Genomic DNA, 288,358 nt, shown 5'->3' on the forward strand with positions numbered 1-288,358 from the left:
CCTCAAAATACCGGGTGAAGCGTTGACTTCAGAAGTATAGAAGGCGTGAGTTCTTCAGGGTTGGTGTAGGGTGGTGCGGTGTGCATATAGTGCGGATCATAGTGCGACTGCAAGGGAGCAGGACGTTGTGGCCAGGTCGAGGTGGAAAGGACGTGCGATTGTGATTTAGACGGTGACCAGTTTGGAGAGGATTTGGTGGAAACGCATAAGTGCCTCTCCAAAACACTTGAATTGGGTGACGGCAGCGAAAGAGGTGGTCTCTGGAGCCAGTAGCATCTGCTCTGACGTCGTTTCCAAGTTCTTTCGCTGGAGGTGCGGCTGCCGCGCCAGAGATCGTACACAATGGGATGAAGCTAGTAGCAGGAGATGACGCCATTAGGGCGGAGGGTACAATGTGCGGTGGCAGAACATAGGCACGCCTTGCTAGTACCTCTTTTGCGGCAGGCGCAACCAATCACCTCTTAAGCCATGGGGCGTGAATTCGGCACGTCGAACGTCATCGTATGGGTTCAGCTGAGAAGTGTTGAGGTGCTGGCACAGCCGTGGTCCACTGGAAGTTCGTCATGAAAAATGAAGTGCTGAGGGCCTGTATCCTGAAGTGGTTGGGTCGGAACTTGCCCTTGAGCTTACAAAAGTATCCGGTGAGAGAGAGAGAGAGAGAACAAGACTTTATTATCAATATCCGGCGTGTGAGGGAGTCGGTCATGCCGCGCAGGGCTTCGCCACCCCTCTGTCTCGCTAGACCTCTATGTTGCCTGACTCATCATTGGCTACTAGGAGGAGTCTCCGTTCGCCTCTGTCGGGCCAGCGCAGCATCGAGCCGCTGGATAGCTTGGAGTTGCATCGCCTGATGGGGCGACGTGACCCACTGTTCAATGTCCGGTGGAAACAAGTCCCAGGTATTCCCTTGCACGGGAACACCACACCTCCACATCAAGTGGGCTAAGGTAGCCGGTCCGTCCCCGCACGCACTGCACATTACACTCGCAAACAATCCGGGGTTCACATGTCGAGCGAGTGCCGGTGTGAGGACAGTCCTGGTTTGTAGTTGTCGTAGAAGGACACCTTCTCTTCTGCTTAAACCTGGATGAGGCGCGGGTAGTTGTCGGCGGGTCCCCGGTACCAGCCGAGTATCTCTCCGAATTCCATGAGTGGTTCGAAGTTAGCTGTGGTCGTTTCTTCCGCTTCCGAGGGGCGGCGGGGCGTCGTGCGGCACGCGAGCTCACGCGCGACGGCATCCGCTTCCTCGTTACTGTTGGCGAAGCGTCCAGAGACGGTCCCCGTGTGGGCTGGAAACCATCTTAGGTGTGTGGTGGTGGTTTTGACATTGGGTAGTATCTTGGGAACCGGGGCTCCAGTGTACCCTCTGCTGTAGTGGGTGATGGCTGAGCGAGAATCGCTGAGTATCGTGGTTACTTCCCGTCGGCATCTGAGAGCCAAGGCGATGGCGGCTTCCTCCGCCTGCTCCGCCGACGTGGCACGTATGCTGCACGCGTTGATCGTCTGGCCGTCCGTTGCCCGGATAATTGCCAGTACAAATATACCCGGTTCGCAGTGGTGTTTGGCTGCGTCGACATAGACTGCTTGCGAGTCGTCTGCGTGAGTTTTTATCAGGACCTTGGCTTTATAAGTCGGCACGATAAGAGTTGAGCAATTGGGTGAAAACAATTATTCATTTCTCTTGAAGCGCTGGTACCTCCTTTGTCCTGTCTGGAAGTTATAATTGGATGCAAGAATAAAGGATATTGCGTATGCGGCCAGGTTGCTTTTGGCTTGAAGGCACGCACCGCAACGGAGATTGTGGAATTAATGAAAGTAAAAAGTTAACCTGGAAATGAGGCTCTCATTATGATTATGTAAAATAGTCTTTTAAAAGCCACCCCGCAAAAGCGAGTTTCCCAATTTTATTTTATTTTTACGTCTATGCGACGCCAGAAAATACTAGACGGGACGCCTCTTTCTGGGCGCTAGAGAAACATCCGTCTGTGGGGACAGAACTCCACTAATGATTGTTACCTGCCACGTTCTTGCATGTTTCTCGTTCGTTTTGTATATTTTTAAGCATTTAGGGTACCCATTTTAGTAGTTACGTGCCATAAATTGCGATGTAGTTTACGTGTGCATTTTTTCACGGGATCAACATTCATTGATAGATAAAAACAGCTTGTGAAACAGAAGCAAGAAAAAGACACAAACTAAGTGATCAATTCAACGTAAGCCAATCAAATGGTAATCAGTGATCTCGGTACAGGAGGCTTTCTTATCCCTTCGGTCCCTCCTGCGCCAGCATTGTCCCTGTCAGTTTTTGTTATTATTTAGTCCTTTGTTTTCATGCTAAGCTGGTTTCTTCTAAACTTGATCTCGGTACTTTTTTGGTACATCCATACGAGCAAAAACACAGAAAAGAACATGTGAAAATGCTAGGTATGTCGTCATGTAAAACATGCAAAATGTCGAAAGTTCATCCGTAGCAATATTTTAGCTTTCGAAGTGAAGTATAGCTAATACTCGAGGCCAGTTAATCTAAATAAATGGCAAAGATTTAAGCATTGTTAAATACAAAAGGAACAAAGCTCGCGAATAAACAGCTGTAGATTATCTCAAATTAATTACTAACAAGCGGCTACGAAGGGACAAGTTTCCTTTGTTGCGCAGGGCTATCTTCTCGCACAATACATGCGGGTATAAAAAATATTGCAAAGTGCGCCACTTTGAATTGGCTTTGAAAAATCGGTATTTCGACGTCCTAATAGTTTAAAATATAGAACACTCCCCCTGTTACAGCAAACGAAACACACATTATTTGCTAACCTGGTATGAGAAAGGTACAACTTCATATCAATAATTCATGATTGACAATCCAGCGCGCAAAAACACGGCACAAAAAAGAACGAGAGTTAGACAGGACAGCGCTGCGAGACAGGACAACGAGAGTCTAACTCTCGTTCTTTTTTGTGCCGTGTTTTAGCGCGCTGGATTGTCAATCATAAACATTCACCAACTCGCCCAAATCACAGTCCTCTTCATATCAATAGGCTTTTATACCTTAGAACAATTTTGTAGAAGATTTATGTTTCCGTGCACCTATAAGGTTGCATCAAAGCCTGAGAAAGCTGGCTATATATTTCATGCTACTGCTCTATGTTGTTTTTATGTACAGGATAATATTCAGTCCCACATTACCATATTGAAGAATTTTCTGCAACCACCTAAGGCATACAAAAAGCCAAAACATAAAATAGCAGTTACACCGCACAGGTTGAATGAAGGGCCGGAAATTCAATAGCATAAAAATGCATTGCACATTTGCAAATGTTCCGCTTGGAAAGGCGGTTGCAGCGCATGGTGAAAATATCCCGGATTGAGCTTCGCAGCTGTGTGTTAGGCGCACACTGTCCGGCTGCGATCTGCTTGGGTTGTTGGCGTATACCGGCTAGGCAGAGGCTGCAGAAAGCACGTAGAGGCACCGTCAGGTCTTACAGCGCTCGGCAGCGTCAGTAAAATGGACATGCCTTCCATGGCGACGATTTTGATAAGAACCTCTCTGCCCCTAATCAAAATTTTTGCCCTTAATTTATTCTACTGATGACCACAGGAATATATACTTTAAAGCAAATGAAGAAACGCCATAAAGGTGTGTGGGCAAGCGAAGAAGTAGGAGAGAATGTCGCGGAGCCGAACCCGAAGGGGTCCAACTAAAACCGGTCAAGTTGGCGGATTTTAATTACCATCCTTACCAAAACCTTTATACTCCTCGTCATCATCATTCGCATCGTAGCTGTCACCGTGGTTACGCCGTGGTTTGGATGAAAGCCTGCCCCATTGCCTATTAATTTCCCTTAACTTGCGCTCTCCAATAAATTTCTTTAAGAAAGATTTTTTATGCAATCCTTTGTATGGAGGCTTCTGCCTGCCGTTGTCATGATCTTGCATATTGTTCATACTCTATAATGAGTACGTTTCCCACTTTGCCAGTACGCTAACTTAGAAGCCCCGGAGAATTCAACCTGTCCTAAATCAACCTAAACTGGCGTCAACCCTGTGGCTTCCTTATTAAATGGCTTCTTTCTGTGTGTAAGAGTTAATTAAATCCTGCATCTCTCCATGGTCTCTTTGCACTTCTTAAGCTTCTCATCACTGAGAAATTACCGTGCGCCGTACGTACCGGTCTTATGCCGCTCACTCATAGGCTATTAGTAGCTCACTACACATCTATCCAGAGTGCTTTCAGAACGATCCACTTACCACATAGGTATAAGCCTGAACGTTTTATCCTAGAAATAGTTCTTAAGGCATTTGCAATGATCGACATTGTTTTTCTCAGAGTTTGTATCTAAATACCAGTGTGTCGAACCGAAAAAAATACCAGTTCAGTTAGTGTTCTGGTTCAGGCAAATTTATTTCTTTCCGGTTCAGTTCCGGTTCGACGAAATCACGTACCTAACCGGTTCTCGACTTCTTTTTATTAAATTTTACGAACAATCTTGCTTTTTGGTGAACTCAACTTCGCGTATCCTCCCAGGGCTCATTTCTGGGTAACCACATCCTGGTAAACATCTGTCGAAAGAATAGGACAATTTCATTTGCAGCCACAAGTAGGTCTTCGTGTTCACAAGTCAGCGGAGGCCTTATTCAGTTTCCCAGCAGCTTTGGCAGTCTTCAACCTGCTCACAGCCACTGCAGGCTGATTTTCCGGGACACCCTTTTACCACATTTCGGGTCCTTTTATTGGTCTTCGATGGAACATCCCAGAGTCTCATCTAAGCACTAGTTTCCAACCGACTTTTCGCCATTTACGTGTGCGCCTACACACAGGTTGGTTCAGCGACCCGGTCAAAAATTCCTAAAGGTAGGTTTTTCGTGGAAATTATAAATTCTCTTAAACAGCAAGCTATAAGGTTCAGCGTACGTAAGAAATTATGAGAAAGATGCGAATTACATATGTGATTAACTCACACGGTCTAATGAACTTTTCAATTAGCGAAGTTTGGCGAGTATTGCCACTGGCGAGATTTGGCCACGGAGATAATGGGGCGGTATAAGTTTTCAAAACCAAGAAAAAGGCACACTGTGAAGTCCTGCGGCCCGCCAAAATCAAGTAATTTTTTCCGCATGAAACCGAAACGCTCCGCACATGGTGCGCCAGAATCTAGTGCAAACCCAACCTCCGCTGATTGCGTTATGCAGTGCGTTTGGTGCCCAATTCGGAATGTCTCTGGTTATTTCCCAGGCTCGAGAGTTTCACCAAACACCTTAGATAACTGCTCGTGGTACCTATTCTTGGTAGGCGCAAGAAAGAGGCGAACCATCGTCCAATGCGCAGTCGTAAGTTTTGGGAGCCCTATCGAGAATTGCCGGAAGTTTCAAAGACGATAGTCTTTCTTGGGCAACTTAAACCCAGAAATTTTGGTCTGTCTGTATGTCTGTCTGTCCGTCTGTCTGTGACTTGATTAAGCCACCTGGCAAAAGTAAAACAATGCCTGCGCAATATTCTTATATAGTCACAGCCAAATCTACCCGTCCAAGTCCGGTGTAATGTTCATACTTGTCAACATTGTTGAAGAAGAACAAGACATCACGCAAATATAAGACAACAAATTAATACAGAAGTGATATTTGCAGTGTTCTTTTATAAAAAATCGTACATGCTTGACTTTTCCGAAATTAAAAATTTTATCAACTGCAGAAAAAACATTCACTCCGCCGTCGCCTGCTGTCACCCGCGCCTCTACCGGGTTCTGGCGCCATTTTAAGAAATCAACCGGCAACAGTTACGAAGGGGTCCACTGATAGGTTCCACGTTCTGCATGCAACGCACGCGGAGTAGGGAAACGCGGTTCTATAAGCGTTGAAGAAGGGCGCCTCAATTCACGCGCGTCTTCGCCGTACGGCAGCGTTGGCATCGAGACACCCGGTCTGGATCAGTGGAACGCGGGAAATTTAAAACGATTTAAGCAAACCTTTGGTGTTTTTACCTTGGGAGGTGCGCGACGCAAGATGAACAACATGAGAGGGGAGAGGGAAAGCGAAGGGAGGCATCTACTTGGTAAAAGTCCATAAGACTCGTCTTTTGACGACATTTGCAACGAAAGTAGAAGATACGCGGCCAATTTTTCTTTTCTATCGACCACTTGTGGCACGGTTGCCAGGCGATCTAGATTTGAGGTGTCAACTTTTCTTCATTTATTTGCTAGGTTCATGCGATGTGTGTTTATAATCGCGGCCTTTTAGAAAGCACATCAGACAAAGGAAATATTCGTTTGGGGTGTGAGGAGGGCTTTCGTGGCAGTGGTTACATGTCGTTACAGTTTTGTCGCTTTTAGCACCAGATTTACTAACGCGTGTACGTTTCTTTTAAGGAGTTTGTTTTCGGGGTATGCGTGAGATATGGCTATATCGACCATGTCTTTTACCTCGTTTATTTGAGGATCCAGATTAGCGACGCCGAAGCGCTAATATTGTGAAAATGGCCCCGCCAGCTCAACTCCAGTACTCCTTTGCCTGGAAAGTAGACATTGAGCTGGCCTATGTGAGCGCGCAAAGTTACGCGCAGCTTCATCGATGCTGTATGCTGCCAAACATCCTGACAGTCTTGTGCCAGCTCGGCTGATGTACGTATCGATATTTATTAGGTTTATAACCACTGGATCAGTCCGTGCACAGAAAAGAATGCGGCCAAATGGTAGAACCCATGATTTCATCATCGATGTGCTGGCATACGCTGCTGTTAGTTCGGAAGCAAACGTCAGGAAAATTGCCAGCGCCATGGAGCCGGCTAAGCTTCAGCTTGGAGGTCCCTTTCAAGCCCCATATCACGTGTGCCGTCGCACAAAGGTGCGACCAAGCACAGTTCCAAAATGGCTTAATTTTGGCGACTTACGCCTTTTGCAATGAAGATCCGGAATGTCTCAACAGACTGCCTTGGACTGACGAGGCCCAATTTAGCAGGGATGGAATATCACTTTGCACAACGCCCGTGATTGGTGCAATCAATCCTTGCTTCGAGAGCATGAGCAGCAGGTAAGGTGGTCAGCAAACGTATAGAGTCTGGAATTATAACGGCTGAATTTAGGTGCTTACTTCATCAACGGAAATCTTACAGAAGAGAAGCGCACAGAGTGCATCTTAAAAGGAACAAAAGGAAGGACAAAACGTCCTTTCTGTGTTTGCCTCAAGGTGACCGCTGGTCGCGCTATAGAAAGTGTGTTTTCAGTAAAACAAAGCCCCTGTACATTTTTCTTCACTGCCTTCTAAATTCATCGACGAGCCTTTTCCCAACAAGAAAACTGGGTGTTGTGGAACCACGTCATGGCCGTCTAGGTCAACCGATTTTTCCCTTGAACTTCTTTGCCTGACGAAATGTTAAAAATGAGGTTTCCCACACGGAACCAGCCAACCTCGAGATATGACACAACGTCGGAGAAGCTCCCTCGACAACATTCTCGGACAGATCCTGTTATCTGGTATCCATGACACAGAGCCTCCGCCCATGCGTCGCAGTGAACAGAAAGCAATTTGAGCACATCGTGTAAATATTCTCTGCTGTCGTCCAAAATGACCTTACTATGATGGTGGGCCCCAATACGTCTACAACCAAATGAAGCATTCAAATAAACCAGTTTTGTTCATTGCCGTTTCTTCTATGACTCAAAAGAGACAAACATAGTATGAAGTCGAGATTTCCTATTCCTACCGGAGAACTTCTTACGTAAGGTCGGACGGTAGATCGTACGAAACAACGACGCGCTACAATGACAAAAAGCTGTAAGCTAGGATACCTTTTTTATTTTTATTTTAGTTGTCAAGCCGATACCACGTAACAATAACTCCTGAGAGTTGCATGTAACAATCCCGGCGCCGGAATACAAAACTCTGCCCTGTCCCAAAAGCACGCCTTTATTCTTTTACCGAAGCAAGCTTATTTGAAATGCAAAATAAAGAAGTGTTTGCGACGGTACGTGCACTAACAGAGCGCCAGGCCAGTGCCTAACAGCAGTTTAAAATGAGCAGCTGCGTAGTTTGCAATGACTAGCCTCTGCCTCCCGCCCCGTGCGTAAGCAAAAGATAACACCAGCTGCTTCCTACGCTGAACGTTGAGGATTTCTAGCTAGTGGTAATAACACGTGCATCTCATATTGGCCGCCGCAGTCATTTCATTACGTCCCCAATAGGTTTCTCAAGACTTCTCCCGCTCTTCCATCTCAGAATTTCGTTCTTGAGCGGAAAAAATGAAGGTTTGCTGGCACTGCACGGATTTAAACAACGACTTCTTTTTGTCTTGGAATTTGATATTAAATTGTTTTCTCAGGGGCTACAAAATCACCATTGACAAGACAATACCACCAAACTTCGATGCTTAAGAAGTTTATTGGTTGAGTTTCATTTTCCAGATTACCAATTTGCATGCCATATGTACGTTTTTGCTTCGGCTGCAGCTAGCAGATTTTCTTTTTTCTCGAAGACCCTTTGTTACGAATTTTCGAAAGTTTTCGCTGAAACACCCTTTGCACCATACCCAACTCGATATGCTAATGAGTTCCGAGGCCTTCACAGTGCCTCCAAGTCCAGCACGTCTTTTTTGGGACAACCACATCTGACGTGGCACCAACTAGAGTCAATTGAGAGCAGTCATCGGTTATTTGAAGCACGTGTTGCAAGGTTCGTAGGATTGCCTAACTGCAGATGTTTTTTTGCAGTAGGCGCCAATTCACTGCCTCCTTTTTTGTGAAATGTTTGCGGCAGTGGGAAAGAGATGCGACGAAACACTTTAGTTGTAGTAGGTCGTGATAAGTGAGCGGCACTCAAACTTCGATGTGGCCCCCTAGTAATGGCAGATCTAGGAGAGTCGTACCTCAGGAAGACGCACGCGGGCGTTTGTTCCTGTCCAGAGAGCTGTTTCTTATTGTCACTATAACTGATATCGAACGGAACTAACGCACGCGGTCGTTCGTTCCTGTCCAGAGAGCTGTTTCTTATTGTCACTATAACTGATATCGAACGGAACTAACGCACGCGGTCGTTCGTTCCTGCCCAGAAAGCTTTTTCCCGTTGTCAATATAACTGAGATCGGACGGAATTACCGGAATAGTCATTTTCGTAATCGTCATCAGGGTATCGTCATTTTTTGTGCATTAGTTTGTATGAGTCGCCATTGAGGGAACTGTGAAAAGCTATTTGTCTGCCTAATACCCTGGTTAATTTTTCGGCTTTCGCTGTGGATGTGACCTTTAGCGCCACGCGTGTTTTCCTTGCTTACAGCAATCTTGCAGATTCCAGGTCACTGGTACTTTGTTGTCGCGTACTTTTGTGAATAACTCTGAATACTATGGCTTGACTCCTAGACTAGCTGGTTGGATCAGTGTACCGGTCGTTAATAAGGGAAGTGTCAGTGTCCTCACTGATGTAGGAAAGGAACTTTCTTTGATGATGATGATGAATGATTGTGCATGAAGTGAAATAAAAAACGCTTCCCGCAGACGGAAAGCAATTTGGGTCCCTCGCGCTATGAAGCCGGCGTCTGTCCGATAGCGCCATTTTCACATGATTGGAGCGGTTTGGAAAACTCACACGACAACCAAATAACCTGTCGCGAGCAGAATGGCGTTGCATTGAGTGCCTCCAGAGTAGCACATACACGCACTGTGTTATTGGCCAACTAAACAGTTCATCACGGGAATGCTTCGCATTCAACCATCGTCATCGCTAGAGGGAGACGTGATTGATTTTTGGTATTTACACCCATTGAGTGTGAGAGAAGGTGTACGAATTTGCCGTTCCCTCTAGATCTATTTGGAGCGCGTATTTCGAGGTACATTTGATCCGTCCATTTTGCTTCGCTACACGTTTGGGAGCGTGTCACTTTTTTGTGACCGGTTATTTTATTTTGGCAGAATGTGCGCTCAAATACCTGCCTCCTATTCATGGTCAGCCTGAGTACGCCTGTCGTGGTTCACTGCCGGCGTATCTTGCCTGGTGCGCTGAACGGTTTTTGTTATTTCGCGAGCAAGCAACTTTCTCAAAAAGCTGCTCCCATTTTCGACTTCACCAAGGCCGGGACACCCATCGTGGGTTGATTAGCAGGGTCTGTGCGTTTGGTCATTAGGATAGGGTCACAACGACCTCAAGAAACATGCTGAATGTAGGCACGTCTAGGTTCTACCGCGGTCCGGGAACTGGTGCTGTATTTCGGGGGAAAAGCATCGAATATTATTATTTTGAGACCAACCAATGGTACACGGGGGAGAGAGTTTGCGCCATCCTCCGTGCACACAAATCGACAACCATACAGACAATTTCCAAGTGTGATTGCCAAGACAATTGCCAAGTGCCAAATCTTACCCCCATGCCTCGAAAAAATGAAACGTTCTTCTCCCGTGGCCATACTCTTGGACAAGGCTTGGTTGTGCGCCGGAGGGTCGAAGCTTTACCTATTTTCGCAGAGTTCTAACTTAATGTCTGATGTTCCCAGCGAATATTGTAACGTACGTGGATGTTCAGGCAACTGCGTTGGTTTTTTGTCAACAGAGTTTGTGATTCTTCGGCAGTGACAGCACGCTGTAGAAACGGGAAAAATTGTGTTTTTAGGCATAAGATAAGAATTCATTAACTTTTTTTGAAGAGAGTAGTGCGGTAGTCGTGGTCACAAGGAGCACGGTAAGTGAGTTCGTGTGCCTCTTTCGTGGTGCGTAGTTGATCCGGCTGTCCTTGTGATGTTGTTAGCGTCGTGCATTATGGATGTGGAATTGCTCACCGAAGCGCTTCGTATTCAGCCTCCTAAAACTGTATAGTGTCCTCTATGAGTCTCTAATGATTTATGCTTTTTTTAGTACTTCCGCTATTCGGATCACCACGAGGATAGCTGGAACCTCCAGTTATTTTGTCATGTATGTTGGAGGGTCATGCAATCACAGAGATTGCCAGAGTAGTAAACTGCGACAATTGCGGCCTGCTGCGTTCTCATAGTATCAAAAACAGTCGTATCCTGCAAACATCATGCAAACAGTGCAGTTAACTCATTGTGCTCTTGTGGGGGCGCCGAATGAGGCATGTCTGGCCGAAGGGGGATTGCGGTAAGAAGTTCACTTTCTTGTCTTCTTGTCTGAATGTTTCGGTGTGTTCGACGAAGACTATAGCCAAGCAAGTTGTGTTCCCACATTCGATCAAGTAAGCAACACATAAGAAGCTATGTAGACAGCGACATCAGTGGTGCAAAAATTAAAACAGATGGCTTCGCTGAGAAGAACCACGCTGTATCGTGCAGGGTGTTGAACCGGAACCGGAACCGAACCGAAAACCGGAACCGAACCCGAATTTTTGCCCGGAACCGGAACTGAACCAGAACAGTAAACTTTCCGCCATTTTGGAACTGAACCCAAACCGGAACGAATCAAAGGAACCGTTCCGAACCAGTTCCGGGGCCTCAAAAATATGATTCCTAGTTTTCCATTTCAGTGCCCTAGCTTTGCCACTCGCCAGACGGAACCATGAAATATTTTTCATAGTCTGCAGTTCCCAAGGCCCATCATGTTCTCTTCTTACTATTGAATGTAATTTAATTTAATGTAAATTTGTCCTAATTTAATGTAAAGTTGTCCTAATTTAATGTTGTTTAAAGTTGTCCTAATTTAATGTGAAGTTGTCCGTATATACTATCAGTTTGCGTTACGTACTGGCCATCTCTACCAATTGTCTTTTGCATTTAGCATAACCTAAGTTAGAACGCATATTCCGAGGCAACATATCATGGAATATTCTTCATGGTTTCTATCTGCATGGTATTTAAAATCGTCTAAAGTTTTTAATGTGTTGTTAATTCACATGCATCCATGTCCGCTTGTGAAGGCCTTCGGGGACACCATCAACAATAAATTCATATATTCCACTTATTTTAGTTTGAATGGGCAGTTATATACAAACAGCACTGAGACACAAACACTCGTAGTTCTCTAAATTAACGTCACTTCTTTTTGTATACAGTGCCGTTGTGTCGTTTGGTTACTGCTCTAAGAGAACATGAGATATAAAAAATGGGGATCCTAATTTCCCCTTTTAAAGTATATTTGATAGCATTTTCATGTTATCTTGAATCTGCTCAACCTTAAACTTTAAAGGCGGATGAATTAAAGTCGATTAATGCGGGTTAGCGGGTAGACTGGGGTGGATTAGTTAGGTGAGTGAATGAGCTAATGTGAATTAGTTGGACTGGTGGGATGAATAGTTTGTATTACAGGAATTAGAGAGCCAGTTCAGGCAGATAACACGGTGGACCACACATGATATCTTTGGGGTCCCTGGCATTTGGAAATTTCGCAGCATTCTTCTTCTCGACCAATCCCGAAATTTTGTCAAGCAACAGTAGCCGCAAAGTTATGTGACGACCACCTGAACGCTAAAAAGTTCATTCTTTATGCCCGTATTGCGCTGTTCTGTTGTTTCTATATTAAAATTAACATCTCGCAATAAAGTTAATAACTAATTGCCTAATGCATATTTTATATTCATCAAAGGGTTATCAAAACTTGTATTTATATGAGGTGAGACAGTTGGAAAGAAACTGAACTGAGAGAAAAAAAGGGAGGAACGATCAACTGGTTTGATGCAAGAGACACCCGATAGCATTCTTCAATACCTTCTCTTTCTTTGTGCTACCGTTCTGCAGCCTCCCACAGGTGTAGCATCTCAACCCCCGAACACAGCGCCCTTTAAGCTGACAAAGCGGCGCCAAAACTCTCATAATAGACTCTTAGCGGGCGTGGCCCAACTTTGCCAACAATCGATTGCATGTTACAATACTTCCAATGAGCAATCAGAAACCACCAATGTGACAGCCACGATTGTATGGGCACCAGCTCGTACTGGCATCCCCGGCAAACAAGATCACCAACCTCGTGGCTCGAGATTTGACCCGCTTAGCCAGCGGTGATGAAGCCATGCCCGAGTGCATGCATCCTGCAGTCACTGACCAGGAAGTTACTCAGCACTATAGCCTCTTCCGTAGAACGTATTCCTCCCCGCACAAATCGCTACCGATTAACCAGGAAAGATTACTCCGCGCCCTGCGGGCATACACCTTCCCACGCACCACCAGACTCCACCTCTTTGACGGGACACAACTCTCCATTTCGTCGCTTCTGTGGAGAGCCTGGGAACCTCATACACATAGTAGGCGGCTGCGACAAGTGTACCGTAGATCCACCCAACCTCCACGTTTCCACAGAGATTTGGGAGACAGCCATGGCCAGCTCCGGCCTTCAAGATCAGTTGCTCTTGATGGAAACGGCTGTCGATTCGGTTCCCTCGAATGAGGACGCCTCTCTGAACCTTTGCCTCGATTTAATTAAACGTCATTTTCTCTTTGTCTCTACAAGTGATCATTACTGCTGCTTGTGACTTCACTTGGCTATCATCTTTCCTAGAGCCCAATCGCTGTCACCGGTCGCTGAAGGGCCATAGAAAGTTCCTATCTCCGGGTGTTCCCTATCCAATGCCATCCTATACACGCCGTCCAATGAGCCTTTATAGCCGTTCTTTCTTTCCAACAGCTCTTTTAGCAGATAAAAGATGAGCAGAAAGAAATTGCTCTAAATGCCACCTGCCACGCTTGGCAGTCGGAAATTAATGCCGACGCCGGACTGTTTTCTACTTCTAGCACTGCAAATCATTTCGTGTTAAAGCCAAAGCTCCGTTGAAACTTGGGGTAGATGAAAAGCGTAGCAGACCAACCGATTTATTTACAATGTATATTTGTTGCCTCAGTATGCGAAAATAGGGGTGCGCGTGTGCGTGCGTGCGTAACATATGATCGATCAAAAAAAGATGGCGGGTGCGTACGTTCTCCTGCCCGCCAAAGAGACCGCCCGTTTGCCAGTAAACTACCTGCCCGCCTGCCCGCCTGCCTGCCTGCCTGCCAGGCAGAACATTCCGGTAACGATGCATGATTTGGGGACGTGGGGCGGCCCGTCACGAGCTGCCGGGGGGGGGGGGGGTAGGAGAGACGCAAAATGCCCCACCACGGCGACACTCAAGGGTACCAAAAACGGTTGTGGACGGACGGGTCGTCTGCTTAGTAGGTCGAGGCAAAAGGCTGCCTGCACGGAGGCTGCCCATTACCATAAGATACTGGTTAGGATGCACCGATGGGGGAGGCGCTGGAGGCACCGGGGCGCTGCCCGCTGGCCAGGAGGGTACATGTTCGCCTTCGAGAAGACTGTGGCGAAGACGCATTATTTGGAGACGATGTGCGGCCAGTCACCTGTCGGCGAAGGGAGTGGATCACAGGGCGGCACAGAGGTGGCTATAAAGTGCAATGCGTTAGAGTGCAACCCTTAATCGCCCGATCCTGTGGTTTCGCGTTGCTTCTCAGCGTCGGCCTTGTTGTAACCGAGAGAACGAAGACGCCACCGAAGATAGAGCGAGCAGGAAAGCGGAGGGCGAAAGTATGGCGAAAGTGGGAAGGGAGGGCGAAATTTCCAGACCGCGCGAGACATGCTCCATGGCAGCAGCCCCATACGAGATAAAACAGAGTATACCGCATGCCGTCGTTCATTTGTTGCGGACGCGATCACTCAGCAGCTATGCGCCGTCGCCGAGAAGACTACAGTTCCGCTGCGCTCATTAGCGACTACCGTAATCGTCTGCCATATTTTTTTGTTTCCTCAGGAAAACTACTGTGGTGTATAAAATCGCAGTGGTATAAGCCAAGTATAAAATAAAATTAAATCATGAAAATGAACCAACTTAATTTAATAAAGGTAAACTTGCGGCCATAAAGAGTAATGCTTTCACATTCATACAAATAGGCAGCATTAAGTGTCCCAACGAACCTTTCGTTTAGCTTCAGGTATTGTTGTAATCGTTGACCTATCTGTCACGATTTGGCCCGCATTCGTGAACGTGGGAGGGTCGTAGTACCCTCCACCCGAGTGACGACCCGCAGCTTGCTGGTGGTGACGGTGACTGACCGCGAGCAGCTGTGCTCGTCGGTGTTTATTCGCCAGCCGTGCACAATTAATGTTTCACACCGAGCCTCGCAGGGCCACCGAACTTAGCGGCCAACGAAAATTGAGGAGGTGGCGGGGGCGCCACAAACTCGTTACACTACCATAGAAAACGTTTTGCAGTAGCTTGTACAGTTAAAGGAGCTATTGAAGACTTTAGATAAACTCGCCGCGGTGGCTCAGTGGCTAAGGCGTTGCGCTGCTGAGCACACAGACGCGGGTTAGATTCCCGGCCGCGGCGGCCGCTTTTCTGATGGACGCAAAAAGCGAAAACGTCCGTGTGTGGGAGATTTCGGCGGACGTTAAAGATCCCCAGGTGGTAAATTAATCCGGAGCCCTCCACTACGGCGCGCCTCATCGTCTGCGTTGGTCGGCGCGTTAAACCCAACAAGAAATAAATAAATAAATAAATAAATAAATAAATAAATATACAAACAAACAAACAAACACTTTCGATAAACGCTTTCACTCATCTGCGCATCTGGAAGCACTGCGACAACTATAGCAATTGCCAGCAAAGAGCAACAGTGCGTGACTTGCTCGTCGCGGCGGATGCAGCTTTCGTTTCTGCTTCGCTTTTGTGGCTTTATTTTTAAAGTGGCTATGAAATGTGTTCTATTCTGCAACTTAAGCAAAGCTAGTAAATTGCCGCTACACCGCTGTAATGATGTCATTCAGCGGTCGAAGAACGCCAAGACCGGGAAGGAGAGAAAAATATTTTATCCATATTTCTAAGTTATCTGATGAGGAGAGAGCAGTAATTTTTGGCTGAGGCACTTTGCGACCCCCCTAATCTAAGTACAGGATGTGTTGGTTGACTACTTTCTGCAAGCATTTAGAAAAAAGTTGAAAGAAGTGTTGCAGGGTCGCTTCAGTTTGGCCAAGGCAAAATATTTGCACAAAGAAACATTCATTATGACTGTTTTCATGCCGCCTTGATAAGGAAACGAAAACGAATACAAAAAAAAAATAACAGAAAAAAAAACACGCCTGCTTTTTTTCTTCGAACCCGTTTGAACCCGTTTGAACCGGTTCGAACCGGTTCGAACCGGAACGGAAAGGTGCTCTAGAACCGAACCCGAACCGAACCCAAAAGGCTGGAACCCGAACCCGAACCGAACCCGAAAAAAGTCCGGTTCGACACCCTGGTGTCGTGCGAATGCGGTGTACCTACATTGCTGCCTACAAGGCGTTTTCTAATGCAACATTGCACGTGTGGTTTAATCGCGGGGTTGTAACACATGGATTGCCTTCAGATTACGCACATAGCATTCATAGCCCAGACACTAATTTTATTGATCGACCCTCTAACAGCTTGCGCTCAAAGTGATTTTATCATTCATTGGTTGTTTCACTCATGCTGAATTAGGCATCACGTTTTTAAAGCATTTGAGATACACCTTTTCCGAACAAAATACCCGTGAATATGTCTCTCTGTAATACAATACTAGCAGGTACCGTGGGGTATGTGTCACCATTTCATATGGAGGCGTTACGAGGTCAACCAATGATGGTGGCGGCTAGCTTTTATGAGTAATGCCAGTAGGCCGCGAGGGTAAGGCACTAAGGTAGCGAAGGTTCAGCTCGTATGATTCCATTCCTTATACGAGTCATCTTGAGCACCGGAAAAGTTGATGACTCATCCGAGGAAACAAGAAATAAATGCGCAATTTGTTGCATCGACCACTCATAAATTGATCCTACGAAACAGCCTTTTGTGGCATGATTATTTTCATGACGGCGTCAGGTAATAGTTTAATTAGAACAATTGCCTCCAGCTCAACTTAACTTGAGTACAATTAGAAAGTTTTTAAATGCTGTGGTTGGCGATGTAAAGCCTCAAACCATAACGCAGGCCTAGAAGCGTATGTAAGGACTAACGTCATGTAGCCTTTCCGTTGGGCCTGAAAACATCCTACACCGATTGTTTAGTGAGAGCTGCAGGATTACATTAAAACTGAACAATTGATTTTAGGCCAAATTTTGGGACGTTTAATTCCCGCACCGCCTGCTTGCTTTGCTAGTCATCCGTTTTAGCGCAAGTCAATAGTAAACTACGATATACGGGAGGCTAACAGAAGAAGCTTTAAAAACAGGGCTCATGAATCTGGCTTCAATAAACACGGCACAGTTAATTTTCGGCAACCCTGGCAGCACTCGGCCAATAGTTTTCTCGCACTAAACCTCTGAGGACTCCAAAACCGCTGAGCTAAAACACACCTACGTTGCCAAGCTGGTACAGATGGAATACAAGGAAGAAAATGTACGTGTGCTCGCCATAACATTGTAACAGCGTTTAGCAATAAGCAGTGTAAACACGCCGGAAGACTCGCAGGGAGTACACTTTGTCGCCAACCAAATTACCATTTTCCCCGAGGATGTTCCTTTCGATTACATGAACGGACCTGCAAAGCAGAGATGTGACATCGCGTAGGAACAACGACAATCCTAAAAAAAGCGCGCGCGGAGAAATTGTTCCATTCAACGTCCGTATAATACCTGTTGCTGCCGCAAACCTTAAGACCAGCCATTCCCTACCCCCCGATATCCTGGCCTTCTCACAATGGCGAGACGTCGTGTTCGGATTCACATTGTGTCTGGGTATCTTCAGTGGAGGTTGCGGGCAATAAAGCGTGGTCAAGTTGAAGCTTCAGATGAAATCACTCGCAGTAAAAGCAATAGCGATATCACATGGCACAATGCATTTACTGTGCACCACATAACCTAGTGCCTGCAGTAACGCGATAATTGCGGAACGGGTAAACCCGACCTTTTTTTGGAAACGTAATTGCCAATTGCTTACCGCGTCAAGATACCAGCAAGCGACGTCGGTAATGCTTCTGGATAAAAATGTAGGGTAATTTTACTCCTCGTCAGTCGGTCCCTCGGAACGTTTGTTTTTTCTTCTGACTCTCTGTTTGTCGCTGGGGCGAATCAGCCAGAAAGGCTATTAGGGTATCTGCTCCTTAGTGTGTCATTGAATCAGAGTCACTGTTAACTGACCATTTCTGATTTTCGACCAGTGCCCCAATCTTGCTTCACCATGGGGTCACAGAAGGTCACGTGGTTTATAGGCGACACATCAACCACTCGACCTATCACGCACAAATTGCGAATAGCCCACCGGTAATCAAGTGAGGACCGAAAAGGGGGAATATTTGGTACCGTTTCCGCGGGGTTAATAACGCGACAGGGGAAAAAAGGGAGCTACAAAGGCATAGGAAATAAGTGAATTGAGGAGAGGCATGAGGAAAGTACGCGCAAAATATTCGTATGTTTCGTGTGTCTGGGGAAAGGATAGAAACAATCGGGCACATCGTGTGAGAATTCAACTGTATTCGTCCAATGTTACATTGGGAAATATTTGCCTTCGCGAAGCCCTACGGTTTAGACGCAGCGCATATCTGAACTTCAAGGCTGAAGAGTTGACTAACAGGAGATCTGAGTTGACCACAAGAAGAACTAAGGGTAATTGCAAAGCGGCGAAAACAGCATAGGACAGCTACGACCTGAACCGACACACAATGCTTATTTTGAACCTGTCAATATTACCAGCGCTACAAGTAGGCCAAGCGTACAACATCGACTTTTTTTTGGGATGGCACTCGTTGCGAGTAATGAATCAATCATTTATACAGGGAGTGGAGCGGCAACAGAAGGAAGAAGATAAAAAAACTTTATTTTGCACAAGAATCCCTTAGTCCGGAGCTCCCGGGATAGCCGACAGGGCCTTCTCTTCGCGTTCGACGAGTCTCCTTTGTACTTACTCGCTAGAGTCGGCCAGACTCCTTTCCCACGAAGCAGGGGTGGATTGGGTATGGGGCAAGGTTAGGCGTCCGTGTGCATCCCCAGTCAGTATGATAGATGCTAGGGTAGTTCTAGTCAGAAATTTAGTATAATAGTTTACCGTTAGTGGGATGCACAAAGAAAGGAGTAGAGTGGCACGTGAGGGATAAGGTGAGGGGAGAGTGGATGGAAGGAAAAATAAGGGGCCGGCGAAAGAGGCAGAATTGAAGATCGAAAGGAGGAAGGCTGAGGATCCGGAAGGGCGTGTAGGCGAGGAGGCGTTACGTGACACAGAGGTAAAAACGCTATTGGTCGCCGCCTTTAGTTGCTGCGAAGCAGGAACATTTACGCCAAATACTCGTTTTTGAAAAAATGGTGAAGAATCAGTGTTTGAATGATGTATACTAGGCCCTTTACGCACCCCTCATGACTAAAGTACACATTTAGGCATTATTTCTTTTATAAACCCCCTGAAACTGCCGTAGCCTCCACGGTGTCTAGTGTTGCAGCACGTGGGTGGTTGATTTTATTATATCTAAGGTGGATGGTTTATGCTGCTTAATGGTTCTGCAACCTCCACCACGTTATTTGTTATGCCTCTTCAAGTTCTGTCTGAATATTCTGTTGACGCCATTTCAGAAGATGTCGCTCAGAAAAATGGCAGCCTTCCTACTTTTGTTCGGGGTAACAATGGCAACTTCCATTCGACATAACACCAGGCCACCCCATATTGTGTTTATCCTTGCCGATGATCTCGTAAGTAACGCTGTGTCATTAGTTATTTTGTTGCTACAAATGCTATTATTGGCCGCTGCCAGACTCATTGTGAGCGTTTGCTGGAGATTTGCTTCTCTGAATAACTAGTGGTCTTTTGTCCGCAACAGTTACTCCGTTGCGCTGATTAAAACCTGCTCGATTGGTGAATGCAGCGCGTGAAGCAGATAACATTAATCGCTAAACATACCAGATGCCAAAAAGAGGCTGTGCGGCAGTGCTCTTTGGACTCAGTGATGCTGGCTCTAAATCAAACTTTGTTTTAAAAGTAGCCCTTTCCCAGTTCGTTTTTGGGGCATGGTTTGTACACTGGATGAAAGAAATTCCCAGGTGCGGATTTTCCTAGCTTAAAGTACAAATACCCGTACGAGTCTTTTGAAACACTTTGTACTGCCATTATTGGCCGCCCAATACGCCAAGTGCTCTGAAGGTATTTTCCTCGTTAACGGCGTCTGCTCAAAGTAAATTTCGTAACAGCCCTCGAATGTCGCGTGTTTGCCGTGGCCACCACCCCAACTGAGCCCCACCTCCAGAGCCCCGACCAGCATCCTCTTTCTGCTAGTCCAGAGAAAGAGCTCTCTTTTTGCAATTAATTTTACACTCCGACTTCTTCTCTACCTCCAACTCCGGCCACTCAGTAGACAATCACTAAGGCTACTCAGGATACAGTCATGGTAAGCGCCTTTAACAAGATGAGGCTACTCAGGTTTTATCGCCAACTTCGTCATCGTTGCAGGTAGTCACCACAATCAATTACCCATTCCATGCCAGCCATATAACCATCCTAGCGCAGTCACTGATCAGGTTCACCGATCCAACTCCACTACGTTTCTTCCTGCCACGGCCATCAAAATAATAACCACCAAGACAATACCAGACTGTCAAACTTTTATGAACTTTATTCGAAACCTTACGTGCTTTTAAACGGTAGTGAAAAAGAGCATCCAGTACGCAGAATGGAGGCCCCGAGGTACCTACACCAAGATATACTGCTCTCCGCGTAATTGAAAACAAAGAAACTTACTTTAAATATGTTTCCACCTTTTCTTGGCCGCCGGGATGCTTCAGCACTTGAATAACGTTGTTCAAGTAATGCCGCCATTATCGGCTGGCTCCCCTTCAGTTGCCGCAATAAATGCATTTGATCGGGAGTTTGAACAAACGCACCGCAGAAGCACAGCATAAATTTGAAGGTATGCCTTGCGCGATGAGCAAATTACGCAGAGCGGTTATATGCTGGTTATAATTACAGCTTTCACAATACATACAGGCATAAAGAAATGATCTAAAGCATTTATCTGTCGTGTTACAGGTTCCTTTATAGTCTGGGTTTGGCACGCCAGAGGCGCCAAACGCGGAACGCATGTTCCAGAAGCAGACGCTCCAAATGCACTGCGGTACCACTGGTTCATAATTTCCAAATTTTCAAACTTTTATTGCTCAAACTTTTCAAACTTTTATTGTGCAATGTATAGTGTAAACAAATTCGACGAAAGCCGAGTCGGAACAGCAAATATTCTTGTGCACAATTCATGATTTATGTACGAAAGCCAACATTTATCCTCAATAATAACCCTGACTGATCTGTGCTCAACTCAACAGTTCGAATAGCCAGCCCGGCGTGCAAAGGTGGATGACCAGCTCGCCCGACTGCGTATAACCAAACTGCCCAACAGTTCATACCACGGGTCCATACTTGCCAACCAGAATGTAGCGCCGTCGCCAAGCACTGCGATGTATCCCACCACAGAGTTCATTCTGGCGGAACGGCCGTCCCCGGGGACTGAATGTAAACGAGGGAGAGGCTTCAATTTGAATCGTGGCACATTCACCAAACTCTACGAAACCTTAATTGCTATATTGCGAGAATGCCGTCCATATACACGCACGGGCTATGCTCCTCAGCGAATATCTTTGTGACAGCCCGACCTCGCTGAAAAAGTAATGGACGCCGCTTCAGCGTGGCCCAAGTCACCCGTAAGGAAGGAATCGCGCTGGTTTCAAAACGTCAGCTTCTGAATTTATTGTGCCCTCGGTTGCAGCCTGTAGTCATATTTCTTAGCTGTATATTTCCCACTACAGATAAATCTGTCAAATGTTCACGTTCACACACACTGTACTCTACGTGGCTGTGTTTAATGTGTGCTTATCCGAACCGTTCCTCGTAACAAGCATAAGTGCAATCCTACGGCGCGATTCGCTCCCTATATATCGAGGATAATCCGCGCTATTTACTTAGATGCTTCTCTGCATTTCTTATTTCTAATCACTGATAAAAAAGATGATACTTTACTTATCGCGGAGTGAGAGAGCATATCTTTTATGTGGGACTTGCATCGTTACGTCACCAGAACAATCCTTTGCTTGTAGTTAAGCATAGATCCAAATATAGTAGAACAGTGTACTTTTTGTTTGAAGGAACTCGTGATTTGGTTGGTAATGGTCGTTGGTGTTACGTAGGGCATTGCCGACATCAGCCTGTACGGCTCCTCTCAAATCCCCACGCCCAACCTGGACGCCATAGCCAGCGAAGGGGTGATACTGAACAACTACTACGTGCAGCCACTCTGTTCTCCATCCAGGGGGAGCCTTATGTCTGGACTCTACCCCATCCACACAGGTTGGTGAGGTGTCGCTTCTTCTTATAACCGGCGCATGAAAGCCCTTCATGCAAAGTTGGGAAGCTGATTTATAATTGAAAGCACCCCATATAAGTGCTCTAATTGTGTCACGATCTTCTACAGCGAACTACGATACGATAAAGTAAGGTGTACGATAAAGTAAGGTCTACGATAAAGTACAATAAAGTAAGGTCTACGATAAAGTAAGGTGTATACCAAAAGAAATTAAGAGACCTGCTGAGATTCTGCATTTCCGCAAAATGTGGCCTATGCAACTAGCACTGGCACGTAGAAAACTCATACGGAGCGGCCGTTCTTCCAAAGCACGCAGTTCTCAGTTATTTTAGGGGGAACACGTACTGATTGCTAAAACAGCAAACGTGTGTTGTGTTAACAATGCGCTATCAAGCTCCCAGAAAATGGGTGCGGGAAAAAATAAGCTGTCAAGATGCCAGAAGATTCAAGAACGATAATATTTCCTTACACTTCAGTGCATTAATCTTCACGCTCAATGTGAGAAACGTTTTTCAAGTTTACTACTCACAGCCAGCATTCCTTGTCGACCATGTCGTTGAACAAGGATGGCTTAGCACGCCAGTTATGGTGTGAACTTTACAATGTCCTTTTCAGCAGAATATATTGTTACCCGTCATCTTCTGCCAACCGCCACTCAACAATCTGCATGTCGTTGCTCATCAGAAATTAAAATAACTTGCTTGTCCTCTTTCTTTTTTTCCGTTCCCCTTTATTATGTACCGTGTAGAATATAGAGGAAAGAACCTTTTTCTGCAACTTCGATAGCCTTATTCAGTAATAGAATAACCGTGACTACCTCGTATGACTCTCCCAATGAGTGAAATGCAGGTCCAGTCACGTAGCTAGCCGCTGGCTAATACATCCCTATTATAAATTCGAAGGAGCTAAACGCAATTCACCCGAAGCAACCCTTCATTGGCAGCAATTGCTGAAGACAATGGCGTCGTGGCAGCCGGGGCGGATCTGTTATGTGCGCTTAGGCAAGATAAGCCCCCACAACGTCCTCGAGCATCGCTGCATGGGTTACGGTGTCGAAAGCTTTCTGAAAGTCAATAGCAACCGGAATGTGTGGGCATTGATACCGGCTCGCTCGATGTAACTTTCGTGGGATGTAAAGGCTGCTTTGGGTGTCCAACCATATTTGAGCCAGGTGGAAGTACTTGCTTGACTTTTCAAAGTTATGGCCATCAGCTAAATCAATTTAGAGAAGGATGGCGTGAGAGACAATGGGCATAAATTTGCCATGAACGCGCGGTCACTCCTTGGTTTCGGAATGGGCACCACGACAGCCTCTTGATGGTTCTAAGGGAACTGCCACAGATCCATACGCCGTAATTTCATGTACTACAGTATGCTGATAATGCAGTGCAGGTATTCGAGTTATAATTTGACCACAATTTTAACATATTTTTCAGCATCAACATAAAAAAGTAATTTCACGTGAAAAGCAAAACAGAGGTTCTAACGCTGCAAAAACCGAAAAAGGGTACACATTTCAAGAGTGGTCTTGTTCCGGCATAAACCGACTACAGTTTTCGGAAATCACCGAAATGCACTGTCAACAGCTTCTCCTTGTCGTTGCTTCTATAAAACGGGCAACGCGTAACGTAATGCCTAGGTATGACGGTATATTCGCCAAGTGCGAACATAAGTTTCTTCGGTCGCCCGAATTCTGGGTCTCGCTTTTTTCCCCAGGGATTCCAGCACAACAGCTTTAATTCCACCACAACAGCTTCAAACAATATATAAAAGGCGAAAACTATTTTATTAATGAGACCATGATTTGCTGGAGCAGAGCGTGGATGATGCAGAGCAGATGATTGACCATAGCAAGAAAAATGCACGTCGCTCTTGCAATGATGCCAAATCCAGAGCACATTTCAGAAACAATATAATCGATGTGCGTATTTGGCGTAAAGTGTTTGCAAAACATATCATGAAGCATTTTTATATCATATCCCTTTGCACCGGCGCCGAGACATATGTTCGCTTTCTTCAATTTCTTACCCTTGGGGATCGCAGAAGATCCTTTGCCTGATCAGAACTTACTTTTAAGCACTTCATGTCGGCGGGAGCCTCTGTATCCAGAAGTGTTTTTTTGCCTTCATCTCGTTCTCGTCCTCTGTTTTCCCAGAAGAAAAACTAAAGGGTGTTCAGTTAAACCATCATTTAGGTTCAGCCATGCCACATATACAGTACTCCCTCGTTATAACGTAGTCAGCGGGACGGCTAAAATTCGGTTATAAGCAGTGTTTCTATATTTGCGACAACTCCGAATAAGCTAGAGGATGTGAGCTTTAATTGCGCCACAGCTGCGCGGAATCAAAGCACAATGTCTTCAGTGAAGAAAAACTTTATAAAGGGGCTAAAAATGCCGTGAGCTTTTCCTGTTTCAAGTTCTCGCCGGGAGCGAGCATCTTCTGCTCCAATTTGGCCAAGCAATACATGACGCTAAGGTCGCCGTACAAAAACGTGACAGTGGCTGTGGCCACTTTTATAGGTGGCGTGCGGACTTCATGGAATGCTACGAGAGTTTCGCGCTGGAAAGTGCCACAAACTTATAGCTCGAGTTTGAGGTTGTCTTTGTTGAGCTAAAAACGATTCACCGCTCATATAGGTAAAAATGATTCACCGGTTTTCACGGTTGCGCTGAGTGACCGCAACCGTGAAAACCGACCGGCTTTGCACTAGGGGCTTTGCATGATCACTGGGCAATTTTCGCTGAGCTGTTGAGCCGTTAAGTTTGCAACACAAGAGTTTTTTGTGCGCTGTTGTCGACGACACTGCTGATTTCATGGAACGAGTGCCGGTGTTCGCACACCATCTCGTCCACGCCATTGCCCAATGTCTAGAAACCAAATTCAATGGCTGTATCCTGCATTTGGACCGTTTGTGTCTAAAGTAGGATGGGGCGATTTCATCATGACCGGCTCGAGAAAATCGCGGGCGAAACACTAGCTTGCGTTGACCCGCCATCATTGACAGTCTGAATAACCGCTGAGTCGCCGCCGCTCGGCGACGCCCCCACTCGCCACTTCACTCTAAGCGGGTGAAGCTCCTCGTGGGGTTCGAGGGATGCGGCCTAAAATGCATGTTCTTGGGTTTGGACCAGAAGAAATTTCCAATTAACCGATATTTCGAATAAATCGATTTCGTTATAACAAGAGATTATTATATAATTATTGAAATAAACAAGGAACAGAGAGAGACATGGAATAGTGCCTTCATTGACAAGGTAGGCACGCGCATGCAAAGCACTGGCAAGCCAAGGACTGGGGACGTCTATAGTCCACCCGAAACGAACTGCCAAGTTTTCTTGGCGATGATGGTGACCATGGGTGAAGTGAAGAAAAATAAAACGCTTCCCACCATGGTCGCGAAGTTTGGATTTCGAGAGGGTAGCATGGACGTAAAGCATTAGAAAGAAAATACTCCAATCCGTCTAAGACAGTGATTAAAATCATTAGAAAGCCATGGAATGTCCGTACCAGTAAAGCACTAACGAGCCAAATGAAAGCCCTGTCAATCCTGCCGATAAGAAACAGGTGTTTGCTTCCTGGTTGGATCATTTGGTGTTGGATTTGATTTTTCCAAGCTTCGTGCTCCTCATTTGTTGTGGTTTCGATACAGGAGTAGTACATTTTTATATCTACGCACAGTGCCCTTTGTTCAAGTTATGGAGAAACTCCTTGCGTCATGAGAATAGCCAGCAAAATGTGATAGTTATCAAGATAAAAAGCTTCCCAAATCAAGTTGAAAATCCTCCAAGAATCAGTGAATATTGGTAGGACTACTGGTTTTTTCATGCTGGGGTATAATTTCTATAATGACGAAGTTGCCTGCTAAAAAATTCCCCGCATTTCCCCGAGGGGAAGAATGTGAAAGTGCGAATGCACGAGTTGAATTTGCGCGGTTCGGTAATGTTCGCGAAAGAGAGATCACACACACACACACACACAACTACAAAGAAAGAAAGATGCATTTATTCACAGACACCTATTTGTGTTGTCGTTGTACTTGATTGCTAGAGCGGATCTCAGCTTTGAAATTTCGTGTCAGTACTCTTTTAAGCGGGTGCATTAGCCCTTCTCACGCCCGATTCCTGGCCAATCCCCCACGTGGGTATGTGCCATGTCAGCGGTCAGGCAGCGCGCGCCCATCTCCCCCCGTTGCCAAGGAAGACGAGGAGATTCCTGGCCAATCCCCCACGTGGCCATGCTATGTGGACATCGCCGGTGGACGCAGGTTCAGGGTCGCTTAAGAAGTGCATTCGCACTTAAAAGATATTTTTAAATGGTGTCACGTGATTTCTACGTGTGTTTTCGACTGCTTTTATTTTCAGGCGTGACATAACAGCAGCGCGGCTACAGTGACTAGATAATTAAGGTGGTAAGAATTCGTATGATTTAGAAACTCACTCAAATGTTTTAAAGCATGAACTACTCACAGCATTTCTGTTGTTTCTGTAATAAAGGGACATATGAAACTCCATGATACCGTGAAGACAAAGTGCAACGGTGTTTATGTCATAAAAGTGGCGTTTGTTAACTATTTAATTACTGCCTCGAGTACTTTTACAGCAAAGCTGTAAATGGCTAGGATCCAGCAGATCGTCTCCGGTCCCATAGCGATGTAGACAGGAATCGCTAGCGAGCGTAGTGCCACGTTGTGGAGCCCACTTAAATCCCCGGAATCGTAAAATTGCGCGCCACACCCCCGGGGCACGGAAAAAATCATACAAAATTACAAAGTACCTACGGCCTTCATAGAGCATGCGCCATGATTACCATACCCGCGCTATAATAAATTTCTACCCATGATTCCTGTGTGTTTTGTAGCGTAAGCTACCCTGGCCGAGGTTGAGCAGTTTCGCGCGGGGGGTGGGAGGGGTTGGGGGAGGGGGGGTAAATGGTGGGCGCTGACATTAGAGTGAACTAGAAAACCAAGTATTCTAGTTCACTCTACTGACATGATACAATTCCCATGGTTACCAGATCAATAAATTTCAGCCCTCTAAAAAGCTGTTTTGTAATGCTTTAACTAAAACAATGAACTAAAGCAAAATATTTACAAATAATTGCCTCAGTAATTAAAACTAGCTCTATAACAACCTTTTAATGTAATTAAGCTATAGTTAGCGAACAAAGAATAAGACCGTAGTTCAGTTTTGGTTTCGGTTTTCTCTAAGTGTGCTAGGCAGTGGCGAGGCCTTTGCGCCTCACTTGCGCAGTGTGTGTGCAGTCTCCAGCTCAGATTTGCGTGCGTGCAAAACGTGTACAACTGGTAGAACTCCGATGTACGCGCTGAGCAAGTGCCTCCCCGGGCACATGCGAAGCTGTCATTTTCTTCACGTTAGGCACCCTATCTATTGCCCCTGAACTGACGCCGGAACAGCGATTCCTATCTGACCTTGACTACCGCAACTTCACTGCAGGCTGCGGAGTTGCAGCCAGCGATCATTCCGCTTGGAAGAGAAATAAAAGGAGGTTTTATAATCTTTCGGTTCCTATTGTTTTATGCATGGAACTTCATACAGCTCTCCGTGCTCCGAACTTTCGCGCAAACGTTCGTGAAGGCGGAACGAAAAAATAGGTAACGAAATGCGGTTTCTTTTTTAATCAGTCACAATAAGTCAAAGTTCTCTCCTCGCGCGCTCTGTGCAGAAAATTACCGCCCATTCGATACTGCCCATTCAGTCCCGCAAGCTTCCCCTTTAAAGTGGTGGAAAGCAGCTAGAACCTGACGAATGTAGACATAAAGGAAAACAAACAGGACACGCCGCTGACTATTTCGCATACTCCCTTGGCATGCATTCTGCCACTCCGTTGGCCTGCGATCGACCGCGCTCTTTTGTTCCTGTGCTTCAAAGGGCCGCGACTCACCGGCAATATCAGCGTTGACCCATGCGATAACGTCATCCCCCCCCCCATCACCTTTTTTTTGTGTCAATAAAGGTTTTACATTCAGCCACAGGTACAGTTCACTTCACTTCGTTTGAAAAGCATTGAGCGACTCGCAAAATGTCACAGAATGGCAAATATAGGGACACAGCGCCAAAATGCACGCAGATCATGACGGAGATTCATTTCTCTGTGCGCCCCAATACGGATCACCTGATTCCTTGGCGTCCTTGCGCCATGCGATCAGTCGCATTCGAGCTTGCGCACAAGTGTTGTGTGAGCGTTGCCACGTCTTGCTCAAATAGCCTCAGTACATATAAGTCACACGCTAAACCAAAAGCACGTCGGTTACATGCCCACAGGAGATAAACTACGCAATGCTGTCGACGCCGCTACACAAAATCCGCCTGGCCAGCGGTCCGCCATGTTACAATTAATCCCGGCATGCTTCGCTAGCCGAACGCGGAAACGCCACAGTAGCACGTTGCCAGATTACAACCCATCGCTTTCGCCGTTTTTAGTAAGCAAATGCTCAGCTGGCAACCTTCAAATCGTTGTATCATGTCTGCCACTCTGTGTCGTACGGTTCCAAAGCATTGGCTGAGCGGCGCGCTTTCCTCCTAGAGTCAGTAAATTATCTCTATGGTTTCGCGCGTGCCGTGAAGGGCCGTTCTGCGCAAGCGCGAGGGGCATTGGATTCGATTCGATTAGATTGCATTGGCTTGGCTTGGCTTGGATCGGACTTAGATTGAATTAAAGTGGATTTTGTTGGATTGCGTTGCGTCATAGCCGTGGCAGACGTACTGGCGCCAGCGCGTGCCCAGGTGTGCGCCTCAATTGCGCAGTAGCCAAGTCTGACGATGCGTCGGAGCCGCTTGATAGCCGTTTCACGTGGCTCGTGAAGAGGCGTGCTGAGCATGCGCGAGGAGCAGAGACTGGACAGGACTGGACTTTCAGTTAATAACCAGGAACGATGCTCAATCGCAAATTACAAGCAAACGTGTTTTGCTTCGTACACCCCTTGGACTACGACCCAGTCAAACCTCACGTGGAGGCTCGGCACCGCAGCTTTGCTGGCCATCCCTCTTCACGGGGTGGAAGGGCTCTGAATTTTTTCCGACCTACTGAAGGTACCAAATGTGAGATTGGCTGATTTGCCGAGATTTAATGTCAGAAGTGATTTCGTAGAATAAACAAGGAAAAGAGATATTCGCGGGAAACTCCACATTGCAGTTACCATGGTTTAATCAAACAAAACCGGAGGAGCCACTACAACTCGAGTCACCCTTCTTGCCGGTTTTTTTGATTGGCGAATGAAGGATGGATTGAAAGGCTGGTTTAAAAGGTGGTCGTTGAATGGCTACACCTGAAATATTTTTCTTAACTGGATGATTTTGTGGGTGGAAATCAGCACCCTGGTCCAGAGGAAACAGTTCATTCGAACTACGGACCATGAACGTTTTCTCCGGAGTTCCATTCGCACATAATTTTATCACTCCCGATTATAAAAAAAACATATCCCGCATTCCAAGCAAGTTAAAAATACGCGTTCCCCACACAACGATGCGACCACTAAAGGTTGTACGGCGAAGCGTGACAGTGCGTGGCAGCAATTTGAAGAAGTTATAACAAGAACCCCGGCATTAGGAGCCAAACCTGCGGTCTATTCAAACATGCCTTCGCGAAATAATTGATTGGGTACAACGTGCTCTTTATGGTGTGGCACATGGTTGGCCATTGTCCTTAAACTGTTCTTAACAGAACGACTACCAGTTCTCACGGACATGTTTAAAAGGGTAGGTTGTTCCTTCCACGTGCTCTTGTTTATTGATTAAGGTTAAGTGTGTGGTTTACGAAGAAACCGCTTCTCGTAACAGCGACTGTTCGAATACCACCCAACCTGCAAGATGGTAAATCAGGCGACGGTTATCGTAGAAGTTACCCTTCTGTAATTCCCATGGCTGCTGTAAAGAAAGCTGCATATATTGGCGGACATCATCACAGCTAATCTGAAGCTTTTAGCAACAATGCGACGAGCGTTAACATGAATCCTGCATTCGGGCACTTGTCTAAAGCTGACTAAAAAAGTTTACTACGTGACAGCATGAAGGCGTATAAATTCCTCATGCATTCACACTGTTCACGGAGATAAGATAACCACTCTTTTCAAAAATGGAAGTTCTTGAAGCAAGAAAGAGTAAGGCCGCCACGTGTGAGTGACATTTGAACCCAATAGCAACGAGAAGAACTGAACCATCATTTGGGCCTTTGTGGGCTATATTTTCTAACTACACTACACTTCTGTGAGAAGAGCTTTCACTCTTGCTCCTTCTTAATTTTGCGCTCACCCCTGTACCAAGCTCACTAACAATTTCAGCTTGAAGCGTAAGAACGAACTTTGAGACAACACTAAAGAGTTTATCAGAGGAACGTCTTATAGTCGAACGTGTAGAACTATGCAACGCCTTATACCAATTATCGAACGTCAAAAATGACCGTCGTTGGTATCGGTGTCACCACTAATCGTACGGAAAGTTGCATGATCTGAGCAATGGCTGCTACACAGTATAGGTGTGCCGGGGTGCCCTGGTGCCCTTGCTCGGCTGCCGAATACGCTGACTGCTTTTCCGTGGCGGATGTTAAGGATAGCTCAGCGAAGGCGCGCGCAGTTTTGGGTGTTTCCGCCGAATGGTTTTCAAAACTGATGCCAACGATGTAAGCCATTAGAACCGTTGTTGCTTGGGGACTGACAATGCGAAGGGGTTTACGGTAATACAAAATATTTGAAACTGTCTCAAGCTTCACACTACCCTAAGAAGTCGGCCCGTAGAACCAACGACGGGAAGCGAGCTGGTCTTGAATTATGTCGAACTGCAAGAGGAAACGACCCAAAACTCTGGAAACACAAAATTCCCGGCCGGGGGGGGGCCGCTTTTCTGCTGGAGGCGAAAAGAAAAACACCCTTCTGTACGATATTTCGGAGCACGAAAATATCCCCAGTTGGTCAAAATTAATGCGGAGCCCTCCACTACGGCGCGTTAAACTCCACAATCAATCAATGCAAACACAAAGAGGAGAAGAAGGGCAATGTGTGCCTCGCAGGAGAGTGCTGCTATTAACTAGCTATGCCCATAAAACTATGATGGAGCCATTACTCTGTGTGTAATAAATGTTTGCACGACGCCGATAAAACTGCACACTCTAATGGGAAAGATAAACCGGCTACGGAAAAAGAACAACGCCAACTGTATCGTGTTTTTTAGCAGGCCCAGTGCAAAGCTGTTTCCTCAAGTTGTAGCGCGAGAGCACTGCGCCGCACCATAATGACGCCAGCTGGCTGCTCTTGCTTGTGGGTGGAAAATATCGACAGGGTATCTATTTCAACGCTAACGAGTATAGAATATCCCGAACAAGTTTTACGTCTTGTTTTTAATGAGAGCCTTTGGCTTTAAGCTGCATGAACCGTATTGCACCTGCGCACGTGGCATGCGAGCGGAGAGAGGAAACAGAGTGAGTTTGGAAAAAGAGAAAAAATGACGAGTGGGACGGGCACCCACCACTTGCCACCAAAGTTCATATTGGCCGTACCTGAACCTGATGGTACACGGTGACAGCCAATACAACGTATTTGCCCATTTATCAATACTTTCAATCATATGGGAACCATCAAGTACCCTTAAATAGTAAAACATCTGCGACGAAATCCATCACTATAAATACTTTTACTAAAGAGGTTCGAATTGAACAAATTGCTTAACAGAATGGCAAGTTGGGCGAGTTGGTGTTTATTCATCGTGAAAACAGGCGCGGAAATACGTTGACTAAGAGGAGATGGGTCGTCCTGTGTATTTGTCTTATCAGTCAACGTATTTCCGCACCTCTTTTTAAGGTGAACTAATTTCTGGAGCAAAATATAACGCCGCCTTTTTCGCAACCTGTATTTCGGCTTGCTAAAGCGTTATGAATCAAGGAATAAATAAATTAATGCATAAAATTCGGATGACGTAAGCCTCCACTACGGAGAGACACAGGTACCACATTGTTTAGTGGAACAGAAATTGTGCAGTGGGGCTATAGTGCAGATTGACGATGTGTTCATTTCCAAACACACACAGAAAACATCAAGTTTTTTAGGAAGGGTTACTGTTTTGCGATATACTGCAGGGTCTCAAATTTTCCATCTCGTTTTCATTAGGCTTCAGCTAATCTTGGTAAATGTAGGCATAGCGTGGTTTTCCTCTTTTTTCATAGAAAAGCAACACCGCCACTTGGGGTATTTGGTACATGGTAGTTTGAAAACGTGGGGCAGATTGCAAGGTGTCGAAAGGTTCGTTTGAGAGAACATGTATATTCGATAGCAAATTCCACCAGTTCCAGCCTTCTTGTGCATTGAAAAAAGCGTGGCTTTCAGCTTTTTTCGTCGGTGTATTGGCCAAACTGTTAGGGAGCTAATAGAGGCCTTTTATATCAGCGTACATTATACCAAACGTGTTAGCAAAACAAAGTCACTCTACTTGAGAAAGGGCGCGCCGTAGTCGGCTATATGTTTCTGTAATCTTTGGTTTCTCTTGATATTTATGTTTCTGTATGTGTAAATAAATCTTTACTTGCGTGTTAAAGCGTGTTTATACACCTCCTTTCGGTCCCTGTTTGTTTGTGCGCTTTTAAACTTTCTTCGCAGAGATGGTTGCTGTTCATTATGTGGCTGTAGGCTCTCGCGGCTTATGTTGGTGTACTCGAATAACACATGGCAAGCGGGGAGTAAGGCCGTCCAGTCATCATTAGCGCAGTAGCTCTTAGTGCCCTACCTCTTGAAATTCTTTTTGCCATATGTGATGAGAGTCAGTCAGTCATACCAAATGTTTTTACTTCTACACTGTGCTATCAATGGTGAGCCCCTTAATCAATTTACCCTCGCAAATGATCACTGTGAAGCGTAATCCCTTCTTAGTAGCAACACTGCATATTCGGTACTGCATTACCCTTCAATCGATTAACAAAGAGCCTTTCTTTCCTGATTGCACAGTTTTCTTCCCTACATCAACAACAAACACACACGTATCTATGGCGATCACATCAATATTGACATGTTGTTGGCCACCCGTTAAAGCTTAGTTTTGAGGTCCTAATTCTGGATAAGACTCGCTTTAATGCGAGCACAGCGCTGTGTTGAATTACTTCACATTCTGGTACACTGCCTAACCTTTTCAGTGGTAATTTTGAACTATCCCTGATAACGTTTCCTGTTTTTGCTGCGACCTGAGTGATTACTTAGCGATTTTTAAAAGTGCGGTGAAGAACAGTGTGAAACGATATGTAGATTATGATTACTACTACCAATTTATAACACAAGACGATCTGGATGGTTTTTGGAATGAAGTGCAAAATGCTATCTGAAGTGAAGCATGCTCTCCTAATGAGGCCAAAATTAGACAGTGTTTTATTGATAAATGTTTCACTCTGTACAAGAAATCTGTTCCCGAAAAGATCAAATTGCTTTCATTGAAATCGTTATTTATGTCACAACTGAATTATTCATACTCTGGTCTAGGAGACAACTAAAGACACGACTCTCAAGAAAGTGCACATTTTTTTCAAAAGAAGACTCTAACAATAATTTATGCTATACCGGGCCATCACTCGACAGCATGCTTTTTCAACCTGCCAATGTACCGCAATATTTTGTGCGTACCAACTGCGGTTATCCTCGGTTCATGAGCACCAACCTAAACGACATCTGATTATGATGATTGTTGTTTTATGGCGCAAGGCCATAAAAGGCAGCCTATCAAATTATGGGAGCAAGTGGAGTTGACAAGACGTGTGCCAAGGATCACTAATAAATCCCGGGCCATCTCCACTAACGTGAAACCTAGGGAGGGGGAAGAAAGGAGTGTATAAGTGTAATCTTCGCACCTTGGCGTTTTCAGCCACAGAGATAAAACTGTAACTTCAAACCGGGGGACTGGCGAAGGATGCAGTGTATGAGTGTGTTCTTAGCTTATTCCTTCAACACTTGAGCCTACGGAGATGAAACCATTGGGGGTAGGGGTATACAGCTTTGCTGCAAGTTTCGTGTCTTTGAAACCCGAAGCGTTCTCGCGCGAGCCGTTAGAAAACGCGTGTCCCTGTGTGTTCTTTTACTGAGCGCCTTTCGAACGGCGCTGAAACGTTCAAGCGCGAGGAGTTACAAAACGAGTGTTCCGGTGTATCATTTTAGTACGCGTTACGTTCTAGCGCGAGTCCTTCGAAAACGAGTGTCCCGTTGTTTTAGTACCGTGACTACATAAACTACGACGACATGAGACCACGGCGGCATGAGACGTTGAGAGCCCTAGCTTGTAATTAGCTTGTCTTCTAAACCCTAACCGTAGTGACGCCTCGGACAATGTAGGGCATACAAATGCTGCCTTATAATTTTCCTTCTCTTTAGAGCAGCTTAGAGAGATATGGCTTAGATATTTATTCATGCTCCTTATCAGACCTGCGCATTTATTCCCATAACTTCCACCTGTAAGAGGTGTTTTCGCTATATATTTGAAATTTTGCGCTTCCCAAAACGTTGATCATTGAATATTGTGGTGCTGGTGCACTTTCCCTTGTGTGTTTCTTTCTGTGTTTTCTTTATTGCCAGAGTGTACGTTTTTTTATATAATCCATGCATAGTCACCCGAACTTCATTTCCTTCGCCATTGGGTTAACGGTGTAGTATATTTGATTTTCTGTATGCAATAGCACTGTCATTTTCCCTTTTCGTAAGTCACACAATTTTGGGCTTGCATCGTTGTAAATGCACGCTCCTGTACTCTGTAGCGTACCAAAATATTGTAAATCCCATGAAGCTTGTATTTTTAATACTCACTGCTATTCGGAGCGGGAATAAACAATTCAAATTGAAAATGACTTGAAACTAAATACACGAATAAACTGCGATGCTACCAAAGAAGTGTCTGGGTTCATAATGAAGAAGGGAAGGTTTTATAGCAACGAAACGCGTTGCTAGGACACACCCACGAGCATCGGTGTGTGCCGATGCACGTTATTTTTTACAGTGTAAACCTTCGTAAGGGGGCCTCTTCATAAGGTAGGCATCAGCATGGAGCTGGCCGGCGATATGCTGATAGTGGTGGGGATATTAGTTAAAATATTCTAAGAAACAGTAGCGCTCCAGAAGCAAAGACGCTCGATTTTCTGCGCTTACAGTGCTACCATGCGCTGTGTTTTTTACGCTGCACCTCCGTCGGCAATCGTCAAGGTTGCCTTCCACCGGCACAGTGTCGAACAGCATTAGATTTCCTCTTTTTTGGAATTTCTCGTTGCAAAAACGTAGTGCTGAGGTTGGTGTTTTACCTTTAACTAGCTCTCCCTTCACCTGAAAGCCCACAGCAAGAATTTCCAAATGTATGCCATTCTATCCTTAGCAGCAGCAAAAAAATTCCTTTACGAATTTGTGCGTCTGCTGATGCTCTTTGAATGCGAAAACGTTATACAACCGTAATCCGCGAACCGGCTAAGAGCCCGTAGCAGCGTTGTTATCGTGACCTAATCCCGGTGATTGATGATTTGGGTAGTTACAGTATGAGCGTTGTCGTCGCCTCAAACAGTGAATATGTGAACTGATGGCGGGTTTTGAAGCGCAGTTGCCGTCTAAATGGACTGCCATCTTCATCTTGAGTGGTTATTTTGGACTTTTGGTACGTACACAATCAGAATCTCCGTTAGGTAACGTTAGCGTTTGGTTTTCTGTGCATCGAGCAACGTCGAAATCAATTTACAGCAGGCCACGCACTCTTGTTGATGACCCTAGTACTGTAGTCACAAGCTTAGAACCCGCGTCGGCGATGCTAAACCCAATGATGACGTCAGACGTCAAGACGCTTATTCCTTCAACAAGCGTGCGTTTGTTCGCTTCTTTTTTATGCCTTTATGGTTTGTGTTTACCGTTTCTCTTATGCCTTTAAGGTTACCAGACAAAATGCCTTCCGGAACTTTCTTATTGAGGAGGAAATAAATTCAAGGTAGAAGGTTCACTCATTTAAAGACTGTAGTCGCGATAAGAAAGATGCCAATTTTATCGCGATGTTCCAAAAAATCAGCGATTCATTAAAGAAACCAGATAAAGCAGTGGCTACTCCCCTGCTTTATGACGTCACAGAATCATGTTTGTCTGATTAGCGGCCACCCGCCTAAGCCACCACTAAGAAACAAAGCTAGAGGTAGCGAGGCTAGTGCCAGTTAGTTGGCTCATGGTCGTAAAAATTTGTAAGGGGGCCAATAAAGTGCGATGGAGAATTTGAAAACATGTATGACCCAGGTGGGCTCTATATACAAACTGTTGATCTTTGGAGAGTTCAAGGAACCCTATGTAAAAAACATCACGCAAACATATTTCATACCTAGAGGAACCCGTCAAAGAATGTGATGCCTTTACCAACCAGTGACAAGGATGGTGCGCTTATGCATTTGTCATTCGCTCTTTTTATGTAAATCGCTTCACTATTGTTTTGTCAGTTAATTGCCGGGTCACTTCAGTAACATTGTTTTTTTGCGGTAGTGGCTGATACCCGCATCTTTAACACTGGTAACTCGTGTGACCGCCTAAACATGTGTGTACTCCGGTGAGACTGCGGGCCGCTCATTGAAGCATCGGAAAGGCTGTCCGATAAATAAATGGCCACAATTCAGTGGGATATCGTAAACCACGTCGCGTATGCAATCGATGAAACGGCTTGCATTGCATGTATCTTTGGACACAGCGCTCTTCTGTGACCCACCTGTTTTCTAATCCTCCATTAGATTCTATTCGCGCTGTTAACATTCTTCATGAGTTCACGATTGGAGTGAAGCCTCTGGTTTCCTTTACTTGCATCACTTCAACGTTGAAGTTTTAAATGCCGCTCTTTACTACTTGTTCCCTTGTTATGTTGCAGCCCTTCAGCATGATGTTAGGGATTTTGGCAATATTTCTCGCCTTTTTGATTAAACCGTCTTTTGTGGCCAGAATGAAGCTGAGTGAGCTACCAAGAGCCACCTGGTTGAAATAAAGTTCAATGTTATCCTCATAGCCTCTTTAGCAGATAGGAATTTATTTTGTAGCTTCCTTACACAAGCACGACACCCTGGTGAAATATAACTCCAGGAAAATTTACGATGCCTTCGCATTTAAACACGCAAGCACACCTAAGTCATCCTTCTGTGCCAATTTCTATGTGGTGTAGCCGCATAGTAGTGGTAAATCATCTTGCGTGTCACTTCGCGTCTCCAGGCTTTCAATTCTGTTCCTTTAACCAATATAATAAATTTAGGGTGAGTGGAGTTTTGGGTCAACAGCAGCTTACAACGCCGGGTTTTTCTCCTCGTGAGGACATAACGCTTTCCCAAAAATTAAAGAGGCGATTTTGGGTGCAGGATCAACCATGTCGGCGCTCTATTTTTCATCCTTCTGAAACCCCTGAAGCTTCTGCTCACCTCGAAGGTTTTCTAGACAGACTGGCAACACCCATATATCATAGTGATGGCATTAATTCTCACCATTTTATACTTTGCTTCCTCTAGTACCACGTGGCCATTGCCAACTGTGCCATTCGTGTATTTTTTTGGTAATCATTTTAAACGTCGTCCGTTGCCTCAGGCTTTAGACAATTAAATTGTGATTTGCCTTCAGCGTAGCTTTATTTTGAAGGTGTCTTAACAATTCCTGATTTGCCAGTAATTACGGCGAGGTGTTCAAGCACCCCAAGTTTACGTACGAAGCGGCGGATAGACGTGTTGGGTCGTCGGTGGTGTCTATACAGAGAGACTGCTCTTCATAAAAGTCAGCACTTTTATAGCAAACTTGAGATAAACCATGGGATTTTTATGGTACAGATTGTAGCTTGCCAGCGGCGTTACAAAGATTACAACACGTCGATTGCAAGTGCGCGGCCTAACGTGCCGCCAAGGGGAAACGTTTCTTCATTGTTGCGGTTGTGGAAGCAACTGTAATAAAGAAACTATACTTTGAATTCTGTCGTCGATATGGCCGTGGAGGGGTTAGAGTACAATATGTGGGATATGATGCTGGCCGTGACCAGTGCGAGCGCGCTCTCCTTCTGGTGCCTCACATAGTGGCGTAGCTGCGCCTCATCAGGGGTTTACTTTTGCTGTGGTGTGATTCAGCCAGTTGGATAGTACGGATGATTTGCGGTGTCATTTGAATGTCGTGCCAAGGATCTTGATGTTTTAGGAAGTAGTACACATCATTTATGCCTTTGACATTTTTCATTTATTTGCACAACGTATGAGCAGTATTCTTTCTTTTGGGCGCTGTCACTTAACATTGGAATATGTGAACAGAACGTTTGCCAATTTTTTAATTTTGTTGGATAGTTATTTCTCTTCAAATACCCCGAAGCGGTTCGTAAATTTTGTTTCTCGCGCCAAGAAGTTCGAGGGAAGACTTCCTGTCTGCTTACTACATATTGTGCTAGCAGAAAAGCTGTCCCTGTTCTCTTCATACTAACACTTGTATCAAAATTTATATTTTAAAAAAGGTATGCAACACCGCACGTTATTTCCCATGGAACCAGCTGCCTTACCGCTTCACCTGAAGATTCTTCCCGAACATCTGAAACACCTGGGATACGAAACTCACTGCGTGGGAAAGGTAAGCACCAAGTAAGAGTAAAAGTAAAGGGCCTATCGACTATAAAAATTAGCCAACGTCAACATCAACGGATAGATAACCATTGATGCTTTGTGTCATTACAGATAAATTCACAAACTCATAACTGCCTCTGCGACTGCTTTTTGAATCTTACCCAGCAGCTCTTTGATTCACCACATTATAACAAACCATCTCCAAGCATGTTTACCGACAAAATAAGAAGTTTACTGCAGTACACTGTTGTTATATGGTGCTTTCAGGGGAAACGAAATATCGAGGTGTTTGTTTTTTCGCTGTAATGGAAAAGAAAAGAAGTGCATGAGACATCGCGTATTCAGCAAATATTATAATCAAAATGATGCTTGGAATCTGCATACGGGCAAGTTCCAGAGTAGAATAAAAATAAATTGTATTGAATATTTTGTAAGCAATAGCTTTACCGCCATACTGTTTAAAGAAGGTGTTTTAGCTTCTATTGCAGCATAGCAATGTTAATCAGTTTTCCGCAATTAAATTGAAGTATGCCAAAAGAGTCCTTTATGATGTAAATATCTTGGCTGTATTGGGTTTTCGGTGCCGTGGTCTTTGAATCTGTAAGTACAAAGATGCCATTGCTCGTAGGTACAGATGATCCCTTTATTTAAGCAGAAACCTTTCTTGGACCTCCCCAGCCTGAATGTCGGATGCCTTTAAATGACTTTTTTTTCAGGCTTGTTTTGTTCAATAAAGATTGCTTGGGGCAGTTGGGATAGTATTTCTCTTTGAGTCGACTCGATGTCTTGAAGCACTATCGTTTGGAGAATTGTGTGATTTTGCTATTCCGTCTAAATGTTTGACTCCCGACTACCGTAAACCCAGTCTCCTGTACAAAATCAGGGGTGCTCAGGCAAAGTACTAGCAACTTGGGGTTGAACGGTATCTGTGGGAGTGTGAAGAAATATCACCACGAGAGAAGGTTTCCGCTGTTAAGAATGATGAACCTCCAAACGGGTTTTCATTACTGAAAATAAAAAATGGCACTTTTTTATCCGGCATGATTGCAGTGATGATATAAATAAGAGGGAACACACGAAAGAGCCGGCAAAAAGTAAATGTCTGAGCTCTACTTTCATTCTTGTTCTCGTTTAAAAAACAACTACAATGCCAAGCACTCCCAGCTTTCCATCACATATTCGCCCCGTTAGTTCATTAAGTAAAGCGTTGCCGGGCCCAACGCAACAACTCGGCTCCGGTGCCCCTCGCGGATTCGGTTGGTATAGGCCCAGTACTACAAATCCTCCTGCGTACACATTTCGGTGCACGCCACCAATTCTCTTCTGGCTTTAGTTATAGGGTAGCCATGGGATGCGATGCAGTGCTCCTCATTGCCCATGTGTAGGTTCGGGTCTAGAGGGCACTAATGTTTAAAAGCGATACTCTTTTTTCGGTTTGCTAAAGGCAAACATTTCGCTCTGTTTATCTTAATGTCTATCCATCCGTCCGTCCATCTGTCTGTCTGTCCACAAAACCATCTGTACACCCAACCATCTGTCTGTCTGTCTGCCCGTCTGATTCTGTGTCTCTCTGTCTGTCTGCTGTCGTTCTGTCTGTCTGACTGTCTGTCTGTCTTTCCGGCTGGCTGGCTGGCTGGCTGGCTGGCTGGCTGGCTGGCTGGCTAGCTGGCTGCGCGTCTAAGTGTCGGTATGTATGTAACTGCATCCATTATTTTGCCCGTCTGGCTTTCGGTCTTTCGGACATCGAACCGAAACCAATAAAAGCTGAAGGGTGCAGTATATACAGGGTGTCCCCGCTATCATGCACCAAGGTTTAAAAAAAGATTAATGGTGTAACTCGAAGAAAACCTAGTGCATAATGTTTGCAGTACTGTGGAGAAGCGGGTAGCATTCTTTTCGTTAATGAGACTTAACTAATTAATTCTAATGAATTATCTAACTCGAGAAATACTGTCCTAATCACTAAAGTGTCAATGAGGCACTTGTAGGTACCCACGAGGGGCATCTAACTGCGGTATTTTCAGCGACGAACTAATTGCGTACTCATTTATTCTGACTGGTAAAGAAAACCCGCGAAATATGAAAAATACCACGTGACGGCGCCTCCGCGCGCACTAGCGCGCACCGTAAAGCAATGCCCTCAAACAGGCTGCCTCTGAGTTAGCCGGAATGAAATAAACAAAAGAAAGAAAGAATAAATCGCGACCGAGTTTGTGCCTTATCTGCACACGCACCCCACGAATCTTGCTGCGGTTGCCTTGCTGTCGCTCTTTCCATGCATGCCATTATCATGGTGATGTGCTGTCTCTTCAGGGTGACAGGCGAAGCAGTTGCTTTCAATCAGCTTATTTGGGGACGCTACTTTACAATGCGCGCGGAAGCGCCGTCACGTGGTATTTTTCATATTTCGCCGATTTTCTTTATCAGTCAAAATAAATGAGTACGCAATTAGTTCGTCGCTGAAAATACCGCAGTTAGATGCCCCTCGTGGCTACCTACAAGTGCCTCATTGACACTTTTGTGAATAGAACAGTACTTCTCGAGTTAGATAATTAATTACAATTAATTAGTTAAGTATCATTAACGAAAAAATTACTATCCGCTTCTCCACAGTACTGCAAACATTACGCAGTAGGTTTTCTTCGCGTAACGCCATTGCTCTTTTTTTATATGTTGGTGCATGATAGCTGGGACACCCTGTATAGTGAGGAAGTCCCAAACAAATCAGGCTGCTCTTATGAGGTACAAAATGTTACATTATCCAACGGAAAGGAAACCGTGGGTGTAAGAGGCAAAATACGAGTACAAAACCAATAGTACCAGGCCTCTTAAAATAAAATTGTAATAGGTTTCAGAATAGGCAAAAGTCCTGGGCTATCTCCATTACTGTGAAATCTGGAGGGGGGCGAAGCATGCAGTGTGTAAGTGTATTCTTAGCACCTCGGCGTTATCGCCAACGGAGAATAAATTGTTCGGGGGTGGAGGTATACAGCTTTGCTGTAAAACTCTCGTGTCTTTCAAGCCTTAAGCTCTCTAACGCGAGGCGTAAACGAGTGTCCCAGTGTTTTTGTCACGTGATACGAAGTGCTTCAGCACGAGGCGTAAACAAGTGTCCTGGTGCTTTTTTTCAGTACCCGTTACGAATCGTTCTAGCACGAGGCGTAAACGAGGGCCTGGTGTTTTAGCCCCGTGACTACATGACACGAAGATTACAATGACGAGAGGAGACGCCAACATCCGCAGCCCCTAAAAACTACGCATTAACAACGCAAATGGGAGCGAGATAAACTCAAACAAATATAAAGATTCGGCACGTGCAGTTCCAATGTAAGCAAAAAGAAAAGAAGAAATAGAAGCAGCACCTTCCAACTAACGTCGCCTTATATTATTCGCAATCGCGGCAGCAGAAAACGGTGTAACAGCCATTTCTCCGTTACTCGCCCTTTCCTTCACCGCTCGCTATCCTTCGGACGTGGTGCCGGCCTGAGTACCGTCTGCTGGGCAGTGCCACTTCACGAAAACTGTACGAACCAATTTACATTGTTTGTCCGGGCTTCGAAAGGTGGTGGTCCGACGCCTGAATGCTTAGGGACCCTAGGGCACGTAGTTTCTCCGCTGATCTTGTGATGCGGCGCGCTGCGGCGGTTACGACTCAGGTGTCTCAACTGCTCTCATTAGAAGGCGACTGACGTGACAGGCAAAGTTATGCACGCGTCGCTCTGCCAAGAGACGGCCGTCCCCATCTAGAAAGCGGAAAATTGCAATTATCTTAGCATAGCCTGAAAAGCATTCATTAGGTGCGGGACAAATGGGAGAGGAAAAGAAGCATTGTTCGGACGGGGAGAAAGGAAAGGCAGTTACTAGTCATTTACGCAGGCAACTATGATTTTTTTTGAGAACGTTGAAAGCAAACCAGCCGGATTTCCGGCCAATTTTTTCCCATCCCACAAACATACTTACCGAAAAGCGATGAAAGACTCGGGCAATCATATAAGAATTCTGCCGCGCGTAATACACGGGTCCTGAGAGGTTCGCGTGGGTATTGCAACAGAAGATAAATATTACGTTTCTCCCCCTTTCATGTGTTTCCAGACTTTATTCTGACCGTATATAAAGCGTTGCTCTCTCTCTCCTGCGTACGTGAGCCCCGTACTAATGCGTGCAATACAGTGTTCCCATTCTGCTTCTGCTACTCGTTTGTAATAACAGCGCCAGTAACAGCAATCATATTCCTTGTCTGATGAGGTGCTTTCATGTACGTGGATATATCTACGACGGGTACTGCGTTAACTGCTTATGCGGTAAGAATATCTGTTTTAAGGCTTCGCTTGAGTGCTTTGTTTTACGTGAGACGCGTGCTTTTTCCCAGTGAAATAAAAAACGCTGCTAACAGGCTTTTCCCTCTTTTCAGTGGGGCATAGGACATTACACTGTCAACCACACCCCTACCCAACGGGGCTTCGATACATTCTATGGAACCTACATTGGACCTGTTGATTACTATACACACGAAATGGAATTGGTAAGTACACGTGAATCGCATTTGGGGTATCACCAAATGAGGCGTTTCGGAAAAAAACATTTCACCTGAACGGAGCTTTAGTAATGTTGTGTCAGAAGTATTCCCACCTTTTAAAGGGACACTAAAGATTGGAAACAAGTTGGCCTATATCGGTGGCTACGATGCCGAGAATGCAAATACTCCACTCTCGCAACCGGCAGTTTTTAACGCGGGAGAAAGTGCCAGAAACGTGGAAACAGGTGTCCACGCCCCGTAAGCATTTGGGTACTACGGTTTGTGACGTCACAAAGGGTAAGAACGGCGAGAGCACCTTGGATAAGCTTCTATAAGTGTTTTCTTGAAATACACAGTTACGAAGTGGTTGAGCGAATGAAAAATTCCAAGACATGAAGGTAGCGAGGCTGAACGCAACCTTCACAACCATCACGCAAGTTTAGAATCCACGATTGCAGCCAATTTGTTTCTTCTTTGCTGCCGCAACGGCCGTTACTCCGTCGTTGTTGGCGTTATTGTGAGCTCCGTTCATTTTATTCGAAGTGATTAGCCTTGGACATTACCTTTGGGTGTGGGGGTGGGGGTGTACGCTATGACGTGTCGTTCTCGTTCCGAGCAAGTGTTGCGATGATTCCGGCGGACGCTGGAGTTTGTTTCCTGCATACCCTGGCCAATTCTTTTAAGTGGGTATGCTTGGGCTAACAAACGCACGCCGGCCACACAGGGCCGTCGCCGCGAGTCTAGCACACACGAGCGCTAGCAATTCACCTGCCGAGAGACAGCTGCGCGGCCCGCGCGCTCACTTCCGCGCGCTCCGAGATTTCTCGGTATTTTTAACTGCCGGCTGAGAAAAGTACGATTTGGTGAACAGCTTTCCTGTTAATATATGTAAATAAATGCTTTCCTTGAGCAAATGTAATAGAAAAAACAGGCTAAAGCTTTGATAATTTGCGAGACAGGCTGCTTTCCTCACGCTTCACTAGACCATCATGGTTTCACTTTCGTTTTGGAACAAGCATTGGTTCGCAATTAGCGACGTCATTAACCTACTACGGCTACTCCCAAGCTTTTGCAAGCAATACCCTCGGTAGGAAGCTGCAGAAACTACATGTGGTTAAGCAATCCGCCGGTCGGTCTGCGTGCGCGGATATCGCTATCGGTAAAGAGTGCCTGCAGCCGGTTGGAAACTTATCGCTCGTAAACGGTACAGGGTACTTACTGCAAGTGTTTATCTGACCGATCCGACCTAGTTATCTTCTGTTCGGCGTGACCCGCTGAAGATAAACATCACATAAATGCGTGTGCTGCTTGGCTCTACATTTCGTTTTATGTTTAGGCCCGGGAGACGACGGCCCCAGAGGACTACTCGACACGGCTGCCGTGAAGAGAGTGCTTATTTTGAGCTACGTTCGAGAGACAGAAGCAATATGAGATTGCCACGATAGCGACGAGGGGAATTGAAGGCGGCCTCCTGAACAGTGCGGCGGGCAGTCGCGCTTGCAAGACATTTAAAACGGTTGTTGTCGCTACAAAAAAACTCCCACCTCCCCTCGCGGGAACTCCTGTGTATATGCGACGCATAGCCGGAGCGGCGAAGGGACCGCGCTTTATAGCGCGCATAACGTTGAGGGGACTGCGTAAGCCGGTCCCAGTCGATGACGACGTGGCCGTACTTGTAAAGCGGCGTGGACTCTAGGTGTTTGAGCCAATCGTGGATGTTGCTTCGCCGGAGAACGGCACACCGGTTATATGCGCAGCGCCACCGAAGAGAGGAAACCGCAGAAGAGAGAGTACTGCACATGCGCCGGCCCCAGCGCGTCTGCCGCGGCTATGACGCAACGTGCCGCGGCTATGACGCAACACAATCCAACACAATCCAACACAATCCAATCCAATCCAAATCGAATCCAAGCCAAGCCAAGCCAAGCCAATCAAATCCAATCCAATCGAATCCAATCCAATGCCCCTCGCGAGAGAGTGTTCGCTATCGGAGAGGAGAGGGGGTGAGCGGCGGAGAGCGCAGCTGGCGCTGTGAGGAGAATGGGGGAGGGGTGGACAACTCCGACGACGACGACGACGACGACGACGACAACGACGACGACGCCGGAAGGACAAGGCGAGTGAATCAGATGCTCTGCATCTAAAAGGCTTCGCTCATGGCCATGCTCGACGGGGTCGAATTGGCCGGTGTAGGCGGGGACACCGGCCGCTCCAGCATTTAAAAGCATTTCTCTTTCCATCAGTGACAAATCCTAAAAACCCAAGCCAGCGTCTTCTACCCGCCAAACGTTGTCATAGTCGGTCATGGCTTAGAAAATTGTTACCGTTGCCATCTAGAGAGCGCGAAGCACCCACCGTTCAGGCTCTAGACCACACCGGTGCCCCGCTCCGAGTTTATGGCGCAATGGGTACGTGATGGAAGAACGAAAAGGAACTGGGATGCAGAAATTCAAGTTATATTTTTTTTATTTCTGAGCAAATTACGCATCTTCGTTCGTCGAACAAAAGGCAAGAGAGCTACGAAACGTATGATGTTTCAGTTAAAGTAAAAGTTTGTTCAGCCTTTAGAGTCCCTGTAAAGAGGGTCCAGCACTTGTGCTACGTTGTAGTGGACCTAAGCAAGGGTGGCTGATGTCTTTACTCATCCGTTTTGTTATGAATATGCAAGAACGTTAAAAGGGCAGCAGCTATTTTTCTATATGCTTGGCCTAAACTTCTGTTTTTTGCGTTGTTGGCTTGTCCTAGCACGTCATTATACTCACATGTAGGTTATGCGTTATATACAGCAACTTATCGGCCACTATTTGTCACTACTCTCTGCACCGTATGAAGAAATTTCAAACACTTTTATTTGAAAATTGTCGCTTCACCTCTACAATAAAAACTGTGGACGTAAACTTTGGAGAACCTCACTGAATTACTAGCACACAGTCGTGTGACTACACGAATGCCTTCAAAAATTCTGCACATTACTAAACATTCACACAATGGTGTTGCAATACGAACACGGTCAGCATCACCGGCTGGTACCTGATTAACCTGGCTTGTTCAGCGCTATATCATATTTTCACGCCCATTAAAATGCTCTTATGGGTGTGCAGGGGGGCCACCGTGGACTCGACTTCTGGGAAAATGATCAACCATTGGCATCTGTACGTGGCCGCTACCTGACAACGCTTTTCGAAGAGCGAGCCGAACACATCATAGCGAACAGAAACACTTCAAAGGTGAGAAAGTTGCGCTATTACGAGTACTTCTAATCGGCCGGTTACGTTTCACTGCATGCGGTGTCAATACACACAATGTCGTCACAGGGGTTATTTGTAGAAACAAACGGAATTAGCAGAACAACAGACTCTACACAATAAAAAACGGGTTCTACATGCAGAATTTACTGTCATAAATGCTAAACGTATGTGCGTTAGTGAGTGACACACCCTAAAGGACATGGTTTTCCCGACGGGCCCCAACTCCATTCTGGCTTCCCGCCTTCCTATTTGTCCTGGCCTTCCTCGAAAAGGTGAACCTTATACAACGGCTGTATCCCAATGCCATCCGGTCAGCCGTACGAGCTCATTATCTCTTTCTTTCTCTCCCTCTTTTTTTGTGCCCATTTGTTCTCACCTATCGCCTTTCACTCCCCCTCTCCCTTCCCCCATGCTGGTTTTATACTGGTGAACTCCCAAATGAGCTTAAAATATCCCCAGTCCACTTATTTTCCACTTTATATATAAATAAATAACTTGCACTTACAAGCATACGAGGGCGCGTCCGAGCATTGAGTTCTAGAAAGGCAGTTAAACGTATTAACCATGAGGCCCACGGCTATTGCCATTAGCTGCGGAAGACACACGAAGAGATATACGACAGCTACAGCGTATATCAGGCGTTTTTTTTTTTCAGAAGATCACGACGCACGAAAATCACGACTCAAAAGGTCTTATCTTTTGAGCTTTGTAAGAAACCGAAGATAATCTATCACTTCAGGACGTGGAGCTGCACTGCCAATGTGATTTTTTGATGGTGGACGGTTGCGCCGTGGAGCTAAATAACATTGGCTTATGTCTCCGGATCTCCGATAGCTTAGACGCAGAACACAAGGATAATTCCCAAAACCCAGCAGAATGACCACTTTAAACAGTGGAGCTCTCCTAGGGTTGGCCCTCACGGCGTCGTTGCTTGTATCGCACTTTCCGGGACAGGTTTCTCCGCATCGCAAAAAGCAGTTTATTTATTCGGGCTTTGATGTCAAAAAACAAAATGTGATCATTGGGATTTTGGGACTGAGATTTTTTTCTGCACTAAACATTGTTTTCCACAGTTTGAAGTACCAATGAGTTTGCGCCGTTCTTTCAAGCAAAAAACCTTGCTCCTCCACGCAGCCACTGTTTCTGCTGTTAGCCCACCAAGCGACGCACGGGGTCCCGGGTAAGACACCCGCTGCTCCACGGAATAACATCGACAAGTTTTTCTACATTAGAGATGAAAAGAGGAGGGCTTACGCCGGTGAGTGGGCTTCGTTCCTTTCTTGTTGGTGTAACAATTTCTCTCAATATTTCAAAGTGTTAAAAGATTGGATTTTATAAAAACAGGATGAAATAGTGGGTGGTTTGAACTGCTTCGTCACTAAACACACGTGTTCCACCCATGTCATAAAACCGTATTTTTTTCAGTTACACAACTTATCCGGCCCCCGAGTTGTCCCCGTTGCATTGACATTTGCATTTCCACTGATAATGTCACTTTACTATGCCAGCGGCAGTGATTACAACAGAAGTAAACAATATTTCTTCAGAAAAAAATGTCACAAAGTAACACTGTGGAAATTGCTGCGCACATTTATGCAATTTCCAAGTACTGATCAACATTTCACTTTATTTTTGGGTTTTTAAGAATGATGTCTTTTCCTGTGACGCTATGAAACGCTTCAGTTGTAGGTCTTGTATTCTTTGACCGAAATTATTATTGGTGTTAATGCTCCCACGAAAGAATTGCGATGCGCTGCTTGTTATGAGTTTTGTTACAGTTGCGTTACAGTCACGCGCCCCATCTGGATAATCCTTTAAGTGGTCGAATACCTTTTTTAAAAAGCTGACATTCCTTTACCCTTTCCAATGACTCATCTAAAAGAAACTTACCTTTCCATGTCTGTAGCGAATGACGGTTTTTGCAGTGGCAATTGCTTCATACCCTCTTGTTATTTATATAGCCGAATTTGCTGCTTTGTGACTGAAATGTAAATGTATATTTGTACATTGTAGAATTATATTTTCTATCTTGTGTTTTAAAGCAAAGCTTTCTGCGTCTTACTGATGGCGCACGTACTCGAAAATGAACTGCAGGAAGTCGAGCTTTCCCTGACATTGATGATGATCGCGGGTGAAGTGTAGCGAAATTATTACGCTTCGTTGCGAAGCTTCGCAACAGCTCCGCTAGGTGATGTTCTGAACGTTGATGAGCAGCAGAGGGACGCCGTGACGGAAGAGCGCGACGGCCAACGCATATAGGCCTAGAGTCACAGTCTGAGGTGAATATCGACCGCTGTTACTCACAGCTCGTCGTGTGATGAAAATAACGTTGCTACACATGCGGCAAGGCTTAGCCGAAGGAGGATGGGTATAACTTCGCATTTCCAGGTTCGGGACGTTAACCAGTCATAAAATGTTCTTTTTTAACACCTTGAACTAGCACCTACTCAAAAAAGTACTTAGCCTACACCAAGCAGCCGGTAGCGATTCATGCCGTAGACCCTTAACCCAAACGTCAGGCCTACAAAGGCGATACTGAAGAGTTGTCGCGGTTATTATAAAAAAGTGCTCTACACTAGAAAACAGGTGGATAGCTTGAGAGCAGCACATACTCGCAGTGTAGGATTGCCCGACCAAGAAAACCATCAAAATAAAGCTTCGCTTTCAACAACCGTCGTCGTTTGACTGAGGGGTGCGATATTTTTTTTTCTTTCTCCAGTGTTCAACAAGACGAGCTTTACGGTCTAGTCGGCCCATCGGTTGTTTACTGGAACCAAATAAAATCCTGTCTATCTATCCATTACTTGTATTGTGGGCAATGAAGGCGGAGATGCGATACACAAATATCTGACGTCATGAATTTAGCAGCTTAAGCCACAATTGGTGCAACTAGGCAACTTTTGAATAAACCGGTAAATCACAATCCGTTTCTAAAGTCACATTCAATTCCACGCCTGCTGGTGATTCAATATGCACGTTTATTTAAACTGCACTGTACAAAAGTTGGCACAGCTGGCTTTAGTGCTGCAACGACAGAGAAACAGCGGAACTGGCGGCCCCTCTTCCTTCGTCGGAGACCTGGCTGTCGCACCTCGGGTGGATTTACCAACTTGCGCCGGAAAGTTCTCCATTACTGTCGGGCCCGGATCTTTCTGGCCGCAGCCTTTCACATATCTCCCAAAGTGGACTACATCAACACGTTAGCTAAAACCCACGGCAAGCGGGTTTGCAAACTTGGAGTCTGTAGCGCGAACTCTCCACATTTCCCGCATGAAGCACGTGAACTCGCGAGTAGAAGAGCACGCGACACGTTCCGCCACGTACGCTGGGAAGAGTGTTCTCGGAGGTGTAGCTTGCCGACGCCGGCTGCTCCTCACGAGGCGCACGGTCAATTGCGGTTGATCTTTTTTCTTTGTAATTTTTATGGCACGCTTTATGGCGGGACCAAATGCCTAAACAGCTGTCCTGGAAAACGCCTGATGGCAAAAAAAAGGCTTTGGATTTCCACTGACGTTTGGATAATACCATTGATGTCGAGCGCACAAATCAGTTCACTAGAATTTACAATAAATTTTTTCTCCAAATCGCACATTCTCCATTTTTCTAAGTTTCTATGGACATTATAGTTGCAAAGCTTTGGATTTGCAGTGACGGTTGGAACCACTATAAAACTAATGCTGTCCACAGAAAAAAGCAGTTCACCCTAGTTTACAATAAATTGTTGCTGCTGCTGCGACATGCACATTCCCACTTTTCCCCAAGTTTCTTGTAGAAATTATAGTTTTATTCACATGCTGTCGTTATTGCAAGACAAAAAGATACGGTCTTGTTATTAGTACCTGTCACCTTTCTTGAACAGCAATAATTACCAGTATGATCATTGGAAACTTCTTCACGTATCAATACAGACCTAAACGTTTCTGGAGCAGTCTCACCCAGAGCTCTAGTCCTATAACGAATAAGCATCCGTTTGCACAAAAGCCATGTTAAGGAGATTAAGGAAGCCAGTTAATGTCTGTGCAAAGGAAGTTGAAAAAATTTTTCATGCTATAAATTGTAACAATGCAATTGCCTGTCTTCAATTCGGTCGCATAAATATACCAAAACCAAAGAAAAAACTTGTATACGTCGATGGCGCCCTTCTTCAAATATGCAAACGTTGTTTCTAATACTCACACCACAATCGAAAAGAAACAGCCTTGAGCAAAGCCAACAGAATTTATTTTGGTTTATTTACCCGCATACGGAAGACACGCTTCAGAAACAAAACTCTGCGTCACGCCTATCCTTCCTGCATTAGAGTCCCATAGAACGTTACACAGCTTACAGTTGCAGTACATTGTAGTAAATGAAGCCTTTCATTTCAACAATTCAATTCAATTTGTATTAAACTTCAATGCAGGAGATTATTAAATCGCAATAAACAAGGAATACGCAAACCAAAACTATTTGATAGCCCCATACGCAAACAAATTCCCTTCGATATTCTTTTCTTCCGCAAGCGATTGTCTGGTTTGAATACACTTCCGCATGATGCAGCAAAAAATGCATGGACAGACACACCCAGTTCAGACGTCGCTGCCTACATTTACTAAACACTGCCGGGGCGAGTGTACGGGATTCCAATTAATATATTTATTGTGCTGTACGGGTTAGGGATGTGTCATGGCGCTCAATTGTATGTTGAATTCACATCGGTTGCAGTCTGGTGGCCCAAGTATAGTACATGTTTCGCGCAGTCCTGTTATTATGACCGGTTTTGTCGATATTAAAAACACAATAGTATTCCTTCGGATATTTACACGCAAATATTTTCGCCTGTATGTCAGCTGTAAGCCTGTTGGTCTGTTCTGTCATTCTGTCTGTCAGTGCCTCGTTTCAGTTGCCCGTTAAAAAGTTTGAAGAACACCTGAGGCAAACATTCCGAAACTACTAAATCTGCTTGTATGCTTGATACTAGTCTACATTGTAATGCAAAAGAAAAGAAAGAAGGCTTATTTAAAGCAAAAAGCAAAACACAAAAACATAGCTTATGCATGTACCGATCTCCTAAGTAAAAATAGTCCAGGACGTAATTTTTGAGAGAGAGAGAGAGAGAGAGAGAGAGAGAGAGAGAGAGAGAGAGAGAGAGAGAGAGAGAGAGAACTTTATTACGCAATAATGCGAGAGTGGTTCCTCAGTCCAGGAGCCCATGTGCTGTCCAGGCTGCCGTAGCCCTGACCACAAGCAAAAGCAGGTCCTCAGGTCGACAGCTGGACAGCAGTACGTACCACTGCTCAGGGGAAGGGGACGGGTTCAGGGACGCAAGGTCCGACTTTTTTGTGCAGTCGAATAATATGTGTGTCAGAGTTCCTGGTTCGTGGCAGAATTTACACTTATCAGAGTACTGTGTGGGAAAGAGTAAATGCATACGGATGGGGTGGGGAAAAGTACCTCCTTGAATTTGTCTGGGTGTGGTTTCTTGACTTTTGTTCAAAGATGTGTGAGGACTGGGGAACGTCGGCCTCGTGGTTCTGTAGTATTGCGTGATTTCTTGGTAGGTGAGGAGAGGTGCGGAAACAGCCCCGGTCTCAGCGGCTCGGTGAGTGACGTCTCGAGCCTGTTGATGAGCAAAATTTTCGCCCGTCAGTGCAGAGTGGGCGGGAGTCCACACAATGTCCACCCGACGGGTAGGCGGAAGTCGGCATGTGGCGGGGGCCACCCGTCCCGACAAGAGCCTGCGGCAGGCGGCTTGCGAATCCGTCAATATAATCTTGGAGGTGGTTTGGGTAAGGGCGAGCGCAATAGCTAATTCTTCAGCGTCCAGGGAGGAAGTTGTCCGAATTGAAGCGGTGGTGATGAGGGCGTTCTTAGATGTTACCACTGCCACCATAGTTTGGTTATCTGGGTAACTGCCCGCATCTGTGTAAATTACGTCGGATCGGCTGCTGTAAAGTTTTTCGTGGGCTTTTCTACGGGCTTCTCTACGACCAGGGTGGAGATCCGGGTGCATGTTTCTGGAAATGGGGAGCACAAAAATAGATTGGCGCCAAGTGTCGGGGATGGTGACCAGGTACGTCTGGTCGGGGTATAACCATTGAATATTTCCAAAGAGCGCGCGGCCTGCATTGGTTTGGGCAAGTCGAAGAGCGTTAGAGAGCAAACGCCAGAAACCCGTAAAAACAATGTTTACACACAAAATACGTAACATGGTCGAACGCAATGCTGGAGCTCGTGACCAAATCGCTATGCCCAACAGTAACAAAATGTTCCAAAAGATAGCGCGCCATCAGTGCAAACGCGGTAGAATTGAATTCAATTTAACACACCTCTACTGTTTCAATTTAGGGGGCAGAAACAGGAGGGGCCCAGCGTGAAAGATTGGCAGGGGAGAGTATAATTTCAGGTAGGTGAGAGGGACTGCCGATATGTCGTCTTTCGCGTCATTTGCAGCTAAGCGTGCAGGCACGAGGCCAATTTGAGTCTTATGTGCCGTAGATTGTCGTTGCTTTTTATAGTGTGTTATACCACTTCAAGTAACCACAATGCACCATTCCTTTCTTTGCCAACATGTGGCTGGCAGTATGTACTACAAAAAAATAAAACAACTATCTTAAGATTATATTTCATTGCATTGTGCGTTTGGCGGATACGGACGCAAGTGTCATTACCAGTGTACTTGAATATTAGCGGACATTAAAAGGTTCCAGTGACTGGGTGGAGCACTTTTTTTCACACCGCCCACCGCCATTTTGTAAGAGTATTTTTTTAACTAAATACAACTTTCGCTTGTTCTCAATCATACGCAAACGTCACAACAAGCAAGAATTTTAATCTCTGTACAAGATTGCAAGGCTCTAAGGCGGAAGTCTTTGCAGCGCGGCGGACGTTTTTGTGTAAAAAAAGGCAAATCTTTTTCACCGCATAAAATGGTGCTTTGCTAAAGGCGGTGCTCACTCAACCCCACATCGCATTTTCTTTTCACTCTTAGGAACCATGCATGGAAATTAAAGTTTCTCTGATCAAAAGATATCATATTCATATAAACTTCAAACAAGATATTGTGATATTGAACAAAAAATGTTAAACCGTGGCGAATGTTTGGAAAGTTTACAGTGAGATCTCTGTGATTGATTGATTGATTGATTCTATGGTTTAACACGCCGAAGTGACGCAGGCAATGAGGCGCACCGTAGTGGAGGGCTCCGCATTAAATTTGACCACATGGGGATCTTTAACGTGCGCCAAAATCTCGTACAGAGGGCCGTTTCCGCTTTTCGCCTCAATCATAAAGCGGCCGCCGCGGCCTGGAATAAAACCCGTGTTTTCGTGCTTTGGTAACAGAATCTTGTTTTTGCGCTTTGTGAGTGCCAACCCAAATCAACGCAAAGAAAGAAGGCTAGGGAGACATTTGAGGGGCCTCTATTTTCGCTAAGCAGCGAAAGGCGCTAAGGCGTACTTACCGCATTGATCAAAGTATTATGTTGCCGGCCTATTATACCTCACTGTAGAGTGAATTTCCAAAGTAGTATTTCTTGCGGTTTTTCCGTTTCAAACGTATTTGGTTGCTTGACCAGCGCCGAGTAAGCTCCGAAATTCTACTTCTTTCTACAAGGTTGAATTTTGTTTTTTGGTTTTGCAATGAGCCGCGAGACCCCACAACATCGACTTTGCTTTTTTGTAGGCATGGTGGACGCCCTCGACGAGTCAATTGGTAGACTCATGGAAGCGTTAGAAAGAGCTTCCATGCTGCAAGACACTTTGATCGTGTTCTCCAGTGATAATGGCGGGTTTCCTCCTGCCGCCGGGTACAACTGGCCTCTTCGTGGAATCAAAGGAACCCTTTGGGAAGGCGCCGTGCGCGCAGCGGCTTTTGTTTGGAGTCCGCGTCTGCTGAAACGCAGGAGGGTTTCCCAGCAGATGATGCACATCACGGACTGGCTTCCAACACTGTACACGTCAGCCGGTAAGGAGGCTTTCCTTCAGTTCTGGGCATAACGAAAAAAAATTGGCGATGTGTTTATACGGAAAGAGAAGGATGAAGCGGTAATGGTGTTTTCAAAAACATTCTAATTAGTTACCATTCTAATATTACCTATTCTAAAATACCCATTCTAATTATCACAACACTAAGTAAGAGCATCGAGCTTTATGCTTAAATAATCACTGCAAGATTACGAACAAGAACTTTGAGTCCTTTCTTCCTTCCTGAAGGCACTGCGAAAGCTATAATAATCTTCGGTAGAGAGCGTCACTGCGGGATTTCCTCACCCAGGAGATGCACTTTCAAGTTTCTGATTTGCTTTTGGTGCAGTTTTTATTATACGCTTATCCAGTGCATCGTTGCTATAACCTAAAGGAAGCCTGCCAATAGCCGCTATATAGCCGAGTGGCATCGCTTGACCGGGTGAGCAATGCTCATACTAAGAAAGTAATAAAAATGGTTTGGGTATTTATTACGTCATCTGGTGAGCAGTAATTATGTCTCAGGTCCTTTGTGACAACCTATTCTGAATTGTAGAGGCACTTGTCGACTAAGTTCTGAAACCATGTCGGATTTAGTAAAAGATAAAAAAAACTGTTGTAGCGCTCTTTAACTTAGTTGGGGGACAACCATGCATGTTCAGATATATCCACTCTTGCACAAATGCCGTCAGAACTGATTCGTTCCCATGTTTAAGTTGTACCACAACACAAAAAAGTAAAAGACGCGTGTCTTCAGTGTTCTCGGCATTTGTGTCCATGAAGTTCTGGGAACGATTATCAGGTTTTACTTGGCCCAAAATGTTTCATTACGGTCCTTGCACCAACAGAATATAGCCAAAAGCTTACAAACCATACTGCGAATGAAATCTCACCTTCTTTGTAGCTTTCCTAACAGACAACTCACATATTGTCGCGAAGGCAGAGACGACGCACTTGTCTTCAAGGAAAACAAGTTTATTAGAACGAACTCGTGCTCCCCTAACAACTTAAACAATATACAGGCGGCGCACCAGCAGTCAACAAAGTGCCGTGCGCAAGCGAGCGTCGGGGACTCGAATATGGCGGCGTCTTCTGTGCACACTTTTATCTTCCAACGTAACTGTTTCTAGAACCGTCGATATACATCCAGAACATTGTAGATCAAAGAAGATTAATAACCGTTGATTCATCTAGGCTGATGAAGTTAGAGCGAAACGCTATCCTTATGGGAACGAGATAAGGCGTGCGGCATAAAAATAAAATAATGGAACACGGACTTCTCTTGGGACACTAATAACACAGCCGGGCGCGGCCGGGCAGTAAAAACAAAACCTAAGCAAACAAACAAACCGAATGCATGGTTTGCGGCAATATTATAAAGTGTGTGGATTGGGCATAGTGATCTCAGCATTGCGATTGAGAATGTCGTCCATTTTAAATATCCACCGCTGGGCGCAGACCTTAACATTAAACCAAGAACTGGTACAGTACCTTAGAAAACAAAGGGTCTGAATGAGAAGTGCTAGAATGTGAACACCCCTAAAACAATGAAGAAAATAAAATTCCGCAAGTTTTCAGGCATCAATAAAATAATCGGGATCTGTGGCATTATTGTGAACAACACGGCAAGGACTAACGAAACGTTAAGGAAAGTTGGGAATGTGAGAACAAAAAATCAACCTTGCTCATTCTTCAGATAGAACCCATACCATGAATAACATCGTGAATAAAAGAGTGTGGAAAGGTTCTGTGACCACTTCAAAACCGCCAACGTCAGTAGAGGAGCCGTAAATGACTACCTTTAGTCCCGAGGTTCCACGATCAAGTAAACACAAGTTGAAAAGGTGTGGAAAAGAATTAACTTGGACAAAGACTCAACTGGTGGAGTACCGCACACCCGCGAAAAGCTTGGGGGGACGTGATTATAAGAAACCTTGGAAAAATACACTCAGTATATGTCACCAAAACAGAGCAACCACTGGCCCAAAAAAGGTCAAAAGCTACTTCACTTTGTTTCACCTATTACCGACCCACAAGCCTACTCTTTATCTCGTTCAATGGGTTTATAAGAGGTATTAGCTGACCGTATCAGCTGCCCCTGAGAGTTCATACACCAGAGTCAATGGGCTGGTTTAGGAACGGAATCACATTTTTTCAATACACGTCTTAGTACACACACACCTGGTGTGAAATAAAGCCATTTTTCTGGCCTTATACAAAGAACAAAGAAAAGATAGAATTAGGTGAAAACTTTTTCAATGAAGGAAGAAGTGAGGATGCACCAGGATTTAACTATGTACGTACAGCTCTTGGGCGCCATTAGAAATTTGTAACAAGGATGGGCAAAACTCGGAGCGGTGCGATGTTCTTGTTTCAAGGGCGTAGTGCAAGAAACGCCATCTCACTGAAAATATTTAAACGCCGGGTCTGGGGTTGGGGTATGGGGGGGGGAGGGGGTGGTAGCAGGTGCGGTGTGGTAAATAAGGAAGCTGATTGGAAGAATCAGCGATATGAATAAATGGGATTTTTCTATCACAAATGTTGCGCGGGTGACCGCATCTTACCAAGACAAATGGGAGAAGACCAGCAAAAGATAAGGGAGGAACTCCAGGCGGAAAGTTGAGTTCATAGGGCAAGGATAAATAATAATATACTTAAAGAACGGATATGTGTGAACGCGGAAAACACGCCCTTGAGAAAAAGCAGTGAAATCGTATCAGTGGTGAAATATAAATATGTCAATCATGTTGACAGTTTGTGACCAAGGCGGCCGAAGGAAAACAGATGAGGAATTTAGTATGGGTCAGAGACGATTTAAACAACATTTCGGAGTAATTAACCACACATAAGAGAATTCACTGAAAGAAAGGCTATACAATCAATGCGCTGTTTCAGTAACAACATGGTGCAGAAGAAGTCAGAGGTCGAACATTTTGTCATGTAGTCTGTGTAACTTGCGTGATTATCGTAATTATCATATGTATATCCACGCAGCAAAGTTCCCATCCACCAACTAGTGACATGTGATGACTACTGCATCCTCATCGTGAGATGTAAATGCAGTTCCGAGAAGCAGTTCAGGGGCTTTGTATTTTATAAAACAACCATTTATAAGTAGCATTGAGAAGATCACCATATTGTATTTGTGTAAAGCACACTACAGAAACAAACGCGCACCATTTCAGTAAAAGCATTGTCATGAAAGCACCAAAGCACTAGGATACGGTGTATTTTTATTGATAAAATAATACAACTTTGCACCACACTCGCTAACGGTAACGTGGTGGCTACTAAGTGCTACTTGCAAAGATTCAAGGCACGGGCGCACGTGCACTCCGTAATTTTTTTAGGGGTGAAGCTCCTTAAGTCATGGGTCTGTCCGTCCTTTGTGTCTCGTGGTACGTGACCGCCGCATGCCTTCGGAGATGTCGCAAAGCGGGCCGCGTCGCACGCGCAAGAACCGGCTGCAACCGGCAGCGCAAACTCGGCACCGGGAGCGCGAGCTTGTCTGTGTTCGCCAACGGAGGCGCGAGCGCACGTGCACTGCGAGGGGGAGATCACGCAAGTGATCACGCCACGAACGCAGGCAGTCGTTCTCGGAGATCGAACGAGACGCAAGGACCTTTGCTCGTTTCCTCTCGTCTTGTTCGGGCACAAGTTCGCCCTAAATAAAAGTTCTTTCTTTACTGTTGTGTCCCATCCTACGTGACAAATTGTGGTAGAGGTGCGGGGTAGTCCTCGATGGCGCGGGGTCTTTCACCAGGTCTGGGCCTGGTAGCATTGACTCCGAAAATAAACGCTGATTTGTACAATGTACGCACGCAGTCTTACGTCTTTCTTAATGATGAATTGGGCGAACTTTCACGGGAGAGTTACGGTTACCGATGATCTCCCCCTCTCGAGCTTCGCCCCACTTATCATCATTTATTCCGTGGATATGGCGTGATTTTTTTTGGTGACGCCACTGCGCGAAGGTCTTGACCGGCGCCTCGCATTGGACACGCGGGGCGTTCGCCGCAAGCCACGCGATGACGTGCACTTTATGTTTTCTGTCTCAGTCCGACGAATTTGTGTCGGCCTAAACAGTTCCGCTGTTTACAAAATTGGCTCCAATCCACGCTGTGAATGTGGTTGGAAAGGAAAGCTGCGAACGACCCACACAACAATCCCACATGCGACGTCACTTGAATTCACACACGTGGCTCTAGAAAGAGTAAAACGAGAGGCTCTGCCAGCCGTTACCTGGGGTTAACGCGCGCGCCGTCCCGAACGCAGCACCGTCGGGCACGGTCGGGCATGACCAGTGGACTCCGACGCTGAAGCCCAGCCGTGTGTCGGAAGAAAGAATACGCAGAGGGGAGTGTTTCAAAGGGTGAGACAGCGGAACCCTGCCATCGCGATGTCCTGGCTCGGAGCTACACCACCGCGCAAGACAAGCTTAGTGATTCTCATTTTTACAGATTTATACTGAATAGTTTAGTAAGTCCAATAATTACGAGAAAGCTTACGGAACTTCTATAGTCTCTCTGTATCAGAACTAGTTGCTCCATTCGTCTTTTGTAATACCTGTAAAAACACAACGGAATTGGTATTCGCAGTCCCATTCGTGACAGCACTGCAGAAAAGGTGGCTTTTCTCAAGCAGCCAGATGTCTGTTGGTGGTCTCTACATTTTGTTTTCCCGCCGTGCAAAACAATCCCTAACACATCTATGCCGTACGATCACTTAATTCTGTCGGCTCCGGGGTACAACACAGGAGGCGCAGTCGAACAAGTTAATCAAGCCGTGCAAAGAAAGCGCGCAATGAACGCGAAGCTGCTTAAAAAAAGCACCAACTCCGTCGCTAAAGCAAACGACAAAACCGAAGGAAGCTGCAGGCCACACCATCTACAGTGTGCTCCGTGAGTGAAAATCGCCCTCAGCCTCCCCAGCCGCATTGAGAGTGTCGTGTTGCGCAATGGTTCCTACGGCGTCTTGGCAAAATCGCAGTGCTACTGAACCCTTGACCGTCAGAAACACTTGCTGGAATGCGCGAACACGTGGCCGTTCTCCACACGCTGTTTCTGTTTCCGTCGTCGAAAATACGCGTACCTTCCATTTCGGCACATCAGCATGTCAACAAAAAATAATTTCATATATTCATTCTTTAACCGATTTACCAAGGTAAAGGCCGCAGGTATCATTAAGAAAATGCCGCGGCGTGGCGTCTTAGACGGCGGCTGCGGAAATAAACAAAGCTTTAGAGGGGTAGTATTTCTTAACCTAATGAAAATAGAAAATGTTGCTTTTTCTGCATGTATGCCTCACTGTCCTATCATTTTAACTTTTCTGCTAAAAGGTAAAGGAATTCCTGAACAAGTGGTTGATAGGGGAAAAGCGTTTTCAAACAACCAGCTCCGATAATATTCCTCTTAATTGTGAACATCAATGAATAATAAGGAAACGTTAGGCATATTTGAGACAAAGCATCCCACAAGCACTGATATGAAGTAATATATACTAGCGTTTAAATATAGTAAATAAAGAAAGCGTTGAAAACACGGTTTTCTCTTAAAATACAAAAAGGGCTCGCCCCTGAGCCAAGATATAGAGACGGTACTCCACGTTCAATAGTAACGAAACGTTGCAATAGATGGCGAACAAGCAGGCAGTGCGGATGCACAAAAATAAATTGGCCCCTTCGACCTAAGCATTATTTATTCTTCGGGGAGAGTGAGAGGCTGCCGGCCGCGCGAAGGGAGGCACTTGCGTGCCAGTTTCAGGAGAAGCGTACGGTCCTTTGAAACATTTTGCAGCCAAGTGAACAGATATGCCGCCAATTTCCTATCCGTATCTGTACCTTCGTAGGTACAGCAAAATGACCCTCATGGCAAGAGCATACCTTGAAGCCGGTACAGTTAGAGGGTAGTTCGATATTGAAGTTTACGTGTATCATTCCTTTTTACTGATGAGCGAAAAAAGTTGGGGACCTGCTACATCTTCAACCCCGTCTAGGTGGACAGTTTGAAAGAGGGGCCGCACTTGTTCCCAAACCACCGCTAGAGATACGCAGCAAATGTGCGCCCTTCAGGTGCAACTGTTATGCTACCGCAGCCATTGGGGTGAAGAACATGTATACTCTGCAGAAAGTCTTTATAGAAATTAATATATTTCACCTTTGCTTCCTAATACTCCCCATACGTCGAAGAACAACAGAAAACCGTCCTGTGAGACATCCAGCCAGTAAAATATTCCTCATGTACCTTACTTATTTGTACAGGAGGTGATACTGCGGAACTCGGTTCTTTGGATGGCATGGACATGTGGCAGGCCCTCTCCACAGGTGGACGTTCACCGCGCACAGAGATCCTCCACAACATCGACAACTTTGGTGGCACAGCCGCGCTCCGTTACGAGGACTTCAAGCTGATCGTTGGCATAAGCGGGAACCTGTGGGACGCACATCACAAGATTCCCACTGGAAATCACCCGTGCAATGACCTGAATCGCCTTGTGAATGGGTCCAAAGCAGCATCTGTGCTAACACGTTTCTATACAACAAAGTGTCCCATGAACGGCGAAGGCTGCTTCTTTAGGAAGAATGCAACAATATCTTGCAGAGAGAGCTGCAGCACCACCGATGATTCTGGTCATTACTATCACCTGTTCGATGTCTCTCAAGATCCCTGCGAACTCCGCAACCTTGCTCAAAAAAGACCCGCGGTAAGCACACAAATCTATTTTATGTCCAAGCTTTTCTTATGAAAGCCCGCAGGAAGTTCATGTAGAGTGGAATTTACTTTATAGGTTTGATGAAAAACCTCGTTCACCCGCATTTCATGGCGGCCTTAATCTTCAAACGCTTCCATTGCAGACATTGAGAGAACATTTAACGAGGATAAAAGAAACATATGAGGAGTTCCACGACTTCACTCTAGCACAGCTTTCGTGAACAAATACCAAACGGAACGACACTCTGGTACGTCGCGACTCACAGTTATGTTATGCACCATAAAGATGTACCGAGTTCACAGCAGCACACTTTTCTTACATCTACTATAGACTCGAAGCAAATAACTTTTGCATTAGTCAACTTGGATTTTAGCAACCGGCATTTCACATCTAGTTTATGGTGAGTGGCCACATGGTAGTAATATTTGGATGAGGATGTAACCGAACAGCAAAATTCTGCCAGAATTCTAACACTTTTAATACCAAAAAAACGGTAAATTTCCGTACTATCGGACATAACTAAATTATGCTCTCCATAGGTTCAAACACTTTTTCTTCATTCAAATTTAGGATGCTGTGTTATATTACGTCCATGTGTAGAGAGGATGAACTTGCAGCATCCTATTCCCCCGTTGCACAGTAACAGCCTTGTTTGGCGCTTTTCTGGTTCCTAGAAGTTGAACCTACACGAAATACTAGGGCAGTGTTAATAGAATTGGCACTTCAGATGCATTTATATCTCCACCCTAAAAGATTGCCACCTAATGTTTTTTCTAATAATCACCGCCCATTGTAGAGACAATAAAGTTTTAATGTTATTAGTACTGCTGTCTGCTCAGAGTGTAAACTTATGTTGATAAACCTTCGGTGCTGGTGCCCCGGGGGACGACTGGGTACTCGAGACTCGAGAGCAGCTCTATGTGCGCATATCAGAGATCGGTGTTTTTCGGTTTTATAAATCCCTCCTCCCTCTTAATACACACGCACAAAAAGCTTTGCCGAAGCAAGCAATACCTAATTAAGCCGTAGCAAATGCAAACCGGAAAGTGGCCTCCATCAAGCACCTGGCACCAAATGGTGCGTTTCTACCAAAACTCTTATTAATGCGCCCGTAATACACCTATGATCCCAAATTGAAATTTAGTAGTGTCCTCTTTCTTTGCCTTCCTCCCACTCACATATCTGACTACCTCATTGTAACAAAGCCTATTCATCATTTGGTACTCTCTTGTTCTTTCTTCCAGGTTCTTTATCTACTATTGGCCAAGCTCACTTCATACAGCGCGACCGTCCTCCCAATGGTTAACAGACCAATCGACCCAAAGTCTTTCCCGGAAAACCACAACGGTGTGTGGGGTCCGTGGATTCCTCATACTGCGTCGGTTTGATTGCCAACTCAACCTGGCAGCAATACATCAATACAAAAACGAAAATCATGTGTATCAGAAGCCCTTACAAAGTACTCTGTCCAAACCTCGATATTTTTCTACACACAAGAGACTGCGAAAACTGTTCTTGCTCACCATTAATGTATGTTAAGCATATAAAGTACCTTGGTATTTATATTTATGATCATTTAAACTGGGACGAACAAATTACGCAAATATGTAAAAAACTAAGGGCTGTGTCAGCATGTATTTATAAGCTTCGGGACGGTTGCAACATGCAAACCCGATACCAAGTATACCAGTCTTTAGCTGAAAGTGTCCTTCGATATGGAATAACAATATATGGGGGCTGTACTACTACCAGGCAAATGAAAATAAATAGGATTCTTCACAGAGTGTCCAAGAACATAGTGCATGGAACACGATTACATGACTTTAAAACTACCGAGGTAATGAATGAATTGCAGATGTTAAATTTTCACCAGCTATGCAGCTATATTATCCTGACTACTCGATATTATGACACCGAATATAAATCACCCGTGAAAAAGGACCGGTTACTAAGACAAACCGAGCGATACTACATCCCACGTGTTTTTACCAATTATGGAAAGAGAAAACGTGAATATTATGTGCCGTTTTTGTTTAATACTCTTCCTTTGGAACTAACTAACATATCCAGCCTAAAAAATGTAAAAAACACTATAAAGAAATGCTGCCTTCTTTCTTCATAACGTGCTAGGACACATTTCTTGTAGATAACAATGAATTGTGATTGTTATTGACGCGTGTGCAAAATGCATTGTTATATAGTGCCTTCGATATTACCCTTTATTTTTCCGTTGCTTGTCTTGTTTCAGTTTTCGCTTTGTTTTTTTTTGTCATTGTTTTGCATTCTTTCCTTTTTCTTTTTTCAACCGTACCAGTCCAGTACGCGTTTATCTTCATGATACCGCTTGTCCTTTTTTTTTTTGTCACGTTCTTTACCTCTTTTTATACGTCAATGGCTGCTTGTCATCGCGATCCTTTCTTTTTTACGCTTTTTTTTATCTTTCTCTGTTCTCTTTCCACAAAAAGTACTTCTACTGCCCGTCTGGTCGGGTGCTGCTGTTCTGCCTGCCTTCCCACAAGCACTGCGTGCTTAGGAAGGCAAGGAAACCCTTGTACCACTATGATGTGCAATAAACTATCTATCTATCTATCTATCTATCTACTACAACAATATGTGATAATGACTTCTCATATGTTTGAAACCAACAATACTGCAAAATGTCAGCATCGTCCAGATTGTGCACACTGCCGGAATAAATGAACAACAGATTCTTTCTCGCGTAGCCACGCTCTGGGACTTAGATTTGTGAAATTTCGGGCGCACGTCCTGAATACGTAGAGTATTTTTAGATGCGGAGCATATCATGGTCGGGGTTATGTCCCTCCCTCTGCCTTGCGGCTTCCACACTCCCACTGCGCATGCCTGGCCAGGCAACGCTGATGATGATTGTTGCAGGATGTCCCTAAGGATTGGCTAACCAAAAAATCCCCCACGAGATAGCTCCGCGTTCAGCCACCGTCGCCATCTTCCCGTAGGGGAACCCTGAGTACCCCACCCCACTGGGCATGCCTGGCCAGAAAACGGAGATGATGATTGTGGCAGGTTGCCCCTAGGGGTTTGCCAACTAAAGAATCCATCACGAGAGAGCTTCGCGTTCAACCACCGTCGTCATCTTCTCGTAGGGGAACCCTGAGTAGTTGTACTGATGATGATGATGACGGCAGGATGCCCCTAGGAATTTGCCAACCAACGAATCCATCACGAGATAGCTTCGCTTTCAACCACCGTCGTCATCTTCCCGTAAGGGAACCCTTAGTCGTATGCGACGCATTCCTCCCTATTTTTTAAGTGCGAATGCACTTCTTAAGCGACCCTGAACCTGCGTCCACCGGCGATGTCCGCATAGCATACCCACGTGGGGGATTGGCTAGGAATCTCCTCGTCTTCCTTGACAACGGGGGGAGATGGGCGCGCGCTGCCTGGCCGCTGACATGGCACATACCCACGTGGGGTATTGGCCAGGAATCGGGCGTGAGAAGGGCTAATGCACCCGCTTAAAGGAGTACTGACATAAAATTTCAAAGCTGAGATCCGCTTTAGCAATCAAGTACAACGACAACACAAATAGGTGTCTGTGAATAAATGCATCTTTCTTTCTTTGTAGTTGTGTGTGTGTGTGTGTGATCTCTTTCGCGAACATTACCGAACCGCGCAAATTCAACTCGTGCATTCGCACTTTCACATTCTTCCCCTCTGGGAAATGCGGGGAATTTCTGCGCTTAACGGGTATAAAGTATTCGATGCTCCTCGCCTCTCCAGCATTCCTCCTCTCCTCTCTGAATCTCCTCTCCTCTCCGGGATAGCGCAACAAATGGCAACACCTGCGGTAGCCGCTGCATACTCCGCGGGGGGCGCCACTGTAGTTCCGCGGTATGAATGACTCATTCTGCTCCCTTCATGCTCCTCCCGCAACGCACGATGAGTCAGCGAGTGTCAGCGCCGCTGAGAGCGCCACGGAGAAGAGGGCTCGAGCCTCTGTCACGAAATTGCAGAGTCGAAAGGCCGATCCTGAACCTCGGGCTCGCGAAGCCGAAGAGACACGTCAACGCCGCCAAGAAGCTGCTACTGATGCATCGAGGGTTCGCGCAGCTGAATAATGGGAGGTTGAGTCGACCCTATGGCTGCTTCGCATACTACTCAGGGTTCCCCAACGGGAAGATGGTGAATTTTTTTTCTATCACTTTCTCAGGAAGCGTAATTTAGGAAACAATTTTTTATTAAATTTAAATCATTCTCCTTAGAAGTATTGGGACAGTATTGCCAAATATTGGTAAGACTTACGAATGTCGAAAATCTGGCGTCAAGGTTGTACACTATGCAGTATCCACTGCAGTATCAAGCAGTATCAAGCAGCAGTATCAAGCCGAAGAGGGCTCGAGCTGCGTTCACGAAATGGCAGAGGCGAAAGCAGTATCAAGCAGCAGTATCAGCACTAAGCAGTATCAACTTTGCCGTATATAAGTTCTTGTGATTTAACGTGTTTTTATCTGCCCCTCAATATATTTTAGTCGCATTTACCCATACAATCTGCTTTTCCAGGGAAATGTTACGCACATAGAAACGTATCAGGGGATTTTGTTCCAAAAAACCACTGAAACGGTGGATCTCGATTTCTCTGTTTGAATACATTTTTCTATTTCCTAGACTCATTGAGATAGAGATTTGCTTTTTCGGGGAGAATTGATGCTAGGAACTTGTACCTACCGACTTAATATTTTGGAGTACTTTTCTTATGCAGTTTAGCAACGACAATCGATCTCCAACTTCCACTGATAAAATATTTACATGCTTTACAAGTGCTGCTCGAGAAATATGTGATTATCTTGCTTGTTTTTTGGCAATATTTTACCGAATTTCTCTGACAAAGCATCCTATTCAAACAATTGATGACCTACCCTTGCTGAAAAGTTGCCATGTTCTATGTCAGGAACCTAATACATGTCAGCCCCTCCCTCATTTACCAATTGCGGAAGTTACGTGCCGTAACACAAATCATTTTCCTTCTCCTCCATCTTCGCCACCGACAAACGCGAAGCTAGACCCACGAGAACGTACACAGAAACCGCAGAAACGACTCCTATACGGACGTTTGTAAATTCCTAGTTTTAATATCCAGTAGCTACAGCCCCCACAAATATTGCCCTCGTCATTGGGGTCTCACTGAAGACGTTGTCAACACGGGCTGCCAAAAATGTACACTCTAAGAAATCGGGGGAGTAGATGAAGAGTCCAACAGTCATTGTACTCTTGCAAGCGTTGGCGGACTCCCCTCGAAAGCTGCGGGGAGTTGGATGCAATGCTCGCTCCCCATGAGGAGGAGAGCAAAACTGACCGCGTACTCTTCTCGTGCGCGGCGGAGTGCAGCCCCAGTTCTGCTCCCGCACCAGTGAAGAGTAAACCTGCGCATCGTCTCCCATCTCCAGTACGAAGAGTTAAATTGCAATTTCATTCTTGTCCAGTGCGGGAGTAAGCATGGAGATGCACTCCTGCCATCTGCGCACACCAACTCATCATCGATGCTTTAGTTGCATACGAATATATTATATAAAGCAGTTGTGTAAAAAGCGCCCGATTACTTCTGCCGCGCATTCTAAACGTGCAAGAATATGAATTCGTGTAACGATTGCTCGCAGCGTTCAGTGGCGGCAGGCGACAAACCGAAGGAACTAATCTACGGACCGCTGCAGAAGGTCGCTTTGGAAGAGTTTGATAGACGTACCCTTGTCCCGCGCCTAGTCGAGCTAAAAAAACGGATTGTAAATCTGAGATCGATTGAGAAAAATGGTGCTGCAAGTAGTGAAGTCCGCGCTCTTCTGATAGCTCAAGCTGCAACCGCAACACGAACCCGACCCAACAACCGTGGCTAGTGTCGCCGAGATAGGCATGTATACGATAGCTTTTATTAGGTTAAATAAAGGAAATCCGTATACATAACTGGTATTAGCAGCAATATGGAGCCTGTCTGCAAGATCGGAGTGTGAGGAACAGGCGATATCACTGCGAGGGCATCTCAAATACACCCTCTACGGTGAAAACTATCTCGTCGGCTGACGAGCGACGATAAAAGCGTACACACCGATCGGTTGCTGGAACTCAAGCGCCTTTATTAAGCAAAGAAAAATGATAACACCCCCCCCCCCACCCCACCCCCGCGGCGGCGCAGGCGTGGATCACGATACGTAACGCGTCATACATCCGGCGGATCAGGTAACGCGAACCGCCAGAGCAAGCGTGAGAAAGGCACCTTCAGCGAGCGCAAAAACCTACACAGGCTGTGAACCCGCCTAGGCCGGATGGGCGACTTACAGACCGCGCCAGACCGTGATGTCAATGTGCTACGAACGAAGTGGGCTTTCAAGCAGACGCTTCGTGCAACATGGGAAGTTGGACCTGCCCTTATCGTCATACTTGCTTCGACACAGTACGACGCGTGTTGGCTAACTGCTGGCCGCTTGTGCGTCAGCGCGACATCATGCACACGCGAGCAAGTCGTAATTCGTTCATTCGTGCGTGCGTGCGTGGAACTAGTTTTTCTTTCGGACGAACATCACAGCGGCGGCAGCGCTGAGGCCGATTTCGGAACTACGCTCACTGTGTAGCGATGCGCGCGCTATGGCCGGACTGTATTGGCGGCCGTCGCAGGCTTCGCGCCTCGAGCTTGGGATCTTTCGCAGCTATGACGACCTTGAATTTATCTACCGGACGAAGAAACGCTGGCGGGAAGTAGAGGTAAGCCATTAGTTAACCTCGTATTCTTGTCTTGTGTATTTAACGAAGCAGAGTTGCTCTCGTTACTTCGGTCCGCGGAAGCGGTTAGTCCTAACGTTTTCGTGACTGATTTTGACCGTTGCTTAGATTTGAAGGGCGGCATTTGTACCCGTGTGCAAACAGCGTCGATTCTTGTACCGTTTCAATCCCTCGGATTAGTGAAGTGTTGGTATCGTTGCGGAATGTTTTCGCAGGTGAGAAGCATGGTCGCGCGATTAGTCGCAGCGCTACGCTGTACTTTTAGCTCGGCGGCTAGGGTTAGAGTGGCGGCCATGAAGTAGCTCTGGCTACCTGCGCGGCTCCAAAGAATTGCGTACAAAAGAAAGGCGTACAATAGGCTGAGTGATAGGAGCGCGTCTAGCGCGTGGTAGTCACTAAAATTTCAATAATTTTAGTGACCGCCGCGCGTACAGCAGCAGACTAAAATGCTGTTCAGGCAGGTTTTTTGCGTTTTGATTGAGGGCAGGATGGACGGAAATGGGACTTTTCGGGGCGTACGCCCCGCACTGATAAGGGGTAATTACATGCGTCTAAGGCGATGAGCGACGCGAGAAACCTCACTCAGTGTGTACGGCAAACAGGTATTGTGGGCGACACAGACAAGCGAAAATATTTTACACAGGCCGCTGACGGCGGCGACTGCTGCAGGCGACGGGACGTCGCCGTCGCGGGCTTATTCCCGGACTGAAGCAGCCCACAAGCGAGCGGCAGCAACGACGACGAAGGGCATTGGCAGCAATGCATTACTTTTTTTCGTTTGTCGCTGTCGCCCACACTGTTTGTTGTGCTCATTACATTACTTTTTTCGCGTCGGTTGTCGCCGTCGCTGCATGTGGTTTAATGTTCGAGCGTTCTGATCGTTCAATAACGAGCCTATCGGTTCTCATCAAATGTTGCGCTCTGCAGCGTGCATGCAACGAAGCGTACTTGAGAATGAAGAAAACAGTAGCTATATGACCCATTAGCAACTTTTCCACGCTGGTCTTGTGAACGTATAATTGGCCGTACGTTGCAGTCGGCTGAAGACAAAATCCAATGCAAATTATTCAGGGATTATAACCTTACAAAAAGAGTTATGTTTCCTTAAATTTTGTGCAATGTTTTTATACCGGGAACGATAGCGGGGTAAGCAATTGAAGCTACGGACACGTAAGCACTAATGGGTTTGGGGCGCAGTGCGTAGGCAGACAGCTGTAGGGCGCGCTGTCTGACATGACATTGGCCAAGTGGCACAATGAGCGTGGCTGCATCCAAGGTCACCACACATTCGCGTCTAGACTGGTTACTGCGCCAAGCAGTATGGCATTCCAATACGGGTTCAGTGCGTGCTCTCTGCGCAAAAACTAATCTATCACCCAATAAACTTCATTTAACGTTGTCAAACTCGTTAATATTTTTTCATTGTAGAACTTATCTTTGCTGTCCCCCTCTTTCTGCCTATGTAGGAACCACGGAAAGACGCTACTTGCCCGAAGATTTTTTTTTTTAGAGAAAGGGAGAGATCTCCGAGGCGTCAGCAGCAGTGGCCGTCGCCTTTGAAGACACTTCTCCTCACACCCTTGGACATCGTGGATGGGTTCCCATTGCTGCTGTCTGTGTTTTGACCGTTAATTGTGTAATACGCTTCAAAGGCGAAGCGCACCTTCTTTCTTCTGTAGACGTTACTTCGGCTCAAGCACGGTGCCCTGGTCGGTACTGTTCCGAAGGCCGCCACCAACATTATGAAGCAGTCAGCTCGAACGTGTTTGTTTTTAATACCAAGTTATGCATTTTTAAATCTTACTAGCGCATCCTCATTTGAGAACCACCCGCCTAAAAAATCCAGTGGGAATGTTTCCTGCGGTTTCCTATTGTCCCACCAACATATATCTATTGCAAAGTTGCCGTGTCAGTGGCTTTGTATCTTTGTGTTGATTGCACCTTGTAATGTGTTAATAGTAATCCACGCTGAATTGTTTTAGTCCCAGGTTTTTCTTTCGCAAAATTTATTCGTAAATATTTTTTATGTGTGCTAAATAAGAGCTGGCTTTTCCAGTCCATGTGAAGCACTCACTGATGTACTAAGGCCATTTTGTTTTATGTTAATACTGTGAACTATTCTCCCACTGCTGTATTTCTACTGACGCTTTTCGTGCTAATGCCAGTACCTCTTTATTTGTGGATGTTAATGTCATTTTTATTGTCATAATTTAATGTTTGTATTTCAGTGTTTTCAATTGCTTTGCTGCATTTTTATTTGTGAATTTTTCTTGGATGTATTCTAAATAGCCTAGGCGCTACGTCTCCTGTGTGCATGTGGAGTAGGAACCGTTTTTATGCCGTGATATTTTAATTCCCAATAAATTGCATTTTGTGTGAAATTGCAGAAAGAACCGATTGTTGTGGTTTTTTTTTTAAATAAAGTCTGAGCTTGTTTTTTCTTCTTTTCTATGTTTCAAAATAGCTTGTCCTGTTTTGTTTGCTTGTAACTGCCTATAGTACCATCGTGGGGAAGGGGGGGGGGAGGTCTAGTAGCAGAACGCTCTTGAGGCGTAACGAGATGCTTTCCAAGAGAGAGTAGTAGTACCCGTCTGCAGTATCCGGGAACGCCGCCAATAGAGCTTATTCACGCCTAAAGGGAGTGACGGAACGCTGCCTTGGAGATGGCATTGCAATTCCCACACAGGGTTCAAGTACTCCGCTTCGAAAGCAGCAAGTAAATCCCACGAGGAGTATTTCGCCTCTCGTTTGGCCGCGACGCGCGACTCCTCGGAAGAGTCGCCCAATGCTTCCAAAGGGAGTGAAATATGGGACAAAAGTTTTTACTCCTAGACAGAGTGCCCAGCACTCCTCGAGTTCTTAGAGTGTAGCTAGCGGCTTTGCCCTCATTTTTACGGAGAATCGAATCATAAGTAGCCTTTCTCAAGCTTTGTTTAAGAGCTTGGTATCCGGGATGGCGGCTCCCTACACTTTCAAGCTACTCTCTTAACATCACCCCTTCCGTAAAATCTACCTGAGGTGGCCTCCTATCGATTCTTTCTTGACGACCTATTATCTTGGTTATCCGTCGTCATGGAAGAAGAGGAGGTGAGAGCCTAATTTCGCGAGCACGGTCAATCCAACGGGCTTATATTTATCTGCGAGCGATCAATAAAGCTGCAAGAAAATGGTTAGGAATAACACGGTGTGGCGTGCTCCGAGCAATCAAGAGCAGTCACCGCAGTATATCCAGCTGGAGGCGCAAGAGCACGCGCGGCCACATCCTATGCGTCATAAAGCTTTCGTATGAACACCGTGCTCACCTCAAAGGATGGAATTCAGCATGGTTACATGAACAGCCATGGAGGATGTGACGGGCCACAGAACGTCCGCTTCAGTAGAACGTGGCCGCAGGATATTTCGAACGATGTTATTGATCAGGGTGATTCGCAGATAACTAAAGATGATTGTGGCATATGCATCACATCTCGCTGAGCAAAAAGAATGAGATCATAAGAACCAAGAGTGTAAGTCAAACTTGTCTCACGACATCTCCGACCAAGTGGCTACAATGAAAATAATATAGAGCTTCATAGAGGCGAAAGGTAACACCATTGGCTTTAACATTTCAAGTGCTGACTTTCCTCAAATGGGGGACGCAAGTTTGTCTATATGCCGTAATGGCGCCGAAGTCACACGACGTGAAATATGCTGTGAAGCTTTCTCGAAAGACCGTGCCACGAGACGCTCAAACAGCCGAACTGACACCGTGGAGTTGACGGTCAACCGACTGCACCCAAATAAAATCACAAGAAGCAAAAAGTGCCATATTATTGAAAATAAAGCCAGTTCCACGACTGTAAAATCTGCTAAAGCAGCTTACCTGACTTGGGTGCACCCGCGGCCACGTCCCGCAGGGGCAGCCGTCACTGACAACACTACTCGTCGTGGTAAGTACACACTCGAAGCTAAGGCGGATATCTGGTAGTTCATCGGTGCATATATAGGGCGGTTGAACTTCGCCGCGTGCCGAGATCACGCATGAGCGACTGTCGAGGCGGTGGCACACTCTTTCAGCCCAGCGGGGTACCTTCACCTCGCGTGCCTGTCCTCATCGCCTGATATTACGAGCCCCTAAAGAGCTTTTTTGTTAATAGTAGCCTTGTTGTTGACCTGTGCAAAAATATTCGCCGCTGTAAAGAGTGAAATAAAAGAACATTGGAGATCACACACAAACAAATGCTGTGTCTACCCAGTGCCTCACCGCGGTGCAATATTCTCTCATGTACTTTTCTCATGTACGTTGTAGGATGTAGTATTGTGAAGTGTATTTTGTGATGTATGTGAAAGAGCATGGGAGAAGTAGAATGTAATGTAGAGATGTATTCTTTTTTTATATCGGCTATACATTTATTTGTATGCTTGATATGACAGTTGTTCTGTCAGATTTCTACCCTGCCCCTTTAAAGGCCCAATCGGCCAACAGTACCTCGAAATAAATATCAGCACGTTAAGTGCGGCGGCAGTAGAGTTGTCGTAGTGTGTGCAACGCTGACATTATATTGTCTGACACGTGAACGTGACGACACCCTAGCAGACTTGGCGCAACTTACCGCGGAGACCCGAAATTTGGGGGAAGCAGCAGCGCGAATTTTCCTAGTAGCACGCCCTAATAATTCCCACTGAAAAAGGAAGAAACAGCGCCAAGAAAGATACATAAACGCGATGTAGCACTGAGGAGTCCTTGACATGTTAGGAGATGTTTTCGTCTTAATATGATGCAAGTACAGTTACGTGCGCTGGGAATTTTAAGCTTACATTTTCTCTTTCACTCCGAGCTTCGTAGAGACAACATTCTGTTCATATAATATTTTAAATATCCTAAAAACTTGCATCCGCATAGAATTACAATGCGCCAGGTTTTGTTACAGTCTTTCCTGAATTCAAGTTTAGTAGTGGCTCTATCTTCTCCCGCTCTGGTTGTTTTTCTTTTAAATAATACCCGCGGGTTCATGGTATGATTCTCAACATTCGATGTATGATTTTTTGAACCGTTTGTTTTCCGCTGATGCTTGTTTGAAACTGGCTGCACCTGTTTTAAAGCAATTAAAACCAATGTGGAAAAGACCCGGTTGAAAAAAAATCACCATCTTCCCGTAGGGGAAACCTGAGTAGTATGCGAAGCAGCCATGGAGTCATGTTCCCTTTAGTTCAGCTGCGCGAGCCCTTGTTGCATCAGTAGCAGCTTCTAGGCGGCGTTGACGTTTTCTTTCGGCTTCGCGAGCCCGAAGTTCGGGATCGGCCTGTCGCCGCTGCCATTTCGTGATATCGGCTCGAGCCCTCTTCTCAATGGCGCCATCCGCGGCGCAGACACTGGCGTTGACGCTGACTCGTCACGGTGTTACGGGAGGAGAATGAGGGTAACAGGAGAGTGAGCTGGGCAAGTTGGTATGGCGTCATTCTGGGCAACAGCGCGAAAAAAGACGTGGACGAAAGAAACGAACAGGACGAACGCCGTCTCATGTATTTCGCAGCGCTGTCTCATGCGCAGCGCTCGTCCTGTCCGTTTCTTTCTTCCACGTCTTTTTTCGCGGTGTTGCCCAGAAGGAGAATGAGGGAACCGGAATGAGTCATTCATTCCGCGGAGCTACAATGGCGCCCCCAGCGGGGTATGGAGCGGCTACCACAGGTGTTGACATTCGTTGCGCAATCCCGGTGAGGAGAGGAGCTTCGGAGAGGAGAGGAGAAATGCCGGAGTGGAAAGGATGAATGCCTCGCATACTACTCAGGGTTCCCCTACGGGAACCCTACGGGAACTGCCCCGAAGTTTGCGAAGCATACGAAGTAACACTCCACGGGAAAATGAGGGAGACCTTCGAAACCAGGCCCATCCCTCGCAACCTACATCCGCAATTCAACAAAAACAGGAAGGCGGCCAGGGTCAAGGCGCAACTGAAAATTGCACAACAAGTGCGGCGAACATCGAAGTTCGTGGATGCAGCACGATACGGCCGCTCCAACAAATACATGGCGGACGTGACTGCCCTGCTCGCGAACTACGGAACGCAACATCCGTAGTTACCCACAAACCCGCTGTCGCAGAGCAAGTTGTGATTGCCCTGGCTATGGCCGACCTTTCGAAACCGAACTACTACTTGAACTCAAGGGAAGCAGTCCGTGCGTTACTCAAAGGAACGACAGCCAAGGAAGCAGCGCTAATCATTAACAGCAGAAGCGAGGATGACTATCACTAGATTACGTGGTTCCCTGTCCACATGGGACAAGAAATACACGAGAACATCCACAACGCCAACGAGATGGCCCAAGACTGCGCGCGTGAAATCGCCCGCCGCCGCAGCGTAGGACGCTCGACGACCAGTGACTGGGAAGAGTACAGAGATCTGCTACAAACTTTCAATGAGATCGCGGCACACACAAGCTAGAGAGAAAGAAATACCCAGCTCCGCACACAAAGTTTCAGCGATCACAATCCACTGCCTTTAGAATGCTCCAAACGGGTACATTCCTCTTGAGAAGCGTATTTAGCTACTTTGTACACGACATCCAACCGCACTGCACAAAATGTAGTAGCACCACATGCTCTTTAAAACACCTGCTCTGGCAATGTCCTGCGTTACCGCGCGGTGACATTATAACAAAAGAAGAGTGGGAAGAAGCCCTAAAAAGTAAAGAGTACGTGACTCAACTCAGGGCTGTCCAAATTGCTTGTGAGAGAGCGGAGAAACAAGGACCTACGCCCCCTGCGCAAGTGCGGCCCGCGTCCGGAGGACACAGTCACTAAGACTGCCACTGATTTTCTGGACCTCAATAAAGTTCTTTTGCTGTCTGTCTGCTTGTCTGTCTGTCTGTCTGTTTAGTCTGTCTGTCGTGATGGATTCTTTAGTTGGCCAATCCCTAGGGGCATCCTGCCACAATCATCATCAGCGGGGCCTGGCAAGGCATGCGCAATTGGTGTGTGGTACTCAGGGTTCCCCTACGGGCAGATGACGACGGTGGTTGATCGCGGAGCTACCTCATGATGGATTTTTTGGTTGGCCAATTCCTAGAGGAATCCTGCCACAATCATCATCAGCGGTGCCTGGCCAGGCATGCGCAGTGGGGGTGTGGGCGCTGCGCCGCGGAGGGAGGTTTCTAGCCTCGACCACAAGATGCTCCGCATATAAAAAATTTGGTCATGCAGGCGATTGACTAGGAGAGAAATTCAGTGTTTCCGTTCGTTTCTCACTCTCCTCAAAGACAAGAAAGCTGCACGTCTTAAAAGAAGCAGGGACCAGAAGTTATTTAGTCCAATTTTGCAACCGTCAGACTTATCTTACTGTATGAATCGAAAGGAATGCTTTTACATCAATGCAATTTTCTAATTCCGACAATGGATTCGTTTAGAGACTAGCTCTTTATGTCTTTGAAAAATTTGATTCCATTCAAACTGCCTGAAAGTTCTTGTATTTAACAAAAAGTGATGCACAGAAGCATCCGCAAAAATTGGTTGTCCCTCTTTTTGCATCGTTGCCAATATCGTGGAAAGACAATATTCGTCCGCCGCTTGGCCTTGTAAGTGCTTTGCCTATCTCTCCTCCGACCACTCGCGCTTCTCACGCTGTTTCTCTCCTGTCTGGGTCCTGCATGTTCAGCAGCGTGAATGTTTCATTAATGAAATCCAATTTTCCCGGGCTCTAAGTGCGGCTGCGACACCTTTTGGGGCATTCTGTTACTGTGGCTAACCAAAATACCCACACCCGCGCACTATAAGCCGATCGGATCGGTTAATTTTCTTCGCGTACTCGAAGAACAAATTCTGCATGTCAGTCGGCGTGTACTTTGTAAAACGCACCCTCGTATTCGCAGTCGAGTTCCTTTCGTTATACTTCAGGATCAGGAACAGGCGCCAAAGCTGGAGGTGCCGACAGCAGTGAAGACGGTGATCCGTAGCTTCGGCGACTTTAGGCAATTATCTGGTTTCGAAAGACTCACTCGCGTTGTCTTATGTGCCTCCTCGTTACCAAGGATCTTTTTACGGCCGCAAACCCATTGTGTAGTATTTGTTTGTCCGTGCTGTCGAGATCTCTTGTGGTGTGGAAAATCTTGAAATGTTCACACTACGTGTTTTCTACTTATCACATTCACTTACCATTTTCTTGCAGCTGGGATATAGCATAAAGTTGTTGGCGCCTCAATGGGTTTTCTCACGGCTATTCAGTAGGCTTCTCTCGTCGCTTGTAGAGTTTCCCTCAGTTTGTCTTTGGTTCTCGGATTCATTACCCGGACTTTCCTGGTTCCGTTTGTTTTGGCCTTTTTGAAGTACCACATAACGCCAACCTGATTTTTCTGAAGGGCCCGGCCTGTGCACACTATCCGCGGTACGATAAAAATGTTTAGGTAAAAAAAAAAACACGACACGCAGGTTGGTGCTCGTTGGCTTTTTTGTTGGATGAGCTGTGCTTCTGCTTCTGGTCTTATTACGGTGGTAAACAATGTGTACGTGTTTCATGGTTAAGAACGTCTGCAAAGTGGAGCTGTTGTGCCGAACCACTAAGTTGCCAAATAACGGTTCTCCCAGTATGTGTGCTTTGACTTTGACGCTTTTTCGATTGCCTTCGGTGGTATAATTGCGTGAAGGTGGGCTTTGTAAATCATCACAAAAAAGAAAAACAAATACAAGGCGATAGGCTAGGCGGATAAGGTATTCTACACACTACCATAAGGGTTGGTTTTTACTTTGTTCAAGTTATACCCGTTCATCGCTTTTACAATATGTAATTCATTTATTAGGCTGCGAAGAACGCGTATATGGGCACCCCACATTTCTAGCGCAACCCGGTAGATCAGTGTATGGGTGCTTTGCAATAGAGCGGTCATTATCTTTGGCCACAAGGTGGCACTGCCATTCCTATGTATACCCACATCGAGAATGCCACCACTAGGTCTCTTTTACTGGTGCTTAGTTTATGGTCTGCTTAAATTGGTTTTTTCTCTGCTTTGCTTGCGTCGTAACCTTTTCTTCGTTAGAACTGGTGGCACGATCTTCTGTCATGACCGAGCAAACCTAACAACGGAGGGCAAAGAAAATACCGTGTTTAGGTCCTGCTGCATTGTTTGTTTTTGTTTGCCGATCAAACCACCATCCATTCAGATCATAATATCATCCTTGTAGTTCAAGCAACGGAAGCTTTCAACTTAGGCCAGGCGTGAGAGTAGATCAGCCATGACAATATTTAATAAGTTTGGTGATAGGACAGCACTTTCGGGCACTCTCATGCAGTTTATTTTTTGGACTGTATGGGCCATGCTCTGGTTCAACGTCTGTGCGGAACTCGTAGATCTTGGAAACGGCGGGTGGCTCCCCGTCCGGTAAGCGATTCCCTGCTCATTGAATAAGGCACGTTGAGGCCTTAGTGATAACGTCTTCAGACAGTGATTTCAGGCTGTCTAGTGTACGCAGCGTTCTTCGTAAGCCCATTTTACATGCATAGAGTGTGCCCGTTTTTTCTAAATGCCACAGTATAAAGCGAGAATCCTTCTGTTTATGTGATTCTTAGCATTGTACATAAGAGACAGATCAAACTTTGCCTATTTGCGTGAATGGCTTGCCATTTTTAAGTATTCGAACCGCACACGATACGTTTCACTGATTTGGTGACACAGAAGCTTTCCAGAAGCTTTCCCTTTAATCCAGTCGAAGAGTTGGTCCTTGGGAGGTTTGTTTAAGTTGCGAATGGCACGGTATGTGATCCCGTGCGGACAAGGTGTGCTGGCGATTTTGACTTCTTGCACAGCTTATAGAAGGCATGTCATTGTAAAAGGGTCTACTGAGAAAATTTGTAGCCATCCGCTCCTCTCAGATCTGCATTTTTCGCCTCATGGGGACGCAAAGTTCGCCCCTGACAAGGCAAAACGTCAAGCAAGCACCCATTTCTTTCAACCCACTGACACGTCGTGAAGAAAAGTAGATAAGCCGTCGTTGCTGTCGCGTTGTTGACACATCTACACGTAAGTAGATAAAAAATAGTAAAAAACGTTAGTGCTTTTCTACTCTGTGAAGAAGGATGACCTGCAAAGCTGGACGCAGTCCACACAGCGCACGAAACAAAACACGTTTGTCATAATTTGCGATGGAGCATATTTCCCAGGCCATTAGCTGAATGACCCTCTGACGGATCCAAGATTTGTTCTTGCAGATAAACATAGAAATGCCTGTGTCCCTGCCGCGTCGTAAGCATCTTACTGTTTGTGTAAAGCAGAGTTCCGACTGTTGCCGCAACTGTCGCAATTTATTTATTTATTTATTTGCATACCTACTTCGCCCGTTGGGCATTATAGTAGGGGGGACAAATATTCGACATAAAATACAACATTGCACTCTTTGAAAGGTTGAAAAAAAAACAATTGTAAGAAAACATACAAGGTTTGCGTTAGTAAGCCACACACTGCAGACCGTGAGTACAATACTGATCACACATGTGGTACATTCTGAGGGAGCACATGAGACAGCACTAAAAACAAGTATCGGCCAGTTAACAAGATACATTCATTTACACAGCACGCTGGCTAACATTGCAAAGCATAAATATCAAAGAAAGTTTCAAATGGCGAGTACATTTTTATCTATAAATATATTCTTGAAGGACAGTGGGGAACGTCACATGAAAAGCAACTTCGATTAGTTCAGGAGGCAGCAGGTTCCATTCGCGTATCGTACGGGGAAAAAGGAGTTTTGGTATGTGGTTGTGCGCGCGCACATTTCTTTTATCTTAAGTAAGTGGTCACGGCGCCCGGATATGTATGTTGGTGATTGTAGATAAGTCTCTTTGTTTAGTGGTGTGCGATTGAAGACGGCATCTCGAAGGAAAGAGAGGCGGGAAACAACACTGCGCAGTGAAAGGTCTTCCAAACATATCAGCCGTTTTATTTCTGTGACACTGCTGGGGAATGAGTAAATGCCGGTTATGAATCGCGCTGCACGTTTCTGTATCGCTTCGAAGCTATTGAGAAGAATTTGTGTGTGCGGGTCCCACACAACGGACGCGTATTCCAGAATCGGGCGAACGTTGCTAAGGTAAAGTGTTCTCTTGACATCTATTGGCGTGTGTTTAGAGTTCCGTTCAATGAAATTTAGTACTTGTCCTGCTTTTAAAGTGATGCTTTAAACGTGACGATTCCATGTCAGATCGGCGGAAAACGTGACACCTAGGTATTTTGCTTCGCTTGTTTCTGATAATGGGGAGCCGTTCAAGCAGTACTGTGTACCGATCGGTTGACGCTTGCGCGTGAAGCAAATATGATTGCATTTTGAGATGTTCAGGGACATAAGCCACCCACCTGTCACACCATGAAAAAATGTTATTTAGGTCTGTCTGTAATGCTACTCCGTCAGAGTCGTTATTAATTTCTCTGTAAATCACGCAATCGTCTGCGTACAGCCGGATTTTCGAAGTGATTCCTGTGCCAATGTCATTTATGTATATAAGAAATAAAGAGGACCTAAGAGGGAACCCTGCGGAACGGCATAAGATACGCATGCATATTCAGATTCTGCGCCATTAATTACTACTCCTTGTAAATGACCTGTCAAATAGTTTTTGAGCCAAAAAATGATGTTATCTGGTAAACAAAGAAGTGAAATCTTATGAAGTAAGATAACATGGGACACTTTGTCAAACGCTTTCTGGAAATCTAATAGTATGCAGACTGTTCGTAAACCTTTAGCAAATGATGTAAATACGTCATGGGTAAATTCCACTAACTGAGTTACGCATGAATGACCAGCTCTAAACCCGTGTTGGTAAGGAACAAAGAAACGGTTGTTTTGAAGGTGGGTAAATATGTTAGTGTAAATTATGTGCTCCAGGGTTTTGCAGCACACAGATGTTAAAGATATAGGTCTATAGTTCATGACACTGTCACGGGGCCCACTTTTATGAATCGGAACAATGTCGCCCATCTTCCAGTCTTCAGTTAATTCTGAGGTTTCAAGAGATTTGTGATACAGTACTTCCAAATACTTTGAGATGACATTTGCGCAGGAATTCAAAAAAAGATTGGGTATCCTATCTGGACCTGGTGCCAAGTGTGGTTTTATTTTTGGAGAAGGTTGACTATTCCAGAGTAGTGAATAGCAATATCCGGCATATCATCAAGTGCGTTGCTCAAGAAGACTGGGAGATGTGCAGGCACTAGCGTTGAATACACTGAGACAAAGTAATCATTAAAACAGCTTGATTTATCTCTATCATTGGTAGCAGCTGCATTATTGTGGATTAACGGAGGGATACTAACATTGTCTTTGCTGTTAGATTTCACCAATTTACAGAGTTGCTTTGGATTTTTTTTAATTCTAGAATGAAGAGAGTCAAAATACCGCTTTTTTCCTTCGGTGATTTTGGCCTTGATTTCGGAACCAAGCTGTCGAAGCTTAGAAAATTGCAGTGGATCGGGATTTTTTCTATACCGTTTGAATATACGATTCCTCTTATTAAGCAGAACCTTTATGGGTTTATCAAACCAAGGTTTATTTTTTCGGCGTTTCGCAGAAAGAAGCTTAGAGGGGATATGCAAGTCAATGAGCTTTAAAGTTGCTCTTTACACCGCAGCCATAAGTCAGACACAGATACATTGCTGCTTTGTTCTGAGAAAATATCGAAGCTTGACTCGAGCGCTTCAGAAATACGGGAGTAATTTCCACTATCAAAGAAATAAACTTTCCTGGGTTTCGGAGGCGGTATGTTGGCTTGGAAGCAACGAGACAGGCAACCACTGCAACGAGACAGGCAACCCAGGCGGCCCAGAAAGTGTGCCGCAAGACCGGCCCGTCTATGGCCGCTTTCTGGCATGTCCGGCCAGCATCCAGGTTCTGGCAGCCACTGATCATGCGTTGAAAGGCCAACATTCGGCAACCAGCGCTTCGGTATTTTTCCGTCCGCCCGTGTCCGGACGCACAACGGCAGCTAACCGGCTGCCAGATATTCAGTTCTCTTACGGCTGCCGATGTTGAGAAAGAGAACGGCCGAAGTACGGCCTTAGGGCATCCGTTTTTTCTTCGGGAAGCGGTAATCGGCCGAAGCACGGCAAGCGATTGGCCACAGAATATGCGTATTCTTGCGGCAGTTGATGTTCGAAAGGAGACCGGCCGGAGCGCGGCTGCCGTGCACTCGATGTTTCAACGGTGAACCGCGCGTCCGGTGGTAGAATGTTCGTTTTCTTCGGGCAACCGGTGTTATGAAGGATACCGGCCGACGTACGGCCCCAGAATATACCCTGCCCTGCACTATGCCCTGCACTATGTTCATGCCCTGCACTATGTTACTTCATGGGATTTTTCGACTGCCTATATAGAAAAAAAAATTATTTTAACTTTAGGATAACAACAGAGCCTTGTCACTGACGAAGCCTAGCTGTTAATTTAGTTCCTGGGATATGACTCAATTGGTTAAACATAATCGCCAGCATCCTAGCAAACACAAATTTTGTCAGGATTTTCTTGCTGAACGCAGATTGTTGAGTTCACGCACGATTTGGCTCTTGCAATAGATAAGCTTAAATTGGTTGACTGTATATTCTTGGACTGCAAAAAAGCATATGATGGTGTTCCATATCACGTTCTGCGTAGTACATTTCATCCTATGAACTGAATGAATCGGTTTTTGCATTGTTATTACTATTGGCCCTATAGCTTTGTTCAAGATGATGATGATAATGATGATGGTTGGGTTTTTATGGCGCAAGGCCGACTAAGGGCAAAAAGCGCCAGAGAAAGGGTTATTTGATGAAGTGAAGTGGTTGCCACAAAAAAAAACGTGTCAACCGAACATAGTAAAATCAGTTAAAAATAATGGTGATGGCTGGTGTATAGGGCCAGATTTGATTATGCGTGATAAGAAATGAGGTTTAAAAACTTAATGTCTGACAAATACTCAAATACACGTTTCACGGAAACGATGACATCGTCACCTAGAAATAGCGATGGACGTAGGGGGATATGTTGTCTGTAGAGTTCTCTAAAGTGTTTGTGTCGTGTTGTGTGAAGTGCCTTGCATGTGATTAGTATGTGCACTACGAATAGGGCCTCCCCTCACCTGCTGCACAGAGGTCTTGGAGATTCAGTGAGAAGGTGCGAGTGCGTTGCATGTGTGTGCCCTATCCGTAATCTGGCCAAGGTGACTTCAGAATATCTATTGCGTGTGTCGGTGGTGTATGGTCCCAAGTGAGGTTTTATTACGTGTAACTTGTTGTCTGTTTGTTCACTCCAGTGTGTTTGCCATGTTTTGCGAACTTGTTGTCTGATGTGTGGTTTCACGTCGGTGTGGGGTAATGTGGTTATGTCTACTGTATTCAAGAGTGTAGCAGCAGCAGCCATTCGGTCCGCTGTTTCGTTCCCGGCTATACCACAGTGGCCAGGGACCCAGCAAAGAACCAGATAAAATTTGCGAACATACACAGACATAATACCCTTGACTGTTAAATTTATAGCGTGATTTTTTGAAGCCTTTGTTGACGACAACTCCCGCACAAAACTGAGAGAATCTGTATATATAATGGATTGTGGGATGTGGCGTTGAAGGATATGATTAACAACCAGATGTAAACCATAAGGCTCTGGCGTAAAGATACTTGTATTACTGTTAAGAGTTCTCGTGACACTAAGGCCGGGCCCATGCGCCGCGCAGGACACCGAGGTGGAAGTTTTAGAGGCGTCCGTATAAAATTCAGAACATTGGTACTTCTGCTGCAAATACAAGAAGGGCTGCAGAATTGCACATGTGGGAGCTCGGTTTTTATCTCCCTGCGGGAAAGATGTGTCGCATGATACAGGGTGGAGATGCCATGGTGCTATAAAATCTGTTCGAGAGGTTTGGATAGTATCTAAAAAGGAGGCAGCAAGCTCTGACGCTTCCTCTCTAACTCTGTAAGAGAAGGGCGCAGAGAACGATGGTCGATTTAAAAGGAGTGCAGTCATGGACGGTGAAGCATGGATGAAAAAGGATGGTGAGGCATGGATGAAATTTTAAAAGCATAAAGGAGATCTGTATAGGCTCGCTGACGTTGTAGGTTCCATTTGTTGCACTCCACATAGAGGCTTTCGACCGGGGTAGTGCGGAAGGCGCCACACGCCAGGCGGAGCCCGAGATGGAGCACTAGGTCCAGCATTTTGAGTGATGTTTTACTTGCTGACCCATAAACAACACTACCATAATCCAATCGTGAACCTATGAAGCTGGTAAAAACACGTAAGAGAAGTTGTTTGTCAGCACCAAAAGAGATGTGCGACAGAACCTTCAGGATATTCATTGTTTTTAAGCATTTATGTTTTAGTTGTTTTATGTGTGGGATGAATGTCAGCTTTTCGTCGAAGATAATACCTAAGAACTTGTGTTCCTTTTTTACAGGAATAGAGACACCGTGGAGTTGAATGTCTGGATCCGGCCGAATGCCACGCCTCTCGGAAAACAAAACACAAGTGCACTTCCCTGGATTAAATTTAAAACCGTTGCTATCTGCCCAGCCGGCAAGCTTGTTCACACCAAGCTGGACTTGCCGCCCGCAGACAGACAAGTTACAAGACTCTAAAGATAATTGTACATCGTCTACATAAATTGAACATGAAATCGACGGTGGCAATGCCTTCCGAAGAGAATTCATTTCCACAATAAACAAAGTGCAACTTAAAACTCCACCTTGCGGCACGTCGTTTTCCTGCACATGAACCCAAGAAAGTGCAGCTCCGACTCGCACGCAAAACGTTCTTTCAAACAGGTAACTTGCAAGCGTGTTCCACATGTTACCCGACATGCCAAAGGACTTCAAATCGCTGAGGATGCCGTACCACCAAGCAGTGTCGAACGCCTTTTCAAGATCAAAGCATACTGCTATGCAGTACTGCTTGTGGAGGAAAGCATCTTTATTATATGACTCTAACGCAACGAGTTGATCGTTAGTAGATCGCCCCGCCCTGAAGCCTGCCTGGCAGCTCTCGAGAAGACCGTTGTACTCTAAGAAGTACACGAGTCTCCTGTTTATCATCTTCTCAAAGAGCTTACACAGGCAGCTTGTCAGGGCAATGGGACGATAGCTGGCGGAAGAGGAAGGGTCCTTCCCTTCCTTTAGGAAAGCCACTACAATGGCCTCCTTCCAAGAGCGTGGAATGTGCCCCGAAAGCCATATTTTGTTGTATAGGTGTAGGAGTGTTTCAAGTGTGTCTGAGTGTAAGAATTGTATCATTGTACAGGTAATCTTATCTGCCCCTGGAGCTGAAGGTTTACATGTGGTCAAAGCAGCCTTCAGCTCATAAATTGAAAAAGGAGAATTGTAAGAAGTGTGCGACTTGTTGCTATCACGCAGTGACTTCTTCTCCGCAGATGTTTTGTCTTTCATGAAAGTGTTTGTGTAGTGTGCTGAACTGGACACGTGTTCGAAGTGTTGTGCAAGTGTGTTAGCCTGTTCTTCCAGTGTGTCCCCTGTTGTACTAACCAGGGGCAGGCTGTGTGTCTGTTGTCCTTTCAGTTTTCGTATTCGTGTCCAGACTTTGTGTGTATCAGTGTATGAGTTGATGGAAGTGAGGAAGGTGCGCCAACTCTCCCTTTTCGCCTCACGACGCACTCGCTTCCCAAAAGCCTTTGCTCGTTTATAATAAATAAGGTTATCTGACGTGGGGTACTGGTGAAGGACACCCAACGCCTTGTTCTGGGCCTCTCGCGCCCGCTTGCAGTCCTCGTTCCACCAGGGCCTCCTTTGGGTGCGGGACCCACTGGAGGCCTGGGGAATGGACTTTTCGGCGGCGTCGAGGATGTGCGCCGTGACGAGTTGGGCGGCTTCCTCCACGTGTAGGTGTTTTATGAATGTGTGGTGTAGTTGAGATGTTTGTGTGAATGTGCTGCAGTTTGCTTGTGATTCATTAAACCTTTTATGGGAAGATGGACTGCTCGGGCCTATACCTATATACGTTAATGAAGTGGGGAAATGGTCACTACCATATGGGTCTGTGCCCGCACCCCACTGAAGACATGAAAGAGAACTGCGGAACCAATAGCCAAGTCAAGATGCGAGTATGTATTGTGTCCTAAGTTATGGTATGTAGCTGTTTTTTGTTGAAAAGGCATGCTCCGGAGGATGTAAGAAACTTCTCTATCAGGCGACCTCGGGCATCCATTCTGGAGGAGCCCCAAAGAGAGTTGCGCGAATTAAGGTCGCCTGTTAGTATGTATGGTTCGGGCAGCTGGTAAACCAGTGCCTCGAAATCAGAGCTCAGAAGTGCATGATCAGGAGGAATGTAAATGGAGTATACCGTTACCAACCTATTAAATATTATTGTTCGAATTGCTACAGCCTCGAGGACAGTCTTCAGAGTGACAGGGTGGCATGCTAATGATTTCCAGGCGATAATGGCCACACCTCCTGAAGAATGGGTGCAGCCAACCCTGTCCTTTCTGAATACCATGTACCTATTTAAGAAATTTGTTTGTTTAGAATTGAGGTGGGTTTCCTGGAGGCACATGATACTTGGCTGACTGGCATGCAGAATTTCATACACATCGTCAAGAATTTTAAGGAGGCCTCTGCAGTTCCGTTGCATGATGTTTTCTGTTCCCATTATTTAAATTTAAGAATGACTGGAGTGCGTGTGTTCGTGTGTGTTCATGTGTCGTCTTTCGGGGCTGATACTCTTGGATAAGGCTTTTTAGGCCTTTCTACTGGCTTGGCCGTCGGAGGCCGCTCCTTGCGCTGCGTTGCAGGCAGGAACGGCGCGACGTTCATTTCGTCATCAGATGTCCTGGGGGTGCCCGTCGAACCGGGTCCCCCGGACATGGTCCCCCTTCGGGAGCCCTTCGTTTGATCCGCCACAGCCGCGGGCGTCGGGGACGCCAGAAGTGGCACGGGCGGTGCGGTAACGGTGGGAGGCGATGCGGGGCCCCCGATGTCCATCCCCTCGACACCGTCCAACGCACTGGAGGACCGGGAAAAAGCGGCGGGAGCTGCACCGGTCCCAACGGAAGAGGTTGACACCACAACCGCTGCTGCCTCAGCAAGCGGCGTGGTGACGGGTTGGGCTGCCTAAGGCAACCCAGGGGGGGGGGGAGAAGTGACCAGGTCAGACTCGCTGAACTGGGTCCCTGTGGAAACCAGACGCCGCTCCGCCCCCCGGCGAGCTGCGTCGGCGTACCTCCCCAGGGGGAAAGAGGCGAACCTCTTTCCCGCCTCTGGGAAGGTGATGTTCTCAGTTACCTTGATGTTGATTATCTTTTTGTCAGTTTGAGACTTTTCGCACTTGCGGGAGTAGGCTGCATGCGCCCCCCCGCAGTTTACACAGGAGAGGGTGTCGGATGGACAGTTGTCTCTCGGATGGTCATATGACGCGCGTTTTGCACACGTCATTCGGCCACGGCAAGAGATTGTACCATGCCCGAACCGCTGGCACTTAAAACAGCGCCGCGTTTTCGGGATGTAGGGACGGATGGAGCAACGAATAAAACCTGCATTTATGTGTTGTGGAAGAACTGCGCGGTCGAAAGTCAAGATAATGTGTTTGGTAGGAATCTCCTTGTCGTCTCTGCGGATAGTGATGCGTCTCACGGCAGTGATGCCCTGATCCTTCAAGCCGGCAAGGAGATCCGCATCCGTTTCGTTCAAAAGATCCGACTCGGATATCACACCTTGCGAGCTGTTGAGGCTCCGATGGGGTGTGACCCTGATGTCTAGATCAGCCAGTCTAGGCTCAGCTAGAAGCTTCGTGGACTGCTGCTTGTCATTTACCTCGATTAGTAGTTCACCAGACCTTTCTTTTTTGCACTTATATGGTTTTCCTATTATGGCTTCAACATATTTTGCGATCAAGAAGACTGACTGAGATGCAAGAGGGTGGGTTTGTATTGAGGGACTCCATGACAAGAAATCGAGAGTAATGATCTGGTTCAGGAAATGTCAAAGATGGCAATTAAGGAAAAGATACTTCGGTGCGGCCCCTTTTCTGGGACCGATCACGTTTGGGGCGGGGGGGTTTGTAATTACCATAGGGAATGTATAAAAGCAGGGAGACGGGGGTACTTTCTTCTTTGACCTTACCCTGGTAGCCCAAGAGGTCTCAGAGCTCCCTGCCTGGTAGACAGACAGGGAGCCCAGCCGCCGGAGCTTGACCTGGGCTCCGACGGCCACCGTTTGAGGTTTCTACCCTTCACCTTAAAACACATCACCACGGTTGGATCCAGCTTATGTATGGGGGCTCGGGGCCCGCGGTGTCGCCAACACCATCACCATGAATACTCAAGGTGCCCCGTGCGGGGAGCTTTGTTTAAAAGTACTGTGTAGTTTACCGGATTATAGCGAATGAACGTGATTCCATATACCTGCAGCTTTATTCGAATTTAACAACATCCTGGTGTGCTGAGTCAGAAAGGTTTTTGGATGTTAAACAGTGTGTTAACGGCACCTTTACAAGAAAACCTTAATTCCAATTGAATACGTATACCGTAAAGTATGCTGCTGTGACACCGGCCGAGGAATATAAAGACCTAGGATTTTATTTGGGGAGTGGATAGAGGTTAAATAGGCAGGTTCACACCATAAAAGTTACGGCTGCATATGTTTTTGGCTTTCTGAGACGAAATTTCAGTGAACCTCCATCTAACTGAAAAGAACAACCGTATTTCACTCATGTGCGCTCTATCTTGGAGTACGCATGTGTTTTCGTGGATGCCTACACCAAAGAGCTGCTGGATACACTCGAAAACATTGAGAATATGTCAGTGCGATTCGTATTAGGTAATTGGCATGCTCAACTTAGCATGAGAGAAAGTAAAAGTAAACTGAAATGGCAGGACGTCAAAGATCACAGACGAAACCACTGGTTGAACTTTTTTCGTAATATCTATCGTTGGAAAACTGGAATAGAAGGGGAGAAGTATGTCCAAGTGCTATTCTACCTATCGCAATGTGGGACCGCTAGCTTAAAGCAAATTATTAAATTTCCTTTAAAGGTGACGCCTTGCGCGATTCATTTTATTTTACATCAATACTGCAGTGTAATTATCTTCCGCGTATGATTGCATTAACTGTTTATATTGACGATTTTCAGCGCGCTTTGTAGAATTATTTTGTTATTTTGTCTCATATTTAATGCTTAGTGTTATGTATCTCCCTTCTGTAATCCATGCAAAGGCAAGCAGGCATCAAATAAATAAATAAATAAATAAATAAATAAATAAATAAATAAATAAATAAATAAATAAATAAATAAATAAATAAAACAATGAATAAATAAATGAATAAAAATAACTAAATAAATAAATAAATAAATAAACTTCCAGAGGCGCAAGTTTCCCTCCGACGGGTTGAGAACCCTACGCATTCAACCTTGACCAATAAAATATTTATTGACCTATTCGTTGCAGTATGCAAGGTTTCCTGTATGCATGCTACCATTGCTATGTTATTGGTTTGAAACAAATTATGTAACTCTAATTTTACGCCTTTCCTTGCGTGAACACAGAGGGATACAACTGCAGCCACCTGAAGCAGGGCGTCATTCGCAACGCGTCCAGAATTTTTTGAACGTAGTATGACATTAGAAGAAAATTAAGTTCTTTTGGACTATTAAGTGCTGTGGACGTATACTCATGAAAACAACATTAAAATAGATTGAAAATGAAAGTACCTGTTCGCTGCTTTTTAGGATCAGCCCTGCGCAAGATCATCAGAAAAGTTGATCGAGTAGAAAATGTCTTTGCAAGAAAAATGGGCAAAAAACTGGACATACTTTTTTGTGAAGGAGTTATATTAATTGTTCCTGAGTGTTTTGTTAACAACCAAAACGCGTCGTAAAGGCATTCACGCCGGTTTTATATACATCAAAATTGGTCAAGCAACTGTTATAAAAATAGTTTATGTAGTCCTAGCATGAAAGTGTCCCGGAATATTTCCCTAAAAAAATGGCTAAAAGCGGCGCAATGTATCTCTCTGAAATTCAACCCACTAACGTATGCGCCCTCCGCCGCCACCGCCCCCCCCCTCCTCTTTCCCCGTTTATTACAGGTAAGCCGCCCCACAGAGGATATCAGGACCTGGACAATACATCTATTCAAACACTACAAAGAACTGAATATTTTCTGTGTTCGGGAGTAAAAGAGGCACAGCAATTAAAGGAACGACAATTTGTGAGCACTGTTTAATAAATGAATTTTGCTGTCAACTCAGGCTGGTAATTAAGCAAGGCTGCGCTGAAAGCTTGACGGCTGGTGGTTGCGCGCAAGGTCACTTTCATGTCGCTGCATTGGACGCAAAATGCTGGTTTTGTGCTGCTTCTGCACTGCCCGAATGAGTCATCTGCTTGCGCGACATGCAGTGACCGGCCTCAGTACAGTTAACGTATTGTGGCTGAACTCCAATGCCCGTAGCACGGCCGTATTTTCGGTAGCTTTAGTCCGGCTGGAGTCTGACGACCGCATCTCGGCTGTCCTCCGGCGGCCGTACTTCGCCCGTACACGGGTGGCTTTGGAATGGCAAGAGCCCTACGGCTGGAATCTGGCCGTATGACCGTAAGCCGGTCGACTGGCCGACGGACACTGGCCGTTGGACAGCCATGGGAGTACGGCCGTATACGGCCAAAAGGCCCACATTTGGACATGGGCCGAACATGGCTGCCGGAAAACGCCCGGACAGAAAATCACCGGCCAAAGTACACCGGCCTGCTTCAGGCCGAACAGTCCTGTGCTGCCTGGGTCACGGTCGCTTATTCCGGGAACTATGGAAACAGATTGAAGCAACTAAGGAGAGTTTGATATCAGAAGATCTAAGGTGGAAGCGGCATTGCCATGGCGCCGTGTTGGTCCCTCCACGAATTTATAAAGACCGTGTGTTGCAAAAAGATCATAAAAAGCCTACGACAGGGATGAGCGCGATGGAAGTACTGGAAGTTTGTTAATCTACTGCGCATCCGGCATATTAAAGTCACCACCGACGAGAAAGTAATCAGTTGAAACCGTAAGTAATATGTGAGAGAGGGTATTAAAGGTATGGCTGCTGTTGTCATTAGGCGGACGGTAAAATGCTCCAACTGTAAGCTGTTTGTTTTCTCGAGAACAACTTTACACCAAACAGATACACAGCTGTCAGCCTCAAATTTAACTACGAAACTTGGCAAGCTGTGCTTGACCAGAACAAACCCCCCCCCCCCCCCCCCCCCCCCACCGTGTGTATTGCGGTCTTCGCGATAGGCCGCATATTCCGAAGGAAATACTTCAGAGCTAGAAGTCGATTCATCCAACCAAGATTCAGACCCGATAACAATGTCAAGGCTAAAAGATGATACGAGCCCTGTTAACTCCTCGGTTTTGTTCTTGACGCTTCGGCAATTGATAATCATGATGTTTACCACTGAAGGACGGCATGGCTCATATTCAATAAGGCTGCATCGAGGAACGCTGACGGAATCGTTAACTGCGGTAACAGGGATTGCTCGACTCGGTTTCAAGTTCACTTTTTTTGCAGCACGACATTATCCGTATCAGCGTCGTAAATGAAGTCTCGTCCGTCGATACGAAGCCTATCATGCCTTAATTTATAGGAGGAAGAGCGAGCCTTTGCAAATTCGGTAAGTTTCCTGCGTGCAAAGCCCACTGAACGATAGAAGTCTTCCCTGATGGAAATGTCACTGGACTTTAGCTTCGGACCCGCCCCCAACACCGCATCTTTATCTTTGAATCTAACAAAGCGAACTATTATGGTCCGGTTTTTGTCTTCACTGTAAGAGCCCAGTATATGCGCTCGATCAATATTAAGTGGGTCAAGCGATACACCTAGCTTAGTAGAGCAGACCTCAACAACAGTTTCTTCGGCTTGCTTCCAGGTTTCGGACGGATTATCCTCAAAACCAAAAAAGAGAACGTTGTTCCTTCGTAGACTATTTTCGGAATCATCCGTGGAAGCTTTCAAAGCAGCTATTTCTGCCGACGGGGCTTTGGAATCGGCCGAAGAGTTACTGGACTGCGAGCGAGCTTGTTCTAGAATATCGACACGTTCAGCCAAGCTCTTCACTTTTTCGCCAGTGGCGATTTGTCTAGTCCGTACGTACGCTAAATCCGACAAAATTTTTTCTTGACCTGACGCGAGCCTGGTAAGCATCTGCATGACAGCAGAGATATCTCCGGCGTCGATCTGCGTAATAGATTCCTGAATGCTACCAGGGCCTGGGTTCGACTCCACGTCGCCTGATAGAGCTAGCAGCAATTGTGACAATGCAACATGGCACACTGCGGACGTACAACGGTTAAGAAATCAAAATAGCCAATCTCTGGTGTCACTGCGGCAAACCCAGTTAAAGTCGTTGGGGCACGACACCGCCACAAGAACACGATTGCCGCTCCTAATTTCTTTAGAAAGTTTAGAGTAACCAAACTGAAATGTCAGGAGCGGCGTCAACATACTGCGGAATGCGGCGTCGTGCCCCGGACTTTTGGCGGCTTTCCGGAGTTTAAGTAGGCTCGTGGAATTCGGGGAGGCCGACGTCGCGGAGCTCGGAACCCATGCGGGGCTGGTCAGCGGAGGCAGGTGCACGGGTGGAGGTGGCGAGGTGCTGCGTTTCCGAGCGTCGACAGGCATCCGCACGGAAGGGAGGCGCTCGGCAGGGGCGAGCACGAACGGCGCAGGTTGGAGTGCGGGCATGCCCGCGGGCAGCCAGCACGCCAGGACCTGAAATGTCAGCAGCGGCGTCAACATACTGCGGAATGCGGCGTCGTTACGTTTATTGACGTTATTTCACGTTTTTTTACGTTTCAGGTTACTGAAGTGCTTGACATGGCATTTTTTTAGGTCAATAGATCACGATATGAGTTTTGCGTCGGTAATCTGAACTTAGCCTAACACACAAATCCAATCCGCTCTACCGCTATGAACTGCGGACAGGTCCCATTGGGCCATTTAAAGTCCGCTTTTAAATCTCGTACAAGCACAACAGACATACCATCCATCAGTACGGGCATGAAACCTATAGCTGCGCGATCACGCCTGCCCTCCTCCCCACCACTATTTTTCACTACAAAACTGCTCACGCATAAACAGGGAACCGATGATGTACGCCTGCTTAGAAGTGGCCTACGCCGCGACGGCGGGTTTCAGTGGTTTTAGGGGGCTGCCCTTTGGCAGCCATTGCCTGGGCTTCCCGGGAGTGAGCGAGCGCAGCAGCGACGAAAGAAAAAAACGGAGAGGAGCGTCATGCGAAGGGTGAGGTGGAGTACGACACGTGCGGCTACCGCGTCATCTCTGTCACTGCCTTTCACACATGTTTCATGTGTCGCCACCAAGGAGCGCCCTCCCCACTTTACTTTCCCCAGACGCTGTTCCTTTCTCCGCTAGTCCGAACTTCTGGACTTTTGCGCAGGAGGTTCCAACACGATACGCAACAACATGCTCGCTGCTCCCTTGCGCGGGGCTAATCCGAACAACGGAAAATTTGCGCGAGAGATTCGAACACAATTTGCAACATGCTGGCCGGCGGCAGCGGTACACTGCAAGGTAGCAGCGGATTAGCGCATGCTGTCGTACGCTCGCTTATCACGCGAACACCTATTTAGACGCAGTCGAAATGCGCCGTGACCGAGAAGACTGCAGCACCTGCTGCGCACAATTTGTAGTAGTCGTCAGTGCATCTTCACCACCCATCCGTGCTTCAGTTTATTTTTCGCAATCATCTATAGCCGCATATCGCCGTTAGCTGCAGCCTGCGCAACTTTACAAGGGGGCATCGGTGGGGGCGAGAAGGAAAATAGTTGTGAAAGAGGTGGCTATGGTGGTGGGGAGGAGCCCTGGAACGGCGCTGAGTAAATCGATGACACCGGATTAAAAACTTCGGGGGGGGGGGGGTTAGACATATACTGCTTTGCAGTAAAAGGTTCCTCTGACGCACACGTATGCTGCTGACCTATATTGCTGAAATGCGCTTTGAGGAAACATGTAGCATCCGTCCGGTAAGCCACGCCTGTGCAACCCCAAAGCAGCTGATTTACAGCGATAAGGACACGCAGTTTATCGGTGAGATGGCACATTCGGTATGTGCCATTTCCTTTCATGGCCCATTTGCTCCATCTGGCGCCACTAAACGTTTGAGAAAAAAAGAACGCTCAACTTCCTTTCATATAGCTATGATGAAGTCTGCCGCAGTATAGGCTAGTTTATTCAAGGACAGTAAGACACCACTTTATTTTCTTTTCGAGGCCAGGGGCGTGTGATACCGAGCTCAGGAAGGAAGAAAACATTTTGTCTTTTCCCAGCTCAGCTCATAGCGTAAGCATCATAGCATAGGCAGGTAATAGCGCCAGAATTCACGAGCCATTTTAGTCGCGCAATAACCGAAGCGCTTTTCACGCCCTCTACGATCACGGTAACCACAACGCACTTTCACTTTGGTATCCCAGTTTCAACTTTATTGGAGATTTTTATTCTTTAACATTCTGTACCGACCATAGTATTCTAGTACGTCCTGTGTATAGCAGATCCTGTTCATTTTAGCACACCTAGGGGCTAACCTGTGCATTCCATTCGAACCTAACCAGACACTGTGAAACTTCTGTGCCATGTGCAAAACCTTTGCAATAGCCATCGGAATGGCGGAATGGGGAGCGCTAGAAGATTCACTTTAGCTGAAATTGTTGTGCTCTACAAACCACTTTAGACCTCTTTCAAGCAGCACACTTTCGATCTACAACATTTCCTCCCAAAGGCAAAATGTTTAAAACGACTGTCGTCCTTTGAAACAAACATGGTATTGGCATGCAGCGGCACGTATTTATTGTTTCATCAATGTGCACTATGGGCTTTGTTTTGCGCGCCATGTTGGTGGCCGAACACGGGTATGCCCTTTGTGAGTCGTACAGACCTACGCACATCACCGGCATCACCGATCCAAGGAATACACGCGTTTTAACACCAAAACCACGTCGATTAAGAACCATGGTCAAGGTTTAGAGAATTCGGCTCCTCAACGATTTTTTTTCTCAGGTTGCGCCACCTGTAATCTGAGAGTTTTCATCACAGAAGGTTACGGGCACCCGCCTCTCCCGGTTTGTATACCTAGAGACGGTTGATGCATAGTGGTTGCGAACCAAAGGCATTGCACGGGATATAACATTCAAAAGACAATATGAACGCGCATTCGATGCCCCACGCTGTGTTTGCTTTTAAGATGGAGATGGCGGTCAGAGTAACAAGTAATGCATGTCTTATGAGCTGAATTGAGAAGGCAGAAGAACTAAGATGATTCTCAAAATATTTTTATACCAATTTATTAGGGCACAGATTCATGCTCATTGTGCTGAAACGCGGCCACACCGGGAGACATGCACAGATCCCGTAGTCAAAGTCGTCTCCTGAGGTGACACGAACGAGGTGGTGATAACACACGACCAAGCAAAATTTCCCTTGGACTGGCCAACGGCAACCGGATGGAGAAATAAATGATCGTGGGACTCTTCGTCAGCTGTAAAAAATTGTAATTTGGACTTGAGATATCACAAATAATTCCTTGAAACGCTTTTTTTCTCTGCTTCCAGTGAAGTAGGTGCAAGAAGGAACATTCTTTGAATTACAATTCTAACGTTCGGGTAACCCAGTGATTACACCCAGCATTGATGGCTGCATCAAAGGGTTTGGTGTCTACATTCACCGTGTTTTTGTACAAACGCAAACACAACTGAAGGAATTGGGAAAAAGAATATTTAGATTAGAAAAATACAAACACAGCTCTTGCACTAGTCAGAAAAGCTTACGAAGATAACCTGAGAGCATAATTTTTGAAGGTCGATTCAGCATATAATACAAGAAAGGAATATAGGACATAATGGTTACGTAAAGCAAAGATGAATATTCTAGGCACAGCTGATATGCAATATTTAAGCATATACCGTTGCAGCAATAAATTTTTCTCAGGCTAACAACCTAACCTTTGGCTTCTTAGTTCATTTGATCGGGTTTTGCGTGGTTGAACAGCTCAAGAACTTAATAAGGAATAACCCTCAGTTTAGTAAGTTTAGTAGTTTTGGGACATTGTTTAAATGCAATGTACCCATGATGAACTACACTACCGACTGCATTCAAAACTCTTTGCACAAAAAACATATTATATGAGTCTTCAACCTGAAAGGTATTTTTATTAACATCAAATAGTTCTTTTCTGTAGTTTGTAGGAATATTCTTATGGCATCAACGTTAAGAATGCTCTACTATACCTGGACTAAAATTATTTGGCATCGTTGGTTTTCTCCATTATTACGTTGAAAAGCTTTGAAAAATTCCGTTGGAGGATTTTGGTGTAATTTAAGTTACTGCATAAAAGAGTGATTGAGCTTAATAAAACATGCTTCAGTCGTTACTGAATGGTAGAGCGCGGTACTGGTGGGGAACCTCCTCTAGTCTGGAAGCCCGAGTCCGCGCTAGCGCTCAACTCTCTTCACCACGCTACGCTAAGCTGAGGAATCGGTAATGGCCGTGTGCCCCACCTAGCACTTGTTTGGTCAATGAGCTTTGAAGGTACTGGATGTGCTTCATAAACACTGCCTTATCGTTGGTACAAGGTGCCAGGTTGTGGTGGGCAATTACTGGTAACCGAGGGCATGGTGTGTATCATACATCTACTAGGGCGTCTTTGGGATAGCTGTCGGTTCGTATCTGGCAGCAGAAGGTCACCTCATGATTATGTATAGGGCGGTTGTGGTGATATAAGTATATATGTATCGTGGTTCTCGGCAGTGATGGGCGGCTGTGCTCTCTTATGTTTCAAGAGGAGTCAGCTCTGTGCGCTTGTTTTCTGAGGGATTTTCCTCCCCGTATAGCGATAAGTAAGAGCGAGAATTTTTAGTGAGTCTGTTTTTGGAATTGGGGTATTCTCAATGGAGATTTAATGAGGTCACGATCTGGAACTCTGCCTTTCTTATTTGTTATGATCATGACGGCCGAGTTGGAAGGGGAGATAGAGAAACGGCCCGCTGGATAGGAGCGACGCAACAGCGTGTGCTGCCTCCTCTCCGAGTTGTGCCTTTAATGCGCTGCATTGACTGCCTTGAAGCACCAGAGCCTTGTCCTCCAACAGCCATGTAACGCCCTGCATTTTCAGAAAAATGCATTGTTACCAGAAGTAACACGTTTAATCGTCATAATGGCCGTAATTTGAGATATGTGGTTTAACGAAATGTCGATAACAAAAAAAATGAAATAAATATAAAAATAAAAAGTTGCAAATTCCTACTTACGAATTAAAAAAAATATGCATCCTTTGCATCTCCCCCCAAAACCCAACAGTGAACTAAGGAAGCCTGTCAAAGAACAGTGAAAATACGAAGGGAAAATAGCGGTAATGAACCAATCATGTAACGACCTGAGTTTCCACGAAAGTGCATAATTGGCCGAAGCGATACAAATATCTCAATAATAAAGCAAACAGAGATACTAGGCAATTAATATATTTCTGATATCACGTCAATGTAATGCATCGTGAATCCTTCCTTTCCAATTATCCCAAGTAGCTTACGTCATTCTGGAGCTCCAGCTGTGTTATGTGTGAGTATATTGTGCCTGTAAATCAATTATTTTCCTACAATTTGTGAATATTTTTACAACTTCCTTTATTGCTACATTTTATAGACTGCCATCAATATGAACCACTAAAGGATTATCATGTTCACCACGGTTACAATCATAAACGATTTTGATTACCAGCTGTGCAGACTAATGGCCAGAAGAAATTCTCAGGCTTTACGGCAGTTTTAATATGGAATAGCCTCCCTCTCGCCTTAGACATTATCGCCCATAAAAGCTTTGAATGTATGAAAATTTTTTTGCTGTAGTTCACTTCGAAAATCGCGCTTACAATGTTTGCCATTTATTCGTGCAGGTTGGTCTTGAATACCTTTACATAGAACTCCTCTGTGTTCACTATAGTATTGTGTCGAATTTTGTGAATTCAAGTATTTAAGTTTAGTACAGTTTAAAAAATATTGTTTCTATTTTTGTAATTTTATGTTTTAGTTTGATATGTGCTTGGTGATTTCCAAATCTCTTCCTGCATTATTTTGACTTCTGACGTCAATAGGTGTGGTCATGATTGTTTGGTTTATTTGAAGCTTCAAAAAGTCAATATCAGCATTCTTTATCGAGGGTCCCATACCGTCTAAGGACTCTGGGACCGCTGTATGTATACAAATCTGCTTTTATCTTTTGAAAGAGAAACAAATTTGACTTCGACTTGGATTCTGCACACACTTTAAAAATCCAAAATTACAACGAAGAGACTGAATCAACATTTTCGGAAAGCGAGCAGACGAAAAAAAATGTACTTCTCGCACTTCGAAAAACAGCGAAGACTAAACAAAGAAAGCATGGAGAGGAGCATTGGGAATTAGAATATTTTAATTGCGAAAATGAGTCAACCGCGTAACGCTCTGCATATTCGTAAATTTGAGCAGTTTATGTAACTAGTAAATTAACCAAATATAGATAATTGTTCAAGACAAATTTTCAGAAACACAAAATTACCAAAAAATAAAAATTTTATAAAAGCAGGCAGAGGAAATCAGATATGCATCTCAAAAACTCCTCTGTAAAATAAACAGTCATCTAAAAAATACGAAAAGAATGTTGAAATACACATAAAAAATTGCGAAAATGGTCAGACTCTTGCGGTAAACTATGCATCTGCGGGTAAATGCAAAATTTGCCAAGTAAAAGCAATAAATCGCTGTAATGGCGGAAACTTGCATTCTTTGCGAAACTAAACAAATTTTAAAATAATACCCGAAGTATTTGGCGACTGATAGCGTTACGTGTCCCTAAAGAACTTACAATGTAGACAACCTTGTTGAGTGAGAATTATCAGAATTTCTACAGATTTTTTCACACCAACAAATCATTGTTTCACATAGCTGGAAATGTGCAACGGAAATTAGTTTGTTCTTCTGTTCTGCCGACTATTTTCAGAATAACACTTGTGGCGGATAAGGATTCAATTTTTTCATTTCGACTCCTTTCCGTGCATTAAAAGTAATAAAAATATAGGTCCACACACGTCAGAATCGGTTTGTAAGTGCGCACACAAAAGGTTGAGCGTAAAAAGCACCCTTGCGGAATAACTTCTGTGGTTGAGCAATTTCCTGCCTGGCGAAGCCCTCTTCACATGTCCAAACCAACAGATTTCATTTACGTGCAACCTACATAGTTCTCCTCACCGGTTTAGATCTTGAGAGATCATAACGATACAAGTCTTCTATGGCGACTGCTTTGGTAAGGAGCTATGTTTTTGCTGACTGTTTGGGGAATGTTTACCTATAAAGTTAAGCAATCATGCTGCTAGGGCACTCAAACAATAAGGAACACGTACATACTATGTAGATCAAGGGAATAGTACGAAAAGGCTAGGGCACGTAACGTAGCGAGTAACGAGTAACGTAACTCCTAGCTGCAGTTAAGAAGTTACGGGAATGCCGCTAATGTTCTCAGAGTCATCACCACCAGCTTGTCTACGCCTGCGGCAGAACAAAGGCCTCTCCCACGAATCTGCCATTTTGCCGGTCCTGTGCTAACTGCGACCAATTGATCACCGCAAAACTTCTCGATCTCATCTACCCATCCAACTTTCTGCCGCCCCTTGCCACGCTTGCCTCCTCTAGGGATCCACTCTATTACCCTTAATGAGCAACGGTGATCTTCACTTCGCATTGCAAGCCCTGCCCACGTCCATTTTTTCTTCTTAATTTCAATTAATATGTCCTTAACACGCATTTGTTTCCTGACCCATTCCGCTCTCTTCTTGCCCCTAATATTACACCTCTCACGATTCGTTCCATTATTCGCTGAGTCGTCCACAATTTAATTTGAACCCTCTTTGTGAGCCTCCACGTATTTAGACAAATTGAAAGCCGTCGCCACGCGCGTAACACGGACAACGTGTCTTATTGCAAAAACATTACTTTCACTGCGTCCGCAAAATGTAGTTTCCCATGCGCTACAGCGTCCACCCACAGGTTTCACTTTGAACTAAGTAAGAAACCAAGCGAACATAAACATACTTCACGAGCAAACGACGCTGTAATACGTCCCACGCAGTGCGCGTAATACTCATTCAAAAAACTTATTCTCTTCGTGAACGTCCCCTGGGGCTAACTAAATGAAGCAGAAAAAAGAGGGTTACATCCTTTATAAACTGGAAACAATCATGCTGATGCATGTGTCCCAACGTTAATAAATAAATAACTAGACTCTTCCTGTAACAAATTTTACGACAAAGTCCTCTCGTACCGCCCTGGGATTCTCGGCTTCTCGAGCTCGAGTGTCTAAATAGACATGGTTCCACGTTGTCCTCGTGACGCCACGCTGCACTTAACACGAGCTGGTTTCTTGCATCAGTACAAAACGGTCAGCTTTGCTTGCGCGCACTTGAATGTTTTCGAATTCATCGGCGATGCCAATGATGGTTGCGCTCTTTAAGAGATCGCCCGACTGATGTACGGCGTAGTTTACTTGAAGGAGGCATTCGCAATTCATTCCTATAGAACACGCCACGTGCGAAACTTTCCTTGCTCTATGCGCAAGACGAGATCGTTTTTTAATATTCTTAAACGGATTCTTACTCCGCAGAAAAACTGACATTCCAAGACATACCGAATCGAAAAAATATTGCGGACGGATGGCCGACAAAGCGGCAAAAGGCCAAAGACCAGCAACCAGCCGAACGACTGCACGGAGTGAGGCCGAGTTTCTCGTAAAAGCTCCAGGTAACAAACGAGTTTTAAAAAAGATCGCATAAATTTCCCTCTTCGTGGTATGCAAAAAAGGATCTTTGGGATATACAATTAGCGTGAATGTCAAGTACCCCAACATCTAGACGAGTGCTGCTGAATAAAAGTGGAATAAGCGAAGGCGTTGTGGCTTCCACCCCGAACAGTGTCTTACAGGCTTTTACTGAAGCCAAAATAAACGATTTCATGTTAAATTGCCACAGTATGAAGTAGCGACACCCGAAGTGGTTCTTGTAATAATGTCCTTTTTCAATTGCGATGCAAAGCGTGTCTTCATGCTGCAGCACAGCAAGCAACATTTAGAAAGCGACGCAAAGGAAAAAAAAAGATAATTGAGGGCTAGTGAGCTTATTGCGATTTTCGGCAGAATACTTGCACCGGAGACATGGGTAGATGCCTGTATGAATCATTTGAGCGCACTAATTTCGGAAATAACTATTTGGGTAGCAGACAAGTATGTTACCTCAAATATGTCTCTCGGGCTGACCATACGAACGCGGGCATATGCCGAGTCATTGTGACTGAAAGAAGAAGATGGCGCAGAGGCACAGAAGGCTCATAACAATCAGTGCACGCGCTTAGCAATTGGACGCTCATGTTTTTGAAGTCACTGCATTGAAAACAGCTCTCCGGTAACTTGCAATTTAAAGTTTCATACAAAAATTCTAACTTGCTAAACAAACAAGCTACGTAGGGAGAGCCCCGACCATCAAAATCTATATGCAAAAGAAGGTTTGCTAAACAAACACAGTCTTAGCTCCATCCTTGTAGTCTTTCCTTCAAAAAAATCTACTCTGTCTGCAACACGTATTGACGGGACATTAGTACAATTAAATTGCCCTTCGTTCCGGATAAGAAATACATGACAAAGGAAAGTTCGTGTGATCGGCCCATCTCCCGGGCATTGCTGTTGGTGTAAGTAATGAATAAGGCTCTTATCTCACTGCATTGCCACGTTAAAGAGAGAGGAAAGAAACGTTTCAGTAGCCATGTGTTTCGCTGAAATATTAGGGCCTCTTTTTATTTGGCCCACACTGCTTTTCCTATTATAGTGGCATATTCTTTTCACGACAGAGAATTCCACATAAACGTATTGCTTTGTAAACGTAGGAACTTGACAACTTGGGCGGTTGTACGCGTCTTTCAGCTATTTAGCTAGTAGTGAAATGCTTTGGCAAATAGCCAAAATATCCTACAGTGACTAAGGAGCATGGCCGACAGTACGGAGCTGCAAATTAATCAGATGCGGTTGCCCTTAAAGAAACGATGTTTCAGATGGCCCTCTTAATCTACTCTGCCGCCCAAAGCGCACTGCTCTAAGGAACACGTTAATGGCAGTGGCGCTATCAGGTACCCTTCCGCGTTATTTCACTAACTTCACTGTTCGAGTTTGGGAATACTAGGAACTACAGTGCACAGTGTTTCTATACAAACATGTACGCTAATTTTACACGTCACACAATACAATTGACGCAAAAATCTCACTTTGCGCATTATTTTCTTTTCAACGCGAGTAAAAAACGCGCTAAACTTGGCAGTTTTCTGTAAGATAACCGAAAAATAGCAAACGCCGCCAGGTGTTTTAAACCCCACATCTTCCTCCCCTGGCATTCTGAAATCGCGCCGTTTATCGCCTTGGAAACAAAGTCGTCCAATCAAATAAAATATACCATACACATAAAGAAACACAAAATAAATAAATTGAGCAGGTGTCTCCACACAAAAATATTTTCTCCCCACTTTTCCTTGCACATTCGACCTGTTCATACCGCAGTTGAAGAAGCTTTAATTAAACGTATAGGTATTGTTTCGTTTTCTTCTGACATGGCGGTTATACCTTGTCGTAACGCTTACAATTTTAGAACTCTCAATTACTGAAAAAATCCAATCGCCCGTTTTAATAGAAGCATGCTTAAGACGCCAAGCTTCCTTCTACGCGACGTCCGTCAAAGACCAAAATACACACTGCTTCGACCGTGCTGTGATGTCGCATTGAGACAGACGTTGACTCTATAAACCCAGGAACAAATCTGGGGTTGCGATCACGAGAATGGTCGTAAAAGAATGTACGTTCTTGAAGCGTTTCGTGTTTCATCCTCATCATCACGGTCGCCATGTCTCGGTGTATAAACATATTGTGTAAAGCAGGCATTCATGCAGTGCGTTTTGGAATTACGATCTACAGCGCAAGGGAGGCAATGAAAGCTTTACTGCGAAAAATGAATGATCAAGTGTTGTGCGTTTTTTTGAAAGATTAGCCTTTTACGAACTAAGCCATTGTCAAATGTTCGGTCTGTCTGCCAATCTGTCGGTCTGTTTGTATGCCTGTGTCTCACCCTTCCTGTCTTCATGACTGTCTGTGGGCGAAGTCTGCCAGAAATTTTATTGGTGCGTGTGCTCACTGGTTTGCAATTAACTTGCTGTCTACACCCCATTTGCTACCAACCGGTGACTGTGACCCACATACGTCTGTCCCCTACTGTCGAACAACGACTGGCGTACTCGATGGCTTCCATTGATCTCATTTCTGGAGACGAACGACAGCACGGGGAGAAAGAAGTGAGTGGAAAGAACGCTGCGAAAAGAATGGAGGGGGAGCGTAGGTGGAGCGAGAACAGAACGAATGGAGGAGGAAGGAGGGAAGGGTAAGACGCTGGTAAGGTATTACCCGCCGACGCTACACAGGTGATGAGACGCGGCGTAGTGGAAGGCTCTGGATTTATTTTGACCACATTGGGATCTTCAATGTGAGCTGAAATCTCGGAATACGTGGGTGTTTTCGCTTCTCGCCTATACCAGAAAGAGGGGTGAGATAAGGTGTCAAGTAAAATGTGGAGGAGGTTCTCAGGTGAAGAGTAGCAGCCGGTAGGAGACAGGGTGCCGGAAGAAGAACAGATTAGGACGTGAAACGTCAGGAAGAAGATTAGAACGAAAGGAGGCGAGAATAGTAATGATTGTGCAGGTAAGGAAACTGTTAGACGAACAAGCGGAGGAAACACTATACTGTTCCGACTTTAGTTTCACAGGAGGAAGCACAGGCACACTAAATTTTAGTTTTTGAGGCAGCGGAACATCTTACTTCTCTTGCGAGGGAACACAAAACCGTTGCTCCTTTCTTTTATTCAAAGTAATCGCTAATGTATTCGGGCTCTTTTTTTCTGGAGCACGTCCACCAATGCTAAAACCTCTGGAGTGGTTGCAGTTACACACGAGGAATTACCTAATAATTGCCTTGGTTTTTCGGCGAGTGGGCTTAGTTGTGATGAGTAAAACAGAATTTTTCAGTTGGGTTTGACGTACCCACGTTAAAGTTTCATGCCTAATTAACGTGTGGAACTTCAAGAGTGTTAGTACTGATGTCTTTTCACGCCCCGGCTGCGGCATTGTATTAACACTTTCAGATCACGCCGCTCATAAACATGGCATTCGTTCTTCTGTTGTCCGTGGTGACTACTGCCGGTTCCGTTCAACCAACTACCAAACGACCCCAAATTGTGTTCATTCTTGCTGGCGACCTGGTGAGTGATGCAGCACTATTACTTGCTGTTTTTATTCACTACCAACTCGACTTTACTGCCGGCAAGCTCCATGCTAGCGTAAGGCACAATCTCCCTATGACAAAATGCACAGTCATCACCCGACAATATCGGCGATTAACTCGTAAGGTATACCCCGCTATCCACTGCGATTCACGGGAAATCGCAAAGGCACGACATGAATGATCGGGGCCATTTTCATCCCGTGCACGTAGGAGAGGAACGGCGCTACCGCGAAACAATTCCCCCACTACGTGTTAGAGGCACGAGCACTTTGCCCGAACATTAAGCAATACCCGAACATTAAGCAATAGTGGCGTACCCCGCTCATAAGTTTACAAATAACTCATATTTACCACGATTGGTTTGCTTTTACTTTGTACCAGACAACCGGATAAGCTCTATTGCCACTACTTTGTATAATCGAAGGGATAAAGCCACGAACCCGTCACGTCCGCTTTGCATTATCTACAAATTCACAGACAGGCGAACATCGGGTCGCGGTCGCATCGTTCAAAGCAACCATATATTTCCCGCAACCCACAACAGCGCCTCCATGGTTCGCGACCTTGCAGCACGCATTTATTTACTCGATAATCATAAACCTATTTCCTACGTCGTTGGCACCTACTATACTCTATGCGCTAAAGAAAACACTCGTGCGAGGGGTGGAATCGCAATTTTCGGGCACAGTCGGTTCCGGAATGTTCTCTGTGTTATACACAGCGCGCAACACTGCCAAAGCTGGATAAAGTAATACGGCTCTTCTTGGGAAGGGAAGAGAATGCAGGGCTACTCAAAGCAATTAAACTCTAATTACTGTAAACTTTATGATTACACATAATTTTGTTGCGGTTATCTCAACGGAGTGTGTTTATAAACATTCACTGCTGCAATATTCATTAGTATTTTGCTTTCAGTACCTCTTACAACAGGAGCTCAGATATGGTACCACGTTTCCATGCGGAGTGTGTCCAGTGAGGGGGCAAACACTCCGGTAGTTTGAACTTACTCCTGAAGTTTGTACCGAATACCTCCTGTTTTTTCTTCAGCCAGGAGGGAGGATTGTTTTGCCTGCACGTATTTTATTTTCATGCCTTATAAAAATATTTAAAAAAAAAGATCCCAGGTTGTGGTCCCAACGTCGCCTTTTGAACTGGTTCTATTCCCCGGCGCACGCCTCATACAACAGAGCAACGACGCGAGGTGAAGGAATACCATTAGCTCTTTTTACGTTGCTGCGGACTAATTTCTCAGGTGCTGGGAATTTGTACGCTATGTGTGAAACGGAGTAGAGTCGAGGATAATCCCCCACTGTTGATTTTGGAAGTAAACACAGAGAGCAGACTCCCCCGAGGAATTATCGAAGCCGCAGAAATTTTTAGATTTGGTGATGACTGCATCAGCGTTCCGTCCGTTTCACTGCCAGGAAAATAACTGCAATGTCTATCGGCTTGTGGCGAACTGGCGTAAAGTGGCTTTGTGTTTTTTAGTGGCAATGTATAGTTTTAAGGCTATCTTATAGGCTCCATGATATGTCCCTTGTTGTATTCAACCACCAGGTTATATAAACACCAGGTTATCGTATATAAGTGGTGCTGTTTCAAAATAAAATTTCAGTTATTAATAGCGCTTCGTTTTGTCGTTGTTGTTGTTGTCTTCTCTGTCCTCGTGTAAATTGGCGCTGCATTCGAATGCAATGTATTACCAGCTCGCCCAAGCTTCCGCTCTTGCAGGTTAAGCCTGTTCTTTTAATTTATCGTGGTTGAGAAGGCTTCGTATTAGCCTACAAAACTTTTACAAAGAGTGTGGCATAAAAGATATAAGCTATTGAAAGCAACCAGGCGGGCGTAAAACCATGCGGCCGTACAAACGAAGAAAGTGCAACGGTGCGCTGCGGCCAGCGACAATCTTTTCTGCAGGCATTAGCGCTCCCGCACACTTGGCGAGAGCGAACAGCGATGCATTCACGCGCCTGCACATCAGTCTTTTCTACCACAAAATAACCGTCTCACCAAAAGTATAGCAAACCGAAATCAGGTTTGTATTCAATCTGTACACTATGAGCGCCTCCACAACACAAGTTTCCACAGGTAAGTTTCCAATGAAGAAGATTCCGAAGACTTATCCTATCCCTTGCTTTTCGACTGGGACCACGTGCCTACTTCTGCCATAAAAAAAATAGTGTTGCCTACCATGAACTAACGAGCTTCAAAGATGTATATATGTAAATAGAGTTTACATAGTGTCAGAGGACGAAAAAAAGCTCTAGTGCTGTAAATTACCGCTAATAAGCATGAGGCAGCCGTCATCGCAGTGGAATTATTCAGCTGCTGAAAAAACATGGGAACCTTTTTTCAGGACAGTTTTATAAGGCCTCTATCAGTCACCGGACTGAATTTAACTTTCTAGAGAGAAGGACGGGTTGATACCCCAGTTTTTCAGATTAAGTTCATTTGGGCGGGACCGTTCGGGACTCGGCGTTGTTTATCAAAAAAATGATGCGCTTCACAACCTCTTATAATATAACGATATTCATGCATTAACCGTGCATAAAACGGTATTTCCGAATAATATGATGTTCTTTTTTTACAGTAAGCATGGCAAAGATCGCTGTGAGACGACATTTGCCTTGGGCAAAGCAACAATCTATGACTTAATCTTTGTTTTAAGGTTTTCTTTTTAGTTAACGCTATACGTAACCGTTTTTGAATTGATCTCTATTTTGCTCAAAGTGTTCACCTAAACCACGACGACAGAATAAGCTAGAACCACGCTCATTAGTCGGTAAGACGGGAGCTACTGCTGACAACGAAATACAATTTTTTATTCTAATATTTTGGGTGATAATCAGTTAACATGACCCAGCCACTTCAAGTATCTGAATCAATTTGGTTTCGGTCAATTTGTTCACAGCCTTTTCGTTTGGTGCTTGTTGGGTTTAATTGAGACCCACAGAAGAACTTTGGTAGAAATTTAACTAAATCTTTGCGTCTCTACTCAGTAGGCATCGCGTTTTGTTACCAGCATACTAAGGTTATTATAACGATTTTTAGTTCTTCTAAGGTATGCAGCACCACCGATTAAATCCCATGGAACCGGCTGGATTGCCACAGCACTTAAAGATTCTTACGGAACATTTGAAAAACTTGGGATAGGAAACTCACCTTGTCGGAAAGGTATGTGTATAAAAAAAGTAAAACAGTAATTTTTTGAGAAAATCCTACGGAATACAAAAGAATCCCGCGTCCAGTAATCCTCAGTAGACATTGATACTGTGTCCTGGGTATATAAAAATGTATCATACCTAAAGGTTTGTTGATGCACGGCACATTTTCATGTTTTTGCACAGCTCTTCGAGTTGACACAACTTCGCCTCCCACTTCTCAACAATTTTATATGGACGAAGGACATAACTATAGGTTAAATGAAATCCCCCGTTTTAATATTTATTACGTATATCTTCTGTGGTGCTTATTTTGGTAACGCTCAGGTTACGTTTTAGTAACGACAAAAGTTGAAACGTTGGTCATGTTCCTATACACGAGACAATTAAAAAAAAACATGCGAGCGCTCGCACGCATTACGTGCACGAATTTTTCAGAAAATACCCCTAAATGTTTTACAGAGCCGTTGGCATGTACGCTCGTTGCTACACTTTTCTAGGCCAAGTCGGAAAAGCGCACGCCTGAAAATATCCAATGTATAGGCTTACGTTCTGAGCAAATCTTAAACCTGTTACTCCGGAAAGCTAGATACAAAACCTTTTTTTTTCGTACTGCCATCAAATATTCTAAAACATACAAAGGAAAGGCTCAATCTTTGAATTCTTTCTAGTCGGAAAGGTTTAGGACTTGCGTAGAAAATTTTTACAGACGGTGTACGATTCCATTTTCCAACTCGGCGACACAAAGCAACAGGTGTTGGGAAAGCATCATGGCTAGCCTGCCGCGAGAATATTTGTATCATTTCTTGGGTATTGTGCTCTGTCATCGAATGTTTACTTATTTTTCTAGTTTACCTATCCTTTTGTTTACTTTTTATGTTAGTTTTCTTTATTAGGGTACTTTTTGCGTTTTGGTACAGTCGGGGCATACAAACGCCGTGTTTAGATTATCTACCTCCCGAACTTCAGAACCTTTATGAGTGGACTACACCGATACAAGCCGCCAATACACTGTAGACGTTTCCTTCTCTGATGCAGCTGCCACGCTCCACAGTCGTTGAACTCCGAAGTTAACCTACAAACTTTCACCATTCCCTTCTTTCCTAGCCCCACGCAGAAAGATGTGTGCACCTTCTCTAATGAAGTTCTGTTATGTTGTGTTGCCCAATTGTATTTATTTATTATTTATTTATTTATTTATTTTTTATTCATTCATTTATTCTTTTTTTCGTTTAAACTTTTACGTATTCATTTATTTTCAGCTTGCGCTGCGAGACAGCTCGAAGAATTGCGCAAACACAAATGCCGTGTTCAACTACAAAGAAATGATAGAATGCAGAATAAATACACGGGACATGTAAATGTAGCCTCTCTACTCGCGTGTACTTCCGTGTTTACGACCTTGTTCTAGTGCACCTGACCACTAGGTCGCATTACCTGTGCTAATGCCAGTTATTTCTCGATATAAAAAAGTCATTCAGTAATGCAATAATTGCGGAGGTTAAGTTCCGACATCGCTCCACCAGCTGTTTTTTGAAATCCATAAGTGTGATTAGTGCAGCAAAATGGAGTGGCTGTAATTTTCGTTCCGGAGGGAGAGGAATTTCGCGCCGCCGTATGTTCTCTCCTGTTGCCAGCTTTTTGAAAGGCTGAATCAGGGAGGTGACAAAGCGTGTGCATGGTGCGAGTGAATATCACTTCTGTATTAAGCCACAGACTCAGTTCAAATCTGGGAAATACGGATTACGACCGAGAGTGGAAGGCGTATCGAAATTGTGTTCTGTCATTCTGTTGCATTCCGTTTAACACTTTTGCGGAAGTCGGGATTTTTTCAAATGTAAATGCAACATTCTTGTTGTTGCTTGAAGTGAATGGCATCTGGAGGTAACTTATAAAATTCCTGCATCGAATAAGGCGATTGCGGCAACAAAAGCTGCATTTTTATTATTAACCATGCTCTTACCCTTTCCGCGTATAAGCATAAGACAAGTAGACCGTGAACTCCTTTCGTCAGTCATACGTACCTAGGACTCCGTAGAGATAAGTTAAACCACCATTAAAATATAAAATGAAAACCCGGTATATTCCTTTCTGATCAAGATTTCACGTGAATTCCCGGAGACAGACTTCTTGCTAACTGCATGTTTGAGAGCAATTTTTACTCTGCTTTTGTTTATCATTTGTTTCTAAGATAATATAAACTAAAACCTCGTTATAACGAAGTTATAATGACGTTATTTTTTGTTATACTTAATATTTCTGGACATTTATTATTTGTGTATATCAATTTTAGTAGCTACGCAGACTACTATGAAGCAACTAATAATCGAAACACGCACGTGTAAACTATCCACATGTTCATACACCACAAAGGTCACCTTGTTCGTAAGGCGCAAGACACGACCAGCGGACTTTCCCTGTTTGAAAACAACTACCAAATAGCAGTCGATCTACGGCAGGGACGCTTTGGAAGGAACGACATAGCGATCATTTATCACCTGAATCGCCTCATTCCGCCCCCAGATGTTGCATAACCTTATGATGTTGAGTCACCGCGACTTCTGAACAACGAAGTTGTCATACCTGTTAGAAGCCTTGAAGCACTGGGAAGGAAAAAAGAACGGCACATCAATCTGTTAAGAGTGGCTGTAGAAAAACGGCTGCCGTATAAGCTCGTCGTTCGATACTGTCAGCTGATGCCTGGAGATGATGAAAATGCTAACACATTTTCAGCGCTTCTGGTTCTCCCGAGGAATGAGGTTCGTGGCAGGAAAAAAAGCACTAGAAATTGCATCAGACGAGCTGACTTGTCACAAAAAGCCCCACGATACCGTGCAGAGCCAGTAATTATCACCACCAGCAGCAGCCATTACCATTGCTTCCTGAAGAACGATGCTCAATCTACGAACTTTCGGTGAAATGTTTTCGTAAGGGCAAACCCTTCGACTTGTTGAGGTGCTGACGAGCTGGCATACCAAGGCCGTATTTGTCGATGTCCTCGAGTTACCCACCCTATGCAGTGGGGCCCCGTTTACAGTTTCTACTTCTTGCGTAAGCGATGAAGTAGGTGCCCTTAGCCTCGCCGCCGATGTTCACGGGTCAACAGCGACATAAACGTACTTACAGGAGCTTACAACTACAGGAAAGGCACAACTTGCAATGTCTGATGGCCAAAAAACGGCTTAGCCTACGTTGAAAGGTCTTTTTGGAGGAAAACCCGGAGCTTACTGAAAAGCATCCAGGAAGGGCTTACCGCAACATCTGAAGACATGCCTGAAAACTTGACCGCGCTTGGTAGGCTACACTACAATGAAATGACAACAGGCAACCAAACGTTGTCTTGTACTGCAAGCCCCGACGCTTGCTACGAGGCAGGAAAGAATAACATAAGGACAGTATACAGAAGGCAACGCAACGTCTAGCAACACCGTCTTTTTAAGCAGATGAAGAGGCAAGTGTTCCTCGACTACCGCCGAAGCAAGGAGCAGCAATAGACAACGCCTAGCACTGTTCTGCCCTACCACTGTTCTGCCCTGTGACAAGCTCACGCCGACCGGCCACTCGGTAATCTTATCGGCCCACAATAGAGCTTGATTATTTTTCCACAGCTTTGTCTATGAAAATTCCGTATAACCACAACAAGCGGGCTCAAGCGGCTGCCCCTAAAATGTTCTACAAGTTCGCCCAGCTGCAGCATAAACTCGAGACAAAGCCCTCTTTGTGAGCAAAGCAGACAGGTCGTGCTCCCGAGGGCAGTCGTTTGCTTGCCAAAGCGTTAAGAGGAACAACACAGGCTACCCTTTAAATATAAAGCCCTGCCAGTAGATAACGACTGACTGTTAATGCGGAGTCTTTCAAAAACACTGATGAGACAGCAACGTATACTTGTCACCTTGTCACACTGCTGCACTTGAATTGTGTTGACTTGCCCTCGTCAGGCAGATGGTCGTGTCCTGCACACTTAGCACACTTTTGTTTAACTTGGCACCCATTGGTTTTATGCCCATACCGTTGGCACTTAAGCAACGGCGCGGGTTGGGTATATACACTACGGTCTTGCAGTGAATAAAGCCAGCGTTGATGGACTCTGGCAACGTGCAACGATAAAAGGTTAATATGATATGCCTTGTCTTTATTTCCTTTCCGTTACGTCTCGTGATGCGTCGAACAGCGGTTACCCCCTGCTCGCGCAAACCTTCAAGGAGGTCCGAGTCCGTTTAATTTATCAGTTTTGCTTCAGAAATGACACCTTGGCAGCTGTTGAGGGTGCGGTGGGGAGTTACAGTGATATCAAAATCGGCTAACTTCGTTTGCTTCAGGAGCGTGTTCGATTGCTCCGTGTTGTCCACTTCGATAACGAGGTCTCCAGAGTTTAGTTTTTTGCCTACGAGACTTTCAATTAACTTTGATACTAAGAACACAGACCTGCTGGTAATCGGCGTTGCCTTATCAGCTGCCTGCATTATCCGAAAGCGTGGAAAGTTGTGGCGATTGGTAAAAAGCAGGTTTGAAATAGGCTTGAAAATTGCTTCGGTGCGGGCACTTTTTGGGGCCCGTTCATTTGAAGAGTGGGGTTTTGAAAATACCATGCGCCATAGTATAAACCATGGAACGGTGGTTCATTCTTCATTGACCTTACCCTGGTAGTCTATGATGTCCCGGAGCCGCCTGCCTGGTAGAACGACAGGGAGCCATTCGGCCGGAGCTTGGCCAGGGCTCCGACGGCCGCCTTTTGCGGATTCTACCCTTCACCTTTCAACAGCTCGCCGCGGTTGGACACCGCTTATGTATGGGAGCTCGGGGTCCGAGGTGTCGCTGCTCACCGTCCCCATAAATACTCAAGTTGCCCCGTGCGGGGAGGCTTATAGAGAGACACTGGATGGAGATGTAATTAATATGTGGTAATTAATGCATTTATTCAGGATTTTTGGAATATTTTTTATCACTGTAAACTTAGTTGAGACCTAGCACCGGCAGACGCCATCGAAATGGCGCAGCACGAAGTATATTCCCAACATTTTGCATATAAGTAACTGGTGCCTGTGTTGCGCAATGAGAATGAATCCAGCTTCGTAACTCGCGGGGCCTAGCTGCGATCCCGACCACGGGAATAGGTGACGTTTTTGAAGCCTCTGTTTGGGTGCGTGAGGCCGCGTGGCGCGTTTCTCCCATGGCTAGACAGCATGATCCAGAGTGAGCTACGACGACAAGCCGCGCCCCGAAAGGGCTGCATACTTAAAATACATGTAAAATTTGAAGTCAAGGTCAAAGTAAAAGTCAGTGTTTATTTCAACATTGGATATGCGATATGCTAAGGGCACAGGCAAAAAAGGCATCTTGGGCTTGACGAGACTTGCGTTCCTTATACAGTTCAAACAGCAGCTGCAATGTACATTCTTGTACAGTGAACATAGAATTTGCCAGGTTATTTCAAAGAAGATAAAAGAGAACGTTTTTATACAACTGCGGTTTTTTGGTAGAATTACCCATAATTATACTTGAAAGAAACAGGCATAAGTACGTTGGGAGAAAAAACAATGTTCTGGTACACTTAGCCATAATACATACATTGAACTAAAAGTCATATTGTCTTCGAGATAAAAACCATTTAAAACAATTTAAAAGCAATTTCCTGGCACGCTTAGTCCTATAAAATCTATAAACCCAAACAGGCTTAAGTACATATTAAAAAACAGCCAGTGACAGGGTAACGACAAGTCGAACGAAATTTCTTAGTGTCTCTAGCAATAACAGTAATCAAAATCATTCTAAACAGGACTATATGATAAATCTGGATTTTTCAAGCTCAAAAGGAATTTAATGTGGTCGGTAGGGTATGTTTAGGCATTTGTCGACCGTATTTGTTGCGTGTGTAGGGAATACTCCATGTGTGCGTGCAACGAGTATCGTAGGCACGAGGACGGTTTGTTAATCCAGCGACCTGCGTTAAGTATAGGTCGTTGTTTTTGATATATAGTTTGTATCGCGCGAGCAATACCAAATTGTACAAGTCATGTACATAAATGATGTTTAGTTCCTGGAAAATGGGGCCTGTGTGCTTGTCATACGCTACATTTTCAATTGCCCTAGCGGCCTTCTTTGTAGTCAACGGATCTTATCCAGATTTGTAACGGTTGTGGTACCCCACACAAGAAAACAATAGCGTAATGTTGACCAGAAAAGAGAATTATATAGTGGGTAATTTTATATATTGGGGTAACAAGAAACGTAAGCGGCACAACAGGCCAACAATAGATGGCGCCAACGTGAGCATTCGAGAACATGTGTTCGTGAAAGACAACCCAAAGATTTTTTACCATTTAACCAGCTCCATATTACATAGCCAAATTGTGAAACGAAGATCAGAGTCAATTCTTTCGTTTCTGGGTCGAAAAAGCACCGATTTCATTTTCAAAACGTTTATGCTTAAGGAATTAATTATACTCCACCTATTTAAAAGTCTTTATTTCAAGTTCATGTAATGTTGGTTCTTGGAAATATAGAATGATGTCGTCAGCATATACAATTATTTTACAGCATTTTCTATGTTTACGATATTATTTATGTATAAATTAAATAGCAGTGGCCGGAGGATGCGACCTTGTGGTACACCACCTAGCAAAGTCTTATTATTTGATGTATAATGGTTTATGATTAACTTGTTGTTTCCGTTCACACAAATAACTTTTTATAAGGGAAAGAAACGTACCTGGAAAACCATAATTGTCAAGTTTTTAGACAAGAGTGTTGTTATTCATTAGAGCGAATGCTTTCGAGTAGTCAACTAATACTCCCAAAGTATAAGTTGCTTTCTCGAAAGATTCTAGTATTATCTCTTTCTGTAATAATATTACCATTTCAGTAGATCGCATTTTCATAAAGCCGAATTGCAAAGGGGTAATGATCGTAGGTTTTTTTATAAAAGCTGACATTCTTTTATGAAACAACTTTTCGATTAATTTAGAAAATATTGACAGTACTGATATAGGTCTATAGTTAGACATGTCGTGAATATCACCACTCTTATAAATTACGGAAACTTTCGCTAACTGCAAGCTCTTTGGGAATTTGCCGTGTGTCCCGTTCACCCCTGCAAGTGAGGCAAGCAAGGTCCGGTGGCCCCGCCAGGGGAGTGAAACTTCCTATACCTTGCATGGGACGCGATATTCGCTCGCAGCGCCGGACAAACCACTGGTGTTTGGGGGCGTTACTAAAACATGGCGGCGTGTTGCAGACATGCACTGGGAGACGCCATTTTAATGAGGACTGAAAAGACGTGGGGGGGAGCAATTTAGCGCCAAATTCAAATGGAATGCACATGCAAGGTAAATTGAGCGAGTAAACTATATTCAGATGGCCAGCGCACGACCTCGTTCCTGTTGCGCCACCCGCCACATTATCTAAAGGGCAATTGTTTTGTCCTGATTGATGAAGTTTTGCGCGTCCATTTCTTTTTGCCCCACTTATTCTAAGTACGACTTTGTTTTGGTTTGTTAGTACACACAATCTAGACAAGAATAAAGAGTACAGGTATTTTCCTTTTTATTGCCTAAATGTACCATTCATACAGTAAAAACAGAACTTGGATATTTTGCGCTTTTAGTCGCAAACAAAAGTGTATGGCACTTGGCCGCATGTTAATAACCAGGTATCCAGCCAGCGCATATGTGTCCAGTGCCTTGTTTGTCCAAGGTCCACATAGTCTCTGCTGGTGAAATCGGCAGGACAGCCGGTAGCTGCTGTAGATCTGGTTGGTGGTAGAGGAGCCAGGTCCTGCCTCCTCTCACACTGCAGCCAAACGCGAGATCTGGAACGTCAAGAAGCACGTTTGTGTATTTGGGTTACAAAAAATACTACCTTTAATGCTGCTTTCAGGCGCACATAGTTTTGAGTGAAAACTGGCATCTGTGTTCGAAATAAACGTGATCTGATATGTTTGGAATCTTTGTTAAATTAATTTTGGCTACAAAGACGACTTGTGACAACACAGATCGTAAAGGCACATTTTAAATTAAAATCAGCCTTTATTACTGACAGACGCTTATACGTTTTTCTATTTGTGCTATCATAATGTTCGGGGGCAACGATCCACTTTTCCTCCTAATCCAAAATACATTTCTGCAAACAAAAGCAGCCATCCCACACTAAAGTCGCTGAGAAATTATTCATGCATATATGCTTTCGCGCACTGTGTATTCTTCAAGTATTTCTCGGGCTCTGGAGTAAACCGGATATAAAAACCTTATTTAAGAACATCTAATAAATTACCAGCAAAGGTTAAGCCTGCATTGTCTAATTATTTATCGGCTTATAGCTGTAACTGCGTTCTTGTGTATATATCGTTCTTGTACTTAAAGCTGAAACTCGATGCACGGATCTGAAGCGTAAATTATAAATTATACATGGTGGAATTCTAGTTATGATTGTATTATATAAACATATACAGTAATTGCTTAGTTTGTATATTTATTGCTACAAATTCATTCTTCTATGTTCCGCTGATTCACGTGAAGAGAAAATGCAGAACACACAATTGAAACGTAATAAAATAATGTATGTAGTCACTACTGAGTTAACATAGTGCTAATAACATGATGTAAACCTATGGACCCACCCTTTCAGCCAAAAGTGTAGGAAGATGCTTTCGTCCGGCTGTAGACATACATGGGCTGATAATTATAACGATAACAATAATACTGGTAATATTTATAATCTTCACAATATTAATAATATATTAACAACGCAGGCAATCAAAACCTAATAAAATTGCAGATAGGCTCACACTGTTCCATTAGTTATTGTATATGTTGCCTGGTATACATTTTTCTGCATACCGTGCATACTTGCGCTAAAATGCAAAACACACGATCAAAACACATCAAATAAATAACGCACGTATAAACAAACGTGTGTAGTAATGTAGACACTGAATTAGTTGTCAGATGCTCTTCCACGCATTTCATGCGTAATTAAAAGGTCAAAGAAGACAATCAGAATGTAATAAACAAATAGTGCACGTGTAGCCCACTCAAATTATAAAGCTACTTCTGCAACCGCATCCTGCTATCTCGTGCAAGCGTAGAAAAGCAAAACGAGCAGCATGCCGATCGTACCTTTAGTCCATCAGCATCCAAAAGAATTTTATGCGGCCTGGCGTGAAGAATTTTGACACCACACAGCACAGCACTATCTGTGATGACGGCGCGAATCCATTCATGCGTCTGGTTCAATGAAACGAACTTTACGGTTGTAAAAACGGCCCTCGGAACACCGTGGATCGTAGCATACCTGTGGGCGCGACAAGAAACGCCCCTTTTCAGCGGTGCGAAGTAGAAAGGCGCGGTTCAAGTTTTGCACTCCGGGTGGCGCTCGTATTTTCGCAATCTCGAACTGCACCTTTTAAGTTTACTTGCATATTAAAAACTCCGTAATTAATAAGTAACCTGGTAATAAATATAAAATGCAACAACAACGTTCATTTATCCTCGTATGTAGTACAGCCCCCAAACGGTAGGATCGCAGCAGTCATGGTACAGAAAAACGGCGGAGTTTCACCCCCCTGGCCAAGCACCTTCACAGAGTGAATTAGTGCTGATTTTAACGCGGTAGCGTTATAGGCTCATTTTTTTATTTTCGCGTGGCTGCTAGCCGTCCGATATCAGCTGTGATCATCAAGCGTCCAAGAAAGTGCGTAATCAGTACGAACAGGAAACTACAACAGAGGCAGCCAGATACAAAGGCTCGCCGGTATCAGAAATGCCGAGCAGCGGCGATTGGATTGTTGAAAAGAAGAAAATGATACTACGGCCAAAGCGAAAAAAAATAAGATGCGGAATTTGAGCACGCGTCGCGCCTGCGCACTGAAGTTCGTTTCTGACACGGTTGGCAGCCGTGCCCGCAACATATGCAACCACCAAAGCACTTCTCCGACGGCCTAAGATGATGCTGGTGCCAACATTGTGTCATCAAACTAAATTTTAAAAAAGGGGCGGGGGGCAGAGAGAATTAACACCACTTTTAAAACCCGAGAGAAGCCTACATTGTAACCAGAGACGAACTAGAATGTACCACAATTCGAAAGAAATTCGATTATAAATGGTGTTTATTTACAAGAATTTTAAAACAACTTAAACTTTTTTATTGGTATCGCTGTTGCTGTCGAATAATTGCGTCACACATAAAAAAAGCCTAAATATTGTCTAGCACATGAACCCCGAAAGAATTCACGTATGAGTCCTTGGCATAATACTACAGAGAAGCAACAGAGCCGATCCCACCGTCGCTAAAACACATGAAATCTTTAACCATTTAGCCAATGTTATAAAACGCCTGTGCAGCGGAAGTGCAAGACGAGAGAAGATTAACCTTGTTCAGGCATTGATTATGAGCCGGATATCGTGCAGCCCGCAGTACCAGAAACTACTTACCGGGACTGCAAAAGGTTGAATAAACACCATTATCAGGGCAGCATGTAGGGCCGACCTGACCCTCTCTATTTTCAGTCACAGCAAGGGCCTTTCCATTGTGTTTTATAAACATTTGCAGAACTCATTCCTCTGGCACACTCTCCTAGCCCACTCGCCACTCTGCTAGCAAAAAAGGAATGCCTTGGAAAAACAATATGAGGATCAGTCATGCTATAAAATATAGGCACGCCTCCAGAAAAAAACGGGTCGACGCCACGATGGACACGTCCCCAATTCGGCGACCTTCCATAAAAGCGCTCTTCCTACTGAAAAGTATACATCCGACACCACGCGACAGCAGGTGACAAGCAACGATCGAATTGCTTTAAAAAAAGGTGCAAAACCATAACAAAAACTGTATGCGCCGGCGCGTGGACGTTCGAAAGTAGAAAAGCAACAACTGTCCTGCGCGAGTACCGTGGCAATCGCAGTAATTGCATTACCCTCCTACGCACGGGAACTGAATTCTCTTTGCGATCCCAATGCAGAAATAGAAATACCTGCCTAAACATGAAACACACGCTCAAGAGTCTTTTTACTACAGGCAAAGTACCTAACAATTGAGAAAGATTCTCAAAATGGTAACAGTTCACAACACAAAGCGCAAGAAAATGGAATAAAGGTATCTTCAATGAATCAATCCACTCGGACAAACGGGTCTGGAACGCAGAGGCACAGCTGGCAAAGATCCACTTAAACTCTCATACCATGCTCCCTGTTCGCCACGACTATCACGGTCCCCTTCCGAAAAATATGAAAAATGCCTCTTCATCCTACGCCTAGGAACATCATCCTAGAAATACAATCCGCAAATCTAGATTGGCGAATATGTTTGCTAGGAAATGTCCTACAATAACATAGATCTCTGGTAAATACGAGAAAACACCTTCTGTACTCTGCGAAAACTGTCCATATCGAAGCATATGCTCAGGAGTGAACAACTCAAACAATGCATATCCAAATGTTACCGACAAATGACAGGCTGCTGTGTCGAGCTTGTCACCTCAAGGTCACCGTGAGCTCGTTCTCGGGTCATGGAATTCTGGTTGTACCCATAACGTCTACCATCTCTTTGTCCCCATAACCCAAACGTTCAATAAATCTTACTCAAGAAAGACATTTCCTTCTTTCTCGCTCTTTTTTTCTCTCTCTCTCTCTCGCGCGCGCTGTCGATTTCTCTTATAAAAAAACCGAAGAGGTCCGTCGGTCCACCACGATAAACTCTTTTAAACGTTGACAATGTTACTTTCTCTCTTGAACTGACCAACAGCCCGCGGTCTCAATTTTTCACGCCAACATCTTAGGTTACGAAAGCGTGATGACCCCTAAATTTTCTGTTCTGCAGTGATTAAAACCATTGCGGCTAGCCTAGCTCTCATCATTTAACTTCAGTGCCTGGAAACCACAAATGGTGAATACAGCAACTCCGTTACAAAACGCTCTCTCGAGGCCTAGGTAACTCTAGCGCGTCATACATCTTAAGACCAAAACGTAGATAAAACCTGCAACTTTTTTTGTTGCGCAGTTTGCGCCTGCTTTTTCAAGCGGTTGGCCCGGATGAGGGACCGATTGTTAAACATCTGTATCGAGGCATCGAGTACAATTTAATGGCGGCGCCTCTACCGCAATCGGCTGGCTTTGGAAATCCGGGAAAGGAAATTTTAGAAATAAAACTCCCACCCATTTCCGATTTGCAGCTGTGCTAAAGAAGTGCGCTGACTTGCTGCGTTCTCATAGTTTCCAAAAACAGTCGTATCCTGCCACCATCACGCAAACAGTTCAGTTCACTCATTGCGCTCTTGTGGGAGCGCCGAATTAGGTATGCCTGGCCGAAGGGGGATTGTGGTAAGAAGTTCACTTTCTTGTCTGAATATTTCGGTGTGTTCGACGAAGACTGCAGCCAAGCAATTTGTGTTTCCACATTCGATAAAGTAAGCAACACATAAGAAGCTATGAAGACAGCGGAATCAGTGCTGCAAAAATTAAAACACATGGCTTCGCTGAGCAGAACCACGCTGTATCATGCGAATGCGGTGTACCTACATTGCTGCCTACAAGGTGTTTTCACTGCAACATTGCACGTGTGGTTTAATCACGGGGTTGTAACGCATAGATTGCCTGCAGAGTACGCACATTTTATTCATAGCCCAGACACTAATTTTATTGATCGACCCTCCAACAGCTTGCGCTCAAAGTGATTTTATCATTCATTGGTTGTTTCACTCATGCTGAATTAGGCATCACGTTTTTAAAGCATTTGAGATACACCTTTTCCGAACAAAATACCCGTGCATATGTCTCTCTTTTATGCAATACTAGCAGCTACCGTGGGGTGTGTGTCACCTTAGGTCTAGCATTTTATTTGGAGGCGTTACGAGGTCAACCAATGATGGTGGCGGCTAGCTTTTATGAGCAATGCCAGTAACCCGCGAGGGTAAGGAAGTAAGGTAGCGAGGGTTGAGCTCGTATGATTTCATTCCGTATACGAGTCATCTTGAGCGCCGGAAAAGACCAGCCATTCCCTACCCCCCGATATCCTGGCCTTCTCACGATGGCGAGACGTCCTGTTCGGATTCACATTGTGTCTGGGTATCTTCAGTGGAGGTTGCGGGCAATAAAGCGTGGTCTAGTTGAAGCTTCTGACAAAACCACTCGCAGTAAACGAAATACCGATATCACATGGCACAATGCATTTACGGTGCACCACATAACCTAGTGCCTGCAGTAATGTGATAATTGCGGAACGGGTAAGCCCGACCTTTTTTTGGAAACGAAATTTCCAATTGCTTACCGCGTCAAGATACCAGCAAGCAACGTCGGAAATGCTTCTGGGTAAAAATGTAGGGTAATTTTAGTCCTCGTCAGTCGGTCCCTCAGAACGTTTGTTTTTTCTTCTGACTCTCTGTCTGTCGCTGGGGCGAATCAGCCAGAAAGGCTATTAGAGTATCTGCTCCTTAGTGTGTCGTTGAATCAGAGTCACTGTTAAGTGACCATTTCTGATTTTTGACCAGTGCCTCAATCGTTCTTCCCCATGGGGTCACAGTGGGTCACGTTGTTTATAGGCGACACATCAACCACTCGACCTATGACGCACAAATTGCGAATGCCCACCGGTAATCAAGTGAGGACCAAAAAGAGGGATTATTTGGTACCGTTACCGCGGGGTTAATAATGCGACAGGGGAAAAAAGGGTGATACAAAGGCATATGAAATAAGTGAATGGAGGAGAGGCATGAGGAAAGTAAGCGCAATATATTCGTATGTTTGTATGTCTGGAAAAAGGATAGAAATAATCGGGCACATCCTGTGAGAATTCCACCGTATTCGTCCAATGATACATGGGGAAATATTTGCCTTCGCGAAACCCTACGGTTTAGACGCAGCGCATAACTGAACTTCAACGCTGAAGAATTGACAAACAGGAGATCTGAGTTGACCACCAGGAGAATAAGAGGAATTGCAAAGCGGGGAATAACAGCAAGGGACAGCTACGACCTGTAAAACACACAATGCTTATTTTGAACCAGTCATTATTACCAGCGCTACAAATAGGGCAAGCGTACAACATCGACTATTTTTTGGGATGGCACTCGTTGCGAGTAATGAATCAATCATTTATACAGGGAGTGGAGCGGCAACAGAAAGAAGAAGATGAAAATAACTTTATTTTGCACAAGGATCCCCTAGACCGGAGCTCCCGGAATAGCCGACAGGGCCTTCTCTTGGCGTTCGACGAGTCTCCTTTGTACTTACTCGCTAGAGTCGGCCAGACTCCTTTCCTACGAAGCAAGGGTGGATTGGGTATGGGGGAAGGTTAGGCTTCTGTGTGCATGCCCAGGCAGTATACGATAGATGACAGGCTAGTTCTAGCCAGAAATTCAGTATAATAGTTTACCGTTAGTGGGATGCACAAAGAAAGGAGTAGAGTGGCAGGTGATGGATAAGATGTGGGAAGAGTGGATGGAAGGAAAAATAAGGGATCTTGAAAGATGCAGAATTGAAGATCGAAAGGAGCAAGGCTGAGGATCCTGAAGGGCGTGTAGGTGAGGAGGCGTTACTTGACACAGAGGCAAAAACGCTATTGGTCACCGCCTTTAGTTGCTGCGAAGCATGAATATTGACGCCAAATTCTCGTTTTTGAAAAAATGGTGAACACTCAGTGTTTGAATGATGTATACTAGGCCCTTTAGGCACCCCTCATGACTAAAGTACACATTTAAGCATTATTTCTTTTATAAAGCCCCTGACACTGCCGTAACCCCCACGGTTCCTACTGTTACAGCACTTGGGTGTTCTATTTTATTATATTTAAGGTGGATGGTTTATGCTGCTTAAAATTGTTCTGCAACCTTCACCACGTTATTTGTTATGCCTCTTCAAGTTCTGTCTGAATGTTCTGTTGACGCCATTTCAGAAGATGTCGCTCAGAAAAATGGCAGCCTTCCTACTTTTGTTCGGGGTAACAATGGCGACTTCCATTCGACATAACACCAGGCCACCCCATATTGTGTTTATCCTTGCCGATGATCTCGTAAGTAACGCTGTGTCATTAGTTATTTTGTTGCTACAAATGCTATTATTGGCCGCTGCCAGACTCATTGTGAGCGTTTGCTGGAGATTTTCTTTTCTGAATAACTAGTGGTCTTTTGTCCGCAGCGGTTACTCTGTTGCGCTGATTAAAACCTGCGCGATTGGTAAATACAGCGCGTGAAGCAGATAACATTAATCGCTGAACATACCACAGGGCAAAAAGAGGCTGCGCGGCAGTGCCCTTTGAACTCAGTGATGCTGGCTCTAAAGCAAACTTTGTTTTAAAAGTAGCACTTTCCCAGTTCGTTTTTGGGGCATGGTTTGTACACTGGATGAAAGAAATTCCCAGGTTCGGATTTTCCTAGCTTAAAGTACAGATACCCGTACGAGTCTTTTGAAACACTTTGTACTGCCATTATTGGCCGCCCAACACGCCAAGTGCTGTGAAGGCATTTTACTCGTTAACGGCGTCTACTCAAAGTAAATTTCGTAAGAGCATTCTGGTGTCCCGTATTTGCCGTGGCCGCCACCCCAACTGAGCCCCACCTCCAGAGCCCCGACCAGCATCCTATTTCTGCTGGTCCAGAGAAAGAGCTCTCTTTTTTCAATTACTTTTACACTCCGAATTCTTCTCTACCTCCAACTCCGGCCACTGAGCAGACAATCACTAAGGCTACAGAGGATACAGTCATGGTAGGCGCCTTTAACAAGATGAGGCTACTCAGGTTTTATCGCCAACTTCGTCATCGTTGCAGGTAGTCACCACAATCAATTAACCATTCTATGCCAGCCTTACAACCATCCGAGCGCAGTCACTCATCAGGTTCACCGATCACACTCCACTACGTTTCTTCCTGCCACGGCCATCAAAATAATAACCACCAAGACAATACCAGACTGCCAAACTTTTTTGAACTTTATTCGAAACCTTACACGCTTTTAAACGGTAGTGAAAAAGAGCATCCAGTACGCAGAATGGAGGCCCAGAGGTACCTACACCAAGATATACTCCTCTCCGCGTAATTGAAAAGAAAGAAACTTACTTTTCATATGTTTCCACCTTTTCTTGGCCGCCGGGATGCTTCAGCACTTGAATAATGTTGTTCAAGTGATGCCGCCATTATCGGCTGGCTCCCCTTCAGTTGCCGCAATAAATGCATTTGATCGGGAGTTTGAACAAACCCACCGAAGAAGCACAGCATAAATTTGAAGGTGTGCCTTGCGCGACGAGCAAATTACGCAGAGCGGTTATATGCTAGTTATAACTACAACTTTCACAATACATACAGGCATAAAGAAATTATCTAAAGCATTTATCAGCCATGTTACAGGTTCCTTTATAGTCTGGGTTTCACACGCCAGAGGCGCCAACGGCGGAACGCATGTTCCAGAAGCAGACGCTCCAAATGCACTGCGGTACCACTGCTTCATAACTTCCAAATTTTCCAACTTTTATTGTTCAAACTTTTCAAACTTTTATTGTGCAATGTATAGTGGAAACAAATTCGACGAAAGCCGAGTCGGAACAGCAAATATTCTTGCACACAATTCATGATTTATGTACGAAAGCCAACATTTATCCTCAATATTAACCCTGACCGATGTTTGCTCAACTCAACCATTCGAATAGCCATCCCGGCGTGCGAAGGTGGATGACCAGCTCGCCCGACTGCGTATAACAAAACTGCCCAACAGTCCATACCACGGATCCATACTTGCCAACCAGAATGCAGCGCCGTCGCCAAGCACTGCGATGTATCCGACCACAGAGTTCATTCTGGCGGAACGGCCGTCCCCGGGGACTGAACGTAAACGAGGGAGAGGCTTCAATTTGAGTCGTGGCACATACACCAAACTCTATGAAACCTTAATTGCTATAGTGCGAGAATGCCGTACATATACACGCACGGGCTATGCTCCTCAGCTAATATCTTTCCCGACCTCGCTGAAAAAGTAATGGACGCCGCTTCTGCATGGCCCAAGTCACCCGTAAGGAAGGAATCGCTCTGGTTTCAAAACGTCAGCTTCTGAATTTATTGTGCCCTCGGTTAGAGCCTGTATTCATATTTCTTAGCTGTAAATTTCCCACCACACAGAAATCTGTCAAATGTTCACGTTCACACTCACTGTAATTTACGTGGCTGTGTGTAATGGTTGCTTATCCGAACCGTCCCTCGTAACAAGCATAAGTGCAATCCTACGGCGCGATTCGCTCCTTATATATAGAGGATAATCCGAGCTATTTACTTCCATGCTTCTCTGCATTTCTTATTTTTAATCACTGATAAAAAGATGACACTCACTGTACTCTACGTTGGCTGTGTTTAATGTGTGTGCTTATCCGAACCGTTCCTCGTAAAAAGTATAAGTGCAATCCTACGGCACGATTCGCTCCTTATATATCGAGGATAATCCGCGGTATTTACTTCGATGCTTCTCTGCATTTCTTATTTCTAATCACTGATAAAAAGATGATACTTTACTTATCGCGGAGTGAGAGAGCATAACTTTTATGTGGGACCTGTATCGTTACGTCAGCAGAACAATCCTTTGCTTGTAGTTAAGCATAGATCCAAATACAGTAGAACAGTGTGCTTTTTGTTTGAAGGAACTCGCGATTTGGTTGGTAATGGACGTTGGTGCTACGTAGGGCATTGCCGACATCAGCGTGTACGGCTCCTCTCAAATCCCCACGCCCAACCTGGACGCCATAGCAAGCGAAGGGGTGATACTGAACAACTACTACGTGCAGCCACTCTGTTCTCCATCCAGGGGGAGCCTTATGTCTGGACTCTACCCCATCCACACAGGTTGGTGAGGTGTCGCTTCTTCTTATAACCGGCGCATGAAAGCCCTTCATGCAAAGTTGGCAAGCTGATTTATAATGAAAAGAACCCCATATAAGTGCTTTAATTATGTCACGATCTTCTACAGCGAACTGCTCGACGATAAAGTAAGGTGTATACCAAAAGAAATTATGAGACCTGCTGAAATTCTGCATTTCCGCAGATGTGGCCTATGCAACTAGCACTGGCACGGAGAAAACTCATACGGAGCGGCCGCTCTTCCACAGCACGCAGTTCCCAGTTATTTTAGGGGGAACACGTACTGATTGCTAAAACAGCCAACGTGTGTTGTGTTAACAATGCGCTATCAAGCTCCCAGAAAATGGGTGCGGGAAAAAATAGGCTGTCCAGCTGCCAGAAGATTCAAGAACAACGATCATATTTTCTTACACTTCAGTGCATTAATCTTCACGCTCAATGTGAGAAATGTTTTTCAAGTTTACTACTCACAGCGAGCATTCCTTGTCGGCCATGTCGTTGAACAAGGATGGCTTGGTACGCTAGTTATGGTGCGAACTGTACAATGTCCTTTTCACCCGGATATATTGTTACCCGTCATCTTCTGCCAACCGCCACTCAACAATCTGCATGTCGTTGCTCATGAGAAATTAAAATAACTTGCTTGTCCTCTTTCTTTTTTTCCCTTCCCCTTTATTATGTACCGTGTAGAATAAAGAGGAAGCAACCTTTTCCTGCAACTTCGATAGAATTATTCAGTAATAGAATAACCGTGACTACCTCGTATGACTCTCCCAATGAGTCAAATGCAGGTCCAGTCACGTAGCTAGCCACCGGCTAATAGAACCCTATTATAAATTTGAAGGAGCTAAACGCAATTCACCCGAAGCAATTCTTCACTTGCAGCAATTGCTAAAGAAAATGGCGTCGTGGCAGCCGGGGCGGGTCTGTTTTGTGCGCATAGGCCAGATAAGCCCCCACAACGTCATCGAGCATCGCTGCATGGGTTACGGTGTCGAAAGCTTTCTGAAAGTCAATAGCAACCGGGATGTGTGGCATTGATACCGGCTCGCTCGATGCAACTTTCGTGGGATGTAAAGGCTGCTTTGGGTGTCCAACCTTATTTGAGCCAGGTGGAAGTACTTGCTTGGCTTTTCAAAGTTATGGCCATCAGCTAAATAAATTTACAGAAGGTTGGCCTGAGAGAGAATGGGCGTAAATTTGCCATGAACGCGTGGTCACTCTTTGGTTTCGGAATGGGCACCACGACCGCCTCTTGATGGTTCTAAGGGAAGAGCCACTGATCCATACGCCGCAATTTCATGTACTACAGTATGCTGATAACGCAGTGCAGGTATTCGAGTTATAATTTGACCACAATTTCAAGATATTTTCAGCATCAACATAAAAAAGTAATTTCACGAGAAAAGCAATACAGAGGTTCTAATGCTGCAAAAACTGAAAAAGAGTACACATTTCGACAGTGGTCTTGTTCCTTCATAAACCGACAACAGTTTTCGGAAATCACCGAAATGCACTGTCAACAGCTTTTTCTGGTCGTTGCATCTATTAAACGGGCAACGCGTAACGCAATGCCTAGGTATGACGGTATATTCGCCAAGTGCGAACATAAGTTTCTTCTATCGCCCGCATTCTGGGTCTCGCTTTTTTCCCCCAGGGATTACACCACAAAAGCTTTAATTCCACCACAACAGCTTCAAACAATATATAAAATGCGAAAACTATTTTATAGTAATGAGACGATGTTTTGCTGGAGCAGAGCGTGGATGTTGTAGAGCAGAAGATTGACCATAGCAAGAAAATGCACGTCGCTCTTGCAATGATGCCATATCCAGAGCACATTTCAGAAACAATATAATCGATGTGCGTATTTGACATAAAGTGTTTGCAAAACATATCGTGAAGCATTTTTATATCATATCCCTTTGCACCGGTGCCGAGACATATGTTCGGTTTCTTCAATTTCTTACCCTTGGGGATCGCAGAAGATCCTTTGCCTGATCAGAGCTTACTTTTAAGCACTTCATGTCGGCGAGAGCCTCTGTATCCACAAGTGTTTTTTTGCCTTCATCTCGTTCTCGTCCTCTGTTTTCCCAGAACAAAACCTGAAGGGTGTTCAGTTAAACCATTATTAAGGTTAAGCCCTGCCACATATACAGTACTCCCTCGTTTTAACGTAGTCAGCGGGACGGCTAAAATTCCGTTATAAGCAGTGTTTTTATATTTGCGACAACTCGGAAAAAGTTTGAGGATGTGAGCTTTAATCGCGCCACAGCTGCGCGGAATCAAAGGACAATGTCTTCAGGGAAAAAAAAAACTTTATAAAGGGGCTAAAAATGTGCCGTGAGCTTTGCCTGTTTCAAGTTCTCGCCGGGAGCGAGCATGTTCTGCTCCAATTTGGCCAAGCAAAACATGACGCTGTGGTCGCCGACGTAAACGTGACAGTGGCAGTGGGCACTTTTATAGGTGGCGTGCGGGCTTCACGGAACGCTACGAGAGTTTCGCGCTGGAAAGCGTCAGAAACCTATAGCTCGAGTTTCAGGTTGTCTTTGTTGAGCTAAAAACGATTCACCGCTCATATAGGTAAAAATGATTAACCGGTTTTCACGGTTGCGCTGAGTGACCGCAACCGTGGAAACCGACCGGCTTCGCACTAGGGGCTTTGCATGATCACTGGGCAATTTTCGCTTAGCTGTTGAGCCGTTAAGTTTGCAACGCAAGAGTTTTTTGTGCCCTGTTGTCGACGACACTGCTGATTTCATGGAAGGAGCGCCGGTGTTCGCACACCATCTCGTCCACGCCATTGCCCAATGTCTAGAAACCAAATTCAATGGCCTTATCCTGCATTTGGAACGTTTGTCTAAAGTAGGATGGGGCGATTTCATCATGACCGGCTCGAGAAAATCGCGAGCAAAACACTAGTTTGCGCTGACCCGCCATCATTGACATCCTGACTAACCACTGAGTCGCCGCCGCTCGGCGACGCCCCCACTCGCCACTTTACTCTAAGCGGGTCAAGCTCTTCGTGGGGTTCGAGTGATGCGGCCTAAAATGCATGTTCTTGGGTTTGGACCAGAATAAATTTCAAATAAAGCGATATTTCGAATAAATCGATTTCGTTTTAACAAGAGATTATTATATAATTATTTAAATAATCAAGGAACAGAGATAGACATGGAATAGTCCCTTCATTGACAGAGGTAGGCATGCGGATGCAAAGCACTGGCAAGCCAAGGACTGGGGACGACTATAGTCCACCCGAAACGAACTGCAGCAAAACCAAGTTTCCTTGGCGATGATGGTGATCGTGGGTGAAGTGAAGAAAAATAAAACGCTTCCCACCATGGTCGCGAAGTTTTGGATTTCGAGAGGGTAGCATGGACGTAAAGCATTAGAAAGAAAATACTCCAATCCGCCTAACGAAGACACTGATTGAAATCTTTGGAAAGCCATGAAATGTCCGTACCAGTAAAGCACTAAAGAGCCAAATGAAAGCCCTGTAAATCCAGCCGATAAGAAACAGGTGTTCGCTTCTTGGTTGGATCATTTGCTGTTGCATTTCATTTTTCCAAGCTTCGTGCTCCTCATTTGTTGTGGTTTCGATACAGGAGTAGTAGAGTTTTATATCCACGCGCTGTGCCCTTTGTTCAAGTTATGGAGAAACTCCTTGCGTTTAGAGAATAGCCAGCAAAATGTGATAGTTATCAAGAATAAAAGCTTCCCAAAGCAAGTTGAAAATCCTCCAAGAATCAGTGAATATTCGTAGGACTACTGGTTTTTTTATGCTGGGATATAATTTTTATAATGACGAAGTTGCCTGCTAAAAAGATATTTTGAAATGGTGTCAGGTTATTTCTACGTGTGCCTTCAACTGCTTTTACTTTCAGGCGTGACATAACAGCAGAGCGACTACACTGACTAGATAATGAAGGTGGTAAGAATTGGTATGATTTATAAACTCACTCAAATGTTTTAAAGCATGAACTACTCACAGCATTTCTGCTCTTTCTGTAATAAAGGGACATATGAAACTCCAAGATACCGTGAAGACAAAGTGCAACGGTGTTTATGTCATAAAAGTCGCGTTTCTTAACAATTTAATTACTGCCTCGAGTACTTTTTCGACCTACGGAAGGTACAAAATGTGAGATTGGCTGATTTGCCGAGATTTAATGTCCGAAGGGATCTCGTAGAATAAGCAAGGAAAAGAGATATTCGCGCGAAACTCCACATTGCAGTTACCATGGTTTAATCAAACAAAACCGGAGGAGCCACTACAACTCGAGTCACCCTTCTTGCCGGTTTTTTTGATTGGCGTATAAAGGGTGGATTGAAAGGCTGGTTTTAAAGGTGGTCGTTGAATGGCTACACTTCAAATATTTTTCTTAACTGGATGATTTTGTGGGTGGAAATCAGCACCCTATTCCAGAGGAAACAGTTCATTTGAACTACGGACCATGAACGTTTTCTCCGAAGTTCCAGCGCACATAATTTTATCACTCCCGATTATTAAAAAACATATCCCGAGTTCCAAGCAAGTTCAAAATACGCGTTCCCCACACAACAATGCGACCCATAAGGGTTTTACGGCGAAGTGTGACAGTGCGTGGCAGCAATTTGAAGAAGTTATAACAATAACCCCGGCATTATGAGCCAAACCTGCGGTCTATTCAAACATGCCTTCGCGAAATAATTGATTGGGTACAACGTGCTCTTTATGGTGTAGCACATGGTTGGCCATTGTCCTTAAACTGTTCTTAACAGAATGTCTGCCAGTTCTCACGTACATGTTTCAAAGGGTAGGTTGTTCCTTCCACGTGCTCTTGTTTATTGAATAAGGTTAAGTGTGTGGTCTACGAAGAAACCGCTTCTCGTAACCGCGACTGTTCGAATACCACCCAACCTGCAAGATGATAAATGAGACGATGGTTATCGTAGAAGTTACCCTTCTGGAATTCCCATGGCTGCTGTAAAGAAAGCTGCATATATTGGCGGACATCATCACAGCTAATCTGAAGCTTTTAGCAACAATGCGACGACCGTTAACATGAATCCTGCATTCGGGCACTTGTCTAAAGCTGACTAAAAAAGTTTACTACGTGACAGCATGAAGGCGTACTAAATTCCTCATGCATTCACACTGTTCACGGAGATAAGATAACCACTCTTTTCAAAAATGAAAGTTCTTGAAGCAAGAAAGAATAAGGCCACCACGTGTGAGCGACATTTGAAGCCAATAGCAACGAGAAGAACTGAACCATCATTTGGGCCTTTGTGGGCTATATTTTTCTAACTACACTACACTTCTGTGAGAAGAGCTTTCACTCTTGCTCCTTCTTAATTTTGCGCTCACCCCTGTACCAAGTTAAATAACAATTTCAGCAAGAAGCGTAAGAACGAAGTTTGAGACAACACTAATGAGCTTATCAGAGGACCGTCTTACAGTCGAACGTGTAGAACTATGCAACGCGTTATACCAAATCTCGAACGTCAAAAATGACCGTCGTTGGTATCGGCGTCACCACTAATGGCACGGAAAGTTACATGGTCTGAGCAATGGCTACAACACAGTATAAGTGTGCCGGGGTGCCCTGGTGCCCTTGCTCGGCTGCCGAATACGCTGACTGCTTTTCCGTGGCGGGTGTTGAGGATAGCTCAGTGAAGGCGCGGGCAGTTTTGGGTGTTTCCGCCGAATGGTTTTCAAAACTGATGCCAACGATGTAAGTCATTAGAACCGTTGTTGCTTGGGGACTGACAATGCGAAGGGTTTTACGGTAATACAAAATATTTTAAACTGTCTCAAGCTTCACACTACCCTATGAAGTCGGCCCGTAGAACCAACGACGGGAAGCGAGCTGGTCTTGAATTATGTCGAACTGCAAGAGGAAACGACCCAAAACTCTGGAAACACAAAATTCCCGGCCGTGGGGGCCGCTTTTCTGATGGAGGCAAAACGAAAAACACCCTAGTGTACGATATTTCGGAGCACGAAAATATCCCCAGTTGGTCAAAATTAATGCGGAGCCCTCCACTACGGCGCGTTAAACTCCACAATCAATCAATGCAAACACAAAGAGAAGAAGCGCATTGTGTGCCTCGCAGGAGAGTGCTGCTATGAACTAGCTATGCCCATAAAACTATGATGGAGCCATTACTCTGTGTGTAATAAATGTTTGCACGACGCCGATAAAAGTGCAAACTCTAATTGGAAAGATAAACCGGATACGAAAAAAGAACAACGCCAATTGTATCGTGTTTTTTAGCAGGCCCAGTGCAAAGCTGTTTCCTCCAGTTGTAGGCTAGAGCACTCCGCCGCACCATAATGACGCCAGCTGGCTGCTCTTGCTTGTGGGTGGAAAATATCGACAGGGTATCTATTTCAACGCTAACGAGTATAGAATATCCCGAACAAGTTTTACGTCTTGTTTTTAATGAGAGCCTTGGCTTTAAGCTGCATGAATCGTATTGCACCTGCGCACGTGGCATGCGAGCGGAGAGAGGAAACAGAGTGAGTTTGGAAAAGGAGAAAAATGACGAGCGGGACGCGCACCCACCACTTGCCACCAAAGTTCATATTGGCCGTACCTGAACCTGATGGTATGGTGTGACATCCAATACAACATATTTGCCCATTTATCAATACTTTCAATAATATGGGAACCATCAAGTACCCCTAAATAGTAAAACATCTGCGACGAAATTCGTCACTATAAATACTTTTACTAAAGAGGTTCGAATTGAACAAATTGCTTAACAGAATGGCAACTTGGGCGAGTTGGTGTTTATTCATCTTGAAAACAGGCGCGGAAATACGTTGACTAAGAAGAGATGGGTCGTCCTGTGTATTTATCTTATCCGTCAACGTATTTCCGCACCCCTTTTTAAGATGAACTAATTTCTGGAGCAAAATATAACGCCGCCTTTTTCGCAACCTGTATTTCGGATTGCTAAACCGTTATGAATCAAGGAATAAATAAATGAATGCATAAAATTCGGATGACGTAAGCCTCCACTACGGAGAGACACAGGTACCACATTGTTTAGTGGGACAGAAATTGTGCTGTGGGGCTATAGTGCAGATTGACGATGTGTTCATTTCCAAACAAACACAGAAAACATCAAGTTTTTTTAGGAAGGGTCACTGTTTTGCGATATACTGCAGGGTCTCAAATTTTCCATCTCGTTTTCATTAGGCTTGAGCTAATCTTGGTAAATGTAGGCATAGCGTGGTTTTCCTCTTTTTTCATAGAAAAGCAACACCGCCACTTGGGGTATTTGGTACATGGTAGTTTGTAGACGTGGGGCAGATTGCAAGGTGTCGAAAGGTTCGTTTGAGCGAACATGTATATTCGATAGCAAATTCCACCAGTTCCAGCCTTCTTGTGCATTGAAAAAAGCGTGGCTTTCAGCTTTTTTCGTGGGTGTATTGGCCAAACTGTTAGGAAGCTAATAGAGGCCTTTTATATCAGTTTACATTATACCAAACGTGTTAGCAAAACAAAGTCACTGTACTTGAGAAAGGGCGCGCCGTAGTCGGCTATATGTTTCTGTAATCTTTGGTTTCTCTTCATATTTATATTTCTGTATGTGTAAATAAATCTTTACTTGCGAGTTAAAGCGTGTTTATACACCTCCTTTCGGTCCCTGTTTGTTTGTGCGCTTTTAAACTTTCTTCGCAGAGATGGTTGCTGTTCACTATGTGGCTGTAGGCTCTGGCGGCTTATGTTAGTGTACCCGAATAACACAAGGCAAGCGGGGAGTAAGGCCGTCCAGTCATCATTAGCGCAGTAGCTCTTAGTGCCCTACCTCTTGAAATTCTTTTTGCCATATGTGATGAGAGTCAGTCAGTCATACCAAATGTTTTTACTTCTACACTGTGCTATCAATGGTGAGCCCCTTAATCAATTTACCCTTGCAAATGATCACTGTGAAGCGTAATCCCTTCTTAGTAGCAACACTGCATATTCGGTACTGCATTACCCTTCAATCGATTAAGAAACAGCCTTTCTTTCCTGATTGCACAGTTTTCTTCCCCACATCAACAACAAACACACACGTATCTATGGCGATCACATCAATATTGACATGTTGTTGGCCACCCCGTTAAAGCTTAGTTTTGAGGTCCTCTCCACATTACTCCACATTCTGGTACACTGCCTAACTTTTTCAGTGGTAATTTTGAACTATCCCTGATAACGTTTCGTGTTTTTGCTGCGACCTGAGTGATTACTTAGCGATTTTTAAAAGTGCGGTGAAGAACAGTGTGAAACGATCTGTAGATTATGATTACTACTACCAATTTGTAACACAAGACGATCTGGATGGTTTTTGGAATGAAGTGCAAAATGCTATCTGAAGTGAAGCGTGCTCTTCTAATGAGGCCAAAATGTGACAGTGTTTTATTGATAAATGTTTCACTCTGTACAAGAAATCTGTTCCCGAAAAGATCAACTTTCTTTCATTGAAATCGTTATTTATGTCACAACTGAATTATTCATACTCTGGTCTAGGAGGCAACTAAACACACGAGTCTCGAGAAAGTGCCCATTTTTTTCAGAAGACTCTAACCATAATTTATGCTATACCGGGCCGCGTATTCCCAAACCATAACCCGTAGGGGCCCAGGCCGACCCCACCCCCTAAGCAGGGGCGCAGCCAAGGAGGTTAAAAAATTTCAATTTTTTAACTTCCTTGGACGCAGCACCGTGACGTCTCTACCTATATGTGCGTGACTTCATGCGAGGTCGATTTTTTTTTTTTCCCCTCCCCTCGTTTCGACTGCTTGGCAGGCGGCCGATGGTTTTGCTCCGTGGGCGGGGCTGGCCTGCGGCGCTGGTGAAGCTGACGCACATGTGGTAGAAGCTAACCTTTTGTACCTGAGCCCCTGATCTCTCCGCGCTCTTCTTGCGCACCTGCAAGTTGACGCTGACTTCCGATCGTGTTTCTAGATAAGCGCTGGACTCGGTGCTCGATGTGCGCGCGTGCGGATGGACGCTTTCACGCGCATGTGGCAATTATACACGGTCCGGAAAGCAAACACCCTCATTTAAAGCTCATTCTACAGCACACAGAAGGGTATACAATCGAGTTGGGTGCTCTTTCACTAAATACACACCTCAAAACACGATTCGGTGCTGCAGGTAAGGATTACAAGAAAGGCAGCCAATTACCCATGACTACATTTACAAACTGTCCTACTCTTGAGAAATATTACAGCTGCATGAGCTGCTACATTTTGCGCTTTCATAAGCACTATTACATTGAATTTCGTTAACATTACCTTCATTGCATTATTCTTTATCAGGAACAGTGCCACTAAGGAAAACAATGATATTTTGTTAACAGCAATGGAAGGTGTGAATCGCTCTTGCAAGGGTGATGCATTGATAAGAAAGACACCAGCTCAAATGTACACGTTTTACACTCGGTCATAAATTCTGCATAATTTGAACTGCTGGTCATAACAATTTAGGGAAACAATGTCGAAAATATATACCAACCACGGACTAAGTAAGAGTTGGATTGTACAGCAACTGAAGTACTCGAGGAGTTTGATATATGTATTCTGTACAGGGCTATTGACCACAATCTCTTCACTGAAACCATCAGGCCGAGTTTGATATCAGTAATCATGCGTGCTACCACTCACGCTGTTACCAATGCCGATTAGTTATTTTTAGCAATTTGTGCTTCATGCACACAGAGATTTTGCTGCATAAGATACGTTATTTATAAATAGACAGCTCCAGCAGGATCCGAATGGCGCTGATGCCCCCCCCCCTGTAATCGGGAAGGCACACCAAGTCGTTACCACTTAAGTTGGCTCTTTCCATTATTCGACCGTAATCGCCACCAGCTTTTAACTCTAGGTCTCGCCCCTGCGACTGAACAGGAACATGTTAGTCGGGTCCGTGACCATCCCACCGCACTAGAAGCAATTACCGAGTACGCCCTAGAAAACAGACTCTGCAAATTGGTGTAGCAGCCTGGCCGACTTTGTCTTTGTCTTTGCGGGGTGTCGACTTCTCTCCTCTTCTACTCTCGAAATTGCCTCTGGGTCACACTTCGTTCACGAGTTCGTCACTTGAAGCGACGAAGATGTCCACGACGCTGTCGGGCTGCGCCAGTAATGTTTGGTTCGTTGTTGAAGGTGGTTGGTGTCGTCGTGGAGGGTGGTGAAGGACCCGATGACGAGACGAGGCCAGTAGGTGATGTAGAAAAGAAGTCTATTTACACGTATTTACAAGAGACGACGAAGCATAACATAAGACAAGGAAAACTGGATTAAAATTAAAAGGCGCCGCAGCGCGCAAGGGGGTATCGCGGCACGATCCCTCGTGGGGGCCCGGAGGCCAAAAAGGTGCGAAACCGCCGCACGGTTGGCTGGAAAGATGCGTGGGGTTCTGGCGCCCAGAAACCGCCACGGGAGCGAGTCTTCGTGCGACCGCTTGCAGTCGCAGCTCTCGACAAACTCGTCGAAGCATGCGCAAGCAGGGCGCGAGCAGCGAACATGTCAACAAGGCAGCGAACATGCCAACAGCAGCGAACAGCAGCGAACATGCCAACAAGGATTTTGACCTCCGCTCCCCCCCTGGCCGTCCCCGAAGGTCAGGATGAAAGGAAAGCCTCCCCCGACGCCGCGTAAAAGCCGCCGGCGAGGCCCATACAAAGGGTTGCGACTGGCTGGCGTCGGCGAAGGCCGCCCCAACATTCCACCACCGAATGGGGAGACACAACAATGCCCAGGGAAGGGAGGGGGGTCATCGTCAAGACGGGGTTCATCGGCGCTGCAATCATTACAGCTCCCCTATCAAAAGCCTGTGTCAGGACTGCTTGGACTTCTACAGGCTCCAAAACAAAGTGATTACAGCGCGGATAACCCAACAAATAACAAACAAACGAAAAAAAACTCCGCGAGGAATATCCCTTGAGGACCGTATGCATTTGCGGTCAAGGAAAATTTGCGCATACGAGCAAAGCACAAAGTGAACTGCTACACAAAGGGAAGGAACAAATAATGCATAACACTCCCGGGGAACATCATGCAAACCAGCAGAATACCGCGTGCTGAATATAACCCCAACGGCAAAGGCACAACAAAAGTGTACTCGCTCGCGAGCACCAAGGGGAGCGAAGAAGGAAAACGGCAGGGACAAGAATAATGCAATTATGGAACAAAACGCAAGGTGAACGCTATCGCCCCCGCAAGCTTATGGCGAAAAAAAAAGAAAACCACAGCAGCGAAAGAAAAAAAAAACCGTTCATGAGAGTTCAGTCAGTGCACCACAGTTTTTCCTTTTGCCAGTAGCACTCGAATTAATCGGGTGCAGCCTCCAGGTGAGAGTCCACCTGGTTGTTGCACAAATCGCGATGTTCGGCTTTCGCCGCGGCATCAGGTGATCCGCCTCTGCAGCCCGTGCGGGAAGTCCACAATGCCAGAGCCACACGCATGACCAGGAGCCGAAGTAAGACGCTTCCCAACTCATGTACGTGTTTGACACCATCCCCTCCAGCGCATGCCAAGTTGTTCTCCGCTGCCCTTTTGTCGACCTTCGTTCTCATATCAAACCCACTGCATACCGCCGCCGCGGTGCCTGCCGTCTTTTTGCAACCGCAAATGTCCGAGGGAGCTACTGCCACCGGAAGCCCGTTTGAGCAGGCTCGGGCATGATTCGGCAAGGATTTCCGAGCAGTGCGGCGGTCAACCATGTTCGACGCTGCTGAGCTTCGTCTACGCCTGGGGGGATCAAAGAAGTCTCCCGGTGCACGACGCAAGCTTCTCTTTCTACTGTGCAATGGCTTGACAAAGCAAGGGAGCATCGGCGGGTATGCTAGGGCTCACGCACAAGTTTGAGCAGACGGAAGCTGAATGGCGTGCAAGTCCGGGTCTCTCGACATGGCACCACCGTCCTGTCCCCGTACTCTGCCGTCAGCCGCAGTGCCTGCAGGAGTTTTGCCACCGCAGCCGTCCGCGGTAGCGTCTGTCCCATGCAAACCCTTTGGGCAGGGCCGGTCGCGATACGGCAGAGATTTTGAAGCACCCAAGTCGGCGTTGGCTGTCTGACCGACCGCCTCTATTCCTACCGCCGTGGATCTCAGAGGAGACGCCTCGGTATTGCCCGGCTCTTTTGCTTTGCCCGCACAATCGCTGACCAAGCCCGCCACCACTTTCCCGGCGCATGCCTTCGCAGCGAGCGTGCCTGCCTGACCCGTGGCCTGAGCTGTCGACTCCGCTACCCTTGGCTGGGCAGCCGAAGTTCCGCCGACAATAGCCCTCGACGGGGGAAGAACCGCGGGGCTCGCGATCGCGCCTTCACGGGAAGACAGTGATACAGATTTCGCCGGCCTGGTCAGCTGATCAGGGGTGAAGATCCTTTTCAACACCGCAATTTCATTGACTGTGTCGAACTTTAGCTTGAACGGCTTAGTGGGGACCCTCAGCCCCACCAGCCGGCTGCCCACCTTGCATGGCCGTCTTTTAGAGATCCCGGACCCTGCCGCAGTGACCAGACGCGGCCTTTCCCCTGCCTCGGAATCAGCTACCTCAACCCACCGTTCCCTCTGAGGGGTGGGCTGGCTTCGCGATCGAGATAGCGGTAACGGCGGCAGTCAGCGGACGAGTGTGTTGTCTGACCACAACTGCAGCACGGCCGCACAACGTTCTCGTTTCCCGGACGCGCTAGGAATTCCGCTTCATCCAACCTTACAAGCCGCTCAAGCACTCGTGTTTTTGCGCGTTCAGCTTCAAGTTCGTAATCTCTAGCCATGGCGGGCCCTGGCAATGAGGATGTCCCTTCAAAAAAAGTAAAGGTGCAGAGACGGACCACTCACCGTCGATGACACGGCCGCTCCGCTGTACCATACACGTCAGTCCCACTCGTCTCACGCGGGGATCGGAAGGTCCTGAAGTGAAGTTTCCCCGGCAGGAAAACTAATCCATTCGTTGTCTCGTAGGCGGCTCGCAGCCGCCCTGCTTCGTCTTTGTCTTTGCGGGGTGTCGACTTCTCTCCTCTTCTACTCTCGAAATTGCCTCTGGGTCACACTTCGTTCACGAGTTCGTCACTTGAAGCGACGAAGATGTCCACGACGCTGTCGGGCTGCGCCAGTAATGTTTGGTTCGTTGTTGAAGGTGGTTGGTGTCGTCGTGGAGGCTGGTGAAGGACCCGATGACGAGACGAGGCCAGTAGGTGATGTAGAAAAGAAGTCTATTTACACGTATTTACAAGAGACGACGAAGCATAACATAAGACAAGGAAAACTGGATTAAAATTAAAAGGCGCCGCAGCGCGCAAGGGCGTATCGCGGCACGATCCCTCGTGGGGGCCCGGAGGCCAAAAAGGTGCGAAACCGCCGCACGGTTGGCTGGAAAGATGCGTGGGGTTCTGGCGCCCAGAAACCGCCACGGGAGCGAGTCTTCGTGCGACCGCTTGCAGTCGCAGCTCTCGACAAACTCGTCGAAGCATGCGCAAGCAGGGCGCGAGCAATGCCGCCTCCCCCACAGCAGCGAACATGCCAACAAGGATTTTGACCTCCACACCCCCCCTGGCCGTCCCCGAAGGTCAGGATGAAAGGAAAGCCTCCCCCGACGCCGCGTAAAAGCCGCCGGCGAGGCCCATACAAAGGGTTGCGACTGGCTGGCGTCGGCGAAGGCCGCCCCAACATTCCACCACCGAATGGGGAGACACAACAATGCCCAGGGAAGGGAGGGGGGTCATCGTTAAGACGGGGTTCATCGGCGCTGCAATCATTACAGTATACAATGTGAACTGTCTGCAGCGTGCACTGTTTTCAGTGTGAACCGCATTGTCCACAGTGTGAACTGTACATTTAAGTGTGAACTGTGCGTTTTGCTGCCACTGACTGACTTTAATGTGTTCATTTTGCGATTAGGACCCAAAGACTGCAACTGTGTTCAATGTGCGAGTGGTGACCTTCCCCTTTTCTCCTCATCCTTGCTTCCCCAGGGCCCCATGGCCTGTCATTTAATGCAGTGTTACACTCACTCAGATACGTATATTATTTTCGCTGGGATTAATGAGTAGTTGCCCGTGAGCTTGAAGTCACGGTAGTCGCAGCAGAGATAAAACTAAGTAAAAAAGTTATCTCCTTGGCGGACTATTTTAGCGACAGTGATCTCGGAGTCCAAATAGCGGCAAAAAATTCTCACTTTTAGAGATCCACTGATGGGTATAGATGAGCAGTTTGGGTCTGTTTCCTGCGACGCATTTTTAGCTACCACATATATATATTTCTGTAGTGTCTGGCCTTTTAATTCGCCAGCATTGTGTCACAGCTCGTGCCTCAACTGTAAGCCACACACACGAAAAAAAGTATACAAATGTATAAACAAGAAATAGCAGGAAAAAAATATAAATAGTACAACACAAGTTGCCCACGGAGCGAAACCATCGTCCGCCCGCAAAGCAGCCGAAACGAGGGGAGGAGAAAAAAAGAAAAAATCCACCTTGCATGAAGTCGCGCACATATAGGTAGAGACGTCACGGTGCTGCGTCCAAGGAGGTTAAAAAGGTGCAATTTTTTTAATCTCTTTGGCTGCGCCCCTGCATAGGGGGTGTGGTCGGCCTGGGCCCCTACGTGATATGGTTTGGGAATACGCTACCGGGCCATCACTCGACAGCATGCTTTTTCAACCTGCCAATGTGCCGCAATATTTTGTGCGTACCAACTGCGGTTATCCTCAGTTCATGAGAACCAACCTAAACGACATCTGATTATGATGATTGTTGTTTTATGGCGCAAGGCCATAAAAGGCAGCCTATCAAATTATGGGAGCATGTGGAGTTGACAAGACATGTGCCAAGGATCACTAATAAATCCCGCGCCATCTCCACTAACGCGAAACCAATGGAGGGGGAAACAAGGAGTGTATAAGTGTAATCTTCGCACCTTGGCGTTTTCAGCCACAGAGATAAACCCGTAACTTCAAACCGGGTGACTGGCGAAGGATGCAGTGTATAAGTGTATTCTTAGCTTATTCCTTCAACACGCTTATTACTTCAACACTTTAGCCTACGGAGATGAAACCATTGGGGGTAGGGGTATACAGCTTTGCTGCAAGTTTTGTGTCTTTGAATCCCGAAGCGTTCTCGCGCGAGCCGTTAGAAAACGCGTGTCCCTGTGTGTTTTTTTACTGAGCGCCTTTCCAACGGCGCTGAAACGTTCAAGCGCGAGGCGTTGCAAAACGAGTGTTCCGGTGTATCATTTTAGTACGCGTTACGTTCTAGGCGAGTCCTTCGAAAACGAGTGCCCCGTTGGTTTAGTACCGTGACTACATAAACTACGACGACATGAGACGACGGCGGCATGAGACGTTGAGAGCCCTAGCTTGTAATTAGCTTGTCTTCTAAACCATAACCGTAGTGACGCCTCGGACAATGTAGGGTATACAAATGCTGCCTTATAATTTTCATTCACTTTAGAGCAGCTTAGAGAGATATGTCTTAGATATTTATTCATGCTCCTTATCAGACCTGCGCATTTATTACCCTAACTTCCACCTGTAAGAGGTGTTTTCGCTATATATTTGAAATGTTGGGCTTCCCAAAACGTTCATCATTGAATATTGTTGTGGTGGTGCACTTTTCCTTGTGTGTTTCTTTCTGTGTTTTCTTTATTGCCAGAGTGTACGTTTTTTTATATAATCCCTGCATAGTCACCTGAGATTTATTTCCTTCGCCCTTGGGTTACGGTGTAGTATATTTAATTTTCTGTATGCAATAGTGCTGTCATTTTCCCTTTTCGTAAGTCACACAATTTTGGGCTTGCATCATTATAAATGCACGCTCCTGTACTCTGTAGCGCACCAAAATATTGTAAATCCCTTGAAGCTTGTATTTTTGATACTCACTGCTATTCGGAGCGGGAATAAACAATTCAAATTGAAAATCACTTGAAAATAACAACACGAATAAACTGCGATGCTACCCAGGAAGTGTCTGGGTTCATAATGAAGAAGGGAAGGTTTTATAGCAACGAAACGCGTTGCTAGGACACACCCACGAGCATCGGTGTGCGCCGATGCACGTTATTTTTTACAGTGTAAACCTTCGTAAGGGGGCCTCTTCATAAGGTAGGCATCAGCATGGAGCTGGCCGGCGATATGCTGATAGTGGTGGGGATATTAGTTAAAATAATCTAAGAAACAGTAGCGCTCCAGAAGCAAAGACGCTCGATTTTCTGCGCTTACAGTGACACCATGCGCTGTGTTTTTTACGCTGCACCTCCTTCGGAAATTGTCAAGCTTGCCTTTCACCGGCACAGTGTCGAACAGCATTAAATTTCCTCTTTTTTGGAATTTCTCGTTGCAAAAACTTAGTGCTGAGGTTGGTATTTTACGTTTCACTAGCTCTCTCTTCACCTTAAAGCCCACAGCAAGAATTTCCAAATGTATGCCATTATTTCCTTAGCAGCAGCAAAAAAATTCTTGAAGGCATTTGTACGTCTGCTGATGCTCTTTGAATGCGAAAACGTTATACCACCGTAATCCGCGAATCGGCTAACAGCCCGTAACAGCGTTGTTATCGTGACCTAATCCCGCTGATTGATGATTTGGGTAGTTACAGTATGTGCGTTGTCGTCGCCTCCAACAGCAAATATGTGAATTGATGGCGCGTTTTGAAGCGCAGTTGCCATCTAAATGGACTGCCATCTTCATCTTGAGTGGTTATTTCGGACTTTTGGTACGTACACAATCAGAATCTTCGTTAGGTAACGTTAGCGTTTCGTTTTCTGTGCATCGAGCAACGTCGCAATCAATTTACAGCAGGCCGCGCACTCTTGTTGATGACCCTAGTACTGTAGTCTCAAGCTTAGAATCCGCGTCAGCGATGCTAAACCCAATGATGACGTCAGACGACAAGACGCTTATTCCTTCAACAAGCGTGCGTTTGTTCGCTTCTTTTTTTATGCCTTTATGGTTTGTCTTTACGGTTTCTATTATGCCTTTACGGTAACCAGACAAAAGGCCTTCCGGAACTTTCTTATTGAGGAGGAAATAAATTCAAGGTAGAGGGTTCACTCATTTAAAGAATGTAGTCACAATAAGAAAGATGCCAATTTTATTGCGATCTTCCAAAAAATAAGCGATTTATTAAAGGAACGAGATAAAGCAGTGGCTACTCCCCTGCTTTATGACGTCACAGAATATTGTTTGTCTGATTAGCGGCCACCCGCCTAAGCCGCCACTAAGAAACAGTACTAGAGGCAGTGAGACAAGTGCCAGTTAGTTGGCTCATGGTCGTAAAAATTTGTAAGGGGACCAATAAAGTGCGATGGAGAATTTGAAAACATGTATGACCCAGATGGGCTCTATATACAAACTGTTTATCTCTCGAGAGTTCAAGAAACCTATGTAAAAACATCACGCAAACATATTTCATACCTAGAGGAACCCGTCAAAGAATGTGATGCCTTTACCAACCAGTGACAAGGATGGTGCGCTTATGCCTTTGTCATTCGCTTTTTTTATGTAATTCGCTTCATAATTGTTTAGTCAGTTTATTGCCGGGCCGCTTCAGTAACATTGTTTTTTTGCGGTAGTGGCTCATACCCGCATCTTTAACACTGGTAACTCGTGTGACCGCCTAAACATGTGAGTACTCCGGTGAGACCGCGGGCCGCTCATTGAAGCATCGGAAAGGCTGTCCGATAAATAAATGGCCACAATTCAGTGGGATATCGTAAACCACGTCGCGTATGCAATCGATGAAACGAGTTGCATGTATCTTTGGACACAGCGCTCTTCTGTGACCCACCTATTTTATAATCCTCCATTAGATTCTATTCGCGCTGTTAACATTCCTCATGAGTTCACGATTGGAGTGACGCCTCTTGTTTCCTTTACTTGCATCACTTGAACGTTGAAGTTTTAAATGCCGCTCTTTACTACTTGTTCCCTTGTTATGTTGCAGCCCTTCAGCATGATATTAAGGATTTTGCCAATATTTCTCGCCTTTTTGATTAACCCGTCTTTTGTGGCCAGAATGAAGCTGAGTGAGCTACCAAGAGCCACCTGGTTCAAATAAAGTTGTATGTTCTCCTCATGGCCTCTTTAGCAGATAGGAATTTATTTTGTAGCTTCCTTACACAAGCACGACACCCTGGTGAAATATAACTCAAGGACAATTTACCATGCCTTCGCATTTAAACACGCAAGCACACCTAAGTCATCCTTCTGTGCCAATTTCTATGTGGTGTAGCCGCATAGTAGTGGTAAATCATCTTGCGTGTCACTTCGTGTCTCCAGGCTTTCAATTCCGTTCCTTTAACCAATATATTAAATTTCGGGTGAGTGGAGTTTTGGGTCAACAGCAGCTTAGAATGCCGGGTTTTTCTCCTCGTTAGGACATAACGCTTTCCCAAAAATTGCGATTTTGGGTGCAGTATCAACAATGTCGGCGCTCTATTTTTAATCTTTCTGACACCCCTGAAGCTTCTACTCACCTCGAAGGTTTTCTAAACAGACTGGCAACACCTATATATCATAGGGATGGCATTAATTCTCACCATTTTATACTTTGCTTCCTCTAGTACCACGTGGCCATTGCCAACTGTGCCAATCGGATATTTTTTTGGTAATCATTTTAAACGTCGTCCGTTCCCTCAGGCTTCAGACAAATAAATTGTGATTTGCCTTCAGCGTAGCTTTATTTTGAAGGTGTCTTAACAATTCCTAATTTGCCAGTAATTACGGCGAGGTGTTCAAGCACCCCGAGTTTACGTACGAAGCGGCGGATAGACGTGTTGGGTCGTCGGTGCTGTCTATACAGAGAGACTGCTCTTCATAAAAGTCTGCACTTTTATAGCAAACTTGAGATAAACCATGGGATTTTTATGGTACAGATTGTAGCTTGCTAGCGGCGTTACAAAGATTACAACACGTCGATTGCAAGTGCGCGGCCTAACGTGCCGCCAAGGGGAAACGTTTCTTCATTGTTGCGGTTGTGGAAGCAACTGTAATAAAGAAACTATACTTTGAATTCTGTCGTCGATATGGCCGTGGAGGGGTTAGAGTACAATATGTGGGATATGATGCTGGCCGGGACCAGTGCGAGCGCGCTCTCCTTCTGGTGCCTCACATAGTGGCGTAGCTGCGCCTCATCAGGGGTTTACTTGTGCTGTGGTTTGATTCAGCCAGTTGGATAGTACGGATGATTTGCGGTGTCATTTGAATGTCGTGCCAAGGATCTTGATGTTTTAGGAACTAGTACACATCATTTATGCCTTTGACATTTTTCATTTATTTGCACAACGTATGAGCAGTATTCTTTCTTTGGGCGCTGTCACTTAACATTGGAATATGTGAACAGAACCTTTGCCAATTTTTTAATTTTGTTGGATAGTTATTTCATTTCAAATACCCCGAAGCGGTTCGTAAATTTTGTTTCTCGCGCCAAGAAGTTCGGGGGAAGACTTCCTGTCTTCTTACTACACATTGTACTAGCAGAAAAGCTGTCCCTGTTCTCTTCATACTAACACTTGTATCAAAATTTATATTTTAAAAAAGGTATGCAACACCGCACGTTATCTCCCATGGAACCAGCTGCCTTACCGCTTCACCTGAAGATTCTTCCCGAACATCTGAAACACTTGGGATACGAAACCCACTGCGTGGGAAAGGTAAGCACCAAGTAAGAGTAAAAGTAAAGGACCTATCGGCTATAAAAATAAAAATTAGCCAACATCAACATCAAGGGATAGATAACCATTGATACTTTGTGTCATTACAGATCAATCCCCAAACTCATAACTGTCTCTGCGACTGCTTTTTGAATCTTACCCAGCAGCTGTTTGATTCACCCCATTATAACCAACCATCTCCAAGCATGTTTACTGACAAAATAAGAAGTCTACTGCAGTACACTGTTGTTATATGGTGCTTTCAGGGGAAACGAAATATCGACGTGTTTGTTTTTTCGCTGAATTGGAAAAGAAAAGAAGTGCATGAGACATCGCGTATTCAGCAAATATTATATTCAAATTATTGCTTGGAATCTGCATACGGGAAAGTTCCAGAGTAGAATAAAAATAAACTGTATTGAATATTTTGTAAGCAATAGCTTTACGGCCATACAGTTTAAAGAAGGTGTTTTAGCTTCTATTGCAGCATAGTAATGTTAATCAGTTTTCCGCAATTAAATTGAGGTATGCCAAAAGAGTCCTTTATGATGTAAATGTCTTGGCTGTATTGGGTTTTCGGTGCTGTGGTCTTTCAATCTGTAAGTACAAAGATGCCATTGCTTGTAGGTACAGATGATGCCTTTATTTAAGCAGAAACCTTTCTTGGACCTCCCCAGCCTGAATGTCGGATGCGTTTAAAGGACTTTTTTTCAGGCTTGTTTTGTTCAATAAAGATTGCTTGGGGCAGTTGGGATAGTATTTCCCTTTGAGTCGACTCGATGTCTTAAAGCACTATCGTTTGGAGAACTGTGTGATTTTGCTATTCCGTCTAAATGTTTGACTCCCGACTACCGTAAACCCAGTCTCCTGTACAAAATCAGCGGTGCTCAGGCAAAGTACTAGCAACTTGGGGTTGAACGGTATCTGTGGGAGTGTGAAGAAATATCACCACGAGAGAAGGTTTCCGCTGGTTAAGAATAATGAACCTCCAAACGGGTTTGCATTACTGAAAATAAAAAATGGCACTTTTTTATCCGGCATGTTTGCAGTGATGATATAAATAAGAGGGAACACACGAAAGAGCCGGCAAAAAGTAAATGTCTGACCTCTACTTTTATTCTTATTCTCGTTTAAAAAACAACTACAATGCCAAGCACTCCCAGCTTTCCATCACATATTCGCCCCGTTAGTTCATTAAGTAAAGCGTTGCCGGGCCCAACGCAACAACTCGGGTCCGGTGCCCCTCGCGGATTCGGTTGGTATAGGCCGAGTACTACAAATCCTCCTGCGTACACATTTCGGTGCACGCCACCAATTCTCTACTGGCTTTAGTTATAGGGTAGCCATGGGATGCGATGCGATGCTCCTCATTGCCCATGTGTAGGTTCGGGTCTAAAGGACACTAATGTTTAAAAGCGATACTCTTTTTTCGGTTTGCTAAAGGCAAACATTTTGCTCTGTTTATCTTTATGTCTATCCATCCGTCCGTCCGTCTGTCTGTCTGTCCACAAGACCATCTGTACACCCAACCATCTGTCTGTCTGTCTGTCCGTCTGATTCTGTGTCTCTCTGTCTGTCTGCTGTCGTTCTGTCTGTCTGACTGTCTGTCTGTCTTTCTGGCTGCCTGGCTGGCTGGCTGGCTAGCTGGCTGTGCGTCTAAGTGTCGGTATGTATGTAACTGAAGCGTGCAGTATATATAGTGAGGAAGTCCCAAACAAATCAGGCTGCTCTTATGTGGTACAAAATGTTACATTATCCAACGGAAAGGAAACCGTGGGTGTAGGAGGCAAAATACGAGTACATAACCAATAGTACCAGGCCTCTTAAAATAAAATTGTAATAGGTTTCAGAATAGGCAAAAGTCCCGGGCTATCTCCATTACTGTGAAACCTGGAGGGGGGCGAAGCATGCAGTGTGTAAGTGTATTCCTAGCACCTTGGCGTTTTCGCCAGCGGAGATGAAATTTTTGCGGGAGTGGAGGAATACAGCTTTGCTGTAAAAGTCTCGTGTCTTTCAAGCCTTAAGCTCTCTAACGCGAGGCGTAAACGAGTGTCCCAGTGTTTTTATCACGTGATAGGAAGCACTTCAGCACGAGGCGTAAACAAGTGTCCCGGTGCTCTTTTTCAGTACCCGTTACGAATCGTTCAAGTACGAGGCGTAAACGAGCGCCTGGTGTTTAAGCACCGTGACTACATAAGACGAAGATTACAATGACGAGAGGAGACGCCAACATCCGCAGCCCCTAAGGAACTTCGCCCCTAAAAACTACGCATTAACAACGCAAATGAGAGGGAGATAAACTCAAACAAGTATAAAGATTCCGCACGAGCAGTTCCAATGTAAGCAAAAAGAAAAGAAGAAATAGAAGCAGCACCTTCAAACTAACGTCGCCGTATATTATTCGCAATGGCGGCAGCAGAAAACGGTGAAACAGCCATTTCTCCGTTACTCGCCCTTTTCCTTCACCGCTCGCTATCCTTCGGACGTGCTGCCGGCCTGAGTACCGTCTGCTGGGCAGTGCCACTTCACGAAAACTGTACGGACCAATTTACATTGTTTGTCCGGGCTTCGAAAGATGGTGGTCCGACGCCTCAATGCTTAAGGACCCTAGGGCGCGTAGTTTCTCCGCTGATCTTGTGGTGCGGCGCGCTGCGGCGGTTACGACTCAGGTGTCTCAACTGCTGTCATTAGAAGGCGACTGACGTGACAGGCAAAGTTATGCACGCGTCGCTCTGCCAAGAGACGGCCGTCCCCATCTAGGAAGCGGAAAGTTGCAATTATCTTTGCATAGCCTGAAAAGCATTCATTAGGTGCGAGACAAATGGGAGAGGAAAAGAAGCATTGTTCGGACGGAGAGAAAGGAAAGGCAGTTACTTGTCATTTACGCAGGCAACTATGATTGTTTTTGCGAACGTTGAAAGCAAACCAGCAGGATTTCAGGCAAATTTTTTTCCATCCCGCCAGGCAGAGTATTCTCAAACATATTTACCGAAAAGCGATGAAAGACTCCGGCAATCATATAAGAATTCTGCCGCTCGTAATACACGGGTCCTGAGAGGTTCACGTGGGTATTGCAACAGAAGATAAAGAATACTTTCCTCCACCTTTCATATGTTTCCAGACTTTATTCTGACCGTATATGAAGCGTTGCTCTCTCTCCTGCGTACGTGAGCCCTGTACTAATGCGTGCAATACAGTGTTCCCATTCTGCTACTCCTACTCGTTTGTAATAACAGCGCCAGTAACAGCAATCATATTCCTTGTCTGATGAGGTGCTTTCATGTACGTGGCTATATCTACGACGGGTACTGCGTTAACTGCTTATGCGGTAAGAATATGTGTTTTAAGGTTTCGCTTGAGTGCTTTGTTTTACGTGAGACGCGTGCTTTTTCCCACTGAAATAAAAAAACGCTGCGAACAGGCTTTTCCCTCTTTTCAGTGGGGCATAGGACATTACACTGTCAACTACACCCCTACCCACCGGGGCTTCGATACATTCTATGGAACCTACATTGGACCTGTTGATTACTATACACACGAAATGGAATTGGTAAGTACACGTGAATCGCATTTGGGGTATCACCAAATGAGGCGTTTCGGAAAAAACATTTCACCGGAACGGAGCTTTAGTAATGTTGTGTCAGAAGTATTCCCACCTTTTAAAGGGACAATAAAGATTGGAAACAAGTTCGCCTATATCGGTGGCTACGATGCCGAGAATGCAAAAACTCCACTCTCGCAACCGGCAGTGTTTAACGGGGGAGAAAGTGCCAGAAACGTAGACACAGGTGTCCACGCCCCGTAAGCCTTTGGGTACTACGGTTTGTGACGTCACAAAGGGTAAGAACGGCGAGAGCACCTTGGATAAGCTTCTATAAGTGTTTTCTTGGAATACACAGTTACGAAGTGGTTGAGCGAATGAAAAATTCCAAGACATGAAGGTAGCGAGGCCGAACGCAACCTTCACAACCATCACGCAAGTTTAGAATCCACGATTGCAGCCGATTTGTTTCTTCTTTGCTGCCGCAACGGCCGTTACTCCGTCGTTGTTGGCGTTATTGTGAGCTCCGTTCATTCTATTCGAAGTGATTATCCTTGGACATTACCTTTGGGGGTGGGGGCGGGGGTGTACGCTATGACGTGTCGTTCTCGTTCCGAGCAAGTGTTGCTATGATTCCGGCGGACGCTGGAGTTTGTTTCCTGCATACCCTGACCAATTCTTTTAAGTGGGTATGCTTAGGCTAACAAACGCACGCCGGCCACACAGGGCCGTCGCCGCGAGGCTAGCAAACACGAGCGCTAGCAATTCACCTGCCGAGAGGCAGCCGCGCGGCCCGCGCGCTCACTTCCGCGAGCTCCGAGATTTCTCGGTATTTTTAACTGCCGGCAAGAATAAGTACGATTTGGTAAACAGCTTTCCTGTTAATATATGTAAATAAATGCTTTCCTTGAGCAAATGTAATAGAAAAAACAGGCTAAAGCTTTGATACTTTGCGAGACAGGCTGCTTTCCTCACGGTGAACAGCTTTCCTGTTAATATATGTAAATAAATGCTTTTCTTGAGCAAATGTAATAAAAAATTCCCGCGCCTGCCCGCCAGGGGAACACGAGTAAATGCAGTGCATTAGGGGTCGTTAACGCCGCGTAAAGTCGCGTTAGGGTGGGTAGTATGGTCGTAGTTGCGTTGGTGTTGGTTTGGGGTAGAGAGCGGAGAGTAAAGTCGCGTTAGGGTGGAGCGAGCGTCAACCAAGGAAGGAAGGAGCAACGCAGTGACTGAAGCACGAGCGACCGCTAGCCGCTTTATATTTGCAGCGCGCGCAGTAGAGGGAGAACAGTACGGGGGGGGAGAGTGCGCATGCGCAAGCAGCGCGCCCTTCCACGCCCAACCGCGCTGCTATCACGCACCTGTTACGCCGAGACCGCGACGGAGCGAACGGGCTGACTATGACGCATGCGCGCGCCAGCTGCTGTTGAGAGAGAGGAGGGAAGGAGGAGAGGCGAACCTGCTGCGGACGCGGAGCTGTGGACGGTGTCCGACGCAGGAAGAGGCGAGGCTAAGAAATGCTCTGCATTTAAAAACAGGCTAAAGCTTTGATCCTTTGCGAGACAGGCTGCTTTCCTCACGCTTCACTAGACCACCATGGTTTCACTTTTGTTTTGGAACAAGCATTGGTTCGCAATTAGCGACGTCATTAACCTACTACGGCTACTCCCGAGCTTCTGCAAGCAATACCCTCGGCAGGAAGCTGCAGAAACTACATGTGGTTAAGCGATCCGCCGGTCGGTCTCCGTGCGCGGATATCGCTATCGGTAAAGAGTGCCTGGAGCCGTTTGGAAACTTATCGCTCGTAAACGGTACAGGGTACTTACTGCAAGTGTTTATCCGACCGATCCGACCTAGTTATCTTATGTTCGGCGTGACCCGCTGAAGATTAACATCACATAAATGCGTGTGTTGCTTGGCTCTACATTTCGTTTTATGTTTAGGCCCGGGAGACGACGGCTCCAGAGGACTACTGGACACGGCTGCCGTGAAGAGAGTGCTTATTTTGAGCTACGTTCGAGAGACAGAAGCAATATGAGATTTCCATGATAGCGACGAGGGGAATTGAAGGCGGCCGCCTCAACAGTGCGCCGGGCAGTCGCGCTTGCAAGACATTTAAAACGGTTGTTGTCGCTACAGAAAAACTCCCACCTCCCCTCGCGAGAACCCCTGTGTAGATGCGACGCATAGGCGGAGCGGCGAAGGGATTGCGTTTTATAGCGCGCATAACGTTGAGGGGACTGCGTAAGCCGGTCCCAGTCGATGACGACGTGGCCGTACTTGTAAAGCGGCGTGGACTCTAGGTGTTTGAGCCAAGCGTGGATGTTGCTTCGCCGGAGAATGGCACACTGGTTATATGCGCAGCGCGCCCGAAGAGAGGAAACCGCGGAAGAGAGAGTACTGCACATGCGCTGGCCCCAGCGCGTCTGCCGCGGCTATGACGCAACGTGCCGCGGCTGTGACGCAACACAATCCAACACAATCCACTTTAACTCTTTCGTTACCGCGGGAAATTGACCAATTTTGAGAGGTCAAACAAAATATTTTTTTGTGCTATACATATTGGTTAGGCATACATTGCAGTGACATAAAATGCAGATTATTCCACGCGCTTTCCAATGACACCAATTTTAATAATGTTTTCCTAAATAATGATTGCGAAAAAAATTATTGAATTCGAAATTTTTGTCCACGCGTGGAAGAAAATAAGAAAAAAGTACTAAGTTGTGTATAATAAACGACCAGGAGTAGAAAAAATTTAGAATATACATTTTGTAGGTTGACATATCAAAAACTCTTCCTAGAAAAAAAATTGAGTTGCGCAGTACAATTTGTCAGATATAAAAAAAAATGTTAGCCTGCATGGTGCCCGTGCCATGTGGTGAAGCCCAACCAGTATTTCAAATTTTGCTATTTTGGATGGTTCTCTAGAAGAAATCTGGTGGTTTCACATTATTAAAGGCCCAAATTAGCCTGCACGTGATGTAAAAACACCTTGTCAATGATTATGACCGGCACAATATTGAAGGCAAGCAAGCGATGTGTTAAAATCCGCTTGGAGTTGAGAACCAAACTCTTTGGTGGATGCTTGTTGACGTTCTGATGATTACTTATCAGTCAGAACTTTCATTTGCGGTTTATTATCATGTTCTGACTCGCTATGGTAGCCCTGCTTGCAGGAATAGGGTACGATGCGCTAGAATCATGCCCAGCAAGCTTTCACCAAGCCGCCGTCGGGCTGTGAAGCGAGTTCAGCACTACGAGCCTACTACATGGCAGCGCCACCTAACAATTTTGGAAAGAAACAAATACAAGGCTGTTGGAGACTTCGTCAGAATAGGCAGTACTACTAAGAAGCGACACTAGACCTCCGGAAATACCCTCGTGTGAAACCGAAACTGGCCGGTGAACAGCTGGCGGTGTTCAAGGCCAATTGGAAGCGTTCTCCTCGTCTGAACTGATACCCGACGACATGGTGTTACCGTTTGACTTTCAGCGGAAGCTCTTATCGCAGAAGCAAGCCGTAGATAAATTGGAAGCGCGAGCGGAATGCTTGTTTTGAGGAGCAGTAGCGGGCAACGGAGGCACCATGGCAAATGAGCTTGTAGTTGGTTAACTGCGTAGTAGCGCCAAACATGAATTTCGCAATGCAAAAACGAAACCGAAACTGCTGGAAACTGGTTTAAAATGGCAGGCACACTTGCTAGACATGCGGGGGACCATCAGAAATAAGCTTTGGGGGAATAAAGCTGCCGTTTGCCCGAACCAAAGATCATTAGTGAATAGCTGGGGCCATTTTCAAGTAATTAACACCTCTCAACGCTGTCGGAGTACAAAGCTGACCGCATTATTTGGTATTTGACTTGCCAGGAGCCTTTTGACAAAAAAATATTATGGTAATGCAACCTAACCACGATCTGCATCCTTTTTTCTCAAGTGCAGCAGCCACGCCCCCTTCCTCAAAAACACACGCACCTCAGCTCGCAAAAAACGCTGCCAAAAATCTCAACGTCGCCGGAGCGGGAAAATTTCAAGTGATTATAAAAGGACAGTGCCTAGACTAACTACTGACCGCATTAGGTGTACGAGAAACGACTACAACATGTTGAAAATAGGCAATATAAATCATCGATCACCGGTGATCGATTTGAATAGGCGTGTTAACGAAAGAGTTAATCCAATCCAATCCAAATCGAATCTAAGCCAAGCCAAGCCAAGCCAAGCGAATCCAATCCAATCCAATCCAATCCAATCGAATCCTATCCAATGCCCCTCGCGAGAGAGTGTTCGCTATCGGAGAGGAGAGGGGGTGAGCGGCGGAGAGCGCAGCTGGCGCGGTGAGGAGAATGGGGGAGGGGTGGACAACGCCGACAACGACGATGACGACGAAGACAACGACGACGACTCCGGAGGGACAAGGCGAGTGAATCAGATGCTCTGCATCTAAAAGGCTTCGCTGATGGCCACGCTCGACGGGGTAGGATTGGCCGGTGTAGGCGGGGACCCCGGCCGCTCCAGCACTTAAAAGCATTTCTCGTTCCATAAGTGACAAATCCTAAAAACCCAAGCCAGCGTCTTCTACCCGACAAACGTTGTCATAGTCGGTCATGGCTTAGAAAATTAAAAGTTACCGTTGCCATCGAGAGAGCGTGAAGCACCCACAGTTCAGGATCTATACCACACCGGTGCCCCGCTCCGACTTTATGGCGCAATGGGTACGTGATGGAAGAACGAAAAGGCACTGGGATACAGAAATTCAAGCTATATTTTTTTATTTCTGAGCAAATTACGCATCTCTGTTCGTCGAACAAAAGGCAACAGAGCTACGAAACGTATGATGTTTCAGTTTAGGTAAAACTTTGTTCAGCCTTTAGAGTCCCTGTAAAGAGGGTCCAGCACTTGTGCTACGTTGTAGTGGACCTAAGAAAGGGTGGCTGATGTCTTTACTCATCACGTTATGTTATGAATATGCAAGAACGTTAAAAGGGCAGCAGCCAATTTTCTATATGCTTGGCCTAAACTTCTGTTTTTTGCGTTGTTGGCTGGTCCTAGCACATCATTATACTCACATGTAGCTTATGCGTTATATACAGCAAGTTATCGGCCACCATTTCTCACTACTCTCTGCACCGTATGAAGAAATTTCAAACACTTTTATATAAAAATTGTCGCTTCACCTCTACAATGAAAACTGAGCGTAAACTTTGGAGAACCTCACTGAATTACTAGCACACAGTCGTGTGACTACACAAATTCCTTCAAAAATTCTGCACATTACTAAACATTCACACAATGGTGTTGCAATACGAACACGGTCAGCATCACCGGCTGGTACCTGATTAACCTGGCTTGTTTAGCGCTATATCATATTTTCACGCCCATGAAAATGCTCTTATGGGTGTGCAGGGGGGCCACCGTGGAGTCGACTTCTGGGAAAACGATCAACCATTGGCATCTGTACGTGGCCGATACCTGACAACGCTTTTCGAAGAGCGAGCCGAACACAACATAGCGAACAGAAACACTTCAAAGGTGAGTAAATTGCGCTATTACGAGTACTTCTAATCGGCCGGTTACGTTTCACTGCATGCGGTGTCAATACACACAATGTCGTCACAGGGGTTATTTATAGAAACAAACGGAATTATCAGAATAACAGACTCTACACAATAAAAAACGGGTTCTACATGTAGAATTTATTGTCATAAATGCTAAACGTATGTGCGTTAGTGAGTGACACACCCTAAAGGACCTGGTTTTCCCGACGGGCCCCAACTCCATTCTGGCTTACTGCCTTCCTATTTGTCCTGGCCTTCCTCGAAAAGGTGAACTTTATACAACGGCTGTATCCCAATGCCAGCAGGTCAGCCGTACGCGCTCATTATCTCTTTCTTTCTCTCCCTCTTTCTTTGTGCCCATTTGTTCTCACCTACCGCCTTTCACTCCCCTCTCTCTTCCCCCATGCTGGTTGTATACTGGTGAACTCCAAAATGAGTTTAAAATATCCCCAGTCCACTTATTTTCCACTTTCTATATCAATAAATAACTTGCACTCACAAGCATACGAGGGAGCGTCCGAGCATATTGTTCTAGAAAGGCTGTTAAACGTATTAACCATGAGGACCACGGCTATGGCCATTAGCTGCGGAAGACACACGAAGAGATACACGACAGCTACAGCGTATATCAGGCGTTTTTTTTTTCAGGACATCATGACGCACGAAAATCACGACTTAAAAGGTCTTATCTTTTGAGCTTTGTAAGAAACCGAAGATAATCTATCACTTCAGGACCTGGAGCTGCACTGCCAATGTGATTTTTTGATGGTGGATGGTTGCGCCATGGAGCTAAATAACATTGGCTTATGTCTCCGGATCTCCGATAGCTTAGACGCAGAGCACAGGGATGATTCCCAAAACCCAGCAGAATGACCACTTTAAAGAGTGGAGCTCTCCTAGGGTTGGCCCTGACGGCGTCGTTGCTTGTATCGCACTTTCCGGAACAGGTTTCTCCGCAGCGCCAAAAGCAGTTTATTTATTCGGGCTTTGATGTGAAAAAATAAAATGTGATCATTGCGATTTTGGGACTGAGATTTTTTTCTGCACTAAACATTGTTTTTTACAGTTTGAAGTACCAATCAGTTTGCGCCGTTTTTTCAAGCAAAAAACCTTACTCCTCCACGCAGCCACTGTTTCTGCTGTTAGCCCACCAAGCGACGCACGGGGTCCCGGGTAAGACACCCGCTGCTCCACGGAAAAACATCGACAAGTTTTTCTACATTAGAGATGAAAAGAGGAGGGCTTACGCCGGTGAGTGGGCTTCGTTCCTTTCTTGTTGGTGTAACAATTTCTCTCAATAACTCAAAGTGTTAAAAGACTGAATGTTTATAAAAACAGGATGAAATAGTGGGTGGTTTGAACTGCTTCGTCACTAAACACACGTGTTCCACCCATGTCATAAAACCGTATTTTTTCAGTTCACTTACACAACTTATCCGGCCCCCGAGTTGTCCCCGTTGCATTAACGTTTGCATTTGCACTGATAATGTCACTTTACTATGCCACCGGCAGTGATTACAACAGAAGTAAACAATATTTCTTCAGAAAAAATGTCACAAAGTAACACCGTGGAAATTGCTGCGCACATTTATGCAATTTCCAAGTACTGATCAACATTTCACTTTATTTTTGGGTTTGTGAGAATGATGTCTTTTCCTGTGACGCTTTGAAACGCTTCAGATGTAGGTCTTGTATTCTTTGACCGAAATTATTATTGGTGTTAATGCTCCGATGAAAGAATTGCGATGCGCTGCTTGTTATGAGTTTTGTTACAGTTGCGTTACAGTCACGCGCCCCATCTGGATAATCCTTTAGGTGGTCGATTACCTTTTTTAAAAAGCTGACATTCCTATACCCTCTCCAATGACTCATCTAAAAGAAACTTACAGTTCCATGTCTGTAGCGAATGACGGTTTTTGCAGTGGCAATTGCTTCATACCCTCTTGTTATTTTTATAGCCGAATTTGCTGTTTTGTGACTGAAATGTAAATGTATATTTGTACATTGTAGAATTATATTTTCTATCTTGTGTTTTAAAGCAAAGCTTTCTGCGTCTTACTGATGGCGTGCGTACTCGAAAACGCACTGCAGGATGTCAAGCTTTCCCTGACATTGATGATGATCGCGGGTGAAGTGTAGCAAAATTATTACACTTCGTTGCGAAGCTTGGCAACAGTTCCGCTAGGCGATATTCGGAACGTTGATGAGCAGCAGAGGGAGGCCGTGACGCAAGAGCGCGATGGCCAACGCATATAGGCCTAAAGTCACAGTCTGAGGTGAATATCGACAGCTGTTACTCACAGCTCGTGGTGTGATGAAAATAACGTTGCTACACATGCGGCAAGGCTTACCCGAAGGAGGATAGGTATTACTTCGCATTTCCAGGTTCGGGACGTTATACCAGTCATAAAATTTCCTTGTTTAACACCTTGAACTAGCACCTACTCAAAAAAGTACTTAGCCTACACCAAGCAGCCGGTAGCGATTCATGCCGTAGACCCTTAACCCAAACGTCAGGCCTACAAAGGTGATACTGGAGAGTTGCCGCGGTAATTATAAAAAAGTGCTCTACACTAGAAAACTGGTGGATAGCTTGAGAGCAGCACATACTCGCAGTGTAGAATTGCCCGACTAAGAAAACCGTCAAAAGAAAGCTTCGCTTTCAACAACCGTCGTCGTTTCACTGAGGGGTGCGATATTTTTTATTTTCTTTCTCCAGTGTTCAACAAGACGAGATTTACGGTCTAGTAGGCCCATCGGTTGTTTACTGGAACCAAATAAAATCCTGTCTATCTATCCATTACTTGTATTGTGGGCAATGAAGGCGGAGATGCGATACACAAATATCTGACGTCATGAATTTAGCAGCTTAAGGCACAATTGGTGCAGCTAGGCAACTTTTGAATAAACCGGTAAATCACAATCCGTTTCAAAAGTCACATTCAATTGCACGCCTGCTGGTGATTCAATATGCACGTTTATGTAAACTGCACTCTACAAAAGTTGGCACAGCTGGCTTTAGTGCTGCAACGACAGAGAAACAGTGGAACTGGCGTCCCCTCTTCCTTCGTCGGAGACCCAGCTGTCGCACCTCGGGTGGATTTACCAACTTGGCCATGAAAGTTCTCCATTACTGTCGGGCCCGGATCTTTCTGGCCGCAGCCTTTCACATATCTCCCAAAGTGGACTACATCAACACCTTAGCTAAAACCCACGGTAACCGGGTTTGCAAACTTGGAGTCTGTAGCGCGAACTCTCCACTTTTCACGCATGAAGCACGTGATCTCGCGAGTAGAAGAGCACGCGACAGGTTCCGCCACGTATGCTGGGAAGAGTGTTCTCGGAGGTGTAGCTTGCCGACGCCGGCTGCTCCTCACTAGGCGCACGGTCAATTGCGCTTGATCTTTTTTCTTTGTAATTTTTCTGGAACGCTTTATGGCGGGACTAAATGCCTAAACAGCTGTCCTGGAAAACGCCTGATGGCAAAAAAAGGCTTTGGATTTCCACTGACGTTTGCATAATACCATTGATGTCGAGCGCACAAATCAGTTCACTAGAATTTACAACAAATTTTTTCTCCAAATCGCACATTCGCCATTTTTCTAAGTTTCTATGGACATTATAGTTGCAAAGCTTTGGATTTGCAGTGACGGTTGGAACCACTATAAAACTAATGCTGTCCACAGAAAAAAGCAGTTCACTCTAGTTTACAATAAATTGTTGCTGCTGCTGCGACATGCACATTCCCACTTTTCCCCAAGTTTCTTGTAGAAATTATAGTTTTATTCACATGATGTCGTTATTGCAAGACAAAAAGATACGGTCTTGTTATTAGTACCTGTCACCTTTCTTGAACAGCAATAATTACCAGTATGATCATTGGAAACTTCTTCACGTATCAATACAGACCTAAACGTTTCTGGAGCAGTCTCACCCAGAGCTCTAGTCCTATAACGAATAAGCATCCGTTTGCACAAAAGCCATGTTAAGGAGATTAAGGAAGCCAGTTAATGTCTGTGCAAAGGAAGTTGAAAAAATTTTTCATGCTATAAATTGTAACAATGCAATTGCCTGTCTTCAATTCGGTCGCATAAATATACCAAAACCAAAGAAAAAACTTGTATACGTCGATGGCGCCCTTCTTCAAATATGCAAACGTTGTTTGTAATACTCACACCACAACCGAAAAGAAACAGCCTTGAGCAAAGCCAACAGAATTAATTTTGGTTTATTTACCCGCATACGGAAGACACGCTTCAGAAACTAAACTCTGCGACACGCCTATCCTTCCTGCATTAGAGTCCCATAGAACGTTACACAGCTTACAGTTGCAGTATATTGCAGTAATTGAAGCCTTTCATTTCAACAATTCAATTCAATTTGAATTAAACTTCAATGCAGGAGATTATTAAATCGCAATAAACAAGGAATGCGCAAACCGAAACTATTTGATTGCCCCATACGCAAACAAATTCTCTTCGATATTCTTTTCTTCCGCAAGCGATTGTCTGGTTTGAATAAACTTCCGCATGATGCAGCAAAAAATGCATGGACAGACACACCCAGTTCAGACGTCGCTGCCTACATTTACTAAACACTGCCGGGGCGAGTGTACGGGATTCCAATTAATATATTTATTGTGCTGTACGGGTTAGGGATGTGTCATGGCGCTCAATTGTATGTTGAATTCACATCGGTTGCAGTCTGGTGGCCCAAGTATAATACATGTTTCGCGCAGTCCTGTTATTATGACCGGTTTTGTCGATATTAAAAACACAATAGTATTCCTTCGGATATTTACACGCAAATATTTTCGCCTGTATGTCAGCTGTAAGCCTGTTGGTCTGTTCTGTCATTCTGTCTGTCAGTGCCTCGTTTCAGTTGCCCGTTAAAAAGTTTGAAGAACACCTGAGGCAAACATTCCGAAACTACTAAATCTGTTTGTATGCTTGATACTAGTCTACATTGTAATGCAAAAGAAAAGAAAGAAGGCTTATTTGAAGCAAAACACAAAAACATAGCTTATGCATGTACCGCTCTCTTAAGTAAAAATAGTCGAGGACGTAATTTTTGAGAGAGAGAGAGAGAGAGAGAGAGAAACAACTTTATTACGCAATAATGCGAGAGTGGTTCCTCAGTCCAGGAGCCCATGTCCTGTCCAGGCTGCCGTAGCCCTGACCACAAGCAAGAGCAGGTCCTCAGGTCGACAGCTGGACAGCAGTATGTACCACTGCTCAGGGGAAGGGGACGGGTTCAGGGACGCAAGGTCCGAGTTTTTTGTGCAGTCGAATAATATGTGTGTCAGAGTTCCTGGTTCGTGGCAGAATTTACACTTATCAGAGTACTCTGTGGGAAAGAGTAAATGCATACGGATGGGGTGGGGAAAAGTACCTCCTTGAATTTGTCTGGGTGTGGTTTCTTGACTTTTGTTCAAAGGTGTTAGGACTGGGGAACGTCGGCGTCGTGGTTCTGTAGTATTGCGTGATTTCTTGGTAGGTGAGGAGAGGTGCGGAAACAGCCCCGGTCTCAGCGGCTCGGTGAGTGACGTCTCGAGCCTGTTGATGAGCAAAATTTTCGCCAGTCAGTGCAGAGTGGGCGGGAGTCCACACAATGTCCACTCGACGGGTAGGCGGAAGTCGGCATGTGGCGGGGGCCACCCGTCCCGACAAGAGCCTGCGGCAGGCGGCTTGCGAATCCGTCAATATAATCTCGGAGGTGGTTTGGGTAAGGGCGAGCGCAATAGCTAATTCTTCAGCGTCCAGGGAGGAAGTTGTCCTAATTGAAGCGGTGGTGATGAGGGCGTTCTTAGATGTTACCACTGCCACCATAGTTTGGTTATCTGGGTAACTGCCCGCATCTGTGTAAATTACGTCGGATCGGCTGCTGTAAAGTTTTTCGTGGGCTTTGCTACGGGCTTCTCTACGACCAGGGTGGAGATCCGGGTGCATATTTCTGGAAATGGGGAGCACAAAAATAGACTGGCGCCAAGTGTCGGGGATGGTGACCAGGTACGTCTGGTCGGGGTATAACCATTGAATATTTCCAAAGAGCGCGCGGCCTGCTTTGGTTTGGGCAAGTCGAAGAGCGTTAGAGAGCAAACGCCAGAAACCCGTAAAAACAATGTTTACATACAAAATACGTAACATGGTCGAACGCAATGCTGGAGCTCGTGACCAAATCGCTATGCCCAACAGTAACAAAATGTTCCAAAAGATAGCGCGCCATCAGTGCAAACGCGGTAGAATTGAATTCAATTTAACACACCTCTACTGTTTCAATTTAGGGGGCAGAAACAGGAGGGGCCCAGCGTGAAAGATTGGCAGGGGAGAGTATAATTTCAGGTAGGTGAGAGGGACTGCCGATATGTCGTCTTTCGCGTCATTTGCAGCTAAGCGTGCAGGCACGAGGCCAATTTGAGTCTTATGTGCCGTAGATTGTCGTTGCTTTTTATAGTGTGTTATACCACTTCAAGTAACCACAATGCACCATTCATTTCTTTGCCAACATGTGGCTGGCAGTACGTACTACAAAAAAATAAAACAACTATCTTAAGATTATATTTCATTGCATTGTGCGTTTGGCGGATACGGACGCAAGTGTCATTACCAGTGTACTTGAATATTAGCGGACATTAAAAGGTTCCAGTGAATGGGTGGAGCACTTTTTTTCACACCGCCCACCGCCATTTTGTAAGAGTATTTTTTTAACTAAATACAACTTTCGCTTGTTCTCAATCATACGCAAACGTCACAACCAGCAAGAATTTTAATCTCTGTACAAGATTGCAAGGCTCTAAGGCGGAAGACTTTGCAGCGCGGCGGACGTTTTTGTGTAAAAAAAGACAAATCTTTTTCACCGCATAAAATGGTGCGTTGCTAAAGGCGGTGCTCACTCAACCCCACATCGCATTTTCTTTTCACTCTTAGGAACCATTCATGGAAATTAAAGTTTCTCTGATCAAAAGATATCATATTCATATAAACTTCAAACAAGATATTGTGATATTGAACAAAACATATTAAACCGTGGCGAATGTTTGGAAAGTTTACAGTGAGATCTCTGTGATTGATTGATTGATTGATTGATTGATTGATTCTATGGTTTAACACGCCAAAGTGACGCAGGCAATGAGGCGCACCGTAGTGGAGGGCTCCGCATTAAATTTGACCACATGGGGATCTTTAACGTGCGCCAAAATCTCGTACAGAGGGGCGTTTCCGCTTTTCGCCTCAATCATAAAGCGGCCGCCACGGCCGGGAATAGAACCCGCGTTTTCGTGCTTTGGTAACAGAATCTTGTTTTTGCGCTTTGTGAGTGCCAACCCAAATCAACGCAAAGAAACAAGGCTAGGGAGACATTTGAGGGGCCTCTATTTTCGCTAAGCAGCGAAAGGCGCTAAGGCGTACTTACCGCATTGATCAAAGTATTATGTTGCCGGCCTATTATACCTCACTGTAGAGTGAATTTCCAAAGTAGTATTTCTTGCGGTTTTTCCGTTTCAAACGTATTTGGTTGCTTGACCAGCGCCGAGTAAGCTCCGAAATTCTACTTCTAGGAAGCTCTACAAGGTTGAATTTTGTTTTATGGTTTTGCAATGAGCCGCGAGACCCCACAACATCGACTTTGCTTTTTTGTAGGCATGGTGGACGCCCTCGACGAGTCAATTGGTAGACTCATGGAAGCGTTAGAAAGAGCTTCCATGCTGCAAGACACTTTGATCGTGTTCTCCAGTGATAATGGCGGGTTTCCTCCTGCCGCCGGGTACAACTGGCCTCTTCGTGGAATCAAAGGAACCCTTTGGGAAGGCGCCGTGCGCGCAGCGGCTTTTGTTTGGAGTCCGCGTCTGCTGAAACGCAGGAGGGTTTTCCAGCAGATGATGCACATCACGGACTGGCTTCCAACACTGTACACGTCAGCCGGTAAGGAGGCTTTCTTTCAGTTCTGGGCCTACACAAAAAAAAAATTGGCGATGTGTTTATACCGAAAGAGAAGGATGAAGCGGTAATGGTGTTTTCAAAAACATTCTAATTAGTTACCATTCTAATAACACCTATTCTAAAATACCCATTCTAATTATCACAACACTAAGTAAGAGCATCGAGCTTTATGTTTAAATAATCACTGCAAGATTACGAACAAGAACTTTGAGTCCTTTCTTCCTTCCTGAAGGCACTGCGAAAGCTATAATAATCTTCGGTAGAGAGCGTCACTGCGGGATTTCCTCACCCAGGAGATGCACTTTCAAGTTTCTGATTTGCTTTTGGTGCAGTTTTTATTATACGCTTATCCAGTGCATCGTTGCTATAACCTAAAGGAAGCCTGCCAATAGCCGCTATATAGCTGAGTGGCATCGCTTGACCGGGTGAGCAATGCTCATACTAAGAAAGTAATAAAAATGGCTTGGGTATTTATTACGTCATCTGGTGAGCAGTTTTTATGTCTCAGGTCCTTTGTGACAACCTATTCTGAATTGTAGAGGCACTTGTCGACGAAGTTCTGAAACCATGTCGGATTTAGTAAAAGATAAAAAAACTGTTGTAGCGCTCTTTAACTTAGTTGGGGGACAACCATGCATGTTCAGATGTATCCACTCTTGCACAAATGCCGTGAGAACTGATTCGTTCCCATGTTTAAGTTGTACCACAACACAAAAAAGTAAAAGACGCGTGTCTTCAGTGTGCTCGGCATTTGGGTCCATGAAGTTCTGGGAACGATTATCAGGTTTTACTTGGCCCAAAATGTTTCATTACGGTCCTTGCACCAACCGAATATAGCCAAAAGCTTACAAACCATACTGCGAATGAAATCTCACCTTCTTTGTAGCTTTCCTAACAGACAACTCACATATTGTAGCGAAGGCAGAGACGACGCACTTGTCTTCAAGGAAAACAAGTTTATTAGAACGAACTCGTGCTCCCCTAACAACTTAAACAATATGCAGGCGGCGCACCAGCAGTCAACAAAGTGCCGTGCGCAAGCGAGCGTCGGGGACTCGAATATGGCGGCGTCTTCTGTGCACACTTTTATCTTCCAACGTGACTGTTTCTAGAACCGTCGATATACATCCAGAACATTGTAGATCAAAGAAGATTAATAACCGTTGATTCATCTAGGCTGATGAAGTTAGAGCGAAAAGCTATCCTTATGGGAACGAGATAAGGCGTGCGGCATAAAAATAAAATAATGGAACACGGACTTCTCTTGGGACACTAATAACACAGCCGGGCGCGGCCGGGCAGTAAAAACAAAACCTAAGCAAACAAACAAACCGAATGCATGGTTTGCGGCAATATTATAAAGTGTGTGGATTGGGCATAGTGATCTCAGCATTGCGATTGAGAATGTCGTCCATTTTAAATATCCACCGCTGGGCGCAGACCTTAAAATTAAACCAAGAACTGGTACAGTACCTTAGAAAACAAAGGGTCTGAAGAAAATAAAATTCCGCAAGTTTTCAGGCATCAATAAAATAATCGGGATCTGTGGCATTATTGTGAACAACACGGCAAGGACTAACGAAACGTTGAGGAAAGTTGGGAATGTGAGAACAAAAAAATCAACCTTGCTCATTCTTCAGATAGAACCCATACCATGAATAACATCGCGAATAAAAGAGTGTGGAAAGGTTCTGTGACCACTTCAAAACCGCCAACGTCAGTAGAGGAGCCGTAAATGACTACCTTTAGTCCCGAGGTTCCACGATCAAGTAAACACAAGTTGAAAAGGTGTGGAAAAGAATTAACTTGGACAAACACTCAACTGGTGGAGTACCGCACACCCGCGAAAAGCTTGGGGGGACGTGATTATAAGAAACCTTGGAAAAATACACTCAGTATACGTCACCAAAACAGAGCAACCACTGGCCCAAAAAAGGTCAAAACCTACTTCACTTTGTTTCACCTATTACCGACCCACAAGCCTACTCTTTGTCTCGTTCAATGGGTTTATAAGAGGTATTAGCTGACCGTATCAGCTGCCCCTGAGAGTTCATACACCAGAGTCAATGGGCTGGTTTAGGAACGGAATCACATTTTTTCAATACACGTCTTAGTACACACACACCTGGTGTGAAATAGAGCCATTTTTCTGGCCTTATACAAAGAACAAAGAAAAGATAGAATTAGGTGAAATCTTCTTCAATGAAGGAAGAAGTGAGGATGCACCAGGATTTAACTATGTACGTACAGCTCTTGGAGCCATTAGAAATTTGTAACAAGGATGGGCAAAACTCGGAGCGGTGCGATGTTCTTGTTTCAAGGGCGTAGTGCAAAAAACGCCATCTCTGAAAATATTTAAACGCCGGGTCTGGGGTTGGGGTATGGGGGGGGGGAGGGGATGGTAGCAGGTGCGGTGTGTTAAATAAGGAAGCTGATTGGAAGAATCAGCGATATGAATAAATGGGATTTTTCTATCACAAATGTTGCGCGGGTGACCGCATCTTACCAAGACAAATGGGAGAAGACCATCAAAAGATAAGGGAGGAACTCCAGGCGGAAAGTTGAGTTCATAGGGCAAGGATAAATAATAATATACTTAAAGAACGGATATGTGTGAACGCGGAAAACACGCCCTTGAGAAAAAGCAGTGAAATCGTATCAGTGGTGAAATATAAATATGTCAATCATGTTGACAGTTTGTGACCAAGGCGGCCGAAGGAAAACAGATTAAGAATTTAGTATGGGTCAGAGACGACTTAAACAACATTTCAGAGTAATTAACCACACATAAGAGAATTCACTGAAAGAAAGGCTATACAATCAATGCGCTGTTTCAGTAACAACATGGTGCAGAAGAAGTCAGAGGTTGAACATTTTGTCATGTAGTCTGTGTAACTTGCGTGATTATCGTAATTATCATATGTATATCCACGCAGCAAAGTTCCCTTCCACCAACTAGTGACATGTGATGACTACTGCATCCTCATCGTGAGATGTAAATGCCGTTCCGAGAAGCTGTTCAGGGGCTTTGTATTTTATAAAACAACCATTTATAAGTAGCATTGAGAAGATCACCATATTGTATTTGTGTAAAGCACACTACAGAAACAAACGCGCACCATTTCAGTAAAAGCATTGTCATGAAAGCACCAAAGCACTAGGATACGGTGTATTTTTATTGATAAAATAATACAACTTTGCACCACACTCGCTAACGGTAACGTGGTGGCTACTAAGTGCTACTTGCAAAGATTCAAGGCACGGGCGCACGTGCACTCCGTAATTTTTTTTAGGGGTGAAGCTGCTTAAGTCATGGGTCTGTCCGTCCCTTGTGTCTCGTGGTACGTGACCGCCGCATGCCTTCGGAGATGTCGCAAAGCGGGCCGCGTTGCACGCGCAAGAACCGGCTGCAACCGGCAGCGCAAACTCGGCACCGGGAGCGCGAGCTTGTCTGTGTTCGCCAACGGAGGCGCGAGCACACGTGCACTGCGAGGGGGAGATCACGCAAGTGATCACGCCACGAACGCAGGCAGTCGTTCTCGGAGATCGAACGAGACGCAAGGACCTTTGCTCGTTTCCTCTCGTCTTGTTCGGGCACAAGTTCGCCCTAAATAAAAGTTCTTTCTTTACCGTTGTGTCCCATCCTACGTGACAAATTGTGGTAGAGGTGCGGGGTAGTCCTCGATGGCGCAGGGTCTTTCACCAGGTCTGGGCCTGGTAGCATTGACTCCGAAAATAAACGCTGATTTGTACAATGTACGCAAGCAGTCTTACGTCTTTCTTAATGATGAATTGGGCGAACTTTCACGGGAGAGTTACGGTTACCGATGATCTCCCCCTCTCGAGCTTCGCCCCACTTATCATCATTCATTCCGTGGATATGGCGTGATTTTTTTTGGTGACGCCACTGCGCGAAGGTCTTGACCGGCGCCTCGCATTGGACACGCGGGGCGTTCGCCGCAAGCCACGCGCTGACGTGCACTTTATGTTTTCTGTCTCAGTCCGACGAATTTGTGTCGGCCTAAACAGTTCCGCTGTTTACAAAATTGGCTCCAATCCACGCTGTGAATGTGGTTGGAAAGGAAAGCTGCGAACGACCCACACAACAATCCCACATGCGACGTCACTTGAATTCACACACGTGGCTCTAGAAAGAGTAAAACGAGAGGCTCTGCCAGCCGTTACCTGGGGTTAACGCGCGCGCCGTCCCGAACGCAGCACCGTCGGGCACGGTCGGGCATGACCAGTGGACTCCGACGCTGAAGCCCAGCCGTGTGTCGGAAGAAAGAATACGCAGAGGGGAGTGTTTCAAAGGGTGAGACAGCAGAACCCTGCCATCGCGATGTCCTGGCTCGGAGCTACACCACCGCGCAAGACAAGCTTGGTGATTCTCATTTTTACAGATTTATACTGAATAGTTTAGTAAGTCTAATAATTACGAGAAAGTTTACGGAACTTCTATAGTCTCTCTGTATCAGAACTAGTTGCTCCATTCGTCTTTTGTAATACCTGTAAAAACACAAAGGAATTGGTATTCGCAGTCCCATTCGTGACAGCACTGCAGAAAAGGTGGCTTTTCTCAAGCAGCCAGATGTCTGTTGGTGGTCTCTACATTTTGTTTTCCCGCCGTGCAAAACAATCCCTAACACATCTATGCCGTACGATCACTTAATTCTGTCGGCTCCGGGGTACACAGGAGGCGCAGTCGAACAAGTTAATCAAGCCGTGCAAAGAAAGCGCGCAATGAACGCGAAGCTGCTTAAAAAAAGCACCAACTCCGTCGCTAAAGCAAACGACAAAACCGAAGGAAGCTTCAGGCCACACCATCTACAGTGTGCTCCGTGAGTGAAAATCGCCCTTAGCCTCCCCAGGCGCATTGAGAGTGTCATGTTGCGCAATGGTTCCTACGGCGTCTTGGCAAAATCGCAGTGCTACTGAACCCTTGACCGTCAGAAACACTTGCTGGAATGCGCGAGCACGTGGCCGTTTTCCACACACTCTTTCTGTTTCCGTCGTCGAAAATAAGCGTACCTTCCATTTCGGCACATCAGCATGTCAACAAAAAATAATTTCATATATTCATTCTTTAACCGATTTACCAAGGTAAAGGCCGCAGGTATCATTAAGAAAATGCCGCGGCGTGGCGTCTTAGACGGCGGCTGCGGAAATAAACAAAGCTTTAAAGGGGTAGTATTTCTTAACCTAATGAAAATAGGAAATGTTGCTTTTTCTGCATGTATGCCTCACTGTCCTATCATTTTAACTTTTCTGCTAAAAGGTAAAGGAATTCCTGAACAAGTGGTTGATAGGGGAAAAGCGTTTTTAAACAACCAGCTCCGATAATATTCCTCTTAATTGTCAACATCAATGAATAATAAGGAAACGTTAGGCATATTTGAGACAAAGAATCCCACAAGCAGTGATATGAAGTAATATATACTAGAGTTTAAATATAGTAAATAAAGAAAGCGTTGAAAACACGGTTTTCTCTTAAAATACAAAAAGGTCTCGCGCCTGAGCCGAGATATAGAGACGGTACTCCACGTTCAATAGTAACGAATTGTTGCAATAGATGGCGAACGAGCAGGCAGTGCGGATTTTAAACCAAGAGTGTAAAACATGGTTATATTAGTTCTTTTTGGTAAGATGACATGTCATCACCCCGCTTCAAAGGGGAAACCAATAGGAATCATCATCAATCATCATCGGATGCACAAAATTAAATTGGCATGATCGACCTAAGCATTATTTATTCTTCGGGGCGAGTGAGAGGCTGCCGGCCGCGCGAAGGGAGGCACTTGCGTGCCAGTTTCAGGAGAAGCGTACGGTCCTTTGACAAATTTTGCAGCCAAGTGAACAGATATGCCGCCAATTTTCTCTCTGTATCTGTACCTTCGTAGGTACTGCAAAATGACCCTCATGGCAAGAGCATACCTTAAAGCCGGTACAGGTAAAGGGTAGTTCGATATTGAAGTTTACGTGTGACATTCCTTTTTACTGATGAGCAAAAAAAGTTGGGGGCCTGCTACATCTTCAACCCCATCTAGGTGGACAGTTTGAAAGAGGGGCCACACTTGTTCCCAAACCACCGCTAGAGATACGCAGCAAATGTGCGCCCTTCAGGTGCAACTGTTACGCTACCGCAGCCATTGCGGTGAAGAACATGTATACTCTGGAGAAAGTCTTTAAAGAAATTACTATATTTCACCTTTGCTTCCTAATACTCCCTATACGTCAAAGAACAACATAAAACCGTCCTGTGAAACATCCAGCCAGTAAAATATTCCTCATGTACCTTACTTATTTGTACAGGAGGCGATACTGCGGAACTCGGTTCTTTGGATGGCATGGACATGTGGCAGGCCCTCTCCACAGGTGGACGTTCACCGCGCACAGAGATCCTCCACAACATCGACAACTTTGGTGGCACAGCCGCGCTCCGTTACGAGGACTTCAAGCTGATGGTTGGCATAAGCGGGAACCTATGGGACGCACATCACAAGATTCCCGCTGGAAATCACCCGTACAATGACCTGAATCGCCTTGTGCATGGGTCCAAAGCAGCATCTGTGCTAACACGTTTCTATACAACAAAGTGTCCCATGAACGGCGAAGGCTGCTTCTTTAGGAAGAATGCAACAATATCTTGCAGAGAGAGCTGCAGCACCACCGTTGATTCTGGTCATTACTATCACCTGTTCGATGTCTCTCAAGATCCCTGCGAACTCCGCAACCTTGCTCAAAAAAGACCTGTGGTAAGCACACAAATCTATTTTATGTCCAAGCTTCTCTGATGAAAGGCCGGAAGGAAGTTCATGTAGAGTGGAATTTACTTTACAGGTTTAATGAAAAACCTCGTTCACCCGCATTTCAAGGCGGCCTTTATCTTCAAAAGCTTCCATTGCAGAAATTGCGAGAACATTTAACGAAAATAAAAGAAACATATGAGGAGTTCCACAACTTCACTCTAGCACAGCTTTCGTGAACAAATACCAAACCGAACGACACTCAGGTACGGCGCGACTCACAGTTATGTTATGCACCATAAAGCTGTACCGAGTTCACAGCAGCACACTTTTCTTACATCTACTATAGACTCGAAGCAAATAACTTTTGCATTAGTCAACTTGGATTTTAGCAACCGGCATTTCACATCTAGTTTATGATGAGTGGCCACATGGTGGTAATATTAGGATGAGGATGTAACCGAACAGCAAAATTCTGCCAGAATTATAACACTTTTAATACCAAAAAAACGGTAAATTTTCGTACTATCGGACATAACTAAATTATGCTCTCCATAAGTTCCAACACTTTCTCTTCATTCAAATTTAGGATGCTGTGTTATATTACGTCCATGTGTAAAGAGGAGGAACTTGCAGCATCCTATTCCCCCGTTGCACAGTAACAGCCTTGTTTGGCGCTTTTCTGATTCCTAGAAGTTGAAACAACACGAAATACTAGGGCAGTGTTAATAGAATTGGCACTTCAGATGCATTTATATCTCCACCTTAAAAGATTGCCGCCTAATGTTTTTTTCTAATATTCACCTCCCATTGTAGGGACAACAAAGTTTTAATGTTATTAGTACTGCTGTCTGCTCGGAGAGTCGAAACTTATGTTGATAAACCTTCGGTGCTGGTGCCCCGGGGGACGACTGGGTACTCGAGACTCCAGAGCAGCTCTATGTGCGCCTATCAGAGAGCGGTGTTTTTCTGTTTTATATATCCCTCCTCCATCTTAATGCACACGCAGAACAAGCTTTGCCGAAGCAAGCAATACTTAATTAAGCTGTAGCAAATGCAAACCGGAAAGTGGCCTCTATCAAGCAGCCTGGCACCGAAGGGTGCTTTTCAACCAAAACACTTATTAATGCGCCCGTAATACACCTATGTTCCCAAATTGAAATTTAGTAGTGTCCTCTTTCTTTGCCTTCCTCCCACTCACATATCTGACTACCTGATTGTAAAAAAGCCTCTTCATCATTTGGTACTCTCTTGTTCATTCTTCCAGGTTCTTTATCTACTATTGGCCAAGCTCACTTTAACAGCGCGACCGTCCTCCCAATGGTTAACAGACCAATCGACCCAAAGTCTTTCCCGGAAAACCACAACGGTGTGTGGGCTCCATGGATTCCTCATACTGCGTCGGTTTGATTGCCAACTCAACCTGGCAGCAATAAATCTACTACAACAATATGTGATAATGACTTCTGATATGTTTGAAACCAACAATACAGCAAAAATTTCAGCAGCGCCCAGAGTGTGCACACTGCCGGAATAAATGAACAACATTCTTTCTCGCGTAGCCACGCTCTGGGACTTAGATTTGTGAAATTTCGGGCGCACGTCCTGAATACGTAGAGTATTTTTAGATGCGGAGCTTATTATGGTCGGGGTTATGTCCCTCCCTCTGCTTTGCGGCCTCCACACTCCCACTGCGCATGCCTGGCCAGGCAACGCTGATGATGATTGTTGCAGGATGTCCCTAAGGATTGGCTAACCAAAAAATTGCTCACGAGATAGCTCCGCGTGCAGCCACCGTCGTCATCTTCCCGTAGGGGAACCCTGAGTACCACACCCCCACTGGGCATGCCTGGCCAGAAAACGGACATGATGATCGTGGAAGGTTGCCCCTAGGGGTTTGCCAACTAAAGAATCCATCACGAGAGAGCTTCGCGTTCAACCACCGTCGTCATCTTCTCGTAGGGGAACCCTGAGTAGTTGTACCTGATGATGATGATGACGGCAGGATGCCCCTAGGAATTTGCCAAGCAACGAATCCATCACGAGATAGCTTCGCTTTCAACCACCGTCGTCATCTTCCCGTAAGGGAACCCTTAGTCGTATGCGACGCATTCCTCCCTATTTTTTAAGTGCGAATGCACTTCTTAAGCGACCCTGAACCTGCGTCCATTGGCGATGTCCGCATAGCATACCCACGTGGGGGATTGGCTAGGAATCTCCTCGTCTTCCTTGGCAACGGGCGGAGATGGGCGCGCGCTGCCTGGCCGCTGACATGGCACATACCCACGTGGGGGATTGGCCAGGAATCGGGCGTGAGAAGGGCTAATGCACCCGCTTAAAGGAGTACTGACATGAAATTTCAAAGCTGAGATCCGCTCTAGCAATAAGTACAACGACAACACAAATAGGTGTCTGTGAATAAATGCATATTCCTTTCTTTGTAGTTGTGTGTGTGTGTGTGATCTCTTTCGCGAACATTACCGAACCGCGCAAATTCAACTCGTGCATTCGCACTTTCACATTCTTCCCCTCTGGGAAATGCGGGGAATTTCTGCGCTTAACGGGTATAAAGTATTCGATGCTCCTCGCCTCTCCAGCATTCCTCCTTTCCTCTCCGAAGCTCCTCTCCTCTCCGGGATAGCGCAACAAATGGCAACACCTGCGGTAGCCGCTGCATACTCCGCTGGGGGCGCCACTGTAGTTCCGCGGTATGAATGACTCATTCTGCTCCCCTCATGCTCCTCCCGCAACGCACGATGAGTCAGCGAGTGTCAGCGCCGCTGACACCGCCGCGGAGAAGAGGGCTCGAGCCACTGTCACGAATTGGCAGAGTCGAAAGTCCGATCCTGAACCTCGGGCTCGCGAAGCTGAAGAGACACGTCAACGCCGCCAAGAAGCTGCTACTGATGCATCGAGGGTTCGCAAAGCTGAATAATAGGAGGTTGAGTCGCCCCCTTGGCTGCTTCACATACTACTCAGGGTTCCCCAACAGGAAGATGATGAATTTTTTTCTATCACTTTCTCAGGAAGCGTAATTTAGGGAGCAATTTTTTTATTAATTTTAAATCATTCTCTACAGAAGTATTGGCACAGTATTGCCAAATATTGGGAAGACTTACGAATGTCGAAAATCTGGCGTCAAGGTTGTACACTATGCAGGATCCACTGCAGTATCAAGCAGTATCAAGCAGCAGTATTAAGCCGAAGAGGGCTCGAGCTGCTGTCATGAAATGGCAGAGGCGAAAGCAGAATCAAGCAGCAGTATCAGCACTAAGCAGTATCAACTGAGCCGTATATAAGTTCTTGTGATTTAACGTGTTTTTATCTGCCCCTCAATATATTTTAGTCGCATTTACCCATACAATCTACTTTTCATGGGAAATTTTACGCTCATAGAAACGTATCAGGGGATTTTGTTCCAAAAAACCACTGAAACGGTGGATCTCGATTTCTCTGATTGAATAAATTTCTCTATTTCCTAGTCTCATTGAGATAGACATTTGCTTTTTCGGGGAGAATTGATGCTAGAAACTTGTACCTACCCACTTAATATTTTGGAGTACTTTCCTTATGCAGTTTAGCAACGACAATCGATTTCCAACTTCCACACATAAAATATTTACATGCTTTAGAAGTGCTGCTCTGAAATATGTGATTATCTTGCTTGTTTTTTGGCAATATTTTACCGAATTGTTCTGACAAAGCATCCTATTCAAACAATTGATGACCTAACCTTGCTGAAAAGTTGCCATGTTCTATGTCAGGAACCTAATACATGTCAGCCGCTCCCTCATTTACCAATTGCGAAAGTTACGTGCCGTAACACAAATCATTTTCCTTCGCCTCCATCTTCGCCACCGACAAATGCGAAGCTAGACCCACGAGAACGTACACAGAAACCGCAGAAACGACTCCTATACCAACCTTTGTAAATTCCCAGTTTTAACATCCAGTAGCTACAGCCCCCACAAATATTGCCCTCGTCATTGGGGTCTCACTGAAGACGTTGTCAACACGGGCTGCCAAAAATGTAGCTAGCGACTTTGCCCTCATTTTTACGCAGAATCGAATCATAATTAGCCTTTCTCCAGCTTTGTCCAAGAGCTTGGTATCCGAGATGGCGTCTCCCTACACTTTCAAGCTACTCTCTTAACATCACCCCTTCCGTAAAATCTACCTCAGGTGGCCTCCTAGCGATTCTTTCTTGACGACCTATTATCTTGGTTATCCGTCGTCAGGGAAGAAGAGGAGGTGAGAGCCCAATTTCGCGAGCACGGTCAATCTAAGGGGCTTATATTGATCTGCGATCGATCAATAAAGCTGCAAGAAAATGGTTAGGAATAACACGGTGTGGCGTGCTCCGAGCAATCAAGAGCAGTCACCGCATTATATCCAGCTGGAGGCGCAAGAGCACGCGCGGCCACATCCTATGCGTCATAAAGATTTCGTATGAACACCATGCTCACCTCGAAGGATGGAATTCAGCATGCTTACATGAACAGCTATGGAGGATGTGACGGGCCACAGAACGTCCGCTTCAGTAGAACGTGGCCGCTGGATATTTCGCACGATGTTATTGATCAGGGTGATTCGCAGATAACTAAAGATGATTGTGGCATATGCATCACATCTCGCTGAGCAAAAAGAATGAGATCATTAGAACCAAGAGTGTAAGTCAAACTTGTCTCACGAAATCTCCGACCAAGTGGCTACAATGAAAATAATATACAGCTTCATAGAGGCGAAAGGTAACACCATTGGCTTTAACATTTCAAGTGCCGACTTTCCTCAAATGGGGGACGTAAGTTTGTCTATATGCCGTAATGGCGCCGAAGTCACACGACGTGAAATATGCTGTGAAGCTTTCTCGAAAGACCGTGTCACGAGACGCTCAAACAGCCGAACTGACACCGTAGAGTTGACGGTCAACCGACTGCACCCAAAATAAAAGTGCCATATTATTGAAAATAAAGCCAGTTCCACGACTGTAAAATCTGATAAAGCAGCTTACCTGACTTTGGTGCACCCGCAGCCACGTCCCGCAGGGGCCGCCGTCACTGACAACACTACTCGCCGTGGTAAGTACACACTCGAAGCTAAGGCGGATATCTGGTAGTTCATCGGTGCATATATAGGGCGGTTGAACTTCGACGCGTGCCGAGATCACGCATGAGCGACTGTCGAGGCGGTGGCACAATCTTTCAGCCCAGCGGGGTACCTTCACCTCGCGTGACTGTCCTCATCGCCTGATATAACGAGCCCCTAAAGAGCTTTTTTGTTAATAGTAGCCTTGTTGTTGACCTGTGCAAAAATATCCGGCGCTGTAAAGAGTGAAAAAAAAAAGAACATTGGAGATCACACACAAACAAATGCTATGTCTACCCAGTGCTTCACCGCGGTGCAATATTCTCTCATGTACTTGTCTCATGTACGTTGTAGGATGTAGTATTGTGAAGTGTATTTTGTGATGTATGTGAAAGAGCATGGAAGAAGTAGAATGTAATGTAGAGATGTATTCTTTTTTTATATCGGCTATACATGTATTTGTATCCTTGATATGACAGTTGTTCTGTCAGATTTCTACCCTGCCCCTGTAAAGGCCCAATCGGCTAACAGTACCTCGAAATAAATATCAGCACGTTACGTGCGGCGGAAGTAGATTTGTTGTAGTGTGTGCAACGCTGACATTATATTGTCTGACACGTGAACGTGACGACACCCTAGCAGACTTGGCGCAACTTACCGCGGAGACCCTAAATTTGGTGAAGCAGCAGCGCGAATTTTCCTAGTATCACGCCGTATTAATTCCTACTGAAAAAGGAAGAAACGATGCCAAGAAAGATACATAAACGCGATGTAGCACTGAGGAGTCCTTGACGTGTATGGAGATGTTTTCGTCTTCATATGATGCAAGTACAGAATTACGTGCGCTGGGAATTTTAAGCTTACATTTTCTCTTTCACTCCGAGCTTCGTAGAGACAACATTCTGTTCATATAATATTTTAAATATCCTAAAAACTTGCATCCGCATGGAATTACAATGCGCCAGCCTTTGTTACAGTCTTTCCTGAATTCAAGTTTGGTAGTGGCTCTATCTTCTCCCGCTCTGGTTGTTTTTTTTTTAAATAATACCCGCGGGTTCATGGTATGATTCTCAACATTCGATGTATGATTTTTTGAACCGTTTGTTTTCCGATGATGCTTGTTTGAAACTGGGTGCACCTGTTTTAAAGCATATAAAAGCAATGTCGAAGAGACCCAATTGAAAAAAATTCACCATCTTCCCGTAGGGGAAACCTGAGTAGTACGCGAAGCAGCCATGGGGTCGAGTCATGTTCCCTTTAGTGCAGCTGCGCGAGCCCTCGTTGCATCAGTAGCAGCTTCTAGGTGGCGTTGACGTTTTCTTTCGGCTTCGCGAGCCCGAAGTTTTGGATCGGCCTGTCGCCGCTGCCATTTCGTGACATCGGTTCGAGCCCTCTTCTCCGTGGCGCCATCCGCGGCGCTGACACTGGCGTTGACGCTGACTCGTCACGGTGTTGCGGGTGGATAATGAGGGTAACAGAAGAGTGAGCTGGGCAAGTTGGTATGGCGTCATTCTGGGCAACAGCGCGAAAAAAGACGTGGACGAAAGAAACGAACAGGACGAGCGCCGTCTCATGTATTTGGCAGCGCTGTCTCATGCGCAGCGCTCGTCCTGTCCGTTTCTTTCGTCCACGTCTTTTTTCGCGCTGTTGCCCAGAAGGAGAATGAGGAGACCGGAATGAGTCATTCATTCCGCGGAGCTACAATGGCGCCCCCAGCGTGGTATGGAGCGGCTACCACAGGTGTTGACATTCGTTGCGCAATCCCGGTGAGGAGAGGAGCTTCGGAGAGGAGAGGAGGAATTCCGGAGTGGAAAGGATGAATGCCTCGCATACTACTCAGGGTTCCCTTACGGGAGCCCTACGGGATCTTCCCCGAAGATTGCGAAGCATACGAAGTAACACTCGACGGGAAGATGAGGGAGACCTTCGAAACCAGGCCCATCCCTCGCAACATACATCCGTAATTCAACAAAAACAGGAAGGCGGCCAGGGCCAAGGCGCAACTGAAAATTGCACAACAAGTGCGGCGAACATCGAAGTTCGTGGATGCAGCACGATACGGCCGCTCCAACAAATACATGGCGAACGTGACTGCCCTGCTCGCGAACTACGGAACGCAACATCCGTAGTTACCCACAAACCCGCTGTCGCAGAGCAAGTTGTGATTGCCCTGGCTATGGCCGACCTTTCGAAACCGAACTACTACTTGAACTCAAGGGAAGCAGTCCGTGCGTTAGTCAAAGGAACGACAGCCAAGGAAGCAGCGCTAATCATTAACAGCAGAAGCGAGGATGACTATCACTAGATTACGTGGTTCCCTGTCCACATGGGACAAGAAATACACGAGAACATCCACAACGCCAACGAGATGGCCCACGACTGCGCGCGTGAAATCGCCCGCCGCCGCAGCGAAGGACGCTCGACGACCAGTGACTGGGAAGAGTACAGAGATCTGCTACAAACTTTCAATGAGATCGCGGCACACTACAAGCTAGAGAGAAAGAAATACCCAGCTCCGTACACAAAGTTTCAGCGATCACAATCCACTGCCTTTAGAATGCTCCAAACGGGTACATTCCTCTTGAGAAGCGGATTTAGCTACTTTGTACACGACATCCAACCGCACTGCACAAAATGTAGTAGCACCAGATGCTCCTTAAAACACCTGCTCTGGCAATGTCCTGCGTTACCGAGCGGTGACTTTATAACAAAAGAAGAGTGGGAAGAAGCCCTAAAAAGTAAAGAGTACGTGACTCAACTCAGGGCTGTCCAAATTGCTTGTGAGAGAGCGGAGAAACAAGGACCTACGCCCCCTGCGCAAGTGCGGCCCGCGTCCGTAGGACACAGTCACTAAGACTGCCACTGATTTTCTGGACCTCAATAAAGTTATTTTGCTGTCTGTCTGCTTGTCTGTCTGTCTGTCTGTTTAGTCTGTCTGTCGTGATGGATTCTTTAGTTGGCCAAACCCTAGGGGCATCCTGCCACAATCATCATCAGCGGGGCCTGGCAAGGCATGCGCAATTGGTGTGTGGTACTCAGGGTTCCCCTTCGGGCAGATGACGACGGTGGTTGATCGCGGAGCTACCTCATGATGGATTTTTTGGTTGGCCAATTTCTAGAGGAATCCTGCCACAATCATCATCAGTGGTGCCTGGCCAGGCATGCGCAGTGGGGGTGTGGGCGCTGCGCCGCAGAGGGAGGTTTATAGCCTCGACCACAAGATGCTCCGCATATAAAAAATTTGGTCATGCAGGCGATTGACTAGAAGAGAAATTCAGTGTTTCCGTTCGTTTCTCACTCTCCTCAAAGACAAGAAAGCTGCACGTCTTAAAAGAAGCAGGGACCAGAAGTTATTTAGTCCAATTTTGCAACCGTCAGACTTCTCCTACTGTATGAATCGAAAGGAATGCTTTTACATCAATGCAATTTTCTAATTCCGACAATGGATTCGTTTCGAGACTAGCTCTTTGTCTTTGAAAAATTTGATTCCATTCAAACTGCCTGAAAGTTCTTGTATTTAACAAAAAGTGATGCACAGAAGCATCCGCAAAAATTGGTTGTCCCTCTTTTTGCATCGTTGCCAATATCGTGGAAAGACAATATTCGTCCGCCGCTTGGCCTTGTAAGTGCTTTGCCTATCTCTCCTCCGACCACTCGCGCTTCTCACGCTGTTTCTCTCCTGTCTGGGTCCTGCATGTTCAGCAGCGTGAATGTTTCATTATTGAAATCCAATTTTCCCGGGCTCTAAGTGCGGCTGCGACACCTTTTGGGGCATTGTGTTACTGTGGCTAACCAAAATACCCACACCCGCGCACTATAAGCCGATCGGATCGGTTAATTTTCTTCGCGTACTCGAAGAACAAATTCTGCCTGTCAGTCGGCGTGTACTTTGTAAAACGCACCCTCGTATTCACAGTCGAGTTCCTTTCGTTATACTTCAGGATCAGGAACAGGCACCAAAGCTGGAGGTGCCGATAGCAGTGAACACGGTGATCCGTAGCTTCGGCGACTTTAGGCAATTATATGGTTTCGAAAGACTCACTCGCGTTGTCTTATGTGCCTCCTCGTTACCAAGGATCTTTTTACGGCCGCAAACCCATTGTGTAGTATTTGTTTGTCCGTGCTGTCGAGATCTCTTGTGGTGTGGAAAATCTTGAAATGTTCACACTACGTGTTTTCTACTTATCACATTCACTTACCATTTTCTTGCAGCTGGGATATAGCATAAAGTTGTTGGCGCCTCAATGGGTTTTCTCACGGCTATTCAGTAGGCTTCTCTCGTCGCTTGTAGAGTTTCCCTCAGTTTGTCTTTGGTTCTCGGATTCATTACCCGGACTTTCCTGGTTCCGTTTGTTTTGGCCTCTTTGAAGTACCACATAACGCCAACCTGATTTTTCTGAAGGGCCCGGTCTGTGCACACTATCCGCGGTACGCTAAAAATGTTTAGGTAAAAAAAAACACGACACGCAGGTTGGTGCTCGTTGGCTTTTTTGTTGGATGAGCTGTGCTTCTGGTTCTGGTCCTATTCCGGTGGTAAAGAATGTGTATGTGTTTTCATGGTTAAGAACGTCTGCAAAGTGGAGCTGTTGTGCCGAACCGCTAAGTTGCCAAATAACGGTTCTCCCAGTTTGTGTGCTCTCGAACCATAGCAATTTTAAGACTTGACGCTTTTTTGATTGCCTTCGGTGGTATAATTGCGTGAAGGTGGGCTTTGTAAATCATCACAAAACAGAAAAACAAATACAAGGCGATAGGCTAGGCGGATAAGGTATTCTACACACTACCATTAGGGTTGGTTTTTACTTTGTTCAAGTTATACCCGTTCATCGCTTTTCCAATATGTAATTCATTTATTAGGCTGCGAAGAACGCGTATATGGGCACCCAACATTTCTAGCGCAACCCGGTAGATCAGTGTATGGGTGCTTTGCAATAGAGCGGTCAATATCTTTGGCCACAAGGTGGCACTGCCATTCCTATGTATGCCCAGACCGAGAATGCCACCACTAGGTCTCTTTTACCGGTGCTTAGTTTATGGTCTGCTTAAATTGCTTTTTTCTCTGCTTTGCTTGCGTCGTAACCTTTTCTTCGTTAGAACTGGTGTCACGATCTTCTGTCATGACCGAGCAAACCTAACAACGGAGGGCAAAGAAAATACTGTGCTTAGGTCCTGCTGCATTGTTTGTTTTTGTTTGCCGATCAAACCACTATCCGTTCAGATCACAATATCATCCTTGTAGTTCAAGCAACGGAAGCTTTCAACTTAGGCCAGGCGTGAGAGAAGATCAGCCATGACAATATTTGATAAGTTTGGTGATAGGACAGCACTTTCGGGCACTCTCATGCAGTTTATTTTTTGGACTGTATGGGCCATGCTCTGGTTCACGGCTGTGCGGATCTCGTAGATCTTGGAAACGGCGCGTGGCTCCCCGTCCGGTAAGCGATTCCCTGCTCCTCGAATAAGGCACGTTGAGGCCTTAGTGATAACGTCTTCAGACAGTGATTTTAGGCTGTCTAGTGTACGCAGCGTTCTTCGTAAGCCCATTTTGCGTGCGTGGAGTGTGACCGTTTTTTCTAAATGCCACAGTATAAAGCGAGAATCCTTCTGTTTATGTGATTCTTAGCATTGCACATAAGAGACAGATCAAACTTTGCCTATTTGCGTGAATGGCTTGCCATTTTTAGGTATTCGAACCGCACACGATACGTTTCACTGATTTGGTGACACAGAAGCTTTCCAGAAGCTTTCCCTTTAATCCAGTCGAAGAGTTGGTCCTTGGGAGGTTTGTGCAAGTTGCGAATGGCACGGTATGTGATCCCGTGCGGACCAGGTGTGCTGGCGATTTTGACTTCTTGCACAGCTTATAGAAGGCATGTCATTGTAAAAGGGTCTACTGAGAAAATTTGTAGCCATCCGCTCCTCTCAGATCTGAATTTTTCGCCTCATGGGGACGCAAGGTTCGCCCCTGACAAGGCAAAACGTCAAGCAAGCACCCATTTCTTTCAACCCACTGACACGTCGCGAAGAAAAGTAGATAAGCCGTCGTTGCTGTCGCGTTGTTGACACATTTACACGTAACTAGATAAAAAATAGTAAAAAACGTTAGTGCTTTTCTACTCTGTGAAGAAGGATGACCTGCAAAGCTGGACGCAGTCCACACAACGCACTAAACAAAACACGTTTGTCATAATTTGCGATGGAGCATATTTCCCAGGCCATTAGCTGAATGATCCTCTGACGGATCCAAGATTTGTTCTTGCAGATAAACATAGAAATGCCTGTGTCCCTGCCGCGTCGTAAGCATCTTACTGTTTGTGTAAAGCAGAGTTCCGACTGTTGCCGCAACTGTCGATATTTATTTATTTATTTATTTGCATACCTCCTTCGCCAATTGGGCATTATAGTAGGGGGGACAAATATTCGATATAAAATACAACATTGCACACTCTTTGAAAGGTTGAAAAAAAAAACAATTGTAAGAAAACATACAAGGTTTGCGTTAGTAAGCCACACACTGCAGACCGTGAGTACAATACTGATCACACATGTGGTACATTCTGAGGGAGCACGAGACAGCACTAAAAACAAGTATCGGCCAGGTAACAAGATACCTTCATTTACACAGCACGCTGGCTAACATTGCAAAGCATAAATATCAAAGAAAGTTTCAAATGGCGAGTACATTTTTATCTATAAATATATTCTTGAAGGACAGTGGGGAACGTCACATGAAAAGCAACTTCGATTAGTTCAGGAGGCAGCAGGTTCCATTCTCGTATCGTACGGGGAAAAAGGAGTTTTGGTATGTGGTTGTGCGCGCGCACATTTCTTTTATCTTAAGTAAGTGGTCACGGCGCCCGGATGCGTATTCCCAAACCATATCCCGTAGGGGACCAGGCCGACCACACCCCCTAAGCAGGGGCACAGCCAATGAGGTTAAAAAAATTGCAATTTTTTAACCTCCATCATGCCGAGTTTGATATCAGTAATCATGCGTGCTACCACTCACACTGTTGCCAATGTCGATTAGTTATTTTTAACAATTTGTGCTTCATGCACACAGAGATTTTGCTGCATAAGATACTTTATTTATAAATAGACAGCTCCAGCAGGATCCGAATGGCGCTGATGCCCCCCCTGTAATCGGGAAGGCACACCAAATCGTTACCACTTAATTTGGCTCTGCCCATTATTCGACCGTAATCGCCACCAGCTTTTAACTCTAGGTCCCGCCCCTGCGACTGAACAGGAACATGTTAGTCGGGTCCGTGACGATCACACCGCACTAAAAGCAATTTCCGAGTACGCCGTTGAAAACAGACTACAAAATGGTGTAGCAGCCTGGCCGACTTCCCCATTCGGTCTACAATGTGAACTGTCCGCAGTGTGCGCTGTTTTCAGTGTGAACCGCATTGTCTACAGTGTGAACTGTACATTTAAGTGTGAACTGTGCGTTTTGCTGTCACTGACTTACTTTAATGAGTTCATTTTGCGATTAGGACCCCAAGACTGCAACTGTGTTCATTGCGCGAGTTGTGACCTTCCCCTTTTCTCCTCATCCTTGCTCCCCCATGGCCCATGGCCTCTCATTTAATACAGTGTTACACTCACTCAGATACGTATATTCTTTTCGCTGGGACTAATGAGTAGTTGTTCGTGAGCTTGAAGTCACGGTAATCGCAGCAGAGATAAAACTAAGTAAAAAAGTTATCTCCTTGGCGCACTATTTTTGCGATAGTGATCTCGGAGTCGAAACAGCGGCAAAAAATTGTCACTTTTAGAGATCCACTGATGGGTATAGATGAGCAGTTTGTGGCTGTTTCCTGCGACGCATTTTTAGCTACCACATATATACATTTCTGTAGTGTGTGACCTTGTAATTCGCCAGCATTGTGTCACACCTCGCGCCTCAACTGTAAGCCACACACACGCAAAAATTGTACAAATGTATAAACAAGATATAGCAGGAATAAAAATATAAATAGTACAACACAAGTGGAAAAACGCCGTCTCGCATACTACAACGCTTCGTATCGAAAAACATACCTTTCACCCCATTTCTGTACCTTTTGGACAATCCAGGTTGCGTTGGTGCACCCGCTCTACGTGTCCATGAAGGCGTTGACTGCTACTTCGTAAGACAGGTTCGCGCGGAACACAGACTCGTGATTTGTTGACGCGAGGTCACCTCTGACGACCTGGAGCGGCTGCTCGTGCTTATTCATGAAGCAGAAATTATAAGCTTCGCGACCATCGCGTGAATGCGCGAGGGACGCGCGTGGCGTACACAATTATGAGAACAGACCCTGTGATGGGCAGTTCTACGCGATTGCGAGGCACAGACGAGTATGGCGAATAACGACGAGCGACCGACGTACGCGTGTGCTTTCGACCGAATGAGAGCAAACGTTCTGCGCTTCGGTAGGGAGCCCAAAGGACCACCCAAGACCCAAAAAAAAAAAAACACATTTTTGCCTTCACTTTATTGGGAGTGCTTGCCTTCCGGAACGTAAAAAATACCTACATATGCAAGTGCAAAAGCATCCATCCGCGCGCGCACTTTGAGCAACGCGCCGAGCGCTAGCTTAACTAGGAACAGCATGGGAGACGAGCGACTGACGGCGCACAAGAGAGCGCGGAGAGCGAGCTTCATCTTCCCAGCGCGTACGCCAGGCTTGTGCTAGGAGCGAAACCATCGGCTGCCGCGAAGCAGCGCGATCACAAAAGATCAAAATAAATTTTTGTGTTCATTTTTATGAGAGTGTTTATTTTCCGGGACTTGTATAATTGCCACATGTACGTGAAAGCGTCCATCCGCGCGCGCGCACTTCGAGCACCGAGCCGAGCGCTTATCTAGGAACACGATCGGACATCAGCGTCAACTTGCAGGCGCGAAAGAAGAGCGCGGAGAGATCAGGGGCTCAGGTACAACAGGCGAACTTCTATCACATGGGCGTCAGCTTCCCCAGCGCCGCAGGCCAGCCCCGCCCACGGAGCGAAACCATCGGCCGCTCGCAAAGCAGCCGAAACGAGGGGAGAGGGAAAAAGGAAAAAATCCACGTCGCATGAAGTCGCGCCCATATAGGTAGAGAGGTCACGGTGCTGCCTCCAAGGAGGTTAAAAAATTGCAATTATTTTAGCCTCCTTGGCTGCGCCTCTGCTTAACGGGTGTGGTCGGTTTGGGCCCGTACGGGATATGGTTTGGGAATACGCCGCCCGGATATGTATGTTGGTGATTGTAGATAAGTCTCTTTGTTTAGTGGTGTGCGATTGAAGACGGCATCTCGAAGGAAAGAGAGGCGGGAAACAACACTGCGCAGTGAAAGATCTATAAATATCAAAAGAAGTTTCAAATGGCGAGTACATTTTTATCTATAAATATATTCTTGAAGGACAGTGGGGAACGTCACATGAAAAGCAACTTCGATTAGTTCAGGAGGCAGCAGGTTCCATTCGCGTATCGTACGAGAAGTTTTGGTATGTGGTTGTGCGCCCGCACATTTCTTTTATCTTAAGTAAGTGGTCACGGCGCCCGGATATGTATGTTGGTGATTGTAGATAAGTCTCTTTGTTTAGTGTTGTGCGATTGAAGACGGCATCTCGAAGGAAAGAGAGGCGGGAAACAACACGGCGCAGTGAAAGGTCTTCCAAACATATCAGCCGTTTTATTTCTGTGAGACTGCTGGGGAACGAGTGAATGCCGGTTATGAATCGCGCTGCACGTTTCTGTATCGCTTCGAAGCTGTTGACAAGAATTTGTGTGTGCGGGTCCCACACAACGGACGCGTATTCCAGAATCGGGCGAACGTTGCTAAGGTAAAGTGTTCTCTTGACATCTGTTGGCGCGTGCTTAGAGTTCCGTTCAATGAAATTTAGTACTCGTCCTGCTTTTAAAGTGATGCTTTAAACGTGACGATTTCATGTCAGATCGGCGGAAAACGTGACACTTAGGTATTTTGCTTCGCTTGTTTCTGATAATGGGGAGCCGTTCAAGCAGTACTGTGTACCGATCGGTTGACGCTTGCGCGTGAAGCAAATATGCTTGCATTTTGAGATGTTCAGGGACATAAGCCACCTGTCACACCATGAAAAAATGTTATTTAGGTCTGTCTGTAATGCTACTCGGTCAGAGTCGTTATTAATTTCTCTGTTAATGAAGCAATCGTCTGCGTACAGCCGGATTTTCGAAGTGATTCCTGTGCCAATGTAGCGTGCATAACCTTGGGAGATCTTAGGTCTGACGTTATGTCACTGGGTACTAGGGGAACACCGCAAGGATCTGTGCTATCCCCTTTCTTATTTAACCTAGCTCTGCGAGACATACCTCCAGCACTCGAGCGTATCCCGCAGCTCCGGCACAGCCTCTACGCTGATGATATCACTCTATGGATGGCGGGGGGCTCGGATGGCAGTATCCAGGAGGCGCTTCAGAAGGGCATGCTCGCAATTGAAACTCTGGTAACAGCTAAAGGACTTACGTGCTCGCCCCAAAAATCGGCATTGCTTACCATACATCCTGGACGACGCCAACCTTCGGGATCGCAACTCATCCAAGTATATACAGCCCGAGGGCATCCCATTCCCAGAGTGGCTACACTCCGTATACTTGGTCTGACCATCCAGGCCAACGGGTGTAACACGACTACGATTGAGACCCTGTCACAATTCTCCCAGCAGGTAGGGCGAATGCTTGCCCGGGTGGCCAACCGGCGCCAGGGAATGCCTGAGTCGACACTTCTCCGACTGGTGCGCACATTTATAGTTGCGAAATTTGCGTACGCGCTACCCTACCTTGAACTCTCAAAGCTGGAGACACAGAAAGTCGATGCCCTGCTCCGCAAAGCTGATAAGCAGGCCCTTGGACTCCCTCCCACCACTTCCACGGCGTTATTCTCAGCTCTTGGAGCTCACAATACGATTGCTGAAATTACAGAAGCAGTGCATACAGCGCACATTCAGCGTCTAGCGAAATCTCCTGGTGGTCGCACGCTCCTCACGCGTTTGGGGATCACCATACCGCTACGAACCCCTGACGGTCGCTCCTTACCGACAACTGTTCAAGCAGCCATACACGCGACCCCGCTACCTCGCAACATGAACCCGGATCTACATCCAGAGAGAAGGCAAGCACGAGTTCGGCAGCTAACAAAAACACTCCGCCAGAAGTCCAACGTATGGTACACTGACGCTGCGCAGTATGCCCAACGACCCAGCTGCTGCGCGGTCGCCTGCAACTATCCAGAGACCAGCTTCACGGCCTGCACCGTTCCAACGCCGAATATAGCGGCTGCTGAGGAATGCGCCATTGCCCTGGCCATAGTGCGGATAACGGCCTCCGCAACCCCAGGAACCATCGTCACGGACAGCCAGGACGCCTATCGCACTATATCGAACGGCCTGGGAAGCCCTCACACGCTAGCAGTTTTACGGACGATCCCTGATATGCACCCACTTCCGCAAATCAACCTCATATGGGCACCGGCACATGCTGGGCTGGAGGGCAATGAGGCGGCACACGATTGGGCTTGTGAATGCACGAACCAGGACCCAGTTGATCGACCCGTCTCTCCCGACTTGCACTGCCACCCGCTGCTCACATACAGCGACATTCTTCATTACTACCGCGAAACTCGTCAACAATATCCTAACCCCTCCCGCCAGTTTACCCGACAACAGACTACCACACTCAGACTCATACAAACGAATACATACCCTCACCCCAAACTGTTCAGCCGCATATACCCAGAGACTTATACCGACCAATGTCCAAGATGCAAGATTGATAAAGCCACACTCCCACACATAATCTGGGCTTGCCCGAAGGCACCACCGACTTTCATTAAGAGTCATCACGACTGGGAGACAGCTCTGCGCAGCAACGACCCGGAGATCCAACTGCGGCTGGTCCGCCTGGCTCTGGACGCGCCGGCACCGGTGGCCCGCCCTCACGAGGGCACAGGGGGTGTCGGGGCGTCCGGGACCCGGGGGACTTGGCCGTTCTCACACGGGTCGCTGAGGTGAGGGAGCTTGGCAACATAGGCACCGGCTGAGGCCCACCGCTGAGACTCCAACGCCTTGGCTGCTGGCCCTCCCGCAAGGGGCTCAACAGAATAAAAGTTTTTCTCTCTCTCTCATTTATGTATATAAGAAATAAAGAGGACCTAAGACGGAACCCTGCGGAGCAGCATAAGATACGCATGCATATTCAGATTCTGCGCCATTAATTACTACTCCTTGTAAATGACCTGTCAAATAGTTTTTGAGCCAAAAAAGGATGTTATCTGGTAAACCAAGAAGTGAAATCTTATGAAGTAAGATAACATGGGACACTTTGTCAAACGCTTTCTGGAAATCTAATAGTATGCAGACTGTTCGTAAACCTTTAGCAAATGATGTAAATATGTCATGGGTAAATTCCACTAACTGAGTTACGCATGAATGACCAGCTCTAAACCCGTGTTGGTAAGGAACAAAGAAACTGTTGTTTTGAAGGTGGGTAAAGATGTTAGTGTAAATTATGTGCTCCAGGGTTTTGCAGCACACAGATGTTAAAGATATAGGTCTATAGTTCATGACACTGTCACGGGGCCCACTTTTATGAATCGGAACAATTTCGCCCATCTTCCAGTCTTCAGTTAATTCTGAGGTTTCAAGAGATTTGTGATACAGTACTTCCAAATACTTTGAGATGACGTGTGCGCAGGATTTCAAAACAAGATTGGGTATCCTATCTGGACCTGGTGCTGAGTGTGGTTTTATTTTTGGAGAAGGTTGACTATTCCAGAGTAGTGAATAGCAATATCCGGCATATCATCAAGTGCGTTGCTCAAGAAGACTGGGAGATGTGGAGGTACTAGCGTTGAATACACTGAGACAAAGTAATCATTAAAACAGCTTGATTTATCTCTATCATTGGTAGCAGCTGCATTATTGTGGATTAACGGAGGGATACCAACATCGTCTTTGCTGTTAGATTTCACCAATTTACAGAGTTGCTTTGGATTTTCTTTAATTCTAGAATGAAGAGAGTCAAAATACCGCTTTTTTCCTTCGGTGATTTTGACCTTAATTTCGGAACCAAGCGGTCGAAGCTTAGAAAATTGCAGTGGATCGGGATTTTTTCTATACCGTTTGAATATACGATTCCTCTAATTAAGCAGAACCTTTATGGGTTTATCAAACCAAGGTTTATTTTTTCGGTGTTTCGCAGAAAGAAGCTTAGAGGGGATATGCAAGTCAATGAGCTTTAAAGTTGGTCTTTAAACCGCAGCCATAACTCAGACACAGATACATTGCTGCTTTGTTCTGAGAAAATATAGAAGCTTGACTCGAGCGCTTCAGAAATACGGAAGTAATTTCCACTATCAAAGAAATAAACTTTCCTGGGTTTCGGAGGCGGTATGTATTGCTTGGAAGCAACGAGACAGGCAACCACTGCATCCCCAGGCGGCACAGAAAGTGTGCCGCAAGACCGGCCCGTCTATGGCCGCTTTCTGGCATGTCCGGCCAGCATCCAGGTTCTGGCAGCCACTCATCATGCGTTGAACAGCCAACATTCGGCAACCAGCGCTTCGGTATTTTTCCGTCCGCCAGTGTCCGGACGCACAACGGCAGCTAACCGGCTGCGAGATATTCAGTTCTCTTACGGCTGCCGATGTTGAGAAAGAGAACGGCCGAAGTACGGCCTTAGGGCATCCGTTTTTTCTTCGGGAAGCGGTAATCGGCCGAAGCACGGCAAGCGACCGGCCACAGAATATGCGTATTCTTGCGGCAGTTGATGTTCGAAAGGAGACCGGCCGGAGCGCGGCTGCCGTGCATTCGATGTTTCAACGGTGAACCGCGCGTCCGGTGGTAGAATATTCGTTTTCTTCGGGCAACCGGTGTTATGAAGGATACCGGCCGACGTACGGCCCCAGAATATACCCTGCCCTGCACTATGCCCTGCACTATGTTCATGCCCTGCACTATGTTACTTCGTGTGATTTTTCGACTGCCTATTTAGAAAAAAAAAATATTTTAAATTTGCGACAACAACAGAGCCTTGTCACTGACGAAGCCTAGCTGTTAATTTAGTTCCTGGAATGTGACTCAATTGGTTAAACATAATCGCCAGCATCCTAGCAAACACAGATTTTGTCAGGATTTTCTTGCTGAGCGCAGATTGTTGAGTTCACGCACGATTTGGCTCTTGCAATAGATAAGCTTAAAGTGGTTGACTGTATATTCTTGGACTGCAAAAAAGCAATTGATGGTGTTCCATATCACGTTCTGCGTAGTACATTTCATCCTATGAACTGAATGAATCGGTTTTTGCATTGTTATTACTATTGGCCCTATAGCTTTGTTCAAGATGATGATAATGATGATGGTTGGGTTTTTATGGCGCAAGGCCGACTAAGGGCAAAAAGCGCCAGAGAACAGGTTATTTGATGAAGTGAAGTAGTTGCCACAAAAAAAACGTGTCAACCGAACATAGTAAAATCAGTTAAAAATAATGGTGATGGCTGGTGTATAGGGCCAGATTTGATTATGCGTGATAAGCAATGAGGTTTAAAAACTTAATGTCTGACAAATACTCAAATACACGTTTCACGGAAACGATGGCATCGTCACCTAGAAATAGCGATGGATGTAGGGGATATGTTGTCTGTAGAGTTCTCTAAAGTGTTTGTGTCGTGTTGTGTGAAGTGCCTTGCATGTGATTAGTATGTGTACTACGAATAGGGCCTCCCCGCACCTGCTGCACAGAGGTCTTGGAGATTCAGTGAGAAGGTGCGAGTGCGTTGCATGTGTGTGCCCTATCCGTAATCTGGCCAAGGCGACTTCAGAATATCTATTGCGTATGTCGGTGCTGTATGGTCCCAAGTGAGGTTTTATTACGTGTAACTTGTTGTCTGTTTGTTCGCTCCAGTGTGTTTGCCATGTTTTGCGAACTTGTTGTGTGATGTGTGGTTTCACGTCGGTGTGGGGTAATGTGGTTATGTCTACTGTATTCAAGAGTGTAGCAGCAGCAGCCATTCGGTCCGCTGCTTCGTTCCCGGCTATACCACAGTGGCCAGGGACCCAGCAAAGAACCAGTTAAAATTTGCGTACATACACAGACATAATCACCTTGACTGTTAAATTTATAGCGTGATTTTTTGAAGACTTTGTTGATGACAACTCCAGCACAAAACTGAGAGAATCTGTATATATAATGGATTGTGGGATGTGGCTTTGAAGGATATGATTAACAACCAGATGTACACCATAAGGCTCTTCCGTAAAGATACTTGTATTACTGTTACGAGTTCTCGTGACACTAAGGCCGGGCCCATGCGCCGCGCAGGACACCGAGGTGGAAGTTTTAGAGGCGTCCGTTTAAAATTCAGAACTTTGGTACTTCTGCTGCAAATACAAAAAGTGCTGCAGAATTGCACATGTGGGAGCTCGGTTTTTATCTACCTGCGCGAAAGATGTGTCGCATGATACAGGGCGGAGATGCCATGGTGCTATAAAATCTGTTCGAGAGGTTTGGATAGTATCTAAAAAGGAGACAGCAAGCTCTGACGCTTCCTCTCTAACTCTGTAAGAGAAGGGCGCAGAGAACGATGGTCGATTTAAAAGGAGTGCAGTCATGGACGTGTCATGAAAAACTGATTTAAAAGGATGGTGAGGCATGGATGTAATTTTAAAAGTATAAAGGAGATCTGTATAGGCTCGCTGACGTTGTAGGTTCCATTTGTTGCATTCCACATAGAGGCTTTCGACCGGGCTAGTGCGGAAGGCGCCACACGCCAGGCGGAGCCCGAGATGGAGCACTAGGTCCAGCATTTTGAGTGACGTTTTACTTGCTGACCCATAAACAACACTACCATAGTCCAATCGTGAACCTATGAAGCTGATAAAAACACGTAAGAGAAGTTGTTTGTCAGCACCAAAAGAGATGTGCGACAGAACCTTCAGGATATTCATTGTTTTTAAGCATTTATGTTTTAGTTGTTTTATGTGTGGGATGAATGTCAGCTTTTCGTCGAAGATAATACCTAAGAACTTGTGTTCCTTTTTTACAGGAATAGAGACACCGTGGAGTTGAATGTCTGGATCCGGCCGAATGCCACGCCTCTCGGAAGACAAAACACAAATGCACTTCCCTGGATTAAATTTAAAACCATTGCTATCTGCCCAGCCGGCAAGCTTGTTCACACCAAGCTGGACTTGCCGCTCGCAGACAGACAAGTTACAAGACTTAAAAGATAATTGTACATCGTCTACATAAATTGAACATGAAATGGACGGTGGCAATGCCTTCCGAAGAGAATTCATTTTCAGAATAAACAAAGTGCAACTTAAAACTCCACCTTGCGGCACGTCGTTTTCCTGCACATGAACCCAAGAAAGTGCAGCTCCGACTCGCACGCAAAACGTTCTTTCAGACAGGTAACTTGCAAGCGTGTTCCACATGTTACCCGACATGCCAAAGGACTTCAAATTGCTGAGGATGCCATACCACCAAGCAGTGTCGTACACCTTTTCAAGATCAAAGAATACTGCTATACAGTACTGCTTGTGGAGGAAAACATCTTTATTATATTACTCTAACGCAACGAGTTGATCGTTAGTACATCGCCCCGCACTGAAGCCTGCCTGGCAGCTCTCGAGAAGACCGTTGTACTCTAAGAAGTACACGAGTCTCCTGTTTATCATCTTCTCAAAGAGCTTACACAGGCAGCTTGTCACAGCAATGGGACGATAACTGGCGGAAGAGGAAGGGTCCTTCCATTCCTTTAGGAAAGCCACTACAATGGCCTCCTTCCAAGAGCGTGGAATGTGCCCCGAAAGCAATATTTTGTTGTATAGGTGTAGGAGTGTTTCAAGTGTGTCTGAGTGTAAGAATTGTATCATTGTATAGGTAATCTTATCTGCCCCTGGAGCTGAAGGTTTACATGTGGTCAAAGCAGCCTTCAGCTCATAAATTGAAAAAGGAGAATTGTAAGAAGTGTGCGACTTGTTGCAATCACGCAGTGACTTCTTCTCCGCAGATGTTTTGTGTTTCATGAAAGTGTTTGTGTAGGGTGCTGAACTGGACACGTGTTCGAAGTGTTGTGCAAGTGTGTTAGCCTGGTCTTCCAGTGTGTCCCCTGTTGTACTAACCAGGGGCTGGCTGTGTGTCTGTTGTCCTTTCAGTTTTCGTATTCGTGTCCAGACTTTGTGTGTATCAGTGTATGAGTTGATGGAAGTGAGGAAGGTGCGCCAACTCTCCCTTTTCGCCTCACGACGCACTCGCTTCCCAAAAGCCTTTGCTCGTTTAAAATAAATGAGGTTATCTGACGTGGGGTACTGGTGAAGGACACCCCACGCCTTGTTCTGGGCCTCTCGCGCCCTCTTGCAGTCCTCGTTCCACCAGGGCCTCCTTTGGGTGCGGGACGAACTGGAGGCCTGGGGAATGGACTTTTCGGCGGCGTCGAGGATGTGCGCCGTGACGAGTTGGGCGGCTTCCTCCACGTGTAGGTGTTTTATGAATGTGTGGTGTAGTTGAGATGTTTGTGTGAATGTGCTCCAGTTTGCTTGTGATTCACTAAACCTGTTATGGGAAGATGGACTGCTCGGGCCTATACCTATATACGTTAATGAAGTGGGGAAATGGTCACTACCATATGGGTCTGTGCCCACACCCCACTCAAGACATGGAAAGAGAACTGCGGAACCACTAGCCAAGTCAAGATGCGAGTATGTATTGTGTCCTAAGTTATGGTATGTAGCTGTTTTTTGTTGAAAAGGCATGCTCCGGAGGATGTAAGAAACTTCTCTATCAGGCGACCTCGGGCATTCGTTCTGGAGGAGCCCCAAAGAGAGTTGTGCGCATTAAGGTCGCCTGTTAGTATGTATGGTTCGGGCTGCTGGTAAACCAGTGCCTCGAAATCAGAGCTCAGAAGTGCATGATCAGGAGGAATGTAAATGGAGTATACCGTTAACAACCTATTAAATATTATTGTTCGAATTGCTACAGCTTCGAGGACAGTGTTCAGAGTGACAGGGTGGCATGCTAATGATTTCCAGGCGATAATGGCCACACCTCCTGAAGAATGGGTGCACCCAACCCTGTCCTTTCTGAATACCATGTACCTATTTAAGAAATTTGTTTGTTTAGAATTGAAGTGGGTTTCCTGCAGGGACATGATACTTGGCTGACTGGCATGCAGAATTTCATACACATCGTCAAGAATTTTAAGGAGGCCTCTGCAGTTCCATTGCATGATGTTTTCTGTTCCCATTATTTAAATTTAACAATGACTGGAGTGCGTGTGTTTGTGTGTGTTCATGTGTCGTCTTTCGGGGCTGATACTCTTGGATAAGGCTTTTTAGGCCTTTCTACTGGCTTGGCCGTCGGAGGCCGCTCCTTGCGCTGCGTTGCAGTCAGGAACGGCGCGACGTCCATTTCGTCATCAGATGGCCTGGGGGTGCCCGTCGAACCGGGCCCTCCGGACATGGTCCCCCTTCGGGAGCCCTTCGTTTGATCCGCCACAGCCGCGGGCGTCGGGGACGCCAGAAGTGGCACGGGCGGTGCAGTGACGGTGGGAGGCGATGCGGGGCCCCCGATGTCAATCCCCTCGACACCCTCCAACGCACTGGAGGGCCGGGAAAAAGCGGCGGGAGCTGCACTGGTCCCAACGGAAGAGGTTGACACACAACCGCTGCTGCCTCAGCAAGCGGCGTGGTGACGGGTTGGGCTGCCTAAGGCAACCCAGGGGGGGAAGAAGTTACCAGGTCAGACTCGCTGAACTGGGTCCCTGTGGAAACCAGACGCCGCTCCGCCCCCCGGCGAGCTGCGTCGGCGTACCTCCCCAGGGGGAAAGAGGCGAACCACTTTCCCGCCTCTGGGAAGGTGATGTTCTCAGTTACCTTGATGTTGATTATCTTTTTTTCAGTTTGAAATTTTTCGCACTTGCGGGAGTAGGCTGCATGCGCCCCCACGCAGTTTACACAGGAGAGGGTGTCGGATGGACCGTTGTCTCTCGGATGGTCATTAGACGCGCATTTTGCACACGTCATTCGGCCACGGCAAGAGTTTGTACCATGCCCGAACCGCTGGCACTTAAAACAGCGCCGCGGGTTCGGGATGTAGGGACGGATGGAGCAACGGATAAAACCTGCATGTATGTGTTGTGGAAGAACTGCGCGGTCGAAAGTCAAGATAATGTGTTTGGTAGGAATCTCCTTGTCGTCTCTGCGGATAGTGATGCGTCTCACGGCAGTGACGCCCTGATCCTTCAAGCCGGCAAGGAGATCCGCATCCGTTTCGTTCAAAGGATCCGACTCGGATATCACACCTTGCGAGCTGTTGAGGCTCCGATGGGGTGTGACCCTGATGTCTAGATCAGCCAGTCTAGTCTGAGCTAGAAGCTTCGTGGACTGCTGCTTGTCATTTACCTCGATTAGTAGTTCACCAGACCTTTGTTTTTTGCACTTATGTGATTTTCCTATTATGGCTTCAAGATATTTTGCGATCAAGAAGACTGACTGAGATGCAATAGGGTGGGTTTGTATTCAGGGACTCCATGACAAGAAATCGAGAGTAATGATCTGGTTCAGGAAATGTCAAAGATGGCAATGAATGAAAAGATACTTCGGTGCGTCCCCTTTTCTGGGACCGATCACGTTTGGGGCGGGGGGGGTTGTAATTACCATAGGGCATGTATAAAAGAAGGGAGACGGGGGTACTTTTTTCTTTGACCTTACCCTGGTAGCCAAATAGGTCCCGGAGCTCCCTGCCTGGTAGACAGACCGGGAGCCCATACGCCTGAGCTTGACATGGGCTCCTACGGCCACCGTTTGAGGTTTCTACGCTTCACCTTAAAACACACCACCACGGTTGGATCCAGCTTATGTATGGGGGCTCGGGGTCGGCGGTGTCGCCAACACCATCACCATGAATACTCAAGGTGCCCCGTGCGGGGAGCTTTGTTCAAAAGTACTGTGTAGTTTACCGGACTATAGCGAATGAACGTGATTCCGTATACCTGCAGCTTTATTCGAATTTAACAACATCCTGGTGTGCTGATTCAGAAAGGTTTTTGGATGTTAAACAGTGTGTTAACGGCACCTTTACAAGAAAACCTTAATTCCAATTGAATACGTATACCGTAAAGTATGCTGCTGTGACAACGGCCGAGGAATATAAAGACCTAGGATTTTATTTGGGGAGTGCTTAGAGGTTAAATAGGCAGGTTTACACCATAAAAAATACGGCTGCATATGTTTTTGGCTTTCTGAGACGAAATTTCAGTGAACCTCCATCTAACTGAAAAGAACAACCGTATTTCACTCATGTGCGCTCTATCTTGGAGTACGCATGTGTTTTCGTGGATGCCTACACCAAAGAGCTGCTGGATACACTCGAAAATATTGAGAATTTGTCAGTGCGATTCGTATTAGGTAATTGGCATGCTCAACTTAGCATGAGAGAAAGTAAAAGTAAACTGAAATGGCAGGACGTCAAAGATCACAGACGAAACCACAGGTTGAACTTTTTTCGTAATATCTATGGTTGGAAAACTGGAGTAGAAGGGGAGAAGTATGTCCAAGTGCTATTCTACATATCGCAAAGTGGGACCGCTAGCTTAAAGCAAATTATTAAATTTCCTTTAAAGGTGACGCCTTGCGCGATTCATTTTATTTTACATCAATACTGCAGTGTAATTATCTTCCACGTATGATTGCATTAACTGTTTATATTGACGATTTTCAGCGCGCTTTGTAGAATTATTTTGTTATTTTGTCTCATATTTAATGCTTAGTGTTATGTATCTCCCTTCTGTAATCCATGCAAAGGCAAGCAGGCATCAAATAAATAAATAAATAAATAAATAAATAAATAAATAAATAAATAAATAAATAAAAAACAATGAATAAATAAATGAATAAAAATAAATTAACAATAAATAAATAAATAAATAAATAAATAAATAAACTTCCAGAGGCGCAAGTTTCCCTCCGACGGGTTGAGAACCCTACGCATTCAACCTGGACCAATAAAATATTTATTGCCCTATTCGTTGCAGTATGCAAGGTTTCCTGTATGCATGCTACCATTGCTATGTTATTGGTTTGAAACAAATTATGTAACTTTAATTTTACGCCTTTCCTTGCGTGAACACAGAGTAAATAACTGCAGCCACCTGAAGCAGGGCGTCATTCGCAACGCGTCCAGAATTTTTTGAACGTAGTATGACATTAGAAGAAAATTAAGTTCTTTTGGACTATTAAGTGGTGTGGACGTATACTCATGAAAACAACATTAAAATAGATTGAAAATGAAAGTACCTGTTCGCTCCTTCTTAGGATCAGCCCTGCGCAAGATCATCAGAAAAGTTGATCGAGTAGAAAATGTCTTTGCAAGAAAAAAGGGCAAAAAACTGGACATACTTTTTTGTGAAGGAGTTATATTAAATGTTCCTGAGTGTTTTGTTAAGAACCAAAACGCTTCGTAAAGGCATTCACGCCGGTTTTATATACATCAAAATTGGTCAAGCAACTGTTATAAAAATAGTTTATGTAGTCATAGCATGAAAGTGTTCCGGAATATTTCCTAAAAAAAATTGGCTAAAAGCGGCGCAATGTATCTCTCTTAAATCCAACCCACTAACGTATGCGCCCTCCGCCGCCACCCCCCCCCTCTTCTCTTTCCCCGTTTATTACAGGTAAGCCGCCCCACAGAGGATATCAGGACCTGGACAATACATCTATTCAAACACTACAAAGAACTGAATATTTTCTGTGTTCGGGAGTAAAAGAGGCACAGCAATTAAAGGAACGACAATTTGTGAGCACTGTTTATTAAATGAATTTTGCTGTCAACTCAGGCTGGTAATTAAGCGAGGCTGCGCTGAAAGCTTGACGGCTGTTGGTTGCGCGCGAGGTCACTTTCATGTCGCTGCATTGGACGCAAAATGCTGGTTTTGTGCTGCTTCTGCACTGCCCGAATGAGTCATCTGCTTGCGCGACATGCAGTGACCGGCCTCAGTACAGTTAACGTATTGTGGCTGAACTCCAATGCCCGTAGCACGGCCATATTTCCGGTAGCTTTAGTCCGGCTGGAGTCCGACGACCGCATCTCGGCTGTCCTCCGGCGGCCGTACTTCGCCCGTACAAGGGTGGCTTTGGAATGGCCGTAGCCCTACGGCTGGAATCTGGCCGTATGACCGTAAGCCGGTCGACTGGCCGACGGACACTGGCCGTTGGACAGCCATGGGAGTACGGCCGTATACGGCCAAAAGGCACACATTTGGACATGGGCCGAACATGGCTGCCGGATAACGGCCGGACAGAAAATCACCGGCCAAAGTACACCGGCCTGCTTCAGGCCGAACAGTCCTGTGCTGCCTGGGTCATGGTCGCTTATTCCGGGAACTATGGAAACAGATTGAAGCAACTAAGGAGAGTTTGATATCAGAAGATCTAGTGTGGAAGCGGCATTGCCACGGCGCCGTGTTGGTCCCTCCACGAATTTATAAAGACCGTGTGTTGCAAAAAGATCATAAAAAGCCGACGACAGGGATGTGCGCGAAGGAAGTACTGGAAGTTTGTTAATCCACTGCGCATCCGGCATATTAAAGTCACCAACGACGAGAAAGTAATCAGTTGAAACCGTAAGTAATATGTGAGAGAGGGTATTAAAGGTATGGCTGCTGTTGTCATTAGGCGGACGGTAAAATGCTCCAACTGTAAGCTGTTTGTTTTCTCGAGAACAACTTTACACCAAACAGATACACAGCTGTCAGCCTCAAAGTTAACTACGAAACTTGCAAGCTGTGCTTGACCAGAACAAAAACGCCCCCACCGTGTGTATTGCGGTCTTCGCGATAGGCCGCATATTCCGAAGGAAATACTTCAGAGCTAGAAGTCGATTAATCGAACCAAGATTCAGACCCGATAACAATGTCAGGGCTAAAAGATGATACGAGCCCTGTTAACTCCTCGGTTTTGTTCTTGACGCTTCGGCAATTGATAAGCATGATGTTTACCACTGATGGACGGCATGGCTCATATTCAATAAGGCTGCATCGAGGAACGCTGACGGAATCGTTAACTGCGGTAACAGGGATTGCTCGACTCGGTTTCAAGTTCACTTTTTTTGCAGCACGACATTATCCGTATCAGCGTCGTAAATGAAGTCTCGTCCGTCGATACGAAGCCTATCATGCCTTAATTTATAGGAGGAAGAGCGAGCCTTTGAAAATTCGGTAAGTTTCCTGCGTGCTAAGCCCACTGAACGATAGAAGTCTTCCCTGATGGAAATGTCACTGGACTTTAGCTTCGGACCCGCCCCCAACACCGCATCTTTATCTTTGAATCTAACAAAGCGAACTATTATGGTCCGGTTTTTGTCTTCACTGTAAGAGCGCAGTCTATGCGCTCGTTCAATATTAAGTGGGTCAAGCGATACACCTAGCTTAGAATAGCAGAACTCAACAACAGTTTCTTCGGCTTGCTTCAAGGTTTCGGACGGATTATCCTCAAAACCGAAAAAGAGAAGGTTGTTCCTTCGTAGACTTTTTTCGGAATCATCCGTGGAAGCATTCAAAGCAGCTATTTATGCAGACGTGGCTTTGGAATCGGCCGAAGAGTTACTGGACGGCGAGCGAGCTTGTTCTAGAATATCGACACGTTCAGTCAAGCTCTTCACTTTTTCGTCAGTGGCGATTTGTCTAGTCCGTACGTCCACTAAATCCGACAAAATTTTTTCTTGACCTGACGCGAGCCTGGTAAGCATCTGCATGACAGCAGAGATATCTCCGGCGTCGATCTGCGTACTAGATTCCTGAATGCTACCAGGGCCTGGGTTCGACTCCACGTCGCCTGATAGAGCTAGCAGCAATTGCGACAATGCAACATGGCACACCGCGGACGTACAACAGTTAAGAAATCAAAATAGCCAGTCTCTGGTGTCACTGCGGCACACCCAGTTAAAGTCGTAGGGGCACGGCACCGCCACAAGAAAACGATTGCCGCTCCTAAATTCTTTAGAAAGTTTGGAGTAACCAACCTGAAATGTCTGGAGCGGCGTCAACATATGGCGGAATGCGGCGTCATGCCTTGGACTTTTGGCGGCTTTCCGGAGTTTAAGTAGGCTCGTAGAATTCGGCGAGGGTTACGTCACGGAGCTCGTAAGCCATGCGGGGCTGGTCAGCGGAGGCAGGTGCACGGGTGGAGGTGGCGAGGTGCTGTGTTTCCGAGCGTCGACAGGCAACCGCACGGAAGGGAGGCGCTCGGCAGGGGCGAGCACGAACGGCGCAGGTTGGAGTGCGGGCATGCCCGCGGGCAGCCAGCACGCCAGGACCTGAAATGTCAGGAGCGGCGGCAACATACTGCAGAATGCGGCGTCGTTATTTCACGTTTATTGACGTTATTTTGCGTTTCAGATAACTGAAGTGCTTGACATGGCGTTTTTTTATGTCAATAGATCACGATATGAGTTTTGCGCCGGTAATCTGAACTTAGCCTAACACACAAATCCAATCCGCTCTACTGCTATGAACTGCGGACAGGTCCCATTGGGCCATTTAAAGTCCGCTTTTAAATCTCGTACCAGCACAACAGACATACCATCCATCAGTATGGGCATGCAACGTATAGCTGTGCGATCACGCCTGCCCTCCTCCCCACCACTATTTTTCACTACAAAACTGCTCACGCATAAACAGGGAACCGGTCTTGTACGCGTGCTTAGAAGTGGCCTACGCCGCGACGGCGGGTTTCAGTGGTTTTAGGGGGCTGCCCTTTGGCAGCCATTGCCTGGGCTTCCCGGGAGTGAGCGAGCGCAGCAGCGACGAAAGAAAAAAACGGATAGGAGCGTCATGCGAAGGGTGAAGTGGAGTACGACACGTGCGGCTACCGCGTCATCTTAGTCACTGCCTTTCTTTCACACATGTTTCATGTGTCGCCAGCAAGGAGCGCCCTCCCCCCTTTACTTTCCCCAGACGCTGTTCCTTTCTCCGCTAGCACAAACTTCTGGACTTTTGCGCAGGAGGTTCCAACACGATATGTAACAACATGCTCGCTGCTCCCTTGCGCGGGGCTAATCCGAACCACGGGAAATTTGCGCGGGAGATTCGAACACAAGTTGCAACATGCTGGCCGGCGGCGGCGGTACACTGCAAGGAAGCAGCGGATTAGCGCATGCCGTCGTACAATCGCTGATCACGCGAACACTTATTTAGACGCAGTCGAAATGCGCCGTGACCGAGAAGACTGCAGCACCTGCTGCGCACAATTTGTAGTAGTCGTCAGTGCATCTTCACCGCCCATCCGTGCTTCAGTTTATTTTTCGCAATCATCTATAGCCGAATATCGCCGTTAGCTGCAGCCTGCGCAACTTTACAAGGGGGCATCGGTTGGGGCGAGAAGGAAAATAGTTGTGAAAGAGGTGCCTATGGTGGTGGTGAAAAGCCCCAGAACGGCGCCAAGTAAATCGATGACACCGGATTAAAAACTTGGAGGGCGGGGGGGGGGGGGGTTAGACATATACTGCTTTGCAGTAAAAGGTTCCTCTGACGCACGCGTACGCTGCTGACCTATTTTGCTGAAATGCGTTTTGAGAAAACAGGTAGCATCCGTCCGGTAAGCCACGCCTGTGTAACCCCAAAGCAGCTGATTTACAGCGATAAGGACACGCAGTTTATGGGTGAGGTGGTACGTTCGGTATCAGCCATTTCCTTTCATGGCCCATTTGCTCTATCTGGCGCCAATAAATGTTTGAGAAAAAAGAACGCTCAACTTCCTTTCATATAGCTATGATGAAGTCTGCCGCAGTATAGGCTAGTTTATTCAAGGAAAGTAAGACACCACTTTATTTTCTTTTCAAGGCCAGGGGCGTGTGATACCGAGCTCAGGAAGGAAGAAATCATTTTGTCTTTTCCCAGCTCAGCTCATAGCGTAAGCATCATAGCATAGGCAGGTAATAGCGCCAGAATTCACGAGCCGTTTCAGTCGCGCAATAACCGAAGTGCGCTTCACGCCCTCTACGATTACGGTAACCACAATGCACTTTCACATTGGTATCCTGGTTTCAACTTTATTGGAGATTTTTATGCTTTAACATTCTGTACCGACCATAGTATGCTAGTACATCCTGTTTACACCAGACCCCGTTCATTTTAGCGTGCCTAGGGGCTAACCTGTGCATTCCATTCGAACCTAACCAGACACTGTGAAACTTCTGTGCCATCTGCAAAACCTTTGCAATAGCCATCGGAATGGCGGAATGGGGAGCGCTAGAAGATTCATTTTAGCTGAAATTTTCGTGCTCTACAAACTAGTTTTGACCTTTTTCAAGTAGCACATTTTAGATCCACAACATTTTCTCCTAAAGGCAAAATGTTTAAAACGACTGTCGTCCTTTGAAACAAACATGGTATTGGCATGCAGCGGCACGTATTTATTGTTTCATCAATGTGCACTATGGCTTTGTTTTGCACGCCATGTTGGGCCCAGAACACGGGTATGCCCTGTGTTAGTAGTACAGACCTACGCACATCACAGACATCACCGATCCATGGAATACACGCGTTTTAACACCAAAACCACGTCGATTAATAACCATGATCAAGGTTTAGAGAATTCGGCTCCTCAACAATTTTTTTTTTAGGTTGCGCCACCTGTAATCCGAGAGTTTTCATCACAGAAGGTTACGGGCGCCCGCCTCTCCCGGTTTGTATAACTAGACACGGTTGATGCATAGTGGTTTTGAAACGAAGGCATTGCACAGGATCAAACATTCAAAAGACATTATGCACGCGCCATAGAAGCCCCACGCGGTGTTTGCTTTTAAGATGGAGATAGCGGTCAGAGTAACAAGTAATGCATGTCACATGAGTTGAATTGAGAAGGCAGAAGAACTAAGATGATCCTCAAAATATTTTTTTACTAATTTTATTGGGGCACAGATTCATTCTTATTGTGCTAAAACGCGGCCACACCTGGAGACTTATGAACAGATTCCGTAATCAAAGTCGTCTCCTGAGGTGAAACGAACGAGGTGGTGATAACACACTACCAAGCCATATTTTCCTTGGTCTGGCCAACGGCAACCGGATGGAGAAGTGAATGATGGTGGGACTCTTCGTCTGCTGTAAAAATAATGTGATTATGACTTGAGATATAACAAAGAAAACGCTTTTTTTCTCTGCTTCCAGTGAAGTAGGTGCCAGAAGGGTCATTCGTTGACATTACAATTCTAACGTTCGGGTAACCCAGTGATTACACCCAGCATTGATGGCTGCATCGAAGGGTTTGGTGTCTACATTCACCGTGTTTTTGTACAAACGCAAACACAACTGAAGGAATTGGGAAAAATGAATATTTAGATCAGAAAAATACAAACACAGCTCTTGCACTAGTCAGAAAAGCTTACGAAGATAACCTGAGAGCATCATTATTGAAGGTCGATTCAAAATATAATACAAGAAAGGAATATAGGACATAATGGTTACGTAAACTAAAGATGAATATTCTAGGCACAGATGATATACAATGTTTAAGCATATACCGTTGCAGCAATGAATATTTCTCAGGCTGACAACCTAACCTGTGGCTTCTTAGTTCATTTGATCGGGTTTCGCTTGGTTGAACAGCTCGAGAACTTAATAAGGAATAACCCTCAGTTTGGTAAGTTTAGTAGTTTTAGGACATTGTCTAAATGCAATGTACTCATGATGAACTACAGTACCGACTGCATTCAAAACTCTTTGCACAAAAAAACAAAATATATGAGTGTTCAACATGAAAGGTATTTTTATTGACATAAAATAGTTCTTTTCTGTAGTTCGTAGGAATATTCTTATGGCATCAACGTTAAGAATGCTCTACTATAGCTGGCCTAAAAAATTTGGCATCGTTGGTTTTCTCCATTATTACGTTGAAAAGCTCCGAAAAAAATGCGTTGGAGGATTTTGGTGTAATTTAGGTGAGTGCATGAAAGAGTGATTGAGTATAATAAAACATGCTTCAGTCGTTACTGAATCGTAGAGGGCAGTTATGGTGGGGAACCTCCTCTAGTCTGGTAGCCCGAGTCCGCGCTAGCGCTCAACTCTCTTTACCACGCGACGCTAAGCTAAGGAATCGGTAATGGCCGCGTGCGCCACCTAGCACTCGTTTGGTCAATGAGCTTTGAAGGTACTGGATGTGCTTCATAAACACTGCCTTATCGTTGGTACAAGGTGCCAGGTTGTGGTGGGCAATTACTGGTAACCGAGGGCATGGTGTGTATCTTACATCCACTAGGGCGTCTTTGGGATAGCTGTCGGTTTGTATCTGGCGGCAGGAGGTCACCTCCTGATTATGTAGGGGGCGGTTGTGGTGGTGATACAAGTATATATGTATCGTCGTTCTCGGCAGTGATGGGCGGCTGTGCTCGCTTATGTTTCAAGAGGAGTCAGCTCTGTGCGCTTGTTCTCTGGGTGTTTTTCCTCCCCGTATAGCGATAAGTAAGACCAAGAATTTTTAGTGAGTCTCTTTTGGAAATTGGGGTATTCTCAATGGAGATGTTAATGAGGTCACGATATGGAACTCTGCCTTTCTTGTTTGTTATGATCATGACGGCCGAATTGGAAGGGCAGATAGAGAAACGGCCCGGTGGATAGGAGCGACGCAACAGCGTGTGCTTCCTCCTCTCCAAGTTGTGCCTTTAATGCGCTGCATTGACTGCCTTGAAGAACCAGAGCCTTGTCCTCCAACAGCCATGTAACGCCCTGCATTTTCAGAAAAATGCATCGTTACCAGAAGTAACATGTTTAATCGTTATAATGGCGGTAATTTGAGATATGTTGTTTAACGAAATATCGATAACAAAAAAAATGAAATAAATATAAAAATAAAAAGTTGCAAATTCCTACTTACGAAATAAAAAAATATGCATCCTTTGCATCTCCCCCCAAAACCCAACACTGAACTAAGGAAGCCTGTCAAAGAACAGTGAAAATACGAAGAGAAAATAGCGGTAATGAACCAATCATGTGACGCCCTGAGTTTCCACAAAAGTGCATAATTGGCCGAAGTGATACAAGTATCTCAATAATAAGGCAAACAGAGATACTAGGCAATAAATATAACTCTCATATCACGTCAATATAATGTATCGTGAATCCTTCCATTCCAATTATACCACGTAGCTTACGTCATTCTGGAGCTCCAGCTGTGTTATGTGTGAGTAGATTGTGCCTGTAAATCAATTATTTTCCTACAATTTATGAATATTTTTACAACTTCCTTTATTGCTACATTTTATACACTGCCATCAATGTGAACCACTAAAGGATTAACATGTTCACCCGGGTTACAACCAATAACGATTATCATTACCAGCTGTGCAGACTAATGGCCGCAAGAAATTTTCAGGCTTTACGGCAGTTTTAATATGAAATAGCCTCCCTCTCGCCTTCGACATTATCGCCCATAAAAGCTTTGAATGTATAAACGTTTTTTTGCTGTAGTTCACTTCGAAAATCGCGCTTACAATGTTTGCCAATTATTCGTGCAGTTTGGTCTTGAGTACCTTTACATAAAACTCCTCTGTGTTCACTATAGTATTGTGTCGAATTTTGTGAATTCAAGTATTTATGTTTAATACAGTTAAAAGAATATTGTTTCTATTTTTGTAAATTTATGTTTTAGTTTGATATAGTGCTTGGTGATTTTCAAATCTCGTCTTGCATTATTTTGACTTCTGACGTCATTAGGTGTGGTCATGATTGTTTGGTTTACTTGAAGCTTCAAAAAGTCAATATTAGCATTCTTTATCGAGGGTCCCATACCGTCTAAGGACTCTGGGACCGCTGTATCTATACAAATCTGGTTTTATCTTTTGAAAGGGAAACAAATTTGACTTCGACTTGGACTGTGCACACACTTTAAAAATCCAAAATTACAACGAAGAGACTGAATCAACATTTTCGGAAAGCGAGCAGACGAAAAAAAATGTACTTCTCGCACTTCGAGAAACAGCGAAGACTAAACAAAGAAAGCCTGGACAGGAGCATTGGGAATAAGAATATTTTAATTGCGAAAATGAGTCAACCGCGTAATGCTCTGCATATTCGTAAATTTGAGCAATTTATGTAAGTAGTAAATTTACCAAATATAGATAATTGGTCAAGACAAATTTTCAGAAACACAAAATTACCAAAAAATAAAAATTTTATAAAAGCAGGCAGACGAAATCAGATATGCATCCCAAAAACTCCTCTGTAAAATAAACAGTCATCTAAAAATACGAAAAGAATGTTGAAATACACATAAAAAATTGCGAAAACGGTCAGACTCTCGCTGTAAACTATGCATCTGCTGGTAAATGCAAAATTTGCCAAGTAAAAGCAATCAATCGCTGTAATGGCGGAAACTTGCATCCTTTGCGAAACTAAACAACTTTTAAAATAATACCCGAAGTATTTGGCGACTGATAGCGTTACGTGTCCCTAAAGAACTTGCAATGTAGACAACCTTGTTGAGTGAGAATTATCAGAATTTCTACAGATTTTTTCACACCAACAAATCATTGTTTCACATAGCTGGAAATGTGCAATGGAAATTAGTTTGTTCTTTTTTTCTGTCGACTATTTTCCGAATAACACTTGTGGCAGATAAGGATTCAATTTTTTCATTTCGACTCCTTTCCGTTGCATTAAAAGTAATAAAAATATAGGTCCACACACGTCAGAATCGGTTTGTAAGTGCGCACACAAAAGGTTGAGCATAAAAAGCACCCTTGCGGAATAACTTCTGTGGTTGAGCAATTTCCTGCCTGGCGAAGCCCTCTTCACATGTCCAAACCAACAGATTTCATTTACGTGCTACCTACATAGTTCTCCTTACCGGTTTAGATCTTGAGAGATCATAACGAGACAAGTCTTCTATGGCGACTGCTTTGGTAAGGAGCTATGTTTTTACTGACTGTTTGGGGAATGTTTGCCTATAAATGTAAGCAATCATGCTGCTAGGGCACTCAAACAATAAGGAACACGTACATACTATGTAGATCAAGGGAACAATACGAAAAGGCTAGGGCACGTAACGTAGCGAGTAACGAGTAACGTAAATCCTAGCTGCAGTTAAGAAGTTACGGGAATGCCGCTAATGTTTTAAGAGTCATCATCACCAGCCTGTCTACGCCCGCGGCAGAACAAAGTCCTCTCCCACGAATATCCAATTTTGCCGGTCCTGTGCTAGCTGCGACCAATTGATCACCGCAAAACTTCTCGATCTCATATACCCATCCAACTTTCTGCCGCCCCTTGCCACGCTTGCCTCCACTAGGGATCCACTCTATTACCCTTAATGAGCAACGGTGATCTTGACTTCGCATTGCAAGCCCTGCCCACGTCCATTTCTTCTTCTTAAATTCAATTAATATGTCCTCAACACGCATTTGCTTCCTGACCCATTCTGCTCTCTTCTTGTCGCTTAATATTTCACCTGTCAAGATCCGTTCCATTATTCGCTGAGTCGTCCACAATTTATGTTGAATCCTCTTCGTGAGCCTCCACGTATTTGGACAAATTGAAGGCCGTCGCCACGCGCGTAACACGGACAACGTGTCTTATTGCGAAAACATTACTTTCACGGCGTCCGCAAAATATAGTTTGCCATGCGCTACAGCGTCCACCCACAGGTTTCACTTTGAACTAAGTAACAAACCAAGCGAACATAAACATAGTTCACGAGCAAACAACGCTGTACTGCGTCCCGCGCAGTGCGCGTCATACTCATTCACAGAACTAATTCTCCTCGTGAACGTCCCCTGGGGCTAACTAAATGAAGCAGAAAAAAGAGGATTACATCCTCTATAAACTGGAAACAATCATGCGGATGCACGTGTCACAACGTTAATAAGTAAATAACTAGACTCTTCCTGTAACAATTTTTACGACAAAGTCCTCTCGCACCGCCCTGGGATTCTCGGCTTCTCGAGCTCGAGTGTCTAAAAAGACATGGTTCCACGTTGTCCTCATGACGCCACGCTGCACTTAACACGAGCTGGTTTCTTGCATCAGTACAAAACGGTCAGCTTTGCTTGCGCGCACTTGAATGTTTTCGAATTCATCGGCGATGCCAATGATGGTTGCGCTCTTTAAGAGATCGCCCGACTGATGTACGGCGTAGTTTACTTGAAGGAGGCATTCGCAATTCATTCCTATACAACACGCAACGTGCGAAACTTTCCTTGCTCTATGCGCAAGACGAGATCGTTTTTTATTATTCTGAAAGGGATTCTTACTCCGCACAAAAACTGACGTTCCAAGACATACCGAATCGAAAAATATTGCGGACGGATGGCCGACAAAGCGGCAAAAGGCCAAAGACCAGCACCCAGCCGAACGACTGCACGGAGTGAGGCCGAGTTTCTCGTAAAAGCTCCAGTTAACAAACGAGTTTAAAAAAAGATCGCATAAATTTCGCTCTGCGTGGTATGGAAAAAAAGGATCTGTGGGATATACAATTAGCGTGAATGTCAAGTACCCCAACATCTAGACGAGTGCTGCTGAATAAAAGTGGAATAAGTGAAGGCGTTGTGGCTTCCACCCCGAACAGTGTCTTACAGGCTTTTACTGAAGCCCATATAAACGATTTCATGTTAAATTGCCACAGTATGAAGTAGCGACACCCGAAGTGGTGCTTGTAATAATGTCCTTTTTCAATTGCGATGCAAAGCGTGTCTACATGCTGCAGCACAGCAAGCGACATTTAGAAAGCGACGCAAAGGAAAAAAAGATAATTGAGGGCTAGTGAGCTTATTGCGGCTTTCGGCAGAATACTTGCACCGGAGACATGGGTAGATGCCTGTATGAATCATTTGAGCGCACTAATTTCGGAAATAACTATTTGGGTAGCAGACAAGTATGTTACCTCAAATATGTCTCTCAGGCTGACCATACGAACGCGGGCATATGCCGAGTCATTGTGACTGAAAGAAGAAGATGGCGCAGAGGCACAGAAGGCTCATAACAATCAGTGCACGCGCTTAGCAATTGGACGCTCATGCTTTTGCAGTCACTGCATTGCAAACAGCTCTCGGGTAACTTCCTATTTAAAGTTTCATACAAAAATTCTAACTTGCTAAACAAACAAGCGACGTAGGGAGAGCCCCGACCATCAAAATCTATATGCAAAAGAAGGTTTGTTAAACAAACACAGTCTTAGCTCCATCCTTGTCGTCTTTCCTTCAAAAAAATCTACTCTGTCTGCAACACGTATTGACGGGACATTAGTACAAATCAATTGCCCTTCGTTCCGGATAAGAAATACATGACAAAGGAAAGTTCGTGTGATCGGCCCATCTCCCGGGCATTGCTGTTGGTGTTAGTAATGAATAAGGCTCTTATCTCACTGCATTGCCACGTTAAAGAGAGAGGAAAGAAACGTTTCAGTAGCCATGTGTTTCGCTGAAATACTAGGGCCTCTTTTTATTTGGCCCACACTGCTTTTCATATTATAGTGGCATATTCTTTTCACGACAGACAATTCTACATAAACATATTGCTTTGTAAACGTAGGAACTTGACAACTTGGGCGGTTGTACGCGTCTTTCAGCTATTTAGCTAGTAGTGAAATGCTTTGGCAAATAGCCAAAATATCCTACAGTGACTAAGGAGCATGGCCGACAGTACGGAGCTGCAAATTAATCAGATGCGGTTGCCATAAAAGAATTGATGTTTCAGATGGCCCTCTTAATCTACTCTGCCGCCCAAAGCGCACTGCTCTAAGGAACACGTTAATGGCAGTGGCGCTATCAGGTACCCTTCCCCGTTATTTCACTAACTTCACTGTTCGAGTTTGGGAATACTAGGAACGAATGTGCACAGTGTTTCTATACAAACATGTACGCTAATTGTACACGTCACACAATACTATTGACGCAAAAATCTCACTTTGCGCATTATTTTCTTTTCAACGCGAGTAAAAAACGCGCTAAACTTGGCAGTTTTCTGTAAGATAACAGAAAAATAGCAAACGCCGCCAGGTGTTTTAAACCCCACAACTTCCTCCCCTGGCATTCTGAAATCGCGCCGTTTATCGCCTTGGAAAAAAAGTCGTCCAATCAAATAAAATATACCATACACATAAAGAAACACAAAATAAATAAATTGAGCAGGTGTCTCCACACAAAAATATTTTTCTCCCCACTTTTCCCTGCACATTCGACCTGTTCATACCGGAGTTGAAGTAGCTTTTGATAAACGTAACCACACACATATTTTAGCTGCGAGGTGGAACTGGGGAGGTAGAAAATTTTGGTTTCACGTATAGGTATTGTTTCGTTTTCTTCTGACATGGCGGTTATACCTTGTCGTAACGCTTACAACTGTAGAACTCTCAATTACTGAAAAAATCCAACAGCCCTTTTTAATAGAAGCATGGTTAAGATGTCAAGCTTCCTCCCACGCAACGTAGTCAAAGCCCAAAATACAAACTGCTTCGACCGTGTTGTGATGTCGCATTGGGACAGACGTTGGCTCTATACACCGAGGAACACATTTTGGATTGCGGTCACCAGAATGGTCATAAAAGAATACACTGCCTTTGGGGCGTTCCGCGTTTCATCCCCATCACCACGGTCGTCATGTCTCGTTGTATAAACCTCTTTTTGTAAAGCAGGCGTTCCTGCAGTGCGTTTTGGTACTGCGATATACGGCGCAAGGGAGGCACCTAAAGCTTTGCTTTGAAAAATGAATGATCCAGTGTTCGGCGGTTTTTTTTTTTGAAAGAATAGCCTTTTTCGAATTAAGCTATTGTTCGTCGTCGAGTAATGAGTTCGACGAAAACCATCGAGTAGGCCAGTCGTTGTTCAACAGTTGGGGACAAATGTATGCCGGTCACAGGATGACCGGTTGGTTGCAAGTGGGGCATTACGACTGACAGAAAGTTAATTGCAAACCAGTGAGCACACACGCCAATAACATTTCTGGCAGACTTCGCCTATAGGCAGTCATGCCGAAAGACAGGGAGGGACACAGACATAAAGAGAGACAGACAGATAGCCAGACAGAATTGGATGAGAGGGTGGAGGGGGAAAGTGGGTGGAGCGAGAACAGAACGAATGGAGGAGGAAGGAGGGAAAGCTAAGAAGCGCATTAGGTACAACGCACCAACGCTACACAGGCGATGAGACGTGCCTAAGTGGAAGGCTCTGCATTAAGTTTGGCCACGTTGTGATATTCAAAGTGAGCCGAAATTTTGGAATACGCGCGCGTTTTCGCTTCTCGCCTCCACCAGAAGGAGGGGTGAGAGAAGGTGTAAAGTAATATGTGGAGGAGGTTCTCAGGTAAAGAGTAGCAGCCGGTGGGAGACAGGGTGCCGGAAGGGGAACAGATTAGGAAGTAAAACGTCAGGAAGAAGAGTGGAACGAAAGGAGGCGAGAATAGTAAAGGTTGGGCAGCAAAGGAAAATGTTAGACGAACCAGCAGAGAAAACACCATCTATTTCCACCTTCAGTTGCACAGGATCAAGAGCAGGCACACTAAATCTTAGTTTTTGAGGGAGCGGAACATTTTACTGCTTTTGCGAGGGAACAGAAGGCCGTTGCTCCTTTTTTTATTAGAAGTAATTGCTAAGGTATTTACCACTCGCTACGAGTAATTACCTATTAATTTCCTTGGTTTCTCGGCGAGTGGCTTAGTTGTGATGAGTGATTACAGAATTCTGCTGTGGCGTTTTAGGTATCCATGTTTACTTTTCATGTCAAATTAACGTGGGGAAATTCGAGAGTGGTAATTTTGATGTCTCTTCTCGCCCCGGCTGCGGCATTGTATTGATACTTTCAGATCATGCCGCTCATAAACATGACATTCGTTCTACTGATGTCCGTGGTGACTAGTGCTGGTTCTGCTCAACCAAATACCAAACCACCTCACATTGTGTTCATTCTTGATGACGACCTGGTGAGTGATGCGCCATTATTTTTACTGCCTTTATTCCCCATCAACTCTAGACATTACGGCCGACAAGCTGCACGTCAGCGAATGGCACAGTCTTCCGATGACAGAATGCACATATCATCACCCACCCATATTAGCTAGCAACTCAAAAGAGATACACCGCTATCCACTGCGATCCACGTAAAATTGTACGGGAGCTACAAGAATGCTCGGTGCCATGTTCGTCCGGTGCACCTAGGAGAGGAACGGCGACCCGTGCCACACTTCCCCCACTACGTGGCAGAACCACGGCCACTTTGTCCGAGCACAGGAAGCAATACCTGCGCAGTGGCGTACCCCGCTCATAAGTTTACAAATAACTCATATTTACAACGATTGGTTTTCATTTACTTTGTACCAGACAACCGGATAAGCTCCATTGCCACTACTTTGTATAATGTAGGGTATAAAGCCAAGAACCCGTCATGTCCGCCTTGCATTATCTACAAATTCAGAGACAGGCGAACATTTGCTCGCGGTTGCGTCATTCACAGCAGCCATACATTTCCCGCAACCCACAACAGCGCTTCCATGGTTCGCAAGCTTGCAGCACGCATAGTCATTAACCTACCGCCTACGTCGCTGGCACCCATTATACTGTATGCGCTGATGAAAACACTCGGCGAGGAGAGGAATCAATATTCCCTGCCCAGTCTGTTCAGGAGTATAATGCGGTTCATACATGACCCACAACACTGCCAAAGCTGGATAAAGTAATAAGGCACTTCTGGCGAAGGGAAGGAAATGCCGGGCTACTCAAAGCAATTAAACTCTAAATACTGTAAACTGAATGACTATACTCATGATTTTGTTGCTGTTATCAAAACGGAGTGCGTTTATAAACATTCACTGCTGCAACATTCATTAGTTTTTCACTTTAAGCACCTGTTAAAACAGGAACTCAGAGATGGTACCACGTGTCGACGTGGAGTGTGTCGAGTGCAGGGCAAACACTCCGGTAGTATGAACTGACACCTGAAGTATGAAAGGAATACCTTCTGTTTTTTCTCTCGCCAGGAGGGAGGATTGCTTTTTCTGCGCTTATTTTATTTTCATGTCGTATAACATATTTCAACAAAAATATCCCAAGTTGTTGTCGCAGCATCCCCTTTTGAACTGGTTCCATTCTCCGGCGCACGCCTAATGTAACTGAGCCACGATGCGAGGTGAAGCAATGGTATTGGCTCATTTTACGCTGTTCCGGACTAATTTCGCAGGTACTGGGATTTTGTACGTTATGTGTGAAATGGAGTAGAGCCGAGGATAATCCCCCACTGTTGATTTTGGAAGAAAACCTGGGCGCTGCGCCGCTTTTGGAATCTCAGGTGAATTTTTGTATAGTGAGGTTCACGTGACCATACAAACACCTTGTCGATGCTTCTTATAGTGCCCAAACCAACGCTTTCGGCTTAGATATGCGTGCACTGCGTCCCATATTCGGCGGGCAATTCTGTGCGTCATTACTCCCAATAGAGGTAGTAACAATCACCTGTGCTGCGCAGGGCATGGCCGACCTCAGCGCGTACGGCTCCTCTCAAATCCCTACGCCCAACATAGATGCCATAGCCAGTGCTGGGGTGATACTGAACAACTACTATGTGCAGCCGCTCTGCTCTCCCTCCAGGGCCAGCCTCATGTCGGGACTTTACCCCATCCACACAGGTCGGCGAAATTTATAAGACGACAGCCTTTCTTGTGCTGCTTTAACGATGAAATTTCTGTTTGTCTGTCTGTCTGTCGGTCTGTCTGTCTGTCTGCCTGCCTGTCTGTTGGTCTGTCTGTGTGTCGTTATTTGTCTGTATGTAACTCAAGTCAGCAAACCGGCCAAAGTGAAACAGAAGCTGCGCAATATTTTTATATACCCACCGTTAAATCTAAACTTTTATGTGTGGTTCACATGGTAATACCTGTTAACATTGTCGAACAAGAACAGGACATTGCGCAGATATAAGGCAGAAAACATTTATATGTATAAGTAATATCTGTAGGGTTCCTTTATATATGATTGGTTTTTGCGATATCGCATAAAATACTACATGAATTGCAGAAAAAAAAATACATTCCGTTACCTGCTGTTGCCCGCCCTATATAGTTCGTGCCGGCATTTGAACAAATCGAACCGCATCAGTAACGAAAGGTTCCACTAGATAATTTTCACCTTCCGCTTTGAACGCACGTTGTGTAGGGCAACGTGGTTCTATAACACTTGGAGTAGGTTGCCTCTATTCACGCGCGTCTCCGCCATACGGCAGCGCTGGCATCGAGGCATCCAACCTTAACTGTGGAACGGGGCAAATGTATACAGATTTGAGCAAACATCTGGCATGTTATTTTGGGAGGAGCCAGACGGATGAGGAACATCATGAGAGGTGAGCGGGAAAGAGAAGAGAGGCATTTTCTTGGCACTTTTTTTCTTACATTTGCACAGCAGAGAGCATTCCTGCTTCAAAACATGCAAACTGTATGCGCAATAATTAAAGCAATATCCAAGAATACTTCTGAACCTTAGTTTACCGGGACTTAGAGACATGAACACTATGTGAAGAACCCACATTTGGGCAGCTTCGACATACGGCAACATAGCGAGGCTCGAACGCTTTATGTCGGAAAGCAGCAGAAAACATTTTTCCTTATTACGTTCATACAATGTTTTTCCACACATAAAGGTTGAGCCTGCATTAGCGGGAAGCCCGAATTAAAACGAGGGCAGAGAAGAGAACAACATAGACGAGACGATGCGCTACTGTGAACTGAAATTTTATTTTGAAACGACAGAAGTTATATACAATAACATGATGTTACTGAAGCACCAGGGACATATCATTGAGCCTCAATGATAGCCTTAAAAGTGTATCTTGTCACTAGAAAACACAAAGCCATTCTACTCCAGTTCACCACCAGCCGATAGATATCGCATTTCTTTTGCTGACTTTGTGAACATCAAGTTCTTTTAGGACTTGTTTCAGGACTTCCAGAGTTCTTTTAAGACTTGCACCTTAAGGCCATCTTAAGTTTGTGGCCATCAAGCTTTCGTCTTTTTCAGATCACACCTGTTGAACGTATGAGCCCAGGTCCAGCAAGCCTTTATTACCGTTTGATTGCGCTCACTCGAAGCTGCTACGAAGAGCTGTCATAAAGGCTTGCTACAAGAATGCCCTTAAAAAATGCCGCCACCATACAGTCCACGAGAGCTTCCAAAGACAACCACAATGCCTCAAGGAAGCGGGATGCCCGAGGCATCTTTCGCCCTCCATTTCTCTGGGGCTCTTCAAGGAACTAGGAAAGTGCGGCTCACTCGAATCCCAAGGAAGAGAATCCAGAATTAAGAAAGATAAGTTATCAGTCCTTCCGTACATGCATGGGCTGTCGCACAGAATAAAGAAAATTGCGCAGGATTCAGGATTTACAGGGGTTTTCTTCCGCCCCCGACAAGCTTTTGCGACTTTGCAGAAAAGTCAGCAGTGAGCCTTCGCAGGGGAAGAGGTGCGATAAGCAGCACAGAGCAAAGTTTGTGCATTGTCAAAAAGGAATAGTGTGTTCACTACCCCTCCACCCATGAAAAAAAGCGGTACGTGGGTCAAACAGGTCGATGCCTTAATGAAAGGCTGCGCGAATACAGTAACAAGGTATCTAATACAGCTAGGGACAACCTGGGGTCACATTGCCTCCGTTGTGGCTTGCAGGCCGGTGTTTGAAGAATGCAAGGCCGACCCATAGACCAGACTACCCAAGAAATTCTCGAAGCCGCAGAAATTCATAAATAAGGTAACGACTAGATCAGCGTCCCGTCCGCTTCACTATCAGCAAAAGAACTGCAATATCTATCGGCTCGTGGCGAACTGGCGTAAAGTGGCTTTGTGTTTTTTAGTGGCAATGTATAGTTTTAAGGCTATCTTTTAGGCTTCATGATATGTCCCTTGTGCTTCAGTAACACCATGTTATTGTATATAAGTGGTGTTGTTTCAAAATAAAATTTCAGGTAATTATAGCGCTTCGTTTTGTCTATGTTGTTGTTGTCTTCTCTGTCCTCGTGTAAATTGGCGCTGCATTCCAATGCAATGTATTACCAACTCGCCAAAGCTTCCGCTCTTGCAGGTTACGCCTGTTCTTTGAATTTATTGTGGTTGAGAAGGCTTCGGATTAGCCTACAAAATGTTGACAGAGGGTGTAGAGTAAAAGATATAACCTAGTTAAAGCGACCAGGCGGGCGTAAAACAATCCAGCCGTACAAAGAAAGTGCAACAGTGCGCTGTGACCAGTGACAATCTTTTCTGCAGGCAATAGCGCTCCCGCAAACTTTGTGCCATCCCATTCTTTGAATAAACAGCGAACAGCGATGCAGTCACACGTCGGCACAGCAGTCTCTTCTACCACAAACTAACCGCCTCACCAGAAAGTATAGCAAATCGAAATCAGGTTCGTAGTCAATGTGTACACAATGAGCGCCTCTGCAACACAAATTTTCACAGGTAAGTTTCTCATGGGGATGATTCCGAAGACTTATCCTATACGTTGCTGTTCGACTGGGATCACGTGCCTACTTGTTCCCAGCAAAATAGTGTTCCTTACCATGAACTAACGAGCTTCAAAGATGCATATATGTAAATGAGTGGACATGGTGTCAGATGACGAAAAAAAATCTCTAGTACTTTAGATTACCGCTAATAAGGATGATGCGGCCGTCATCGCAGTGGCGTTCAATCAGCTGGTGGAAAAACACGGGAACCTTTTTTTAGGTCTTTTCTATAAGACCTCTATAAGTCACCGGACTGAATTTACGTTCTAGAGAGAAGGACTTGTTGATAGAGCAGTTTTGCAGATTAAGGACCATTCGTGACTCGGCGTTGTTTACTAAAAATTAATGCGCTCCACAACGTCTTAGGATATTACGATATTATTGCTTTAAAAGTGCATAAAAATTACTACAGAAAAATATGACGTTCTTTTGTTTTCAGTAAACATGGCAAAGGTCGCTCTGCGACGACAGTTGCCGCGGCCAAAGCAACAAGCTATGACTTAATCCTCCTTTTCAGGTTTTCTTTTTAGTTGTAGCTATACGAAACCATTTTTTAATTCATCTGTATTTTGCTCAAAGTTCTCCCCTAAACAATGACGACAGAACAAGCTGGAACCACGCTCATAAGCCAGAAGACCGGAGCTATTGCTTACAATCAAGTACATTGCTTTGTTCTAATATAGCGGGTGATAATCGGTTAACGTGGCCGCAGCCACTGCAAATATTTGAATAAATTTTGGCCTCGGTCAATTGTTTAACAGCCTTTTTGGTTGATGCTTGTTGGTTTCATTAAAACCCACAGTAGAACTTTGGTAGGAATTTAAATAAATCTGTCCCTCTCTGCTCAGTAGGCATTGCGCACACACTGAGTATCGCGTTTGGTTTCCAGGATATTAAGGATATTAAAATGAGTATTACTTTTTCTAAGGTATGCAGCACCGCACATTAAACCCCATGGAACCGGCTGGATTGCCACTCCACCTAAAGATTCTCCCCGAACTTTTGCAGCACTTGGAATACGAAACTCACCTCGCCGGGAAGGTATGTGTAATACAAAATAAAACAGTAATTTTGAGAGAAAATTCCACGTAATCCAAAAAGATCCAGCGTGCAGTGATCCACAGTAAACATTCATACTATGTCCTGGGAATATAAAAATGTATCCTACCTCTTACTTTGTTGATGCACAGCACATTTTCAAGTTTTTGCGCAGCTCTTCGAGTTGACACAACTTCGCCTGCCCCTTCTCAATAATTTTATATCCTTGAAGGACAGAACTATAAGTTAAACAACATCCCGCGTAAGATTATTTAATACGTAGCTCTTCTGCGGTGCTTACTTTGGTAACGCTCAGGTTACCTTTGAGTAAGGACAGAAGTTAAAACGTCGGTCATGTTTCTATACGCGAGAAAAAAAAACACGCGAGCGCTTGCCCGCATTGTGTGCCGGAATTTTTCAGAAAATACCTCTAAAAGTATTGCACAGCCGTTGGCAAGTACGTTCCTTGAAAAAAGTTTCGAGGCCAAGTCGGAAATGCGCAAGCCCGAAAACGTCCAATGGATAGGCTTACGTTCCGAGTATATCCGAAACCTTTTTTATTTGTTTATTTATTTATTTATTTATTTATTTATTTATTTATTTTTTATTTATTTATTTACAAATACTGCAGGCAGCACTGCTGTCCTTGCAGGAGAGGGGTTATTGTAGCTGTGTTAGAAGCAATTTTTCAAAACAGTAACATTAGTACACTGGACAATACATTCAGGTAGCGCGTTCCATTGTTCAGTTGTGCGGAGGAAATAAGACATTTTAAAGCGCTTACTTCGGCTAAAGTAGGGGCGTACAACTTTAGAGTGATTTAATCTGGTTGATCTTAGTGGTGCTGCATGTACATACATATCTCTGCATAAACCAGTTTTACTGTTATACAGCAGAAAAAAAATTTAAGCCTTGCAACCTGTCGACGCAGGTGAAGGGGTTCCAATTCCAGCTACTGCAACATGTTTGTAACAGATGACGAGGATCGGTAGTCATGCATTATAAATCTTGCATCGAATCGTTGTATCCTCTCAACTCTGGCAATATCTCTCGAATAGAAAGGGTCCCATACAATGGAGGCGTACTCGAGGACTGGTCTGATGCGAGTGCGATAGGCTTCAAGTTTGGCCTTTTTTGATGATGTTCTCAATTTCCGTCTCAAAAAGCATTGTTTCCTGAACGCTTTAGCGCAGATATTGTCGATGTGGTCATCCCATTTAAGATTGTTGCTAATCGTTAAACCTAACTACTTCGTAGATGAGACATTCTGAATAATTTGTTCACCAATTTTGCACAGACGGTAGGGGATTTCGCTTTGTTGTTATTGTCATGCATACTGTTTTACTAAAGTTGATCCGAATTTTTCCCTAAATAGCACCAGTCCGCAAGTTTACAAATGCTCTCATTTAACACCATCTGGCCTGAGATATCATTAATAACCGAATAAACAACACAGTCATATGCGAACAGTTTCACAGTAACGGTATCAGCAATACCAGCAGCAACGTCATTTATAAATATTAAAAATAATAATGGTCCGACCACAGATCCTTGAGGAACTCCGGACATAACACTGATATGTGGTCCGAGCACAGATCCTTGAGAAACTCCAGACATGACACTGATATGGTTAGATCTAGGAGATTTACATTGAACAAACTGAGTACGATTCAGTAAATATGCTTCAATCCAGTAGACCAGCCTCTGTGGAAGCCCAATTTATTTTAATTGGTGAAGAAGCAACTTATGTGGCACACGGTCAAATGCTTTTGATAGGTCTAAGAACACTGCATCAATTTGAAGGTGGTTAGCTACAGCTGATGTGAAGTCATGAATTACAGACACCAGTTGAGTTAGAGTAGAAACATTCTTACAAAAACCTTGCTGATATTGAACAAAAAAATTTTTTGACTCGAGGTGCTGGATTATGTGGCTGGCTGCTATGTGTTCGAATATTTTGCAACATGAATTTATTAGTGAGATTGGTCTGTAATTATTAGGATCTAATTTATCCCCGCATTTGAATACTTGTACAACCTTGGCTGTTAGCCAGTCGCTGGGTAGCATACACTGATGAAGAGAGGCATTAAAGAGTACACAGAGGTATTCGGAGACTAGATCGGAGTACCGTTGCAGAAATGCCGTGGCTATATTGTCAGCCCCACTTGATTTTAAATGCAGAGCATTCCAGTTACTCACGATGTCACGCGCGTTGACATCCGTAGTCCGCATCGCACCCCTCCCTACTATATAAAAAAAATACTATCCGGCGTCCGGTTTCGATCCCTCGACACCGTGGGCGGAACGCAATGTACATGGTGCTCTACCCACTGCGCCACAAAGCCGACCCAATAGGACGCTACGAACGCTCCTTATATCGTTGACTCATTCAAATTACTGCTGACGAGCGCTCTCTCGTCAGCAGTTGCCACAAGTGCAACAACATTAACGTAACGCAAACTACTTAACGTCGTGTCCCCCGGAAATGCTCTGCAATTGATCGTGCCCCTCGCGAGGGGGATGTTTCACTGCGTGTTCTCGCGGTCGCGGGACCCGTGGCGCCATCTGGCGGAGGCACGGCACAACTCGTAGCACTTTCTTTGAAAAAGCGCCTCGAAAGCGTGGCAAATATGAAATAGTTTACGCTGCGTCGCCACTGAGCAGCATAGTCGTAGAAGAGCATCATGCTAGCTGCAATCAGCCTGCTATGCGCTTGGCTCTCGAATATAGCAGATAACAGGGTGCTCAGTGGCGACAGCAATTATCTACAATTATATGGTGCTTATAACTGCGTCTACGATGTAGTCTGGCTTAAGCGCAGAAAAACACCAGAAAATATGCACTCGGAAGTTTCTTACAAACGTTTCTTAGGAGCAAGAAGGGAAAACGGAGACTGTGGAACGCAGTAGGGCGACCCCTCGCGCCTGCTGGCTATTAACTCGACTCGCGATGGGCTCTTTAAGTGGAGCAGCAGGGAAAAATAAAAAATTCACCCCACCTCCCCGAAGGGAATCGTGAGGAAATGCGAATGCATTTCTTTTGCGCGAGAGTGCGCGCAATTTATAATTAATGAGGAGACGGTGATTTGTAGCGTAACCATTTATTTAACACCTGTTTGTGTTGTCGTTGTACTTGACGGCCACGATCATTGCCTTGTGGTCGGTAAAGTGCACAGTCAAAGGGTCTTTGAGAAGCATGCGGGCGTGGGAGAGTGGGGCGAGCGTCGAGAGGAGAAGAACCGAAGCACCGCGCCTACCCTCACTTACACTCTTCCACACACGCGGGAGCTCAGGCGAGCTCCCGCGATGCGAGCGCCCTCACACGCCCGAGCGCGCTCCTCCTCTCTACTCCCTCGCCGCTGATCCGCCCGCACCACCTGCTCCTGTTGCTAGGGTAGAGGAAGAGCGCGCGCACTCGCAGCTGTTGCTATGGGAAGAGGGGGTGAGAGTGGAGAGATAACACCTGCGGGCGCGTGGACGCCGCACGGGGCCTGACATGGCTCGACTAAGAGATGCATTCGCATTTAAAAAATGAAGTTCGCTGCGCCATTCCTAATGGAACATCTTTCTGATGGCGCCACAAAACTCAAAAGAAAATAATGCTACGCTTGCAAGCAGAACCGTGTGCTGGGAACATTCCACTCCATCTTCTCCTTTTTTCTTCTTGTTTGAGACAAAGGTTTACAACAGAATGCAATAAATGCAAAAAAAAAAAAGTCAACGCAAGTTACTATTGGCCCCGCCCTCCCTCTGACGTCACCCACTACGTCCAGAGCTCCTGTGACTGCCAGAGACCAACTTGGTAAAGAGGGACGCCGGTCATTTATTCTAACACTAATTTTTAATAGCAAGGAAAATATGCCTTCCTGGCTTATAGAAACATCATCCATCGGCGATATACCGAGAAAAGAAGCGGGTATCGGGTCTTGTGAGGTGTGTAAATTGGGCTCCGTAAAGGAAGTTTGAAAACATTTGTTTAATGCATTCGCAATACTCTGAAGATTATTGGTAACAGTACCATGAATTCTTAGTTGGTCAACGGTATCTTTAGAATTAGAAAGAAAGCGCCGAAACTTCTCAGGGGTTTCTTTCAAGAAAAAAGGAAGTGTTTGTTCGTAAAATGTTGAGCGTGCGTTTTGTAACTTCAACGCCAGTTCATCCTTTAAACAGCGTAGTTCATGGCAATTCTGATTCTGAGTGTGTCGTTGTCGTCTCCGACGAATGCGCCGTTTCAAATGAATAATTTCTCGCGTAATCCAAGGGTTCTGGCGATGTGTTTTCTTTCGGCGGATCGGTACGTATTCATTTATGCAGTGCGTGACGATTTTTTTAAATTGATCCCACAGTAATTGGATGTCCCCACCGCGTGCAAAATCTGGCAAAGAAAAATTCTGATATTCAAGAATCGAGTCGTCGTTAGCCCTTAGAAAATCACGATACGTTTTAACCTCAGAGGCCACTTCTTCTTTATGTACGTTTAATGTAACGTGGACCAATTTGTGGTCGGCAACGCCGCTTGTAGTCTCTACGAAGCAATTGCCCTGAAAATGTTTGATAAACACCAAGTCGAGTATCGATTGTGTGTTGTCAGCAACACGTGCAGGTGCCATTACTAGCTTTTTTAAAGGGACACTGAAGTGAATTTGTCAAGCTCCCGTGTTTGCTTGCACTGCGTAGACTGGCTCAAATTAGCATACTTTTCATCGTTTATCCGGTTGACAAATCGGTAATTATTTTACAAAGCGCGAAAGAAGAAAAACTACCACGCGCGGTTTGCGGCGGCCCCACCAACTAAGGCTGTGACGTTGGGAGGAGGGGGCACCGTGATTGGATTATGCCCAATGGTAGCAATCAAACAAGCTTCGGTTTCGGTTTCGGTTCTGTAAAACACAACCAATGGCGTTGTTGGATGGGCATTCTGAATATCTTAGTAATGATCGTACCGGGCTTCTGTCATGTTGTCGGCTGTAAAATGCATAAGATAAGCCTCCCAGGACGGCTTGGAATCGTAGCATTCACAAGCCGAGGCCTACGCAGTGCATGAACGCCCTCCGCGTCCCCGCAGACGCTCAAATGCCATGCGCTTTTCCCCTATATTTGGAGCTTGCCTCACTCATGCCTGTATCGTAAAAAGCGTGTTCGCACCAGGCCAAGGGTCTGTTGATTCTGGCCAGTGCCCACGGCCCGAAGGCAGTCGGTGCTTATGGCAACAGCACGCCAACGAACTCGCTAGCGCGCCAGTGCCAGCCTGCGCGCGTTCTGTGAAATATTTCTTGGAGCAATGAACGTTGCGGCCCAAAAAAAGGTGAACTCATACAGAAAACATCGGCGGAAAACAAAAAAGTTAAGTTATAAAAAAAAAAGCACGGACCCGTGCGGATTCGAAATTGTGACTTACAAAATACTTGCGTTGACATACCTAGCGCTCCAAACGACTCGGCCACAGGCGACCGCTGGCGACCTTGGAAATATAAGGTATATAATGTATAACCAGTTTACACTTTTATTCCAAGCAGCTTAGGTGACTAAGCATTCCAAGCCGCTTAGGTGACTATTTGTTGTTTTGCGCTCGTGCAGTAAGCATCCCCCAAGTTTCCACAATATCTCACGTCAAGCAATTGCATTTCTTAGACGGAAAAGCGTTCGCAGATGCGTACTCGTGCTGCTGGCTGCTGTGCTTGTTCGCCAAGCGCAAAAAAGTGCTTCCCGCCCCTTGTTTTACGCTTTACGGTAAAAATATCAGTTGATTTTATTTCCTTTGTACCTATATTGACTTCGCTGAATCTTCTCCCGCCTTCAAGAGGCCTTATATTTTCCTACTGGCGTACCAGTCAGCGAAGCGTCGCATGTGCGCTTGTGGAGCGCTTGTGTGAAGCAACCTTGACTTGGAGCTACATAGTGTACAAGCTAACCAAGTAAAGAAAGGCACATTCTTCTATTCACAAACGTGTCCTGGCTTCGTTTAAACTGAGCGAACGAATTGCGACGACCTGTCGGCGACCGGCGGACGAAACGCTGGGCCGACTGACTCTGTCTGAAGGCCGGGGAGCCGTGCAGTAGCGCAGCCAATTGCGAACTCGGCTCCTCCCGACGTCACACGAAAACGCCACAGAAAATGGGGGAGCGTAAACAGAGGAGGGCAGCATTTTCTAGTTATTTTACTACTAAATAAAATCGCGTGAACGTTCCCAGAGTGGTCGAAACATGGCCTGGGGACTCCGGACTACAATTTGAGCTAGTAATCCCGCAATGTTTCCATATCACTTCAGTGTCCCTTTAAGTTGTGCAAGAAAAGAGTTTCCAGGAGAATTTGCGCGCTCGCACTATCCTGTGACGCAGATACAGATAGTGTATTCCAGTCTATTGTGGGAAGCTTGAAATCCCCTGTTAGAATAAATTTCTGCCCGCTCTTCAGTATGCGCTCGAGATAGCCAGAGAGCAATTCCATATACTCGACTGAGCTTTTTGGTGGCGTGTACACGACACCGAACAGAAAAGAAACACTGCGGTAGCTAAGCTGACAAAACACGCTTTGATGGTTTGGTATATCTTCGAGTGAGAAGCAATTATTGTCGTTATTCAGTATCACAGCCACACCTCCTCTCTGTCCTTCTCTATCCCGGCTAATTATTTTGTAAAAGGGGGGAACAACTTCAGAATCACTGATCTTGGAATTCAGCCACGTTTCTGTAACAGCCAAAATGTGTGGATCGTAAAGAAGCAGGGGTTCCTCCAGTTCAGCCGATTTATTGGCAAGACTTCGTGCGTTCATTAGAGTTATCCGCAGTTGCTTCCGCTCGTATCAACTGGTCGTTCCTACAGAATTAGTAGCTGCAGTGTTCATGACCTGCGATGTACCTGCACCCAAACTAGACGTTATCTCCCGGTTCTTTTCGTAGACGCAACTGGGTTGGCACAGAGTTCCATCCCACACGTATACATTGTCATCTACTCGCAGTCTGTGATATTCAAGCGCCACCTTGTGGCCTTGTTCCTTGAACTGTTTTTCATAATGCCACAACTTGGAACGTTTCGTTATTGTAGCCTTTGAGAAGTCGTGATTGAATGAAATGTTTGTGCCCTTTAGTTTAGAACACATCTTCAGAACCTCCATTTTCTCGTTATAGTAAAAAAATTCATTATAACTGGTCTAGTTTTACTGGCAGATTTTTTACCTATCCAGTGAATTCTTTCTACAGTAGTAGCATTTACGTTCAGTTTTTCTTGAAACACTTCGCGAAGAATTCTTTGTTTTAACGATCCAGTGTTTTCGTCATCCTTTTCAGAAATGCCAAAAATTATAAGATTACGTCTACGACTTCTATCTTCCAAGTCAATTAGTTTAGTTTGTTGTTCCGCAACCACGTTCTTCAGGGAAACAATCTCAGTCTTTAGTTGAACTATTTCTTTTGTGTGCTGCGTTAAGGTTTTGAGTGTACTATTTATTTCAAGAAACTGATCGTTCATTGACGCTTCCAACTGTGACTTGGATGTTGAAATGTTATCAATTGGAGATTGCAAGCTTGTTTTCATGTCGTTCAAAAGTTCACGGAACTTATCAAAGTCAGTATCTTTGTCAAGAAGACCAGGGATTGTTTCGACATCCCCAGCCAGTAGTATCAAGAGATCATGGCATGCTTCATCTAGTAAAGAATAACATACCGGCGGGCACGGCAGGACAACAATACATCTTTCATCACTACGTAAACACTTTGCATATCTTGCACGAACCTGTACGAAGAAGAGCAGTACACTCATGGGTCCGTCCGATGTGGTCCCGCCGTGACCTCTGAGCCTTCCTTCGATGTAGCCGGCTTTATGTTCCAGAGACGGTGGCGCCGCTATCGCACTTCAGTCCGACTGTGTCCCCATGCCACGTGGCATAAGATGGGCTCGGCAGCACGGCAGTGGGCTCGGTCAGTGGGCTCGGCAGCATGACAGTCATGGCCCGCGCTCACACGCAACCCTTGCTTTTGATGCAGATTCTTTGCGTGGCCGGACTTCACGCCCGTCTCCAGGGTTTCGAGGAGGCTGCCAATGGAAGCCTGGCATCCCCGGCTACGTATCATCTGCACGCCTTGACGCAGACCCTTTGGACTCCCCCCACGCCCCATGCCGCCCCGGAATCCAGCCCCTACTACAGCGCCATCACCGTACAGCGTTACCCCCTCCCCTGCTTCCGTCTATCCTGGTGCCGGTAGTATCTTGGTCACGAGACACCGACGCTCGGGTGACGTCACTCCCAAAGGATAAAAGCATCGGCCAAAGCGGCGCGCTCTCCAGTGGGCTCAGCAGCACAGCAGTCATGGCCCGCGCTCACACGCAACCGTTGCTTTTGATGCAGGTAAATAATTCCTGCTCCCTCTTTGCGAAACGTACCAAATATGTTGCCTTGCTTGTGCGGCCGAGCCCTGGCTGTTGCGTTGTGATTGCTGCTAGCTGCTTTCATGTTCTCCGAGCCATTTTACTGTTGTCCGGAGATATTGAGGAAAACCCCGGTCGTGTAACTCGCTCTTTTTCTACTCAAACGTGTAACGATATTATGACTGTGCTCAGTGCTATCCAATCCTGTCAGGCGTCCCTACATGAAGAAATTAAATCAATTCATACTACACTATTGCAAAGTGATCAAAAATTTGAAGAAAAACCTAAAAGACTTTCCAAAATCGTAGGAGACTGCTCAGCCAATGCCACCATAAAAGAAAAAGTTGAAAACTTACAGACTCTGGCCGAACAGAAATGCGACAATATAGCTACCCTAGTTGCTCGGATGGATGGCTCTGAGGACCGGCAACGACGCTGTAACCTTGTGTTTTATGGCTTTGAAGATGCTGCTGACAAAACGTGGGCACAATCCGAGAAGCGCATCAGTGAATTGTGTAGTGCAAACCTCGATATTTCACTCCAGCAGAGAGATGTTGAACGCGCCCTTCGAATTGGTCGTTTTCACCAAGACAAGCATAGACCCATCATTGTCCAGTTCAATCATTTTAGAGACCGTGAACGAGTACTAACCAACGCCAAAAAATTAAAGGGCACTATCTACAGCATAAGTGAGGATTTTTCCCAGAGTACCCGCAAAGCCTGTAAAGATCTTCCTGAATTCGGTAGAGCGTCGCAGAAAACGTACAAGCTCCGTTACGACAAACTAACCATTGGTGATACCATCTACATTTTTGATCATGCTTCAGAAAAAGTAATTCCACTCCCTCCATAGCTAGCTCTTTCCGCCGGCGCACAACCTAACGCAAACACCGAACTGCTGTCAATCGTATACAATAACATACGAAGCCTCTTACCGAAACGCGATTCACTTTGCAACCTTATCGACATGACCGAATGCAATATCGTTCTGTTAACTGAAACTTGGCTTAACCCTTCCATTTCCGATTCTGAATTAGCTACCTGTTTTTCCGGCTTCACCATTTTTCGGCGTGATCGTCATGATAAACGGGGTGGTGGAATTCTCATTGCCGCTCACACCAGTTCAAATTGCACTGAGGTAGCCGCTCACTCTCCCCTTGAAATTTTGTTCGTCAACTGCAAATATTCATACCCCACCGTCATCATTGGAGTATGTTATCGCCCTCCCGACGCTGATGCTTCATTTGTTACTAGCTTCCACTATGTACACCAACCCAATTTTTTACCAATATCACGGGAGCGTCGACCGTTCGGTTGATCAGCGCCGCGTGATGGAGTGATATGGCAAACTCGGCGAGAGTAGCCGCATGAGCACTAAGCCAAGGCCGCTGCTTCCGTCTTCTGCTAGGCTGTTCCAAGAGCAGACGGCCGCCCCCGATTTTCGTTATTCGCTTACCACACTGCCTGCCATACTCGAATTTTTCTTCAAGAACTTGCACGTGGCGCCAACTGAAAAGCGTAATCAGCGTTGCCGAACGAACTTTGCGCTGAACAAACCTTGCCTTCGGCAAACCTGTATACTCTGTTTTTAGTTGGCGCCACGTGCAAGGTCTTGAAGAAAAATTTCGAGCATGGCAGGGAGTGTGATAAGCGAATAACAAAAATCGGAGGCAGCAGTCCGCTCTCGGAACAGCTTAGCAGACGACGGAAGCAGCGGCCTTTGCTTAGTGCGCATGCGGCTACTCTCGCCGAGTATGCCGTATCACTCCATCACGCGGCGCTTATCGACCAAACGGTCGACGCTCCCGTGATATTGGCAAAAAATTGGGCGTGTGTACTTTATCTCTTGCATACCTCTTACCCTGACACTCCGATTATGTTAGTAGGCGACTTCAACTTTCCTGGAATAACCTGGTCCGACATCCCTCTAACACTTTCGAAACAAGATGTTGATAGTGACATTGCTAACACGTGCTTAACATTTGGTTTGTCCCAGCTTGTTTCCTTTCCAACACGAGTTACAGAGCATTCCGCAAACATCCTTGACCTTGTCCTCACGTCACATCCCGCAAACCTTGCATGTTTAATTTCCCTCCCAGAGATAAGCGATCACGTTGTACTGCATGCCACATATTCAAACCAACTACCACGGCCGAAACTTACCAAAAAGACAATCACACTTTACGATAAGCGAAACTACACTGATAATAACAATGGACTATCCATATTCAGTGATTGGTATCTAACTAGTTTTTTTCAACGCCTTTTGAAACTAACTGGTCCTTGTTCAAGAGTAAAATGCATGAGCTGATTAATAAGTACATTCCCACTACCACAATCACTGAACGGCCATCCTCACCTTGGTTAAATACATCCCTCAAGCGACTTAACAACAAAAAAAACGTTTGTACCGTTCTGCTAAACAGTCAAACAGCGCCAGCGCTTGGAATAGATACCACAACGCGGCTAAATTATTCATATCACTTGCAATACACTCCAAGTGTTCCTTTTTTTTTGCACTTTGCCTAACATGTTACGCAGTAATCCAAAGCATTTTTGGAAAGCCATTATTCCTAACCCACAGCGCTCCTTATCATTGCTTTACGGAAACGGTACCCCTCTTCCTGAACATGCCGCCCCCCCATGTACTAAATTCCGTCTTCTGCTCTGTCTTTACTTCTGACTCAAATGATACGCTTGCGGACTGCCCTCCATTTGATGACCCAGTTATGCCGGACATTGCTTTTGATCCTAACGGTATCATAAAATTAATAGTTGTGTCGAAGCTTACTTCATTCGCCGGTACCGATGGTATCAATTCTAAAATTCTAAACAACACAAAGTTGTTAACCAGCGTTATCCTTTCACACATATTTCAGCAATCACTTTCATGCGGTGTGGTGCTGGAAGACTGCAAGCTCGGCAAGATCATTCCTGTCCCAAAGAAAGGTCCAGCATCTTCTTCGAGTAATTATCGTCCCATTTCCATCACTACTGTATGCTCTAAATTAATGGAACATGTCATATATTCACATGTCGTAAAATGTCTCAATTCCGTTAAATCCTTTCACCCTAGCCAGCATGGATTTCAAAAAGGTTTATCGTGTGACACTTAAGTTGCTCTCTTCATTAACCACCTCAGTTCCAGCATTGACGTTAACGTACCCGTAGATGCCATTTTGCTTGATTTTGAGAAGGCTTTTGACAAAGTATCCCATCAAAGGTTGTTTCTCAAGCTCTCGCGCCTTAACCTTAATAACCTGGTATTTAATTGGATATGTGAGTTCTTAACTAACCGCCAACAGTTCGTTTATGCTAATAACCATTGTTCCTCTCCACTGTGTCTTCAGGCGTACCTCAAGGTACTGTTCTTGGCCCTCTGCTTTCCCTAATCTACATAATGACCTGTCTAATAACATATCTTCTAACATCCGCCTTTTCGCCGACGACTGTGTAATTTACCGTCCTATCCGCAGTACTAACGACTATGCCACCTTACAATCAGATCTTTCTCTGGTGCAGTCATGATGGGAAAAGTGGCTAATGTCTCTTAATATTCAGAAAACATGTGTTCTGTCCATTCACCGTCGCCTGGCTTACTCACCCGCTAAATACTCTATATTAATTCTGAAATTACACCAGTTAATTCATGTAAATACCTTGGCGTTACCATAACTTCAGATCTCACCTGGTCATCCCATGTCATGAATATTATCAATGACGCTAACCGTGTTCTTGGCTGTCTTCGAAGAAAGTTGCGACTCACTCCTCCTTCCGTTAAACTTCTTACTTATTTAACACTTGTCCGCCCAAAACTGGAATACGCATGTGCCGTTTGGGATCCCAATCAAATCACTCTTACTAACACATTTGAATCGATCCAGAACCGTGCATCCAGATATATTTACTCAGATTACTCCTATCTAACCAGCGTAACCGAACTCAAATCTCGAGCTAATCTTGTTGACCTAGTGTCGCTGCGCAAAATTCAGACTATGCCTTTTGCATCGCTTTTATCATTCCATACACCTGAACCAGGCTTTCATTCCTGCTCATCACCTTTCATGTCGACTAAGCCATTCGAAAGCTGTCTATCCTGCTCGTGCGCATACTGCCGCTCACCATGCTTTATTTTTTCTTCAAACAGCTTGGGAATGGAATGATCTTCATTCTGACGCCGTGTGCCACTCCTGCATCACTCATTTCAAAGAAGCCATTGCACAAATCATCCTTCAGTGACTTGTTTACACCCTCATGTAACGCCTTTAACGGGGCATTTGAGGTATCATAAATACATAAATAAATAAATAAGCCACGGGGCCATGCGCAGATCCAGGTACTACTACTGTTGTTGCGCCTGATGCATTGCCGGGCGGCTCACGATCGACGATAGTCAGCAGCGTGACCTGTACGAAGAAGAGCAGTACGTTTATGGGTCCGTCGGATGTTGTCCCGCCGTGCCCTCTGAGCCTAACTTCGATGTAGCCGGATTTATGTTCCAGAGACGGTGGCGCCGCTATCGCACTCCAGTCCGGCTGTGTCCCCAAGCCACATGGCACAAGATTAGCCACGGGGCTATGCGCAGATCCAGGTACTACTGTTTTTGCGGCTGATGCATTGCCGGGCGGCTCACGATCGGCGATAGTCAGCAGCGTGACCTGTACGATGAAGAGCAGTACGTTCATGGGTCCGTCCGATGTGGTCCCGCCGTGCCCTCCTTTCCGGAAGGCTAGATAAACACCTTTAAACACCTTCTATCTTTAAAATATTTTTAAATATATAAAAGAAAAGCTTATTCTTTGAACTCTTTCTGGTCGGGAAGGTTTAGTACTTGCGTAGAAAATTTTGACAGAGGGTGTACGCTTCCGCTTTTCCAAGTTGGCTTCACAAAGCAACGGGTGTTGGGAAAGCATCATGGCTAGCCGGCCGCAAGAATTTCCGTTATCGTTTCATCAGCATTGTGCTCTTTGAACCGATGTCTACTTATTTTTGTAGTTTATTTATCCTTGTGATTTACTTTTCATGTTAGTTTTATTTATTAAGGTAATTTGTGTGTTGTAGTAGAGGAGGGTCATCCAAACGCACTGCCTATATTATCTACCGCCCGAACTTCAGATCCTTTATGAGTGGACAATACCGATAGAAGCCGCCAATACACTGTAGACATTTCTATCTCTTATGCAGCTGCGCCGCTCTACAGTCGTTGAACTCAGAATTTACCTACAAAACACAAATGCCGTGTTCTACTTGAAATAAATGATAGAAGGAAGAGTAAATTGACGGGACGTGTAACTGCAGCCTATCTATGCGCGTGTACTTTCTTGTTTACGAGCTGGTTCTAGTGCACCTGACAACTGGTTCTCCTTACCAGTGCTAATTCAAGTTATTTCTCGCTATAAAAATCATTCAATTATGCACTAATTGCGTTGTTTAGTTATGACATCACTCCACTACCTGTTCTATGAAATCCGTAAGCATGAATTGTGCAACAAAATGAGGTGGCTGTAATTTTTGTTCCGGAGGGCGAGGAATTTCACGCCGCCATAAGTTGTCCCTGTTGCCAGCTTTTTGGAAGGCTGAATCAGGCAGGTGACAAAACGTCTGCATGGTGCGAGTGAATTTGACTTGTGTAACAAGCCACACGCTGAGTTAAAATCCGGGAAATACGTATTACGACCGACACTTAACTCGTATGGAAAGTGCGTTCTGTCGTTCTGTCGCCTTCCGTTCACCACTTTTGCGGAAGTCGGGATTTTTTCAAGGTAAATATAACATTCTTTTTATTGCTTTAAGGGAATGACATCTGGAGGTCATTTATAAAATTCCTGCATCGAATCTGGCGATTGTGGCAACAAAAGCTGCAATTCTATTACTAACCATGCTCTTACCCTTTCCGCATATAAGCATAGGGCAAGTAGACCGCAATTCCTTTCGTCAGTCATACGCACTATGATTGCGTACGGAGAAGTGGTGACCCAATTAAGCCTCCGTTAAAAATATAAAATAGAAACCAGGTATATTTCTTTACGATCAAGATTTCACATGAATTAACGTGGCCAGACTTGTTGGTAACGGCATGTTTGAGAGCAATTTTTACTTTTATTTTGTTTATAATTTATTTCTAAGATAACATACCTAAAACCTCGCGATAGCGATGTAAAAACGAGGTTGTTTTTTAATATATGGATTATTAACGTGACATTTATTATTTGAATATATCAATTTTAGCAGCTTACGGCAATGTATGCTCACTTCGTTGTACAACAAGAAACATGCAAAGAAGGAAACCACCTCGCCGCCCGCTGTACCACTACGGGACCACGCATGCGACGTAAACTGAATAGAAGGCAAATATTTCGCTTCCCCAGTGCACACACTGGTTATTTTATTGTACCGTAGACGTAGCTGGAAAAAACTCCGTGATGCTCCTTTGTTTCGGGCATCGAAAACGATAGATCGGAAAACGGGATAGCCGCAAGCAGTGATGAAGCACAAGAGACAAAAGGCGAAGGCACCGTGAGAACGTTGGAGTCAATTGCCACGGTTTTCAACCTCAAGAACTTCAGCTTGCTATCAAGCACCGGAAGAAGCGAAACAAGTGGCGACTCTCGCAAAGTGGCACCAAACCACGAGGAGGACTAGTCAGAACAATCAGTACAAACAAGTCCAAGAGAGCTGTCGCAGAATGCACAGAATGTCTCTTGCAGAATGCAATGAAGACATGATTACCAGACACAGAAAAATCAGGAAAGTGAAGACCTGTGAACAAAAATGAAGGAAGCTCACACCAATGCGGAAGACTTGAAGGTGGAGAAGCTGAGCGCAACCCTGACGTTTTTCCCGATTTCACCAGACGGAGTTCTTTAAGTCTCAGCGCTGTACAAGGGACGACAGCTAGATGTACGTATTTCTCTATCGCACATGGTTCTGCGCCGCACGTGGCCTCATGGCCTTCCTTCGTGGTGAGCGTTTATCACTTCGGCCGCGGCCTTCTCGCCTTCCCTCGCCATGTTCTGCGCACGGGACTAGGGCACGTCTCCTTCGCCTCCACACCTATATGTCCCCTGCAGTCTATCTCTCAGCCTTATCGGACAGCTCCTCCGTGCCGGGGGACTGCAGAAGGGCTGTGGTTTGACCTCTAGCGCTCAAGGGCGGAACCGGTCACACCGCCAAGACTGTCAAGAGCGTAGTGTAGCTTGCGGTCACACCGCCAAGACCGCCAAGAGCGTAGTGTAGCTTGCGCTACAAAAGCGAAGACGGATAAAGTTTTTAACTTTAATCAGGCAGAGTTCACGAGATCCTTTAGAAGGGTGTCGAAAGGAAAATTTCCAAGGACAATTTTACTTGTTCACGAATTCACCTAGCCTGGTCTAAGCACAGCACATCGTATAATCGCGTAAAAGAGTTAATTCTGTTTTCGCAGGTGGGATGATGTTGGAAAAAGAAGTAGTTTGTCACACCACGGAACATGCCCACACGGACAATTGGGCAAGATGTCCACCAAATTAGCCGGACTGCACACGGGATCATCTTCTTTACAACTGGCTATGTGTCAAATAGACACCTTCTTCTCCATGTTGTACCAGGAGGGTACTGGACTCTCTTATTTCCGCAAAACACGCAGTCCCGCTCCCCGATTGCAATAACTGTAGCTTTCACACTGCTTCTAGAGGCGAAGGAAAACGTAAAACGTTTATCGAAAGTGTTGCAGAGTCCCTTAAACGCGAAGCTATGATTACATGTGTATCTTCCTACTAGAAAGCTTTGCACTGCCCAAAGTGTGGATCGGGAAAATATGGAGGAGCCTTCTATATTAAGGGTATTGCCATGCATGCATAACCAAGCGCTCTTTAGCCCTCAGTGCAACACAGCCGAGTCTTTCACAAAAGTGATTGCCGCCATCAACCGCGCACGCTGCCAGTTTGCGTATAGAGTTTTCTCCCAAAAGCGTTTATCGACTTTTTAGATGTGACGGCATTTCATTCACTCGCCTTTTCCCTCCATACGGCGTTGTCGTTGTCCGTCCACACCCCTCCTCCATTCTCCTCGCCGTGCGAGCTGTGCTCTCCGCCGCTCACCCGCTCTCCTCTCCGATAGCGAACACTCTCTCGCGAGGGGCGTTGGATTGGATTCGATTGGATTAGCTTGGCTTGAATTGGCTTGGATTGGATTGGATTGGGTTGGATTGTGTTGGATTGAATTGGATTGAATTGGATTGAATTGGATTGAATTGGATATGGATTCGATTTGATTAAAGTGGATTGTGTTGCGGCATAGCCGCGCTACGTTGCGTCATAGCCGCGGCAGGGGGTTCACGGCACGTTTCACGCGATGGGAGAATCAACCTAATGGAAATAACAACGGAACCCCCTATGCGTCGCATCTACACAGGGATTCCCGCGAGGGGAAGTGGGAGTAATTTTCTCACGTTCGTTTTCTTTTGCTCTCCATGCCTATCCGCAGAGTGCTCCCAGCTCATTGTGCAAATCGACTAACTTTCTTAACAAATTCTTAGCTGCAAGTGTAATTTCTGGTCCATTGTCTTTATTCCGGTACATGTACACATAATATATCCAACAATGTGCCAAGCTAGCAACTTTAGGCCATACACTGAGCTCATGAGGTACCTTAGTAGGTATAAAATCTGATTTCGTTCACAGCTTTCTATTTTGGTATATCACGCAACACACACTTTTTCTCGTGGTAACATTATTTACGAAATATTACCCCATGGTGCTTCAGAATAAGGGCCTGTTTTGCTTCACCCTTCAAGCGCCCTAGTTTAAACTTCGCCAATATATGTCAACATTAAACGATTTCTTTTCTATCTTTCTTTTTTGTCCTGGCGCTACTACGAATAGTGTAATCTTTGGATACTATAAATAGTTTGTGGATACCGCAAATAGGAGACATCAAATTTCTTGAGCACTGCTCCTATAGACGTCGTCGTCTGCTTGAACATCTGTTTTTTTTTATTTTGTGGCAATACAAGAACGCATTACAAGAAAGAAACAACGAACTCGGTTGAGCTTGGTGGGTAGCTTGAGACAGAAAAATATTGTGGGACTCATGATTTCAAAATGAAACGATTTAGTTCCGTTTTGTACGTACAACCCTGCTGAGCCAAAAACGTTGTAAGGCCGTGTGCCGAAAACTAATTTACAAACGCGATTCTCTAGCAATGATGTCGTCTACATTGAGGAACACCTTTGCAAAACACGGAAATTGTACGTAGTACATCTCTATACAAGGAAATTATAACTACAGAGTAATCTCTATCCTGTTTGACTTTTCCAAGTGTTCTCTACTTTCCTTAAGGCACATAATAAGCGTGCAAGCCAAAGGAAAACCATCCTTGGAGAGCTGTACTGTGCCCTGTGTTATGTTTCTGATCCTTCTGCACAGGCGGCGATACTCGAGACCTCGGCCTTCTGGATGGGCAGCACATGTGGCCTGCCCTCTCCACAGGAGAATGTTCACCGCGAACAGAGATTGTCCACAACATAGATCATTTTTCGGGAACAGCTGCGATCGGCTAAAACGACTTCAAACTGGTCGTCGGAAGAGCCAAACGAAATGAGTGATACACATAACCAGATTCCCTACGTGACCTGGCCTTACAATGACCTGCACCAGCTCCAGCAGCAATCTAAAGCAGCATCTGTGCTTAGACGTTATTATGAGAGGGAGGGAGGTCTCAAATATAATAGTTACTAAAGGAGAAAAAATGCCACTATCTCATGCAGACAGACCTGCAATGCCACCATTGATTCAGGTCGTTACTATCACCTGTTTGATGTCTCTCAAGATTCGTGCGAGCGCTGCAACCTTGCTCACAAAAGACCAGCGGTAAGCACATCAATTATTTTAGACAACAACAAAATCAAACACGTTTAAGAGGCTAAAATGAAGGTCATAAATTTAAAATGCTATTTCCGGCTCATCAGAAAGCCTAGTTTGTATGCATGCCTTCTCGGCCTTGGTCTCCACCTTATTCTATGGCAGGCACTCACAGGAAATTTGAAATTGTAGAAGGACAGAAAACCTTGATTTGGTCAGTCGACTTTTGTTTCGGCGCCACTTTATGACACGTAACGCACAAACACAACCAACTTTGTCCCCCTCGTAGCCTATATGAAGAATTAACATTGCTCAACTAAATCTCAATGTCAGAGTATACAATCTTTGAAAACATGGAGGAGACGAACAAATTCCGCAATGTGCACTCGCACTTAAGCAGTCGCTTCTGAAGGGAAGATTTTCCGAGTGATAGTATGCCATTGATGCGTTAAGTACAGGTACACAAGAATGCTACTCTACATCACAACGTGGCGAGAATTCCAAAGCACTTCGCAAAAAGCCTGAGGTAGATGCTCTTCCTACTCACCTGCCCCGTATATCTTGGGAAATAAATAGCTTTAACCTTTTCAAATATCTTTAAGTGATAACCCTGAGTTGAAATGTTTGTCCTAATCTGAAGTGCAATGTCTCGCAGAAAAGAAAACACTGCCTACTTGTTCTTTTTCCAGGTTCTTTATTTACTCCTGGCCAGGCTTACTGCTTACAAAACGACCGTCCGCCCAATTGTTATTAGACTCGTCGGCCTAATGTCTGCCCCAGAAAACCTCAATGGGGTGTGGGCGCCATGGATTCGACGTGACGTCTCGGTAGAAGAAAGACCCTAAAACCAAAACAGAAGGTCGGTACGAAAACCATCTAAAAATCCTCTCGCACATTTTCACGCTGAAATATATTCCCTCATGTAGGCCATTACCATCCTCTCTTACAGCTGTATTGCGCATACCAAAAAGGACGACAGAATGAACGTGCCATTGCACCTACCTCTGAAAAAACAAAGTTTTTCAATTCGTTGGCGTTACCTCGCTGTATTGCCTTATGGAATCATCTCCACGACATCCCGGCAAACACAACTAATCATGAAACTTCCCCAGAACTAATAATAAATATTTATCATGCTACGATTTATGGGGCACCTAAATTTGTTTTACCTGATCCTGGTAGTTCTGAACTCACGGCTTTTTATTCTCAATGTTTACAAAGCCATTTTTGCCGTTAGACAGTCATTGTTTAGTCAGTACTGCCACAGGACTGTTCTGCAATGTAGCCATGGTTCTCCGTTTGCATTGTTTATTCAAGACTATAGTCTTTCTTGGGCTACTTTAACCCAGAAATTTCGGTCTGTCTGTATGTCTGTCTGTCTGTGACTCGATTCAGCCATCAGGCCGAAGTGAAACGCAGTCTGCCCGTTAGTCTTATATACTCACAGCCAAGTCTAAACGTCTAAGTCTTGTTTATATGTTCATACTGCTCAACATTGATGAATAAGAACAAAACAATACGCAAAAAAGACAGACAATAAATTCACAATGAATATTTACAGTGTTCCTTAATTACAGTGTTCCTTAATTAATTACTTAAGAAAAAAAGAAAGAAAAACACGCACCCAGAGTGGGGACCAAACCCACGCCTTTCGATTAGATCTCGAATGCCTTACCAATTCGGCTATCTGGGCGACTGTGTTCTGCTTCACTTTCTGGGGTATTTATATTTACTGCAACTGTATCTGACGCTTGAGGGTGGTAGCCAGCGCCACTCAGACTACACGGGGAGAAGGGGACCTTCTTTTTCAACCCCCAGGGCGTGACGCAAACGTCTACAGCCTGTCATGAGCGGTTAACTGGCGGGAAACCCTCTTATGCTACCTTGGCATCAAGGCTGCCAGAACCGAGGCCCTCGATAAGCTTTCGCACGATAATAGGGTTTGGAAATGAGGGGCTCGTTAGGAAATACAGAAAGAAATGCCGGCAGTCTACAACGCCAAAGAAGGCATAGGGGAGTGGTTAGATTTTTTTACCGTTATTGACGTTACATTTTTTAAAAATTAATTACGTAAGAAAGAAAGAAAGAAAAACACGCGCCCAGAGTGGGGACCGAACCCACGCCTTTCGATTAGATCTCGAATGCCTTACCAATTCGGCTATCTGGGCGACTGTGTTCTGCTTCACTTTCTGGGGTATTTATATTTACTGCAACTGTATCTGACGCTTGAGGGTGGTAGCCAGCGCCACTCAGACTACACGGGGAGAAGGGGACCTTCTTTTTCAACCCCCGGGGCGTGACGCGAACGTCTACGGCCTGTCATGAGCGGTTAACTGGCGGGAAACCCTCTTATGCTACCTTGGCATCAAGGCTGCCAGAACCGAGGCCCTCGATAAGCTTTCGCACGATAATAGGGTTTGGAAATGAGGGGCGCGTTAGGAAATACAGAAAGAAATGCCGGCAGTCTACAACGCCAAAGAAGGCATAGGGGAGTGGTTAGATTTTTTTACCGTTATTGACGTTACATTTTTTTAAAATTAATTACGTAAGAAAGAAAGAAAGAAAAACACGCGCCCAGAGTGGGGACCGAACTCACGCCTTTCGATTAGATCTCGAATGTCTTACCAATTCGGCTATCTGGGCGACTGTGTTCTGCTTCACTTTCTGGGGTATTTATATTTACTGCAACTGTATCTGACGCTTGAGGGTGGTAGCCAGCGCCACTCAGACTACACGGGGAGAAGGGGACCTTCTTTTTCAACCCCCGGGGCGTGACGCGAACGTCTACGGCCTGTCATGAGCGGTTAACTGGCGGGAAACCCTCTTATGCTACCTTGGCATCAAGGCTGCCAGAACCGAGGCCCTCGAAGCGTCAGATACAGTTGCAGTAAATATAAATACCCCAGAAAGTGAAGCAGAGCACAGTCGCCCAGATAGCCGAATTGGTAAGGCATTCGAGATCTAATCGAAAGGCGTGGGTTCGGTCCCCACTCTGGGCGCGTGTTTTTCTTTCTTTCTTTCTTACGTAATTAATTAAAAAAATGTAACGTCAATAACGGTAAAAAAATCTAACCACTCCCCTATGCCTTCTTTGGCGTTGTAGAATGCCGGCATTTCTTTCTGTATTTCCTAACGAGCCCCTCATTTCCAAACCCTATATATATATATATATATATATATATATATATATATATATATATATATATATATATATATATATATATATATATATATATATATATATATATATATATTGAAGCGTGGTTTATTGGACCACTAACGAGCAGTTAGCGCTGCGGAGAAGCGGAGGTTCGTTGTGCTAAGCAAGCTGTGTCCGACGTGATAATCGATCGGCCCGTGCGCCCAGCGATGCTTCTGCCTTCTTGTCGTCTGGCGCGCACCAAGCCGAATATCCCCAATGGGAAATTGTTCGTGCATGAACGCCTACGACGATTACATCAATCGCGTACACAATCAACGCTACAGTATTCGCCCCCGGTGGAAAAGGAGCTATCCTGGCTACTCAAGGTGACGAGGTGACCACAGTGGCATAATAGTCTTTCAGCCGGTTGGCGTGGACTGTCTCGCGTCCACGGTGTCGACGGTCGGGTGTGGGCGCAACCAGCTCGACGACGTAGTTCACTGGTGAAGTTTGCTTGACGACTCTGTAGGGTTCATGATATTTTGCAACAAGGTTCGGTGAGAGACCAGGTGTAGGGCATGGGACCCAAAGCCAGACAAGAGAGTCAGGCCTATAGGTTGGAACCGCGTTGGAAGGGTCGAGATTATGCTTCTGGTGTTGCTGGTTTTCAGATTTCAGCGAGCGGGCGACCGGACGGCACTCTTCCGCATGCTTGACTATTTCCTAAATGGGTGCGAACTCGGTCTGATCTGGGCGGTACTGCAAAATTTTGTCAAGAGTGCATGCCGGCTCCCGTCCGTAGGGCAGTTAAAAGGTGAGAATCCCGTCGTCGTCAGCGTGGCCGTGTTGTAGGCGTATGTGACAAAGGGAAGTATCGTCCCAGTCAGAATGGTCCGACGCCACGTACATCGAAAGCAAATCACTCAAAGTGCGGTTAAATCGTTTTGTGAGTCCATTCGTTTGCGGGTGGTAAGACGAAGTAGTTCGGTGAATAATTTGACATTCCCGCACGAGAGATTCGATGACTTCCGAGAGGAAGACGCGACCTCAGTCACTGAGCAGCTCTCGAGGAGCACCATGGCGAAGTATGAAGCGGCGTAACAGGAAGGACGCGGCGTCACGTGCCGTGGAAGTTGCTAGCGCAGCGGTTTCTGCATAGCTCGTAAGGTGATCCACCGCCGCAATGACCTAACGGTTCCCAGCAGCTGTGCGCGGTAGGGGACCATAAAGGTCTATTCCAATGCGGTCAAACGGTCATTCTGGGTACGGCAATGGCTGCAGCGGGCCCACCGCAGGAGTAGAAGAGGATTTGCGCCTCTGACAGTTGATGCATGACCGGGTGTAGTTGCGGACGAACATGTACATTCTCCGCCAGTTATACCGTAGGCGAAGCCGCTCATACGTTTTCAACACACCGGCGTGAGCGCAGCTGGGGTCAGCGTGGAAGGATGCGCATATGCTCGTGCGCAAATTCCGAGGTATTACCAGTAACCATTTGCGACCTCCTGATTGGTAGTTGCGCCTGAAGAGCATTTTGTCCTGGAGTGCAAAGTGGGCAGCTTGTCGGCTCAGCGCACGCGATTCTTGAGCAGAGGGCACGCCAGAGAGGAAGTCAATAATCGAGGCAATCCAGGGGTCCATGCGCTGCTCGGCTGGCATGTCCATGATGTCGACGGACGAGAGGCCGGCATCAACAGAAACGGAGCACGAGTTTTCCGCCGGTAGGGGGGAGCGGGACAGAGCGTCAGCGTCTGAATGCTTCCGGCCGGAACGGTACCGCACACGGATGTCATGCTCTTGAAGTCGCAAAGCCCAGCGACCAAGGCAGCCAGACGGGAGCTAAGGCGGCCAGACGACAACCAACACAATGTGTGGCGGTCCGTCAGAACGTCAAAAGGACGACCGTACAAATATGGTCGAAATTTTGTTGGGGCCATACGATGGCCAAGCACTCCTTTTCCGTGACCGAATAATGTAACTCAGCTTTTGTGAGCGTACGACTACCATAAGCGACGACATAATCGTCAAAACCAGCTTTTCGTTCGGCAAGCACTGCACCGATTCCGGCGCCGCTGGCATGCGTGTGGATTTCTGTTGGCGCGGTCGGGTCAAAGTGTCGCAGAATAGGCGGGGAAGTAAGGAGTCGTCGTAAAATTTGCGAAGGCTTTATCGCAATCCCTCGACCAAGCGCCAATACCGCTTTCCTTGGCGAGAAGCGCCGTCAAGGGCGCAATTATGGCGGCAAAGTTGCGAATGAAACGGCTGAAATACGAACATAGTCCAACAAAGCTACGTAGAGCCTTCATGGTGGTCGGTTTAGGGAACTCGGCGACCACGCGAATTTTGTTGGCATCAGGAAGAATTCCCTCCTTCGAAACAACGTGGCCCAATATGGTGAACTTTCGCGCCGCAAAGTGCCATTTCTTCATGTTGAGTTGCAATCTGGCATTGGCAAGGCAAGTCAAAACCTGCTGCAGGCGCCTCAAATGAGTGTTGAAGTCGGGAGAAAATACGACTATGCCATCGAGGTTACAGAGACACGTTTTCCACTTCAGACCGCACAAATTGATGTCCATCATCCTCTCGAACGTGGCAGGAGCGTTGCACAGGCCAAACGGCATGCGTTAAATACATACAGGCCATCAGGAGTGATGAACGCCGTTTGAGCGCGATCAGCCTCCGCCATGGGTACCTGCCAATATCCAGACAGCAGATCAAGGAAAGAAAAAAACTTGGCGCCTTGTAAACTGTCAAGGGCATCGTCGATCCGTGGTAAAGGATAGACATCCTTCCGTGTTATGCTGTTCAGACGGCGATAATCCACGCAAAAGCGCATGGAACCGTCCTTTTTTGTTAGAACACCAAGGGAGACGCCCAGGGACTGTTGGAGGGCCTAATTAATCCCCGCTTGAGCATATCGTCCCCCTGTTCGTCAATATTGCTGCGCTCCTTCGGCGACACACGATACGGTCGTTGGCGCAGTGGTGCATGCGAGCCGGTGTCGATAGAGTGAGAAACTGCAGATGCTTGGCCCAGCGGTGCCTTTGCGCAGTCAAAAGAAGAGCGGAACAGATATATCAGAGCGAGGAGCCTCACTCGTTGGTCTTCTCTGAGGGTAGGATCGATCGAAGCGCCAGTGTCCGGACGCGACAGGTCTGGTGCTGGCGGGGCAGGACTCAGTCCAGCCACTGGAACCCATGAAGAAAAGTCGTCTGTTACGGGGCTGACAAGCTGTGGCCCGACAACTTCAACGCAGACAAGGACCTCACCGTGGAGCAGACGAAGGGGCTCCAAGGACTCGTTGGTGACCACTATGGCGCTCGTGCCAGCATGAACTGTCAGTAGGGCGAATGGCAGGGACAGCGATTTTCGATGGAGAAATAAGGGCGACGGCGTAAAAAGAACAGGTGCCTCGGGAATGGAAGAGCAGAAGAGCGGTACGAGAACAGCCGAGCGGGGAGGAATGTTCGCGTCGTGAGCTACGGTGAGCTTTGCAGGGCCAGTAGGCTGAAGGTTGGTATAAGGTGCGTCCAAGGGAGAATGAAATTCTACTTGTGCACACGCACAGCCGATTATTTCGCGATGGCGAGATAAAAAGTCCCAGCCTAAAATGACGTCATGGGAGCTGGATGGCAGCACAGGAACTCGACGGGGTACACAACGTCCCGGATCGTGACACGCGCCGTGCAGGCGGCCAAAGTTTTTGCAGGTTGCGCAGTTGCGGTAGACAACGAAAATTGCGGCAGCGGCGTCGTAACTTTCCTAAGCGAGCGCCAAATATCGGCAGTAATGACGGAGACGGCTGCGCCTGTGTTGACTAGCGGGACGGTACATATACCCTCAACAGATACGTCGATTACATTTGTAGGCCTTTTACAGTTCGAAAGTCGCGCAGCTCTTGCCTCAGGAACTGCGGCGGCTAGTTTTCCTGTTCAGTTGGGCTTGAACAATGGCGCATAGGTGATAGTAAGCGGCGACGTGGGGAGCTTGAACGGCGGCTATCGGCGTCACGACGGTGAAATCGTTGTATTCGGAGGGAGGCAACGGTGACCTGGGTGGCACGTCGGTCATTAGCTGCGAAGAGCCGTGTGGAGAGCCAAAAGTGTGGTTTCCAACGTCATCATTCATCGCGGACACGCGGCGCCGGCAGTAACGGGCCACATGGCCTGGAAGTCGGCAGGCGAAACAGATGGGGCTATTATCAGCCATGCGCCACGGATTCCCCGGCGGCGGATTCCTGTGTACCGCAGAGTGTGGCGGGGTTGGCGGCATGGCCCGAAAAGACGTCCCAGCTGGCTGTACTGGTCTCCCCATGGCTTCGGCATACGTTACAGGTGCATAATACAGAGTGGGCGGCAGTGCCTCAGCCACCTGTTTCTTGATCATGTGGCGAAGAGCTGGAAGCGTCGGCGAGACAACGCAAGGAGTCACTTCAGTAGGCTGTGGAGGCACTAATTATCGGGGAGATGGGCTAGGAACAGACGGCGGCATCGTTGATCCAGGCTCCAGGATAAGAAGTGACACTTGCCGTGCGACTTTTTCGCGAACCAACTGTTGAAGCTGCCGCCTGAAGGATGCGTCGGTCCCCGCCTCTGTCAAGCTCGACAGCGGCTCTCCCTGAACTGAAGAGCTCCGGGTAAGCGCCTTCTGTCTGCGGAGTTCTTCGTAGCTTCGGCACTAGGTGATGATGTCAGCAACGGTTCGCAGGTCTTTCGCTAACAGCATCTGGAAAGCATCATCATCGATTCCTTTCATCAGGTGCTTATTTTCTCTGCTTCCGCCACAGCTGAATGAAAATGGTTGCATAGGTCCACAACATCCTCGATATAAGCTGTCAAGGTCTGTCTAGGACGCTGTGATCGTGTGCGGAGACGCTGCTCAGGAAGAAGCTTCCGCACGGAGGGACGGCCGAAGCCCTCGACAATACGGTTTTTGAATTCAGCCCAGGTAGCCATGGTGGCTGCATTGTTGTGGAACCACTTCTTGGCTACTTGGCTTGGTGGTTCAAATGAAACTCAATGTCATTAAGCTTCATGCGATCGTCTCATCTGTTCTGCGTGCTTACTCGTTCGTACTGCGACAGCCACTCCTTTACGTCGCTGTCGTGTGTTGCATCGAAGTTAGGGGGGTCGCGCTGGCGAAGCACAGCCTAACACATGATGGGCTGCGGTGAGGAAGGTGCCATGTCATGGTCAGTGTTCAGCGGGATCGCGGGCTGTAGCCGTCTGCTTCGTAACTCCAGGATGTCGTATCGGAGTCTTGCGAGGCGAAGGTAGAGTCACGCTGGGAACCAACCCGCACACTCCACCAAACTGAAGCGTGGTTTACTGGACCACTAACGAGCAGTTAGAGCTGCGGAGAAGCCGAGGTTCATTGTGCTAAGCAAGCTGTGTCCGACGCAATACTCGATCGGCCCGTGCGCCAAGCGATGCTTCTGCCTTCTTGTCGTCGGGCGCCCACCAAGCCGAATATCCCCAACGGGGAATTATTCGTGCATGAACGCCTACGACGATTACATGAATCGCGTCCACAGTCAACGCTACAATATATATATATATATATATATATATATATATATATATATATATATATATATATATATATATATATATATATATATATATATATATATATACATATATATATATATATATATATATTTATGTATATTTATATATATATATATATTTATATATATATATATATATAGTAAAAAATGGGTATAGCTTCTAACAAAACTGTTTATTGGTCGACGTTTCGATCGGATGCCGATCTTTCTCAAGACAACATTTCGTATTTCTGTGCACGTATTTATAAGCTCGTCGTCCAACGACGCCGAAAGAAGAGAGAGGGGGGATTTGGGGAGAGAGGTAGCAACAAACACGCTCTCGGCGAGGTGAGGTGAAGGTTTGCAAAAAAGAGAGAGGAAAAAAAAAAGACACGAAAGAAAACGCAAAACACAAACAAACCTAAACATGCTGAAAAGAGAGAGCAGTACACAACTCTTTCAAAAAACATGTCCTCCATCGTTCGTCAGCTTGTAGAACGAGTGACAGGTAGCGCCCGCTTCAGAGGGGGGCCGCTCTGCTTAAGAAACGAAAGCGCAAAGCAGTAACAGGGACGCTCTCACACCATCACTGGGAGGCACAGAATTCTAATGGTCACTGACCTTACGGGAAGAGTTTACAGGAAGCGGTCGCAGCCGCACACATATCTCAGTGACGCCAACCCTACAAAACAAACAGGCAGGCTCGTTAAGAGTGTAGGTACGATCACCGCACTGTGGCTCAAAGCATGCACGATTCTGCCTACCGGCAGGACGGGCGAGCGCCATTCATCATTCTTAGCTCTATTCTTCTGCCCTGCCCGGGCAGCCGACAGGGTCGTCCCTGACCATGAACCAGGGAGAAGGGGCTTAACTAATCCCCTAACCGCACGCGGGAGTCGCGCGGGTCCTTTGTTGGAGTAAACGGCGGCGGGCGCCTCGATGTTGTTTGTGGCATATGCCGCCTGAGAGGACACCCCAGGAAGGGAATAAATAAAATAAGAATAGCTTGATTACTTGTTTAAACAACACAGAAACTTACAATTTAGATAGGGGATTATTCTGCAGCCAGATTATCGACAGCATGTATAGACGACATAATGCCCGGGCTAACATTCATTCCTGCCTTTACTGTGTTGAATTTGTAAATAATGTAAGATTAACGTTGTTCGCGTTCTCTTGTAGTAGAAAATCCACTTTGTAAAAGTGTGACCCTGATGGAGTCGAACGGGTGGTTTTCGGAGTTAATATGTCGTGATAAGGGTAGATCCGGGAGTGAACGAACATGTGCGCGATGGTTGTTGAAGCGCATGCGGAATGCCGTGTCCGTCTGGCCAATGTATTGGATGCCACAAACACCGCACTCCAGGAGGTACACCACATTAGAAGAGTCGCAGTCGAGTGTCGCGTGAATTAGATGCTTGAAATTTGAGTTGGTGCTTTCTGCCACCGTGGTTGTCTGCATGTGTTTACATACGCGGCACCGTGCCTTTCCGCATGGTCGACACCCACCCTTGGGTGCCCTCTCAGTTTTGGCGTGTACAAGGTAATCTTTAATATTTTTGGGGCGCCTGTATACGACCCGAGGAGGGGTGGGGAAGATTTTCGAAAGCCGTTCACTCTGTTGTAGCATGTTGAAGTGCTTTTTCAAGATTTTGTTTATGTTTGGGGAGTAGCCCCCGAACGTCAAAACTAGGTTGCCTCTCCCCTTCTGGTTTAGTTCATTTTCATGGTGCAGAAACTCTTGGCGATCAAGGTTGACCGCTTTGCAAATAGCGTCGTTGACTATGGGTGGTGGGTATTGTTGCTTCGCGAGTACATTGCGCAAGTTTTCTGCGTTTGCCTCGAAGTCCTCGGTGCGGGAACAAATTCTCCTAAATCGGTGGGCCTGCGAGTATGGGATGCTCGTTTTGCAGTGGCGCGGATGACAACTGTCGAAGTGCAGATACTGGTGCCTATCGGTTGGTTTTTTGTACACGGTAGTGATCAGTTCTCCTTTGTCTGTATTTATATGCACGTCAAGGAAATTGATTTCCGTGGTTGATTAGGTATAAGTGAATGCGATGCTTGGATGGGCCTTGTTGAAACACTCGATGAAGTCGATTAAGTCATCCTCCGTACCGGTCCAAATAAGGAATACATCGTCCAGAAAGCGTTTGTAAAAGAATGGCTTAATTTCACGGGTTGATAGAAATTTTGTTTCGAGATCGTTCATGAATATATTAGCGTAGTTGGGTGCCATTCGAGTACCCATCGCAGTGCCGTTTATTTGTAGGTAATACTGATTGTGGAATTCAAAGCTATTTAATTCCAGCACTAGCTTGGTCAAAGTTTCAATGACTTGTGGGCTTGGCGACTCATGGTCCCGATGTATGCTATAGGATTCAACCAGGGCTTCAATCCCATCTCGGTGAGGTATATTTGTGTACAGAGAAGTTACATCTAGAGTTACAAGGAAGGTGCCATCAGGAATTTTTATGTTGTCGATTTCCCGTAGGAAGTGGTTAGTATCACGAAGATACGATGAATGGGTAGCGGGTATTTGCTTAATCAGGGAGTCTATGTAGCTTGATATTGGTTCGGTGAGAGTGCCTCTTCCCGAAATTATTGGCCTACCAGGGTTCCCTTCTTTATGAACTTTAGGCAGCATGTAAAACCTTCCTGGCGTTGCGTGTGCTGCTGTAAGTGCTTTACAGAGGCGTGGCTCTATTTCCCCAATTTTGACAAGATTATTTAGTGTTGTTGTTATTATTTCCTGATGTTCAACAGTTGGATCCGCGTCAAGTTTTTGGTAGAAAAATTCGTTATTTAACTGACGGTGGCCTTCTTGAATGTAGTCTGGTTTACTAAGTATTACAATACCTCCACCTTTATCGGCCGGTTTTATGACAATGTCTGTTCGATCACCCAGTGCCTTAAGTGCCTCGCGCTCCTCTTTAGAAAGGTTCTGGGCCCCTGGTTTGCGAGCGTTATAAGCCCGCAGGACGTCTCTTTGAACGGCCTCAATGTACGAGTCCAAGTGTTTTTCCCGCTCTGATTTCGGTATCCACTGCCGCCCTACATTGACGGAGGTTGGGGCAGTGCGCTCCTTGTCCAGCTTATCGAAAAAATATTCTTCTAGGCGTAAATTTCGTGAAAAATTGTCCAGATCTTTCAGCAAGCTAAACTCATCGTATCGGCCGGTACTTGGGCAAAATGTCAACCCGCGCGATATTAACGACCGCTCATGAATAGTACGCTGTACCCCGGAGAGGTTAATTATGTTTTCATCTATGTTCTTTTGATTTTTTGACATTTCTTTCTACTTGCAGGGTGGAATTGGGGGTGTAATTTTGGAATTTCCAATGTCTGTGTCGTGCGGAGCTGAATTGATTTTTAGAAAACTCGTTTGAGTATAACCCAGTGAAACACCTTGCAGCGTTCTTTCTGGGGCTATCAACAAAAAACACCAAAAGCATCGTAAAGCACCGCAACCAGCCAAACCCATCGCCAGATCAAACAGCGCGCCACCTGAACAACCCCAAGGCCCGGACCCAGGGCTCTCAGCCACAAGCGCATCTCCGTCGGAAAACCTGCAGACGATCGAGCCCAAGCCCGGGAAATCAGAACTCAACCCACGGACTTCAATGAGCCCACAACCTTCTGACCCCCAGCCGAGCGCGAGAGACTGCGAGATTCTGGAATCCAGTCCAGAAAACCAGAAAAGCCCTGCCACCCCCGCCGTCAAAAGGTACGATCTCCGAAAACACTGTGGCTCTGCACGTAGCATCTGCTTGAATTGACATCCTGGCCGCGCAAATGTTCCGACCTCCTCTCCCTCAGATGACAAGCGTGATCAGCTGCTGACGCCTAATTTTTTTAAGATAAGGAAAACAATTGACAAGCGGGTGCGCCATGATCTACATGTGCGTACACTCAAAATATACCTAAAGGCTGGGATCGCCCCCTGGGGCCTTCTTCTATCATTAACACCATCGATGCATACGTTTAACAAACGTGAAACACAAAATTGGAACGAAACTCTTAAATCCGCATCACTTCAGCTAACTAAAATCGTAGTGGATCATTGTGATAATACACACGCGTCTCTGAGGGCGGAGAAGCTTCGTGCTAGGAATAATATTGACCTTTCTGCGCTGGAGGCCAGCGAACTGGAACTGTTCGAGAAAAAGAAGACAGATGAAATAATGAGAATCAAAATTAAAAAATTGTCAAGGGATAAAGTTCCATACTCAAACGAGTTTTCTGTTCCATACTCAAACGAGTTTTCTCAAATCAATTCAGCTCCGCACCACACAGACATTGGAAATTCCAAAATTACACCCCCAATTCCACCCTGCAAGTCGAAAAAAATGTCAAAAACTCAAAAGAACATAGATGAAAACATAATTAACCTCTCCGGGGTACAGCTTACTATTCATGAGCGGCCGTTAATATCGCGCGGGTTGACATTTTGCCCAAGTACCGGCCGATACGATGAGTTTAGCTTGCTGAAAGATCTGGACAATTTTTCACGAAATTTACGCCTAGAAGAATATTTTTTCGATAAGCTGGACAAGGAGCACACTGCCCCAACCTCCGTCAATGTAGGGCGGCAGTGGATACCGAAATCAGAGCGGGAAAAACACTTGGACTCGTACATTGAGGCCGTTCAAAGAGACGTCCTGCGGGCTTATAACGCTCGCAAACCAGGGGCCCAGAACCTTTCTTAAGAGGAGCGCGAGGCACTTGAAGCACTGGGTGATCGAACAGACATTGTCATAAAACCGGCCGATAAAGGTGGAGGTATTGTAATACTTAGTAAACCAGACTACATTCAAGAAGGCCACCGTCAGTTAAATAACGAATTTTTCTACCAAAAACTTGACGCGGATCCAACTGTTGAACATCAGAAAATAATAACAACAACACTAAACAATCTTGTCAAAATTGGGGAAATAGAGCCACGCCTCTGTAAAGCACTTACAGCAGCACACGCAACGCCAGGAAGGATTTACATGCTGCCTAAAGTTCATAAAGAAGGGAACCCTGGTAGGCCAATAATTTCGGGAAGAGGCACTCTCACCGAACCAATATCAAGCTACATAGACTCCCTGATTAAGCAAATACCCGCTACCCATTCGTCGTATCTTCGTGATACTAACCACTTCCTACGGGAAATCGACAACATAAAAATTCCTGATGGCGCCTTCCTTGTAACTCTAGATGTAACTTCTCTGTACACAAATATACCTCACCGAGATGGGATTGAAGCCCTGGTTGAATCCTATAGCATACATCGCGACCATGAGTCGCCAAGCCCGCAAGTCATTGAAACTTTGACCAAGCTAGTGCTGGAATTAAATAGCTTTGAATTCCACAATCAGTATTACCTACAAATAAACGGCACTGCGATGGGTACTCGAATGGCACCCAACTACGCTAATATATTCCTGAACGATCTCGAAACAAAATTTCTATCAACCCGTGAAATTAAGCCATTCTTTTACAAACGCTTTCTGGACGATGTATTCCTTATTTGGACCGGTACGGAGGATGACTTAATCGACTTCATCGAGTGTTTCAACAAGGCCCATCCAACCATCGCATTCACTTATACCTATTCAACCACGGAAATCAATTTCCTTGACGTGCATATAAATACAGACAAAGGAGAACTGATCACTACCATGTACAAAAAACCAACCGATAGGCACCAGTATCTGCACTTCGACAGTTGTCATCCGCGCCACTGCAAAACGAGCATCCCATACTCGCAGGCCCACCAATTTAGGAGAAATTGTTCCCGCACCGAGGACTTCGAGGCAAACGCAGAAAACTTGCGCAATGTACTCGCGAAGCAACAATACCCACCACCCATAGTCAACGACGCTATTTGCAAAGCGGTCAACCTTGATCGCCAAGAGTTTCTGCACCATGAAAAGGAACTAAACCAGAAGGGGAGAGGCAACCTAGTTTTGACGCTCGGGGGCAACTCCCCAAACATAAACAAAATCTTGAAAAAGCACTTCAACATGCTACAACAGAGTGAACGGCTTTCGAAAATCTTCCCCACCCCTCCTCGGGTCGTATACAGGCGCCCTAAAAATATTAAAGATTACCTTGTACACGCCAAAACTGAGAGGACACCCAAGGGTGGGTGTCGACCATGCGGAAAGGCACGGTGCCGCGTATGTAAACACATGCAGACAACCACGGTGGCAGAAAGCACCAACTCAAATTTCAAGCATCTAATTCACGCGACACTCGACTGCGACTCTTCTTATGTGGTGTACCTCCTGGAGTGCGGTGTTTGTGGCATCCAATACATTGGCCAGACGGACACGGCATTCCGCATGCGCTTCAACAACCATCGCGCACATGTTCGTTCACTCCCGGATCTACCCTTATTACGACATATTAACTCCGAAAACCACCCGTTCGACTCCATCAGGGTCCCACTTTTACAAAGTGGATTTTCTACTACAAGAGAACGCGAACAACGTGAATCTTACATTATTTACAAATTCAACACAGTAAAGGCAGGAATGAATGTTAGCCCGGGCATTATGTCGTCTATACATGCTGTCGATAATCTGGCTGCAGAATAATCCCCTATCTAAATTGTAAGTTTCTGTGTTGTTTAAACAAGGAATCAAGCTATTCTTATTTTATTTATTCCCTTCCCGGGGTGTCCTCTCAGGCGCCATATGCCACAAACAACATCGAGGCGCCCGCCGCCGTTTACTCCAACAAAGGACCCGCGCGACTCCCGCGTGCGATTAGGGGATTATAGTTCATCTCACAAGCTACCTGCAGCACTGTGGAGGCTACATTGTTATCAATAGTGCGCCCACTGAGGGCGCCTAATCCGCCGTGAAAGGGGTCCTGAAAGGACACTCCCTTCTCCCCTCTCGGCAAGTGGCACCGCACGGCCCCGGCGCCTTTTGTCGCTTCCTTCGCGGTGAGTTAGGCGCCCTGAGGGGGACAACAATGTAGCCTCCACAGTGATGCAGCTAGCTTGTGAGATGAACTATAGTTAAGCCCCTTCTCCCTGGTTCATGGTCAGGGACGACCCTGTCGGCTGCCCGGGCAGGGCAGAAGAATAGAGCTAAGAATGATGAATGGCGCTCGCCCGTCCTGCCGGTAGGCAGAATCGTGCATGCTTTGAGCCACAGTGCGGAGATCGTACCTACACTCTTAACGAGCCTGCCTGTTTGTTTTGTAGGGTTGGCGTCACTGAGATATGTGTGCGGCTGCGACCGCTTCCTGTAAACTCTTCCCGTAAGGTCAGTGACCATTAGAATTCTGTGCCTCCCAGTGATGGTGTGAGAGCGTCCCTGTTACTGCTTTGCGCTTTCGTTTCTTAAGCAGAGCGGCCCCCCTCTGAAGCGGGCGCTCTGAAGCGGGACGCTACCTATATATATATATATATATATATATATATATATATATATATATATATATATATATATATATATATATATATATATATATATATATATATATATTATATAAAGTTAAGAGAAAAGGTTCCTGGCTATGAGGTTAGCTGTACGATAGAGAAGTCAAACTGAAAAAACACAACAACATTTATTCTAACGTTTCGACCGGGGGCCGGTCTTTTTCAAAGATACAAATAGTGCAGATCAGTTGGGTTTAAATACATTTCAGTTGTGGGCGGGGCAAGAAAAACGTAGGCTCTACGCGGCACAAAAAAGCCGCAGAACGCAAAAGGTGGAAAAAAAAGGGGGGGGGGATAGAGGGCTGTTGGAGTGCTGCCGGGGCACAGAGGGGAAAGGGGCCTAATGAAGTCAGGCGAAGCTATAGGATAAGAGGAAAGCATTGCAAGGTACTGAAGTCACGACGGGAAAGCAAGAAGGTGAGAACTAAGGAGGGGCTCGTTTTAGCTCGTTTGTTGACCTGTTTCTGGCGGAAGGTGCCAGGTAGGGCAACCTGCAGGGTGTGAGAGTTTCAAAAATACAGAAAATATGCAAAGAACCAGAGGAAATTGACTGGTGAGGAGAAAAGAGTGGGAGAGCCCAGAGGTAATTACGGATGCCTAGTGCAAGCGTTAACACACATAAACAAAGGGAAAAAAGAAAAAAAGAAAGCGAGGGAAGGAAGAGGGGGATTGGGATTAGCGGGAGGGACGCGGAAACCGCAGAGGGAGGGAGGTGCGGGGATGAAAGAGGTTCGAAGAAAAGACCAAGCGACCATGCGGGGGTGAAAGAGGTTCGAAGAAAAGACCAAGCGACACGTGGTTTCACATGGCGTGAAATCGCGGAAACGTTTTCTTGCGAAAAACGTGGCAGCCGGCCACGAGGCGTCCACGAGGTCATGCAATGCAAGGACAATACAATGCAAAGTAACGCTAATTTAGGCTTGATCACATAAATACCGAAAATAAATGGATATAAGGCTAAAAACACATAGAAAAAAAGGAGATATACAGTGCCACATGAAGTTTTTAAGAGCATTCACGCAAGATCATATTTCTTTACATACCCGCATACAGACACACAGAAAAAACTATAAACAGAAGCGGTTTTATCTACCCGATAGCAATTGTTCAGTGCAAAAGGACACAAAATAATAATCATACAAATAAAGAAAAAAAAATATAAAGCAAGTGGTACTATGGTGAAATCTATGTACATGTGGTATGGCAACTACACACAAGCAATACACTGACACAGTACAAAGTACGATATGTACACATAAATGTACACAAAAAAAAAGTAAGAACGTTTTTCTTTCAGAACAAAGTTTCTCAGTTGCTCGCTGCATCGGCCTTCTCTGGTGCCTGATTGGGCAGGCAAGACAAACGGCCTGTGTTTTCATTTATGCCGCTCAAGACAGTGTTAAACTTGTAAATAAGGTACGATTCGCGGGCTTCACGATCATAATGCGTTTTGAAATTGGAGTGAAGCACTGTGGCTGTGAATGCGTGGAATGGGTGGCCTAGGTTATTTACATGTTTAGATAGGGGAAGGTGTGGTAGGGACTTTATGTGTGCTCGGTGGTTGTTGATTCTCATTCTAAACGGATTCTCAGTTTGACCAACGTACTGGGCGTGGCATATGGTGCATTCAAGAAGGTAGACAATGTTTGCGCTGTCGCAGTCAAAGTTTCCTCTTATCTGGAAAGAGAATGAAGACGTGGTGCTGGTGGCGACAGAGGCTTTAGTCATCATGGGGCATAGTTTGCACCTAGGCTTATTGCAGGGTCCGCTGCCTGTGAAGATGGGGGTGTTTACCTTAGATGACGTTACAATATCCCTGATGTTTCTCGCACGTCGGTACACGACGCGGGGAGGCTCAGGGAAAACACTTCGCAACTTTTCGCTTTGAAGTAGAATGTTGTGGTGCTTTCTGAGTATGCAGTTTACGCTGGAGGACGAAGCGGCATATGTTAGAATAAGGTTGGGGGTCGTATTCAATAATTTGGATTTTGAGTTAGTTATCAGGTGGCGGCGGTCCTGTTTCTCCGACTTCCTAATAGCATCACTGATGACAGACGGTGGGTATTGTTGTCGTGTTAGGTCATTAGTTAGCTGTTGAGAGTTAGAGGCAAAATCAGCTGGGTCAGAGCATATCCTTCTGAAACGCAGAGACTGACTGTTTGGTATGCCGAGTTTACAGTGTTTGACGTGGTTGCTTTTGAAATGCAAGTACTGGTGTCGGTCCGTTGGCTTCCTGTACACTGAGGTCACAAGCTTGTTGTCCGATATCCTCACTGATACATCGAGAAAGTTGATGGTAGATGCGGAATACGAGTGGGAGAATGAAATGCTTTCGTGGGCGTTGTTGAAAGCGGTGATAAATGTTAGAAGTTTCTCTTCCCCATGGCACCAAATGAGAAAAATATCGTCAATGAACCTTCGATAGAAAAGAGGGTGAAGCTGTGCCTTGCTTAGAAATTCCGACTCCAATGTGCCCATGAAAATGTTAGCATAGTTGGGTCCTATTTTGGTTCCCATCGAGGTCCCGTCGATTTGCACGTAGTGCTTATTGTCGAACTCAAAGTTGTTCAGCTCCAAGACAAGCTTTAGAAGTACGCCGAGAGTTTCACCATCAATTGAATTGTCTTGGGCGGCATCATTGTATGCCTGGATGACAGATCGGATGCCGTCCGAGTGTGGAATATTTGTATATAGCGAGGCGACGTCGAGAGTGACTAGCAGGCTATCTTCCGGTATAACTAGATCCATAATATCAGCCAGAAAATGGTTTGTATCCTTTACATATGAAGGTAGTGTGGGATTAATTTCTTTGATTAAGCTATCGATAAAACTAGAGATGATTTCTGTTACTGTCCCTATACCGGAGATGATTGGCCTGCCCGGATTTCCTGCTTTATGTATTTTAGGCAACATATAAAATCGTCCTGGAACTGGGCTTAAAACTTGAAGCGAGGCTGCAGTTTTTTCCGGAAGTTTTTTGTCTTTGACGAGCGCAATCAGTTTCTGGCTTACCTTGTTCTTAAATTGCGGAGTCTGATCGGTAACAGTTGGTTTATAGAAAGAAGTATCGCTGAGCTGTCTTTCCGCCTCAGTGATGTAGTCCTGCTTATTCATAATAACAATTGCGCCACCTTTGTCGGCGGGTTTGATTGTTATGTCGGAGCGCTCGCTTAAACCTTGTAACGCCTTTTCCTCTTTCTGTGAGAGATTTTTGTGATGCGGTGATCGATTTTTACATTGAGCTAGAATGTCGCGTTGTACCGCCTTGATGTAGATGTCTAAGCATTTGTCTCTTTGTGGGGGAGGAGTCCAATGGCGTAGTGATGGCAGCCTAGTGTCCATATTAGGGTCTTGTGATTTGCCATAGTAATATTCGCTGAGCCTAAGCGTTCGGGAGAAGTTCTCTAGATCCTTATAGAGTTGGAATTCGTCTAGTGTGCCGGTTGCAGGGCAAAAACTCAAGCCTCTTGATAGCACGCGTTCTTCGTCATCAGTGAAGGGTGTGTCGGAAAGATTTACTATGTGGCACTCTTTGAGCTGGGAGGGGTTCAGGTCAGGAATATTTTCGGGGCTTGCATGGGAAGGAAAAAAAGACGTGTCTACTTTTTCAGGAAGGGAAGTTATGCCGTCCCGAAGCAGCTTTTTCTGTTTTGTTAGAATTAGTTGGCGCTCTTTGTTTTCTGCAAATACTTTTAAAAGGTTAATTTCATGGGGCGTCAAGTCTACCTGGTCAGTGAATTTTCGTTCCTCACTGAGGATGTGCTCTAGTTGTGAGTTATCGTGGTCAATAACAATATTCAAAAGTTCCTTGGATGCTTCATGTATGCATAGCGCCCACCTAGCCTGAAGCTCTTGAGACATGTCGGAGGTGGCGGCTTTAACGTAAATGCGGAGCCCTTTCGGAACAACATCACATCTGCGATAGAGAATGAGGGTACTGAGATGGCACTGATATCGTACTCGCTTTTCAACAATTTTCCTAGCCTTTAAAAAAATTTTTGACACGGTTGGTCTGTTCTGACCACAAAAGTCACCTGATTTTAGTCAGTTCCTTCGGTTTTGGTTCACGACGGCCGAGAAGGTCTTTCGCAAGTTATAGCGAGGCTCCGATGGAGCCTGGGATGAGGCCGCTGGGTCTGATGGAGCATTGCCTGAGCTTTGGGCTGGAGACCGGGGTGCTGCCGCTGGGTCCGATGGAGCCTGGGCTAAAGCCCGGGATTCTGCCGCTGGAGAGGCCGGTGCTGGTGGAGGAGAGGTAGGGGCCGGTTCAGCCGCTGTGTGGCCCGCAGAGTGCTGCTGCCACGTGTCGTCTGCGCTTCCGTATCCTCGACGTAGGGTCTGGTGCAGGTGGCTCGCCAGGATAGCCACACCCTCGAAACTTGGGTGGAGCCCGTCAGCGGCTAGCACCCGAGCCGGCGGGGGCCACTGGAAGCCGTGGTCGAGGAAAAAGAGGCCCCTTGTCTGCCGGCAATGCCGGCGAAGAAGGCCGTTGAAGCGGGCAGCCTCCCTGTTGCATTTCCCGACGAAACGGCGGTTCGTTCCACCCCGGCGGCGATTGATGGAGCGGGGCAGGATTAGGGTGGCATACACCCTCTTGATGCTGGGAAAGTCTCGTGCGATGACGTCCAAAAGGGTGCGATAGCGCCCGAACGCTTCTTCCGCTGAGGACTGGGCCATATCGTTGGTGCCGACATGTAGCACGATGGCGGTGGTTGTCGCCGGGACGAAGTCCAGCAGGGAGCAGGCGTCGACGATTTTCGCACCGGATTGAGAGATGAATGCGGGCGTTCCCTTCCTCCCTGGGTTGAAGTGGTGATGCAGGTGCTTGCAGTGAGAGTCTCCAATGACAACTGAAGTAGGTTGATACTTTGGAAATTTACAACTTATGTCTTTCGCGTTGACTGTGCCTCTAGCCATTGTTGCAAAGTTAAGAGAAAAGGTTCCTGGCTATGAGGTTAGCTGTACGATAGAGAAGTCAAACTGAAAAACATAACAACATTTATTCTAACGTTCCGACCGGGGCCGGTCTTTTTCAAAGATATATATATATATATATATATATTACCCCGCAGTGTTATACCCGCTTTGGTCGTTTATACAAGACAGTATTATGTTCCTAACATATTTCATTCTTTACCTACTGAACTATACTCTCTCCCATCAAAACGTGCACTCAGACTGTATCTCAGAACGAATCATTCGTCCTTGCTGTAGTTTTAGTCTAGCTCTTTTTTTTCATGCGTAGGTTACCATTGATGTACATCCTTGCTATTACACCACTTTCTATTTTTTGTGCTTGTTAGATGGTCTTGTTAGATGGTCTTTGGTCTACTTTTGTTCTGTAGCCTGCCTTTTTTTTTAGCCTGTTTACGTAAAACTTGCTAACCATATTTTTTACCTTTATTACTTGTCGCGGACTGCCGGGTACAGCCCAACAAGTCTTCATGGCTTGGGTTGACCGGATTTTGTAATGTGCGCTCCTTTTCATGAAACAAAAGCTAATCATTATTGTTATTATTATGAATATATATATATAAATATATCTGTATATATATATATATATATATATATATATATATATATATATATATATATATATATATATATATATATATATATATATATATATATATATATATATATATATATATATATATATATATATATATATATATATATATATATATATATTTATTATATATATAAAATAGGGGTTGGCAGGCAAGGAAACCTCGGAAAGCAAAGGGGAGGTTTTGGTGGGTCATAGCAAAAGATGAAGAAATTTTGGAGTCGAAAAAAAAGTGGTGAAAAATTGCCCGCCGGGTGGGATCCGAACCCACGACCTCCAGAATACCGGTCTAGTGCGATATCCACTACGCTACCGGCGGGGCTGTTTCCCCAGCACTTTGTCGGGTATTTATGTTAAGTAACTTTTTTTCCTGCACTTGGGGGTGGTAGCCAGCGCCACTCCCACTACTCGGGGTGAAGGGGACGTTCTTTTTAACCCCCGTGCCATGACTCGAGTGTCTACGACACGTCGAGAGTGGTCGACCAGCGTTGAACCCTCTTAAGCTCAGTTTGGCACCAAGACCGCCAGAACAGAGGCCCTCGCTAAGCATGTAGCGAATCAGAAAATTGGAAATGAGGGACTCCATGAAATAACACAGAAAATAAGGGTTGGCAGTCAAGAAAACCTCGGAAAGCAAAGGGGACGTTGAGGTGGGTCATGGAAAGAGATGAAGAAATTTTTGAGTCCAAAAGAAACTGGTGAAAAACTGCCCGCCGGGTGGGATCTGAACCCACGACCTCCAGAATACCAGTCTGGTGCGATAACCACTACGCTACTGGTGGGGCTGTTTTCCCAGCACTTTCTCGGGTATTTATGTTAAGTAACTTTTGTTTCCTGCACTTGGGGGGTGGTAGCCAGCGGCACTCGGACTACTCGGGGTGAAGGGGACCTTCTTTTTTAACCCCCAGGCCGTGACTCGAGTCTCTACGACACGTCGAGAGTGGTCGACCAGGGTTGAACCCTCTTAAGCTCACTTTGGCACCAAGACTGCAAGAACAGAGGTCCTCGCTAAGCATGTAGCGAATCAGAAAATGGGAAATGATTGGCTCCGTGAAATAACACAGAAAATAAGGGTTGGTAGTCAAGAAAATCTCGGAAAGCAAACGGGAGGTTGTAGTGGGTCTTAGAAAGAGATGAAAAATTTTTGAGTCGAAAAGAAAGTGGGGAAAAAGTGTCCGCCGGGTGGGATGCAATCCCACGACCTCCAGAATACCGCTCTGTGCGATAACCACTACGCTACCGGCGGGGCTGTTTCCCCAGCACTTTCTCGGGTATTTATGTTAAGTAACTTTTGTTTCCTGCACTTGGGGGTGGTAGCCTGCGCCACTCGAACTACTCGGGGTGAATGGGACCTTCTTTTTTACCCCCGGGCCGTGACTCGAGTGTCTACGACACGTCGAGAGTGGTCGACCATCGTTGAACCCTCTTAGGCTCACTTTGGCACAAAGACTGCCAGAACAGAGGTCCTCGCTAAGCATGTAGCGAATGTGTATATATATATATATATATATATATATATATATATATATATATATATATATTGCAACATATAATAGTCGATAAAATGGTGGAGTCACAATATAAACAAAAACTGCGGTTTATTCACGTTTCGAATGGAAGACTAGTCTTCATTTTTAATGCTGACATTTGGCCTTTATTCAAAAATGTCTGTGGGAGGGGGTGATTGCCCTCAACCCTCCTGAGCAGGTCCCGGGTAAGATGTGTTTCAAATATTTTGAGAAAGTAATGCATTCTGATTGCCTAGGAACGTTGAAGGAGATGCAAGGGGAAAGAACGCGGAAGAAAAGGCAGCATGAAAACACGATAACGCGAAGCACACAAGCAAACACAATATCAAAATCAAGACTGAGTCCTGCGTGATGTAAAATAGTCACGGGTAAAGAAAAAGGTGCAAATAATGGGGTGACGGGACGGCTTAAGACGGCGGCACAGGCATAGATCTTCCACTCGGTCCAACTACAAGGCCGCACGCATGCACGGCCCACCCAGTCGACGCATGGTCACCGTGCAATACTCCGAATTTGCTGTCCCATTTTTGGTTTTGTTTTACTCCTGGTTAAGTCTACAGCTGCTCTCGTCTCGACGCCAATTCTACGAAACAGACGGGTGTAGCGAAGCTTTGCCGCGTGGCCAGCGAGCCGTTGGACAAAGAACACTGGGATTTGGTTACGTTTGTGGCGGCATTCTTCGGCTGTTTGTCTGTCGGCGGTACGGCGGTCGTAATTGAGGCCATTTTTCGTCAAGGGGTTGGGGGCGGGGGGAGGGGTGCGCTCACAGCTGTTCAAGTTCACTGATGAGACGGGTGATGGTAGCCTAACGGTCGCGAGGGCGGTTTTATAGCGTTTGTTTTCCTTGGCTTAGTCCCTAAAACGGCGTTTCGTTTTTTTCTTTCCTGTTTTCTTTTTTTAAGTTGTATGCAAGATCCAGGTTCCACACTCACCGTCTCTACCACCCGCAAGGCCCCGATATTTCCACCTAAGGCTCAGCTTTTTGCCCCAAGAATGAGAGCCGGCCTGGATCCTCGTTGACGCCATGGAATCAATGCCTTGAATTTATGTGTAAAGTAGGACTTCTCTGGTCGCTTTTTAGGGAAGAGTGGAAGGCGGACTGCAGGAGAGTAATTCTTATATGCTAAATGGAATGGTCCGGCAGGCGCATATGTTTGGAGAACGGTAGATCCGGCTGTGGGGGGACGTGGGATTAGTGGTTGTTGAATCTGAGCCCGAATGCATTCTCGGTATGAACAATGTTGTCCTTGCCAAACATTTCGCAGTGCAGTTTGTATACGAAATTACTGGAATCACAGTCGAGGCTTTCTTTTTTCGGAAGGAAAATTTGGAAAAGTAGATTTGCCGTGTTGTTTGGGGTGAGGAAAGAACAAATTTGCCTCGCGTTTTCCAGAATGGGCGGCTGCCTCAATGTTGTTTCGGGACTCCAACTTTAGCCTTACGAAGCATATGTCTTACGTTTTTGTCTTTACAATACACTACGCGACGTGGTTCGCGGAAGATAGCCGACAGGTGCTCACTTTGTCCGATCATATTGAAATCCCTGCTCAGTACGTTCTTTATTCGTGGCATGTTCGCACCGTATGTAATGCAAGGTTAGTCTTGGGCGTTTCGCTTTTTTTGAATTGCCATTTGACACTTCTTACTCGCGGTATGTTCCGCGGGCCTGATTGATTGCGTAATCAAATATATTTTCTGGATAATTTTGATTCAGAAGGATTAGATTTTTTTAGTTTCTGTCAAATTGTGGGAAATCAGAACGAATTTGGCGGTACCTGTATGCCTGCAAGTATGGTATTCCAACTTTGCAATGTCGTGGGTCGTTGCTGTCAAAATGCAGGTACTGTTGGCGATCCGCGGGTTTTTTGTAGACGGTCGTCCCGAGGGAGTTTCCATATACCTGAAGGTTTATCCAGAAAGTTGTTAATATCCTGAGATATTTCGTGGGCGAAGTTGATGGATTGATCGAGACATAAATTTTCAAATAAATTTCAGAAGGCTCGATTTGACGTGGTTTCATACTATGAATATATCATCAAGGAAACGCCTGTAAAGCAGTGTTTTTTTTTGTTGCCTCTCAATGAAAAAAGTTTCCAATGATGCCATAAAATTATTGGCGTAATTTGGAGCGATGTTTGCTGCAATCACCATGCCACTGATCCGAATAAAGTGGTTCTCGTTGAATTCGAAGTGAGTATATTTTGTACAATGGTTAGTAGCGTTGCGAGAGCTTCGCTCTCTGTGTATATAGATGAATTTGAGTTGTTTTCATTTAGCTTTGTTTAAAGATTGTTAAAAAAGTAGAATATCTTGAACACAAAGAACTTATTTTATGTCTTTGATGCAGACAGTGTAGAAAGTAGGCAGTCAAAAATTAAAGAGACATGGGGAAAGTAAAGCTCCTGTGTGAGGAACACCACTTTTTGGAGTGTATGACTGTAGTAAATTGTTGCCTAGAAAAACGTCAAAACACCTGTGATGTAAATACTTCTAAAAAGAGTGGAAGGAACGCCTGTTATTTAAAAGAAAGTGGGGGAAAGCAATAAAGAGTTGCTGCAAGCGAGGTTATAAGGTTTTCTCCATAAAATGCTATCGACCTGCAATTTTGTTCACGCCCTAACCCATAATTCGCAACAAACTTAACAGCTAAAGGCACGAAGACCGCTTTTATAATATAAAAAGCACCTGTCGCATCTCGTAAGTTATTACAGAAACGTTTTGACAGGGGCGTTGTGCAGGTGATTAGCCTATAGCGTGGAGGTGAAACGGGTAAGTTTTTGTTTCGCACTGATTTGCTACGCCTTCTACAGAATTGTCGAGCTTTTTTACGTCTCCCTTTATAAGAACACTAACGTTTAGAGCGTGCCGTCACACACATGTTCTTATTACGTATGCAATTTGACACGAAATGGTTTGTTAAAGACAGTAGCTGAAACGTTTACACTTCATTGATGATCCAGTTCTGGTTCTACAACCATTCATGCTCGTTCGAATAAATTGATGTTTTGATTTGTTATCTGAACAGTGAAGGCTATGTATACGGAGCAGAGGTAGATACAAATTAGAAACCTTACGGGGAACTTTCTTAAAATTCGATTGTGTCACCGTTTGTACCAATGAGTTCAAAACTATTTCTTGTGATTATTCAATGAGCCTACTCATTTTTACATTTTCTTTGTGTCTCGAGTAAATTTTTTGGTGGGAAAAAATTTCGTGTCGTTTTTGTTACAATAAAATTGCTCAATAGTTTAGAACAACTCAAAACACGAGCAATTCAATTACCATGTATTGTTGGCTAAAGGGTTATCGCGTTTATAAAAAGGCAGGTAAGTCTTACTTTATGCAAGTGGCGTAACTTGAATATTCACTTTTCTAACAACATGCTTGTATTTCTTTTTCATCGTAGCGGCCGTAATCACTGGGGAGTCGAGCAATACGGTTCAGCGAAAAATCCCTCTATATACAAAAGCTAGCCAGATGATGTCTTTGGAATGGCATATGAGAACAGTAGATTGAATGGTTCCGGCACGATAACAGAAAATTGGTAATAATAAATTCTTGAGAAAATTTTGTCGCCTTCTTTTGGGGGTATTATTAGTAATGTTAAAAGTGATGTCTTTAGTGCTAGTGCTATTACATTGTAAAAGGCGGCAAAGTGCTGCACCATCAACAACCCTCTTTTACAAACCCAGGAATTTTCACGCAGACAGGGTAAAAAACGTTTACTTACGCAGAAAGCCAGGAGTCATCATATGAGATTCATATACGTGGTCATGAGTAAGTGAACGTTACTTCCCTGTGCCCCCAATCTCGACCATTTTAAACCATTCCAATGTTCTCTGAACATGTAGCCTGCATCTATGCGTATAAGGTTTGTCTGGCAGCATGCAGCGAATCAGCGGATGTAAGTATTGCAATAAATCGTTTTGGCACCGCTGACTTGTTTTCTCGGTCACCACAACTAAATCGGGCACAACCGACTCCATATCAGACGGCGTCTTCCCAAAGGGTCCGCGGATACGTCATTTACGGAAGAGATTATTGGCGACGGTAACCGACGTGGACGGTGGTCTATCACCTAGACCGTTTACAATGGCCCGGTCTCCTACAATCTCAGAGCTGGAGCCCCATACAGTCAGAAAGTGTGTCGACCTTGTTGGCTAATCGGCGTTAGTCTAGGTACCTCCCGAAGCGTGAAATTTAAAATGACCGCAGTGAATCTGTTGGGCCTCATCGGCAAGATATTGCGAGCAATCTTTAGCGGAAATCATAAATCGTTCCTGTGCAATGGTCTTACTGCGTGCTGCTTTTTTAGTTTAGTTTCCTCCGTTTAGTCCTATTGCTTGTGCAGCTCACGACCACATGATCCTGGTTGGTGCCGTAAGCTACCAAACGAGGCTCTTTAAAAGGTATATTCCACCTTCACGGCTCCCCAACCAAGGGCATCATCTCATATACGTAAGACAAGTACCCCCGCGTCAAGTAGCGCCACGGCCATGATCTCCTTCCAACCATGAGCATGAAAACATATCCCATGCTTCCGGGCCTATTCACAATGACTTCCTAACAACTGCGATGGCATAGTGACTTCTGATACGTCTGGGCCTATGCTTAAACTGGCCATTTGTCGTTTTGTATAAAACTGCTATGGCAACTCGGGCCATTCTTGACGCACCAGCCTTCACGGGTCACTTGTTGAGAGTACAGGCTACGTCTGTGCTTTCTCTCTGCCGTGTTGCCTTTGTGTCTGTCTCCTTGCCAAAATACATGCCTGCCTTCCTGCCTTCCGGCCTGTGTGCGTGCCGGCCATCCTCCCAGCTGGCCAGTTCAAACACGGTTAGCTGGTACCACCTTGCGGCTGGCCGGTCAGCCTTATGACCTAAGTGAAATTCTCTTAGAACACAAAAGGTAAATAAACGAAAAAGTCCGAAATTTTTTCTTTCGACGGTGTAACACTTCGTCACATACCCGCTGTTGGCTTTACCTGCCCCTACCTTCTGTAGGCTTTCCAACTGGTGCTTGTGGACAACTTGTTGAGTGGCTTACATCTCTCAAGCAATTGAAGACGATGGCAATAACCCAAAAAGGCGCCCTTGGTAAATCGGCTAAGAAAAATTAAACCACTTCGAGAGGTGTCCTACACCATTAGAGTTACTTTTTCTAAACTTTTGCATGGCATGAAACTGCGGAGATGGCTTACACGAGTGAACAATATTTCGTTCCAATACAAACACAAATATTTTGAATAAAAACGTACAAGACGCGTTAACATCTAAACAAAAAACACTTGATATAGTTTTCACAGCAAACAAAAATTTGAGGACCTTTCCTTGCGTACCGAGTAGGCGGCAGAGAAATTGGCTGGGTGTAGTAAACCAACACTTAATATACTCTTTTTTTGTAAAGAAGTGCTGTTCAAAGTCTTATGGCCTCAACCATGACTACAAGAACCAGGTTGTGTGCACGGCATCTAGGTTTGGACGTTCATGGGCCCGTAACTGTTTTTCCTCCTAAAGCAATTCTTTAAAAATATAGTCGAGCTGAACTGTGCCATCTCCAGCAGTTTTATAGCAAGTTGACACAGCTGCGAAGTAGACTTGGCAACACATCACCTTACATGCGACGCCCAGCTCCGCCGCCACAGCGCCCGCCACCGGTGCTCATCGCCGCCGTGTCGGCGCATCACCGCCTCACCCTGTGACTTAACGTGCACCTGGGTGGGAGGAGCGCCGTGCTCAAATAGTCAGTAGAAGCTTTCCCAAGCCATGGAGGGTACACAGTACGGGCCGTCTTCCCAGAGCTCTTTGCGGGAGCAGAACGGTTTAAGCCGTCGTCCGCACTCTGTGTCTGCAACGTGTGGCGAATGATCGTTGTGTAGCCAAGCCTATTCGCAGGTATGTTTCACCGCCGACTAGGCGCATACTTCAGATATGGCGTAATGATGAATGTATACACTCGTATAATACGTATGGCTGGATATAAGCCTTGCCAAGTAAAAATATCACCTAACGATGCTAACACGAGCTTTCCGTTTGAGTCAGTAGAAGCTTACCCAAGCCATGGAGGGTACACAGTACTGGCCCTCTTCCCACAGCTCTTTGCGGGAGCAGAACGGTTTGAGCCGTCGTCCGCACGCTGTGTCTGCAAAGTGTAGCCAATGATCGTTGTGTAGCCAAGCCTATTCGCAGTTTTGTTTCACCGCCGACTAGTCACATACTTCAGATATGGACTAACGATAAATGTATGCACTTGTATAAAACATATGGCTGGATGTAAGCCTTGCAAAGTAAAAATATCACCTAACGATGGTAACACGAGCTTTCCGTTTGAATATTCACGGTTGGCCAAAAAAACACCGCCATTTTTTTCAGTCCTCTCAAAAGCCAAGAGATAAACAGCGAAGCGTTGGGACGGGCTACTTGATGTGACATGCAAATAATATCTCCCTACAAGGACCGGACGACAGAAGAAGGAAAACGGTGAAGCAAATGTTCACGAACAAAAGTTTACAAATGCGAGCTGCAGTGTTTGCGAGTACGGAAGAGAACGTTTCTTCAGAAGCTAGGTTTCATGTTTCACAAGCTCACCCACAGTTGCCTTAGCAGATAAATATATATAAAATATATTTATAAGTATATATATATATATATATATATATATATATATATATATATATATATATACATATTCTCGAAACAAAAACTCACACACAGCGCGAAAAAATAAGGTTAGTAGAGACAGAGACACACGAGAAGGACCCTCTCCCTGAAACGTCAGTAAACTTTTATGTTTATGTTTAATGTCCTTCTCGTGTATCTCTGTCTCTACTAACCTTATATAAATATATATATATATATATATATATATATATATATATATACATATAGCAAAGAGGGGAATGCGGTAGGTCATAAAAACAGATGAAGAATGTTTGAGTCAGAAAGTGGTGACAAAATGCCCGCCGGGTGGTATTCGAACCCACGACCTCCAGAATACCGGTCTGGTGCGATGACCAGTACGCTCTACGCTACTGGCAGGGCTGTTTCCCCACCACTTTCTCGGGTATTTATGTTAAGCGATTTTTTGTTTCCTGCACATGGGGGTGGTTTGTAGCCAGCGCCACTCGGAGTAATGGGGGTGAAGGGGACCTTCTTTTTAAACCCCGGGCATTGACTCGAGTGTCTACGACATGTCAAGAGTGGTTCACCAGCGTTGAACCCTATTAAGCTACCATTGGCACCAATACTGCCAGAACAGAGACCCTTGCTATGCATGTAGCCAATTAGAAAAAATGGTAAATGAGGGGCTCGGTGAATCAAGAAAATGAGTGTTGGCAGTTAAGAAAACCCCGGAATGCAAAAGGGGGAATGCGGTAGGTCCTAGAAACAGATGAACAATTTTTGAGTCAGAGAGGAAGTGGTGAAAAAATGCCCGCCGATTGTGATCCGAACCAACAACCTCCAGAATACCAGTCTCGGTCTAGTGCGAGGACCTCTACACTCTACGCTACCACTGAGGCTGTTTCCAAACCACTTTGTAGGGTATTTATGTTAAGGTATTTTTTGTTTCCTGCACTTGGGGTGGTTGGTAGCCAGCGCCAGTCAGGCTACTCGGGTTAACGGAACCTTCTTTGTGAACCCGACATGTCTACCCCACATGGTCGACCAGCCTTGAACCTTACTTTGGGAAGCAATCTAATCCCCCCTCTTCACCCTCGATACCGACCCCCACACCCCTACCCGCCACAGCAACTACGCCCAACGAGACACTACCCCAGACCTATCACTCAGCAGCCACCTCCCACACACCACCTGGCTACCCACCCCAACAACCTGGGAAGCGACACCTACATCATCCAAACGACACTTCAGCTGTCTCATCGGGTATTATCTCCGATCACTCCTCACCACGTCACGGACTGGGACGCCTTTCGCGCCAAATGTGCCGAGCTGCCACCTCCCGAAACCTTTTCTGAATCGGATTTAAACGGCTGGCTCGCCAAAATATTCCGCGTCAAGACTTGCGATGACAACGCCATTGACCCCGAAATACCCCTTGCCCTTGCCAACACCCGCATGACGCACTCTTGTAAGCATATCGTAGCATCGGGCCTAGGTGCCGCACCCGCAAACACAGACGTGTCCTGCGCCGCAAGCGTGCGCTCCCCCAAACCCAAAAAAAGAACAAGCAGTAGCACTCACCCGAGCTCACTGGTGCCAAATACGCGAAGGTATGCGCGCTGAGCTCCATTAAACACGTGTGGGCGCTACTACGACATTTACTCGACCCCACTACTACCAAAGAATACTCATCATTCCGCATTTATTCACTTATCCACACATACTCTGTACCGCAGCCCAACTGCTCTCCGAACTCCGGTCCAATACATCCCTTTCAGTACCACCTGTACTCCTACGGGTACATATGTGAGCCGTCCACATACAAACAGCCGTCCACGAGGCGGACGCGGAAGGGCATTACATTGCAATGTAACGTACAACGAATTAAATGGACACGAAGTGAAATAACAGTTGAAGAGGGCGACCTGACGTTCTCGAAGGGCCTTCGCTGAAGATTATACGCGTTGTCTTAGTAAAAAAGACCAACAAACAATAAACAAAGAACCCATAAAACAACGAGAAGCGGTTTTCGCTACCAGATAGCCATTCTTAAGTGGAAAGAGATTAGAATATTAAGAGGGATAGTGACCTGTACGCACATTCGTACCTATACGATAAGACCACTATACACAAGTGCTCTAACACAGTATACTATGTCCACAGCACAATACACATATATTTAAAAAATAGAAAACGCTGTTGTGTCAGAACTAAGTTTTTAAGTAAATCGCGCCATTAGCCTTCTCCGGTCCATTATTTGGCTAGCGAGAGAATCGGTGTGAGGTTTCACTTATGCTGTTCACCACAGTGTTTAACATGTAAATAAGGTGCGATTCAATGGCTTCACGTTGAATATGCGTTTTGAAATTACACTGAATCATGATGAATGCAAACGCGTGGATGGTGTGGCCCAGATAATTTACATGTTTAGATATGGGAATGTGGGTTAAAGACTTTGTGTGTGTGCTCGCAGGTTGTTAATGTCATTCTAAACATATTATCAGTTGGACAAACGTACTGGTCGTAGCATATGCTGCGTTCAAGATGGTAGACAATGCTTGCGCTGTTACAGTCAATGTTTCGTCTTATTTGGAAAGATAATGAAGGCGTGGTTCTGCTGGCGACAAAGGCCTGTGTCATTAGGGGCGTGATTTGAACCTAGGCTTATTGCAGGTTCCACTGCCTGTGAAACTGTGGAACTTGACCTTAGTCGAAGGTACAATATCTCTGATGTTCAGTAAATCATGGTGCTAAGCTAGATGGTTCTTCATGCGTAGAACTAAAAATGCGCGTACAAACGGGAGAATGAAAAGAGTAGAATGGACAAGCCCAGATGTTCCTCGCACATTTGTACACGACGCGGGGAGGTTCAGGGAAAACACTTCGCCACTTTTCGTTCTGATGTAAAATGTTCTGGTGCTTTCTGAGTATGTAGTTTATGGTGGAAGACAAAGCGGGATAGCTTAGAACATGTTTAGTTGCCGTATTTAGGGATTCGGCTTTTGATTGAGCTATCAGTCGGGGCGTCCGTGCTTTTCAGACTTCCCAAATTGCATCATTGATGACAGACGGTGGGTATTGTGGGCGTGTGATGTCATTATAGGTTGCAGACAGTTAAACGCAAAATACGCTCTATCAGTGCATGTCCTTCTCAAACGGAGAGGCTGATTGTATGGTATTCCGAGCTTACAGTGTTTAACGTAGTTGCTTTTAAAATGCAAGTATTTATGTCGGTCGGCTAGCGTCCTGGATAATGCACAAGTTTGTTGTACAATAATCGTACCACACATAAAGAAAGTAAAGGGCAGATGCGGAGTATGCATGCGAGAATAAAATGTTCTCGTGGGAGTGGTTGAAAGCGGCAATAAATTCAAAATGTTCCTCTTGCCCGTGCCGCCAAATTGAAAATACATTATGAAAGAACCTTCCAAAAAAGATCCTGATGCTGTGCGCTGTTCATGTATTCGCTCTATTGTGCCCACGAAAATATTAGCATATTTGTTCGTGTTTGTATTGCCATTGAGGTCCCATGGACTTTCACGTAGTGCTTATTGTCGAGAGAGAATAAACATCTTTAATTTCGAGCTTAAAGGTGCAGGATGGTGAGGGCACTGGTGGGGGGCGTCCGCTAGTCCGGGATGCCCCGGTCCTTGCTGCTGCTCGTGCCCTCTCTATCAGCATGCGCTGGGTCGAGAGGTCCGAGCTGGACAGCCGGTCCACCCACTGCTCTTACGTAGGACGGGCATTGGATGTGAGGTATCGGGATTGTTGACACTCCCAGACCAGATGGTACAGTGTGCCTCGCTGGGGACAAAGGTGGCAGGTATTATAATACTGGGTGGGGTAGATATGGTGGATGAGGGTTGGTCTGTAGCCGGCGGAGAGTGGTCGCTTCGGCTCTAGAAAGGTGGGAGTTGGGTGTAGGGAAGCGTTGATGCTCGTGTCTGAAGTGAGCGAGAATGTCCGCGTAGCCATTCAGTGTGTGGGGGGCCTTCTCCATGTGTTGGCACTGTTCGGAAATGGTCCGGAGGGTGTGTACTCAGGCAGCGGCGAGTGCCGCCTCATTTTTGTCAAAAGACTCGTGTTGAGGGGCCCAAACGATATGGATGTCGGGAAGTTTCGGGATCGCATTAAGGATGTTGACGGTGAAGGGTGATATGCCGCCGAGCTGATAGTTGCGGCATGCTACTTGCGAATCCGTAATGACTGTAATGTATTCGCTGTTTGTTGTGGCTCCTAGGGCGATGGGACTTTCCTCAGCGGTGTTTGTAGAGATTGTGAATATCTTGGCGGCTGTGACTTCCGTTTCCTGGTGGTCGATAACCGTGACTGCGTGTGCGGGTTTGCGGGTGTAGCGTGCGGCGTCCGTGTAGAGTTTCGTTCGGTTACCTGCGTGTTTCTTCGTAACCGCATCGACCCGTGCTTTGCGGCGTGCTTTGTTGTAACGGGGGTGCATATTCCGCGGCACGGGAGCTACACGAATGTGTTGACGGATGTGGAGGGGGACACGTTGGGGCTGGTCTTCTTTGGGCGGCACCGGGTATCCTAGGCGTGTAAGCGCGTCTCGTCCTGTAGGTGTCAGCTTGAGACGGATGATTTGGGAACAATGATGAGCTTTGTGCAATTCTTCCAAAGAATTGTGTACCCCTAGTTGGAGCAACTTCCGCGTGGATGTTGAGGGGGGGCAGGCCTAGGGCGAGTTTGTAGGCTTGGCGGATAAAAATGTATTGAGTTTTTCTTTTTCGACGGATTTGAGAGCCAGGTATGATGTGCCGTAATTTAGACGACTGATCAGTATTGCTTGCGTTATTCTGAGAGTGTCCTTTTCCTGAAGGCGGTAGCGGCGGTGGGCGATGCTTCGCTCGAGGTGCGTGAGTTGTGTCAGGGTGCGTTTTAATGCAGGTAAAGTTTGAGAGCCGCTTCAATTTTTGGGTATGCTGAGACCGAGTATGCGGAGGCGGGTGACTGTGGGTACTGCTAGGTTGTTTATCGTTAACTCCGGATCGGGGATTAGGTCTTTTCGTTTTTTGTAAGTTGGGGCACAGAGCGTGATGAGGGCGGATTTTTCTGGGGCGCATTCTAGTCCACGAGCTCGGAGGTGCGTTTGAGTGACGCCTATGGCTTCCTGAAGTGCGTCTTGTTGAGCGCCGGTGCAGCCGGTAGGGACCCACAATGTGAGGTCGTCAGCGTAAAGTGCATGACGTAAATTGGGGATTGCTGCGAGGAGTGGCGGCAGATCTTTTATAACTAAGTTGAACAGCAATGGTGAAATGACGGATCCTTGCGGGGTTACCTTGGGCGCCATTAGGAATGGGTCGAAACGGAGATGCCCAATGCCTATCGTGGCCGCGTGGTTGGTCAGAAAGCTAGCGATGTAGGAAAATATGCATTCGCCGCAGTTCGTTGAGGCAAGACCTTGCAAGGTGGCATGGTGTGTTACATTATGAAATGCCCCTTTGATATCTAGGGCTAGTATTGATTTTTTGCTCGGATTATTCAGGGTATCCAGAACATCGTTATTAACCTGAAATAGGATGTCCGGCGCCGATAAGTGCGGGCGAAAGCCGTACATCGTATGCGGGAAGTACCAGTTCTCTTCGATGTGGACTAATAGTGTGACGTGCACCATGTGCTCAAACAGTTTTCCGACAAAGGAAGTGAGAGAGATGGGTTGGAGGTTCTTTGTAATGAGCGATTTGTTGGGCTTGGGTATGAGGGTGATTTCGGCGTGCTTCCATTGTGGGGGAGGGTTCCAGCCTGCCAATTGGAGTTAACAAATTCCAGAAGTTTTTCAATGGCAACGTAATCAAGGTTGCGGAGGAGCTTGTTAGGCATCCTGTCTTTTCCTGGGGCTGTATTGCGGGTTAGATGGTGAAAGCGTGCTTCGATTTCCGCCGTGGTAAAAGGTGCGTCCATGTCTCGATTGAGTTTTCCCGTGTATGATGGGAGAGTCACAGTAGTAGCGGAAATGGGTACTTGAAGCGGTTGCTGAAGCTCTCGCAATAAATCTGATTCTGTACCCTGGTAATTATAAATGACGCGTTTCAGGTGGTGTTGTTCCTTGCTGCCTAATAAGGATCGGAGTATGTGCCAGGTGCTTTTGGTGCCGAGTGTGCCTTGAAGCTGGTTGCAGAACTCAGTCTAGTTTTGTTGGCTAAGTTGTTTGGCGTACTCATCTACCTCTGCTGATTTGAGCGATGCGGATGCGAAGTTTCTTATTTGTTGGGTTCCTTTTCCACCTTCAAAGTAGGCCTTGTCGGGCATCTCAATGATGGAGCAGGTGCGCGTCAGTGGCCGGGGTTTCTTGGGTTAGGGCAATTTCTTTCGTGGGCTTCTTGGCCGTGTCAAGTAACCGTTGGACCCAGTCATCTAGGTTAGTGATGGAGTCCGCAGGGGTGTCGTGTCGAAAGTCTTTCCAGTTATAGAGTCTGGCGGTGCCGATGCGTTGATTAGCGTGTCTAGCGTCCGCAATCTCCAGTTGTATAATATGGTGATCGCTGCCAAGTGTCTCGTCAAGTCGCGTCCACGTGGCACTCTTGATAATATATGTGAAGGTGAGGTCAGGGGTGGTGTCTCGGGAGATGCTGTTGCCAATTATTGTCGGGAGATCTGGAATGTTGCACAAATGCAGAAGGTTCTGAAGTGTTGCAGCATATAGTGTTTTCGGTTTCTTGGTGTCTTTTAGATAACCCCATGCTGTACGTTGGGCATTGAAGTCGCCAAGAACGATTAATTTTTTTCCGCTCGTGCGTTGCCGCGGTTTTAAGGAGTTTGTCGATGCCGTTAAGGGGTTTGTTTGGGGGGCTGTATATGTTCAGTACAAATAGACTGGCTTGATTTTTCTTGCGTGGAATGATTTCTACAAATGCATAGTCGATCTCAGTTGGCAAGGTGTGCGATTGGGCCGATTGGGTTGACTCTACCAGGATGGCGGTGCGGGAGCCAAAGTCGGTTAGATGTGCGTTGTAGATATAGTGCATGATTGGTAGATACTTGCTTAGTCGGAGATGGGCTCAAGGTTTTGTGCATGGGCTTCAGGGTGCATACCGGTTCGGGCATTCTCGTGGTGGTAATCGGGGTCGGTAAAATGTCAATGGTCGCTCTCCGCCGGTTTCAAACAAACGCAAGGAAATCATCCTTCGAAAGCTGACATCGATTTAGGCTAATATAGGGTGACCAACGCATTTGTATGCGTCGTCTTCACGCCCTCTCGTCGGGTGAACACAAAAGCACGGCGAATAAAAAAGAAGCTCTCCGCGGTTTCTTATCACGCCCGTCGCACCTATGTTCGCTTTGCCGGCGTGAAAACAAACAGCATACAGGCCAACAAGCTGAGACTACAAAAGATATCTAAGTTGCCGTACAGTTTTAATAAGGTAAAAACCCGTACTTAACACAAGGATTTTTCGTCATTTTACGAAATGTTCCTTACTTCGGTGCGGTATTCAGCGCACGAGATGTGAAATCACCGGTGAAGAATTTCAAAGGGTAGTTTTTTTAATTTAGTCTAAGGCAGATTATTTTGAAGTTACGAACAAACATCCTGAGCCGGGAATTACTAGTTCATTTCTCACGCCACCTTTCCATATCTTATCCTTTCAGCCAGCGATTGATCTTCCCCTCCTGTTGGTCAAGTTTCTGATTGACTGCGTCACGGTGGTGGAATTGCGGTTGTTAGTTTTCACAACTGAATTTCTAGCCCAACTCCACACTGCCAACTAAATTTAAGCTAGGTTGTCCTGCACCCGACGTAGCTCTGTTACGGAGGACAGCAGTTTTCTATCTGAAAGAGTTAGATCTGTCATTCTATTTGATGGCACGTATGGGTGATTTATTTTTCTTTATTTTATTTGTCATTGCTAAGTTGCTAGCCATTGAATCACAAAAAACTGGAAATCCGAACGCAGTATTTGGCAGAGGTAGTCTACCCTACGCGCGTCCTAGTGTACATTAACTACTCTCCATAGGAGAAACATTCTGAACCTGATTTCTCTCTCGTGCGTGTAGCCATGACAAAGAACATCCCAGCGATAAAGGCAATTACGGATTTGTTTTATTTTTCTCTCAACTAAAGCGCCCTCTCTTGAGTGTAGTTATAGTATTTCCTAGTGCTTGTAATCTTATTCCTACGTCAGGATTTATAAGAGTTTTTTATATAAAGTTCCTATATATTCCTACGTCAGGATTTATATATTCTTATAGATTCCTTTTATATTCCTACATCAGGATTTATAAGAACTTATTTCTACGTCAGGATTTATAAGAACCAGTAAATAAAACCATGTGGAAGGAGAATCTTGTTTGACTGACGCACGTTGCGTCCACGTTTATTTCATTTTTTACCAGCTCCGCTTCCTACATGTTCAGTCATCCTAAGCTTCTTCATTTTAATTCAGCGTTGATATTGCCGCTTACAGTGCATTGGGCTTGTTTATTTGTGTTTTGCTTTTACCGCCCGGCTGCGGCGGTCTGTGTTACCTCTGTGCCAAGGGAAGCGCGTGTTCCATTCTTTCTTTCTGTGCCGCATGTGTTATCTGTTCCGATAGGGAGAGCATCCCGATCTAACGTGAACACCAGGAATAATCTTATTGGATCTACAATGTTCTCGATGCGAATCGACGGTTCGAGAACCACGCACGCCGAAAGATAAAAAGCCGGCAGAGCAGACGCCGGGGTATTCGATTCTGCGACGTTCGCCGACGCACGTCACTTTGTTGGCCGCTGTTTCGCCGCCTCTGCATTCTTTTGAGTTGTTAGGGGAGCACAAGTTCGCTCCAATAAACTTGTTTCTTTTCCAAAACAACTGCGTCGTCCCTGGCTTCGTGACATCTGGTGGTGGTGCGGGGTAGCACCCTTCATGCCCACTACAACCTCTGAAAGCCGCCAAGCCAGTCCAACAAGAGCCAGCCTCCACCGGCAAGATTTACCACCCGAATTCGGTCTGCTACCAGAGAAAGCGAAAAAGAAAGACGTCGCAATCAGCACCATGGTCAACCAAGCCGATCGTCCCGTCGTTCTGCAGCAACCACGGGATCCTCCATCATTCCGAGGAGCCCCCGCAGAAGACCCAGAAGAACGGTTGGAGAAACTGGAGCGCGTCAGGAAATTGAACAGGTGGGACGATGCAGAAACGTTCCGGCATGTTTTCTTTTACTTGGAAGATTTGGCTCGCACTTGGTTCGAGAACCACGAGAGCTCCTTGACAAACTGGGCTCAGTTCAAAAGCGAGTTTCATAAGACCTTTACTACCGTGGCCAGAAAAGAACGCGCAGCGCTTTTGCTGGAAACTCGAACGCAGCATCCCAACGAAAGGGTCATGATCGTCGCCGAGGAGATGAAGCGACTTTTTCGCCGTGCGGACCCAGAAATGACGGAAGAAAAGAAACTGCGGTTTCTGATGCGAGGTGTGAAGCAAGAACTCTTCGCGTGCCTTGTTCGCAACCCCCCCAAAACCGTGTCCGAATTCGCGTGTGAAGCCGCCGCGATGGAAAAGACGCTCGAAATCCGAACGAGGCAGTACGACCGCCTAATCAATTCGCTGGTTTCGTACACTATTGGTGCCGGCGCTATTAACTCCGACTCACTACGCGACACTATCCGGGCAGCGGTGAGGGAGGAGCTGCGGAAACTTTTCCCGACGACGACGCCACACTCTCAAGTCGCTTCCCTGACTGACGTAATCCGGGAAGAAGTACAGCAGGCTTTGGGAACTTCTATGCCGTCCGAAGCACCCCGCGAGCCAGACGCCATGACCTATTCCGTGGCTGTTCGTCGACACCGCCCTGTTCCAACACGTGGTCAAGAGGCCCCGCCCAACCGCCGCCCACTCTCGCCCGTCCGACCCCCTCTAGTACGAAACCAGACGCCGAGGAAGACTGATGTTTGGCGAACACCGGATTATCGCCATCTGTGCTACCACTGCGGAGAGGCCGACCACGTCTACCGTCGCTGCCAATACAAGAGACTCGGACTTTATGGTTTCTCCGCCGACGCACCACGCCCCAAACCCGGCCAGCGCCCTTCTGACATTGAAGAATACCTGTCCAACACCAGCCGTGGACCAGCCCGTTTCAACCGTTCGCCGTCGCCCTACCCGTACCAGTCGCCGGACTGCCGTATCAGTGCTGACTTCGCACGTGGAAGGTCCCCCAGCCCACGCGGGGGAAACTAAATGCGGGAACTTCTGGAGGGGAAGTTGCACAACGGCGGAAAACCGAAAACCCTCCAACGAAGCAGCGACTCGCTGAAGACCATGATTCAAGACATGCCCAAACCCCTACAACCCAATCCAACCCTGACGTGACTCCTGAACACGACGACAACCACACGGCGCGACGCGTACTTGACATGACCAACCCTGCCGCTGAAACGGCGACAACGACGACGCACAGTACCCGACCGTCAACACGCACAAGCCGAGATGCGACGCCCCGACGCACCCGGAACTCGAAGAAGGCAGCGTCCGACGTCCAGCCGTCCATCGACGGCTTTGACGTAGTCGCCCTCATCGACACGGGAGCCGACTACTCGGTGATGAGCGGGTCATTCCCGTCTAAGCTGAAGAAAGTTACGACAAGATGGAATGGTCCGCATATACGCACAGCACGAGGACATCTCGTAACGCCAAGTGGAACGTGCACATCCCGCGTCAACATAGACGGCATCACGTACCCTGCTGCGTTCGTAATTTTACCTAACTGCTCCCGAGACGTAATACTCGGAATAGACTTTTTGACGGACAACGGCGCAATATTTGATCTCCAGACGAAGTCGATAAATTTTTCCTCTGATCACTCTACGACACCGCCACTGAACCCCGATCACCGTGCTGCTGTAAGGATCGCCGACGATCACGTCACCCTGCCACCCGGCGCAAGTTTGATGATCGCCGTCTACTGTGGGGCTTTATCGTAGAGGGTGACTAAAGGTTGCTTCTCAACCGTGGTGTCTCCGTCGCAAGAGATATTGCGCGCTTTAAGCAATGGAATTCCCATGTTTTGGTCAACAATTTCACCGAGGAGTCCCAGCATCTAAACAAGAGCGCTGCAATTGCTTTCCTAGAAGAAACGCAAGAAGAAAGTCAAGTGATCGCGGTCGCTAACACTGAATGCACAAGCGCAGATGCTTCTAAGCCGCGGCAACCTTTAGAAGTGAACCCGGCGCTGCCGCAAAAAAATCGGGACAGATTACTGGATTTGCTCCGTCGCTACAGCGGGTGTTTTTCGGCAAACTCAAAATTACGTCAGACACCCCTAGCGAAGCACCGAATTATAACCGAAGATGAAGCCCGACCGACCCGACAGTCACCTTACAGCGTCTCTTCACACGAGCAGGAAGCCATCCGGACTCAAGTCGACGACATGCTCGGCGACGACATAATACAGCCATCGAAAAGTCCATGGTCTGCGCCGGTCGTACTCGTGAAGAAAAAAGACGGCACATTCAGGTTCTGCGTAGACTACCATAGACTGAAGAAAATCGCCAAAAAGGACGAGTACCCCCAGTCACGAATCGACGACGCCCTCTACCACCTCTGCCATGCGAAGTACTTCTCATCGATGAATCTGAAGACCGGCTACTGGCAAATTGAAGTGGACGAGAGAGACCGAGAGAAGACTGCATTTATAACCCCGGATGGCCTATACGAGTACAAGGTGATGTCTTTCGGGCTGTGCACAGCGCCAGCAACGTTTCAACGAGTCATGGACACGGTGCTAGCTGGCCTGAAGTGGCACACCTGCCTGGTATACCTTGACGACGTTGTCGTATTCGCCCGGACTTTCGACCAACACCTCGCAAGGTTGGAGTCAGTACTCGAGGCCATTCGTATGTCGGGGCTAGCGCTGAAGTCTGAAAAGTGCCGTTTCGCTTACGAGGAACTCAAGTTCTCGGGCCACATCTTCAACGCCGCGGGAGTCCTACCTGACCCAGCAAAAACTTCAGCCGTTGCGAACTTCCTAAGGCCGAAAGACAAGAAGGGCGTGCGGAGATTTCTCGGACTGTGCGCATACTACCGGCTATTCGTCGCAAACTTCGCACGCATTGCAGAGCCACTCACGCGCTTGACGAAAGATAGCACCCCTTTGAGCTGTGACAACGACCAAGAAAAAGCATTCGGCGGGCTGAAAAAACGCCTACAAAGCCCGCCCGTGCTCGCTCATTTTGACGAAAACACCAAAACGGAAATACACACGGACGCCAGTAATATAGGCTTGGGTGCCGTCCTCGTCCAAAAACAAAGCGGGTGCGAAAAGGTAATCGCCTATGCCAGCCGTGGTCTGTCGAAGGAGGAACAAAACTACTCTGCCTCTTTGAAAGAGTGCTTGGCAATTATATGGGCGATTTCAAAATTTTGCCCATACGTGTATGGAAGACCATTCAAGGTTGTGACAGACCACCACGCGCTGTGCTGTCTCGCCAATTTGAAGGACCTATCTGGCCGTCGTGGGCGGTGGAGCTTGCGCCTGCAGGAGTTCGTCGTTACAGTCGTTTATAAATCCAGCAGGAAACACTCTGACACCGACTGCCTGTCCCGCGCCCCCTTCGACCCACCAGCACAGGACTCTGATGAAACAGCGGGTTCTTCGGAATCGTGACGGGGAGCAACCTAGCCGCCCAGCAGCGCACCGACCCTGACTTACGCGTTATAATCGACTACCTCGAGGGATGCAACGTCACCGTACCTAGAACATTCAAATGCAGCTTACCAGCATTCAGCCTGAGAAACTCCGTCCTCGTGAAGAATTTCAGCCCCGGAACGAGAACGAATTACCTTCTTGTCATCCTAGCAGACCTTCGTGACGCAATGTTTGAAGTGTGCCACGACGACCCGTCTTCCGGACATCTCGGCACAGCCCGACAAATTGGAAAAATCAAAGCGAAGTACTACTGGCCCCGCCTTACATCCGACGTCACCCACTACGTCCGGAGCTACCGTGACTGTCAGCGACGAAAAACGCCACCAACGAGACCCGCCGGACTTCTGCAGCCGATCGCCGTCCCATCAAGGCCTTTCCAACAAATTGGAATGGACCATCTGGGTCCGTTCCCTACGTCACAATCCGAGAACAAGTGGATTGTCGTAGCAACAGACTACATGACGCGCTACGCGGAGACCACCGCTCTTCCGAGGGGGACTGCAGAACAAGTCGCCAAGTTTTTCATAAGACAAGTTGTGCTGCGTCACGGACCCCCTGAAGTCCTCATCACGGACGGCGGAACGGCCTTTACTGCGGAGCTCATGCTAGGACTCTTACGCTACAGCAACACGGATCACCGAAGAACGACGGCATACCACCCCCAAACGAACGAACTAACGGAACGTTTGAACAATCCGATTGCGGATATGCTGTCCATGTACGTCGACGTTGAACATAAGACTTGGGACGACGTGCTCCAGTATGTCACGTTTGCGTACAACACGGCTATCCAAGAAACCACGCAGATGATACCTTTCGAGCTCATCTACGGAAGACTGCCGACGACAATGCTTGACGCCATGCTGCCTTACGTAGAAGACGACGACCTCAACGCCGACGTCCAAGGATGCCTTCAGCGTGCGGAGGAGGCCCACCAGCTCGCTCGAGTTCGCATAACGGACCAGCAGCTGGTGGATGCCGGCCGCTACAACCTCCGACGCCGAGCCACCGAGTACCACCCTGGGGATCGTGTGTCGGTTTGGACTCCTATCCGACGACGCGGACTGAGTGAGAAGCTTCTGCGACGATATTTCGGACCCTACAAGATTCTACGACGTGTTGGCCAACTTACCTACGAAGTTATCCCTGATGGTGACTCCGGCACATCACAACGACACACGCGGCCCGAAGTCGTTCACGTGGTTCGCTTAAAACCTTTCTACAGACGATGACGAACTTTTATTTTTATTTGTTTGGACTGTCACTTATGTTAGCATCGGGTCGATGCACTCTTAGAGGGGGGGGGGGGTAATGCCGCCAACCATGCATTGGGTTTGTTTACTTGTGTTTTGCTTTTACCGCCCGGCTGAGCCGGTCTGTGTTATCTCTGTGCAAAGGAAAGCGCGTGTTCCATTCATTCTTTTTGTGCCGCATGTGTTACCTCTTCTGATAGAGAGAGCATCCCGATCTAACGTGAACAGCCCGGAATAATCTTCTTGGATGTACAATGTTCTCGATGCGAATCGACGGTTCGAGAACCAAGCGCGCCGAAAGATAAAAAGCCGGCAGAGCAGACGCCAGGGTATTCAATTCTGCGACGTTCGCCGACGCACGTCACTTTGTTGACCGCTGTTCCGCCGCCTCTGTATTCTTTTGAGTGTTTAGGAGAGCACAAGTTCGCTCCAATAAACTTGTTTCTTTTCCAATACAACTGCGTCGTCCCTGGCTTCGTGACAATATTACGTGATGGTGGTGTCTCGAGCATCTTAGAGAGTTTTTAGTGGGAGAATCGTTAGCGCGTTTAGCAAAAGGCACATTGATTCTAAAAACTTGAAAAACCCTAGCGCCAACCACACAAGAAATAACGAGCACACAACTATTACCAGTAAATTTATGGACTATAACCAATGAAAACCAAACCAAAAGTCAAAGTTACTCATACAATCGAAATCAAGAATCCCTATCACCTCCACACTTCCTAATCATACTGTCCTATGCAATGTATCTATAACAAATAGTCCCTAGTTGTGACCTATAAAACCGTGTCCCTACGTGATGGCCTACGCAGGTCATTGACACTGAGGTGGCGTACCCGTTCCGTGGCCGCGACGTCGCGGTAGCCGTAGTCGTCTCGTATTGGCGCTGTGCCCGATGCGCGCTGTCGTTGTGTGTACAGCGTTACCACCGCTCGTCCCGAAGTGGTTCCTCGGTGTCTACTCTCGTGGTAGCCTATCCCACCGGAGTTACCTAGGAGGATGCCAAAAGTAGCCGTTCGGTAAAGATACTGGGGGTCACCAAGTACGAAAATTCTCGCGAAAACTGAAAGTGAAAAACAACCCTTTTTCCGCAATAACAAAATAAATTAGCGGACTCTATCTATCAATAATAAAAACAAGGATTCCACAAATTTATTATTGCTATTTTCTGTCAAGATGAACTACTTAGAGATGCTAAGATGCGAAATAAATTACCACTAAAATTTCCAAAGGGGGCAACATTGTTTGCTCGCAAGGGGCCGTTATGTCGACAAGAATTTGTTTTCGTGCTTGCCGATTTAAATATAGCTTCTCTGCCACGTATTCGCGTAACTAGAGCGCTTTATTTTACAACATGACGCTTGTACATTGGTACAATTGTTCACATTGTTGCCAAAAGAAACTGAACGCTTAGCGTAAAATAAGACAAACCCGTCACAAAAATGTGTCACATCTACTTTTTCGGCTCTAGCCGAATACCGCAATGAGTATTAACTTGAAAATGCACCAAAGTCTCGTAAAAACATTGTCTCGCAGTCCACAGGCAGCGAAGCGTACAATCGCTTTTATTGTTCTGACGTCACCCAAGGAAGCATTTGCATTGAAGTTTTTACAAGGATTTCGCCCAGTTCAGAGGACCCAAGCTGAACGTTGAAACAAACGACTAAGTGCTAAGCATTAGGGGACACTGCAGGCCCTTCCATAACTTATTATGTACGAACTGCCCCAGAAAAGAAACCTCTTTTTTTACCAAGCCCATGCAAAAATGCCACCTATTACAATACACAAAACGATTTTTAGTAGAGGAAAACTCATAGGCTGCCGTTGCTTACGAAATAAATTGGCCGTCTGTGCTTTGCTTTGCAGGAGTTCGCATGAAAAATCGATTCTGTGCACTTCAAAGCTTAGCACAAAAAACATAAGTGAAAAAAAGGAAACAAACATGATTATCTGAACGCATCAAATGTACTTTCTTAATTGGACTCCAAATACTATCGGCTTTCTCAGTGGTAGGCAACTTGAAAAAGAGTTGGTTTTTTGTGCACGAGCACGACTGAGTAGAATTCGACAAACTGCAACCGCATTTGTCGTAGATGAGGGAATTATATACAGCTGTGGTCTTTCTATATATGCGATAAGGTCCAGTGCTTGCCTCTTGATCACCTGGCCGCAATAAGTATTAACTTTTTTACGTTACTTTAGAATCGTTTACACCATTTTAACACAAATAATAAAAAATCAAGAAGAATACGTTTAAAGTTGTAATTTATTTTAAACCGAAAAACAAATTCACGCGTAAAAATTAACGTGACACATAACACTGCGGGCATTTTAGGCTGGAAAAAGGTTACCTTTGGTTTCATGTGACGTCTATGCTATTTATTGATATCCTAAGAGAAACCGCGCGTATCACGTCATGTAAGGTTGAACAGACGACCCTCCGACCAAAGGAGGGGGGCTGCCACCTCTGCTGTTTCCCCAGCCTTGCACCACTAGTGAAAGCTAAGTTACTCTTTTTATTAGCACAATTGTCCACCTGTTGATAGTATTTCGCCTCATTTGCGAGCTTAGAAGGAGTATCACCACCTGAAGAAACTAAAATACCAAATGATTTCGATTACATTTACCCGCAAACGCCAAACACTATCAAGTCTACCATCATCTGCTCTAAACGCGTTCGAAAGAGGTACGTCAGCAGTTCGTCAACAAAATATAACCGTAGCATGGTATCAAATCACCTATTCAGATACACTCTCCGTATTATATACATCGAAATTGTGGAATCTCATTCAATAGATTTTGCTTGAACGGACAGTAGCAGTTTAACTTGGCAAGAGGCGATTTCAAACCACCTACATTTTATTTAAAACATGAAACCGCGAAATAGGAATCCTTGTCTCCCAGTCATACTATAAGCCTAGAAGCTGAGGATATTACTCTTCGAACTCCGCCATGCATTATAAAGGACCAGCACCCCAAGTCTTCTCAGTGGGCTGCCTTTTCTTTGGGCCCCTGAACAAGTCCAAAATGCTCTCCCACCTCTCAGCTGCCGTCCTTCCATTGTTTTCCACCATGAAACTCAACATAAATGGCCAGTCTACATCACCTATTTGCAGCACTTCTCGTATTCGGAGCGGCCCTATAACATATTCGAGCAATTCTGCTCATAAACCGACGCTGATAACAGAGAACACAAATAGCAGGACTCATTCTCTTTATTATTGCCTAGGGCCACGGCCCATTCAAGACATATACCAATTCATTAAAGCTCACTTCAGCTTACGTCTCACTTGTCTGCTACGTTACCTATCCCTCATAAAAAACTCGACAAAGTGGAAGCCTTACAATCCAGGGTAAAATGGTCACCAATTCGCACACCCAACAGCCTTTCCAGACCACCTCCTCTAAGCCTCAACCTTTAACACCATCCACGCATTCTTCAGTGCAGCCAATATCCTCATCCCGCTCGCCTATCCACAACTCCCGAGCTTTCCATCTCCCGGGCTCACTCAACCGTCCTGACACTCGAGCCCCCAAATTTGCACTGTCTTCTCCCACCACGCCGATAATACCTCTAAATCCTCAAATTTCGCGTGCTCGTATCAAGTCAAAAAAATCCTGACGATGGGCAAGCGCTCTTTCCACCGTACCTAAATATTCCGACTACATTGAGGTCGGCGCAGCAAGATATACACACGAACGAGATCTGTTTGCCGCCCAAACCCTCGGCCCATACCATCCGTACAGTCCCCGCGGAGAAGACCTTGAAAGTGGTTATAACGGTGATCGGTACATGTCAACGCCCATCTCACATATTCTCAAAGAATAATGAAGGCGTACAGAAGTCTGCTTGAGACATCTTCTTCCCTTCTCACACAATTCTCTCACCCCGCCCTCTTCAGCATCCTCCAATGCATCACTGGCCACTTGGTGTTTGCTGGTATGAAAGCTCCTCAGCTGGGTTCCAAACCCATCATATACTAAGCCCAAGAGGTACAGGTCTCACATCAATGCGCAGGAAACACTAGCCAAACCTTGCTTCCTTATACCGACATGACCGCGCACTAACACCTTCAGCAGTGGAATCACTCCCTCACATCTCTCCAGAGCGTCACTCAAATGAAAAACGCATTCCCTCACCCAAGACAAGACCGCCTCTTTTTTTTGTATGTTGAGATAGACCAAAACCCAAATTTCCTGATTATAATGCTCAAATGCCCCTATTTACCAACGCTAATTTTGAACAACACACCCAATACCTGGATAACAATAACCAGAAGGTCCTAAAAAGACCCAAGGCATTTGACAGATCTGAGACTCAGTATTGCCTGTAGCTCCTGCCCTAGGTAAGGGGCACTCTATGGGACTGGCTCTTATCAAAATAAATGTTTTCTTTCTTTCAGACCTATTCTAATGCACGAAAGTAGTTATAATACTAACAGTAGTTATATAAAAGTACTTATAGTACAATGCCTAATGACCGCAATGGTACCGGAATCTTGGAAGAACGCGAATATCATCCTAATCCATAAGAAAGGCGACATGAGGAACTTGAAAATTTACAGGCCAATCAGCTTACTGTCAGTCGTCTACAAGGTATTTACCAAGGAAATCGCTAACCGAATATCTGCAACCTTAGATTTCAGTCAACCTAAAAACAAGCAGGGTTCCGTAAAGGTTATTCAACAATGGACCATATTCACACGATCAATCAGGTGATAGAGAAGTGCGCTGAGTATACTGAACCCCTATATATAGCCTAATAGATTATGAGAAAGCATTTGACTCGGTCGAAACCCTAGCAGTCATTCAGGCATTGCGGAACCAGGGGGTAGATGAACATTATGTAAGAATACTAGAGGATATCTATAATGGGTCTATAGCTACCATCATCCTCCATAGGGAGAGCAGTAAAATACCTATAAGGAAGGGTGTCAGACAAGGAGACACAATCTCTCCAATGTTATTCACAGCTTGCTTACAAGAAGTATTCAGAACGTTGGATTGGGAACAGGTGGGAGTAAGGGTTAATGGAGAATACCTCAGTAACCTCAGATTTGCTGATGACGTTGCCTTGCTAAGTAACTCGGGGGACGAATTGCAAAGCATGCTTTCCGCACTGGGCGAACAGAGAAGAACCGTGGGCCTGAAAATTAATATGCAGAAAACTAAAGTAATGATAAATAACCTCGGGAAAGGACAGCAGTTTAAGATAGTTGGCGAAGCAGTGGAAGTGGTAAGCGAATATATATACTTAGGCCAAGTTGTGACCCCAGATCCCAACCATGAGGCAGAGATAATTAGAAGAATCAGAATGGGGTGGGGTGCATATGGCCGACATTCTCAGATAATGAATAGCAGCCTACCATTGTCGCTGAAGAAGAAAGTGTATAACAGCTGCATCTTACCGGTACTCACCTACGGGGCAGAAACTTGGAGGCTCACTAAGAGGGTTCAACTTAAATTGAGAACACCTCAGCGGGCAATGGAGCGGAAAATGATAGGTGTAACATTAAGGGACAGGAAGAGAGCGGAGTGGGTCAGGGAGCAAACTGGTGTTAAAGACATATTAGTAGAAATTAAGAAGAAGAAATGGACGTGGGCAGGACATGTAATGCGAAGGCAAGATAACCGCTGGTCATTAAGGGTAACAGAGTGGATCCCTAGAGAAGGCAAGCGTTGCAGGGGGCGGCAGAAAGTTAGATGGGCAGATGAGATCAAGAAGTTTGCGGGAATAAATTGGTCACAGTTGGCACAGGACCAGGTAATTGGAGAATAATGGGAGAGGCCTTTGCCCTGCAGTGGGCGTAGATAGGCTGGTGATGATGATGACTTATAGTGTGACATAATATTGTGACATAATATAGCGACTGGGGATGCAGGTCAGGCATTCGGTATTTTCAATCTCCAGCCAATAAATACATATCTTTAAAATCGTTTCAATTTCTTTCGTAATAATGGCACTATTATTTGTAAACCTTACATCAATCGTCACTCGGTAAAAATACGTAAGTTTGCGGATCGCGGGCTTAATAACGGGGTCTATCTTTTCTCGGTATGAACTCGCAGAATGGCTAGAAAAAGAAAGAGCGTGTGTTTTGGGTCGGCATGCAATAGCACGGCTGTGTTCACATTTATATCATCTATGACTATTCTAGATGCAGTATAGTGACCAGGAAATCTTGTTTTACATAGATTTCCATTCTTCAATTGAGCGAGGGAAACTGTCACTGCCTACTTTTTATTCGTCATAAAAAAGCACCTGTCGTCTTCAATGCTGCAATACCCTTGACGAAAACAATCCCCACCATGATTTCGCCTGGCGGAATGGTGCTTTCAGTTCACTTTTCAATTACTCTATTTTTTTTTCTTTATCAGTGAGCCTACATGGGCAAGATTTCTTTGCAATACAAATACACGAGGGAGGTCAGAAGTTGGAGCAAACAAGGTGCCAAGAAGCTGAATTGTTTTTCTTTTTTCTTCCGTTTGCTTTGTCCAGAAACATTGCTACTTGATGTTCGCGTTCTATGCAAATAAGCGGAGCACGATAAACTGCAAACTATATTTTACCATCAATTTTGGGCAACACTAATATATCGCAATGTCATGTCAGCAGCAACGATAGAAAGCGCACGCTTGCTTCAGGTGCTGAATATTGTGTGGAAGAACATTGCAGACAAGTACAAGAATATCACAAGGCTGTGCCAGAACGCCCACCTACAGTTACTTGCAAAATATTTTCTTTACACGCCACAGATGTTTGCACGGCAGTTCTGTCTCCAGCCTATTTTTAAAAAATACTGCTTCGGTAGATGTGAAAGCATTGTGCATAAGCTATTCTTGAAAAAGTAGAATTGTATTCAATGACCTGAGTGCATAAAGGAAGACACATAAGAGTTGTCGCCTTTCTCGGGGTTCAGCGAGTGGAGAATGCCTTCTTGTGACTTTTTTGAGGAGAATTGCTCAATATGCTTCCGTATTCTGGCTCCGCGTTTGTTACTTAAGGGCGCCGTTGCTCAAGGGTGGTGTAAGGGAGCTGTCAACGCGGATTTACAGAAGTTTCAAAACGCGCAGAGTATATGAAGTACTTAGCATAGGCGCAGAGATCTACACACAACACTTTTTCAGGTATTTGTTACCATATATTAGCTTAACTGCTCCCTCCAGTTTGAATACGCTAATATAATTAAACGTGCTTTCGCTTTCTGCGTAAATACACAGGAGTAAGAGATGCTAAATTGGCCGAAAGCTAACACAACAGTCACAATTTCAAATGACTCACCATTGCCCTCCGCTGGCTCTCCTTCATTTGGCAACAAAGTTTTCATATATCGCTTTTCTGCTGTGTTTGCAAAGTTTTTCAATTATGTTGTAAACGCCGCTATGTACCCGACAAGCACAGCAAAATTAAAGATTAGAGCTTAACGCATTTGAAGTTTGCGACCTAAGTAAATACGACAACAAGATAAAACTGACAATATGTTCTTGTTAAAATATTGGCAAAGCCTTCCAAGTAGAAAGCAAGAAATTGCCTACAGCGTTAGCCGCAGATCAATGTGCCGGCAACGACTTCAGTGAAGTTCCTGTGCATGAATATCTCCATGCTCAGGCAGAACTACTGCTCATTATTAGACGGAAGAAACGTTTAAACGCAATACACACTTTTGCGCAAGGAGTATACCGTGTGTGCGCTGTGCTGCAGGAGTTCTCAAAAAATTATTTCATGTACGTGCAAGCATATCGAACACACCGCCTGTAACACAATTCCGACTTTCAATTCTGCGAAGAAGTATGACCGGCGAATCAGGGACGAAAATTATAAACGAAACACGTCTATTTGTGATTTGCAGTTGAGCCTACTTTTTAGCTAGCTAGCAGAGTGAAACCTCGGAGTACCGAGCCTAATTCTAGTAGAAAAACATGAACCTGTCTGTTTGTCTTCGTCGTCTTGCGCTAATTACTGTTGCTGTGATGCACCAACCGAACCTGCTTAACCACTGAGCAACACGGTCACATGGCATTCAGCCGTTTGACGCGCATGTTTAAACCTTCCACCCGCCAAACGCAGCTGTTGTGTGCAAGGGCGGATATCTTTACGTCGCGCGTGTATGCCCTTCTCCGTCCACTCCAAACTCGTGCGCGCATAAAGTGGTCAACGAACACATACTTGTCCTGCCGATTCCTTCCCCTATATATACCCACCTTAGAGTGAGTGTAGCACCCCAAGCTAGATAGAAACAGCTCGATTAAGAAGGACAACTTAGAGGGTGCATGAAGCCAAACAACTCTTAAAATTAACTATCCCACTTTAGCACAATGGGCATGTCATCGGTAGCGGAATAAAGATCTAGTGTGCGTGCATGAGCCGCCTCTTTTTAAACCATCCGGTTCAGGAACAAAACGAACACAGGTTATGTGCGCAATCTTAGACGTGAAATGCTTCGGCGAAAATGTCACTGGGAAACCATTTGAAGCAGAAGAAAAGTTCTGGGCTGACGTTGGGTTTCCAACGGGTCACGTTTCTTTTAGCCGGAAGGTATTCCCAGCTTCTCGGTAAAGTGAATCTTAGGCGGCAACTACAACGGCTACATGTTTGGTGGGAGGGGCTTTCGGTGAATATTTGTCCCCAGACGCGTTTTCATTGATTCTCCACAATGACATGTTAACGGCGCCACCATAGTTGTACGCAATTTACATGTCTTATGACAGGGGCATGGGTGGTGGCGAAGGATATCGACAAGAGCGGTCAGCTGTGGCGACAATCCTCTGCGCGCCGATGATTAAAGCGGCTTTGCCGGAACGACAACTTGTGGGTTATGAGGATGGTGCTTCACTGTGAAATTGGAAAGAGAAATGGTATGAACTGGGTTCTCCTTCGACGCACCCCGCCCCCGACCCACCAGCGCCAATCGTAGATCGACGAATACCTGTCAAACACCGGCCGTGGACCAGCCCGTTTCAACCGTTCTCCTTCGCTCTACCCATACCCGTCGCCGAACAACCGCAGCGATGCTGAGTTCTCACGTGGAAGGTCCCCCAGCCCACGCCAGGGAAACTAAACAAAGCAACTTCTGGAGATGAAGTGGCTCTACGGCGAACAACGGGAAACCCTCCAACGACGCCAGGATGCGGCGGAGGCCGTAATTCACGACATGCGCTCATCCTGACGACCTGACCTGAACCTGACGAGAGTCCTGAACACGACGGCAGCTACACGACGCGACGCATACCCGACATGACGAGACTGCCGCTGAGAAGACGGAGACAAAGAGGACGCACAGCGCCCGATCGTCAACAACCACAAGCCGAGATGCGACGCCCCGACGCACCCTGAACTCGAGGAAGGTGGCGTCCGACGTCCAGTTGTCTATCGACGGCTTTGACGTAGTCGCCCTCATCGACACGGGAGCCGACTGCTCCGTAATGGGCGGGCCTTTTATGTCCAAGCTGAAGAAAGTCACGAAAAGATGGGACAGTCTGCATATACGCACAGCAGGAGGGCATCTCATAACGCCAACTGGAACATGCAGAGCACGAGTCACCATAGGCGGCGCCACGTACCCTGCTGAGTTCGACATTTGGCCTAACTGCTCGCGTGACGTAATTCTCGGAACGGACTTTTTGACAAACAACGGCGCAATAATTGATCTGCAGAACAAGTCGATAACTTGGTCCTCTGATCGCCACGACGCCGCCACCGAACCCTGATCACCATGCCGCTGTAAGTATAACCGACGATTCTGTCACCCTGCCACCCCGCGCGAGCTTGATGATCGCCGTCTACTGTGAGGATGCTGGTCCTGACACCAACGCTATCGTAGAGAGTGACCAAATTTGATTCTCAAACGCGGTGCCTCCGTCGCCAGAGGCATTTCGCGATTTAAGTAATGTAAATCCCACGTTGTGGTCACCAACTTCACCGACGAGCACCAGCATGTAAACAAGGGCGCTGCAATTCTCTTCCGCGAAGAAACGCAAGAAGCAATTCAAGCGATCGTGGTTCTTAACTTTAAACAAGCACGCGCAGATGCTTTCAAGCTGCCGCATACCTCTGACGCGAACCCGGCGCTGTCGCAAGAAACATAGGACATATTACTGGATTTGCTGCATCGCTGCAGCGAGTGTTTTTTGTCGAACTCAAAATTACCCCAGACACGTCTAGCGAAGTACCAAATTATAACCGAAGATGGAGCCCGACCTACACGAAAGTCAGAGTACCACGTCTCTTCGCACGAGCCGGAAGCCATCCGGACTTAACTCGAGGACATGCTCAGCGATGACATCATACAGCCATCGAAAAGCCCCTGGGCTTCGCCGGCCCTGCTCTAAAGAAAAAAGACGGCATATTAAGATTCTGCGTTGACTACCCGCTACTAAAAACGTCCCTAAAAGGGACGTGTACCACCTGCCACGAATCGACGACGCCCTCGACCACCTCTGCCAGGCGAAGTACTTTTCATCGATGGATCTGAATACCCGCTAGTGGCGAATCGAGTTGGAAGAGAGAGACCGACAGAAGACTGTATGTATACTCCCAACGGTCTATACGATTCAGGGTGATGGCTTTTGGGCTGTGCATGGCACAAGCAACGTTTCAGAGAGACATGGACACTATGCTAGCTGGCCTGAAGTAGCACACTTGCCTCCTATACCTCGACGACGTTGTGGTATTCGCCCGAAATTTCGACGAACACCTCGCAAGGTTGGAGTCTGTACTCGAACCGATTCGTACATCGGGGTTAACGCTTAAGCCTGAAAATTGCCGTTTCGGGTAGGAAAAACTCAAGTTCATGGGCTACGTCATCAAAGCCTGCGGGAGTCCTACCTGTCCCAGCAAACACGTCTGCCATTGCGAACTTCCCAAGGCCGAAAGACAAGAAGGGCGTGAGAAATTTTCTCGGACTGTGTGCATACTACAGGCTATTCGTCGCAACCTTAGCACGCATTGCAGAGCCACTCACCCACTTTACTAAAGACAGCACCCCTTTCACCTCAGAAAACGACCAAGAAAACGTATATTGCGAGTTCGTAAAATGCCTGCAAACCCCTCCCGTCCTCACTAATTTCGACGAATACGCCGAAACGGAATTGCACACGGACGCCAGTGCAATTGGGCGCTGTCCTCGGCTTGGGTGCTGTCCTCGTTCAAAACCAACGCGGCCTATGCCGCGTTGCCAGCCTATGCCAGCCGTGGTCTGTCGAAAGACGAGAAAAACTACTCTGCCTCTGTGAAAGAGTGCTGGGAATTCTGTGGGTGGTTTCAAAATTTCGCCCTTACGTAATTGAAGGCCATTCAGGGTTTTGACAGACCACCATGCGCTGTGTTGGCTCGCCAATTTGAAGGACCCCTCTGGTCGTCTTCGGCGGTAGAGCTTGCGCCTGCAAGAGTTCGACGTTACAGTCGTCTATAAATCCGGCAGGAACCACTCAGACACCGACTGCCTCCCCCTCGCTCCCGTGGACCCACCACCACAACACTCTGATGGAGACAGCTCGTTCTTCGGAATCGTGACGGAGACTGACCTAGCCACTGAGCAGTGTGCCGACCCCGACTTACGCGTAATAATCCTTTACCTCGAAGGATGCGCCGTAGCCGTTCCTAGGACCTTCAAACGCAACTTACCAGCATTCACCCTGAGCAACTCCGTCCCCGTGAAGAATATATGAAGCCCCAGAACAAGAACGAATTGCCGTTTTGTCATCCCCGCGTATCTTCGTGACGAAATTTTGGACGCATATCACGACGACCCGTCTTCCGGACATCTCGGCACAGCTCGCACAATTAGAAAAATCAAGGCGAGGTACAACTGGCAGCGCCTTACCTCTTACATCACCCACTGCGTCCGCGGCTGCCGTGACTGCCAGCGACGAAAAACACTGCCGATGAGACCCGAAGGAATTCTGCAGCCAATCGCCGTCCCATCGAGGGCCTTCCAACTGATGCGAATGGACTTTCTGGGCCATTTATCTACGTCGCGTTACAAGAACAAGTGGATTGTCGTAGCGACTGACTGCATGATGCGCTACGCAGAGACGGTCGCTCTTCCGAGAAGGACTGCACAAGAAGTCGCCAAGTTTTTCATAAACCAATTTGGGGTGCCACATGGAGCCCCTGAAGTCCTAATTACGGACCGCTAAACGACCTTCAATGTCGAGCCTATGCAAGAAATTTTACTCTACAGCAACATGAATCTCCGAAGAAGCT

At 45.8% G+C, this 288,358-nt stretch overlaps 2 protein-coding genes across 2 annotated transcripts; both read left to right on the plus strand.

Annotated features, from left to right (window-relative positions):
- The first annotated feature begins 19,426 nt into the window (after positions 1 to 19,426).
- On the plus strand, positions 19,427 to 63,757 carry LOC144142162 (arylsulfatase I-like). Its single transcript, XM_077673547.1, has 9 exons — positions 19,427 to 19,538; positions 22,017 to 22,176; positions 38,646 to 38,758; positions 43,163 to 43,273; positions 46,369 to 46,494; positions 47,650 to 47,773; positions 54,179 to 54,460; positions 60,719 to 61,161; positions 62,415 to 63,757. Exons 1-9 carry the CDS (start codon positions 19,440 to 19,442, stop codon positions 62,556 to 62,558), a joined length of 1,602 nt encoding a protein of 533 aa, XP_077529673.1. The 5' UTR covers positions 19,427 to 19,439; the 3' UTR covers positions 62,559 to 63,757.
- Positions 63,758 to 118,609: 54,852 nt separating this feature from the next.
- Positions 118,610 to 232,077, plus strand: LOC144143436 (arylsulfatase B-like). The gene is made up of 14 exons (XM_077675191.1): positions 118,610 to 118,690; positions 121,260 to 121,376; positions 124,026 to 124,185; positions 143,726 to 143,838; positions 147,278 to 147,388; positions 152,789 to 152,914; positions 154,068 to 154,191; positions 160,578 to 160,859; positions 167,190 to 167,632; positions 208,501 to 208,617; positions 210,156 to 210,315; positions 212,104 to 212,114; positions 222,189 to 222,359; positions 231,976 to 232,077. Exons 1-14 carry the CDS (start codon positions 118,667 to 118,669, stop codon positions 232,075 to 232,077), a joined length of 2,061 nt encoding a protein of 686 aa, XP_077531317.1. The 5' UTR covers positions 118,610 to 118,666.
- Positions 232,078 to 288,358: the final 56,281 nt, after the last annotated feature.

This window comes from Haemaphysalis longicornis, unplaced genomic scaffold (assembly GCF_048455015.1).
Source record: "Haemaphysalis longicornis isolate Haplotype H1 unplaced genomic scaffold, Haemaphysalis longicornis Haplotype H1 scaffold_6, whole genome shotgun sequence".
NCBI lineage: Eukaryota > Metazoa > Arthropoda > Arachnida > Ixodida > Ixodidae > Haemaphysalis > Haemaphysalis longicornis.

Bases quoted from the DNA above. Each gene is read 5' to 3' on its own strand.
- LOC144142162 (XM_077673547.1), top strand. From the start codon at position 19,440: ATGGCAGCCTTCCTACTTTTGTTCGGGGTAACAATGGCAACTTCCATT. The intron at 46,495-47,649 runs GTGAGAAAGTTG...TCCTCCACGCAG, and splicing joins CGAACAGAAACACTTCAAAG to CCACTGTTTCTGCTGTTAGC. The intron at 61,162-62,414 runs GTAAGCACACAA...TCTTTCTTCCAG, and splicing joins TTGCTCAAAAAAGACCCGCG to GTTCTTTATCTACTATTGGC.
- LOC144143436 (XM_077675191.1), top strand. From the start codon at position 118,667: ATGCCTGGCCGAAGGGGGATTGTG. The intron at 160,860-167,189 runs GTAAGGAGGCTT...TTATTTGTACAG, and splicing joins AACACTGTACACGTCAGCCG to GAGGCGATACTGCGGAACTC. The intron at 208,618-210,155 runs GTGAGTGATGCG...TGTGCTGCGCAG, and splicing joins TCATTCTTGATGACGACCTG to GGCATGGCCGACCTCAGCGC.